This window comes from Staurois parvus, unplaced genomic scaffold (assembly GCF_062004578.1).
Source record: "Staurois parvus isolate SC_StPar_1 unplaced genomic scaffold, SC_StPar_1.0 ptg000091l, whole genome shotgun sequence".
In the NCBI taxonomy this organism is placed as follows: Eukaryota; Metazoa; Chordata; class Amphibia; order Anura; family Ranidae; genus Staurois; species Staurois parvus.
This window is the reverse complement of record NW_028317887.1, coordinates 39301-327658: the sequence shown is the minus strand read 5'-3', so window position 1 is coordinate 327658 and position 288358 is coordinate 39301. Positions and strand designations below refer to the sequence as shown.

The 288358-nt window shown below is 41.8% G+C and overlaps 4 protein-coding genes across 6 annotated transcripts; 2 read left to right on the top strand and 2 right to left on the bottom strand.

Annotated features, from left to right (window-relative positions):
• Positions 1 to 10500: 10500 nt before the first annotated feature.
• On the bottom strand, positions 10501 to 82855 carry GPAT3 (glycerol-3-phosphate acyltransferase 3). The gene is made up of 12 exons (XM_089670532.1): positions 82620 to 82855; positions 71451 to 71517; positions 49973 to 50267; positions 43298 to 43372; positions 33393 to 33482; positions 29526 to 29619; positions 25888 to 26003; positions 24184 to 24239; positions 20594 to 20679; positions 15754 to 15882; positions 12966 to 13045; positions 10501 to 11289 (listed from the first exon to the last, which is right to left on the bottom strand). The coding sequence occupies exons 1-12, from the start codon at positions 82761 to 82763 to the stop codon at positions 11178 to 11180; spliced, it is 1344 nt and encodes a 447-aa protein (XP_089526658.1). The 5' UTR covers positions 82764 to 82855; the 3' UTR covers positions 10501 to 11177.
• Positions 82856 to 98830: 15975 nt separating this feature from the next.
• On the top strand, positions 98831 to 138582 carry ABRAXAS1 (abraxas 1, BRCA1 A complex subunit). Of its 3 annotated transcripts, XM_089670529.1 has the most exons (10): positions 98831 to 99016; positions 103915 to 104005; positions 111741 to 111777; positions 113454 to 113520; positions 125901 to 126094; positions 129227 to 129346; positions 130393 to 130477; positions 133158 to 133266; positions 135563 to 135965; positions 138331 to 138582. In XM_089670529.1, exons 1-9 carry the CDS (start codon positions 98837 to 98839, stop codon positions 135961 to 135963), a joined length of 1284 nt encoding a protein of 427 aa, XP_089526655.1. In that variant the 5' UTR covers positions 98831 to 98836; the 3' UTR covers positions 135964 to 135965; positions 138331 to 138582. The 3 variants fall into 3 exon arrangements, with proteins under 3 accessions (XP_089526655.1, XP_089526656.1, XP_089526654.1); XM_089670530.1 differs by having other exon boundaries at positions 103919 to 104005; positions 135563 to 138582; XM_089670528.1 differs by having other exon boundaries at positions 135563 to 138582.
• MRPS18C (mitochondrial ribosomal protein S18C) lies at positions 136598 to 150748 on the bottom strand. The gene is made up of 6 exons (XM_089670531.1): positions 150578 to 150748; positions 146220 to 146266; positions 141666 to 141749; positions 139202 to 139259; positions 136780 to 136839; positions 136598 to 136701 (listed from the first exon to the last, which is right to left on the bottom strand). The coding sequence occupies exons 1-6, from the start codon at positions 150678 to 150680 to the stop codon at positions 136637 to 136639; spliced, it is 417 nt and encodes a 138-aa protein (XP_089526657.1). The 5' UTR covers positions 150681 to 150748; the 3' UTR covers positions 136598 to 136636.
• Positions 150749 to 150942: 194 nt separating this feature from the next.
• HELQ (helicase, POLQ like) lies at positions 150943 to 226150 on the top strand. Its single transcript, XM_089670527.1, has 20 exons — positions 150943 to 151077; positions 154053 to 154120; positions 158189 to 158688; positions 158956 to 159658; positions 163503 to 163681; positions 167376 to 167576; positions 171502 to 171574; positions 172409 to 172506; positions 175949 to 176047; positions 176989 to 177134; positions 195272 to 195511; positions 197694 to 197835; positions 201322 to 201426; positions 207714 to 207927; positions 208015 to 208172; positions 210595 to 210693; positions 213109 to 213282; positions 217823 to 217936; positions 218506 to 218640; positions 225481 to 226150. Exons 3-20 carry the CDS (start codon positions 158485 to 158487, stop codon positions 225595 to 225597), a joined length of 3201 nt encoding a protein of 1066 aa, XP_089526653.1. The 5' UTR covers positions 150943 to 151077; positions 154053 to 154120; positions 158189 to 158484; the 3' UTR covers positions 225598 to 226150.
• Positions 226151 to 288358: the final 62208 nt, after the last annotated feature.

The following is a 288358-nucleotide window of genomic DNA, read 5'->3' as shown; positions in this document are numbered from 1 at the left end:
GTCATCACGTTTGCAGTTTCCTTGGGCATCCCATACACCCCTCAACCCCATCCAAGTTCTAAACCCCTTTAATAAAATCACAAAACCAAGCTCAAGAACAGTTTACTGACTCTGAATGCAATGTGTGGAAGAAAATGCGTGTTGCCTAGCTGTGCAGAACTGCAGGGGAACCCAAAACTCAGTGACTCCTAAGAGGGTATTGCTACACAAGTTGCATTCTGCAGGGGCACATGCTCTAGAGCTTAGTAAATGAGGCGAAGCAAAGAATATCCAATCACATGCAAAGAAAATTAAAAAAAACTGCATTTTTGTTTGCACATGATTGAATGATAGAAGTCAGTAGAGCTCCCTCTCAGATACTAAACTCTGGAAAAAATGTCCTTGCAAAGTGCACAATCTATTTGCTTTTAGTAAATCTGCCTCAATATGTTAACAGAAAATAAAAGCCTTGTTTGTTATGTGAACACATGTATTCATATTATGTTTCTTTTCACAGTCTCCTCACTTTAAAATCATTGATTCATACAGACTTTCTATTCACATTCTGTGTTATTAGGAGAGATGTGCTTAGGAAAATGGTCGAAATCTCATAAAATGCTAAACAGTAATGACAATACAGTTCTAGATGTAATGGAAGAAAATCTAATAAAACAGTAGAGAGTACAAATAGAAGAGAAAATGTTCCTGTGTGCAGTAAAATGTGATACACGTCTACTTTTTGCCTAGAAACAAATAACCTCTATAAAATCTGATCATTGTATATTTTTTCTATTTTTAATTTTTTTCTGTTTACTAAAATATATATTTTATGTAGTATATCAGTGATTAGCAACAACAAAACATTTTTCAGTTAAACAGATTACACGTGTTTAAAAGGGACAGAAGTACCTTTAATGAACTAACACTTAGCTATACCCCCAGCTATCCAAACCTAAGTTGAATTAACCCCCACCCCAGCTGTTTGCCTAATTTTGCTGCAAACAATTGGTTCCTCCATGGCTTGTTTCACAAAACACACCCTAATGGCTGGAATTGAGCCCTATACAAAGAATCTCCGTTCTCAATATAGAGCACCTTTCAAGTCAATGGAGACCAGCACATACTGGCTCTGATAGCCTATTGGAAAGGCCAAATCCCAGGCAAAGCTTCAACATTTACATATTTGTGGAGCTTTCCTGCAGCCACACAAATTGTGAAGGCCAATAAAGGTACTAGTTAAAATAATTTAGGTATTTTTAATAAATACATAACTGTTTTAGGATGAATATTATTTATGTCTACAATTATACTAAATCAAGCCTGTTATAGTAGTGGTGAATATTTGCTTTATCACAAGTCTCTTCAAAATATTTGTTGTACTGATCATAAAATCCTTTTCTCTGTGTTCATTAGAGGACCCTGTTCTGCTTTAGATCATTACCTACATCCCAAGGCAGTACCACAAAAAGGCCGGTAAAAAGATAAAAATATAAGCAGACTAAACTTCCTAAAAAAACAAAAACAAAAAAACAAATCAATATAGGCCAAGCTGCCACCTGCACAACTTTGAGTCCAAAACTTGCAATGTCGTCATTAAAGTGGAAAGCTGGTAACAGCTTGGGCAGAAGAGTCTTATCCTTATGAAGGACCAAAAGTAGAGGCATGCAAGTTCATGCCACCAGTTCAGAGACACTACTAACTGAAGGAAGGACCTATTAGGAATTACAATTCATGGAAGCAGGTCAGCGACAGGATCTCCCCAATATACCTGCAGTGTGGTTTCTGCAATAACAATACAAGGTTAAGGTCCCATGGTGAAAACTGTTGCTTGACTAAAAAGCAACATGTGTAAGGCCATGTCCAAATTTGCCAACAAGCGCCAGCGATGGCAGAGGACACTGAAAAAGAAAAAAACAGCAATGCCGACACCTAACCTTCAATTGTGCTTTAGGTCAACTGCTGCTCCACCCTATGCTACAGAAAAGCCAGGAGATGGACAATGAAGGAGTGGCGGTGTACTCCTAGGCATTTGCACCACGCACATTATATCTTCCAAGTATGACAGTAAATGTTAGGATATAGACCTTGTGAGCAGATGCACACAGCTTGAAACCAACAGACCATCCTGAGTCCAGGTCCACATCACAAACAAAGCTGAATCCCTGTACCAGCTGCTCCACCAAATCTGCATACACGCTAGGCCAATAACGGGGGGGGGGGTTCTGATCACTAGCAGGGGACACCCCTTGCCCATCTTGCGCGCATTTCTGGATGTTCCTAGCACCCTACTCCTACAGGTGGTGCTGAAGCCAGTGGATATCTATAGCAGAACTGTATCCTCTAATGAACAAAAGACAAAATGCACCATTTTGTAAATTGGTCCTGCCCTTTTAATTCCTTTCAAAATTGAGTTTGTATACTTCATGATAATATTAATTATTTTCATGATACATTGAAAATGTGTAATTATCTAAACTCCTGTACAGCAGCAATGACACTAAATACTTAAATCCAATAGGCCCCTGCAGCAGTGCACATGTATGATAGGTAATATGACAGAAGAAGAAAGCAGCATGAGCAGAGGGATGAAATCATCAGCGTGCTACATCTTTACTGTTCAATCAACAATATAAGAGTGCGTTTGGATCCTGTTGTAGCATTGTGGATGCAGTAGAGGTACTAAACCTTTTTGTGCTCTCTGGTAGGAGTGGATGGATCACAACGTTGACAACAGAGTTACACTATATTGCCAAAAGACTTAGGATACCCCTCCAATTCATTGGATTCAGGTGTTGCAATCACCTCCATGGCCACAGGTGTATACAATCAAGCAACTAGGCATGCACACTGCTTCTACAAACATTTGTGAAAGAATGGGTCACTCTCAGGAGCTCAGTGAATTCAAGCGTGGTACTGTAATAGGTTGCCACCTGTGCAATAATTCCATCTATGAAATGTCCTTGCTATTAAATATTCCACGGTCAACTGTTCGTAGTATTATAAACAAAGTGGAATCAACTAGGAACAGCAGCAACTTTGCCACGAAGTGGTAGGCCACATAAAATGACAGAGCAGGGTCAGCGCACAGTGCGCAGAAGTCACCAACTGTCTGCAGAGTCAATAGCTAAAGACCTCCAAACTTTGTGTGGCCTTCAGATTAGCACAACAGTGCATAGAGAACTTCATGGAATGGGTTTTCATGGCCAAACAGCTGCATCCAAGCTGTCAGGGATCACCGCGGCGCTGGGCTCGGCGCAGGCGCAGTGCACCGCCCTGTGCAGGGACGCGGGCGCCGGGACCTGGCCGACCGCAGCAATCAAGTTCGCGCATGCGCAGTAGAGACCGCGGGCGCGAGCCTGGCACCAATGACAGCGCAGGGCGGGATATTTAAACGGCCCTGAGCTGTCATTCAGTGCCTTCTGGTCTCCTTGTATCCTGTGAACCTGTTATAGTAAGTTGCTGACCCGGATTGTGCCCTGACCTTGCTGCTTTCTCCTGTTTTGACCCTTGCTTGCCTGACCTCTCTCCTGAATGCCCCCTATTGGATCTGACCTGCTGTTGCTGACCTGGCGTGTGACCCGACTATTCTTTGCCCGCTGCTCTGTACCGCACCATCCCCATAGTTACCGACCCGGCTTGTCTGACCTTGCACTTGCTCAGCCATCCATCCATCCCTCTCAACGGGGTCTCCAGACCTCCTCATACCTGGCTCTCTCCCGTGGGAGCCCCTGGCGAATACCCCTACCACTGACGGGTGTCCTCAGTAGTCACAACCTGGTCCTGGGATACTCCAAGTCCATCCCCACCATCAGGGGCTCTGGTGAACAAGTACTCTGGGGCTTAGACTCCGTAAGCTGGGGACGACCGATCAGTGGAGTGCTAGTGGTACCGCCGGGCGGTCCCTTACAGTACCAGAAGGCCATGACTGAGCCTAGAGGAGGGCCCTCCCCGCTAGAGGAAATTTGCAGGCACCTAGCTAATTTGACGCAGGCCGTAACGGCCCTGCAGGACAGATGTATGCAGCTGGAGAATCGCTTCCAGACTTGCTCTATATCTGACCCTGCCCCACAGGCCCCGGTTTCTGCACCCCCGGCAGCTCAGGAGCCAGCCTCAGTGGCTTCCGCACCGCTCCCTATGGCGGAACCCCGAGTACCCTTACCAGAGCGTTTCCACGGGGACCGCACACGCTTCCGGTCATTCCGTGATTCCTGTCTCCTGTTCTTTGAGCTACAACCCCGTACCTTTCTGACCGAAAATGTGAAAGTAGGATTCGTCATTTCACTATTGCAGGGTGAACCCCAGGATTGGGCCCACCGCTTAAGGGGAAACAATGATCCTCATCTGGGATCGGTCAGTAGTTTTTTTGAAGCGATGGCCATCTTGTATGATGACCCACAGCGGGCAGCCTCTGCCGAAGCGACCTTATATACGCTCCGACAGGGCCGGCGGGCGGCAGAGGCATACGCCTCTGATTTCAGGCGGTGGATGGGGGACACACGCTGGAACGAGTTTGCTCTGCTGCACCAGTTCCGTATGGGGCTGTCCGATCCCTTGAAAGATGAGCTGGCCCGGGTGGAGGTTCCCGAATCTCTAGAAGACCTTATTTCCCTGACAATTAAAATTGACCGAAGACTACGGGAACGCAGGCTTGAGAGGTTCGGCCAGGGTCGCGGAAATACCTGGGGTCCATTCCAAGGCCCTAGCCAATCAACCCGACCAAGCATCCAGAATGTACCACCAGGAGATGTTCCGGAACCTATGCAGCTAGGCCTGGTGCGGCCTAAATTACCACCGGAGGAACGCCAGCGCAGACGAGCCCAGAACCTCTGCCTTTACTGTGGTGAAGCTGGTCATATGGTGCAATCATGTCCTCAGAAAATGAGTAAGTGCACCTCTTCTTCTTTGTCTATTAGCAATACCTGTCCTTCTCAATACTTAGTGGTGCCCCTCTCCTTTCAGCTTCCAGAAAGGACCGTGGAGGTGACAGCCATAGTTGATTCGGGGACATGCAGCTGTTTTCCTGGATTTTGATTTTGCTCACGAGCAGGGTATTCCCCTCCAACACAGAAAGAAGGGCTTCAACATATTTTTGGCCGATGTTTCCCAGATAAAATAGGGGGTAGTTAATCAGGAAACTCCCCCCATTGCCACTACCATTGCCAACCAACACCAGGAATTCCTCCGCCTGGATGCTATTGCGTCACCTCTTTTTCCAGTCATTTTGGGGCTCCCATGGTTACGGGCCCATAACCCCCAAATTGACTGGGAAACCGGGTCAATCTCGTTCCCTTCCCCATACTGTCGGGAACATTGTCGCACTTCGGGCCCCGCGGGGCCCCGGGTTCTCCTATGCTCCGAAGGAAACTCTGATTTGAAACAGGTTATTCCCGCAGCCTATCATGGGTTCCTGGATGTATTCAGTAAACGGGGAGCCGATACCCTGCCCCCCCACCACCCGTATGACTGTCCAATCGACCTGTTACCGGGCTCTGAGATTCCTTTTGGGCGAATTTTCCCCCTATCTGAGCTTGAATTGGGGGCCCTAAAAGAATATATTGAGGACAGCCTCCAGAGGGGATTCATCTGCCCCTCCACTTCTCCAGCAGGAGCGGGAATCTTCTTCATGGAAAAAAAAGGACAAAACCCCGAGACCATGTATTGACTACCGGGAGCTGAACAGGATCACGATCAAAAATCGTTACCCGTTGCCATTGGTACCAGAATTGTTTCAGAGCCTAAAGGCTGCGGTTATATTCACAAAACTTGATTTAAGGGGGGCCTATAATCTGGTACGCATAAGAGAGGGGGACGAGTGGAAAACGGCATTCCGTACCCGGTTTGGCCATTTTGAATACTTGGTCATGCCATTTGGGCTGTGCAATGCACCAGCCACCTTCCAACATTTCGTGAACGACATCTTCAGGGATTTTTTGGATATCTTTGTTATCGTCTATCTGGACGACATACTGATTTTTTCACCCTCCCTGGAGGATCATAGGATGCATGTGGCAAAGGTGTTGGGGCGGTTGCGGCAGCATGGGTTATATGCCAAGGCGGATAAATGTTGCTTCGAGCAATCCAGCATTACATTTCTAGGTCTGATTATCTCCACCGCGGGGGTCGCGATGGACCCCCAGAAGGTCTCTGCAATTTTCGATTGGCCTGAACCCACGGACAAAAAAAAAGCGTCCAACTGTTTATTGGGTTTGCAAACTTTTATCGAAAGTTCATCAAGAACTTCTCGGGTCTGGTCTCCCCCATTACTCAATTAACCAAACTTGGAACCCGGTTCAAATGGACACCGGAGGCTCAGAAAGCATTCGAAGCTCTGAAAAAGCTATTCACCTCGGCACCCATTCTGGGCCATCCGGACGCGGCCCTGCCCTACATCTTGGAGGTAGATGCATCGGAGAATGCGGTAGGATCCATCCTGTCCCAGCGGAAGGGCACCAAAGAATTACTCCATCCCGTAGCATTCTTCTCGAGGAAACTCACCCCAGCTGAGAATTATGATATCGGCGATCGAGAGCTGTTGGCTATCAAAGCAGCGTTAGAGGAATGGAGGTACCTGCTGGAAGGTGCCTCACACCCCATCTTGATTTTCACAGATCATAAGAATCTGGAGTATCTGAGGACCGCCAAGCGTTTACGCCCACGACAGGCGAGATGGGCCTTGTTCTTCTCCAGGTTTAACTTTCATATTACTTACAGGCCCGGATCTAAAAATACGAAGCCCGATGCGTTATCCCGTATGTATGAGGACTCCGAAGAAGAGCTGGTACCCGACACTATCCTGTCTTCGGGGAACTTCTTGGCGCTCCAGACGGACCTTTGCTCCAAGCTAATGGAAGCATCTACGGCCACGTCAACCCCAGTTGGGGAATCCCTCCAGAACAAGGGGGGACTCCTATGGAAGGAAGATTTAATCATGGTACCTGAGGAAGTCCGGACCCTGGTTTTGGGGCATTGCCATGATCACCCGCTGGCAGGACACCTTGGCCCAGTCAAGACTCTGGAGCTTCTCAGGCGCTCTTTTTGGTGGCCAAACATGGCTAAGGATTGCAAGCGCTATGTGAGATCCTGTACCATCTGCCAGAAGAACAAACCATCGAGGAGCAAAGCTTGGGGTCTGTTGCGGCCTTTGCCGATTCCCGAACGGCCTTGGCAGAGGATCGCGATGGACTTCATAGTCGAGCTCCCACCGTCGCAAGACCACACAGCAATTCTTGTGGTCGTTGATCGCTTATCCAAGATGGCTCACTTCGTACCACTAAGGAAGACTCTGTCAGCAGCCGAGACGGCGCAAATATTTATCCGGGAGATCGTTAGACTACATGGAGTACCTGAGGACATTGTCTCTGATCGAGGGGTCCAATTTACGTCTAAATTTTGGAGGGCTCTGTGCAAAGCTCTGGACATAAAGTTGTCCCTCTCCTCTGCGTTCCACCCTCAGACCAACGGTCAGACCGAGAGGACTAACCAGACCCTGGAGCAATACTTGCGTTGCTACACGTCTTTCCTGCAGGATGATTGGTTGCCACTCTTACCCTTGGCGGAGTTCGCTTATAACAACGCAAGCCATTCTGCAACGGGGCAGTCCCCATTCTTTTCTAATTATGGGTTTCACCCTGTCTTTCTCCCTGATTTGGTCTCTGAATGCCCAGTTCCGACAACGCAGGATGCATTAACCTTCTTCTCCGCTAACAAAGTACTCCAGGAAGCCATTGCTCGGGCCCAAGAGGACAATAAGAATGCGTTTAACAAGAAACAAAGAGGGGATCTGGCGTTGCGGCCTGGGCAGAAGGTGTGGTTGGCCACAACCAATTTAAAGATGCTCTGTCCCTCGAAAAAATTGGGACCTAAATTTGTGGGGCCTTTTCGGGTAAAGCGGATGGTCAACGAGGTAGCATATGAGCTTATCCTTCCTGACACATTCAAAATTCATCCGGTCTTCCACGTGTCCTTGCTGAAACCAGTGATCCCAGATGCCTTCCCAGAACGAGAATCCAGACCCCCGGAGGCCATAACTGTCGAAGGACAAGAGGAATTTGAGGTGGAAACAATCCTTAAGTGCCGAAGAAGGGGGGGCCAGACCCAATTCCTAATTAAGTGGAAGGGCTATGGTCCAGAGGACAATTCCTGGGAACCGGCTCATAATGTCCACGCACCCAGACTAGTCCGGGAGTTTCTTCGCGATCACCCGTGGTGGAGAGATCGGGTGGGCTCCGGAGGTTGCCCATAGGGGGGGAGCAATGTCGGGGATCGCCGCGGCGCTGGGCTCGGCGCAGGCGCAGTGCACCGCCCTGTGCAGGGACGCGGGCGCCGGGACCTGGCCGACCGCGGCAATCAAGTTCGCGCATGCGCAGTAGAGACCGCGGGCGCGCGCCTGGCACCAATGACATCGCAGGGCGGGATATTTAAACGGCCCTGAGCTGTCATTCAGTGCCTTCTGGTCTCCTTGTATCCTGTGAACCTGTTATAGTAAGTTGCTGACCCGGATTGTGCCCTGACCTTGCTGCTTTCTCCTGTTTTGACCCTTGCTTGCCTGACCTCTCTCCTGAATGCCCCCTATTGGATCTGACCTGCTGTTGCTGACCTGGGGTGTGACCCGACTATTCTTTGCCCGCTGCTCTGTACCGCACCATCCCCATAGTTACCGACCCGGCTTGTCTGACCTTGCACTTGCTCAGCCATCCATCCATCCCTCTAAATGGGGTCTCCAGACCTCCTCATACCTGGCTCTCTCCCTGGGAGCCCCTGGCGAATACCCCTACCACCGATGGGTGTCCTCAGTAATCACGACCTGGTCCCGGGGTACTACAAGTCAATCCCTACCGTCAGGGGCTCTGGTGAACAAGTACTCTGGGGCTTAGACTCCGTACGCTGGGGACGACCGATCAGTGGAGTGCTAGTGGTACCGCCGGGCGGTCCCTTACACAAGCCTTACATCACCAAGTGCAATGCAAAGCATCAGATGCAGTGGCGTAAAGTACGCTGCCACTGGACTCTAGAGCAGTGGAGATGTGTTCTCTGGAGTAACGAATCACGCTGCTCTGTCTGGCAATCAGATAGACATGTCTAGGTTTGGCGGTTGCCAGAAGAACTTGCCTGACTGCATTGTGCCAAGTGTAAAGTTTGGTGGAGGGGGGATTATGGTGGAGGGTTCTTTTTCAGGGGTTGGGCTTGGCCCCTTAGTTCCAGTAAAGGTAATTCTTAAGGCGTCAGCATACCAAGACATTTTGGACAATTTCATGCTTCCAACTTTGTGGGAACGGTTTGGGGATGGCCCCTTCCTGTTCCAACATGACTGCGCTCAGGGCTTTTTTCTCAGACAATAGGTGCAGGAACTCCCCCCTTCTGCATCTTTTCTGGTCTCCGCCCACCCACCTACCTCCAAGCACCACCCCTTTGTTCCATCCCCTACCCACCTTCCAGTAGTGCTCCGTCTAGAGTATACAGAGCCAAGTATTTTGTGGTGCCAAGTAATTTGTATGGAATTTGGTAATAACTGAAAAGCAGTAAAATAGATCCCCCACAGCAAGCAGCAGTATACCACCCGAGCAACAAATTCTCCCAGCAAAAATGGACTCCACAACAAAATGCCACCTTGGCAACAATAGACTCCCAGCAGTAAGAACACATCTCCCAACAGCCAGCATCAATAGACTCCAGCAGCCAGCTACAGAAGAAGCAGACCCCTCCCTCAACAGTAGATCCCTTCCAGCAACAACTGACCCCCCCAGTAACAATATATCCCCACCGGCAACACTAGACCGCCACACAAAAATAGATCCCCTCAACTGACAATAGATACCCCAGCAGCCAGCATAAATAGAAATTCCAGCACAACCCAGTACCCCTTGCCATTATAAAAACATTCAGTGCCAAAGCTGAGTTCCCCCATGTTCCTCCTGATAAAAAGCCCTGATTGTGCACCAGTGCACAAAGCAAGGTCCATAAAGACATGCATGAGCTAGTTTGGGGTGGAGGAACTTAATAAGCCTGCACAGAGTCCTGACCTCAACATGATAGAACACCTTTGGGATGAATTATAGCGGAGACTGCGAACCAGGCCTTCTCGTCCGACATCAGTGCTTGACCTCACAAATGCTTCTTCTGGAAGAATGGTCAAACATTCCCATAGACACACTCCTAAACCTTGTGGACAGCCTTCCCAGAAGAAGTGGGTGGGCCAACTCAATATTGAACCCCACAGACTAAAACTGGGATGCCATTAACATTCATGTGTGTGTAAAGGCAGGCGTCCCAATACTTTTGGCAATATAGTGTATGTATCCTTTGGTAGGTAAATGAAGTTTGCCCATATGTATTGCAGCTGTTCATTTAGCGGACTGTTGTTCAACTTTAATACAAAGTCATTGAAAATTTTAAACTCAAAATTTTCATTTTAATCCATATATTTCTGTAAAACAAACTTTTCAGGCCAAGTTAACCTTACAACAATTCAATACAATAAGTGACATCTATTTACTCAGTAAATCTAGAGAATAAGAATCGCTCTCCAGTCAAAAAAAATTTTATTTACTGTATGAAGTTTTACCATATTCTATAGCTTCAAACAACACAATAAAAACATTTATATCAGTACCTACTCCCACTGGAGCTTGCAATCTAAAGTCAATACCACATTCATATATGCATACATACATTCTCTTGGGCCAATGTGGTGTCAGTTAACCTACCAGAATGTTTTTGGGTCATTTATGCACAAACATTTCATAAGTATTAATCACGGGATCCTTCTTCCAAGCTTTTGCTGTTATCCCAATTCTGGTTTTCTCCACTGAGTAAATCACTTACATAAAATTAACATGCAGTCAGTGAAGTCTGATCAACAGGTATTTTCGGCAATGCCCAACTAAGTCTCCCTGCGTCCCAACTAGGAAAACCCTGCAGTATATAAAAAGCCCCATATCAAGAAAGTGCCAACAGGTTTTTAGTCCCGCCAAGAGGCAATCTGGAAGTCTCTCATTTTGGTAATGGAAAATTACAGAACAATTACTTTAATTCGATGGTGAGCACAGTGCCAATGCTTCCTTGTTGGATGGTCACTATTCACCTGGAGTTGCTTTTAAGATTGTGTAAAAAGATCATGGAAACGTGTAGAAAATGGGTACCAAAGAATATCAAAACAGGCCAGCATTGTCCTTGTTGTCTATGAACCTTCTTCACAATGCTCAGTTATCTTTCTGGGATACATTGTTAGGTCCTGCAATTATTTTGCTATAATTCTTCTGCTGTTCCTCTTTGAATGAATCTTTTACTTTGTCTCTTTTTAGTCCACCATCCCTACATAGAAACAAAAAACAGAATGAAGATTAAAAAGTCCATCAGGACAATCATCAAGGTAAAACGAGTTTGTACAATGTTTGGGAAATGGCAAATATTTCAAAATCATGTCCAGTCCATAAATCTGCTTGAATCTACATATATTCATGTAAACCACTTTAATTTTTAATGATGAAAGCTTAATACTTTCAAATCAATGTATACAACGCTTTCTTTGCTTTATTTTTTCTTTAAATTTTAGTTTTACATTTTCTTCCATTGTCTTTAAAGTGTATCTAAACCTAAAAACAAAAATCGAATATAATCCCACTTACCAATTCTTGATATGGTGTCAGTGTTGGATTTCATTTTTAAGGCTAAGAACATTTCAGCAAGTACAGAAGACACCTGTTGATCTTACCAAAAATGCAATGTCCTTGTCATTTGTTAAGCAAGCTTAACAGAAAGCACAAATATTGTTATCTTTCTTGTGTACAATACAAATCTCATCATTCCACCATGTAATGGAGATAAACAAAGGCAGACATATTTATAGTCCAACCTGTGTGACAATCATGGCTGTCCCCATAAATACAATGAATAAATTAATGTAGACATTAAGAAAGACTTAAAGTGTTTCTAAACCCACAACAGTAAAATCAGTCTGTATATTCCCTAAAGAAGGCTTGTTATACTCACTGTGGAACCTGTGGAACCTAAGGTGCTAATCCTCTGCATTGTGTAAAAATGATGTTTGATCCTCTATTCTCTGATCCTCCCATTCTTCCAATGTCCCCAATATATCTCCTGATAGAACAGAGGCTTAGAGGAAAACTGCACATGCTCAGTTTAGTGTGTTTAGTTTTTTTTATTGAGAGAGTGCATGTGATAAGCACAGGGCCAATCAGCACTGTCCAGACAGAGGGTCAGGGGTCCTGCAGCCTCATAGGGGAGAATGAAAACTCCTCCTACAAGCTTTACCCAGTGCTCTGCTGGACACTGATAGAAATCACAAGACTGCTCTAACTGCTGATGAGAAAAGGTATTTGGAAGTTTATATTTACTAACATAATTGCATTTCCATGTTCTGTGTACTGTGGAAAACCATACATAGCAAATGCAGGGTCCTGGGTTTAGGAACACTTTAAATGTGTGATATTTGCCAATTTACAAAGTGAAAATATAAGGAAAAAAGCCATAAAAAAATGAATACTGAAATAGGTGGGTGTAAGTGCATGTGTGTTAGGGACATTGTGGAGAATGAAGCTTTCAAACTAAAGCAGTGGTCTCCAAATTGTGGCCCAGGGACCAGAGGTGGCCCCTTTGCCCTTATCTGGACCTTGAGGCACTACTCCAAAATTCCCCTCACTTCCTGTCCAAATTATGGATGACTGCAACAAAAAATTAGGGGAACCTAATAACCAACTACCCAATAGGAATCTGTACAGTATATATTGGATCTATCTATAACTGCCCTGGACAACCAAAAATGTAGAGTGCCAGGTTATGGAACACATACACATTTCAGCACTGGGATTTTGAGACAGCATGTGCGCCACATTGGAGAAAAGGTTCTCCCTAGGAGACAATATTTGTGAAAATCTTGCATGAATGAACTTTCACAATATGACAGAAACACCGCATCAATTTGCTTTACATAAAAACATTAATATATGCGCCAGAAAAATAAATCTTACCATGGCAGCTCTATTAGTCCACCTTGTTTAGCAATTGCAGACTTAACTCTGTTGGCAAACTGAACAGCATCTTCTCCCTCCTGAAAATACAAGGAATATACTTTTCATTATATTATGCAATGATAATATTAGATCTATATATATATACACACACACACCATACTTGCTGCAAATTCAATTTTCTGGAGCACACTGAAGGACACAGGAATTCTTTCACCTTATGGTTATACGGCTGTCTACAGGTGGATTGGACAAAGGCTTTAAAAAAAAAAAAAAAAAAAAAGGGGACTACAGGCCAGCCCAGGATAACCCTTCCAGAAGGCCTTATTTTTGTATCAAGCAGTACGAAGAGCATTATCATGAACACATGTGGGGGGGAACCTGTGTCTCTCAACAGACTCCAAGAAAAAGTTTGTGGTGAGTACAAAAATCCTATTTTATTTTTCATGACTAGACCCAAAGAGAACAAATGTGAACAGAAGACCAGGTGTAAGTCTTGCAAATCTAGTAAATAGTTGTCTGATGCTGCAGAAGCCCAAGAAACACCCACAGAACTACCAATGTGTGAAAACAAGAAAGGTTGAAAACCAATACTTGAGACTAAAAGCTTGAGTGATAGTATGTCTAAACCACCAAGACACAGTATGCTGGAGAAAAAAGCCAATGTGGAATGGAAGAACAAATGTCTTAATTGAGGTAAAAGGCATAAAGGAACAAAAAACAGGGGGTGGTACATGGGAAAAGGCTCTTAATCAAGGACTCAGAGGCCAATGGTATATAAACCAAGAAAGAAAGGAGAGAAACCTGTGCCTTGAGAGTGCTAAAAGCCAAGTACTGGTCCAAATCCAGCTGTATAAAGTGAATGCCAGGGTTTTGTCCCCCCACAGTGGGGGACAAAACCCTGGGATTCACACCAAGCGAAGTATACCTTCCACATCTGATGGCAGACCTTCTGGAAAGCAGCCTTTAGCATCAAAGGATTCACAAATTCTGAGATCCCCCTGTCTCTAAAAACCTGGATTTCAACAGTCGTTCTGTTAAAGCCAGTGACCATAAAGAAGGATCGTAGCATAGTCCTTGAGACAAAAGATGCTGATGAGCTCACTGCACATCCTCCGGGAAACTTATTAGGAATAAGAAAGATGGGTGCTTTTGCAGAGAGTAGCATCCTTGATAATAGTATTAGGAGTTGATCCAAAGAGATATGGTCTCTTGAAGACCATGTGAATGAAACGCTTCTTATACGCAGCTTCCACAATCAAGCACTTTTTAAAAATCCTTTTATCTATTCCAGTAGTAGTGATCACAGGACATGTATTCAATGTATTATGCACATACCATATAAAGCAATATAATGACTTTACCACAAATGCATACATGCTTGGAACAAACATACATTTACCATAATGTCCCATACGATGTGATAGAAATCAAAGATATAGGCTTGTAAACTGTAAAACATCAACATTCTGTGCACACTAGAACACAGTTTTCAGGCTTCAGACGTCAGCAACAGGAGTAGGTGCCTGCAAGCAGCCCCACAGCTAGCAGTAGGGTGAGAGTGGGGGGGGGCACACAGTAAACTGGGACTGTCCAGCCTGTCTAAACACCCAAACATGTTGCCGCTGCAAAATAGTAAGGCAACGTAAGGCTCAGGTTACAAGGGAAAGCCTCGGGTACTCACAAAACCAGGACAATTGGTAGCAGATAAGGGCTGGGTGGCCAGAGGTAACCCAAGTCACTGTAGGTGCTCAGCATGGACAGATTGAAGATTTGGGTTTTATGTGCTTTGCAAGCAGGAGGAGCTGTGGAAAGATTCTTTCTTGACGCTGTAATGCAGGAAAGGGAGCGTAAAGCATGTGCAACATGCAACCCACAGTCTTTTTGCAGAAGAAACCAGTAGGAAAGAAGAATTTTAAAGGGGTCTAGTGACCTAAATGAACAAGGTAGCTCCTGATGCTTGGTCTGAACGGCCTACTCACTAAGGAAGTTTGAGAATCAGAGCAAGGACTGAGACATTGCCCGTAGCTGTGGACCTGAAAAACTCTCTGCACCTAACAGCTAGCAGAACATAGTCTGAAAAGCATCTGTCGCTGAACCCAGTGCCCAATGGTCAGTTCCATAATATCCCTGCACCATCCAGTCCAATCCAGTTTGGAGGTGGCACCCTAAATGGAAGACTGAGGACAGCCATGCCCAATAATGGCAATTAAACAGACAAGGCTCCAGTTATGATGTAGAGAAAAGTCTGATTAAAGAAAAAAAAAAAAAAATCGAAAAACAAAAAAGGTGTTAGCAAAAAAATTTGGAAGGTCCAACACAGCAAAGTTGTAAAAAAAGACAATGTCCTCCTAAGACACTAGCAAAAAACTGAAGCAAGCTGGTAGTAGCAGGGGCTGGCCTACATTTTTTCCAGTGTTCAAAGACTTACTGTGTCCCTCAAGGATGGGAAAGAAACACAGCCAGGGACGGACTGACCATTTGGAAACTCGGCCACTGTATGAGGGCCTGGGGTCAGTAGGGGGCCCCATGAGATGCCCCTGGAACCTTTTTCATAGGCTTTTTTGAGTTTGGGCAAGGACACAGGGGCCCCATGATCCCCTATTGCCCAGGGGCCCCATGAGTTGTCAGTCCGCCCCTGAACACAGCTTCAATATAATGAAAGGGCTGCTGTGCCCGAATCGCAGACCTGCTGAAGCGTGAACCTAGCCTTAATGTTCAGTTTTACATAGACCATCACACAAACAACAAAGTGGATTTTAAATAGAATACAGTGTGCATACATTACCTTTCTCGTCATAGGAGGCAGGTACCACACATTACACTTGATGGCCCAGCTTGTCATCATTCTCAGCAGGTAGCTTACCATGCTGTATTTACTGCTATTCCAAAACGCATCTCCAAATTGTGGGTCATACTACAACATGGAATACACAGGTCAATTTTTAAAGATCTCTCTATATTACAATCTATTAGGTTTCTCTATAGATTTGTAAAATAAGTCAAGATTATTTGTAGTACTCTTTTATATATCTATTTACCTAAGTGCTAAAAATAATCAAAATGACCAAAAGGATAAACCATTTGAAAATACAGGAATCAACATAGTAACCTGTGTGTGATAGTTCCTAATAAGCTCTAGATATGTTAGGAAATTCCATAATTGTCAATTTCAATCATACTTTATAACATATACTAACTTCAATGGATTGTCATCGACGAAGGCAAACTAGTATAGATGGTATTTTATACAAATAAAAAAAAAAGTTACAAATATTTTTGTATCTGGAAAGTTTCGTTTTTTGCTTAACCGTTTCCATACCAGGCACTTTTACCCCCTTCCTGCCCAGGCCATTTTTCAGGTTTCAGCACTCTCACACTTTGAATGACAATTGCGCGGTCATACAACATTGCACCCAAACTAAAATGTTATCATTTTCTTCACACTACTAGAGCTTTCTTTTGGTGATATTTAATCACAACTGGGGTTTTTATTTTTTGCTAAAACAAAAAAAGGCCAAAAATTTTGAAAAAAAAAACCCCACGTTTTTCTTTGTTTCTGTTATAAACGTTTGCAAATAAATAATTGTTCTTCATAAATTTAGGCCAAAATGTATTCTACTACATGTCTTTGGTGAAAATAACCCAAATTAGGATGTATTTTTTAGTTTGTAGGAAAGTTATAGAGTTCACAAACTATGGTATATATCTGAATATTGATCAATCCTGAAGTACTGACAGCCAATCTAAGTTCTTGAGGTCCAAGAATGTCAGGACAGTACAGATATCCCCCAAATTACCCCTTTTTGCAAAGTAGACAGTCCGACCTACTTCATAAGAGGCATGGCGAGTTTTTTGAAGTTGTATTTTTTTTGTCATAATTTTTCCAAAAATTAAAAAAAAAAAAATCAAAAAAATTACTTTCACTATTTTTTTTTACATACGGTCACCAGTGCAGTACAGTGTCATCATATAACTGGCATGGTGGTGATCAGGGACATTGGTGACAGTATGAAAAAAAATATATATCTTTTTTTTTTTAATTTTTTATTACATTTTTTTTCTTTTTTTTACGATTTTTTTTTCATATTTCACTATGACCAAAGTAGTACAATGTTACCATAGTAACATTGTACTACTTTGGGGAAGTGATCAGTATTTATTTATTTTTTTACACAATTTGCTTATAGCAAAGAATTACTTTGCTATAAGCAAGCATTTACCTGAATGACATCGATTCATTCAGGGTTTTTTTTTTTTGTGCTTAGCTGTGATTTGGCCACAGCTAATCACTTGACACAGCTGGGCTGTGATTAGCCCAGCTTCTGCATGTGATCGCTGAATCCATCCATTGTATACAACGGTCATGTGACCTGCTGTGATTGGTCACAGCAGGTCACATGGTATCGGCAACGGGGCAGTACTCAGATCTGTCATTGGCCGTGTCCAAGGTACGCGGCCGGTGACAGATCGCGCTGCTGCGCGGCTCTGCAGGCGTGCAAACTGCGCATGCCCAGGAGGACACCATATGGCATCCACCCGGAATGCTGAGGGATTTTGCAGGCCGCCATTCGGCCATTGGCCGGGCGGCTAATGGTGAAAGATACCCTCCACCCAAAGTGATATTTTAGTCGGATAGGTCATGGAAAGTCAGTACCAAGCTTCTAATACACCTTAGATAAGCCAACAGCAAGATCTCCTTGTATTTATTCCCTTTGCTCCTGTTCATCTGGGAATTTTGAGTATTGCCATTTATCTTCTCATTTTCTCTAACGTTCTGTTGCATTCTTTATTATATAAATGTACAAAAAGTCGTCACACATGGATAGTACAGATTCCATCAAAGTGCCCATCTGGTAAAAGGGACCAACTTTTTTATAAAGCATTTTTTAAGAACATCCTTACCATTTCATATTTCACACCTATAATAAATTTAAAATGATTTAACAGGCAAACCTTCAGCTAAATCAGATGGGTAAGTCGCCATAAGTCAACCTGTTGTTCGCCACTGCATCATCAATTCCTTAAAATTTACAATCTACTTAATTGTCCATTTCCAAAACATTTATTAAAGATAGTGTAATTTAAGGGTCAGAAATTTAACCCCAATTCCAAAAAAGATGGAACGCTGCGTGAAATCTTTAAAAAAAACAGAATGCAATGACTCTCAAATCTCATAAGCCCATGTTTTATTCACAATAGAAAATAGAAGACATATTAAATGTGTAAACTGAGAAAATGCCAACCTGTTGCCAATTAAAGCGTTTGTAAAGGCTAAAGGTTTAAAAAAAAAAGAAACACCTTCTGTGTGCAGCAGCCCCCCTCCAGGCCCTCTTATACTCACCCGAGCCCTCTCTCGATCCAACGATGTGCACAAGAACCCTCTGCTGTCCTGGGTCTCGCTTTCCTCATTGACCATTGGCTCCCAGTGCTGTCAATCACAGCCAGTGAGTCAATGATGCATACACATGATATTGTATGAGCAAGCACGCACCAGTGCCCCCATAGCAAGCAGCTTGCTGTTGGGGGCACTAGTTAAGGGGGATGAGCCAAGAGCGTCGGGGGGGGGGAGGCGGGGAAGAGAGAGGATTGGGGCTACTCTGTGCAAAACCATTGCACAGAGCAGGTATGTATGATATGTTTGTTATTTAAAAAAAAAAAGAAAAAAAGAAAAAAAAGCCCAACCTTTAATATCACTTTAACTTAAGTAGTTGCAAAATGTTCTTCCACGTCTTCCTTGGTGGTACCACATAAGTTGCCTATTTTTTGTTGCCCTGTCCTAATTGTTTTTGAGACATGTTGCTGCCATCAGTTTCAAAATGGACATATTTTTTCTTAAAATGGAACATTATTTCAGTTTAAACATTTGTTGTTTTCTCTTGTGAATAATATAGGAGTTTGAGATTTGCAGATTGTTGCATTCTGTTTTTATGTAAATTTTACACATCGACCCAACTTTTTTGGAATTGTGGTTGTAGTATGAAAATAGATTACAAGTACAAATCCCGGTCTTTCTTATATGGCTAAATAAATACAAAATTGATGTTTTGTGCCCCAATACTAAGCATAAAAAAATATACATTCAAGATAAATTTAGCAGCTACCTCATAAATAATAAATATGCAATGTCAAAATCAATAGTAAAGGAGCGTCTTTCTTAACAGCAAACATAAACATGTAAATATCATACCAGAAAATATACAAAATATCAATCATAAATAAAATAGAGTCCATAAAACATCTTTAAGTGCATGATTAGACACCCAAGATGCAAATGAAAATCTTCTTGCCACCATTGTGCTGATAAAGTGGGAATCAAAAACACCCAGTGAATAATCCCATAAGAGAGCAGCTCACCATCGCAATCAAGCCCCACTCTAGGCTGCCATTTTCATATATGAATACAGATCACAGATGGATACATCAAGATAGAAATACCATATGCATAGAAAAAGAGGCTAACAATAGTGAAGTACCACTTAGAAAAAAATATTTTTTTTTTTTCCTAAATAAAAGGTTAGACTCACATAAAATAGAAATAGTGTCAGAATGCCATAAATCCCAGAAAACATTACAGACACACATTCTGTTGCCACAAACAAGGCACACCCATAGCTCAAATTGTCCAAGCATGATGGCAACACTGAGATCCTGCCCTAGAGGTACAAGTTTCGTTTGAATGGCTTCTACAGGGGCTGAGTGGAAGTCATTGCCATCACACTTACATAGTCAGCATCTCTAAATCACCACTCACCAAAAGGAGGAAACTTGAACCATTACATCTCAGAGTGAAAATTATACAAAAGCACTTTCAGACCTTCCATTCATCTTGGGTGTTACTTGTGGTAGTAAGCGGCTCCCCAATGGGATTAGTTACTGGGTGTTTTTGATTTCCACTTTAATCAGCACACCGGTGAAAGGAACATTTTAATTTGCTTCTTGGGTGTCCAAATCATGGACTAAGATATTTTATGGACTATATTTTATTTATGATGGATGTTTGTATATTTTATTGTAGGATATTCAAACATTTATATTTGCACAAATTATATAGGATCTCCTTTGCTATAGATTTAACATAGAATTTTATTTATTTCAGGTACTTATAGTGCGCCGTCAATTTATGCAGTGCCTTACATATATATTGTACATTCACATCAGTCCCTAACCCTCAAGGGGCGTACAATCTAAGGTCACTAACTCACATTCATACATACACATACTAGGGCCAATTTAGACAGGAGCCAATTAACCTACCAGCATGTCTTTGGAGTGTGGAAGGAAACAGGAGTACCCGGAGGAAACCCACACAGACACAGAACATGCAAACCAGGCAGGTGGTGGTGTGGTTGGGATTCGAACCAACGACCCTAGTACTGCCAGGTGGAAGTGCTAACCACTTAGCCACTGTGCTGTGTTTCCTATGTGTTTGTTCACATCTATGTGCTGCAGGTAAATGTGAAAGGAAAGGGGAAATTAAATGGACCCATTCACATCTACACATGTGAATTACCATACAAGCTGCATGCATAGGAGCAGTCCAGCCCAAAAATTGTGTAAGACCCCCACATATGTATGCTCTGTATACACACTCACTGTTTGCAAGCTATGACAACAATCTGTCTTACCTTTATTGCTACTGGATATATTGTACCACCTATTTCAAAACTTCCTTTTTTAAACATCATAACTGAAGTGTTATTAATACAGGTTCCTGCACAAAAAAAGGGGAAAAAAATCTTTTCAGCTTTGTCTTTTCTAAAGGAATAAAAAATACACAAATAATTAAAATTTATCAAATAAACTAGCGGTTGTTAAAGGGTCTGTCTACTCAAAGTAATGCTTTGGCTCACTTCACCATGTCATTACATAGGTTTACCTTTAAATCATGAAACAAAATTACCACTGTAGTAGGGAAATCTTCCCAATAAGATGCTGATAGCAGAAAAAAAATAGAAAGGAGATTTTAACTATTCTATAATTCATCAAAATAAGAAGAGTTTTGGCTTTGGGTACTTTAAGTCTACTTAATCTACCCTGAGGACATAATCAATCGTGCCAGTGTCGGACTTATGGAACACACACTATTAAACCTTGTCTGCTTCTCTAGATATAAATTAATTAACGACATGACGGTTGTGAGATTTGTTTACACTTTGCTTGAAGCCCAACTTAAGGAAACCTAAAAATCCTACCTTCAGTAGAGCTGCACCCCCACTGCAAGAGTTAACTTCCATACAGGGCACTTCTACCCCCTTCCTGCCCAGGCCAATTTTCAGGTTTCAGCGCTATCACACTTTGAATTACAATTGCTCGGTCATACAACATTGTACCCAAACTAAAATGTTATTTTTTCAACACTGGGGTTTTTATTCTTTGCTAAATTAACAAAAAAAGACCAAAAATTAAAAAAAAACAAAACAAAAAAAACCAAAACACGTTTTTCTTTGTTTCTGTTACAAAAGTTCGCAAATAAATAATTGTTCTTCATGCATTTAAGCCAAGATGTATTCTACTACATTTCTTTGGTGAAAATAACTCAAATTAGTATTTATTATTTAGTTTGTAGTAAGGTTATAGAGTTAAACTATGGTATATATCTGAAAATTGATCAATCCTGAAGTACTGACAGCCAATCTAATTTCTTGAGGTCCAAGAATGTCAGAACAGTACAGATATCCCCCAAATGACCCCTTTTTGCAAAGTAGACAGTCCGACATATTTCATAACAGGCATGGCGAGTTTTTTGAACTTGTAATATTTTTGTCATAATTTTTCGGAAAATTAAGAAAGGAAAAAAAATGATTTTCACTATTTTTTTTTTTTTTTACATACTGTCATCAGTGCAGTACAGTGACATCATAACTGGCATGCAGTGATCAGGGACACTGACTGGTGACCATACGAAAAAAAAATTGATAATTTTTTTTAAATTGTTTTATTATTTTTAATTTTTATTACATTTTTTTTCTCTAAGATTTTCTTTTTATATTTCACTATGACCAAAGTAGTATAATGTTACCATAGTAACATTGTACTACTTTGGGGAAGTGATCAGCATTTTTTATTATTTATTTTATTTTTTTACACAATTTGCTTATAGCAAAGAGTTTCTTTGCTATAAGCAAGCATTTACCTGAATGAAATCAATTCAGTCAGGGTTTTTTTTTTGTGATTAGCTGCGATTTGGCCACGGCTAATCACATGACACAGCTGGGCTGTGATTGGCCCAGCTGGTGCATGTGATCGCTGTGACCATTCACAGCTAGACACAATCGTATACAATGGATGGCATGAAAGGAAGTTATCCATTGTATAAAACTGTCATGTGACCTGCTGTGATTGTCACAGCAGGTCACATGGTACTGGCAACGGGGTCGGTACACAGATCTGTCATTGGCCGTGTCCGAGGTACACAGCCGGTGATAGATCGTGCCGCAGCGCAGCCCTGTGGGCTTGCGCGCTCCGGAAAGGACACCATATGGCGTCCACCCGGAGGGACGAGCTGTTCGCCCAGCTGCCATCTGGCTATAGGCCAAGCAGCAACGGGTTAATTGCTCATTTAGTCTAGAGCAGGGCTCAAAATTTCAAGTCCTGAGCTACTAACCAGGTCTTAAGATTTACTTGCCATCAATTTCCCCACCCAACCCAATTTCAAGTCCTGAACTACTAACCAGGTCTTAAGATTTACTTGCCATCAATTGCCCCACCCATCCCCTACCCTGCCCCTAATTCCACCCCTAAACACTCCCTTGTAAATTATCTCATGAAATTACACTGCTAAATGTTATATGCAGAATAAAGTTACAAAAGACCTAGTAGTGTTTGCTGCTTCCTGGGGAACTACAGGTCCCAGCACTGTCCCCAAATGGTGAACTACAAGTCTCAGCACTGTACCCATTCTGGTGGGGAACTACAAGCCTCGTGACTGTACTCATTCTGTCCCAGTACTTCCCCCTGTCTGGCAGGGAACTACAAGTCCCAGAATTGCCCCCAACTGGTGGAAAACAACAAGTCCCAACACTGGCCTGACTATAGAAAACTGCATGTCTCAGCACTGCCCCCAGCTAGTGATAATCTAGAAATCCCAGCACTACTCCGGTACAGCACAGATCTCATCTCACCTGTCGGGCCGCAGCAGCATCCTCCGCACACTTCAGAAGAATTGGGCACTGCCTCCTGAGTGGACATCAACATTGTACAGCAGGGTGGAGCTATGCACGTATCTTCTCCGGAACCTGCAGAGCAGGGAACTAACTGGGTGGAGAGGGGATATGTCCATTACCGAGACCACACGTTCAGTTGGTCTGATGGTGATCTGCTATGGATGACTGGACAAGAGTCTGTAGCAGCCGATTTTTATCCCGTATTGTGTTAACCCCGTGTGAGTTCAAGCGCGCCCCCACCAATATAAATAAATTGCCTCCCTTTACCTTGTCCCAGCTCTGCTCCCAGCACTGGACTGACAGGAGCAATGATGCCACTGTCACTACTCCTGTCAGCAATGGCGCCCTTCTCAATGTGGAGCTGGCCGCCATTTTATTTTCACTCGCCAAATGCGAGCAGGCGAGTGGAAATTTTGAGGCCTGGTCTAGTGGACAGCAAAAGCAGTTTTACTTACCTAGTCCTCTGCTTCCCTGGCAAACAGCACTCTACCATGTTCTGGTAGTGGACCAATGCAGGGCTATGGTCACTGCATGATGTCAGAGGACCTTAGAACACCAGTGTCTAGCCAGTGCAGAGGAGGCTACAGGAAGGGAGGATCGGCTGTAACCATATTCGTGTTTTAGCAAAAAAGCAAGGGCAATAACCTAAAACCTTAATGCAACTGAGCATTACAAGACCTCTAAAAACAGAGATTTGCTAGAACTTGTGTCTACAGTACCCAGCAGTGCACTAAAATGTATACACAGTGAGCTCCCAATATGATATCTGAGAAACTGAATGGCTGTACATTACCTCTGTTACCTTCCAAGAGCACAAAGGAAAGCTCTAATATGCAAATACCAACTTTCACTAGCATGTCAGAATGAATTTCAGTGTATAGACAGCTTTAATCTCAGTATCAAATGACCTCACAACATAATACAAAATTTACCCTGGACATGGCCCTTTGGAATCATGCTCTACAATGTCCAGAAAGAAATCAGCATTGACAGATCCAGAATCTATGCAGTAGTCAAAAAAAAAAAAAAAAAAAAAAACTGATGGCACCTACCTTCGGGGAAGATGAGAATTGGTAGTTTTTCCTTATCCAAAGCATGGGCGCGCAGCCTGTGTGAAGAACAATGAAGAGCAATTAAAGTCTATGAAAACGGTTAACAGATTTCTCTTATTTTTCCCTTTTTGGTCAGAGAAAGCATTTTATTATATCTGTTCAACCAGTGCAAAAAAAGTGCTGTTGATCCAGCTAGAATTCTTATGAGCTGATAAAGTTATCTGATAGCATTGTTCACCACTATCTCCTTGGACTAAAAAATATCTCCCCCTGTTATGAAGATGACAGGGAGGTGTTATGTAACCCTAACACAGTGTTATATAGTCCTAACACTCCCTGTCCTAGGGTGACAACGCTGCTTATTACAGCAAGTTAATGGCAGGATTACCAAAAAAAAACAAGTGTGAAAAAAAGAAAAATAATTCACCCCTTCTAATGAAAACACTAAGCTGCAATACTATCAATTTTTGTTTTGGGGATTAAATACACTTTAAACATAGGAGTTGAAAATGCCAAGACTTGCATGTTAGCAAGGCAAAACTATATGAACATTTTATTCAATTTAAAAAAGGTAAACATTGCAGATATAGTATAGTTTTTCTGATTTGCAGTTCAGTCGCTGAGCAACTGACATTTTGCAGCACTGCAGTTGGAAACACAATTGCCATCTTCAGTAGCTAGTCGGATTTTTAACAATCTGATCACATCGGGTGCGACTTGCAAATCGTATGCCAAGTCGCACCCTATTGTCTGCAATTAGAGCGGTCAAATCGGTGCGGTTCCAACTTGGTCGGAGCCGCACCGATTTCTAAAGTAGTAAATGTACTACTTTTGGTGCGATTTGCATAGACATCTGTATCAGGTGTCTTACATATCGGACCTGAAATTGGCATATCACCCAACTTTGAAATCGTGCAACTTCACTGTAAGTCACACAATTTCAAAGTCAGGCTTGATGTGACCAGGGGGGTGTTAATGCAGATGCTGGTGATCACTGCCCACCAGTGATTTAAAGCTTAAATCCACCTTTAAGACCAGGTTACGTTAAACCCATATTTAGGATGAACAATGGTGCAAAAAGGACCCTCAATAAGGCCCCCCTCGACAGTATGTGGGGGTTCTTCTTTCCTGCTGTCAGAGTTGCAACTGGCAGAGACATGGGAATGAATAAACTACAAGTCTGATCTTCCACTGAGGCAGGTGGACTTTTAGTTCTCAACGGAACACAAGTGCAGTGGCAACCACACATATAGTCCATTAAAAATCTGTACCATGGTATGCACATAAAACTGGAGGAGTCATCTGCAGAATCCTTGCCTTGTACCCCACTGAACATGTTTGCAATGCTTTGCAAGATCATTTGCAAAACAATAATAAATTCACTTTTTCGGTAAACATATGTGCATTCGTTTACTTATTTTTGCATCAAGTGGAGCTGCATAAAGTACTGCGGTCAGCTAAAGATGCATCTTTTTAGCTAGCTACAAATAGCCAGCGTAAATAGACAGAGATGTGAGTGTGTAGCTGCAGCTTAGTCACAAACGTGCTGATGTTTTGGCGGTGGCCCTAAATGTGCATCAAGCACAAATAGCAAATTGACAGCTAATTGGATGTCTTTACTGGCTGTGATCAATGACATTTGGCTTAAGTACATCACAAAGTAGATAAGTAAATGACACCTGCTGGTAAAATACATATATATACCTTTTGGTCACTAGGTGGCGGTCACGCATTTCAGAACGTTCAAACCACACATGTGGACATGCTCTTGCCATAGCTCTTTGGATCACTCCCATAAGTCCTCCATGAACCTGTCCAACCTGAATAACAAGATGTAGCTTAAAAAAAAATCCTAAACAACTGAAATGGTAACAATATGCATTCATCTTGTGAGTATTGAAGATATGCAGCAAGAACATATACATACAACGAAAAATGCACCATATAAAGGACTCATTTTACAACTGGGTGCTTTAAACTGCCAAGAGTGTATAATAAAGAATTACCAATCATTTGAATACACATAAGTATTATGTACTTTGCGTAGCAAAACCCTATTACAATAAAAAAAAAACAAAACTATTAACCCCTTTCTGCCAGCAGGAGCTGGCCCTTGAAAGTACTCCACTTAAAGTGTATCTAAACCCGAAACTAAAAATGTAATATATTGCTGCTTGCTAGTCCTTGGTGTGGTGGCTGCATTCATTTTATTTTTTTTCAAGCTTCTTTTATTTAATTTTCACCTGGTAATCCTGCAAATAAACACACTTCCCCCCCATCTTACAGTGGCTATATCACTCTTATATTTTATATATGGAGGAAGCCATGGTTGTCACCCTAGGCTCTTGTCTTGATATGGACTACAAGCATGCTCATATCTTTTCATCTAAACTATATGGGGGGGGGGCACTTGGTAGTGTATAGAAAATAGCTAAGAAGAACGGTATTCTGCAGTGCAGCTCAAGACACTGCATTTCTAGATCTACAGGTATTTTCTGTATTTGCTGAAAATGTTCTTAGCTTGGCCAATAAAAGTAATACAGCCTCCACATGTAAGCTGCAAAATATTTTTGTCCTTGAGTTTATCCTTTAAAGCCGGAGGCCAGTAGGCGGGCTCCCAACCATGTGACCACTGTGATTGGCTGCCATGAAATTCCTAATACATACCTACAGTATGTACAAGAGAGATTATTTTATAACAAAAATATTATACAATAAAGAAAGGAGTAGTATTCAAAGCTTAAAGCCCAAGTTGAGCTAAAAATTAAAATATAAAAATCAGCAAAGGGGACGTAACGTGCAGTTCGTTTGATGTGTCTCTTGGGTTTACTTTTTTGTTTCAGTAGAATCTCTCTGTCATACCCTCCCACCCCTGCTGCCCTAACCCTTAAGTGGAAAGGGAGGTTAACGCAAGGCTCGGGGGGGAAGGGCTGTTACAGGCTCTCATCAAGAGAGGTCGACTATGTCTGTCCCTTCCTGCCAGATTTGCCATTCATAGAAGCAGTACTACAGCTTCTAAGAATGACAAAGGATCTATGAATAGGAGTTGGCAGATGATTGATAGCTCTGCCCCTCCATTCCCATATCACGTGTCATTCATAAAAACTGTAGTAGGGCTTCTATGAATGGCGGATCTGGCAGGAAAGATTGGGCATAGTCAAGCTCTCTTGGCAAGAGCGACAGCCCTTTAGTTGTATTACCTGTAGCACTAAAAGATTATGTGGCAAGTGGAGGTGGGAGGGGGAGGTCAGGACAGAGGAAGAATTCTCCTAAAAGAGGAGGAATAGGTCTGTCTAGGTCTCAGCAGAAATTGGCATCCTACCTATTTATTTCAGCCAAACGTGCTATAGCTCAAGCTTGGAGAACCCCTTCGGTTGTCTTCCAGGTGTTGAAGATCCGGATGAATGCTATGTTGATCAATGAACAGATGTTTAGCATTCTTCATGATTCTCATCCAAGATTCCTTAAGGTTTGGGAACCTTGGATATGTTATTCCTTGCCATCCCTTGCCTCCTACTATGGCCTCTTATAGCCGCTGCCTGTGCTAGCCCTGGATCCGTGATTCTTCTAGTTTCCCTTTCCTCCATGTTTTCTTTTTGATTCCCTTTTTTTTTTTTCATTTTCTTTTTCCTTTCTTCCAACCTTTTTTCTTTCCTCTTCTTTTTCCGGTAATATGTTGGATTACTGCTGCTATTATCTGGTTCGGCTTTTTGCCGTCCCTCCTTGCTGTCATTGGATATTTTGTTATTTGGCTAATACAAGTCAGCAGGATGTATCTGTTTATGTGTTTTTGTTCTGCTCGGCCCCTGCGTGGGCGTATCTTGAGCTTGTTGTTTTCCTAAAACAAAACTTTCTTAATAAAAATATTGAAACAGAAAAGAGGAGGAATAAGCAAAAAGGGACACATCATACCAAGTTATGTGTCTGTGCTGATTTTTAGGGGTTTTTTTTTTAGCTAAACTTGCTGCTGCTGAAAAACACCCCCATAACATGATGCTTCCACCACAATGCTTCACAGTTGGGATGGCATTGAACAGGTAATATGTGGTGCCTAGTTTACTCCAGACATGTTTAGAATGGAGACCAAAAAGTTAAATCTTAGACTATGAGGAACAAGATTCTCTGGTCTGATGAAACCTAGCACTTTTTTGCAAGCTTCAAGCTGGCTTTAATGTTTTGCACGGAGGAGAGGCTTCTGTCCAGCCACTCTGCCATAAGGTCCTGATCTGTGAAGGGCTGCATTGATAGTTGTTCATCTGGAACATTGTCCCATCTCCACACAGGATCTCTGGAGCTCAGTTAGAGTGACCGGGTTCTTGGTTACCTCTATTACGAAGGCCCTTCTCGTCAGATTGCTCATTTTGGCCGGGCGACCAGCTCTTTGTGCCAAACTTCTTTAATTGGAGAATTATAGAGCTCCCTGTGCTCTTGGGGCCCTTCAATGCAGCAGAAATACTTTTGTAGCCTTCCCCAGATCTATGCCTTGCAATAATCCTATCTCTGAGCTCTACAAGCAGTTCCTTTGACCCCCAAGGCGTTTGCCCTGATACAGTATGCATTGTCAGCTGTGAGGACTTTTATAGAGGTGTGTGCTTTTCAAATCATGTCCAATCAATTTATTTTCCACAGGTGAACTGCAATCAAGGTGTAGAAATACCTCAGCAATGATCAAGAGAAATGAGAGGCACCTGAGATAAATGTCAAGTGTTGTTGCAAAAGGATGCGAATACTTATGCCAATTTGTTATTTCAGTTTTTCCTTTTTCATACATTTGCAAATATTTCTAAAATTCTGTTTTCACTTTGTCATTATGGGGTACTGGCCATAGGGCACACCGGGCATATAATGAATAAATGTGTAATAGGATAGTGCTGTGCTATATGCCCGGTGGGCCCGGGGCCACCTAGATAGGAGGGGTGGCAGGGCAGGACATAGAGGAATAGATTAGTGCATTTCTCTCCTGCCACCAATGATCAGTGATGTCCGAGAAACACAGTTCACCACCGATAGCTATGCTGCAAGAATGGGAGGATGTCAAATGACGTTCTCCCAGAACGAGAGCGGTCCCGCCCAGCCATCATTGTACAATAGGCTGGGCAGGAACCTGCTCTTGAGGAAAAAAAAAAATGTGTGTGTGTGTATGTGTGTATATATATATATATATATATATATATATATATATACATACATACACACACACACACACACACACACACACACACACACACACACACATATATACATACATACATACATACATACACACACACACACACACATATATACACACACACACACACATATATATTCTCACAGTCTGCCTGCCCCAGGGATCTACTTACCATAGCATAGCAGCCATCATTAGCCAAGATAATTATATCGATTGGAGATGTGTGGTTGGCAACACAAATCCCTCCTTTCTTGGGCCTGTTTTCTCTGAGAAAAAGAAGTACAGCTTAGGTGTGGGCTATACAACATATACGGTATAATAATAGACCATCAGAGGAACAAAATAACTATACTACAACCATTTACTGGCACAAACCTCATGTCACAGGTACCAATAATCCATTACTTTAATAATATACATGTGTGGGCAGGTGTCTACATAAGGTTATTGTTAAATCTCTTCTGTGAACTGTTTGCTGTTGTGTAGGATTCTAACTAATATACAGAGGAGAATCGACCTCCTGCAGTCTGAGGCATGGGAATGCTATGGTGAGCACTTTATGTAATCCATTTTACCAGTAGCATTACCCTTTAGAAGGACCCAATCATGGGGTTCCCACAAAGATGGGCTGTAACTATTGTTACCGAATAGAGAGACTTTACCTAATATAAGGTATGGGCAGCATCACAAGAGGGGGATAGCACAGCCAGTTGTATCGTAATGCACTCTTGGACAGTTCCGTAATTAGAAAAGTTATGTACTACTTCAAGACATATCTTAGGGATTTATTCAGTAAACACAGTTCTTGTTAAAAAAGAGTTGCATGGTCTCAATTTCTGTAAAGGCATGGGGTGTGTTCATATTAAGTGTATTCATAATCTATTTGAAGAACTGGGGAACAGTGAATAACAGCCATGATTAACCCTCTGCGTTATGCAGCAAAGAGTCTACAACAGAGTTAACCCATGCGGTTATGGATTCAAGAGTGTATATCATGGTTAACCCTTGAGGATATGGAGAAGAGAACAGTAAGAAGAAGAAACAGCCAGCTTCAGAGTGGAAGCAGTGGTGAATGGTAACAGAAGTTTTGGCAGGGACGAATAGCTTGGGTACATCATGCACCTCACTAGGCGGTATGGTCTCTATCATAGATCATCTGTGGTACAGAACACTCTTAGAGACCAAGCCTGTGACAACAGTATGCAAAGCCTTGTGAAGAGAAGTACAGTGGATTCCCTCTTTGCCTTCAGGATAGACAAGGTTAATGGTATAGAGCAGTGTTTCTCAACCTTTTTACCTTCAAGGAACCCCTGGCAAAAAGTATGAGATCTTGGGGAACCCCTTAATACATTCAGATCTACAGCTCCCAGAACATTGGTGTGATCAGCGAGCTGTGATATAACAATTATTTTTTAAAAATAGCATTAAATAATAGGAAAAAAAAATATTAAAACTTAACTGTTTAATGCTACTTTTTCTGTGCAGATTCTCAATTCTGAGTTTAACTTGAAATAAGCAGTGTACAGGGGGCAGCAGACAAGGGCACAGGAGGTCAGGCGGACACAATACAGGTGGGACAACAGAGCAAAATATGGGGTACACCAGGGCACATTACATGGGGGCACAACAGGGCACACTATGGGGCACAATAGGGCATATTACCTGGAGGGGGGGGGCAGCAGGGCACATTATGCAGCACACAGCAGAATTTGGAGAACATCACAGGGCATGCAGTAGAACATGGGGCATGGCATAAGGCACACAGCAGAACATGGGGCACCTCATAGGGCATGCACACAACAGCAGAACATGGGGCACATCATAGGGCACACAGCAGAACATGGAGCACATCATGGGGTTCACAGCAGAACATGGGGCACACAGCAGGACATGGGGCACATCACAGGGCACACGGCAGGACATGGGGCACATCACAGGGCACACGGCAGGACATGGGGCACATCACAGGGCACACGGCAGAACATGGGGCACATCATGAGGCACACGGCAGAACATGGGGCACATCATGAGGCACACAGCAAAACATGGGGCACATCATGAGGCACACAGCAAAACATGGGGAACACAGCAGAACATGAGGCACATCAGGGCATGGGGCACACAGCATAAAATGGGGCACACAGCAGGGTACAGGCTGCACAAGAGGGAGCAGGGCTCACAGCAGGGTACACTGTTGTAAGCAGTTTCCTTCAAATGCAGAGTAGCATGGGAAACTGCTATAATAAATCCTCTATCGTAGAGTGATCCTTCCCACCGGCCCCTCCTTTTCTCCCGTCCACCCCAGGTGATGTCACATACAAGCACCTGGGGTGGACAGGAGGATAGGGGGAGCCGGTGGGAAGGATCACGCTATGACAGAGGTCTTAATACAGCCGCATTCTGCTCTAAATCTGCATGTGTTTGCTGAGACTTGATCTATCCATCAGCTGTCTGTGATTGACGGGTAGAATGACATGGAACCCCTGGGGACTTCTCGTGGAACACCGGTTGAGAAACACTAGTATAGCGTACTATGTTGTGAAGAGCTGGTGAGGCCAAGTACTACTTTCTGAAAATGACTTTGTAGTTTAGTGCTGAGACAAGTAGGAAGAGGTTTATGTCACCTGCTCTGAAGTGCAATATGGCCTCAAAGTTCCCCAGTGACTCCTAGCTAACAGAATCAAGAAACAAAATGTATTCTTTACTGTGTGATACCCCAAAAGAAATAAATTGTAAGCCCATACAGATAAATTCACATGGAGAGAGCAGACCTGATGGGAAACTAGTGTCTGCACTTTCCCATCAGGCTCCGCTCATTGTCAACCTCATTGGCTGTTAGGAGGCTGCAGACCGTGAAGCGAATAGTATCCTTAATAACCAGTGACAGGTGGGATGGGAAGAAGAGAACGGTGGCAAAAATATATTCTGCTAGACAGCGTACAGAGACAGACACACTGCTTTTCTCTGTATGTATACGTTACAGTTGGTCTTAATCACCTCTGGTTGGAGGAAAATTATTTTTTTTTTATTTAATGCAGTAGTAAAAAGTGGAGCTCATAAGAACTACCTGAGAACTACCTGAATCTGCTACACGTTTCAGTAAAAGCTACTGAAACTGGCAGCAGGGTTTTTTAATCTGAAGCAAGACATTTTAAAAGTGTCATACTGCTATAAAAGTGGTGCAAATGCTTTACTGAAGTTACCTAAAAGTGTGAGGGAGGCAGCGTATTTTTTTTTTTATTTTACTACTGTAAAGTCTTGTACTGACATGCATGTCAAATTAATTGCGATCTATGCCAGTGTTTCTCAATCTTTTTTCAGTCAAGGCACCCTTTAAAGTTATGGACAGTCCCGAGGAACCCTTTAAAATTATGGACAGTCGTGACTCAAGACTGTCCATGATTTTAAAAGGGCACTCCATTCCAAAATATGAAAAACTATTCTAATAGCTTTATATAACGCATCAACATCCACACATAGGATACCCAACATTAAAAGTGATTTATTCTTCCAAAGTAAATACACCTTTGCACACTGGTACCGATGAGTATTCCATGTGTTTCTCTTCTCCCTCAGTTCTTCTCCATCACTGAGCTAATGTGACCCCAGCACTGATGGAGAGGGGCAGGGGAGGGTCAAACTAGGGTGCTGTGCTGGCAGCTGACATCCTCCTTATCAATTGATGATGTCATTGGTTGTCAGAACGCCGGCGGCTAGAAGGCAGTAATGGTGCACAATGAAAACCTGTGGCTTTGTGTAACTAAAAGTCAGGATTCTTCCACCTGCTGGCTTATATACAAGTTTTGGGCAATTTGTAGACATTTTGCCAAAGCACCCCGGTTAAGAAAGGCTGATCTATGCACCACCAACTCCCAGGCATATCTGGCAGTAATTCAACTGTTTAAATGCATAGGCATTTACTTTCACAACATAGAACTTACTTTACTTACTTACAGACTTATTATGAGGGATTAACACTAAATTATCATTATAAAAAACCTACAAGAATAACCATTTATAGTCTGTGTTATTGGCTTACTTGTTATGATACTGAATTGCACTGGAAAGAGCTCTTGCACAAATCCGACAGCAAACCAGATGCACCTTCTCACTGAACCAGTTCTTCACTCTGTAATAAAAATGAATACATTTATAAAAATCTCACATGAAAATAAAAAAAAAAAAAAAAAAAAAACGACAACAAGCTGCAACACTTAACCCTTTTGCTGCCAGAGCCATTTTTGAATTTTTTTGCACACGTTTAAAAAATCATTTTAGGCCTGAAGATTACACAAAACCCCCAAATATAGTTACATAGTTCGTCTGGCTGAAAAAAAGACAAAAGTCCATCCAGTTCAACCATTTTAAAAAAAAAAGTTATAATCCTATACCCAAAGTTATATACAAACCTTTTCTGAAAGCAGACACTCTAGAAAAGAAAACAGTGGTAGCACCAATTTTTTGTGTCACACGATATTATTGCAAAGGTCTAGAAAACCCAAAATTTCAGTTAAAAAAAAAAATTAAAAAAAAAAAAAAAAAATCACACTAAAGTGAATTTTAGGGCAAACAACTGCAATAAATTACCAACATTTTTGGTAAAATATACAAGACTAGGTTGTGTCGAGTAAATAGATAACCAACACGCCAAACCCTAAACTTGTGTGCGCCTATGAAATTGCGTCAAACTGCAGTACCCTGTATTTTCTATAGACAGTGCTTCAAAAGCCCCTACAAGTCATCAGTTTAGCGTTATGGAGGAGATCTGGTGCTAGAATTATTGCTTTTACTCCAGCGTGCACAAGTAACGCGTATCAAAGTCAATATTTTCACATGTAGGCACCCTGACATGTGCATTCGTACGTGCGTATACGTGGGGTAGGGGGGCTTCAAATGTTTGGGGGGGCGATGTTATGTGCTTGGGTGTAACTTTATTCTTTTACATTAAAAAAAAAAATTGTTTAGTTAACTTTTTTTCATCACATAGGGGCACAAAGTTCCCTATGTGATTATTTTTTGATGGTAGGTTCTCTTTATTGAGACATGCAGAGTCTAAAATATCCTGCATGTCTCCCCTGTGATCCATTAGATGTATTGCAATGCAAACCGCATTGCAATACATCTTTCCCCCGCTATTCTAGCTGTTAAAGTGACAGCCGTCACAAAAAAGTGGGAGGGGAGTGGACGCTCATCCGCTCTTCACTCTCCCCTCCACCCGCTGGCCCGTAGCTGGGCAAGCAGAGCATGGATACATGGCTTGAGTGTGCCCATGAAAGGGGGGGGGGGTGGAGGGGGCACACACCATCTCCGGGGGCTGTGGAAGCAATCAACAGCAGCGGAGCCACCCGACTGCTTTCACCTGGCAGGCAGGAGTCTGCCTGTCAATTTATACACAATCCCGGTGGCTGCATTTTACAGCGAGTAACAAAAATCCAGCAATAAAAGCTGTATTTGTCTAAAAAGCTTCCGAAGAGGAAGTAGTCTTTTTTTTTTTTTTTTTATTACTCGATCTGTGCCCAAAACCTACATCCAGGACTCAAAAGAAATAAGGACCATGGATAGCGTAGTCAACAGAAAGAACAGAGGTCCCCGCCACCTCTATGGGGGGTCCGAAGGGGTCGTGCCTCAGACTCCATAAGTTGGTACCCCCCTGACCAAGGTGCTCCCATGGACCAAGTGCCCACGAGTCTGTGGGAAGGGTGAAGACAGCCACCTTCCAATAGGCTGCTGCAGATGAAGAGGAACCCAGGCAGAACTCATTACATCAGTGCCAAAGAATTGCCTAGAAGGATGCTGAGCTGTGTCACCACCCCAGGAGAAAAGGTCACATGGGTTTTTCAGAGTACACTCCAAGGTGAACCTCTCCTCACACCCAAACCCCCCCCACAGGTCCTGCAGCTAGGGTGCTGAAAGACGACTGCCGCAATATGGCTACACCAAAATGACTGAAGAAGTCCTGGGAAATGCCTCAAATTGGGACAGAAAGTGCATATGTATTATAAGTTATGCATATGTATTATAAGCAATAAAAACCTTATTGGGATAAAGATTTCCATAAGGTTACTGTATAGTCATAATGGAATGTCTCAGCTAGATCACTGATGAGGGTAGTAATCTGAAAATTACACACAATGTGAATATACAAGGAGCTTCATACAGTGTAGAATCACTCCATTTGTGAATTGGCACAATCTTCATAGTCATTGTGTACTTTAATTCACATTGGTAGTGGAAACCCAAATAAATGATGATTCAAAACCCCAGTGTACATGTATGCAGTCCCAGTCACAGCACACAGGGATCAAAACAAATGTCTATATTATACAGCCTAAAGAACTCGTGCAAAATAATACTAGTGTTTTAAGACATTTCAGTATCACAAAACTGTACTGAAACCACTTAAAATAGAACTATAGGCATTTTGGAAGGGAATGTTATAACCATCAGTTTTTTTTCCATTGTCTCATTGGGGAGATTTCCATTCAGTTCCTGTCCCATAGCCAAAACAGGAAGTGAAATTAAATCCTTGAAAATTACAGGAATCTCTTGGGCTCCTCAGGTCACCGAAACTAGTATTCCCATTTCAAGATTTCCCCTCTAACTTTTCTGGGAACAACCCAAAATTTGTAATTTTCTTTTATTTCACTTTTAATGAGAATGGTAAACAGAATAGAGAGGGTGAATCTTTCTAATGGAGACACAGACCGCAATAAAAACTGACAGATGTTTTAATCCTTCTCCACTCTATCCAAAACTAAAAAGGTTTTGCCTTTAGGTATATTGTAAAGTGGAGCTAATGATGCGGAGAGTGAGATCTGATAATGTCAATACTGTGCTACTCACTGTTCTTGTTGGAGGCTTCAATATGAGAAAGTAAATCCCTGCCTCAACTACAATTGCTGCCGCCACAGAGAGACTGCTGAACAAAGTATAGTAAGTTAGTAATAAAGAAAAATATCAGCTGCCAAGGCAATACTGGCGACTAGTCCATTGCCCTCTGGACACAGTTGCCAAAGTTCAAGTCCTGCGTAAAGGTCAACGCCACCGTTTACAAAAAAATAAATTATAAATAATAAATTGTAGGAAAAACCAATGCCCATTAATTATTTTTGCACAATTGAGCCTGCAAAGCTACAATCACTTGATTGAGTGTATAATACACACAGCCGCCTGCAGACACTTCCTCCAGCACCCTGCCCATACCAAAGTACAGACTTTAACACATCAACTAGACAATCACTCCCAGCTCAGAGATCAATCACTTTCAAATGGGGACAAGGATGACAACAAATGGATTCCACTGGGAATGCATAGCCGATGCAGTCCTCAGATAGGAGGATCCAGAGATTTATTAAAGACAAGTGTCGCAAAAAATGGGTACTCACTAAAGTAGAAGGCTAAAATGTGTTAAAACCACAATATGATACAAGGTGTAGGAATGTGTCCTAACATGCAACCCTGCTACACTGGCGAGCTGACGCGTTTTGGGGGCGCACCCCCTTCCTCAGAGCTAAGCTGGCCAGCATATACCATGCCTAAATACATGTACACATACCAAGCATATTAACCTAGTTTTGGGTCTTAGGTTATATGCACCAAGTGTGTGTCATTTTCAGGATGCCACACCAGTCTTCAGGGTCCATTCCTTGGTAGATCAGTGACTTTGTACATTGGGGCCACAACAGCAGCGAAACATTTCTGCCGCACCACTTCCTGTGGCCGACCATAGGTGATGGGTGACGCACTTCTGGTTTGCAGCTGGATAGGGCTTGGGTTCCAGCGGCCCTGGGACATAACGGGATCTGCTATACAGCAACTGGACACAGCAAACGTCTGTGCAGGACATTACTTTGTAAGTGACTACTGTAATATGGCAGCCAGGGAGTGCGGTGGGTTCCCATTGTGGCTTGCAGCTTCGTGGTCTGAACATGCGCTGTATGTTGTGGTGCACTCCAAGGGTGTGGGCATGGGTGTGCATGCACAGATACACATTGAAACTTGACCCAGTCTGCATCCTGGACCCGCCCATCCTGTGGGGCAATTGTGAGGCCATTATGGTTGGCCAATGTGGATGGTATGTGTATATACAGTAAATTTTGTATGGTATGTGCTGGCCAACTTAGCTCTGAGGAACAGGCTGCACTCCCGAAACACATCAGCTCGCCAGCATAGCAGGGTTGCATGTTGGAACATGCGATTCCTACACCTTGTATCACCTCATGGTTTCAACGCATTTTTATAGTCTACTCATTTGTCATGACAAACTAAGTTAGAGAGCTGGAGGAAGTGTCAATGGGCTAAGAGTACGATGATCATTCATGTTCCATTGAGTGATAGCTGCTATGGGGGGGGGGGGGGAGAAGAACCACTGCATGCTGTTATGGGGAGGGACAAGGTATAGAATGCTTAGCAGTTGCTTCAACTTGCAGTAGCAAAGTAAAGCAAGTTGGAAAAACTCCTTACATATTTCATCAGGTTTGCCTTTTAACACATCTTTATAATAGAGGCAAACTTGATTATGTAATTTTAGAACTGCTGGAAATTGTGTCATTTTTGCAGAAGGTTACACAAGCTAAATATAAGCAAGAATATGCATTCGTGTAATTAAAAGCACACACTGGGAAATGGGCTAGGCTTTACAAATGCCATTTGTTAAAATCATATCTGTGGTCAAAATTTAAAATCATTACTTCTCACTTGGACAATTATTTCATTTATTTCTACTCTTAATAATCTGAACAATGTTGAAATTTGTAACATTACTTTGTGATGACCCTCCCACCCTTACTTCCCTAAAGTGATTTTTAAAAATAACAAAATGTCATACGTACCTGCAGTAGCCTCAATCCTCCTCTTCTCGGGTCCTCTGCTTGTGCTCCTTGCCCCTCCCTAATGCCTCCAGAGCAAGCAGATTGCTATCGGGCATCCAAGCAGGCTATGCGTGTCAATTTACACATAGGGCCACAGCTGGGCCCCAACCCCCTCCCCCCCCTCCTCCTCATTGGGTCACTTTCAATGATTGACAACAGCGGGAGCCAATGGCTTCCGCTGCTGTGTCAGCCAATAAGGAGGCAGAGCCCCCGGAGAGCTGCAGCTGTTGTGTACATCGTTGCATCGAGATTGGGGCTCAGGTAAGCATTAGGCAGGGCTGGGAAGGGATGCTGCTTACAGAAGGATGCATGAAGGTAAAAATATACAGAATGCATTACTTCATACATAGAATGCATGAAGGTAAGAAAAACCTGAGCCTTTACAACCACTTGAACATTCTGTGACACATATTCACTATGCCCTGTGAATAAGCACTGCTGTGTCACACATTTAACAGAGCCTGCCTTTTGAACTACAGAGGTGATGAGAGGGAGTTTCAGGAGGCGGAGTCAGTGCAGGAATCACTGTATACAGACAGCAAGGTACCATGGGATATGTAGTCCTTAGAAATTGAAAATAAACAGCAGAGGAGAAGCTGCAAAAAATGCAGGGACTGTAGGAAGTTGTGGGAAGAAATTTCGCAATCACACATGAAAGGAGATTTTTTTTCCAAGTAAGATAATATTGGATTGTTAAATACGGCCATTGTTTGCATTACTATTACAATGCCTATGTTGTAAAATGGAAGTGTATGCTGTGATCATAGAACTCCTAGAATCTTAGAATACAATCACATTCTAGATGCAAAATTTCAAATACCTTTTGTAAAATACATGTATGTCTGCTTGTCAGCATAAACTATTTTATTTACATGATCTCCACCTACTGCTGTTTCTGTCACATACATTGATCTGAACAACTGCCTTTATCTGGTAATAAACTAGCCCTTTAATAAATTACCTTTCCAATACCTTGTTTAAGTTGACATCAGAATTGCACCTGGCTGTAGGAACATTAATCAACTTCACTGCAGAGAACTAGGGATGCCCAACTATGTGTGTTCCTAGTTTTCAGACGATGTCCAACAGAAAATGCAATCAGAATTATTTTTAAGCTTATGGATGCATGAGATGGCTGCTAAACATGATCCAAGCATCAGAAACTCTGGTCACAAAAGGGTTTAACCCACAACAGTAATATCAGTCCGTATATGCAGTAACACATGCTTGTTATACTCACTGTGGAACCTAAGGGGTTAATCCTCTGCATTGTATATCTTTGATTGCCTCTTTGGGGATCAGGAAGGAAATTCCCCTGCAGGAGCAAATTGGATCATAATTTGCTGGGTTTTTTTGCCTTCCACTGGATCAACTGTGGGTATAGGATTATAACTTTTTTTTTTTCTTTTTTAATGGTTGAACTGGATGGACTTTTGTCTTTTTTCAGCCAGACTAACTATGTAACTATGTGTAAGAAGTAGTGGTGCACCGAAACCAAAAATTCAAAATGCACTTGGCCGAAAACTGAAACACGCAGTATTTAAAAATGAATATATATTTTTTGTAAAAAAAACACATTGATTAAAAAAAAAAAAAAAAAAACACAATATATACCCCAATTTTTTTGTAAAATATGAAAGAGGATGGTACAGCAAGTAAATAGATACCAAACATGTCACACTTTAAAATTGCGCATGCTCCTGGAATGGCATGTAGGGTACTTAAATCTCCATGGGTGATGCTTTAAAAATTTCTACAGGTTAGCAGTGTAAAGTTACAGAGGTCTAGTGCAAGAATGATTACTCGTGCTCTGATGTTCGTGGCGATAACTCACGAGTGTGGTTTGAACATAATTTACATATGTGGGCATGGCCTACATATGCGTCCACCACTATGTGCGGGGGGGGGGGAGGGGGGCGAGGGTACTTTAAACTTTTTTTTTTATTTATTTAATGGTTGGGGGGGGGGGGGTTGCACTATTCCTTTGTTAAAAATAAAAGTAATTACATTTTTTTTTACATGAAATGCATGCATCTCTTGTGATAGAAATAATTAGTGACAGGTCCTCTTTATGGAGAGGTATGGGGTCATTAAGACCCCATATGTCTCTTCTGCAATGTAAAGCAATGGATCAAAAAAAATCTAATGCTTTAAAAAAAAAAAAAAAAAAAAAAAAAAAAATGGCCGGAACCGGAAGGGACATCCCTCCTGTCCTCCAAGGGCATAGAGATGAGTAGAGGCCATCTTTCCTTCACTAATCTCTATGCCCAGCACCAGGATCGTTTGATGGTTTCTCAGGTAAGGCTGAGAACTGCCAAGCGGCGGCCGGTGGCGGTCGGCGACGAGGCTTTGTTGGCACCTGTAGTGGTGCTTTTTTTAATTTCGGCCAACGGCTGCAAGGGGTTTTTCGACGCAAACGTTTCGGCCACTGAAAGTTCGGTGCATCCCTAGTAAAAAGGCCATTTGATTCTGGGTTTTTTTTCTCCCCTTTTTCAAGCTTCTACCTCTTATCTCTTGATAAGACAGACTGAACTGTAGGCATTTGCACATGCTCAGTTTGGCGTGTATTGCTAGAGAGGTTTTTTTTTTCTTGGGAGAGTGCATGTGATCAGCACAGGACCAATCAGCACTGTCCAGACAGAGGTCACATGTTCTGCATCCTTCTAGAGCAGAAAGAAAACTCCTCCTACAAGCTTTAGCTAGTGCTGGGCTGGAGACTGATAGAAGCCACAAGACTGCTCTAACTGCTGATGAGAAAAGGTATTCAGCAGTTTAGATTTACTAAAATAATTGCATTTCCATGTTGTGTGTGCTGTGGGAGAACAGATATAGTGAATGCAGGGTTTAGTAACACTTTAAATTACAAGATCTAAAAAAGGACCTGTATACAGGGCAAACCCCAGTTCATTAAAGCCCAACTGAACCTTTGGTTTAAATCAGCAAAATACATTCCAGGTGCATAAAAACAAAAAGTTCAAAAAGTAGCCACAAGCCTGAGTAAAAAAAAAAAAAAGCCTGTCTCCTGCCAGCGTACTGTAGAGAGGACTCTTGTGTTCTATGTAGAAGCAATTGTTTCTCTACAGAAGTCTGACATGTTTCTTGCGGAGTAAGACCTATAGCTGTGCAATCAACAAAACTCATGAAAGTTTGGTAATTGGAGAGCTCTAGGTCCGACTCAGCAGAGGGTCAGATTTCTACAAAAAGTCACCTGCTTCCACACAGCAAGGGTCCTTTTTAGCATGTTAGCAAGGGGATAGCAACACAATAGAAAAATCTATCTAAAGAACTACTGCCACTCGATTTACTTTTTTCCTGCAAATTATATTGAAGTGTCATGAGTCAGGTCACAAAAAAGTGAACTTTTAGGCTCCATGCACACGGGGCATTTTAATAACGCTGGTAGTGTTAGCTGTGTAAAGTCACGTTAAAAACACAGGTTTTTCAGTGTTTTTGCATTAACGTTTAGTTGCGTTTTTTGGCATTTTTTCGCATTTGCGTTATTTAGTTGTTTGTTACCAAAATAAATTTTTTTTGCTCACAAAAAATGTCCAAAAACGCTGGTTTCCCACGTTTTACCCAGTTTTTTTCAGCGAAAAACTCCTCTAGAAACCCACTCTTTCTGCGATTTTTTTCTAGCCAAAAAACGCCTCTGCCAAAAATACGCTGATTACAGCATGGACACATAGGATAACATACTAGGGAGTTTACTGGTTGTAGAAAAAACCTCCAAAAGCCAAAAACGTCCGATGAGGACAAAGTGTTACTAAATCCGCAACAGTAAAATCAGGCCGTATATGCAGTAAAGCATGCTTGTTATACTCACTGTGGAACCTAAGGGGTTAATCCTCTGCATTGTGTAAAAAGGATATTTGATCCTCTGCATTGTGTAAAAAGGATATTTGATCCTCTTTTCTCTGAACCTCCCCTTCTTCCACTGTCCCCAATTCATCTTCTGATAGCACAGAGCCCTAGGAGGCATTCTGCACATGCTGAGTTTGGTGGGTATTACTAGAGAGTTTCTTTTGTTTTGTTTTTTTGGGAGGGTGCATGTGATCGGCACAGGGCCAATTAACACTGGCCAGACAGAGGTCAGGGGTCCTACATCCTCTTACAGCAGAATGAAAACTCCTCCAACAAGCTGTGACCAGTGCTCTGCTGGACACTGATAGAAGCCACAAGACTGCTCCAACTGCTGATGAGAAAAGGTATTTAGCAGTTTATATTTACTTAAATAATTGCACTTCCATGTGCTGTGTACTGTGGGAGACCAGATACAGTGAATGCAGGGTCCTGGGTTTAGTAACACTTTAACCTTTACCAATCTCATCCTGTGTTCCAGTCAGGATTTTCTAGATCACTTCTTCAAAAGCATTACAGTACATAGGAAGACTTTCTGGAAAATACAGTTGTACAGTATATAAATCCAAAAATATTAACCTTACAAGGGAGATTTTAAAGTAGTTGTAAAGGCTCAAGTTTATTTTACCTTCATACATTCTATGCGTGAAGGTAAAAAACCTTCTGTGTGCATCAGCCCCCCCCCCCCCAATACTTACACAAGCCTCATCTGGCTCCAGCGATGTGAACAAGAGCAGTCCTTGGCTGTCTTGGCAGTGGGGCCCATTGGCTGCCGCTGTCAATCACAGCCAGTGAGCCATTGAGAAGAGAGCGGGGGAGGGCTCAGTCATGTCTGTGTGTGAATGGACACGCAGATCAGTGGCTCAGAAGCAAGCCTGCTTGGGTGTCCCCATAGCAAGCTGCTTGCTGTGGGGACAATTGGCCGGAAGGAAGGGCCAGGAGAACAGACGGGGGACCCAAGAAGCACAGTATTGGGGAGGCTCTGTACAAAACCATAACACAGGGAAGGTAATTATAACATATTTGTTATTTATTTATTTTTTTAAATCTACCTTTACAACAATCAATTTACTTTTTTAGTGATGGCCTACATAAGGCTCCCATTAAACAAAAAAAATTTTTCTTATTAACTGTTTATCCATTTCCCATTCTTGCTTACCGAAGAAGCAACAGCACATACTGTACAGCAAATTCTATCCGTTCCTATTATGTTTACCTGCCGTTTGGCAGCTGTCCAACTAGTGTAGCTCCCACGACCAGCCAGCTGATCCCAATAGTAGCTAAGGTAACCCTGAAAAACACAGAAAGGTGCAGTCTTTTCAACAACAGACCATTTATCTCAAGCAAACAAGTCAAACCACACATTTTACCTAAACAAACAAGATCAATGAGTATAACCAAAAAAAAAAAATACCATTATAAGGAAAGCTGAGCAACCAACAGATAGAATGTATTCAAATGTTTTACTGTGCACAGTCAAATATATGTCTCACTCTTCCAAAACAGGGTCAAATTTATGAAAAACATCAATTCATGCAAACTGAAATGGTTATTATTAAGGTGGACTAATAAACACATTGGCATAACACTTTGTCAACAGTCTACATAGAATGGTCAAATATAAAGAAATGAAATACTTACCAATTTGGAAGGAAATGTTACCCCAGGGTCCCTTTAGTGTTCGCCAATCTCAAAAGTCTACTGTAAACATTTAGGCTTGGTGCACACTGCTACATTTTGAAAGCCATAGGACTGACATTGTGACTTTGCATTGCAAATTGCTTGCGACTTGAGGCAACTTCAATGTGACTTTGATGGATTGTTTTTTTTTTATTTTTTAATCCTCACCTCCCCTCCCTGGTCATCCTTGCTGCCTAAAAGCTTCCTCCCAAGCACATTCCATTCACACTTGAGCGTAACTGAAACATGTTTTCCCCACTCATGGTTTTTTTGGGAAAGATTTACTAAAATAATTGCATTTCCATGTTGTGTGTGCTGTGGGAGAACAGATATAGTGAATGCAGGGTTTAGTAACACTTTAAATTACAAGATCTAAAAAAGGACCTGTATACAGGGCAAACCCCAGTTCATTAAAGCCCAACTGAACCTTTGGTTTAAATCAGCAAAATACATTCCAGGTGCATAAAAACAAAAAGTTCAAAAAGTAGCCACAAGCCTGAGTAAAAAAAAAAAAAAAGCCTGTCTCCTGCCAGCGTACTGTAGAGAGGACTCTTGCTGTCTATGTAGAAGCAATTGTTTCTCTACAGAAGTCTGACATGTTTCTTGCGGAGTAAGACCTATAGCTGTGCAATCAACAAAACTCATGAAAGTTTGGTAATTGGAGAGCTCTAGGTCTGACTCAGCAGAGGGTCAGATTTCTACAAAAAGTCACCTGCTTCCACACAGCAAGGGTCCTTCTTTTTAGCATGTTAGCAAGGGGATAGCAACACAATAGAAAAATCTATCTAAAGAACTACTGCCACTCGATTTACTTTTTTCCTGCAAATTATATTGAAGTGTCATGAGTCAGGTCACAAAAAAGTGAACTTTTAGGCTCCATGCACACGGGAATTTTTGGGAATTTTTGGGAATTTTTTAAAGCATGAACGTGCATCGCACATAGAGCAGCCCATCCACTGAATAGGCTGCTCTATATGCAATGCATGTTCACACGTAAAAAACACAGGCGGGAATGTGCATGTCTGCTATGCTCAGGTTTGAATGGAATGTGCTTAGGAGGAATTTTTTTAGGCAGCAAGGATGACCAAGGGAGGAGAGGTAAGGGTAAAAAAAAAAAATCCATCAAAGTCGCATTCTTATCTAATGCTGATGGGACTGAGATAACAGAAGTCTATGGAGCCAAGTCGCACTGGAGTCGCACAAAAGTAGTGCAGAAACTATTTTTTTGTCGCAGCGACTCAAGTTGCTGCATTGAAGACAGCACCCATTAAAAACTATAGGGGAGATTTGCTAAACTGGAGAGTGCAAAACCTCCTTCCAGGTTTTATTGTCAAAGCTTAACTAAACAAGCTGAAGATAGAAGTTGATTGGCTACCATGCACAGCTGCACCAGATTCTGAGTGATCCAGTTTAGTAAATCTCCCCATGTGTGATTTCACCTTATGACTTTCTGTGTTGCTGGGAAGTCACAAAGAAATTGTGGTAGTGTGAATCAGGGCTTAGTCATGTGATCTATTTCTAAAGGGGGGGGGGCAGTGTTAAGAGATCATTTATATATATATATATATATATAAATAAAAATAAACACATATATACATACAGTGTTACCTTTTTATCCTTCACAGTAAAACTGTTTAGGCCCCTTTCACATGAGCGGACTCCACCAGCAGATCCACCTGCTCAGAGGGGGATCTGTCTGCTGATCCCTGCTGAGCAGTCAGATGACAGGTCCATGTCGCAGCCTATGCAGAGTGGACACGGACAGAGCCCACTCTCCTGTATGGCCAGTTGGATGTAAATGGACTTCCCTGTCTGTTTACATCCGACTGTCACCCGATTTGGAATGGATCTCCATCCGTCTTTCAGCGGATCTGATTATGCCAATTCGGATGCAGGCAGGTGCAAATAGACATGTCCGTTTACATCTACCGCTCCATAGAGGGCAATGGATGGTCTGGTCAGGTCTGCCTGAAAAACAGACAGGCGGACCAGATTGGGACCTTTTATAGCCTTGCAAGCAACCCTCTTTTTATTTATCCATTCCATCAAGGCTGATAAAATGATTTATTTAGGCCCCATGCAGACTTCATGCATTCCAGGCATTCGTCTCGTCTCAGGGCGCATTAAACCCTAAGCCCAGGTTCACACTATAGTTCACATGTGAATCGCACAGGAGCAGCACTGCAGAGCATACCTGTGCAATTCATATGTGATTCTCTGTGGTGTGATTTGGGCCCAGTTGCACCACATAGCACAAAAAATGTGCAGGCACCTTTTTTGATCCTCAGTAGAATTGGATCACGTGGTCATTTTGTACCATGTGATCACCTTACTCTGCCCACAGATAAATGCCAGAGCCTGGTGCCCTGGGGGGGGGGGGGCTAAATGCCTACTGTGCATGAGTCCTTACAGTAATAGGACTATAGATTTGTGTTAAAGGAAAGCCACATACTACTGTATGCAGAGTTTACATATTCTGCTCCTTTGTTAGATTTTAGATCTGAAAAATCACTTTGGTTAACTGTTTGGTTACTTTTGAGCAACAGAACAGTAAAAATTGCATGACCTTGTGAAATATGGCCATGTGCAGAACACCTGCAGGACATGTGGATAGGCTACCAGGCTTAAATGTTACCTAAACCCAAACCAAACCTGTAATATATTGCAGTTTATCAATCTGTAGCTGTCTTGATTTTTTCAAGTCTATTTCCTTTTTGTTTTACCAGGTGATCCTACCATTAACAGGAGAATACCTTCTCTCTCCTCTAGATACAGCTGTGGACAGTGTAACTGCACAGACAGGGAGCTCAGGAAATTATAAGTGGACATGATTACTGGTAGAAATGACAGATAATTTTTTTTTTAATCTATTGAACAGATATGGAAAATGTTCATCCTAAATTATCATCTTAAATACACTGTGTGCACAATTAATATGCGAGTTTTTTTTTTTTACCAAATCCTCATTTTTATGCATATTGTACAACTCCAAGCTGTATAAACTTGAATGCTTATTGGATTTAAGCATATCAGGTGATGTGTATTTGTGTATTGGGGGGGTGTGGCTTAAGATGATCAAGACCCTATATCAAGGTGTGCATAATTATTAGGCAGCTTCTTTTCCTCAGGCTAAATGGGCCAAAAAAAGAGATTTTACTGACTCTAAAAAGAAAAAAATGGTAAGTCTTTCAGAAGGATGCAGCACTCTTGAAATTGTGAAGATATTGGGGCGTGATCACAGAACCAACAAATGTTTTGATGCAAATAGAAAAAAAATAGAAAAAAAAAAAAAAAAAAAGACGCAAATTAATTAGCAAAGATTTGAGAAGAATCCCATTGTGAAGCTACCAGGAACCCACTATCCTCCAGTGCTGTCATATTTCAGAACTGCAACCTACCTGGAGTGCCCAGAAGTACAAGATGTTCAGTGCTCAGAGACATGGCCAAGGTAAGAGGCTGAAACCCAACCACCACTGAACAAATAAGTTGAAACGTGACTGGGCCAAGAAATATCTGAAGACAGAGTTTTTCAAACATTTTATGGACTGATGAGATGATAGTGCCTCTTGACGGATCAGATGGATGGGCCCATGGCTGGATCAGTAACGTGCACAGAGCTCCACTCCGACTCCAGCAAGGTGGATTTGGAGTTATGGTATGGGCTGGTATTATTACATTTCACCACTAATATGGAGACACGGTGCTTGGTACTATAATACAACTCCTAAATGTAATAATGTTGGAATACATTAATTCATGTTTTTGTGCAACAACATCAGTATTCAGTAGAGATATATTCTTCAACCAATAGATGGCAGTGTTCATAAGTTTGCAGCTGCATCTATGGTAAACTATGTCTTTTCACTGTTTCCTTGTTGCAGTGAAGCAGAAAAACACATGTGGACTGTGTAATGTCTGTTCTGTAGGGCCATATACAGAATTTCTAACACTTGAGTTCTATGTCCTTGAATGAGTCCATCCAGATCTTTGAGGTATCTTGTTGGTACCGCTGTATTTTACAGATAGAAACCAGGTGAACCTGAAGAAAGGAAGTTCCCGAATGAAAGGTAAAATGTGGGGGGGCAGAAAATAGCACCTCCATTATATGTAATGTAGACTACTATCTCCAAACATAAAAAAAAAAATGTTATATTTATTTTTGTGTGTTTTAATCTGTAACAAAGCCTCTATCACTTCCTAAAATACAAAGGACAATTTAGCTTAAAAAAACAATAAAGAAAAAAAAAAAAAAAAGTGTGGATTAAGGGTAGAGTCACTTGTGCTAAATTACTTTCTTAGCTACTAACAACATAATTCCCATTAATTTACAAAGTCCCTGATATATCAAGAATGCCAAAAAGAGTGTCCATACCAGCAATAAGGGCATATATATATATATATATATATATATATATACATATACATATATATACACACACACACACACACACACACACATACATACATATACATACATATATACACACACACACATATATATATAGATAGTATTGTAACTGTAATGTCTGCTTTCATGTTGTAAAGTGCTGTGGAAATTGTTGGTGCTATAGCATCCTGTATAATAATAAATAATATTAATATTATACTAAAATGGTTCACTAAGCACTTTGATTGGAGTGCAGTGTTAATTTTGACATAAAATTTTGATTAAATTTTAGTTAGTCATAGTCTTTTGACTAAAATGCCATTTTACTTTTATTTGTATTTTAGTAATCTGAATTGTTTTAGTTGATTAAAATCCCCAGTACATTTTAGTTGACTAAAATCTAATGGGTTTAGTTTAATTATTTAAGCATTTCTCTAGAATTTCCAAAACTTATTAAAGTACTCCTCTGTGAAAATGTAATAACATGTTATTAATTATGGTAATAAGGTTTTAACAAACCACACACACACACACACACACACACTTAGCCATTACATAAAAGTATTTACAAATAAAACCAAATTTTGTTGCAAGAAACGTCCCTCCCTCACAATGTCGTTCACTGACGAAAATTGGAATTGATTTTCTTCATAGTTTTCGTCAATTGACAAAAATTCAAAGAGATTTTCATTTAGTTTTCATCACCAAAAACATGCCGCTGATGAAAATTCTGATGGAAATAGTTTCAGCCACAAAATTAACACTGTTGGAGTGTTAATTAATAAGGCAAACCCAGAAAATAGGAAATCAGTTTTATAAAGTCCACATTTTAAATGAGGATATGTGCCTATTTTGAAGTTGGGCTGATAAAAAAAAAAAAAAAAAAAAAAAAAAAAAAAAAGGAATGCTGCTAATCTACCGTTACAAGTAATGTGTCCCTTGGCCCTAGCACCTGCAGTAAAATGGAAATATTATTGATCACATCAGTCCACGTACACATAAAAACCACCAAAACCTATAGTTTTCTCAAGGTCAGTAGTTTGAGCAAGAGCATTATGCATGCACTATAAAACGGAGGTAGGATTTGATGGTTTTATGCAAGCATATGTTCTAAAACCATCAATAAAGTGATAAATTTTACTGCAGTGAATATTGGGCTATTTTTATAATTACTAGCTAATGAAGGATTCTTACTATGGATAGGAAGGAAGAACATTTAAAAAATACATTTAGGCAGCTTGTTACCGGACTAGTTGCCCAAGTCACAGTGCTACCTTCCACCACACAGAAAGATCACCGGAGATGAGATTCTATAATAAAATCAGAGCATTGAGGGGGTACTAAATTTCGTAGTGTGCTGAAATAACTGTACTGCTAAATTATACACATTTCTGATTTACAGTTACTGTTTGTGTTAAACACATAACTACAATGATTACATTTAAATTAGCATCTTCAAAGCCATCCAATCTTGCATTACATTTTGGTTGCTCAGTTGTTTCCCACAAGTGTACCATCAAGTAGGACAAAGAAGAGGATAGTTTCAAAATGCAAAACCAAGAATTCATGCCACCCAAAGACTCAGACTTGCAAATGAAGGAAGGTCTAGGTAATTTGTAGACTGTCAATAGGCTAATTTAAACAGAGAATATATTTCACTATGTATAGATCCTTTACTTGGTCCCAATTACATAAAGCACCAGTAATATTGACCCCATTATTCAAAATATGGTCACATAAAAAAAGACCTGGGAAGGCATGCCAGGGCTGTTTTCACCTGAAACCCATCACTTATAACAAGCTCAAAACAAAACAGACTCTTACCGCAGTGGTAAAAGGATGCAGTATCGTATAAATACTCCAAGCACCCAAACAATTGTGAGTCGGAGGCTGATATACTGAAAGTTGTAGTTTGTTCTTGTTAGAAGATTCCAAGATATCAGCTCTTCAGAGGAAAATCTCTGGGTGACTTCATCATCCGCAATAGCTTCAAACCCTTTCTTGGAGAAGTAAAAGGCATCAGATAATTCAAAATCCCCACGTTGTAAATACTGGCTTCGGCTTTGCCGCAAACCCACAATTTCTTCTTCCATGGGAGACTCATCTCTCTGTATAATGCCTTTGGAACATAAAAAGAAAAAAATGTTATATTTTATTTTTTTATCTCAAATGCATGCACTTACACTCACAACATTGTAAAGTGATTTCTGCAGACAGAGACTTGCTCTCTGCACAGGTAAAATGGAAATGTCCTGTAAAGTGCAGTTCATTTATTCAAAAAAGTCAATATGAAAAGTACTAAAGGGTATTCTTTATCCTAGAATTTGTCTGGCTTTTCTTCAGAGTGTGTTTAAACCCAATCACTAAAAACGTTAACATTCTAATTCCAATAGTTGTCTTCAATCTTTCTAAATCTGCAAATTGTAATAAAATAATACCTGGCGGTCCTGACAGGAAAATGAAAGTCCTTATGCAAGCACTCCCTGTCTCCCAAAAGGTGCTGAACTTTAGATCAGCTTCAGTCAAATGATCATGCTGGAAAACTTTCATCGATCAGCAGCTGCAGCCTTTGATCAGTGTATTCTGACAGCAGAGAGCCCTACTGTCAGAATACAATGTCCCAGCAGGGGAAGAGTACCTCCATCCCCCTTGCTTTTGTCAAAGGGGGAATTTATTCTTTTTTTTTTTTTTCAGCCGCCTGAACAAAAAACAAAACAAAACTGTCTATTCCCAGGCTTATGTTAGCTTACAACAGCCTCTATTCACAGGTATTGTTAGATGGGATAGTAATAGACAATGTGCAACCTAGAAAGCATACAAAATTGTGTTCTGGCCATCTCTTTAACCGCTTTACTGCCACTCTATAGCAGGCATACTGCTACAGGGCAGCAGGGGTGCACAAAATCACGTATATATACGCGATTCTGCATTTCCGGGTAGGGGGCACACGTGGACCACGCACACGCCCTACCTGCACCTTGGCTGTCAATCACGGCCTTGGCTGTCAATCACAATACAGATCTCTCCCCTGTCAGCTTCAGCACACTGCTTTCTATGGCTCTGCTTAGCAGAGCCATAGAAAGCAGTATGCTTACAGTGAAGCACATACATAGATAACACAGTAAAACACAGCACACAGTTAACCCTTTGATTGCCTAGATGTTAACCCCTTCCTGCCCAGTGCCATAAGTACAGTCTCAGTGCATTTTATTAGCACTGATCACTGTACTGGTGTCACTCTGGAGGTCAGTGACACAAAGTCAGTTCCCCCCAGTGTCAGAATGCCCGCTGCAGTCCCGCTATAAAGTTGCTGATCGCCGCCATTACTAGTAAAAAACAAAAAATTCCAGTACCTATACCGCCTTTTATAAATATTATAACTTTCACGTAAACCAGTTAATTTACACATATTGGGATTTTTTTTTTTAGCAAAGACATGTAGCAGAATACATTTTGGCCTAAATTTATGACAATTTTATTTTTTTAACTAGTAGCCGACCGCAGATAGCCGAATGACGGCTGCACTGCGGCCGGCCAGTTCTGGGTGGACGTCATATGACGTCCTCCCAGAACGCGCTCTCCTGCGCGCCCCAGGGGGCGCACACCCGGCGATCTCCGTGATCGCTGTGTCCTACGGTCACAGCTGATCACGTGATGTGGTAAAAGGCCAATCACAGCGGCCTTTTACCACGTGATCAGCGGTGTCCAATGACACGCTGATCAGAGGGAAATGCAAGTGCCGGTTCTCAGCTGCACTTTCCTCACGCTGTCAGATCGTGAGGAAAGTACTGCCGAGAACCGGCAGTTGTCAGAGCGGGGATCGGCACCGATCATCAGGGCACTGATGATCAGTGCCCTGATGATCGGTGCCCAGCAGTGCCGCCCGCAAGTTCCGCCCACCTGTGCCCAGCAGTGCGCCCACTAGCTCCGCCCACCTGTGCCCAGCAGTGCACCCACCTGTGCCCAGCAGTGCACCCACCTGTGGCACTCTGCAGTGCCACCTACCTGTGCCCAGAAGTGCCACCTACCTGTGCCCAGAAGTGCCACCCACCTGTACCCACCCACCTGTGCCCAGAAGTGCCACCCACCTGTACCCACCCACCTGTGCCCACCAGTGCCACCCACCAGTGCCGCCAGTCAGTGCCGCCAGTCAGTGCCGCCAGTCAGTGCCGCCAGTCAGTGCCGCCAGTCAGTGCCGCCAGTCAGTGCCCAGGGGTTGTGCCAGTCAGTGCCCAGCAGTGCCGTCTATCAGTACCCATCATCAGTGTCACCTATCAGTGCTGCATATTAGTGCCGCCTATCCGTGACACCTCATTAGTGCTGTCTATCAGTGCCGCCTATTCGTGCCACCTCATTAGTACTGCCTATCAGTGCCCTTTAGTGCCGCCTATCAGTGCCCATCAGTGCCGCCTATCAGTGCCCATCAGTGCTGCCTCATCAACGCACATCAGTGAAGGAGAAAAAATACCTGTTTGAAAAATTTTATAATAGAAACAAAGAAACTTTTTTTTTTTTTCAAATTTTTTACACTTTTTTTTATTTTTAGCGCAAAAAGTATAGCGCCCAGTGGCAATTAAATACCACCAAAAGAAGGCTCTATTTGTGAGAAAAAATTGATCAAAATTTCATATGGGTACAATGTTGCATGACCGCGCAATTGTCAAAGTGCGGCAGCGCTGAAAGCTGAAAATTGGCCTGGTAAATAAGGGGGTATAAGTGCCTGGTAGGCAAGTGGTTAATGGACATGTTTAATAGCAAAAAGTCAGAAATATTGTTTTATTCTCAAAACTGGCAGTCTTTTTTTTTTATAGCGCAAAAAATAAAAAAATAAAAAATAAAAAATCAGCACAGGCGATCAAATACCACCGAAAGAAAGCTCTATTCATAGGGAAAAAAAAGAAGACGTAAATGTCATTTGGCTGCAGTGTTGCATGACTGTGTAATTGTCAGTTAAAGAAACACAGTGCCATAACACAAAAAATGGCCAGGGCGGGAAGGGGGGGGGGGGGGCATGTCCTCTGGAGGGCAAGCGGTTAACAGTGTCCTATGTTATTAAAGCCCATGTTTAGTGTGATGTAAACCTTGTGTTGATTTTTCTCCTTTCAGTAGAAATGTTCTCTGAGGAATAAGGGGGTAGGACACAGGAAGATTTCTACTGAAAGAAGAATCAACACAAGGGACTCATCATACTAACTGTACGTTATGGCCCTTGTGCCGATTTTTCTGTTATTTTTTGCTACACTTTGGCTTTAACTGTCATTCCGGTATTGAAAGAAAATTTTTGTAATTAATATTTTAAACTTAACTGTGTTCTTTTTTCCCCATCATCATTATCTTTTATATGGTTTATTGTATTTCTCATAATACCCTAAAAGTATTTAAGATTAAATTGTGCATATGATACAAAAATAGTAATTTGCCAGCCAGTAGACAGGAGCTACTTATTCGCCATTCTTTGACTCGTTCATTTCTTAGATCTTTCTATAAAGTAGTAAAATGGAGTTAAAACTTCCCATTTTTACTAGTGGATCCTGTACAACTGTACACTGTGCAGGAGTCTCAATCCTTCCCCCTGTGTGTTATAGAGAGATTATAATTTTGCTTTCATTGCTGGAGGATTTTACCACCAAAATTTAAGTCCAAATTTTGCACTAAATCACTGATATGACCCCCAGTATGGACAGTGTTCACTCAGTGGTGCCCAGATCCTGGTAGAGACATTATTTTATCATCAGTATCCATGTCCTCACCACAAGGTACCTCAGCAGTTCCCACATTATAAAACACTCTATGTAGCTTTCTGATGCATCTGTTTCCATAGTGTTTGCTCTAGCTTTTGTCACTTTTCACACGGGTGTGCCAGCAATCCACCTACTGTTCAGATTACTGTATATTCTCTAGCAGGTCTTTTGTCTGTGCACAGTAGGTGCTCTTGCAAGTCTCTTCTCACACTTGCCTGTGCTAGTAGACCATCATGTCCACCTATTCAAACCACTCTCCTACTCATTCTCTCTCTCTCTACAACATGGTATTCTTCATTCAGCATCGCATACTCTCTGGACCCCTTCCCCTAATCTCTGATCCTTCAGTCTGCTGTGCGGTCATGAGTTTTGTATTTCACAGTCTCTGGCATTATGCACACTCCAGTCTCCACAAGGCTACCCTTTCTGTGTTATGCCATTTCTGAACACTGTCTCCATTGTCTCCTGACTGCCACAGTGGAGAAAAACTCACAAACATATCAAATACCATATGACCTTTCAGAAATATGTAGAAGTTCTGCATGTGTTAAGCAATGCCCTTTTCTACTTTCTGCTACCTTTCTAACCCCCAGCGTTTTCACTCATGCTACTTTTGCTAGAGGTGTGTCATGGTTTGTGCAAAGATCTGTGCTGCATCGCCAGACATAAAGAGGGAAGTCTACAAAATGCATTTTCTTCCCCAAAACAGAGAAACGAGGTAAGCACAGTTCATACAGGACTCCTCCTCCCAGTGAAGTATCAGATCCTTCTTTGCTTTTTCGCACTTCATCTTCGGGACCATGGGCATTTCTTCTTCTGCATCATCCCCTAGAGTAGTGTTCTCCAAACTGTGGTCCAGGGGCTGGATGTGGCCTTTTGCTTGCCTTTATGCTGCCGTTGGGGCACTATTCATCCCCAAGCACCAACAACTGGGCACTAATACTCACTATTACTTTCACTATTCCTCCGCCTAATACCAAAGATGGATCATTTACTCCCACTGATGCCAGGTAATTTTCCACTCCCACTATACACAGTCTGGCCCCCTAAAGTATTAAGGACAGTAAACTGGCCTTTTGTTTAGAAAGTTTGGAGATCCCAGCCCTAGAGGAACAAAATCTCCAGCCACTCCTCTATCCCTTCCATCCCTCAGCAGCAACCAGTTCTTGCTCTTCCTCCTCTCTCTTTAGTTCACAATCGGCTCCCCAATCCCTCAGCCACTGTCATCTGCCCCCTAAGTTATAGTCATCACCACTCCAGCTAATTCCCCAAAGGTCCAAGATTAGTTCAATGTCAGCTGTGCATATTACCATGCACTCTTGCTGGCAAATATAAAAATGTAAAAGATGTATACCAGGAATAGCTATTTTTACATAGTTACATTGGTCTTGCTAAGACAAATGGTACATGTATATGTACATATCTGTGGAATCCCCCTGGAAGATGGAAATCACTGTAGTAGGCACCACTACTCCAGTGATCACCACGTGCTTCCAGGTCCTGTGCTGAGCATCTGCCCTACTGAAAAGTGAAGACAGGAAGGCATTTGCTCAGGACAGGCATCATTCAATAACCCCAATCAGAGAACACTTTCCATTCATTGAAAAAATGCAAAGTGTTGTCTGAACGATGCCCAGAGTGAGTGACCCCCTATTTTCTAAATATTATTATTACTATTATAATACAGGATTTATATAGCTCCAACAGTTTGCGCAGTGGTTTACAAAATTATGGTAGACATTACAGTTACATTACAATTTGGTACAAGAGGAAACAGAGGGCCCTGCTTGTTAAGAGCTTACAAACTATGAGGAAGGGTTGAGTGATACAAAAAGGTAATGGCTGTGGGGGATGAGCTGATGGAGGAAATAAAAGGCAGTTTACTAGTTAGAAGCAGGATAGGCTTCTTTATAGAGAAAGGTTTTCACGGATTGTCTAAAGGTGGATAGATTAGGAGATAGCTGGACAGGTTAGGGTAAGGAGTTCCATAGGATGGGAGAAGCTCAGGAGAAGTCCTGGGAGGCGAGCATGGGAGGAGATGACACGGAAATTAGAGAGCAGAAGGTCTTGAGAGGATAGAAGAGAGCAGTTTGGTTGATATTTTGAGACCAGGATGATGATGTAGCTGGGGGCAGAGATGTGGATGGCTTTGCAAGTGGTTGTTTGTATTTTGAATTGTATTCGTTGGGAGAGTGGAAGCCAGTGGAGGGATTGGCAGAGAGGGGTAGCAGACACCTAATGGTTGGTAAGGATGAGCCTGGCAGCAGCATTCATGATTGACTGGAGGGGGGGGATAGCCTATGTAAAGGTAAGCCAATGAGGAGGGAGTTGCAGTAGTCGAGGCGAGAGATGGCCTGGGAGTGATTTAGGAGCTTGTGGTTAAAAAGGGGCATATTCTGGAGATGTTGCGGAGGTTGAGGCGGCATGATTTGAACAGGGATTGGATGTGGACCTGAAAGGATAGTTCAGAATCCAGGGTCACCCCTAGAACCCTGGCATGCGGGGATGGGTTGATAGTTGTGCTATTGATCCTGACTGAGAAATTAGGGGAAGAGGCACGTGGGAGAGGAAATATTCCGAGCTCAGTTTTGGATAGATTGAGTTTTAGGAAGTGGTGTGACATCCAGTCTGATATGGCTGTTAGTAAATCGGTGATACGTGAGGAAACTGATGGGGTGACCTGAGGAGTAGAGAGATAGATTTGTGTGTCATCAGCATAGAATTGGTATTGGAAACCATGGGAAGCCATCAGCTGACCCAAGGAAGAAGTGTAGATCAAGAACAGGTGAAGTCCAAAGGACAGGACCTTGGGGGACCCCAACGGTAAGGCAATATCCAGCTCACATAGGGTTCCCCAAAGGCATGGCACATGCATACTTACATTGGTCCAAGCTGTAAACATTGCCATATCTGGAATTCAGTTTTAATAAAGGGCTATTTTTGTTTAAAATTAAAAAAACACATGTAGCTCTTTGAAGAAGTGGGGACCCCAAAAGTTATGTACAAATATATAAGGATTGCCAATATTTATTTAAAGCGACAGTTATATATTTTTATACTTAGTGTACTTCTTACACTGATAAGAATATTGCTAACTCTTGGCACAAAGCTATACATGCTCTTCAAATACATAGATATAAGTTTTGCTGACTCAGGGGTGTTCGATTCCTATCGTCCGACGCCAGGGACATGTAGTTCTACGTGTCAGGCAGGTAGTTTTTTCCTACCTTTAGCCCTGCTGTGGGCAAACAGCAGGCTCACCTGCCGCCTGAATGCTTCCACACAGTGCCAACCCCCCCCGTGTGGCCCCGGGACCAGCTCACTGCCGTCAGCTAGAGAAGAGGGAGGGGAGCAGACACGTCCGCTCCCCTCCCCTTTTTGTCCTGGCCCAGAAGTGACGTTATGTCACTTCCGGTTTCCCGTTGAGAGATTCCCAACCATGGAAGCTGGGAAAGAACGTAATGTGGTGTGATGTGCACCGCGTTACATTTAGTGGAGCACAGGGGAGACATGCAGGGTCTTTTAGACCCTAGATGCCTCAATAAAGAGAAAGTTACACCCAAGCACATACCATCTCCCCCCAAAAAATTGAGGACCCCCACATATACGCACTTACAAACTTAAAAGCACATGCTGGGGCACCTACACATGAAAAAATGTCAATTGCAGTACACATCACATATCACCTCGCACGCATGAGAGCAATAATTCTAGCACCAGATCTCCTCCGTAACACTAAACTTATGACCTATAAGGAGCTTTAAAAGTGTAGAACAAAAAAAAATATATATATAAAAAAAAGGTACTGAAGTTCGTCGCCAATTTATTGCTTATTTTGTGCCCTAAAATTAACTTTTATTTTTCACTAAAATTTTATGGTACCATCATGCGACATAAAAATTTGGAACTACCACTATTTTTATTCTCTAGGGTCTCGGCTTTCAGAGATTATATAATGTTAGGGGGTTTTATGTAATCTTCACTTTGAATGACAATTGCGCGGTCATGCAACACTGTACCTATATGAAATTTTTATCATTTTTTTGAGACAGATAGAGCTTTCTTTTGGTGGTATTTAATCACCTCTGGGATTTTTATTTTTTCTTAAACCAAAAACCACTGAAAATTTTGAAAAAAAAAAAAATTTTAGTTTTTGTTATACAATTTTGTAAAGTGATTTTTCTCCTTCACTGATGTGCGCTAATGAGGCTGCAGTGATGGGCATTGATAGGCTGCACTGATGAGGAGGCACTGGTAGGTTGCACTGATATGCATTGACAGGCATCACTGATGGGCACTAAAAGGCAGCACTGATACATGACACTGATATATGGCACCGATAGGCGGCACTGACTGGCACTGTTAGGCGGCACTGATGCGCACTGATAGCCGGCACTGATGCGCACTGATAGGCGGCACTGACTGGCAGCACTGATAGGTGGTACTGACTGGCAGCACTGATAGGTGGCACTGATGGGTGACATTGAAAGGCAGCTCAGATGGGCACTGATATGTGGCATTGATGTGCACTGGTAAGCACTGATATGTGGCACTGATGGGCACTGGCACGTGGCACTGATGAGCACTGACAGCTGGCATTGATGGACACTGATGGACACTGACAGGTGGCACTTCTGGGGCCACACTGATCATCAGGGCACACTGATCATCAGTGCCCTGATGATCAGTGTATGTGTCCCCTCCGCGGAAAGCCGATTACCGGCTCTCCTCTCCTCTCAAGCTGTCAGCGTGAAATGCTGACAACCGGCATTTCCGTGTTTACATGTGATCAGCTGTGATTGGACACAGATGATCACATGACCGAGCCGACATCTTCGGCTCTTTCCATGATCCGCTGTGTCTGAGGGACACAGCGAACTGGCAATCGCCACGCATGCGCTGTGAGAATGGAAGGACGTCATATGACGTCCTATCAGAACGAGAGAACCACCTTGCGCCCGTCATTGTACTATATGGTGGGCGGAAGGTGGTTAAACGTGTGCAAAAACCGCAAAAACGGCTCTGGCAGTGAAAGGGATAAGAGATAAGCCAGACACTCCCCTTTCCTGAGGAGCAGCCAATCGGTGCTCCTTACTCTGCAAGGTCTCTCCCCTCCCTGCTAGTCCCCAGGTGCAGTGCTGGAGAAAGGCAGGGAGGTGAGGAGATAAACAGTGCAATGTTAAAAATATTAAATGTTTAAGTCGCCATAAAGCCCCTTTTGTTTATAAAAGTCCCAGAAATTCCTAATATCACCATCCTTCCCTGCTGACAGCTGAATGTAAAGAAAAGAATTGCCAGCTCAAAAAACAAAACAAAACCACACAATGTAGGGGTCCCCTCCTCCCCCAATCCATATCAGGCCCTTCAGGTCTGTTATGAATTTTAGGGGGAACTCCATGACAAAATTTACAACGCAAAAAAAAAAAAATGGCAGGGGGGTCCCCCCTAAAATCAATACTAGATCCTTATCTGAGCATGCAGCCTGGCAGCGCCCCCCTCCTGAACCATACCGGGACACATGGCCTTAACATGGGGGGTGCATTGGGGCAGGGCCTCTGAGACAAGGGCCTCTTCCCCACAACCCTGACCGGTGGTTGTGGGGGTGCAACTTATCGTAATCTGGAAGCCCCCTTGTTAAAGTGGGAGAAGGGAGTAGAAAAAAAAAAAAAAAAGCTCCGCACCAGAGGATGGCTTCTGCTGTCTGACAGTCCCTAAATAACTAAGGAGCGGGGCCACTGGGTGATATCACTGAGTGACCCGGCCCCCTCATGTCATCGACCAGGGCATGCTGGATCAGTGGTGTCACAAGAGTGACATCAGATGGCCTCGTCCCTTAGTTATTTAAGAACTGTCAGATGGTGGGTGCCTTCGTTAGGGACGGATCTCTTTTTTTTTTTGCTGGGTCGACAGCAGGCATTCATCGTGATTGACATCTACATCCGGGCACATTTATTTTGGGAGTTTTTTTGTTTTTGTTTAATAGAGGACTTGTCAAAAACTGTTGTTGAGCTTTTTCTCCCTTTTACCACATTTTTGGTGAATAGAGGTAGGGAGGGGGGCTGGGATTAGGACCCCTTATCAAAGGGGGCTTCCAGATTCCGATAAGTCACCACCCCCAGCCAGGGTTGCGAGGAAGAGGCCCTTGTCCTCATCAACATGGGGATAAGGTGCTTTGGGGAGTAACCCCCCCGCCCCAAAGCACCCCCTATGTTGAGGGGATGTGGACTGGTAAGGTTCAGGAGAGGGAGCGTTTGCTCATCCCATTCCCCCCCCCCCCCCCCATTTTCTGAACTACCAGACTTCATGCTCAGATGAAAAGGTCTGGTATGGATTTAGCATGGGGTTACCGTTAAAATCCATACCAGACCCAAAGGGCCTGGTATAGATTGGGGGGGCCCACACTGTTTTTTTTCTCAAATTATTTTTAGTTGACAATTCTTTTCCTTACATTCAGCTGTCAGTAGGGAACCCAGATGACAGCTGGTGACTCATCCGTTGTCAAGGATGCAGCGCCCAGCTTGCCAACCTGCTCCTCGACAACCAGCTGTTCACTGATTAAGAACGCTGGGGGCCTCTGCTTAGGAAAAAAAAAAAAGCTGGAAAAAAAACTGTTTAGGAGCATTCAGCGTTTCTTTCCACCAGCTAAACGCTCCCCAAAAAAATTTTTTTTTTCTGCTCCTAAACGCGGAAGCTTGAAAAACACTTTTATCCTAAAATAGTGTGCATGGACACATAAGATAACACTATTCAACTTTTAGGATCAGAAAAATAAGTGCTAATAACAGTTTCTAGGAGCAGAAATGGAGCATGGAGCCATAGGCCACTCTTAGAATTTACATTCTTCTGTCACAATGTTCATCCAGGAAGATTACCATTACTTATTCAGCTTTAATTGGTTCCTGCATCCTGTTCATTGAAAAGGGATGATTATTAGATGCTTATTGATTATTCAGTCGTCAGGGTAGAAGCATGACATAGCAAACTGTAAAGCTGAACCAAGGAAAAAAAGGAATGTGTTGATAACTACATTGATTTAACAATAACAACAAATTTTTTGTCATTTAAAATGGTAAAACATATGTATTACAACAATGTATTTAGGGTTTTCCCTGGAGTTCTGCTTCAAGATGGGCCAAGTGGATTGCACGTTTACATTTAGGTTGGAAAAAAGATGAGAGTAAGCCCTCTGCACACTGGACATTTTTACAGCGGCTGTTTTTGGCTTTTGATGTTTTTTTCTACAGCCAGTAAACTCCCCAGCATGTTATCCTTTGTGTCCATGCACACAGACTGTAATCATTGTTTTAGGGCAGGGACGTTTTTTGGCTGGAAAAAAATCCCCAGGACTAATGGGTTTCTAGAGGAGTTTTTTAGCTGTAAAAACGCTCTAATGATGAAAAATACAGCAAAATGCGTTAAATTGCGGCAAACAAGCGTTTTTGGACTTTTTTTGACTAAACAAAAAACTTTTTTTTTTTTGGTAAAAAAAATAAATAAAAAACAACGCAAAAAAACTGCAAAACACGAATAAAAACGCTGAAAAACTCCCGTTTTTAATGTGACTTTACACTGCTAACGTTACCAGCGTTATTAAAACGCCCAGTGTGCATGGAGCCTAAAGCATTACATGATACAGTTTAGGTTCAAGGTTTGCACTCTTAGATGAGTACTTTGAGTCATAAGACTGCAGATAAAGACTTCAGACACTTTTACAACTTGACTGATTTATTTACTTTTTCAGGTTTGTAGTTCAATAGGTAATAGGTCAGTATACCAGTCAGCAAAAAAAACAGCATTTTCAGAATGATCAGAAATGGCAGTACCTATACCCTACTGTCTGTGTGAATACTTTCAAACTTCAGCTCCAAGAGAAACAGGCAGGGAATGTACACCAAAGAACAAAAAATGTAATATCACTGCTTACCAGTCTTTAGATGTTGTAGCTGCATTAGTTTCAAGAACAAAGAGTGCAGAATATAGATGCAGATTTTACCAAAAATGTTATGTCTAAATATCTGTCAGCTGAACTAAAATTTCAGTGTTACTTTCAAGCTATCTTCTGTAACTGTCAATCCCCCTGCCCCTATGTCATGAAGAGAAATAGTAGGGCATGAATTGTAGCCTAAATCTGGAGAGCAGCCTGGGTGACAACTCTGCTTCCTTGGGTGAATATACTTATTCGCTTCACTGTACCTAAGGAGGAAGCTAAAGTGCATTATTTTGTTTTTGGGTTGAGATGTGCTTTACGGATACTGTTGATATAGTCCAGTAGTGTCCAAACTGCGGCCCTTTGCTTGCCTTTAACCGACTTTTGAGACACAATTCCCATCACCAACACCATCAATGGCACACGGTTACCCCCTCTAGCACAAATGATAGGGCGCTATTCCTCCCACTGATACCAACATTGTAACATTCTTCCTCCCAGTGATGCCAATGACAGGGCACTATTTCTCCCACTGTTACCAATGCTTGGGCACCATTTCTCCTACCGATGCCAACAATGAAGCACTATTTTTCCCACGGATACCAAAGTTGGGGCACTATCCATCCCACTGACAGCAATGATAGGGCACTTTTCCTTCCACTATTACCATTGCATGGGCATTATTCCTCCCACGGACACCAATGTGGCATTATTCCCCTTTTGCTACCCACATGCTTTAGTGCCTTTTTTACTCATACTGATCACCAGCCCTGGGGCATTTTTTCCTTCCAATGACCACTGCCCCTGGAGCATTTTCTACCCCCATTAGCCACAGTTTGCCCCCAAAGTCTGAAAGACCTTGAATGGTGTGTTTAGAACGTTTGAGGACCCCCGATGTAAACAATTGGCTTCAGCATGTGTTTTTTTGGTCAGAAAGCAAACATTTGGAGAGTATAAATCCAGTTGGGGGTCTTTTGTTTAAAAAGTTTGGGGACCCCTAACAGAATGAACAGAGCTATAATCCACGCTAAAATGGAAGCTATTGAAAAACATACACTTCACAAACTTCAAAACGTCTGCCAACCTTGGGTCAAACATTGTTTACCCGCAGACTTTGACGAATCCTTATGAATGCCTTGGTATCTCCACCCTCCAACTCCTTTACCCAGAATGCCAGTATCTCAGGTCGCAATACTCCCATGGAACATACTTACCCTCCTGCTCTTATATACCCGTTTTCTCTCTCCTCAATTCCCTGCTTTCTTTTTTCTCCCAGGACTACAGATGCTACCAATGTGGTCCAGCCTATATATACACAATATCCTGTGCCAATCTTATTGGTCCACTAATTACCAAGATTGTTGGAAATGGACTGCCTGTCATATTCATACCTTATGGTCCCCAGTTTTCTTTTATACAGACTGCTGACTGAGATTACTTACTGATTATCCAGTATTCAACAATGTAGAGCTCAAATCCTTACGGTTTGTTCCTCAGTTGTAACAATGGATGTGTACTGACTTGCCTTGTACCACCATAACTGTTGGTTCATGATGCTTATCTATTATTCTGTTCAAATGAATAAAGATTTGACAAAAAAAAAAAAGTTTGGGGACCCCTGATGTAGAAAATTAGTTCTAGCATGTGTTTTTTTAACAGAAAGCAAACATTTGGACAGTGTAAATTGGGAAGGTTGGATAGTTATGCATTTTTTTTTTTTCCAAATCAAGCAAATCTGTGCACATTACATATATAATATACAGATCTGGTGAGAGTTGATAAAACGTGGGCATATTTTTATGTATGATCCAGAAACAAAGAATCAGTCCAAGGTCTAAGAAGTACAAGAGCCAGCGATCACAAGAGAAAGCCATGTGACTGTTTTTGGGGTGACAAAGGTGTCCTTGATTTTCTGAAAAGTGACCGTATCGTGACCAGCAAGTGGTACACCGAGACATTTAAGAAACTTAAGAGGCTATTAGGAGGAAAAGACTAAACAAGAATCTGTAAACTATGCACATTCACCATGACAATATGAGACCACATACATCTATAGGTGATCAGCAAATTCAGCTGTTCAGTGGTCCCCCATCCATGGTACAACCCAGATTTTGTCCAATCCGACTTTTACTTGTTTGGTCCAATGAAGGACATTCAGTTCAATGAAGGACTATGATTTGATGACACAGACTAGGTGAATTTGGCTGTGAAAAAGTGAGTACAACAGTGCACACCTGAATTTTTTATAAGAGGATTTGAGAGTTGGGTCCATGATGGCACAAATGCATCACTTGTAATGGAGACTAGGTTGAGTAGTATTGTTATATTGAGGAAGAGTTACACTAACATGAGAATTCTGAACAACCCATGTAAGTTACAAAAAAAAATGTTATGCCAACTTTTGCATTACTTTTAGTACAGCCCTTGTATGCATATTTGTGCTGAAATTTATTTGCCTAACAAAATTGCTTGTGATACATGTGATGCAAGCATACAATCCCCTTACTATCAATTTTCAGGGAGGAAGAAGAAATTTCAATTTTTTATGCTTAGCATACAGGTATCTTCAGTTACTCCGGTCAGCATTGCTTTATAGGTGCGCTCCCTTCTGAACCAAGTGTGAGGCCCGTGCATACAGCTTAATGTAAATTGGGCTGTCATACAGGTTTAAGAGTGTGTGCAGAGAAGTTGGTGGACTGTTACAGAGAGATCTTTGGTAGTACAACCCTTTTGAAAAAACCTATTCAGTCCTAGAATGAGGGAAATCATATTAGTTTGTAATATCTTGCTTCATCATGTCTGGATTTCAGCTTTAAAGTAGTATAGCAGTGATGTCCTTCATGCATGCAATTTGAAGGACGTAGCTCAAGAATGTTATATGATGGCAGCATTGCTGAAAGTGCTATCCAGTGTATCTGGCTGTGAGCCTTCAATGTCAACAGCACTGTGATACAATTCCTTGTTACATTCTAGACTGGGCCACAGGACGACAGCCAAATTCAACAAGCCCAATAGTGAAATAGTTTTAAAGCTGAAGTCCAGGCAAGCAGCTAGATAGATAAAATACATACAAGGGAGAAGTTTTATCTACCAAAGGATTTTTTATTTCTGCACATCCAGTTCTGAGAGTTACACAGCTTTGCCACACTATATAGCCTTGTGTAGCTGCAAGTGTTTGGTTCCTAGTGCTAGTAAGGTTCTAAAAAGTTGGTGATTGGGATTGTATAGATTACATCAGTCTGATATATGTGTCAAGGGAAAAAGTGGATACCACAACCTGCTATAACTCATCATTGGTAGAGGAGGATTGCATACGACGTCCGTGGTCTAGGAATTTGAAGCTGCCACCATCAGTCTTGAAGTGGACAGTTTTCAGGTGCCATTCTACAGGCAAGCACATTAAACATCTGGGAGGGTGGACGTGCCCAAAAGTGAATCAATTTTGGATTCGCATATGCAATTTCATCTACTCCCTTACCCAGGGGGGCCTCATTAGGTCGCAGCGACAGGTACTACTGGGTCATTTGGTGGAGGGATCTCTGAGATACGCAAGGAGACTCAGCATTTATTTTTGTAGCGGTCAGAATTTCCATTGCTAGGTCATGGAAGTCCCCCACGATTCCATTTGAGTTGGTGAAGAACAAGTTGTCATAGATCATGGTGAACGAGCGCCTCTTGGCAATATTACTTGATAAACAGGCTTGACTGATAAAAACTTGAACCCTTGGATCAAATACCTGTTGGATGCTTTATAAGATGTGTATGTTACTCTGGATCAGGACCAAAATAGGGTGCACCTTTTACTACATCTCCCTTTTTTCCCCCTTTCTGCCTACCTTCCTCTTTGTTTCTTTCTTCAACAGCTATCATCACATTTATGAAGCATTATACCATACTTGATGGCTTTAAACCCATACCTGGGTGTGATTAGGTTTGGCCTGTGCAATCATAATGACTATAAGTTTGTACTCCAATCCTCACCCACTGCCTTCACGGAGCTTGGAAAGGATGGTCATGGCAATATTGTTGTGCCTAATCATTGCTACTCCTCTTTGGTACGGTAATTCTTTACGCATTCTGAGTTATGTTTTGGGTATATTATATTTACTGGAAAACTACGTTCACTCATTCTTTTTGTAATGCATCTCATTCTGGTAGGAGTTTCTGGAATATTGATAGTTTTATATGCCAATGTTGGAGCCTTGTACTTTCCTTGAAATATTTAATAAAAACTATTGGAAAAGAAAGAAACATCTAGGAGGGCACAGACAGCAGGGAAAACATAGTGCTGATAGTGAACCTTCCCAAAGCTAGCCATACATGGGTCAGTTTTTTCATTCGGCTAGTAGGCTGAACTAAAAAAAAAAAAAAAAAAAAAAAAAAAAAAAAAAAAAAAAAAAAACTTACCCGATTCCCCCATCCACACATTCAAGGTGGATAGGGGAATCCTCCCTGCTGTAACATTGTATTCTGACTGGACTGCAGGCAGACTCCCCCCACAATCAGAATACAGCCTTTTGCGTACAGTGCTGATTGAACGAAAATATACTGACAGGGCAATCAAGCAGAAGTCTATCGGTAGATCGATCGATAGGTAAACCACAGTGGCCAGCTATGGACCAAAATTCGGCTGGATCAGCAGGGATTCATGTATAGCCAGTTTTACAGTTTGTAATCACGTGATGCCCTGCCTTGCAAGATCACATCTTTTAGAAGTGCACTGAAAGCTGTATTGCCCAAAACCAAAAATGTAATGTATTGCAGTTTAGATCAGGTGGCTGCATTAGTTTTCTTTTCTTAGACCTTTCCCGCTCTGTTTTCCCCTGGTAATTTGGACAGTAACACACCTCCTCACTCTAGATGAAGGAGCACAGGGGCACCTTTGGACAGCAGCATTTTCCAGGGGGGAGGATTAGATGAACTAGTAGATTTAAATAAACTAAAAAATTGAAGTCAAACTCCAACTCACACTTTATAATCAGTTGCAGCAAACATTTTTTCCCCTTTGGGATAAAGATTTTACATAAATAAAAGCCGATTATTGTAAGCACCCCTGCCAGTGTTAAATGGCTTATCTTGTCCCTGTAACTGATACATCTGCAAGAGAGCTTGTTCTTTATATAAAAAAAAAAAAAAAAAAAAAACACAATGTCTGAATCACTAGATAAATACAGAAGAAAGAAAACCTGAAAAAGGAAAACCAATGTAGCCATCACATCTAAGAATTGCTAAGCTTCAATTTAATAAAATGTTTGCTTTTGGGTTTAATACCACTTGAGGTTTGAGGACTTTGTAACCTACCAGTAAACTCAGTCATACTTGTCGCCCATCTGACATGATTGGCTGTTCAGTAATTCTGTTTTGCTAGTAACCCTGATCTCAAGAGATGTCCACAGATATTCTAGAGTCCACTGTTCTGATACTGCAGTTTACTTATCTAATAGATAAAACTGTAAATATTGCATAATATACATTAGTACTTTACCTATGTGACCTTTGACTTTAGTCCCTTTTTTTCCCCCTTTATTCACTTGGGGAGGGAATGCATCCATATACTTTGCCATACTTTTATGTGTGGCGGTTTACTCTAATTCTGACCATAGATGGATTGAAGTTTGGCAAGGGTCGGATGCATTTTGATCCATCTATGGCCAATTCCACTGAACAGAAATCAATCTAAGGATCAATGTTCTGCTTCAGCAATCTAAGCACTGAAAGTGTGATCTCTATAATTGATCAAGTTGTTCTGAGATTGTCTAAAGGAAAAGTAGGGCCAAAGTGAACTTAGTTCTGCATTCCTGTGATCCGTTTTCACCATCACTGAGTCGGTCCAGACTCTGGAGGGATTTTGACTTTAATGTTGGGATCCACTCAGAAGCCTGAACTGGCAGCTGCTCCCTCTCCCTCCACAGCCCAGGGCTCCAGTGAGTGCTGGAGGAGCAGAGCAGAGAGCCGATGACTGACAGCCACCACTATCTGCTCACTGAACAGCCAGAATTGAGTGATCAGCAGTCTTAGATTGCTCATTTCCTGGTTTTAGAGCTGCAAGGGGACAGATGCAGCATCAGAGTGATGCTGTATCCATCTAGGCGAGTATGTTTTGGGGTTTTTTTTAACTTTTTTTTTTTAGACTTATAGTCTAGTAGCTTGACAGTGACTCAATCCAAATTACATCCTGCAGATCAAAGAAAGCTTTCATCCAAAGAAAGTTTGCAGATCATACCAGATGAACATCTGTTAGGTCAAAAAAAAAAAAAATCATAGTGTGTCTCCCTCCAGCAGAATACAATGTGATAAATGGAGACTCAAGAAGATGAAGAATGGAACTAACTACATAGAGAATCCCCTAGCCAAGGAGTGAGAAAAAGGACAAAATTATTCAACATTACAGCAAACAAACAATGCATGTGTAACATTATAATCCACTTCTGTCAAATGGGACCGTTAAAAATTGTTCTCAGTCAGCTGGCTGCAGCCAATGGAGTACCACTGTCAAAATACAATAGCATTGGGGAGGATTCTTCTGTCTACCTCAGTTGTGTGGATGGGAAAATCTGTTCGTTTTTCTTTGAAGAAGTCTTCTGGCGGATCAAAAAAAAAAAAAAAAAAAAAAAAAGGCATCCATGGACAGCCTTAGCCTAGGCTCAAACTAGCACTGCTGCATAAGCATTTATTTTTAGTATGTTTTTATAACAGCTTTATATGCATGTTTTTGTTGTGTTATCATGCATAAGGAGAAGAGTGGTTGTTAAACACAAAATCCTGCCAAAACACATGTGCAAGTGGGGTTTTTTTTAATGCTTTTTTAGCGCTTCCATTTAAGTGTATAGAGTCAAACTGCACTATGCTGCACTAAAAGATGTACATGTTCCTCTTCAAATACATTGAAACTAAGAAGCCAAGCAAAGGGATCACAGGGTTTAAACTGTTGTGGAAAGTGTGAAAGTATCACAAAGTTTTAGTTTCCATGACCAGCTTAGGAAGCTTCAGTTTGCATGGCAGTAACTTTAGAGCATGCGGCCAATCCAAACACAGTGAAATGTTATAAAAACTACTCCCTACAGGACGAAGCTTGAATGCATACAATTAATTACACTTATGCTTGATCCCATTGTTGCTTACACGGCTTAGATTACGGATTTATTTTTCTTTGAAATACAAAGGCTCTCACAGAAATCCTATCTACCCGTGTGCTAATGCTATACTAAGTTTCACAAACTGAAGCCACCACAGTAGAATTTATTTTTTTAAGGCCGTTTCTGGTCCCAGTAAAACCTGGACATTGTGGGAGAGGAGGGAGATACAAGCAAAGGTAATCCCCTGAACTCCAGGTTACATCTGTCACCATAGTCCATAACTAGGGACCAGGACTGTGGGTATAAACTGCCAGGAAAGAGAAGCAGTACAGGCAGTTCACTTTAAACCTTAGAAAATAAACCAATAACTGATTCTCCATAAATAATCCTTATACTGTATATCCACTACCTAATAGCCCTGTAATCTACTGTAATGTTCATGAAAAAGTTTCTTACTGTGTTATTCCCCCCCCCCCCCAACTACCATTTGTCTGGAACAAGCAATGCATGTTTGTTGACTTCTATCAGTGTCCAGCAGAGGACATGTTAAAGCTTTCAAGAGGCATTTTCATTCTGCTGTAGGAGGATGCAGAACCCCTGACCTCTGTCTGGACAGTGCCGATTGGCCCTGTGCTGATCATATGCACTCTCCCAAGAAAAAAAAAACTCTCTAGCAATACACACTAAACTGAGCATGTGCAGAGGGACACAATATATGTCCTATCGGGAGATAAGAGGGGGACACTAGAAGAAGGGGAGGATCAGAGTGTTTACACAATACAGAGGATTAACCCCTTAGGTTCCATAGGGAGTATATTTTTTTTGTGAGTTTAGTAACACTTTTACTTTTCAATTAGTTGTTTTGTTTAATTCCATACAAAATTGAAATTCCACATGTCTAAAGAAAAACACAATCTATAATAAAAGGAAGAGAGTGTTTATTCTACCTCTGGACAATGCTCAGAGTAGGTAAGCAGGACCCAACAAAGATGACATGATGTCTTATAGAGCCTGCTTGTAAGGTAATTTGTGACTGGCTGGCTGGTGGCACCAAATCTCCAAGCTCCCACTCTGCTCCTTCTTGGATAGGACAGGGATCCACCTGCTTGTAGTGGATAGCCTTCACCATACTGCAACCTCCTCCTTGCCAGAGACTGTCCCACAATATCCCCAGCCATTAGCCTTTATATTCACAAGAAAGAAGTGAATGTCCACCCAAAAGTTATAGTTTCTGCAATTTACTGTTCGTCATTCATAGATGGTAGTGAAAAAATCATATCACACAGACATACTATCCAGGGTCACTTGGCATACTTCGCCAATCACATATAGTGGACGTACCATAGCAGTCATTATTAGAAAGCCGCACATTGCACATCACCATTAAGCCATCTTCCCACAGTGTCTCTCTTTCATTCCAAGGGTCATAGTACTCAGAGGACTCTGACTTGCCCATTAGGCTCTATGTATGTAGCTCATGACTCCCTGCATGCCGTTCCCGAGACAGGACTGCTGCAGCTGCTCCTATAGTTTCTGTACACTTCTCTAGGGACCTTCAGGGGAATGGCACTCAAGACCAGGGGTGGACTGACCATTTGGAAACTCAGGCACTGCCCGAGGGCCCGGGGTCAGTAGGGGGCCCCATGAGATGCCCCTGGTACCTTTTTTATAGGCTTTTTTGAGTTTGGGCAAGGACACAGGGGCCACATGATCCCTATTGCCCAGGGGCCCCATGAGTTGTCAGTCCACCCCTGCTCAAGACAGAGGACACTTAGCCTGGCCTAAAAGGCCTTTTGCATCCCGCTCCCAGTCCAGTTAGACCATGTATCAAGTCCACATAGACCATGTTTAGTGAGGCAGGATGACTACTGCTGGCTCTTCTGGGTGTCGGGCTATCTTACCTTGTCCTTCTGCCTTGTCCAAGGCTCTGCATTAGCTAACTACATCTGCATGCTGGTGGCGTGTTTGACATGCCCCACTGCACAAGGCTCCTCCAATCCTGGCATAAAACATAGCCACTAACACACCACTAACATACATTACTACAGGAAGGCTCTGTCTAAAAGGAAACCTAAACATCCAATTACATCTTTCCCTATTCCCAAATTATTTTGGCTTTTAAGACTGAGAACTGAGCGATCAAAGACCACTGATCACTCAGTTGTCTGCCTTCAGTGAGCAGAAAACATAACGGTCAATCACCAGCTCTCTGCTCTGCCTCTTCAGTGCTCACTGTGCTGTACGGGGGGGGGGGGGGGGGGGCTGGAGCAAATGGCTCAGGCTCTCAGTGGCTTGCTGAGAGTTGGAGCCATTTGCCGGACCAGGCATCTGGGTGGATCTCTACCATATGGTCCTGATCTTTTCAGAGCCTGGACCAGCTCTGTCTGTGAACTGCACTCCGGTGATCTATAGTAGAAGTACAGCCAAACAAAGCTTTGGTTATACTTCTATAAAGGCCTACAAAATAGGTTTCTTTTAATGGTAATATTGAATATACTTCTGTTCCTTTATTATATATATGTAGGTTCAAATGACATGTAATGTGCATTAATTCCTACCATTGGATGGAACCATTCGAAGCTTCTTTTGTTCTCGAATCCCTCTCTGAATACGCAACGTGGCCCACTAAAAATAATAAAAATACAAATAAGGATGTTAAAAACTCTGCAAACTCATTCTATAAAAATACCATATAACCTAACACAGCATTCTGTTAAAAACTTTCCATACCTACTAAAGCTGAATAGGAAATAAAGCTAAATGTACAATCAAACATGGAAACACAAAATTAAAAGGAAATCTAAATATTAATGAAATGTAGCATAATGGTGAAATGATTCAGTAAACAGCATGATTAAGCCAACATTCTATCACCAAGATTTCTAAATATGGCAATGAAATTTTGTAGTAACCATCCCTCTGGTAAAAGTTACCATACATTTGGAGGAGGCTGCAAAAATGATGGAGGTGGCAATGCTTTGCGTCAAGGCCATGACAAATGTAATATTCATAATAATATATTATTATTATACAGTATTTATATAGCGCTAAAAGGTTTGCTCAGCACTGTACATTATAGGAGGGGGACAGTACATGAGACAATACAGTAACAATACAAAACACGAGGGGGTCAAGAGCCCTGCTCTTTCGAGCTTACAATCTAGGAAGGAGGGGATAGTGGTACAGGAGGAAGTGGCTGTGGGGGATGGAGTGGTGGGAGGAGTGGAGGAGATCGGCTGTTAGGTGAGGGCAGGGTAGGTTCCCTGAAGAGATGGGTTTTCAGGGTGCGCCTAAAGGTGAGGAGGGTAGGTGACAGTCTGATGGATTGGGGTAGGGAGTTCCAGAGGATGGGGAAAGTCCTGGAGAAGTCCTGCAGTTGGGCGTGGGAGGTGAAGACCAGGGAGCTAGAAAATAGGAGGTCTTGTGAGGAGCGAAGATTACGGGTAGGGTGGTATTTGGGTGAGGTAGTTTGGGGCAGCATTATGAATGGCTCTGTATGTCTGTGTTAATAGTTTGAATTTAATGCGTTGGGCAATGGGGAGCCAATGGAGGGAATGACAGAGGTGGGTGGCAGAAGAGGAGCGGTTGGTAAGGTGGATGAGTCTGGCCGCTGAGTTCAGTATAGACTGAAGCGGGGATAGTCTGTGATGAGGTAGGCCGGTGAGGAGGGAGTTGCAGTAGTCCAGACGCGAGATAATAAGGGAGTGAATGAATTTAGTAGAGTCTGGGGTTAGGAACGAACGTATTTTGGAGATGTTGTGGAGGTGGAGCCTGCATGAGTTTGCCAATGATTGGACATGGGGTTGAAAGGACAGGTTTGAGTCTAGAGTGACACCTAGGACTTTGGTGTGGGACTGATGGTGGCGTTGTTGGTCGTGTATTCAGGAGGTGGCAGGGTTACCACCTGACAGTGGCTGCCTAGCTGCGGTCTGAAAAGTGATCCAGAATTGATTGATTTTCAGACGTTGCCAACGTGGAAATCTAGCCAAAAAGTGCTAAAAAGTGGGCAATGGCTGTTTTCCTCAAACAATCATCAGCATAACAAATAGACTTCCATATGTGGATCTTTGACTGCCCGCTTCTTTTCCAGACCTGACCCCAACCACACCACCCTGTAGATTTCAAAAATGAAGTGTTAGATAACTGCCTACTATAACCTAGTAGGAGGTAAAAGAGTTTCAGTAGGCTTACTGAGCCCTAAAGTGTATCTACACTAAAACTTCTCATATTGAGAAGGGTTAGAACATCTGTCAAGTTTTCTTTTTTTGCTTTCTGTGTCCAGTTGGGCATTTCCCTTCGCTTTTTCACCTAGAGATACAAAAGGAAGTGACCAGAAAAAGTGTCCCACTTGAACATTTCTGCTTACTTCCTATTCCAGTTTTTTTTTTCCATGATCATCAGTACAAAATAGGTAAGGAAATCTCCCCAGTCAAAGCTGAGGAGAAGATGCAGGTGGCAGTAAGGGACTTTGGGCTTAGTTCCACCTTAAAGCTGAAGTCTAGATAACACTTTATGAGCAGTAACAGCAACAGTTTTTTTTCCCCATTCAGGAAAAAAATGTTTTACATAACTGCTGTCATTGCTAAATGGTTTGTCTGAACATACACTACGTGAATTTCTGTCCCGCAATCAAGGGTTGCAGGAAATAAATTTGATTCCACCATCAACACTGTCAGTGTTGACAGGGGAATCCTTCCTGCTGAGCCACTGTATTCTCCCAGCAGGGGGGCTGCTAGCGATAATCGCATGTAAAATCCAGCAGGCTGGTTGTACTCAAGGTGATCAATCGAACAATTTTGTACATTCAGCCTGCCCAGGCATGGCGCGAATCTGGGGCTTTTAACCACCAGTTCAAACTGCCTATTGCCAGCCTTAAAGTGACTCTAAAGCTTCTTTTTTTCTTAAAATAACAAACATGTCTATACTTACCTGCTCTGTGCAGTGGTTTTACACAGAGCAGCCCCGATCCTCTTCTTTTTGGGTCCCCACCAGCGCTCCTGCCTCCTTACTCCTAAACAGTGCCCCCAGGAAAAGCCACTCACCCTGGGGGCACTGCTGTGTGGTTGTCCCTGAGCCGCTGCTCTATGCAGCCATAAGACACAGAGCTGCAGCTTGTCCCTGCTCTCTACTCATTGGCTCACTGGCTGTGATTGATAGCAGAGGGAGACAATCAGCTCTCAGCCAATGAGAAGGAAGAGTCCCCAAACAGCAGAGGCTGTCTTGAACGTCGCTGGATCGGAGGAGGTTCAGGTAAAGATTGGGGGGGGGGGCACTGCACACAGAAGGATTTTTACATAGTCATATACAGTTGTGTTCAAAATAATAGCAGTTAGAGATGAGCGAATTTTTCAAAAATTCGATTCGGCTGATTCGGCGAATTCCAGGAAGAAATTCGATTTGATGTGAATTAATTCGCTACGAAGTTAACTTATAAAAAGGGTTTCTAGGCTTCAGAGAGCCTTTAAATTAGTGCAGAACACTGTACCTTTAATTTAAATGCCCTTGGAGATGAGGAAGGAGAAGGAGAAGGAGAAGGAGAAGGATGAGAAGAAGGAGAAGGAGAAGGATGAGAAGAAGGAGAAGGAGAAGGATGAGAAGAAGGAGAAGGAGAAGGATGAGAAGAAGGAGAAGGAGAAGGATGAGAAGAAGGAGAAGGATGAGAAGAAGGAGAAGGAGAAGGATGAGAAGAAGGAGAAGGAGAAGGATGAGAAGAAGGAGAAGGAGAAGGATGAGAAGAAGGAGAAGGAGAAGGATGAGAAGAAGGAGAAGGAGAAGGATGAGAAGAAGGAGAAGGAGAAGGATGAGAAGAAGGAGAAGGAGAAGGATGAGAAGAAGGAGAAGGAGAAGGATGAGAAGAAGGAGAAGGAGAAGGATGAGAAGAAGGAGAAGGATGAGAAGAAGGAGAAGGATGAGAAGAAGGAGAAGGATGAGAAGAAGGAGAAGGATGAGAAGAAGGAGAAGAAGGAGAAGGAGGAGAAGGATGAGAAGAAGGAGAAGGAGAAGGATGAGAAGAAGGAGAAGGAGAAGGATGAGAAGAAGGAGAAGGATGAGAAGAAGAAGGAGAAGGATGAGAAGGATGAGAAGAAGGAGAAGGATGAGAAGAAGGACAGTTCTGTGACAGTTTCTGTCTATTTCTGACAGTTGTGGGACATTCTCTCCATACAGCGGTTTCAACCGGCAAAAAGTGTATGTGCAGAGCTCCTCTAAGTGTATCTGCAGAGCTCCTCTAAGTGTATCTGCAGAATAGAGGAACTCTGCACATACACTTTTTGCCGGCTTGGAATTATTCTTATTTTCATCCTACTTCTTCTTCTTCTTCTTCTTCTTCTTCCTCATCCTCATCCTCTTCTTCTTCTGAGGATGAGGATGAGGATGAAGTAGAAGAAGAAGAAGAAGTAGGATGAAAATAAGAATTCCAAACCGGCAAAAAGTGTATGTGCAGAGTTCCTCTATTTCTGACAGTTCTCTGACAGCTTCTTCACATGTACAGCGGTTGAAACATCTGTATCCTCAATGGAAACTAATAGATACAATGTTTCAACCGCTGTACATGTGTTCCTTCTGTCAGAGAACTGTCAGAAATAGCGGAGCTCTCTGCAGGGACACTTTTGCCGGCTGATCGGGAAAAATCCGATTCGCGCACCCGAAGTAGGCAAATATTCGGATTCGACGCGAATCGAATTTTTCCTGAAATTCGTATCGAATTCCGGTTCGCCTGGTTCGATTCGCTCATCTCTAATAGCAGTGTGTTGAAAAAAAGTGAATAAAGCTCAAAATCCTTCTAATAGCTTTTATTTCCATACACACAAATGCATTGGGAACACTACAGATTCTATTCCAAATCAAAACATGAAGAAAAATATATCAAATTTGTGTTGTTCCTCTAAAAAAATGGAAGAAAAGTGAATATTAGACTGTTCAAAAAAATAGCAGTGTTTGTATTCTTCTTTACAAACTCAAACATTCACTATATAAACTGAAAAATGTTTGAAGATTTTGCTTTCCTTTGAATCACTTAATTAATATTTAGTTGTATAAGCACAGTTTCTGAGAACTGCTGTACATCTGTGTTGCATGGAGTCAACCAACTTCTGGCACCTGTGAACAGGTATTCCAGCCCAGGATGATCGGACTACATTCCACAGTTCTCTATTTCTTGGTTTTGCCTCAGAAACTGCATTTTTGATGTCACCCCACAAGTTTTCTATTGGATTAAGATCCGGGGATTGGGCTGGCCACTCCATAGCGTCAGTCTTGTTGGTCTGGAACCAAGATGTTGCCCGTTTATTGGTGCGTTTAGGGTCTGTCTTGTTGCAACACCCATTTCAAGGGCATTTCCTCCTCAGCATACGGCAGCATGACCTCTTCAAGTATTCAAACTGATCCATGATCCCTGGTATGCCATAAATAGGCCCAACACCGTAGTATGAGAAACATCCCCATATCATGATGCTGGCACAACCATGCTTCACTGTCTTCACAGTGTACTGTGGCTTGAATTCAGTGTTTGGGGGTCGTCTGACAAACTGTCTCCGGCCACTAGACCCAAAAAGAACAATCTTACTTTCATCAGTCCACAAAATGTTGCGCCATTTCTCTTTAGGCCAGTCAATGTGCTCTTTGGCAAATTGTAACCTCTTCAGCACGTCTTTTTTTCAACAGTGGGACTTTGCGGGGGCTTCTTGCAGATAGCTTGGCTTCACATAGGCGTCTTCTAATTGTAACAGTACTCACAGGTAACTTTACACCTTCTTTGATCTTCCTGGAGCTGATTGTTGGCTGAGTCCTTGCCATTTTGGCTATTCTTCTATCCATTTGAATGGTAGTTTTTCGCTTTCTTCCACGTCTTTCAGGTTTTGGTTGCCATTTTAAAGCATTTGCGATCATTTTAGCTGAGCAGCCTATCATTTTCTGCACTTCTTTATATGTTTTCTCCTCTCCAAATCAACTTTTTAATCAAGGTACGCTGTTCTTCTGAACAATGTCTGGAACGACCCATTTTCCTCAGAATTTCAGAGAGAAATGCACTGTAATCAGCACGTACAACATTTGCTGCCTTCCTTCCTTAAATAAGGGCAATAATTGACACCTGTTTTTCAAAGAATGAATGACCTCACTAATAAAACTCCACACTGCTATTATTTTGAACATGCCCCTTTCAATTAGTCTGTTTTGGCGTGTGCTTCAGAGCCGCGCTGCAATCGTGGGTCATGCTTGCAGTACCATTATTTGTTAATGGCACCTGAAGCGTGAATAGCAGCTCTGTGTTTTGCCACCCTCTCTATTTATCCAATTTACCATTATAATCAAAAGTGAACGTAAAGAAAAACCCAAATTTTGGGTTGTCCCCAGAAAAGTAAGAGTGGAAATCATCAAATGGGGACAAGTTCTGGTAACCTGGGGGTCTGCAAGGAATTCCCTTAACCGCTTCCTGACCGCCCTATAGCAAAAAAAAAAAAAAAAAAAAATGCTACAGGGTGGCACAGGTGCGCAAAATCACGTACATATACATGTGATTTTGCATTTCCAGGTAGGGAGCACACGCAAGCTGCACACGCGCCCTACCCGCGCAGCCATAGCGGTCAATCACTGGGTCCCAGCTTTTGATTACTCGCTAGCACCTGGTTATTTCCGAGGATCTCCAAAGGGGAGGAGAACTCGTTTACTAACAGTTCTCCTCCCTGTCAGCTCAGGCACACTGCCATTACAGTGAAGCACACACACAGCCTCCATAGTAAAACAGCACACAGTTAACCCTTTGATCGTCCCAGATTAACCCCTTCCTGCCCAGTGCCATTAGTACAATGTCAGTGCTTTTTTTTTTTAGCACTGATCACTGTATTGGTGTCACTGGGGATGTCAGTGACACCAAGTACGTTCCTCCTCAGTGTCAGAATGTCCGCCGCAGTCCCGCTATAAGTCGCTGAGCACTGTCATTACTAAAAAAAATTCCAGCATATACACTGCCATTTGTACACACTATAACTTTCACGTAAACCAATTAATTTATACATATTGGGATTCATTTTTAGTAAAGACATGTAGCAGAATACATTTAGGTGTAAATTTATGACTAAATTTGATTACATTTTTTTTACCGGACATGTTTAATCGTAAAAAGTCAAAAATAATTTTTTTTTCTTAAAGATTGTTAGTGTTTTTTTGTTTATAGTGCAACCCCCCCCCCCCCCCAAAAAAAAAAAACCACACAGGCCATCAAACACCACCGAAAGAAAGCTCAATTTGTGGGAAAATAGGACGTAAATTTCATTTGGGTGCAGCGTTGCATGACCACGTAATTGTCAATTAAAGTAATGCAGCACCGAAACGCATAAAAAGGGTTGGTCAGGAAAGGGGGTAAATCCTCAGGAGGGCAAGTGGTTAATTTGCCAGGATTTCCTCTTACTTTTGGCTTTGGGTCAAGAAGTGAATAGAAGACACAGGGGTTATGACCATCCCTTACCCTCCATTCACATGAAGCCCGACTTTGAAATCATGCAACTTCACTGTAAGTCACACGATTTCAAAGTCAGGGTACCCGCCGATTTCAGGTGCGATTTGCAAGGCACCAAAAGTAGTACATGTACTACTTTTGAAATCGGTGTGGCTCTGACCAAGTCAGAACCGCTCCAATATGACTGCTCCAATTGTGGACAATAGGGTGCAAATTGGCATGCAATTTGCAAGTTGCAAGGCATGCAAATCGCATGCCAAGTCGCATCCAGTGTGAACCAGGGCTTACCCTATCAAAAATGAGAAGAAAAAAAAAAAAAGTTTTGCCTATAGTTCTACAGGGCATTTTTGCAGCCACTTTTAGGGGCATCAGGCATTTTTTTTTTTTAGCACTTCCAAATGGCCCTCCATGTTATCTTATATGATCATGCACACATAGACTTTTAGAAGATTTTAGGAGCAGTATCGTTTACCAGCAGGAAAAAAGAATCCAGGGCCAGTGCGTCCAGGAGCAGCATCAAAAAGCACTTGAAGCAGCTAAATGAGACTAAACGCTAGGTGCGTCATTTCAATGGCCAGAATAAACTATCGTTCTGGCCAACGTAATGAATTAACACCCAAGCACCAGGTGTTTTGTATGCAAAAAAATGCTGATGCTAAGAGGACAGCTTCTAGGAGATTTTTTTTTTTTTTTTTTTAAAACAACCTGTGTGCATGAAGCTTTGACAACAAAACTTGGAAGCTGATTTCTATGCACAGCCGCATCAGATTCTGTACAAACCAGTTTTAGTAAATCTCCCCCAATGTGTAGATAGCGGATGACAGCTGTCAAAGACAACAGAACAAAGCAGGCACACAGTTTCTGTTTTCATGCCCCCCATTTTCAAAAAGCCAGCAAATAGCTTATCCACTAGACCCCCCTAAAGCAGAAGTACTGCTACAGGGTGGCAGGGATGCACAAAGTCACGTATATATTTGTGATTTGCATTGCCAGGTAGGGCGTGCTCGTGTGCCGCCATACCCGTGCAGCTCTTGGCTGGTGAACATGTCAATCACCGGGTCCTGGCCAGCGAAACAACACAGGTCTCTCCTGTCAGCATAGACATGCTGCTTTGTATTTCTCTGCTGTGCAGCATGTCTCCCTAGTATAACACAACACAGCACAGAATGTATCACACACACAGTTAACCCTTTGATCACCCCAGATGTTAACCTCTTCCTATCCAGTGTCATTAGTATAGTGTCAGTGCTTTTTATTAGCACTGATCACTGTATTAGTGTCACTGCCCACCCTGTTTCAAAATGCCTGCCGCAGTCCTGCTAGACGTTTCTGATCGCCGTCATAACTTTCACGTAAACCAATTCATTTACACGTATTGGGATTGTTTTTTAGCAAAGACATGTAGCAGAATGTATTTTGGCTTACATTTATGAAGAAATTAGATTTTTTTTATTGGACATGTTTAATAGCAAAAAGTCAAAAATATTGGGGTTTTTCTCAAAATTGGCAGTCGTTTATAGAGCAAAAAATAAAAAACACAGGAGGTGATCAAATACCACCAAAAGATCTATTTGTGGGGCGAAAAAAATGACAAAATTAATTTATGCACAGCGTTGCATGACCACGCAATTGTCAGTAAAAGTTACACCGCACCGTATTGCAAAAAATGACCTGATCAGGAAGTAGGGTAAATCATCTGGAGGGCAAGTGGTTCAAAAAGGTAGGGTATTCCAACAAGCCAATAATCAAGAACACAGCTCAAAATCAACCGCACATTACTTTAGATTTGGAGTTTAATTGAAAATCTGTGGTTAGATCTGCAAGAAGCATAAGTGGGAAGCATTCCAAAAGCAAAAAAAAAGGGAAAGCAGGACTGTGAGCAGGCTAGAAGAAATGTGCGGAGGCTGTGATCTTTGTCTGATGAGGGTGTTTGTAAGCAAGAACTTTTGTTTATGTCACGCGGTATGTTTTATTACTTTATTTGTTATAATAAGTAAATAAATAGTAGAAAGCAGCAGAAAGCGGTGATGTTTAGGTTTATCCCTGGTACTGAAAAAAATCTAGGCATGACATCTGATCAAGGGGGCCGAGCTTTTGTATAAAAAAAAAAAATCAAAAAAAAAATCAGTGCCCTGTCAAAACTATGTTGCAATACACAGACTAGTGAACTTAATGCAGGCAGGGTGTGGATCACAAAGTCAGCAACTACATGTGCTACCTTGTTAGCAAGGCATTTAACCCTTACTTGGGTTAAATGCCTTGGGTTAATAATGAAAAAATAAAAAAATACTTGGCAGCTGTGTTTAGAAAACAAACAAAAAAAAGAAAAACATAAAATGTAAAATCTCAAAAGTGACCAGACAATCACGTGTATGAGCCCTAAAGCTGGCCATAGGTAATTCCCCCATCCACACATTGGAGATGGATTTATTTAAATCAGGTACTTACATAGTGCCGTCAATTTGCGCAGCGCTTTACACATATATATATATATATATATATATATATATATATATATATATATATATATATATATATATATATACACATACATACACATACACACACATCAATCTGCGCAACGCTTTACACATATATATATATATATATATATATATATATATACACACACACACACACACATCAGTCCCTAACCCTCAAGGGGCGTATACTCTAAGGTAAATGAAGGAATCCTTCCTGCTGTGTTATTGCATTATGACTGTGGGATTCCTCCGCTGCCAGAATATACTGATCATCACTGTAGCCGATTGTCTGCATGCACTGATCGAACACAAATTTTCCAACATTCCCAATCAAGAGGATTTAATCACAAAGTCGACTCGCCTCAGACAGGTATGGCCATAGATGGATTGAAATGTAGCCGGTCCCGAATTTCGATCCATCTATGGGCAGCTTTAGCATCACCATACATGTTACAATCTCCCCCAAATGCTTCCTGCGCCAAGAAATAAACCACCGGTCACGTTTGGTAGGCAGTTCCGCTCTCCAAAACATGACCCATTCAATTGAAAACGTTGGCGGCACAGTGGTGGTAAGACCTCATGCACACTGGACGTATTTCCAGCTGCTGTTTTTGGCTTTTGGTGTTTTTTTCTACAGCCAGTAAACTCCCCAGCATGTTATCCTGTGTGTCCATGCACACATAGACTGTAATCAGCGTTTTTTGGCTGGAAAAAAAAACCCAGGACTAGTGGGTTTCTAGAGGAGTTATTTTTAGCTGTAAAAATGCTCTAACGCTGAAAAACGCGACAAGCCGGCATTTTTAGACATTTTTGACCCTCCCAAAAAAAAAAAAAAAAAACACAACCGCAAATGTGGGAAAACGCTGCTAAACACTAATGCAAACACACTAACAAAAGCTGAAAACCCACGTTTTTAATGTGACTTTACACAGCTAATGTTACCAGCGTTATCAAAACGCCCCATGTGCATGGAGCCTAAAGGTTAAAATGAATGGTGAGGAGGTGACATAACACCTTCTCACCAAGACTTGCTGGCAGGTGAATTGGGTCCTGTATATGTAAATTGGCCCTAGTAGATGTATGTATGAATGTGAGTTAGGGACCTTAGATTGTACACCCCTTGAGGGTTAGGGACTGATGTCAATGTACAATGTATAAATGCGGCATAAATTGGCAGCACTATATAAGTACCTGTAATAAACTGTCAATGTCTTCTGAAAAGCAATCCACTGCCGATCACTCTTAAGAGGGCTAATGTGAATGAATCATAAATGAGAGATTGTACAGTGTTTGGCCACCTTTGATCTAGCCATGCACATTGCAATCCGAGTGAACACACTTTGTTTTATCCCAACCACGGCACCCCCTGCCTGGAGTTTGCATGTTCTCCCTGTGCCCGTGTGGGCTTCCTCCGGGTACTCTGGTTTTCGCTCACACTCCAAAGACACGCTGGTAGGTTAATTGGATCCTGTCTAAATTGGCCCTATTATGTATGAATGTTAGTTAGGGACTGTAGATTGTACACCCCTTGAGGGTTAGGGACTGATGTGAATGTACAATATATGTGTAAAGCGCTGCGTAAACTGACGACGCTATATAAGTACCTGAAATAGATCAATCTCCCAACTATGAGGGCCAACCTGATTACATACAAATTGGTTGGATTGTTAAACAGAACTTCCACTAGTGGCTCTAAAAGGGATTACAGAAAAACTGCACGATTAGATTGCAAAGTGTATGGCCAGCTCTCCTCTGCACAAAGCACTGCTGATAACATGCAAAAACCTTACCTCTAGAGTTTTAACCAGGATCTTCATGTAAACCTCTGAGATGCCCAAAGAAATGCCAACCATAGATGGTAACATTATAATGAAGATGATCACAGAGAGCCATACTGTAAAGATGTTATACGCCAGGGTTTTACAGTCCTCCATGGCTCAGCCCAGCTAGGAGCCTGTTGCTGCACTAACATATGTGCTGCTCCTCCTCTGGCTCATCTGACAGAGCAGGAAACTCAGACTTCTCCAGAGAACTTTCTGACTTCCTACTCTCTCCAAAGTCACACCCCACCTCTGCTCCTCCCTGATCACAGCACAGCTCCACTGACCTCTGTCCTAGGAGCCAATGCTTTTGATCTTTGCCTTTGTCACACAAGACAAGAAGAAACAGATCAGATTCTTATCAGTGTAGCTTAGTTTTAAACTTTTTGTGCAAAGTACAAGTTTCATGATCAGTTACATGTCATGTACAAAAGAGGATGCAAGAACCCAACACCAATCTGATCAGCACTACAAAAAGTATTAATTATTATAGGGCTCATTCACACTATTATTATTATACAGGATTTATATAGCACCAACGGTTTGCTCAGCGCTTTACAATATAATGTGAGACAATACAGCAACAATACAGTTCAATCCAAGAGGGATAGGAGAGCTCTGCTCCTTGGAGCTTACAATCTAAGAGGGAGGGGCTAGTGGTACAAAAGGTAATAACTATGGGGGATGAACTGATGGGAGAAATAGGTTTAGTTATTAGCTGAATAGGCTTCCCTGTGAAGGATAGGCTTCCCTGTGAAGATAGGTTTACAGAGACTGCACTATTATTATTATTATAATACAGGATTTATATAGCACCAACGGTTTGCTCAGCGCTTTACAATATATAAGGAGACAATACAGCAACAATACAGTTCAATACAAGAGGGTTAGGAGAGCTCTGCTCCTGGGAGCTTACAATCTAAGAGGGAGGGGCTGGTGGTACAAAAGGTAATAACTGTGGGGGACGAACTGATATGAGGAATAGAAGATTTGGTTATTGCTGAAGGCAGGATAGGCTTCCCTGAAGAGACAGGTTTTCAGAGATCGCCTAAACATGGGCAGATTATACGCTATTCGGATAGATTGGGGTAGAGAGTTCCAGAGGGGAGGGTCTGGAGAAGTCCTGGAGGTGTGCATGGGAGGAGGAGACAAGAAAGCTAGAGAGTAAGAGGTCATAGGAGGAGGTTTGGGTGATATTTGGAGACAAGATTGGTGATGTAATTTGGGGCAGAGTTATAAATGGCTTTATATGTTATTGTTAATGTTTTTAATTTTATCCGTTGGGCAATGGGAAGCCAGTGGAGGGATTGGCAGAGAGGGATGGCAGATATGGAACGGTTAGTAAGGTGGATGAGTCTGGCACAGGGGCGGACTGACAACTCATGGGGCCCCCAGGCAATAGGGGATCATGGGCCCCTGTGTCCTTGCCCAAACTCAAAAAACCCTATGAAAAAGGTAAAAGGGGCATCTCATGGGGCCCCCTACTGACCCTGGGCCGTCGGGCAGTGCCCGAGTTTCCAAATGGTCAGTCCGCCCCTGGTCTGGCAGCAGCATTTATGGTAGACTGAAGAGGGGATAGCCTGTGATTTAGGGTTGCCACCTCATCCCTTTAACTGCCTCCCACCCGCCATATAAGGAAATGTTGTGCACAAGGTGGTTCTCTCATTCTGGGAGGATGTCATATGACGTCCTCCCACTCCAACCACTTGGGCGTGCAGCGCAGCGATTTATGGTGTGCTGTGTCCCTAGGACACAGCAGACCACCAATCAGCGGAAAGAGCTGATGGTGTCGGCTCTGTCATGTGATCAGCTGTGTCCAATCACAGCTGATTGCATGTAAATAAGGAAATGCAGGTTATCGGCAGTCCTCTCCTCACGAGCTGTCACGCTGACAGCTCGTGAGGAGAGGAGAGCCGGTAATCGGCATTCCTCAGAGGGGACATCTACACTGATCATCAGGGCACTGATGATCAGTGTGCCCTGATGATCAGTGTAGCCACATCAGTGCCCATCATTGCCACCTGCCAGTGCCCATCAGTGCCACATCAATGCCACATATCAGGGCCTACCAGTGCCACATCAATGCCACATATCAGTGCCCATCTGAGCTGCCTTTCAGTGCCACCTATCAGTGCCAGTCAGTGCCACCTATCAGTGCCAGTCAGTGCCTATCAGTGCCATATATGAGTGCTGCCTTTCACTGTCTATCAGTGATGCCTGTCAATGCCCAGCAGTGCCACCTACCAGTGCCTCCTCATCAGTGCCCATCACTGCCACCTATCAGTGCACATCACTGCAGCCTCATTAGCGCACATCAGTGAAGGAGAAAAATCACTTCTTTACAAAATTGTATAACAGAAACTAAGAAAAAACTTTTTTTTTCAAAATTTTCAGTTGTTTTTGGTTTGTTTAGCAAAAAATAAAAAACCCAGAGATGAATAAATACCACCAAAAGAAAGCTCTATCTGTCTCAAAAAAATGACAAAAATTTCATATGAGTACAATGTTGCATGACCGCATAATTGTCATTCAAAGTGCAACTGCGCTGGAAGCTGAAAATTGGCCTGGGCAGGAAGGGGGTATAAGTGCTCGGTAGGCAAGTGGTTAAAACCGAACACATATTAATTACACAGGTTCTGTGGCTGATTAAGGTGGTAATTAAACTTAGTGCCTTGTCTGCATTAAATTAGCTTCAGAACCTGTGTAATTAATATGTGTTTTGTTTTAAAGGGATGAGGTGGCATCCATACTGCGATTAGGTAGACCAATGAGGAGGGAGTTTCAATAGTCAAGGCTAGGCAGGGTGACTGGTGTTTTGCTGCACTGAATCAACATAAGGGCACACAGAAAACAATTGTTTTCTATGTGCGTTGGTCACACTGCGGGTGCTGATCAGTGCGGTGCATACTGTTTGCATTGTTCGGTAAGGCACCGGAGCTCACCTGAAGTCTGTTCTGTTGGTTTTTCATTTTTGACATTTCAATAAAGTTGGGGGAAAAAGTGCGATTTGCTTAAACATGAATTACACCACCCCTTCCTGGACCTTCAATTGATAGCTGCCCCGCACAGCAAAATGCAGGGTTTACTGTGTGGGCCAAGGGGAATGGGCCCTTATTAATATTTCTGTTACTCTTATCATTGTCACCAACAGTCATGCAAAGGTCATACAGTCTTCCTGCAATGAACTAGTAACTGTCAATTAAAGAAACACAGCTAAACTTTTTTTTTTCTTTTTCAATAGTAAGGGAGAGTTATAATGTCTGTTTGGGTTTTTTTTTCTGCTATCTGTGTCCCAATGGGGAAATTTTTCTTCACTTCCTGTCCCATAGTCACAACAGGAAATGAGAGGAAATCCCTCCAAAGTAATGGAATCCCAGGTTGTCACTAGGGTCACCAAACTAGTGTCCCCAGTGGAAGATTTCGTTCTATTCCTGTTCTGGTGACAAGCCAAATAATTGTCTTTCACTTGTGGTTATAATGGTAATCAAGACTAGACAGTGTGAATCTCCCTGCAGGCCATAGATGGGTCAAAAACCGGCCGTTTAAAAAAAAAAAAAATCGGTCATTCAATAGGCCACCAACAGTAAAAAAAATCGGCCGATTTTCGTCCCGTCTACGGCTGGCATTTAATTACTTCTGTCCCTGCTGAGAGCTCCACTATTATATTTGACATGAAAAAGTATTGCAGTTGCAACATTGTATCTATTTGTATCCATTTGGGATACAGATGTTTTTATTCGGATACAAATGGATACATTGTTGCAACTGCAATACTTTTTCATGTCAAATATAATAGCGGACTGGAATTCTGCTTCTTTTTTTCTCTTCTTCTTTTTTTCTTCTTTTTCTTCTTCTTTTTCTTGCAGGTCACGGCTCATGCGCAGATTTTTTATTGGTAAAAAGATTGGCCAATTTGCCCATCATTGCCACGAAAATCGGCCGATCGGCAAAATCGGACACTTTCTTTCCAACTTTACTGATAAAAAAAAATGTGCCAAAATCCAGAAAAATGGCCGACCTATGAACCCATTAACGGTGCGAAAATTGGCCGATTTTTTTTTCGGCCGACAAATTGGCTGATTTTCGACCCATCTATGGCCTGCATAACACAAGCAAGAAAAAAAATGGACAGGTGTTCTAATCTCCTTTCCTCTCTATCCAAAACAAAAATTTACAATTTAAAGCTGAACTGCAGGAAAAGTAAAAGCCTTCCCTTGCAGTGGGACTGTTCCTGCACTGCAAGGGTTAAATGCTTTTTTTATGCCTAAGGGACATGGAAAAGCATTTTTAATGAGTAGATTCTCAGCTCCTGCAGGCTCCTCCATGCTGCTAGACTGGTCCCTGCAGCCTCTTCCCTCTATGCTCTAGCAGTCTAAGGTCCTCTAAAGTCATCAACACCGATGCAGGGCCCATAGCCCTTCACTGGACATGAGGATGCTGTGGAACAGTCCACTGGCAAAAGATCGGGTAAATAAAAGTCCTTTTCATGCACTCTAGACACAAATGAACATTTAACCCCTGCAGTGCAGGTGCAGCCCCACTGCAAGGAAGAGTTCCAGGAGCATCAGACAGGTATGGAATATACACTGCTCAAAAAAATGAAAGGAAAATTTTGAAAACACATCAGATCTCAATGGGGAAAAATCTCATGCTGGATCTCTATACTGATATGGACTGGGTAATGTGTTAGGAATGTAAGGATGCCCCATCATTTGATGGAAATTAAAATTATCAGCCTACAGAGGACTGAATTTAAAGACACCCTGAAAATCAAAGTGAAAAAATTATGCAGCAGGCTAGTTCATTTTGCTGAAATTTAATTGCAACAACTCTGAATGGTACTCGGTAGTTTGTATGGCCCCCACGTGCTTGTATGCATGCCTGACAATGTCAGGGCATGCTCCTAATGAGATAACGGATGGTGTCCTGGGGTATTTCCTCCCAGATCTGGACCAGGATATCACTGAGCTCCTGGACCGTCTGAGGTGCAGCCTGGCAGTGTCGGATGGACCAAAACATGATATCCCAGAGGTGTTCTATTGGATTTAGGTCAGGCGAGTGTGGGGGGCATTCAATGGAATCAGTTCCTGCATACTCTAGCTACATGAGGCCAGGCATTGTCATGCACCAGGAGGAACCCAGGACCCACTGCACCAGTGTAGGGTCTGACAATGGGTCCAAGGATTTCATCCCGATACCTAATGGCTGTCAGGGTGCCATTGTCTAGCCTGTAGAGGTCTGTGTGCCCCTCCATGGATATGTCTCCCCAGATCATCACTGACCCACCACCAAAACAGTCATGCTGAATGATATCCATGGCTTCTCCAGACCCTTTCACATCTGTCACGTGCTTAGGGTGAACCTGTTCTCATCTGTGAAAAGCACAGGGTGCCAGTGGTGGAGCTGCCAATTGAGCTCTATGGTGCTGGGAAGTGAGCACTGGGCTCACTAGAGGATGTCGGGCCCTCAAGCCACCCTCATGAAGTCTCTTTCTGATTGTTTGGTCAGAGACATTCACACCAGTGGCCTGCTGGAGGTCATTTTGTAGGGCTCTTGCAGTGCTCATCCTGTTCCTCCTTGCACAAAGGAGCAGATACCGGTCCTGCTGATGGGTTAAGGATCTTCTACTGCCCTGTCCAACTCTTCTAGAGTAACTGCCCATGCTCTTGAGACTGTGCTGAGAGACACAGCAAACCTTCTGGCAATGGCACGTACAGGGGCGGACTGACAACTCATGGGGCCACCGGGCAATAGGGGATCATGGGGCCCCTGTGTCCTTGCCCAAACACAAAAAAAAGGTACCAGGGGCATCTCATGGGGCCCCCTACTGACCCCAGGCCCTCGGGCAGTGCCCGAGTTTCCAAATGGTCAGTCCGCCCCTGGGCACGTATTGATGTGCCATCCTGGAGGAGTTGGACTGCCTGTCCAACCTCTGTAATGTCCAGGTATCACCTCATGCTACCAGCAGTGACACTGTCCCTAGCCAAATGGTAAACTAGTGAAAAACAGTCATAAAAGATGAGTAGGGAAAAAAGTGAGTGACCACCTGTAAAATCATTCCTGTTTTGGGGGTCATCTCCTTGTTGGCCATCTAGTGCGCCTGTTGTTAATTTCATTAACACCAAAGCAGATGAAACTGATTAACAACCCCCTCTGCTACTTGACTGACAAGATCAATATCCCAGGAGTATAATTGACTTGATCCTATATGGGGCAGCACAGTGGCTAAATGGTTAGCGCTTCCATCTGGCAGCACTAGGGTCATCGCTTCAAATCCCAACCACAGCACCACCTGCCTGGAGCTTGCATGCTCTCCCTGTGCCTGCATGGGCTTCCTCTGGGTACCCCAGCCTCCTCCCACACTCCAAAGACATGCTGGTAGGCTATATGAATCCTGTCTAAATTGGCCCTAGTATGTGTATGTATGAATGTAAGCTAGGGACCTTAGATTGTAAACCCTTAAGGGTTAGGGACTGATGTGACTGTACATTATATATATATATGTAAAGCCCTGCATAAATTGACAGCACTATGTAAGTACTTAGATAAATAAATAAATACTCTGATTAAAAAGTGATTTAAAAGATTAAAGTTCCTTTATTGAGCAGTGTGTATATAGTTACTACCACTAGTCTAGGTTGGACCAGTGTGACTATTGTGGGGATCTGCTGCCCCCTACTGTCTGTATTTGCAATTAGATTTTGCTATTTGATTACCACAGAGGTAAAGTTTGAAAGGCTCAAATGTTTTTTATCTGCATGTATTCTGTGAGAGCCAAGGACTCTCCCTCCTCATTGGCTGAGACAGCAGGAGGAGACATTGGAGGGAGGAACCAGGAGCGCTGGTATTATAACAAAGTGGAAGCAACTGGAAACAACAGCAACTCGTAGGCTACATAAAATGACAGAGCAGGGTCAGCGCATGCTGAAGCGCACAGTGCCAACTGTCCACAGAGTCAATAGCTAAAGACCTCCAAACTTCGTGTGGCCTTCAGATTAGCACAACAACAGTGCATAGAGAGCTTCATGGAATGGGTTTCCATGGCTGAGCAGCTGCATCCAAGCCTTACATCACCAAGTGAAATGCCAAGCGTCGGATGCAGTAGTGTAAAGCACGCAGCCACTGGACTCTATCACAGGTTGGAGTAAATAGCAGTATGCAGATACATTAGTAAGTAAAGGATTAGGTCAGTCACTAGACAATCTGTTCACTAGGCTATAGCAGCAAAGAATGGAGTTCTATGCAGCTAAATTAGAGTAAATCCGGTAATCCACAAAATCAGTACTTGCCTGACTGCATTAGGCTAAGTGTAAAGTTTGGTGGAGGGGGGATTATGGTGTGGGGTCATTTTTCAAGGGTTGGGCTTGGCCCCTTAGTTCCAGTGAAGGGAACATCAGCATACCAAGACATTTTGGACAATTTCATGCTTCCAACTTTGTGGGAAAAGGTTGGGGATGGCCCCATCCTGTTCCAACATGACTGAGCACTAGTGCACAAAGCAAGGTCCATAAAGACATGGATGAGTGAGTTTGGGGTGGAGGAACTTGACTGTCCTGCACAGAGTCCTGACCTCAACCCCATAGAACACCTTTGGGATGAATTAGAGTGGAGACTACGAACCAGGCCTTCTCATCCAACATCAGTGCCTGACCTCACAAATGCACTTCTGGAAGAATGGTCAAACATTCCCATAGTAAGGTGGGTATCAGGACATATCGGTGGACGATGCTGTGGAAGTATGCCGACTGATGATGGATGGAGTGTAGGGAAACCAGTACTGAGCAGCACTTCTAAAGAGTGGAGATAAACTCTGTGCAGAAGAAGGTGAAACAGGAAGACGCTTCTAAGTGCAGTATTCCAGGTCAACTTTAATAAAAAGCGTTTAAAAACAGTTACAATGTGGTAGTAAAAACAGGCTCTAATGTAATCCGTCAGTAGCAGGGCTCTGTCCTCTAAGCGGTGGAGCCGCTGTGCCAGCCAGTAGCTGCAGGGGGAGCTTGAGGAGAGATGTTAAAGATGGCCACCATTGGAACGCGCGCTGGAGCGCACGCTGGAACGCACGCTGTCCATGGATCGGAAGGAAGGTACACACCTCCCAAAGACCAAGCTTTCCCAGTCTCCTATTGTTTCACACCAAACGGTCTGCTCCATATTTAAATACAGCTTGGTCTTTGGGAGGCGTGTACCTTCCTTCCTACTTACCGCCCCTTTTCCCACCTCTTTATTTAATTGGCCCTTCCTAAGTCTGGACATCGGTCTTGAAGAAGGAGCTCTGCTCATGCTCCAAAATGCGTCACCACTCCACACTCAAGTCACTTCTGGTTCACGGACAACGTGCGCTCCAGCGGTCAGAACAGAGCGTTGGCCATCTTTGACACCTCTCCTCAACTCCCCCTGCAGCTACTGGCTGGCACAGTGGCTCCATCGCTTAGAGGACAGAGCCCTGCTACTGACGGATTACATTAGAGCCTGTTTTTACTACCACATTGTAACTGTTTTTAAACGCTTTTTATTAAAGTTGACCTGGAATACTGCACTTAGAAGCGTCATCCTGTTTCACCTTCTTCTGCACAGAGTTTATCTCCACTCTTTAGAAGTGCTGCTCAGTATCGCTTTCCCTACACTCCATCCATCATCAGCCGGCATACTTCCACAGCATCATCCACCAACACGCCCTGCTACCCACCTTACCATGGGAATGTTTGACCATTCTTCCAGAAGCGCATTTGTGAGGTCAGGCACTGATGTCAGACAAGAAGGCCTGGTTCGCAGTCTCTGCTCTAATTCATCCCAAAGGTGTTCTATGGGGTTGAAGTCAGGACTCTGTGCTGGCCAGTCAAGTCCCTCCACCCCAAACTCGCTCATCCGTGTCTTTACTGACCTTGCTTTGTGCACTGGTGCTCAGTCATGTTGGAACAGGAAGAGGCAATCCCCAAACTGTTCCCATAAAGTTGAGAGCATGAAATTGTCCAAAATGTTTTGGTATGCTGATATTCCCTTCGCTGGAACTAAGGGGCCAAGCCCAACTACTGGACAGAGCCCTGCTACAGATGTATTACATTAGAGCCTGTTTTTACTACCACATTGTGTTTTTAACCGCTTTTTATTAAAGTTTGCCTGGAATACTGCACTTAGAAGCGCCTTACTCTTTCACAAACATTCCCATAGACACATTCCCAAACCTTGTAGACAGCCTTCCCAGAAGAGTTGAAGCTGTTATAGCTGCATGTGTGTGTGTGTGTGTGTGTGTGTGTGTGTGTGTGTGTGTGTGTGTGTGTGTGTGTGTGTGTGTGTGTGTGTGTGTGTGTGTGTGTGTGTGTGTGTGTGTGTGTGTGTGTGTGTGTGTGTGTGTGTGTGTGTGTGTGTGTGTGTGTGTGTGTGTGTGTGTGTGTGTGTGTGTGTGTGTGTGTGTGTGTGTGTGTGTGTGTGTGTGTGTGTGTGTGTGTGTGTGTGTGTGTGTGTGTTGGTCACTGGCAGGCCAAGGCATCTCTGAGCTAGGTGCCTGGCTGTCTGGGAGAACCTGTGCCATTTCACACCTCGGAAGAGATAAGGCTCTCAGGAGTTGAAAGAGATTCTGACCTAATGAGGCTAACTCAGCATAGGTGACAGAATCAGATAACACTCCTTAAAATCCATTTTTCACCTATGTCTCATATCTTGGAATATGAGAGACGTACAAAAAAAACAGACATACCGTTAGATTGGCTAGGAGGAGCTGAACAGTTTGATGGGTCACTCGACTTATCTCGCATACACAGGAAAGCAGAAAAATAGATCTTGTGAACCATTTAGCATACACTTTCATAATTCATATCTAATCAATCCTCAAACTTGTCTGCATAATAATCTACCCGCGGGTGGGATGTCACTTGTGCATAGGAAAAGTTATGCGCCCAAATATGAACTACACAAGATTTTGGCTCTAGTTTAGGTCGACACCCAGACCTCCACGCCTACACGAGGTATTGGTCCATGGCGTCAGAGACACCCCCTGCTGGGGACTTTAAAACAGGCTGTCAGGCCTAAGAGAAGTTAAGTTGAAGACGTCTCTCATTTTATAACATCAATACCACCTGGGCAGACACGTGCCCTCTTGCTCTGTAACTTGGATCTGCTAACCCAAGACTTTGGCAAGTACCTTAACCCTTTCACCTCTCTCTGGTATCTCTTTGCTGTGCTGTGGTTCTTTGTATATGTATATATATATCTTAGTTACATCTTGTTTCTGTAAATATTTTTATTGCACCCGTTTGACCTTTTAGTAATAAACCTTTCTTTCTGAAAGTGTTGAACTGTTTCTATAGCTCTGTATTGCAATCTATGAATCCCTGCCTTTAAAGAGAACGCTACTGTTTGTTTAACCCTCTGTATAACAGGCCTGTGTTATGACCGTTTTATACAGACGATTCTCTCAATCATTATAGTGTTTTAACTGAGATCGCCGAGTTTCCTCTTTCTCTGACAAAAAGGAGGTGGTAGCAGTGTGAAGGGTTAATTGCGTAATTAACCTAAACCAGTAACAATCGCTCAGGCTGCCGGTACATCGATCTGTGATCCATTAGCTGGAAAATCGTTGTGCAGGGTGCAGCTGGGTGTGGCATTGTTACGCCCGTCACATCGCGGTTTTAGATTGGCTACTCCTTCGGTCACGAGCTTGGGTGAGAAGGTCTGGGGTCTGATGCCGCGATCGTGACACTCTTATTACACACTGGGGTAGATTTACTTAATGATATGCGTGTACCGTCCATGAATCGTAGGCTCATAGAATTTACTATGCACCTATGTTGTGCGTGAAACAAGATGCATTGGGGTTGATTTACTAAAACTAGTGAGTGCAAAATATGGTGCAGCTCTGCCTAGAAATCACTCAGCTTCCAGGTGTAGCACTACCCCTGTAGGGATTGCTGATGAATAGGGCCCCCATATAGTCCTGCACAGCCAGACATTCAGCATTTTCCACAAAAGCTTGCATCAAAGTCAGTAAATCAGTCCTGGAGCTTTGGTTTTGTTATTTATTGAGGGGATTAGAACTTGGATAGAGTAAGGGGGGTTATAGGACACCCAAGGGAACCGATAACTGAGGACAAACTTCATGGAACTTTTCACAAGCTTCTCTTCTGTAACACAGTCTCTGTTGGACGCCAGCCAGCATCTCCTTGTTGTACCACCCTAGATGAACTCCTCTTCACCCAGCAATCCGAAAACTTTTCCTGGGCAGGGGATATGGCTCTTGTCCCCTTAAATGGATGAACAGTCACTAGTAGGGGGCTATTCTGGTTTCCCACCAGAGTGTTCCTTCCCCTGTCCTTCCAGGGGGAGCAGGTGCACTCACTCAGATCTTCTCCTGTACCACTTGTGGGTTGGCTGCTGTTGCCATGCCTATCAGCTGGGCTGCTCCTTCCCTGCCATACAGGTGGTTGTTGCTCAGGGGACCAGTGAGCTCTAAGTTTTCCTCCTCTCCAGCTCCAGGCTCTACTGGGCCTCCTGGCAGCCTCCTTCCTCACAGCCTCACATCTTCCTCTAACTCCCTGCACTTCCTTCATCACCACACTCCTCCAGCCTCACATCTTCCTCTAACTCACTGCACCTCCTCCACCACCACACTCCTGCTACTGAACAGACTCCTACACTTTTAAGGAGGCCCCAGACCCTTGCCAAGCCTTCTGTGGGGGATTGGCTGAGGTCCCTCAAGAGTGCAGCCAGCCACTCCTCAGATCTACCCACTGTCTCCAAGGCCCTCCTCCAAAAGCCTCAGAGCAAGGGAAAATTCCAGAGGGGCTGTCCTGCATAGTCTCTCAGCTCTGACCACAGTTTGACCCCTCTAGCTATTACACCTGAGCTGCTAACCAGCTTCTGCCTAACCATTAGAATCTAGCTCTCCCTAGCTGAACTAGGAGGATGCTACACACATTTTATTGCCAAAGCCTAACTGAATAGCTGAAGTTGGAAGTTGATTGGCTACTATGCACAGCTGCACACTTCAAACCAAGCCTATTGTATATAAGTGTAATTCACTAATGAGGGTGGTTTTCTATGGATTGTACACATAGCGTTTGATTGAAATAGTTTATGGGGCTCTCTAACAGCATTTCATACATTAGGGCTATTCTGAATAAATGCCACCACAACAAAATGGGCTTAATACTCTGTGTAATCACAAGACATAGATATGAAAAGGAGAATAAAAGTGACAAAAGTGACCTTTGTACACGTTGGGTGGAAGGATAGACTAGTCAGTATTTGTTATACATTGGTGCTTAGAATAGAGATTCCAGTGATAAGTATCTATACATATGCACAACTTTACATACAGCAGCATAGTGCATATGTTTGTTACATGCATTTTAACTTTAACAATTTGTTGCTTAGCAAGCTCGTCACATTGGAGTTGCTTTACTAAAACTAAAGAGTGCAAAATCTGGTGCAGTTCTGCATAGAACCCAGTCAGCTTCCAGGTTTTTTTTTTTTTTTTTTTTTTAAAGCTTAATTGAACAAGCTGAAGTTAGAAGCTGATTGGCTACAATGTACAGCTGCACCATTTTTTGCACTCTCCAGTTTTAGTAAATCAATCCCATTGCTTTAAAAAAATGGACTTAAAACTGTTTGTTGTACCTTTTAGGGGCAGAAGCACATAATTTTTAATATCTAGGGTTACACTTGGGTTGAGTAGTGACTTATTTTAACAAGCATTTTTTATGTGCTTTTGTTTTTTTAAAGCTTGGCAAATGCCCTGTGTGTGTTGCTTTTTTTTTTTTTTTTTTAAGGGAAAGTGATGCCAAATGGGAAGTGATGATGAGGAAGTTGCCATATTTGAAGCATGGTTAGGTGTTGGTGTGGTATCTGGTGTTTTTGTTTATTTTGGTGTTTTGGTGGCTCAGTAGTACCCCTGTCATCAGTTTTATGGCTTGTTAGTACCCCTGCTCAGTAGACCTCCAGCTCATCAGTTTCCCAGCTAAGTAGATCTCTCACGCAACGGTTCTCTAACACCCCAGTTTAGTCAATCCTCCGCTCTGCAGTTTCTTGGTTCAGCAGATCCTCTACTAAGCATTTTCCTGGCTCAGTAGTAACCCCCCCCCCCACACACACACACACACTCAGTAGTGCACAGTAATCAATTCCCATTCTCCCCTCAATTGCCCCCCCCACTCCTTGGCATATTGTCCGGGTAGGGGAACCCGTGCCGCCATTAGCATCCTCGGCTGTCAATCACTGTGTCCGGTGATTTCTCTCCAGCACCCGATGATCGCCGAGTATCTCCGATGGGGGAGAGACCTGTATGTAAGCAATACAGACCTTTCCCCTGTCGGCTCCTGCACACTGCTTTGTATGCATAGCATAGCAGAGCCATACAAAGCAGTGTGCTTACAGTGAAGCACACACACAGCCCGCCATTGTGAAACAGCACATAGTTAACCCTTTGATCACCCCAGATGTTAACCCCTTCATGCCCAGTGAAATTAGTACAGTGTCAGTGCTTTTTATTAGCACTGATCACTGTATTGGTGTTACTGGGGATGTCAGTGTCACCAAGTCAGTTCCCCCCAGTGTCAGAATGCCTGCCGCAGTTCCACAGTCCTGCTATAAGTCGCTGATTACCGCCATTATTAGTAAAAAAAAAATGTAATAATTACAGTATACTGTATATACCGCCATTTGTAGACACCATAACTTTCACGTAAACCAATTAATTTACACTATAAATATAAATCAGCACACATAAAATAAAAAAAAACAACCTTCAAAAATCCCTTAAAGTCATATCAATATCCTTCCCCTGAAGTACCAATAATTAATAAATTAGTAGACTTAAACCCAAAATTCACAATTACAGTGCAAAATCAAGTCCCAAAGTAATTTCCCAAAAAATTATGCAAAAATAAAATAATCTAAAATATAAATACATCAATCAAATAAAATAAAATACAATAAAGTCCCAAAACACAAAGTGTCCAAATGATAAGTCCAAACTAAGATCAGATCTTGATAGGAAGACGCTTCCTACTCCACTGAAGAAGATGCAAATCAATCACAGGTGCTCTTCAAATCCCTCAAAAAAAACCAAAATCTAGACATAGTATATTACCTTTTAAATAATATACCCCAAAGTGCCACACGTGTATCATGCACAAAGAACACTCCAGTGTCACAGTACTCATGTGGAAAGTATATTACTACATAAATGTCACTGCACACCTTATACCAAGTGCATAATTACCCTCAATCAGAAAATTTCAGCTTGTAAATAACCACATGTATACAGAGTGTCCTTAGATTGGTATCCTCTTGTTCCTTAGGACCTCATAAACGGACCAGGAATCAGTATATGAATCTCAGTAATATAAAAAATTTATTGTAGCCACTTACATATAAGATCAATAAAATCAGCAAATCAGCATCCAGCTCCTAACGATCCCCTTTCCATGTGTACAAGGTGTAGAAGGTCTCCCGATAACCAGGACATTACCCCTTATCACTCCTGTCCAACACTCACACTTTCTGCTCAGGGGGACACCTGAAGTGTACCGTTCCTCTCCAGACCTCCGACACACAGGGGCTCCAGAATCCAAAATGGCTGCCGCGGCACTTCCGGGAACGTCAATACGTCACGTGCCCTGGACGCGTTTCGTCACTTCCGGACTTTGTCAACAAGGATCCTTGTTGGACAGGAGTCTATGACCATCTATGGTATCATGTCCACAGTTTCTGAACATCTCTATTATCATATCTGCAGTCTCTGACCATCTCCTGTATCATGCCTGCAGTCTCTGACCATCTCTTGTATCATGTCCGCAGTCTCTGACCATCTCTTGTATCATGTCCGCAGTCTCTGACCATCTCTTGTATCATGTCCAGAGTCTATGACCATCTATGGTATCATGTCCACAGTTTCTGAACATCTCTATTATCATGTCTGCAGTCTCTGACCATCTCCTGTATCATGCCTGCAGTCTCTGACCATCTCTTGTATCATGTCCGCAGTCTCTGACCATCTCTTGTATCATGTCCGCAGTCTCTGACCATCTCTTGTATCATGTCCGCAGTCTCTGACCATCTCTTATATCATGTCCGGAGTCTTTGACCATCTATGGTATCATGTCCACAGTTTCTGAACATCTCTATTATCATGTCCACAGTCTCTGACCATCTCTTGTATCATGTCCGGAGTCTATGACCATCTATGGTATCATGTCCACAGTTTCTGAACATCTCTATTATCATGTCTGCAGTCTCTGACCACCTCCAGTATCATGTCCGCAATCTCTGACCATCTCTTGCATCATTCTGCGCAGTCTCTGAGGAGGAGTCAACAGTGAGTGAACCATCGGGGCAGGGGTCTTGGGAAGAGTCAGATGTGTGTGGACTGTGGAGAGAAGATTATAGGATGAAACCAGAGCCGCCAAGCTGGGGACCAGAGAGGACCATCTGACTGAGCCCCACACGGTGCACCTGAGAGGAAGTCAGTGACAACCTGATTTATTAGCTTTATGAATCCAGTCTGTAGGCTCAGTATAGATCTGATACATCAGGATAGGGATCCTTAAAAAATGTTTTTATTGAAGTGATGGTTATTTTGAATGAGATTTAACCCTTACAGTCCCATAAAGTCATTGTATTTGTGTGAGTAAAAAATTGTGGCTGTGTCAGTAAATTTTTTTATGAGTGTTGCCAATAAAATAATTGGTGCTGTCAGTAAATTTCACTTTGGGAGGTTGGCAACACTGGTTCGATGTTGTCCAGTCAATGGACTGCATGCAGTGCGAATGGGAACATAGTGAATGACCATGTTGGGACTTGTCCCACAACAGTAATTTGCGATGTTCATCTTCCTTTTTCCATTAAAAGGGGCTCATGTACCAACATCTAGCTACATGGCCATATGCTCAACATAGTGTGAAAGGGGTCTTGTCAGCCAAAAGACAATGGTTGTGAAATGAAGAGCCAATGCACGAGAATGCCATATTATTGTAGACGGCGAGTGGAAGGCAGTGGAGGGATTGGCAGTGACAGCTCTGTTCTCCTCACTACTGTATTGCCAGGTGACTGGGAATTGTCCAGCAGGCAGGCTGCACACTGCATGCCCCTCTGTACAAGCTGACACACACACACGTCTATATATATTTTAGCCACTAGAGGTCTCTAGTGTTCTGTGTAGAGTTGTACAGGACTCCCCGCCCTCTCAGCACTGTATGGGGAATATTCACCCCGGACACTTCCTGTTACACTGTGTGTGTGTACGGTGTGCTCCGTGTGACCGGTGTAGTGTACAGTGTTCGGGCACCATGGCTAGGGAGAGCACGCAGGCACTCATGTCTGGAGTTGTGTTTAGCGCCCTCGCTTTCCACCATGTGAACTCTGCCTCAGACTCGGTGAGTGAGGAAAGTACATGATTGGGGCACCGGGCTTCCTATCAGTTCAGGGACCTGTACACCGAACATGGCACTGCAGACACATAACATGGGACTATATACATGGCACTGCAGACACATAACATGGGACTATATACATGGCACTGCAGACACATAACATGGGACTATATACATGGCACTGCAGACACATAACATGGGACTATATACATGGCACTGCAGACACATAACATGGGACTATATACATGGCACTGCAGACACATAACATGGGACTATATACATGGCACTGCAGACACATAACATGGGGCTATATACACATACATGGCACTGCAGACAAGTAACATGGGACTATGTACACATACATGGGGCTATATACACATACATGGCACTGCAGACACGTACATGGCGCTGCAGATGCGTACCGCGGGGCTCTATACGTGTACATGGCGCTGCAGACGCGTACCGCGGGGCTATATACGCGTGCATGGCGCTGCAGACGCGTACCGCGGGTCTATATACGCGTACATCGCGCTGCAAACGCGTAACGCGGGGCTATATACGCGTGCGTGGCGCTGCAGATGCGTACCGCGGGGCTATATTTGCGTGTGTGGCGCTGCAGACGCGTACCGCGGGGCTTTATACGCGTGCGTGGCGCTGCAGACGCGTACCGCGGGGCTATATACGCGTGCGTGGCACTGCAGACGCGTACCGGGGGGCTATATACGCATACGTGGCGCTGCAGACGCCTACCGCGGGGCTATATACGCATACGTGGCGCTGCAGACGCATACCGCGGGGCTATATACGCGTACGTGGCGCTGCAGACGCATACCGCGGGGCTATATACGCGTACGTGGCGCTGCAGACGCGTACTGCGGGGCTATATACACCTACATGGCATACATACAAAGCTCAAGCACCGTTCCAGCTGAGCAAGGACACAGGTCATCATCATTACTAGTGCCATTCCCCGGGGATACAGGATTTCGGAGCGGCTGTAGCACCCCTTGCCTGTGCTGTAGTCCGGTATGTAAGGAGTTAAGTGACTTGGGTACCTCTTCGGCTTTAGCTCAGTGTTCAGCTCGTGTTCCCTGATTCTGATGCATGCGGAGGTGCTACAGGGGTTGCACATCTTCACAGGACGCACATCTTCATGCTACACTGGAGTATTATTTGGCTGCTCAGCATACACGTTTACTGAGCACCCAAGTGCTTCCTAGTGCGAGGATAACCTGAAGAAATAGTGTTTTGGTTTTTTTTCTCATTGGGGCCAGCTTCTCATTTACTCATTAAGAGAGCCCGACACTCCCCTTTCCTGATGAGCACCCAATCGGTGCTCATCACACTGCAAGGTCTGTCCCCTCCCTGCTAGTCCCCACTTGCGGTGCTGCAGACAGCCAGGGAGCTATTAAAATATATATATTTTATCAGGACAAGTGAAATGTCATGAGGGACAAGTAGATTGGGACCCCGATTTAGTCCCTTGGACAAGTAGTTTTTTTAAAGAAATTTCCACACCCCTGGGACCCCCAATTCTGTCTGTTCAACAGAAGTCAAAGTGTCTTGCTGGAAAACCAGTATTCGATCAGCACTTGCAGCCAATGGATGACCAGTGTATTCTGGCAGTGGAGGACTCCCCACCATTGTTGTGTTGATGTAGGGATCTGTATACCCTGCTTTAGTGGCCAAGGCATTACTTGCAGCTGCAGTATATAAGGGGCATGTACGCATGCAGCTAGAGGGCGGGGAATGCCTCGGCCACTTCTGAATGGTGGTGTGCAGCGACAGCTTCCTGGCGGGATTCGCACACACCTCAGCTCTTCCTTGTTCCCTGGACAGTCCTATAACATGGGATTATATTTCTAGGAAGGCTCAGTATCTGTGGGTGGGTGCAGTGGACATTCCAGTGCGGGCTGTGGCAGGGTGTCTAGTGGATGTGAAAGGTGGCAGAGTCACAGAGACTTTGTTTACATTTTGTGTTTACATTTGGAATTACTATGATCACAAGGCACAGAGCCACTCTTATTGGGGGAAATGGATGTCTAGTGGATGTGAAAGGTGGCAGAGTCACAGAGACTTTGTTTATGTTTTGTGTTTACATTTGGAATTACTATGATCACAAGGCACAGAGCCACTCTTATTGGCTGAGCGATTTGTGCCTTTGTCCAGTGACCCCCAGTGAAATGCTGATCACTCTCCTTTTTCCGCTGTATAGTTATACAGGATTAAAGTGTTACTCTAGCTCAAACTTTTTTGCCATTTAAGGCAAACCTTAGAAACCTGTCAGATTTGTTTTCCTGAGTTTGGCCCTTTGTGGAGATTTCCCCTCACTTCCAGCACAAATGTGACAGTACATGAGTGGAAATCTCTCCAAAGTTTGAAGGAATCCCTACTGAGACAGTTGTCTCATAAACAGTAGTCCCCATTGGAAAATTTTCCATTTATCTTGTTTTGGTGATCACTGTAAAATGTTGATTTTCCCATTACTTGGTCACCTGGAAAGAATCTCCTAAAGGGAGACACAAGAAAAAAAGTGGTTCTAACTCTTCCCTGTTTTGTCCAAAGTGAACAGTAATATTTTGGCTAGAGATAAACTTCAACGCACTTTAAGGCTACAGTCACACCTGACTTTTTGCCCAACATCATGTAGATGTGAAAAAATCGGTGGGGTGTACCAGTGATTAGCTGCGGGAGGCAGCCCCATTGAAAACAAAAAGAGGATGCCTTCCACAGCTAATTGCAGGCACTTGCATGTAATCACTGCGGTTATTACCTGCGAGTGATCGGCCCTGGATGCAGACTGTCTGAATCCATATCTAATCACTCACAGGTAATCACAGCATAACAGTAACATGTAAGTGGCAGCAATTAGCAGCGGGAGGCAGCAGCCCCCGATTGCTTTTTATGGGGCTGCCTCCCACAGTTAATTGTTGATACCCCCCACCGATTTTCTCACATCTACATGGTGTCCAGCAAAAATACATGTGTGAATGTAGCCTAAACATGTACTGGCTTGGATAAGCAGCAAAGCGTTTTCAGCATTACAGAACAAGTCCAGTTGAATGGGATGAACTATTAGCTAAGCCGTGAGCTGGATAAATGAGAACCTTCACAGACATATAATGCAGAAACTTACATTTGCAAGAAAAAGTATGTGAACCCCTTGGGATTACGTGGAGTTTTGCATGAATTGGGCATAAAATGTGCTCTGAACGTCATCCAAGTCACAACAATAGAAGAACACAGTCTGCTGAACATAATACTACACAAACATTAGATGTTGCCATGGTTTAATTGCACATAACATGTAAACATTCACAGTGCAGGGAGGAAATAGTATGTGAGGCCCTAGCTTAATGACTTCTCCCAGAGCTAATTGGAGCCAGGAGTGAGCCAACCTTGACTCCAATCAGTGTGATGATATTGGATGTGTTGCTGACAGCTGTCCTGCCCTTAAAAACACACACACCTGTTTTGGGTTTACTGGTTTCAAGAAGCACTGTCTGATGTGAACCATGCCTCGCAGAAAAGAGCTCTCAGAAGACCTACGATCAAGAATTGTTGACTTGCATGAAGCTGGAAAGGGTTACAAAAGTATCTCCAAAAGCCTTGATGTTCATGTGTCCACGGTAACACAGACTGTCTACAAATGGAGAAAGTTTAGCACTGTTGCTACTCTCCCTAGGCGTGGTCATCCTGTAAAAATGACTGCAAGAGCACAGCGCAGAATGCTGCATGAGGTAAAGAAGAATCCCAGCGTGTCAGCTAAAGACCTACAGAAATCTCTGGCACATGCTAACATTTTTGTTGACACATCTACAATAAGGAAAACATTAAACAAGAATGGAGTACATGGGAGGACACCACGGAGGAAGCCATTGCTGTCCAAAAAGAATATTGCAGTACGTTTGAAGTTTGCAAAAGAGCACCTGGATGTTCCACAGCACTACTGGCAAAATATACTGTGGACAGATGAAACCAAGATTGAGTTGTTTGGGAAGAACACACAACACTATGTGTGGAGAAAAAAAGGCACAGCACACCAACATCAAAACCTCATCCCCACTGTAAAACATGGCGGAGGGAGCATCATGGTTAGGGCCTGGACGGATTTTTGTCATTGATGGGAAAATGAATTCCAGAGTTTATCAAGACATTTTGCAGGAAAACGTACGACCATCTGTCCGCCAACTGAAGCTCCGCAGAGGATGGGTGATGCAACAGGACAATGACCCAAAGCATACAAGTAATTCAACAAAACAATGGCTGCAGCAGCACAGAATACGCCTTCTGGAGTGGCCCAGTCAGAGTCCTGACCTCAACCCGATTGAAATGCTGTGGCATGACCTTAAGAGAGCCATTCACACCAGACATCCCAAGAATATTGCTACACTGAAACAGTTTTGTGAAGAGGAGTGGTCCAAAATTACTCCAGATCGTTGTGCAGGTCTGATCTGCAACTACAGGAAATGTTTGGTTGAGGTTATTGCTGCCAAAGGAGGGTCAACCAGTTATTAAGTCCAAAGGTTCACATACTTTTTCCTCCCTGCACTGTGAATGTTTACATGTTATGTGCAATTAAACCATGGCAACATTTAATGTTTGTGTAGTATTATGTTCAGCAGACTGTGTTCTTCTATTGTTGTGACTTGGATGACGTTCAGAGCACATTTTATGCCCAATTCATGCAAAACTCCACGTAATCCCAAGGGGTTCACATACTTTTTCTTGCAACTGTACAGTTAATGTTTTCCAGTTTGCATTTGATTTTGGCAAACACCTATGCCTCATTCACACTTTTTTTTCTGCTGTAAAACACATCTTTATTGAGTTTATTTTGTAAAATGTAGTCATATGAAAATATTATAATAATTTTCTGACTTTTTTTGGTTTGCATAAAGGAAGGATTTCTTTGTGGAGATGTGAAAGGAGAAGCAAAAGATTGCATAACTGACTCCCAAATGAGTGATGTTGAAGTTGTTTATACAATCGGTAAGTTTTCTTGGAAGGCAGGGACTGTTCCTTACTTGAATATAGATTGCAGATAGGTCCACTGTAACAGTCATGTCTGTTTTGGGCTGGAACACCCACTGTCTTTGTATCTTTTTGCTTGTCCCTTCTGGTATTCCATAATTCGAAGGATAAGTTCATCTTTTAACAAAAAATAATAAAAGTAAATTTTTTTTGCAGGTTAACCAGTTCCGTGCCGCCCTATAGCAGAAATACTGCTACAGGGCGGCACTGGTGTGCAAAATCACGTGTATGTACAGTGAAGGAAATAAGTATTTGATCCCCTGCTGATTTTGAATGTTTGCCCACTCACAAAGAAATGATCAGTCTAAAAATCGAATGGTAGGTGTATTGTAACACTGAGAGACAGAATAGCAACACAAAATTCAAAAGAAATGCATGTCTAACAAATTATGCACTGATTTGCATGTTCATGAGGGAAAAAGGATTTGATTCCCTTCACAAAATATGACTTAGTACTTGGTGACAAATCCCTTGTTGGCAATCACAGAGGTCAGACTTTTCCTGTAGTTGGCCACCAGGTTTGCACACATCTCAGGGGGGATTTTGGCCCACTCCTCTTGGCAGATCCTCTCCAAGTCAGTAAGGTTTGGTGGCTGACGTTTGGCAACTCGATCTTTCAGCTCCCTCCACAGATTTTCAATCAGATTAAGGTCTGGAGACCGACTAGGCCACTCCAGGACCTTAATGTGCTTCTTCTTGAGCCACTCCTTTGTTGCCTTGGCCATGTGTTTTGGGTCATTGTCATGCTGGAACACCCATCCATGACCCATTTTCAATGCCATGGATGAGGGAAGAAGGTTCTCACCCAAGATTTCACAGTACATTGCCCCGTCCCTTGGATGCGGTGCAGTTGTCCTGTCCCCGTAGCAGAAAAACACCCCCAAAGCAGAATGATTCCACTACCATGTTTGACAGTTGGGATGGTGTTCTTGGGGTCATAGGCAGCATTCCTCCTCCTCCAAACACGGCGAGTTGAGTTGATGCTAAAGAGCTCGATTTTGCTCTCATCTGACCACAACACTTTCAATCAGTCCTCCTCTGCATCATTCAGATGTTCAGTGGCAAATTTCAGACGGGTCTGGACGTGTGCCTTCTTGAGCAGAAGGACCTTTGCGGGCACTGCAGGATTTCAATCCTTGTCGGCGCAGTGTGTTACCAACTGTTTTCTTGGTGACTGTGGTCCCAGCTGGAGATCATTGGACAAGGTCCTCACATGTAGTTCTGGGATGATTCCTCACTGTTCTCATGATCATTGACACTCCATGAGGTGAGATCTTGAATGGTGCACCAGACCTAGGGAGACTGACAGTTGTTTTGCGTTTATTCCATTTGCGAATGATTGCACCAACTGTTGTCACCTTCTCACCAAGCTGCTTGGCGATAGTTTGGTAGCCCAGCCTTGTGTAGGACTACAGTCTTGTCCCTGACATCCTTGGACAGCTCTTTGGTCTTTGTTATGGTGGAGAGTTTGGAATCTGATTGTTTGATTGCTCCTGTGCACAGGTGTCTTTTATACAGGTAACAAAATGAGATTAGCAGCACTCCCTTTAAGAGACTGTTTCTAATCTCAGCTTGTTACCTGCATGAAAGACACCTGGTAGCCAGAAATCCTGCTGAATGACAGGGGATCAAATACTTATTTCCCTCATGAACATGCAAATCAGTGCATCATTTGTTAGACAAGCATTTCTTTTGAATTTTTGTTGCTATTCTGTTTCTCAGTGTTACAATACACCTACCATTAAATTTTTAGACTGGTCATTTCTTTGTGAGTGGGCAAACATTCAAAATCAGCAGGGGATCAAATACTTATTTCCTTCACTGTATACGTGATTTTGCAGTTCTGGGTAAGAGGCGCGCACCCTACCCATGCCGCCATTCGCGCCTCGGCTGTAAGTCACCGGATCCCGGCCAGTGATTACTCGCCAGCACCCAGTGATCGCCAAGTATCTCCGACGGGGGAGAGACCTGTATTTAAACAATACAGATCTCTCCCCTGTCAGCTCCTGCATGCTGCTTTGTATGGCTCTGCATAGCCATACAAAGCTGTGTGCTTACAGTGAAGCACACACACAGCCTCCATAGTAAAACAGCACACAGTTAACCCTTTGATCATCCCAGATATTAACCCCTTTCTGCCCAGTGCCATTAGTACAGTGTCAGTGCTTTTTATTAGCACTGATCACTGTATTGGTGTCAGTGACACCAAGTCAGTTCCCCCCAGTGTCAGAATGCCCGCTGCAGCCCCACTATAAGTCGCTGATCGCCGCCATTGCTAGACAAAAAATTTGTAAACGCTATAAATTTCATGTCAACCAATTAATTTACACATATAGGGATTTTTTTTTTTTAGCAAAGACATATAGCAGGATACATTTTGGCCTAAATTTGACAAAATTTGATTTTTAGAATTCTTTTTACTGGACATGTTTAATAGCAAAAAGTCAAAAATTCTGTTTTTCTTTCTCAAAATTGTTGGTCTTTTTTTGTTTATAGCGCAAAAAATAAAAACCGCACGGGCAATCAAATACTATCAAAAGAAGGCTCTATTTATGGGCTAAAAGGACTCAAATTTCATTTAGGTGCAGCGTTGCGTGACTGTGCAATTGTCAGTTATAGTAGCGCAGCGTAAATCCTCTGGAGGGCAAGTGTTTAAAAAACATGCATTTACTATTTTTTTGTTTTTGGAGCCTGGAAAGCTTTGCACCAGCAATCAGCAGATCACTGGTGCAATGCAGGACTCCTGCAGATCTGTCAGTATATCTGTGTGCTTGTACCTCGTACGTAGGGAAAAGCAGATGCACACTGACAGGAAGAATCAATTAACTACCACAGCGCTCGACAGCACCGTGGTAGTTCATTGACAACTACAAGCCGACATCCGCGGCTGTAAGAACTTCTTGTTTTCCCATTCGCAGAATACTGTAAATGAGTTACGCGGCTGGCGTTTTAAAAATTGTGACAGCTAGCAGGGGGGAGAAGATCCCCCACTAGCTGTCACACCAGGGGGGAGCGGGACCGGTCTTTTCGTAACATGTTACACCTTGAATGTGAGTGTAACATGTTACGAAAGGTGAACATATCCTTTTAATCAGATTCTGGCAACAAAGATCTCGGCCTGTCTTTAGGCCAAGCTATGATGTTACATCTTTCTGCAAAGTTTTCCCTGGATAATAATGAACCCACACAGCTATATCGTTCTTACTGTTTAACCACTTGCCGGCCCATATATATATATATATATATATATATATATATATATATATATATATATATACGGGATCAATACAGGTGGCAGTTCATAAACGTCCTTCCCGCTTCCCTGCTTGTGTGTGTTCCCTGGGAGTGCGCAGCACCGCAATCCGATCGTTGTACGGGACCTCTGTGTGAGGTCCCCGATCATGTGATCACTGATTGGCCAAACAGTGATCACATGAATAGGTGTAAGCAAGATGTCACTTTTGACATCATTGCTTACTACGTGTGAAATCTATTCACAACAGCCTTGTACTATGTGACAAGATGTGACCAATCACAGCACACACAGTATTTCTCAATGGTTGCAAGAATGCAGCCAGAGAGGAGAAATGATTGCTTTTACAGCCTTTATGCTTTTATCTTCATCACCCCCCACAAGTAGTACAGTGTCACTATGGTGACACTGCACTACTAGGGTGACGGTATGTAAAAAAACATAAATAATAATATAAAAAAAATGCAAAAAAAAAAATTGAAAAATTATAATTTTGGGTTATAAACTAATTAATTTTTTTTTTTTTTTACTAAAAAGATAACTGAATAAATTTTGGCCAATATTTATGAAGAAAGATTATTTATTTGCAAAATTTTATAAGAAAAACATTTTATTCAAAATGTTTGGACTTTTTCATTTATATAGCAAAAAAAGTAAAAATCCCAGTGGTGAATAAATACCACCAAAATAAAGTTTTACCTGTCTCAAAAAAATGCTAAAACAAAATCATATGTGTTGCATGACCGCACAATTGTCATGCAAAGTGTGATAGCACTGATAGCTGAAAATTGGCCTGGACAGGAAGGGGGTAAAAGTGTCCGGACTTGAAGTGGTTAAACAGGGTTTGTGCTGTTGTAAGCCCCCAGGCTGTTGCTATAATGTGTGAGTATAATACAGTTTATTATATGTAGAGGTGGTAAAATCCTATAATGACAAGGGATATTATTTGTCTAAGGGCACCATCCCATAAACGAGTACACAAGGTGATCAGTCTACAACATAAATAAGAGTACGTTAACCTGTGTCTCCAGACGAATAAAGTCCAAACTTGCTTACAATTTGGATATGATGCTCATTTAATCATAACTACTTTACTGTACAATTAATCATGAGAAGTGTGCCCTTCCGTAGTCAATTTGTTTTGTGGCAATGCCGCCTCTTTAGGACTATGGCAGATTTCTAGTATAATTAGTCTTAAAGTAGAACTTTTTTTTTTCTTTTTGGATAGAGCAAGGGAAGGGTATATCGCCTGTCAGTTTTTTCTTTTTTTTTCGCCATCTGTGTCCGATTGGGGAGGTTTCAGGAGAAAAGAGAAAGTGAGAGAAAAATTAAAGGAATCACATGGAGTGAAGAGAATCCCAAATTTTGGGTTGTCCCCAGAACAGTAAATAAAAAAAAGAAAAAAAAAAGGGAAATCTTTTAATGGGGACACTGGTTCTAGTGACCTGGGGGAGGTCACTAGAACCAGTGTCCCCATTAAAAGATTTCCCTTTTTTTTTTACTGTTCTGGGGACAACCCAAAATTTGGGATTCTCTTCACTTTCTATTATAGTGGTAAACAGGACACATAGAGAGGGTATATCTCCCTAATTGGGGCACAAACAAAAAAAACTGACAGGGGTTCTAATCCCTCTCCACTTTATCCAAAACTTAAAAAAAAGTTTTGCCTATAGTTGTACTTTAAGATGTGTCCTAATATTGTAGATAAATCCATCTGTAGAGCAAACAATAAGAGCTTCATAGTACAAAGTAATAATGACAAAAAGAAAACTACATTAATCAAAAAAGTATGCATACAGCAATGTTTCATATCTACATATGTTTATAGAATACTCCAACATAAGTATCATATGACCAATAAATGTATGCCATCTCTGATTGTGCATGTCTAACCTTGTAATCGCTACTGCAACTCCAGAGGGGTCTCACCCATCAGGTGTAAAGGAAAAGACAAAATAAAACTGCACTCCCTTTGAAGAGAAAGGAAGTGCTTGCCCAAAAATCAACAGGAAAAAGCTCCCACTCCAAAGCACCCAGGGGGAGGGGGGGGGGGGGCGGGGGTATGCTGTCCCTTCGGTCGACATTCCCTTCAGTCGACAGGGAGCATTAACATATTAATTTATTTTTAACTCGTGTAGTTCACTATAAAGTGTAATATCTATATTAGCTTCACCAATGAAACGGTATTAAAATGTGAAGAAAATTCCTTCTTTATTCCTTGCTTTCTAGCTTCTCTTCTACCCTGATAGATCATGCTATCTCAGCAATTAGATAAGATAGAAAAACCAGGTAAAGTGATACATGCACTTTGTTACCCAGGATACAGGAGGGAAAAAGGAAGCTTGCGATGGATGGATCCAAATTCGGCCAGTTCAGCAGGGACTGGACAAGTTTCGACCTGTGTGTGTCTCTCCTTGTTTGACAGAGGTCAGTTGGTAGATCAACTTCTGTCAAATGGGAATTTTGGAAAACTTTCATTTGATCAGCGGCTGCATCACTGATCAATGTATTCTGACAGCTGAGGAGTCCCTGCTGTCAGAATACAAGAACATAGGGAACATTCCTCCATCCACCTCGCTTGTGTGGATGGGGGAATCTGTGGAATTTTTTGGGTTTTTTTGATCAGCTTGCTATGGGCAACTTAATTTCAATGTCTTAGAGCATTTTTAAATGTACCCACATAAAACCTGCTTTAGACATTATGTACAGAAAAACTGACTTATTTGATTACAATTCACTTGGGGAGGGAAGGCTTTAGAGAAAAATGTTCATACTCTTGTTGCTTCTGATGTATGTACAAAAAATGGAAACGCGTGATTTGCAGGTGTGAAAGCAACAACATGTTTCGCATTGAAAGCGGAAGTGATGTAACATTCTTTTGTTTCCTGTGTTATGAGACACCTAGCTAACAGGTGGGAAGCCTCACTTTCTTCATTCACTGTGTGCGCTGCTAGTAATACAGAGTCATGTCAAAGCTTACTGAGCTTCAAAAAAAATTGATGTTTCCTGCTTAGTTGGTACCTCTGTGACTGAAGTTGTCAATGTATTTGCCATGTCAGAAGGTACAGTAAAGGTTATAACGGCATATACAGTTTCCGGGCAAACGTCGTCTGATAAGCATAAGTGCAGTCGATGTGGTCAGCTGACCGAAAGAGACAAGAGGACATTGTGCAGGATTGGGACCCGGAATAAGAAAACAGCTGCTGCAAAAGTGACTGCAGAGCTCAATCTAAGTCCTGTAAAAAACAAATATTTGCAACTCAGCTGCATATAGTCACTACTATAAAGGGTTAATTCTGTGAAAAACTAAAAGTAATTGTGTATATATAACTTACAGTATATCACTTATATAATAATATACACAGAAGTAGGCTATATAGGGTACAGAGACGGACATGAAGTTACATGAAGGATGAAGAGGGATATAAGTCTTTTATATTATAGTACTAAAGGCTGAGACTTTTTTTTTCCATGGATATAATCATTTTGAAATATAATGCACAATTATGGTAAACGTTTAAATGTAATTGTAATACCTTATATTACTTCCAGTCTATCAGCCTCCAGCTTCTCTGGGTTCAGACATTGATCTTCCCTGCACAAAGCCCTTACATCACTTTCTTCTCCTACCCAGGACTACATGCCCCATGATGCATTGCTTCTCACACATTCACAAGTTCTCAGACACCTACTGACATGTTTGAACGGTGTACTGAGCTGTTGCTGTGCTGCACTGTGCATACTGACATGTATGGACAGGATACTGAGCTCTGTGAGCTGCACTGTGTATACTGACATGTATGGACGGTGTACTGAGCTGTAGGTGTGCTGCACTGTGTGTACTAACATGTATGAATGGTGTACAGAACTGTAGGTGTGCTTCACTGTGTATACTGACATGTATGGACTGTGTACTGAGCTGTAGGTGTGCTGCACTGTGTATACTAACATGTATGAATGGTGTACAGAACTGTAGGTGTGCTGCACTGTGTATACTGACATGTATGGACTGTGTACTGAGCTGTAGTTGTGCTGCACTGTGTATACTAACATGTATGAATGGTGTACAGAACTGTAGGTGTGCTGCACTGTGTATACTGACATGTAAACAAATGATGAATTCTGTATGGAGGCCAACTAATCGGCTGACTAACTTATCAATAATAAAAATAGTTGATAACTATTTTTATATTTTGATTATGTCGATTAGTTTCAGCCATATACCTGAAGCTTGAATACACACGTAAAACGCTCATATATGCTTGCAAAAATGCTCAATTAAAAACGCATGAAGTCATTCTGCTCCGATGCGAATGCAGTCTCAGCCTTATGAGCACTATAAAATAACATACTTGATGCACTATACTATTACTGTACTATTAAGGTTAGCAGCGATTTATCAACCCACTGATGAGACCACTTTCTATTTTTATCTTACAGATATTCAAAGGCACATTCCTTGTTATCGGCTTTTCAGGTCAGTAATTAGGGTTTCCCTCTCATCTAGTGATTCTGTAATGGCTTGGTTCTTAATCATTAGCCCATGGAGCACTGGTAGTCTCCAGTACAGCTGATGTCCTTTCATGATCAGCTACAAAGTGATTAAACATATTAAAAGCTTTAGGAGGCTGTGTGCAGGAGTTCATTTGTTACTAATCTTCAGAAACAATTGAGTACTGTCTATGATACTTTATTTGCACTAACCTACACTTTTTCAGGATCAGAGGGGGTATGTCCCCTTCTTCTTTGTACAAGCAGTTGTGCAAATAAAAAAAGTATCGGCACAGATTCTGTCGCAAGTGTACTAATATGGTTACAATCACCTCAAGCTGAAAATATTCAAAACTATTCATGCAGTTGATGATTAGTTTTTAATTTGAAATTAAACAGGATGCAATATTCATATGTATGATGACTCAGTATTTTACTGTAATTGACCTCAGTAAAATTGCATGTGCGGTCAAGTTCCATATTACACACAGGACAGTCAAAGTATTTGTGGAAACATCTATTGTGTTTGTTGACACTTGTACGTTTAAGCATACACATCCTGATCTCTTCTGATAAACTGGTTTTGTCAAGCATTTACGCATAAATTCCCCCTCTTCAGGGCTTAGTGTTATGCAACTGAAATCTGGATAGGTGGTTACTCCTGAGTGATAATTCTTTATGAACTTTGGTTAGACCAGGGGTCTGCAACCTTTAAGACATAAAGAGCCACTTGGACCCGTTTCCGAGAGGGAAAAAAAGACTGGGAGCCGCAAAACCATTGCAACATTTAAAACAAATCCGACACTGCATATATTGCAAAAAACGCTCTGGTCATGAAGGGGGTTTAAGGGCCCAGTAAGCAAAGGGTTAATCAGGGCCACAGTGTATCGTCATAATCACAATCATAGCCTTAGGTCAGTGGTGGGCAACCTTTTTTTTCGACTGAGCCAAATCTCGCCAAAACCACGATTGAAATTTATTTTGAGAGAAACATTTTTAAAACTGAAAATACATCCCCCATATAGTAATTCATCCCCCATATAGTAATTCATCCCCCATAGTAATTCATCCCCCCTATAGTAATTCATCCCCCCTATAGTAATTCATCCCCCATATAGTAATTCATCCCCCGTAGTAATTCATCCCCCCTATAGTAATTCATCCCCCCTATAGTAATTCATCCCCCATAGTAATTCATTCCCCATATTGTGTGAATTCACTTACCTTTGCTCCGCGCGTTCCTCTCGCTGGGTTCCCGCGCCGTTCTGGTCTTCAGGGCGGACTGTGAGAGGAGAGGAGTTCGTCACGCTGCCCCGCCTACATCCGGGCTGCCCCGCCTACATCCTGACAGCCAGTGTTTGCCAGCGGGCGCCCGGCACACAGAAGATCTGCATTAAAAGAGCCGCGGCTTGCCGACCCTATTGCCTGTCACCTGGTGGGCAGTGTGCTCCGGAGCCGCAGGAAAGGTGAAAAAGAGCCGCATGCGGCTCCGGAGCCGCGGGTTGCCGACACCCGGGTTAGACGCTCGCTTAGTGATCTGTTTGCCCGCCTTTGCTCTTGAATGTTACAAATGTTTGATAAACAGGTTGCCAATATATATTTTTCCTAAAAATCACTTGCACCTCAAACCTTTATCTATATCTAATGATGTATAACTCTTAGTTTTTACAGTGGCCTTGGTGAGGTGGACAAAACTGCATTGCAAAATCTACTGTCTTGCCAAGAAAAGGTAAGTGAATACAAAATGTATGTGGGTTGACACGTTTTGTTGTCAAGACTTGTAACTGTACATTCCCAGGATGACTTAATTATTATCAGAGCTTACTAGTATGTGCCTTGGTTATCATAACTTCTGAAAATGAAATGTCTCGATATGTCAACAACTTGTCAGATTCAAATGTACATGCTTCACAACATTTTTTTATTACAATTTTAATCTGGTATGAGGCATGACATGCTGTTCTTGGTTAAGGCTCTTACACTCAACTATATGCTACATTCATCCCATCTACCCAGGAAGATGTATTCAGGTTTAGTGATTGCAGCTAAGGCATGCATTCTGGCCTTCTGGAAGCAGGGGATCCCCTCCCCCCTTATCTCTTATGCTATGTTTCTCCAAGATTACTAAAATCACCATATGGAAACCCTCACAGCTGCTCTTAAATGCAGAAAAGAACAGAGGTAGGTGCACTTGGTTCTACTGGACCATGTTCATGTGCTCTCAGGAATTTGAATCCCTGCTTGCTAGTTACAAGCAAAACATGTAAACGTGTTCTCCTTTTGGTGCTACTGCAGTGATGGTTCAGGTGCGGGCTCATAGGGATTCCTCCCTGGTACCCCCTTCCCATCCCCCCTATAGTTCGGTCCATATATATTTGGATACAGGCACAATTTTAGTTTCTTTCAGGTATTTACCAAAACATATTCAAGCTATAGTTATATAATGGATATGGGCTGAAAGTGCACACTCTCAGGTTTAATTTGAGGGTATGTACATCCAAATTGGAAGGAAGGGTTTAGGAATTACAGCTCTTAAGAGTAGCCACCCCCCCCCCTTTTTTTCAAGGGACCAAAAGTAATTGGACAATTGAATCAAAAGCTGTTTCATGGCCAGGCGTGGGCTTCTCTATTATTTTTTCATCAATTAAGCAAAAAAAAGGTCTGGAGTTGATTCTAAGTGTGGTATTTGCATTTGGAATCTCTTGCTGTGAACCTACATCATGCGTTCAGAAGAGCTGTCCATGCAAGTGAAACAGGCCATTGTAAGGCTTCAAAAATTAAACATCCATCAGAGTGATAGCAGCAACATTAGGAGTGGCCAAATCAACAGTTTGGTAAATTCTGAGGAAAGAAGAATGCTCTGGTGAGCTCCGCAATATAAAAAGGCATGGACATCCACAGAAGACAACCGTAGTGGATGATCGCAGGATCCTCTCTATGGTAAAGAAAAACCCATTCACAACATCCAGACAAGTGAAGGACACTCTCCAGGAGGTGAGCGTATCATTGTCAAAATCTACAATCAAGAGACTTCACGAGAGCAAATACAGAGGGTTCACCACAAGGTGCAAACCATTCATAAGTATTAAAGATAGTTATTAAGAGGTTGTCAAATGAATTATCATGTCACCCAAAATTTGGTCTCCATTCAGTAGCCAAAAGAGGCATTCAAAAAAAGAGGATTTGTGAAAAGAAATTCACAGAAAAAGCGGCTACATTATGAACAGAACGTGACACTCAGAAAAATTTCCAAAAATTATGCTTTATTACACATATATAAATATGACATATGGGCATTCGCCCTGGTTTACCATCACCTCAGTATGAGACAATACACATAGACAGACCTAAAACCATATAAAATGACACCAAGACCGGTCTTTATGCATGTGCAACAGAGAAAATGACTGCAAGAGTCTAATGTCCCTGTAGCACAGACACATAGGTGAACACTTCCCAAAAGAGGTGTATCCAAAAATTATACCATAGGCATACCATAATATTGAATATTATAAATAAATAGAACAATACCATTATGGTGAATCCCAGTCAGGGAATCCAAAATTGTACTATGGATATAAATATCACATGTATGCAAAGCAGCAAGCACAATATGCGTCAAAAAGAGAACACCAAGCCTAAGCCTGTATGGAAGGAGACTTAAATGTCAAATATATGATGCAATACATTCCTGTGCCAGCACACGTGGTTGGGGCCCATTCATCTGTAATATAAACAGCTGTATCCTAGAGCTCTTGAATGAAAATATGCCCCATTTATTCCCAGGGTGGAAGAAAAGATGCAAAAAGCAACACTCTGCTTGAAATGGTATCTTCACCACTATATGTGGACTACACACCACCTTTCGTAGGGAAAACAGGACATATCCCACAAGATCTTCTGCCTGTTGAAATATATGTGGTATATCCTGTATCCTACACAACGCACCATGATGTCCCCATCCTGTAGTGAGATAAATGATATGTGGGAAGTCACTGACAGAGTTTCCACTCAGTAAGATATATAGGTGTCATAAAGATTACAGAGGACCATATATCTAATGTCCTGTAACAATCCACTCACCACCTGTGCTGTGGGTATTAGGAATGAAAGAGATGTCCTTCATGGGTACTGCCATACACGGCCACAAAGGCCTAGGAACCACCGCTGACATCCGCCGATATACCGCGGGTTCCAGCCCCTTCTTGGCGCTTTTGCTGCTCACACTTGCCTCATGGCATGTGAAAATGGCTTCCTCCTTGTGGGTCAGCGTGCGTTCCACCTGATGCGCATGACCGGAAGTGACGTATCTGACGTATGACGTCAACGCGTTTCGCCGATGGGCGTATCTCACTCAGCTTCGTCAGGACCAATGAAACAACTGCATTTCAATTTCCTATTTATAGTGGGTAAAGACCCACCCATTTATGCAAAAAAGCTAACCTGCAATTGTTCCTAATGGAAGAAAAAAAGGGGGCTAAATACTTAGCACAGCTGCTGGTCTTTGTTGAATATAATTAAAAAGACAGACGGCTGGAGTCCACAGAGAGGGGAGAGGCTTGACAATTTTGACATTGCATATATTGATCAAAAGATCATGAATTAAACATACCAGTCAATTAAGGCCTTTATCACATTTTAACCAGAAGATGGCGATATAAATCAGAGAATCAACAATTCTATTCATTGAATCAAGTTTTTTAAGAGACAATGTAAATTACCAAAAGACACCACAAGATGGCAATATAACCTGAGAGTTCTCATAAGGGTCATTTCAACAAAAATACCTCAATTCTCAGGCAACCATCCTATGGTGTGGTTATTGTTCAAAAAGAGGAGGTACTAAGGGACAATTAGCCAGACAATCACTCCTTTTACATTTTTTAGAGCTATATAGAAGCTCATACCATAAGATCATCCATATTTTTGTTAATGTTCCCAATATATATAGGTTTATTTTGGGGTTATTTAATCTAAAGTCCAACCCTTTATAAAGACAAAAAAATGCCGTAAATTGCCCACCGCATGGCAATAAGCAGGTACTTAGTCCTATAAACCTATTTTTCCAAAAACACTTGGAGGTCACATTCCACATTTAACCCCTTAGGGTACAGTGTATCAAGTTTATATATCCAGTGTTTCTCCTTTTTAAGCAGTTCTCTGTCAAAATCACCTCTCCTTTGTGGGAAGTGCAGTGCATAGAAACCTTTTACTTTTGTACCGTCCAGTTTACCTCCATGATATTTGGCATAATGTTGGGCAAGATTACTGTCAGGGTCATTTGATCTAATATCTCTAAGATGTTCACCTATTCGTACTTTGAGTTGTCTTTTAGTCTTACCCACATACATCTTTTTACAGGGACAGGTTAAGATATATAATACTCTCACTGTGGAGCAGTTTATGAGACTCTGAATCTTATAATGAGTGTTATTTCCTGAGTCATAAAAGGAATCCGTACGATCCACATATTTGCAGATTTGACATTTTTCCGCATTTAAACATCCCCTTGGTACGTGATTTTAACCATGTTGTTTGTTTTAATGGTTGATAATCTGAATGAATAAGGAGGTCACCAAGATTTGGTGCTCTTCTTGCTACCATCTGGGGGCGCTCACCTACAATCTTACTCAACCTAGGACATTGAGTTAGAATCTTCCAATGTTTTTCTAATATCAATTTTACATCTTGCCATTGGGCTCCAAATTGGGTTATCATTCTAACAGGTTGATCACTCGGTTTAGCCTTTACATCCTTTTTAGGAGATAATAAGTCCTTACGGTCAGTTTGATATGCCCGTCTCCGAGCATTTCTAATTTGGGAGTGGGAATATCCCCTTTCTCTAAATCTTCTATAGAGTTCCTGAGCCTCCATTCTAAAGTCATTGATGTTTGAGCAATTTCTCCGACATCTCAAAAACTGTCCCACTGGAATCCCTGAAATCAGTGAACGTGGATGATAGCTTCTTGCCTCTAGTAGGGTGTTGGCAGCAGTAGGTTTTCTATATGTCTTTGTAAGGAGTCTTCCATTCTCAAGTCTAATCTCCAGATCCAGAAAAGAAATACATCTTTCATCAAATATATACGTAAGTCCAATGTTGAAGGAGTTCTGATTTAACTCTCCCAAAAATAATTTTAATTCCTCAGATGTTCCTCGCCACACAAGGAACACATCATCTATATATCTTAACCAGATCTGGACATTAGCAAGAAATCTTGATGATCTGAAGACAACCTGCTCCTCCCAAAACCCCAAGTGGAGACATGCGTAGGCAGGAGCCCACGGTGCTCCCATACTGGTACCTCTAGTTTGTTGATAAAAGGTATTGTTAAATTGAAAAAAGTTATGTTTTAATGCAAACTCCAATAGCTCACTAATAAATTCGTTCTGTCCTCCCAAACTAGGATATGTTTTATCAAGAAAATAGGAGACTGATCTCACACCACATTCATGTGGGATAGAGGTGTAAAGTGATTCCACATCTATTCCCACTAGAATGGAGTTATCATTAATGATCATGTTTTCAATCTTAGCCAACACATCTTTAGTGTCCCTTACATAGGAGGGGAGATTAGGAACCATATCTTTAAGGAACAAATCTATATATTTCCCTGTTTTATCTAGGGGACCATTAATGGCTGAAACAATAGGTCTACCTGGAGGATTTTCTTGATTTTTATGTATTTTAGGGATAATGTAAAAAGCAGGGTGATTAAATTCTTCAGTTCTCAAATAGTCATATTCTTTTTTAGTTAACAAACCCACTTCTTTTCCTAGTATTAAGATGGAATTTCGTTTTTTTACCACCATATGGAAAGGATTCACAGTCACTTTCCTATATGTGGATAAATCACTCAATAAGCGCTTCACCTCCCTAACATAGTTTTGTTCATTCAAAATCACTACATTACCCCCTTTGTCGCTTCTCTTAATAACAATATCTTTGGTCTCTTTTAGTTCTTTAAGAGTTTTTCTTTCTTTTTTGGTAAGATTATCACCAATTGGCATTTTCCACTCAAGATTTCTAAGGTCATCAGCAACAAAATCTAGAAATGTCGAGATCCTCATATTGGAGCGAATTTTCGGCATTTTTGTCGATCTAATATTCAGATCAACCTTCCTATTTATATTATTGGAATTATCCAGGTCTATTACACTCTCATCACCATCCTCATTTTCCTCTATGAGAGATATCAACATATCTAGCATCTTGCGGTCCTCAATGGACGGGTCAGAGGCCATGTCCTCCAAAATAGTGGGATTACCATGTATCATTCTCAAGAAAACTTTTCTTAGAAATAAGTTAACATCTTTAAATACCTCGAACTCGTCCATGGGGGTCACTGGTGAGAAGGACATACCTTTGTTCAACAAAGAAATATGTTCCCTTCTGAGTGGAAAATTAGCCAAATTGATTACCTTATTGTCATGGATATTCTCTTCTACTACCTCCTTTGGCTTCTTGTTCTGCCCTTGTCCTCCTGATGTTTGTTTTTTAAGGATTCCTCTACTTTCTTTTTGGATCCTCTTCCCATCTGTGATTGATGGATATGAGGAGGCTCTCCATTTTTGTTGGTCTAAAAAAGAGACAGATTTTCCAAGATTTTCAGAGTCACTTTCACTGGACATGGTTTCTCCCATTGATCTAGAATGTGAGCGAAATACTCTCCGTTTAGATCGACTTCTACTTCTTTTTGTAGTGAGATCAAATATCTCACCTGTTTCCCAATCTTTTAGATCACGTCTAAATTTAGTTTGTTTAGTAGTTCTAAGATTTTTTTGTACTTTTTCAACTTCCTTTTTCAATTGTTCATTATATTTTTCAAAGTTCTCCTGATTTTTGAAGGGATCTAAACCTAATGCACTTTTACTAATTGCCTGATCCAATTCTTCAAGTTGTAATTTTTCCTCCTCGACAATGAGTTTCATACCATTAATCCCATGTTCTATACACAGCACTTTCCATTTCTCCAAAAACCTTTCATTATGTAAATGTTCAGCTGGAACTACCTTGCTTCTCAAACCACGTGGGATAATACTCTGTCTAATATAAGCTTCCAAGAAGCATACATCCCATTTCCGATTAAGACGTTTAATAACAAGCTTTTTATGTTCCCTGAACTTAATTTTAATATCCTCATCTTCATTGGATAGATTTGGGCCTTCTGCTACAAAGGCTCGATGCATTTCCAACTCTACCTCCTCTCCCGGTATAAATGCCATGAATACAAGCCTCTCCACTCAATGCGCTCCAAACGTCTAAAAAATTTTGCAAACCATTCATAAGCCTGAAGAATAGAAAAGCCAGCTTAGACTTTGCCAAAAAAAATCTAAAAAAGCCAGACCAGTTCTGGAAAAGCATTCTTTGGATGAATGAAACTAAGATTAATCTGTACCAGAATGACGGGATGAAAAAAGTATGGAGTAAGCTTGGAACAGCTCATGATCCAAAGCACACAACATCATCTGTAAAACATGGCGAAGGTAGTGTGCTGGCATGGGCATGCATGGCTTCCAGTGGCACTGGTTCATTGGTATTTATTGATGATGTGACAGAAGCAGCCGGATGAATTCTGCAGTGTTTAGAGAGATACTGTCAGCCCAGATTCAGCCAAATTCTGCAAAGTTGATTGTACGGCGCTTCACAGTACAGATGGACAATGATCCAAAGCACACTGCAAAAGCAACCCAGGAACTTTTGAAGGAAAAGAAGTGCAATATTTTGCAATGGCCGGGTCAATCACCTGATCTCCTGACCACCGAAACTGCCTTACTCAAACTCTCCAACGACCTGCTAACCGCCAAAGCTAATGGCCACTATTCAGTGCTCCTACTCCTTGACCTCTCTGTGGCCTTCGACACAGTCGACCACCCCCTCCTCCTCAAAAAACTACACTCCCTCGGCCTCAGAGATTCTGCTCTCTCCTGGCTCTCATCCTACCTGTCACAACGCTCTTTCAGCGTTACCTATAATGCTACCACCTCCCTCTCACTCCCCCTCTCTGTTGGGGTCCCTCAAGGCTCTGTCCTCGGGCCCCTTCTCTTCTCCATCTACACCTCCTCCCTTGGCCAACTCATACACTCTCACGGCTTCAACTACCACCTCTATGCCGACGACACACAAATCTATCTCTCAACCCCCCACCTCACCCCCTCGGTCCCGCCCGAATCACACACCTGCTGAGCGAAATATCAGACTGGATGTCGCTCCACTTCCTTAAACTGAACCGAGTTTCTTGTCTTCCCTCCAGCCCGGACACCACCCCCCATTGACTTCTCTATCACATCGAATAACGCTACCATCAAACCCGCCCCGCAGGCCAGAGTACTTGGTGTCATTCTGGACTCCAACCTATCCTTCCAGCCCCAAGTCCAATCTTTAACAAACTCGTGCAGACTCCACCTCTGCAACATCGCCAAAATCCGCACATTCCTAACCCCAGAAACCACTAAACAGCTCATCCACTCTCTCATCATATCACGACTCGACTACTGCAACTCCCTCCTCACTGGCCTGCCTCGCCGCTGGCTATCCCCGCTTCAGTCGATCCTGAATACGGCTGCCAGACTCATTCACCTTTCCAACCGCTCTGTCTCCGCCACCCCCCTCTGCCAATCCCTCCACTGGCTTCCGATTGCGCAACGGATCAAATTCAAAATCCTAACGCTGACGTACAAAGCTGTCCACCATACTGCCCCGAACTACATCACTGACCTAATATCCAAGTACCGCCCAGCACGCACACTCCGCTCCTCACAAGACCTCCTTCTCTCTAGTTCTCTGGTCTCCTCCTCCCATGCCCGCCTCCAGGACTTCTCCAGGGTGTCACCCATCCTCTGGAACTCCCTGCCCCAACCCATCAGATTATCACCTACTCTCCTCACCTTTAGGCACACCCTGAAAACCCATCTCTTCAGGGAAGCCTACCCCACCCCCTGCTCACTTGCCGACCTCCTCCACTCTTCCTACCACTCCATCCCCCACAGCTATCTCCTCCTGTACCACTATCCCCTCCCTCCTAGATTGTAAGCTCCAAAGAGCAGGGCCCTCAATCCTCTCATGTTTTGCATTGTATTGGTATTGTTCTGTCACATGTTCTGTCCCCCTCTGTAATGTACAGCGCCGAGTGAACTATTGGCGCTTTATAAATACTGTATAATAATAATAATAATCTCAACGCAACTGAGCATGCATTTCACTTGCTGAAGGCAAAAATAAAGGCAGAAAAACCCACAAATAAAGAACAACTGAAGACAGCTGCAGTCAGAATCTGGCAAAGCATCAGAAAGGAGGAAACCCAGTCTTTGGTAATTCCCATGGGTTCCAGACTTCAGGCAGGCATTGCCAGTAAAGGATTCTCAACAGAATATTAAAAATGAACATTTTATTTATGATTATTTTCATTTGTCCATTTACATTTGAGCCCCTGAAAATGGAGGGGTTGTGTATAAAAATGGTTGCAGTTCCTAAAATTTGTACTTGATATTTATGTTCAACCCCTTGAATTAAAGCTGAAAGTTTGCACTACAAATTCATTTGAATTGTTTTGTTTTAATTTATTCTGGTGGTATACAGAGCCAAAAGTATGAAAAGTGTGCCTGTGTCCAAATATATATGTACCTAACTCTGTGTGTGTGCACGCACGTGCAATTGTGACTCAAGTCATATTGTAATTGAATGATATTAAAAATGACATTTTCTTTTCAATCTGCAGCACTGTAGTTTTTTGTAAAATGCAATATAGCTGCCTGGAGGCATTCTGCACACTGTACGGAACACCCCATGAAAATGTAATTTCCTGCTTGTGTGATTGGCTTACTAATTTACCAGAAGTCTGCACTAAGATACAAATCGGATTTTCAGCATCCCCAGCAACAACTACCAACTACTGTCATTTTTGGTGAGATACTCCCAAAGGGAAATCACATCTAAAGTGATGCAGACCCTGCCAATTTTCTCATTCGAACCCTGCAGGTGCAGCAGCTGATTGATAATTATAAAACCACCCCCATACAGATTTAGTCTGTTCATGGACACCTACAAACATACAGCTATTTCTTCAGAATAACAAAATGTAGGAATTTGCAACAAAGTTTGTTAAAATCTTTGCAATGTTCATAGATCACCCAGAGGGGCAAGTTGTTGAGGACAAAAAAAAAAGTGGAGTTACTCTTTAAGGTGGCAGGGTTGTCGATTTTTGTATGTTTGTATTGTGGGTTTTTTTTTTTTTCAAACCATGTAACCTTTTAATGGTCACCACACAATTGTCGGCACTCTGCGCCATGCCTTTTTGTATATTATTGCTGCTCCCATACTCATTGCCATATAATGCTAAAAATTATTTAATAAAGAAGCTAAAAAAAGACACTTTAGTATACTGAGGCTCTGTATCCCTAATACGAAAGCTGACCTTACCTTACATAGGTAGACATGATTTAGTTGACAGAGGCAAAGCCTGCCATTAGTTCACCTACCTCCAATGACGGTTCATTCAGATAAATAACTATTAGCTTTCTATAATTCTTTACAAGCAATCAGTGGTGAATCATTAATTAAACCAGTAATTCACCAAATTTCTCATTGAAACACAGGAAAAATACATATCACTGTTTAAAGTGTGTTCAAAATCTTCCATTAGGTTCCAAGAAGCATTTAATGGTATCTGTCCTTGAAATCCCACTTGGTGATTGTGGATGGGCATACAGTGTAGTTTTACATATTAGGAAGGTAACCATTTACCACTGGCTCCCATTTACCAGGTATGATATTTTTTATAGACAACTCTAGGCGGGATATGTATGACAAAAAGGAAGAAGCTTGAGCATTTGATGGTCAAAACAAAACCTAAGAACGAAGTCTTAGCAGGACTCAGAGATGGTAGTTTTACTCTAAATATTGATTACAGGCATGTAGTTATGGAAATACTGAACATCAACTCTTAATACTCCTCTTGTGCACCATGGAAGTCATCATGGGATTGTATTTTAATCTGTAGTCAAATAATTCTAAAGAATGGAATTATTTTTACTATGTTTTACAAAAGCAGAGTGCTAACCTTTTTATGGAGTAGTGATCACTGGATTGTCTTCTTTATTAAAGATGAATTTTAGGTATAGATATTTTATACATACAGTGAGGAACAGAAGTATTTGAACACCCTGCGATTTTGCAATTTCTCCCACTTAGAAATCATGGAGGGGTCTGAAATTCACATTGTAGGTGCATTCCCACTCTGAGAGACAGAATTTAAAAAGAAAATTCAGGAAATCGCATTGTATGATTTTTAAACAATTTATTTGTCTTGTACTGCTGAACATAAGTATTTGAACACCTAAGAAACAGCAAGAATTCTGGCTCTTAAAGACCTGTTACTGTGCCTTTAAAAAGTCCACCTCTACTCCACTCATTAATCTAACTTAGTAGCACCTGTCTGAGCTCTTTAAAGACACCTGTCCACCCCACAGTCAGTCAGACGCCAACTACTACCATGGGCAAGACTAAAGAGCTGTCAAAAGACACCAGAGACAAAATTGTGGAACTCCACAAGGCTCGAAAAGGGCTACGGGGCAATTGCCAAGCAGCTTGGTGAAAATAGATCAACTGTTGGAGCAATTTTTAGAAAATGGAAGAGGCTGAAGACGACTATCAGTCTCCCTCGGACTGGGGCTCCATGCAAGATCGCACCTCGTGGGGTATCACTGATGATAAGAAAGGTGAGAAATCAGCCCAGAACTACAAGGGAGGAGCTGGTCAATGACATGAAGAGAGCTGGGACCACAGTTTCAAAGGTCACTGTCGGTAGGACACTACGCTGTCATGGTTTCAAATCATGCATTGCACGGAAGGTTCCCCTGCTCAAGTCATCACATGTCCAGGCCCGTGTGAAGTTTGCCAATGACCATCTGGATGATCCAGAGGAGGCATGGGAGAAAGTCATGTGGTCAGAAGAGACCAAAGTAGAACTTTTTGGTCTAAACTTCACTCGTCGTGTTTGGAGGAAAATGAAGGATGAGTTGCATCCCAAGAACACCATTCCTACTGTAAAGCATGGGGGTGGTAACATCATGCTTTAGGGGTGCTTTTCTGTGAAGGGGACAGGATGATTGCACTGTATTAAGGAGAGGGTGAATGGGGCCATTTATTGTAAGATTTTGAGCAATAACCACCTTCCCTCAGTCAGCATTGAAGATGGGTCGTGGCTGGGTCTTCCAACATGACAACGACCCGAAGCACACAGCCAGGATAACCAAGGAGTGGCTCCGTAAGAAGCATATCAAGGTTCTGGAGTGGCCTAGCCAGTCTCCAGACCTAAATCCAATAGAACATCTTTGGAGGGAGCTGAAACTCCGTGTTGCTCAGCGACAGCCCCGAAACCTGACAGATCTAGAGGAGATCTGTGTGGAGGAGTGGGCCAAAATCCCCGTTGCAGTGTGTGCAAACCTGGTCAAGAACTACAGGAAACGTTTGACCTCTGTAATTGCAAACAAAGGCTTCTGTACCAAATATTAACACTGATTTTCTCAGGTGTTCAAATACTTATGTTCAGCAGTGCAAGACACATAAATTCTTTAAAAATCATACAATGTGATTTCCTGAATTTTTTTTTAAAACTCTGTCTCTCAGAGTGGGAATGCACCTACAATGTGAATTTCAGACCACTCTGTGATTTCTAAGTGGGAGAACTTGCAAAATTGCAGGGTGTTCAAATACTTCTGTTCCTCACTGTAGTTACATTGATCCAGCTTGGACCAATGTAACTATGTATATAACATGCCTAGATGATGCCCCTGGAAATCACTGAAGCAGACGCCACTACTCCAGTCAGAGAATTCTTTGCATTCATTTAGAAGGGGCAAAGCATTCTCTGAATGGCGCTTGTGTCAAATGGCTGACCTTCAGTGTTCAGAATGCAGCAGGGCAGCTGCAGAGGTTCCTGGAGTAGCAGTGTCTACTTCAGTGATTTGCAGTTTCCAGAGGCATCAGCCAAGATGGACCAATGTAACTATATATAAAATATCAATACATGGAATTTATCTTTATGTTTTGTGAATTATTATGCCAACTTGTAATTCTTATATTCCTGTGCTTTTTGTTTTTTTTTAACACAGGATGTAATTGGATGGTACAAGTTTCGGGATAACACAAGTCAGACAATGACTCTAAGGGAGAGACTTCTACATGAGAACTTGCAGATCAGCCTTTCAAATCCAGGTCTTGTATTTTTGTTAGTCACCTCACAGTGTACAACAGAGAGAGAATCGACTCATCGCATGGAGTATGCTTTACATAAACCACAAGACAGGCAAGTTCTGTTTATTAATTTCTTGTGCTAACAATAAGAATTGTGTGGGTGACAATAATGTTTGATAATGAATATTTTTTCCAATCTGAATCTTTAAGTCTGTAATTCTGTATACCAAAAAAATTGAAACTACAATATACAGCAACAGTATTGTTTTCCCCCCAAAATAGCTTTTTTTCTAAAGCATTCTTTGAGTTCCAATCAGTTGACTTTGTTTAGGAACATCTTGTCAGTATGTCGTTATCATTCTGTCAGTGAGAAGGAAAGCATTCCCAACTCCTGTCCAGTTGTCACCAACTGGGACTGTTGTAACTTTCTGGCAGCTCCCAAGTTGTTAAAGTGATATTAAATGTTCATGTTTTTTTTTTTTTTTCCAAATAACAAACATGTTATACTTACAGTGCCTTGAAAAAGTATTCATACCCCTTGAAATGTTCCACATTTTGTCATGTTGAAACCGAAAACGTAAATGTATTTTATTGTGATTTTATATGATAGACCAACACAAATTGGCACATAATTGTGAAGTGGAAGGAAAATGATAAATGGTTTTCAACATTTTTCACAAATATCTGAAAAGTGTGGTGTGCATTTGTATTCAGTCCCCTTTACTTTGATACCCCTAACTAAAATTTAGTGGAACCAATTGCCTTCAGAAGTCACCTAATTAGTAAATAGAGTCCACCTGTGTGTAATTTAATCTCAGTATAAATAGAGCTGTTCTGTGAAGCCCTCAGAGGTTTGTTAGTGAACAAACATCATCATGAAGGCCAAGGAACACACCAGACAGGTCAGGGATAAAGTTGTAGAGAAGTTAAAAGCAGGGTTAGGTTATAAAAAAAAAATATCCCAAGCTTTGAACATCTCACGGAGCACTGTTCAGTCCATCATCTGAAAATGGAAAGAGTATGCCACAACTGCAAACCTACCAAGACATGGCCGTCCACCTAAATTGACAAGCCGGGCAAGGAGAGCATTAATCAGAAAAGCAGCCAAGAGGCCCATGGTAACTCTGGAGGAGCTGCAGAGATCCACAGCTCAGCTGGGAGAATCTGTCCACAGGACAACTTAGTCGGGCACTCCACAATCTGGCCTTTATGGAAGAGTGGCAAGAAGAAAGCCATTGTAGAAAGCCATAAGAAGTCCCAATTGCAGTTTGCAAGAAGCCATGTGGGGGACACAGCAAACATGTGGAAGAAGGTGCTCTGGTCAGATGAGACCAAAATTTAACTTTTTGGCCTAAAAGCAAAACACTATGTGTGGCAGAAAACTAACACTGCACATCACCCTGAACACACGGTCCCCACCGGAAAATATGGGGGTGGCAGCATCATGATGTTGGGATGCATTTCTTCAGCAGGGACAGGGAAGCTGATCAGAGTTGATGGGAAGATGGATGGAGCTAAATACAGAGCAATATAAGAAGAAAATCTGTTAGTCTGCAAAAGACTTGAGATTGGGGCGGAGGTTCACCTTCCAGCAGGACAACGACCCTAAATACAGCCAGAGCTACAATGGAAGGGTTTAGATCAAAGCATACTCTTGTGTTTGAATGGCCCAGTCAAAGTCCAGACCTAAATCCAATTGAGAATCTGGCAAGATTTGAAAATTGCTGTTCACAGACGCTCTCCATCCAATCTGACAGAGCTTGAGCTATTTTGCAAAGAAGATTGGGCAAAAATTTCCCTCTCTAGCTGTGCAAAGCTGGTAGTGACATACCCAAAAAGACTTGCAGCTGTAATTGCAGTGAAAGGTGGTTCTACAAAGTATTGACTCAGGGGGGCTGAATACAAATGCACGCCACAACTTTCAGATATTTATTTGTAAAAAATTGTGAAAACCATTTATCATTTTCCTTCCACTTCACAATTATGTGCCACTTTTTGTTGGTCTATCACTAAAATCCCAATAAAATACATTTACGTTTTTGGCTGTAACATGACAAAATGTGGAAAATTTCACCCTAGGTTCACATCTGTGCGGGTGGTGCCACTGCGGATCCGCATGAAAATCCGTGCACCCGCACAGAGAAATGCTGACCCGCGGGCGGGTGCCATTAGTTCTAATGGCACACCGCTCATACTGGAAAACGCAAACGTACTGGGAACCGAGGTTCCCGTGCAGGCTGCGTTTTCCAAAGAAGTGCAGGAACTTTTTCCCTGCGTGTCATGGGCACGAGAATCCATTCAAATAAATGGGCTCTTGTGCCCGTGCAAAATAGGTGTGAACCGGGGGTCAAGGGGTATGAATACTTTTTCAAGGCACTGTACCTGCTCTGTGCAATGGTTTTGCGCAGAGCATTCCTGAGCCACCTCCTAATCAGGTCCCCCATTGGTGCTCCAGTCCCCTCCCTCCTGCCTAGTGCCTCCATAGCAAGCAGCATGCTATGGGGACACCTGAGCAGGGTCACTCCCAAGCTGCTGCTCTGTCTACTGAGCCTTTACAACCACTTTAAGGAGCGGCTTCTTGCTGCCTCTCATTACTTTACGTGTGCACTTATAGACTACCTATACTAGATGCCTATCTGTCATGCTGGTCAAATGGCTTTATTACTCTGTCACTGATGGAGAATAGGCATGGATATAATAACAGCCAGAACTCCTAATATGCATACTTGTTACAGGTTGCTGAAGCAATTTGATCAGCATGACAGCCAGGTAAACAGTATTTTTAGAATGGGAGGTCAGTAACAGTGGCGTCTATACACACAGGTTTTCACTAATAAAAAAAAAAAACCTACATGAAGCTAGTTAAAAAACAATAAGGAAAAATTGCACTTCTCATGTCAACTATTGATTCTGATCTTCTGATTCAATTATGAAAACCGCTTGAATATTCTCTTGTGTTGCTGCAATTCTTGATTCTCCACTTGTTTGCTGTGTATATTATAAAAGAATCTCAAATCCATATTCCCATTCCATGTCAGAGGGATCCAGTGGTCATCCATGCAGTATTCCAGCATCCATCAGTGTATCTTAGACATAGCAAGTGACAAATCGCATTCTTCATTGATTGTACTTAAGTTCCCATGCACCACTTTTCTTCTTTTCACTCACCTCTTTGAAAGTTCATGTTTCGGTAACATTAGATGTTTGACATACACAAAATAATGTACTTTATTTTTCGTTTCAGTGATTGTCAGAAAATTCCTCTAATTATTGCCAACCTTGGAATGTCAGAGCAACAAGCATACAAAACCTTATCTGGATCATGTGTGTCTCTTGGATTCAACCAAGCTGTTAAAAAGCATAGGTGGGCATTAGGTTGTTTACAGGTAACAAACAAATCCCTGCATTTTTGCTTCTGAATTTTAGATAAAGGACATTAAAGCAGAGCTCCAGTCTCCTATTTAAAAATCGAAAGTCCGCAGCTACAAAAACTGTAGCTGGCTGCTGACTTTTACTAAACAGCCACTCACTTGTCCTGCGTTCCAGCGCTGTGCTCAGGCTAGCCATTTTCACCCTGTGTCTCTTTCTCCAGCATCTTTATTATGGGCACCCAGCTGTGACTACACACTGTGAATAGTCTGACAGGGACCTGTAATGTGACTGCGGGGGGGGGGGGGGGGGGGGAGGAGAACTTCCACTTCTGATCTGATCGCCTAGGCTGTGTGAGTATCTATTAAAATTGGGATAAAGGTTTAATATGCAGTAAATAAATAAAAACTGACCCCCCTATCCGTGGCAAATGGTTTTTCTCAGCAGCCCTCTTACTGCTACATCTGCAGAACAGCTTGTTCTTTTGAAAAAGTTTAAGTTTGAAAATGTACATTTTTAAAGAATCACACACATCTACTTCCTTGATTTCCATGGCCCATATTTACTATGCCCTTTGAATAGGCAATGCTGTGTCACATTTTGCAGGACTTGGCTTCTGAACTACAGAGGTGCTGGGAGGAAGAGTTTGAGGGAACAGTCAATACAGGAATCTCTGCTTGCAGGCAGCATGTTATCATGGGATATGTAGGCGATCTTTGAAAACTCACTTATTCAGGGAAGCCTACTCCACCTCCACCTAAGAACTGTACCTGAATCACCTCTATCAGATCATCACCTCCCCCTTCCTTTAGATTGTAAGCTCCATATTCCTTCTGTACTGAAATCTATTGTAATTGTACTGTCTCCCTTATATTGTAAAGCGCTGAGCAAACTGGCAATATATAAATCCTTTATAATAATAATAATGTAGTCTGCAGAATAGAGTATTGCTTCGACCTAATTAACATTTCTAAATGTTCCCTATAACATAGAAAAACCTAACTTTATAATTGTAGGCAATCTTATTTTTTATCTTTAAAGCTTGGACTTTTTTCACAAAGATGGAACTGTAAAGGAAGTTAGTAAAATTACAGCTATGTGTACAAGTCTACAGGAGGAACTAAAGGTAAGCTGTGCCATAGAAGCAAGTCTGATTCCTCTTGTTGTTTTCATTAATGTGTAAAGGTGGCTATAGATAGAAAAATATGGAATATTTGCAGAGCATATGATCACAGAATGACCAACCCTCAGAATACTGGGAAGATTTTTTTTCATTTTTGACCAAGCATGTGCAAAATTTATTGCTATATAAATTATGCACATGCTAGGTCAATATGGAATAAATGCCTTTCTGCACCTGGCCACTAAAGAGGGGGTTTACTCCTAACCTACTGAAACTTCATGAAGCCAATTGAAACCTTATATAACACAGCGCTTAGTGTTAACTCCTCCATAAATTCTCAAACAATTGACACAACAAAAGAAAAATTACATCTTTAACCACTTGCCCGCCGCCCCATAGCAGATGTACTGCTACAGGGTGGCTTCACTGGACAAATTCATGTAGATATACGTGATTGTGTATTTCTGGGTAGGAGGAATGTGTGCCGGCCTACCTGCGCTGCTATTGGCTTCTGAGGATGTCAATCACCGGGTCCCAGCCGGTGATTGTCATCCGAACGTCGGCAAAGATGAGAGGAGAGAGATCTGTGTGTAAACAACACAGATTTCTCTCCTGTCAGCATGGACGTGCTGCTTTCTATCTCTGCACAGCAGAGAGCTAGAAAGATGCAAGTCTCCTTGGTAAAACACAACACAAAAACACTCCCTAACACAATTAACCCTTTGATTGCCCCAGATGTTAACGCCTTCTTGTCCAGTGTTTTATATTAGCACTGATCACTGTATTCGTGTCACAGGAGATGTCAGTGGCAGTTAGTTCCCACCCATTCTCAGAATGCCTGCCGCACTCTGGCTATAAGTCGCTGATCGCCGCCATTACTAGTATAAAAAAAATTTAAATTCCATTATATATACCACCATTTGTAGACGCTATAACTTTCACGTAAACCAATTAATATACACTTACTGTGATTTTTGTTTTTTTTTCTGCAAAGACATGTAGCAGAATACATTTTAGCCTAGATTTATGATGAAATCTTATTTATTTTTATTGGATATGTTTTTTATAGCAAAAAGTTTTATTTATTTTTATATATATATATTTATATATATATATAAATAATATTTTTATTGTTTTTGACATTTTGGTGACATTTAACTGTTGTGTATGTCATGCACATGGACAAAGTTAGGGATAATTACTGATATCTAGTGTTCAGATAGAGTCCCCCTCTAGTAGAAGAGAGGTAGGCTAAAACATGTCAGATTTTTTTTGCAACTGTCACCCCTTTTGCATTGTATCTCATTTTGTTTTCTGGTAGGTGGGAGAAACTCTCCAACTGTATTGAATACAGCTCAATAAAAAAAAAAAAAAGATACATATACCCGACTGGACAGAGTAGTGTGGTAATGGCCTGTCAGTAGTTTTCTTGTTTTTTTGCGTCTTAACTTGCCTTCTTGCGGATAGACATGGTAGGAAGGAGTAGGAATCCAGAGGATTTACTCCCCTTCTTGACCAGGCCATTTTTTGTGTTATGGCGCTGCTTTACTTTAACAATTATGCGGTCATGCAACACTGCACCCAAATGAAATTTACGTCTTTTTTTTTTTTCCCCACGAATTCAGCTTTCTTTGGGTGGTATTTGATCACCTTTGCAGTTTTTATTTTTTGTGCTATTTAAAAAGAAAAGATCGACAATTTTGAAAAAAAAAAAAATATATATTTTTGACTTTTTGCTATTAAACATGTCCAGTAAAAAAAAAATCAAAATTTCCTCAAATTTAGGCCAAAATGTATTCCGCTACGTCTTTGCTAAAAAACCCCAATATGTGTAAATTAATTGGTTTACATGAAGGTTTACAAATGGCGGTATATACACTGGGGTTTTTTTTTTTTTTTACTAGTAATGGTGGCGACCAGTGACTTATTGCAGGGAGAACTGTATTGTTTACTAACAGTTCTCCTCAGTTGGAGATCTTCGGCAATCGCCAGGCGTCTGCAATTAATCACGATTGGTGGCGCAGGTAGGGTGCACGCCCCCTACCCAGAAATGAAAAATCGTGTGTGTATATATATCTGTAGCATGATTTCTGCTATGGGGCGGAGCTGAAGTAGTTAAGAGATCTTTCTACAGTTAGGGGATATGCTGTTATAGGCAGCTGTCACCAGAGCATGTGTACCCTTTAGAAGATTTGTTTCTGTGTATGATTTTTATTAAACCTGTATGTGTATATTTTGGCAGCCATATAAGTTCATTACATAATGTTCCCATTCATCACTGTGGGTGGCTGATAGAAAATAATGCAGTCTGTACCTGGTTTATACCTATTATCAAAACCGGACAGGATTATAAAGTTTAGTGTGCGCTCCCTCTAGTGGTTGATCTACAAATGTCTCTCATAGCACATATAAAATGTGAAATAAAACATTCTAACTATAAATCTATCTGCACTGAAATTACACCGAGATTTTATTTAAAATACATTAGTATAGCAGCCTAATTAAAATTCCACTTTGGTAAATTTGATATGGTTATCACTGTAAATAGGTACAGTCCAAGTAACTTTTTTTTCTTTTATAATTTTAAAATTGTTTCATTTCTTACTGATGATTGCTACATTCTCCTATTCATATGCACCAACAGCCTGTGTTAGTGAAAAGTAACAGCTTGCTATGTCTGTAGGAAACTTGCTCTCGTGTTGTAGAAAGTGAATATTCTGTGGAGCAACTGCTACAACAAGTTCACCAACTAAAACAGCAAATTGCAGAAAAGAAAAAGCTTCTTAACAAAGGTAATTTTAGATTTTCTAATACTGCTCATAACAACTAACTTTCAACAGGCTTTCAGGATCCCACATTTAGCACTCCCAGAATGGAGCTACTATGTCTGCTTTAAAGCTCAACTCTGTCACCACAATTTTTATACTTAACGGTTTCATTTTTTTTTATTACTGGAATCTGTACCTCCACTGTGACTACGCAAATGCCCCATTTACTTTCTTTGTAAAGTACTCTTCTGCAGTACTTTACAATTATTTACAAGTAGTGACAAAAAAAGCACAGCTTTTAATAATAAAGGGCTGGGCTATAAAAATATTAGGCCTTCTGAAAGTATAAGGCTCCATGCACACTGATTTAAAAAAAAAAAAAAAAAACGCTGCTCTTAGAGGAATTTAGCATTTTGTCTGTAGAAACCAACTAATATTATCCTGTGTGTCCAAGCACATTAGGTAGTCTAAATGCTTTTTTTTTTTAAGCTTACTGTTTAGAGGCAGAAAAAAAAAACTTCTGTTTTGCGTCTTTGAGAGCGTTTTTCTGGTGCTAGTACAAAAAAAAATACAAAATAAGCATTTTTTTTTTTTTTTGCCAAAAGCACTGGCATTTTTCTAAGCCAGTGTGCATGGAGCCTCAAAGGTACCTGGAGCTGGGCTTTAAGGACTTCAAGAAATCTGCTTGGCACTTGCTAAATGTGTTCTAACTCAAACTGAGACATAATGGTTTTCCACTGAAGACACTTTTAACCTCCTTAGTGGTTTTCCCGAGTGTAGCTCGGGGTAAAATTTCAATACCAAGAGCGGTAACCCCGAGCTACACTCGGGCTTACCATGCGGCGTTGCTCAGGGGGTCCCTGCAGCACTTACCTTGTCCTTCGCTCCCGCGATGTGTCCCCTGCAGCGTCCCCGGCCATCTCCTCTGGCCGATGCCGGCAACCGGCTTTTGTGTTCCGGTCCCTGTGACGTCGGGACGTACGGGCACCGGAACCGACGGGAAATTTTTAAAACATGTCATTTTTGCTGTCATTGCTGTTTCAATGCATTTCACATACATTTTGTCCCGAATGCTTTGTCCTGTGCCCTGCCTGCATTTTGAATGTTCTTTCTGCCTGGAAACTGAGAAACGTCCATGGCGTCCAAAAAGCGTCCCTTTACATCAATGTCCGGAATGTTTACTAGACTCTTGTTCGTACAGATTTCAGTGAGTTATTCCTAAAAATTACAGCCTACAATAAAAAACGACATATTTCCATGCAGAATAATGGTACCGCTTTCATCACAAAAAATCGGAAAGAATCATACCGCTGAGGAGGTTAAAAGTAGTAGTTAGGTAGTAAGAAAATCCTTTATGCAGTAGTTTGAATTTGAACCCGTGAAGTCCTATTGATTCAACTGTACCCTAATTTCAAAGTTCAAGAAATAGATTTTATGGTAACTTAAAAAAATATTATCGTTCACATGAGGGACACGAGAATTCAGATACAGTCAGGACCAAAAGCAGTCCAACTGAGGTGTGGGCAACCCAGCGAAATACACTAATGGACCTCATTAGCAGGGCTGGAAACTGCCTGAATCTGAAAGAAATAAGGTTGCTGCACAGGTACTGACTTAGAATAAACTCACCAGGTAAAAATAGGGGGGAAAAGCACAAAAAAAAAGAGAACTAACGCAGCTACCATATCTAAGGATTAGTAAGCTGTAACAGATTAAATTTTTGGTTTTGAGTTAATACGGCTTCCAGTGCTGTACATGTCCAACATTTTCTGTATCTTTTAAAGCTGGGAGGGAAGGGACGTCAAACTGTGGCAGAACTACAAGTCCCATCATTCCTCTGCAAGGCATGCTTGTAGCTGTCAGTCTTGCAGTGCTTTATGGGACATGTAGATCCACAATAGCCAAAGGGCCACAGTTTGCCCACCCGTTTTAAAGTGTTATCTTATTCAAAGCTTTCAGTAGACGTAGATGCTAGACAGTTAAGCAACTTGCTGGTTTCATATATTGCCTGGAAACTACTGGTGAGATCTTTGTGCATGAATCTACACCCGTCGTAGCCATTATGGGAGGGGGATTCTGCTCTGTCTTCTAGATATTTTTCCGGTATATTGTAATAAGTGAAAAATGAAGAGCTGAAACATGTGCACGTGCCATGTGTGTAGAACAGCTGCAAATTCACTACAATAAGATGATCTCACTGCTGTAGTAGCCAGGATATGTAATAAGAACCAAGGTCTGCCTAAAACTATACCATTTAGGTTAATTTATTTAAAGGCACCCAAACCAAGTTTTGAATAATATATAAATTTTTATTTTTCAGATGAGGAAAATCCTGCAGCCCCAGAAGAAAATATTTTCCTGTGTCAGGCTTTGCGCCATTTTTTCCCTCACTCTGCTCTTCTGCAGTCGTGTTGCCTCACTTTAAATGGTAAACTAATACCATACAACTGTAATACTTACCATAAAACCGCAGAGATGGATAAACTTACCTTAATGATCGAAGAATGTGACCTGCCAGAAGTATGCGTCAGGAAAGCTGGCAAGCGAAAGAGACTACCACAGAAAAAGAGAGCTGGTTTTCCATTTACAAGGACAAGAGCTTCTGCACGAGAAGCCAACCACTATGATGACAGAATATTGTTAAATAGTGGTACAGAAACAGAAGATGACTCACAACATTTAACAATGGACTCTTTAGCTTCACAATCGCCAACATTTTAATGGTTGGTTTCAACATCTTTTTCCCTATTGTATATAGAGAACCTGTTAGATTGGGTTTAGGGGAGATGCCTTTGATTTATTTTCCAATATGCACTCTGCAGGCCTGTCGTGCCTTTTATTATTTACCACTAGTGCATCGTTGACACAAAAGTATATCAGATGTCCTGTCAGTTGATGTACACATGCTTGTTTTAGGTCAGAGTCACCAAGTGCAAAAAACATCACTGCACCATTTCTAACAATGTTCAGCACAACTGAGCATTTAGATCAGTTTGCTATAGCTCAAATTTTTTTAATTCTTAAACTATACATTGGTAGTCATGCAGAATGAATGGCAATGTAACAGATGAATTTAGCATGTTTGACCAACATGCAAAGATATCCAGCCCTAGAATAAGCACTTTGAAAAACAAAAGATGGGCAAAGTACAGTGTATGATGTATTAGAATAGTTGTATATAATTTTTTTAGTTCACTTATATATTGGAAAGTAAGTGAGATTTATTTTTGGTTAAATAAAATAAGGTAGGTAGCTCTTTGGACAATATTATTTACTTCACCATAACTTTTTATGCCACTGCCTCAAAAAAAAAAAAAGTTACTAAGTACAGCAACGCAGAATAAACAGTCAGAAGCCAATTGAAAAACATATTTTATTAACAAACTTAGGAGATTCAAATATTGCAAATCTTAGGGTCTTTGAGAAATGCTGGGTCCTTATATGTGACAGGCATAAAACCTGGAAGAGAACAAATAAACATATTTACATTGGTTTTTATGCTGTTGATGAGTTTAAAAAAAAAAAAAAAAAACTTACCCATAACATGTGCTTTTTTAATTGCCTTTGAAACAGCTTTTTGTTTTCTACTACACAACCCTGCAAGGAAAATAAAAATGTATAAAATCTCAGCAGTAAAGACATTTAGAGAGCAGATGGTGGTATGAGTCAACCCCTGTGAAATACCTCAGTACCATGACCTGTATATTGCAGCCCCTTCATAAAATGTTGGCCCTCTATGTTGAGCCTGAATTAGTTCTCTGTGCTTTAAAGGATAAGTTCACCTTTCGTTACGATCAGACCGGCCCCCTGCTTTGACAGCTAGGGGAGGATCTTACCTTTTGCTGTGGAGGGCAGCGGTAGTTCATTCTTCCTGTAAGAATATCTGCTTGCTCATACATCCTGCACAGGCAAGCAGATATACTGACAGATCTACAGGAGATCTTCATGGCACCAGTGATCCTCTGATCGCTGGTGTAATGCTTTACAGGCTCCTGCAGATAAAAATAGTAAAAGCACAATATTTTTTTTTTTTTTTTAACGGTTTTGCAAATAAAAAGTGCATTAATTTTTTTAACGCCTTCATGCCAACTGTACGCAAACAGGCAACCTCATTGGACTGGGATTTTTTTCTGTGGGGCCACCAATTTGCATACCTGTCTTTGTTCTGAGAGTGCAGCATGCTCCCAGCACGGAGACCAGGGTCTCACTGAAAGCCCTGGGTTCCGTTCTAACGATCGGGACCATAAATTCCTGATTCCGGGTCACCTGATCACTGTGATAGCTTCTGATTGTCTATCCCAGTGATCAGTCCCTGTGAAGCCCACCCCTGTGGTTTTTCCTCTGAGAATGGAGGAGAGAGAGATGCATTGTCTCTCTCTCTGTCCTTTCAGAGAGGAAAAAAAAAGTTTGTGTAAAAAAAAAAACTGGGTCAAGGGCAAGGTCAGTATATTTTGTTTATTTTTTTTAATACTGCAACTGACAAGATATTGTGCACCACTGTTTCTGGGCTATACTGCGACAAACAACAACTAACATACACATATGTGGTATTGCTGCAATCATCAGGAGCAGGATAAAACAATGTGGGTTGTTTTTTGGTGGTAGGTTATGGTAATGGAAAGAATTATACAGCTAAATTTAAAAAATATTTTTTTTTTAATTACTATTTTGGGCCAGTTTTCCTTTGATTAAAAAAAAAACAGGTGATATCCATTACCATTTACCATCAAATGAAAGCCCAATTTGTCCTGAAAAAAGTAAGGTATAATCCACTTGGATGCACAAAGTAGTTGTGATGATATGTACGGTTTTGCTAACACATGTCAACATTGCAAAATTGTGCTTAGGCGTTACGATTTGTTTTACCTTTAGGTGTAGTCACACCAGCCTATTTTAAAAACATTTCTAAGTGTCACAGAAAGTTTGACATGTAAAAATGATGCTGGTTTTTCCAGTAAATTGTACCTCTTAAATGGAAACTTTTGATACTCAGGTGGGCAGTTTTACCTAAAATATATTTTCAATCTTGTCCAGCCTGTGTTAGGCTTCCCACACTCTATCACTGCAGCTTTCTGTGTCCCCTCCCAGGTCAAGCTTCATTACTGGATTACAAGTCAGCGGAAGTTCATCTCCACACAGAACCCTCAGAACATGTTAGGTTGACTGAGCTATTTAATACAATACAGCCTGATTGTGTAACTACATAACCTCTCAATGTCTGATTTCTGCTGTGTAGAGGCGTATGGGAAGATTCTAGAAAGGGTTCAGGTAATTATATCAACATTACTTAAAACTACATCTAATGGTTACAAACACTGCAATAAAAAGCTTTCTGCTATATTTTTCTGTAAATCCATTTTAATGCACTGTTACCCAAAGTGTTGAAGTAATGCTACTAATGGTGTTCAGCGTGATTACGGATTTTATTGTGATACTGCCCAAAAAAGAATATTTTAATTCTGATGACTGCTGCCAGTTGAAGACACAAGATCTTCATGTTAATCTGCAGCGCAGAATGTCATTTTGGGAATGACAATATCTGGAATAGATGCTAAATCACAGTGAAACTTGTCATCTCCTAGTATGCATGCTGGTAAACTCTTTGCAGTGACAGCAAATGCAGCTAAATAATTGTGGTAAAGGTGCAGCATTTTCTTTAACCAAAAAGCACCATATAGATTTCTGAAACACAAAAGCATCCAGGATCAGGCACCCATTTATAAAATGTATTCCACACTAAATTACTACAATACATTAAAGCAGCCTAAAAATATCAACAGTTGAATTCCTTTTCTATACAGTTGATGCTAATACTGTAAACTTACAAATCTAAGCACACAAAAAATTAAATTATCTTTAATCATTTTATAAATTAGCTTTATACTCAAAGCCTGCTGGCTTTCTTCTGAGGACCAGGATTTTTACTGAAGAGCATGAATTGTTACAATAAAATAATTACCTGTTATATGCCTTCCATAAATACGACCCGTGTGTGGTGATACAAATTGGGATAGCAGCTATTGAAGATTAAAAAAAAGTATTGTAAATTAAAGTCAATGCTAAAATATTAGAATCAGACAATGTTCTAGTGATTCTGTAATGAACAGCATCCATATGCAAAATGCTAAGAGCAAATAACCTCAACTGTATCAATATAATCCAAAAGGACCACATGCTGTAATTTGTTGGACAGTTGAAGGTTTGTCTGTGAAGACATCATTGGTGTGTGACTTTTCCTTTGGATTATACTGAGCTACTGTATGTGTAAATAAGTAACAGACTCCAAGCCAGCACCTGATGTCCAAAGATATGAGGAAACTACGGGATCAGTGTACTTTTCTTTGACTCTACAACCTTAACTGTGTGATTTTTGCAAACAATCATTTTCATCCAAGGAGAGCTAGAATGACCACAGCAAACAAAGCTCTGTAAATCAATCTGAAGGGCTTAAAAGCAAAACCCCTATGCAGTAAGACATCACAACTAAAATGGGACCTTTTTAAAATGGATTTCATTAAAGTGGTTGCAAACCTCAGTCATTAAATATGAAATCTAGTGTGTATTTGTCTCAAGAGCAGTGTCATTTCTCTCTACTGCTTTCTTCCTCTGCTATCCACATGAATCACTTCTGTCAAATGTTCCTGACACCAAGAAAAAAAAAAAAAAAAAAAAGGTGAGAGGGGAGGGACCGCCAGCAGATTGATAACCTCATCTCTGTTTCTGTGAGCTGTGTGAAGGAAGGTAAGGGTGGGGGGTGTCCCTGGGCTCAGCAATACATAATTTCAGCTCTCCGCCCCCTGCTTTCTGAACTCTGACAAGTTTTATAAATTCAGCACTTTGAACAGATGTAGAGAAGACTGCAGATAGAGGGGTACAACCAGTGGCGTCCCAAGGCAGGTGCGGTCCACCAACAGGTAAGTTGTAAAGCAAGTCGTTTGCTTTCTTTACAACTTACCTTTTCTTGGAGCGGGTCTGCTATCACCCCGTATAGGATGCAGGGGCGTATGTACCGCGAGGCAAACAAGGCGTTTGCCTAGGGTGGAAATTTTTAGAGGGGGAGGAACCGCCCCCCAGAAGAAGGCTTATCTTGACTGACCTTTTACCTGTCTACCAAATGAATCATCACTTTTGGGTGGAATAAACCTTTAGAGCTAGTGCACACCACAGAAATGCAGTCCGGATGCTCGTTTTTGGTGTATTCTGGTTTCCCTCTCTTTTTCTTCAACTTAACCTCCCTAGCGGTCTGATTATGTCGGTATTTCTGTGCTCAAAGCAGTACATTGTTTTCAATGGAAATATGTCGTTATTTTATTGTAGGCCTGTAATTTTTAGGAATAACTCACAGAAATCTGTCTGAACAAGAGTCTACTAAACATCCCGGGTATGATAAAATTCGAAACACAAAATCATAAATTATAATATAATAAATAATCATAAAAAATAATAAAATTCAATAATGTAATCAAACCAAAATCACTGAAATTTGAAATAGAGCGCCAAGTTCGCACATCACTGATCTTAGTCGCAAAATTGTTTTCAGTGTCTGATGACGAATTTCCCCACGAATCATTATCACTCAATTCTGCAAGTGGTTCTGATTTACAATCGCTGTTCTCTAGCTGGTCTAAAACCACTCTTGAGCTAAAGGGACGCTTTTTGGACGCCATGGACGTTTCTCAGTTTCCAGGCAGAAAGAACAGTAAAAATGCAGGCAGGGCACAGGACAAGGCAGTAGGGACAAAATGTATGTGAAATGGTTTGATACAGTAATGTTTTACTATGTGATTTTAGTGTATTGAGTGAATGTCACATTTTTGAAATTCCCGCCGGTTCCGCCCCCGTACGTACCGACACTCGCAGGGAACGGAACCCGGAAGACAGATGCCAGCATCGGCCGGAGGAGATGGCCGGGGACGCTGCAAGGGGGACATCGCGGGAGCGCAGGACAAGGTAAGTGCTCGAGGGATCGCTGGAGAAGCGCTGCAGGGTAATCCCGAGAGTAGCTCGGGGTTACAGCTTCTGGTACTGAAAGTTAACCCGGAGCTACACTCGGGAATACCGCCAGGGGGGTTAAATAAGGACATGCGTTCCAGTATGTTTTTGATGCATTTTATTGTTCTCCAGTACGGTTCAGTGCAGAAAAAAATCCAGCATGTTCTTCTTTCTTTTCTGGAACGGAAACACACTGGAACTGACCACACTAATGTGAACTATGCCATTGGAAACCATGTAACTTACTATCTGCGTTTTTTTGATGCATGAAAAAAAAGCACTGAACTGCATGTGGTGTGAACTGGCCCTTAAACTATCTTGTGGGAGCATCAAATAAGTTGAAATCAAAGTAAGCTCCAAGACCAATGATCCTTATGTACCCCTTAAACATTGTAATGTACAAAATATCCTGAAAAAAAGAAGAAACATACCTGTACGTTCTTATAGTCTACTGGCACATCACACAAGATGCATTTTTGGGGGGGTTCTTGGAAAGGATTTTCCATTGCCTCTGGCTACAGACAAAACAAAAAAGACATTTATTTCTGGCTGCTATTTAATCACCATTATTGCTTTTCTACATGAATATGTTTCTGCCATACCACATTCAGTACAATAAAATGCAAGATAAGCACCTGAGACTTAAAGGTTCACAGAAGTCAGGCTAAGAAATACTTGTCAACCTATACATTCCCTTCGACAGTTTGAAGTGTCTGTGCTGCATGTCTTCAATCACTGGCTAGCAGAAATGGAAGTTTGACACCAGGAGAAAGGGGCTACTGTTAACCCCAGTTATATAGAACAGTAAAAGATGCTACAATAATAAGTGTACCAATATTAAAAGCACTAATCCCTTAACCACTTCAAGTCCAGACACTTTTACCCCCTTCCTGTCCAGGCCAATTTTCAGCTTTCAGTTCTATCACACTTTGACAATTGCGCAGTCATGCAACACTGTACCCCTATGAATTTTATAGCATTTTTTTGAGACAGATAAAACTTTATTTTTGTGGTATTTATTCACCACTGGGATTTTTTTTTTTTTTTGCTATATCAATGAAAAAGCCCAAAAATTTTGAAAATGTTTTTCTTATACAATTTTGCAAATAAATCTTTATTCATAAAAATTGGCCAAAATTTATTCAGCTATCTTTTTAGAAAAAAAAAAAACCCAAATTAGTTTATAACCAAAAACTATACTTTTTCTAAATTTTTATTTAGATTTGTAATTTTATTATTTGTTTTTTGTTTTTTTACATAATCGCTACCCTAGCAGTAGTGTCACCATAGTGACACTGTACTACTTCTGGGGGGTGAAAAAGCAATCAGGCTGTAAAAGCAATAATTTTTCCTTCTCTCTGGCTGCATTCTTGCAGCCATTGAGAAATACTGTGTGAACTGTGATTGGTCACAGCTTGTCACATAGTACAAGGCTGTTGTGAATAACCTTGTACCATGTGATCTCTGTGATCATTCACAGATTTCACACTAGTAAGCAATGATGGCAGAAGTGACATCTTGTGTACTACTCTTGTGATCACTGATTAGCCAATCAGTGATCACATGATCGGGACCTCACACAGAGGTCCTGTACAAAGATCGGTGTTAAGCTGTGTCCGGAGGACACAGTGGGCACCAGTTCGTGGTGCTGCGTGCTCTCAGGGAGCACACACAAGCAGGAAGGACATTTGTAAACAGCCACCCACCCCTGCACTGCTCCCGTCCGGCCGTTTATATACATGGGACGGGCGGGAAGTGGTTAAACCTACCAATTAGTGCATTGTAAAAACATCATTGTGAAAATGTGAACACAATATATATAAATAAAAAGACTACTACTCTGTCTGATAGGGCCAGCATGCGTTCCAGGAACGGATTCCAGAACACCGGAAGTGACACTCAATAGGGACCAGAAGTGATAACAACGGCCAGGTCTCAATGCATTTTGCGGAACTGCATCATCAGGAAACTCCCCATTGAGTGTTACTTCCAGTGTTCTGGAGTCTGTTCGTGGGCTGTCTTGTCTTGCATACTTTTTAATAAAACTTAGTACACTACGGGAGGCATTCTTTCTCTTTGTATGTGTGTATTGTTATAAAAGCTGTGGGTCTGAGAAGGAGATACTGGTAAGATTGGCCGCCTTTATAACACAGCCTGGTTTACATGATATGCCTGAATTGGAACTAGATCTGGAGATCCTGGTGATGTCTGTTCATTACTTGCTCTGATCATATGATAAGCGTGGATTGTGATTGGATCTGGTAAGCCTTTCATTTTACCGCACCTTGGTGGTGAAGAATGATTGTTTATCGCATTGGGTACAGGTGTTAGGTACATGGTTGGAATGCCGATATTTTGAAAGGACAATCAAGTTTTATATAGACATTTTGAAATGTTTTGAGTTGTAGTGTTTATAGATTTGTGTTCATACATTTTGTATTAAAAAAAATTTTCACATGATTTTGTAGGTGTGGATGGCACCACCTGGTGTACTCATTACAATAATAAGTGTACTTTGGTTATGTCTTCTCAGCCAATAGGGTGTGGATCACTCTTCAGGCATAACTGCTGACTGGCTCTGCCTGAAATTCAGACCCCGTGTCCTTCTGACAGAGGTTACATAACCATTGCTTGAATATTGGCTGTATGACAAATTGCTGACTATAGCTAGATTAATGCAGACAAAGCACCAGGTAGGTTTTTTATAACTTTCACGTATCAAGCTTACTGACGTTTAACATCTACAACTGCCATCCTATCCTTATGAAAATACTGATTGCCTTCACACTGCTTTCCTGAGTTGTCACTCCATCACCTGTGCCTCATGTGGAGACTAAGTGGCTGCTTTGGGCTCACTGCATGTTCTGCTGTTGTCACCATCTGGAAGCCAGCTCTAAAGAATAACATGCAGCCACTGGTGATGCACATAGTAAGTGGCAGCAAACAGGCAGCAGGAGAGTGATAGCACTGAAATGCAAAGAATAAAAAAAGGAGGTGGAGAAGGTATTTTCCTAAAGAAAAAACTGATACACAGTGTTTAATAATACACACCGACCGATGCAGCTCATAAAAAAAGACTAACACCATGGGAGTTATTGTGTGAATATTTACTTAAATTATTCAGTGAAAGGCAAACTCCTGCTAACGTATTTCATCTGCATACGATTGGAAGACTGAAATGACTGTTCACACAATTTATTGTATGAAGATTCTCAACATTCTAATATTTATAAAGGTCTGCCTAAGCTCTTTCCTATGTTCAGGAGCTTTGACCACCAAAGAATTATCCGGGACACAGTAGCAATGTAAGGACCAGCACACAACCACAGCAAGCAGCAGGGGAACAGGTATCTGACACTTCCCAAAGTGGCACTTGAAGACAGCAAGGATTCAAGATAGAGCCTGCTTTTAAGAAATATTATACACATTTGTTTTTATTTTTTTTTGCAGGCAGGTTTTATTGCAATATTTTTTGTAGTAATATCACTTTAAAACGTATCTGAGCACCACAAATAGAAAATGCTATTTAATTCATTTTTAATATTTAAAGTGATTCTAAAAGATTGTTTTTTTAAATAACAAACGTCATACTCCATGTCAATTCTCCTCTTCTACACCCCCCCCCCCACCCCCACAGCAAGCGATTTCCATTTACACCCATAGTGTGGCTCAGCCCTGCCTCCCACTCTCTCCTCACAGGCTGGGATTGGCAGCAGCAGAAACAAATGGCTCCCGCTGCTGCTTCCATATCCTGTGAGAACAGAGAGAGAGCAGGGAAGATCTGCACTCAAGCACAGCACTGGAACAAGATTGCACTCAGGAAAGTATGGGGGTGGGGAAGGGGCTGCACACAGAAGGTTTTCTAACTTAAAGTGTTACTAAAGGCAGAATTTTTTTATTAAAATAAAAAAACATGTTATACTTACCTTCTCTGTGCATAGAGCCGCCCAATCCTCCTCTTCTCAGGTCCCCCCACCAGCAATCCTGGCTCCTCCTCTACTTTGTGTGTCCTCATAGCAAGCCGCGTTGGGGACAAATGTTACATGCTCACTCCCGATCTGTGTGTCTATGGAGCTGCACTCCATAGACACACACAGCGGGACTTAGCCCAGCCCCCCACTTCCTCTTCACTGCATTCGACTGACAGCAGCAAGAGCCAATGGCTCCTGCTGCTGTTCAAGTCTCTGTGTGAAGAGGAAGCGATGGAAGAAGAGATGCAGCCGTGCATAGCGCTGATCTCTTCCCCTCTCTCTTCTCCTTCACGCAGGGAAGGGAAAGCACAGGGAAACTAAACACTTTTTTATAACTTAATGCAAGCAATGCATTAAGGTAAAAATGTTTTTAGGTTTAGTATCACTTTAATGCATCTGAGAAATCTTCTACCTTTTGAACCATATTAAAGCCAAACTCACCCCATCCATCCATGTCTCCAATAACAATACCTAGTGTTTCTAGCCATGGCCATCTTGAGTAAAGAATAAGGAAGATAAATTCTTCCACGGCTGCCATTATACCCCTCATCTTCTATTAAAGACTCACAAACCTTTTGGACTATATATGGTCACTGTTCTATTTCAGTGCCCTTTTTATTGCTTTTATATATTGGCTAAAAACTAAACATTTCCTGTTTCCATCTTGAGTAAGGGCAGATGATTAATGTAGAATTTACTTCCTGGAATCCATCTGCCCTTAGCTCAGGCATGCAGACAGGAGGGTGTGCTTAACTGGGAAAGCCCCTCCTCCAGGTGAAGGGAAAAAAATGCCCATAACATTTCCTGTGATGTATTACATAATTTTTGTCTAGGCCAGAAACCAGGAAGCAACTGAAGAAATGTAAAAAATAAAAACTTATACCTTCCTATCAATTTACCAATGCTAGAAGCATAAGGATTAAAATAGTTCATTTTGACAGAGAGTTTATTTCCATGTTAAAGAACAAACACCACTGCCTTACCATATTTATGATGGACTATCTTTATACTTACCCTGTCATTATTTTTATTTTGCAAACTCTGGCTGTTGTCTGGAGTTACTATAAAGACAAATTAAACAGTTATAAAATTCCATTCCAAGGCTTGTTTCTAGTTATATGAGCAAGGAAATTATTTAACACCTCAGTGCTAATGTTGTCCACACTGTATTAGTGCACAGATCTATCCTCTTGATGTACATGAACACTCCTGTACTACTGAAATGATGAAATAAATAAAAGGCAATGCACATAACATGCAAAAAAAAAAATGTGTAAATTAACATTTACCACATCAGAAGAAACCTATTTAAAGAGGTAAAATCAAGGAGCACTTCATAATCTCCCCTCCATGGAATCAAACTTGCTTTCCTCTAATGAAGCCCATGTAACGATATGTGTCTGGTGGGGTTTGGACGCACATTGGTACACACCTGATACTGAGACACTCTGTTGGGCCTCCCCACACTCCAAAGACATGCTGGTGGGTTGGCTGGCTCCTGTCTAAATTAGCCCTAGTAAGTGCATGAATGCGAGTTAGGAACCTTAGAATGTAGGCTACTTGAGGGCAGGGACTGATGTGAATATGCATTATGAGTAAAGTGCTGTGTACATTGTTGGTGTTATATAAATACCTTAATAGCCAATTCACACCAGTAACTGCAAGTTACTGCACATTTTTTCCTTGTACCTCTATATGTGTTTGATACGCATTTTTCATGCAGTTGACATGTGTTTACATGCAATTGACACATGCTTTTCTGTCTATAGTCATACAGACAAAATCAGTCATAAACTTGTATAGAGACAATAAAATCATGTGGACTCTAGAGCACACTGGTATTATTCCAGTATAAATGTAAAGATGGAAGTCAATGAAAGCATACCAGCTGGGAATTGCACATGGATCATACCGACAAGCCATCCATCTAAGATCATTCCGTATCGGCCTCTGTGTGTTGTAAATTACCTAGAGCAGGGGTGTCAAACTGGCGAACCTCCAGTTGTTGTGAAACTACAAGTACCATCAGGCCTCTGCCTTTGGGAGTCATGCTTGTAACTATCAATCTTGCAATGCCTCATGGGACTTGAAGTTTGGGAACAGCTGGAGGGTCACCAGTTTGACTCCTGTGAACTAGAGAGATTCAAGGGAATGGACGTGTCATGTGGGGTCCCGGAGCCCAGAGATGACGTCACCAGCGGCGCCGTGGATTACAGGAGATGGCACCGCTCGGCTAGAATCCCAGCAGCTCAGTGGCTATGACAAAGAATGGGGGAGGACTCATGAACACACATTCACCAATGGGATAACACATTTTAAAGCATCCTGCTTCTTTGTCAAATCCCTGGAAGCAGGATGCTTTGAAACACGTTATCCTATTGGCCATCTCCTGTCATCCACGGCGGCGCTGGTGAAGTCGTCTCTGGACTCCGGGATGTGATAGTGTGAAAGACAAACTGACAGTAACTTGACACCTGGGGGGGGGGGAAACTACATGCCACAGAAATAAATTCAGTGATAATACTATACACTGTTGCTGTACTCAGTGGTGTGTAAATTGTTGAAAAAAACTACTTGTCCAGGGACTAAATCGGTGTCCCAATCTGCTTGTCCCTCAAGGCAATCTACCTTTCCTGATAGAAAATTATTTTTTTTAACCAAAACAGTATATAAATCTGCTTCAAGTAATGTCTGTGGCTTTTAAAAACAAAATGGGCTTTATGACAACTTAAACATTTAATATTTGTAACATTGCGCTGTTTATCTCCTCCTCCCCTCCCTGCCTGTCTCCAGCAATGGAACCGAAGACTAGCAGGGAGGGGAGAGACCTTGCAGTGTAATGAGCACCGATTGGATGCTCATCAGGAAAGGGGAGTGTCCAGGTTTATCCTTTATCCCTTTTGCTGCCAGAGCCATTTTTGCGTTTTTTTTTCACAAGTTTAAAAAAATAATTGAAGGCCTGTAGATTACACAAAACTCCAAAACATTGTATATTTTTTGAAAGCAGACACCCTAGAGAATAAAATAGTGGTAGTTCCAATTTTTTATGTCACACAATAGTATCACAAAGGTCGAGGAAACGAAAAAATTTCAGTTAAAAATACACGTAACGTTAATTTTAGGGCACAAAAAGCAATAAATTATCCAATTTTTTTGTAAAATATAAAACATGAGGTTGCAGCAAGTAAATAGATATCCAACATGTCAAACCCTAAATTTGCATTCGCTCGTGAAATGGCGACAAACTTCAGTACCCTATATTTTCAATAGGTGACGCTTTTAAAGCCCCTTATAGGTTATCAGTTTAGCATTACAGAGGGGGTCTGCTGCTAGAATTATTGCTCTCATTCTGGCGAGCGCGGCGATATGTAACGTGTATCACAATCGTCGTTTTCTTGCGTAGGCGCCCAAATGTGTGCTTTTACGTTTGTACGTGCATACATATGTGGGGGGGGGGGTAATATGCTTGGGTGTAACTTCAATTTTTAAAAAATAAAAAAAAATTATTTTTACTTAACTTTTTTTTTTTATTCACATATATAGAATGCGTGAAGGTAAAAGAAACCTCGAGCCTTTAGAACCACTGTGAGCCCAACTATGTGTAATGTGTGCTGATTTTACTACTAGATTTCTAGGTTTCCAGTGATGAAAAACACAGAGATCCTTCCCTGTGCACAGAGCTCGGTGTTGATTGTCAACACAGAGCTCTGGGCTGTGAATGCACAATCACAGGTCCCAGACGTGATTCATTGGCTGGGACTTGCTGACAGGCTCCTGCTGTGTATAATCATAGTGGGTGCTGGTCAGGCGGAAGCGTTTGTGCATGCCCGGAGGTAGGCAGCGATGTAGGGGTACATCACTTTGCCTACAGCGGCCGCCCGTCCGCAGTGTATTGCGGGTGGTTGTTAAAGCGGAGTTGCAGCAGTTTTTGTGTTTATTAAAATCAGCAGCTACAAAAACTGTAACTGCTGACTTTAAATAATCACACAATTACCTGTCCAGAGTCCAGCGATGTTCTCACCCTTCTCTCCAGCTCTCCTCCAAGGTGCTGACATTTCAACTGTGGGCACCAGGCTGTGACAGCTTGCGGCTTCACGGCCGGGTGCCCACTGCGCATGCGCCTCCTAATTGGTCCGACAGTCTTCTGGGACCTGCGAAAATTCCCAGGAGACCGCGGGAGGGAGGAGGGGGCTGAATTTTCGGCTCACTTCGCTGCGGCGAACTGAGGCGGAAGTGGGAGTGGGTACCTGTCAAAAACAGGTATCTACTTTCCCTTACCCCCCCCCCAAATGGTGCCAAATATGGCAGTGGAGGGGGGGCATACAAGCAGAGGTTTCACTTTTGAGTGGAACTCCACTTTAAAGCAGAGTTCCACTCAACCTATCAAAAAAGTCAGCAGCTATAAAAACTGTAGCTGCTGACTTTTAAAAAACAGCCACTTACCTGTCCCTTGGTCCTGCGGTGAGTCCCCCGCAGCTCGTTTCACTGGTCGTCCTGTATTCCAGGAGACCAGCATCTTCAGTGTGGCACCCAGCTGTGATAGCTTGCGGCTTCACAGCTGGGTATCCACAGCGCATGCACGAGCAGCTCTGCTCTTCATGAATGGTGCTGTAGTCTTCTGGGACCTGTCACGTGTACCAAAAGACTACAGGAAGGGAGGGAGGACACCTTCCGCTTCCAATCACCTAGGCCAGGGGTAGGCAACCTGAGAGCCGCAGGAGTACAAGTTCCATCATGCCTCTGCAAGTCATAGCTGTAACTGTCAGTTTTGAAATCTTTGCAATGCCTTCTGGGAAATGTAGTTCCACAACAGCTAGAGAGCCGCAAGTTGCCTACCCCTGGCCTAGGCAATCGGACCAGAAGTGAGAGCGGCTACCTGTCAAATTCAGGTACCCGCTCCCCAAAGGTGCCAATCCTTAATGGGGAGCAGTCCTTAAAGCGGAACTTCCCCTTTTGGGTGGAGCTCCGCTTTAAGTGGTCAAGGTGGAAGTGAAGTACACAAACAGTCACTTTCCCTCCAGCATGCAGTTGGTCAGCACCAATACTTTCTCCCCGGATTCTTATGGGCGCTGGGTTTTCAAGCACCTTTATTGGCTAGCAGGGGAATGAAGCAACTCCCACAATGCGCAGCAGAGTACATTCCTCATCACTGAGGTGTGCCATCGATGTTCACCAAGCTGCACAGCTCAGTGTATATTCTACAGAAGACACATAGTGTCTGTGCTATAATAAAGAGCTGTGTGCTCACAATGCACCATAATGGAGAGGTGTGGAGGCGAACCTGCAGACACAGCTTAGTCTGCCCTGTGTGTACACTCTAGTAATACAAATGTCCACAGATCCCAGTGTGATTGTGTATGGAGGAGGCTCACCTGGGCTGGCTGTCCCTGTACTGTACAGAGTGACAAGTCGGCACCATGATGGTGACCCCGCTCTGCTCCTCGCAGCACCCGACAACAACCTGAACACCAGCATCCTCCTGCACAGCCTGTCCTGTGACCTGCAGAAGGGGGGGGGTGGAAACCCAGCGCACTGTTTCCGGTCAGTGCACCGCTCCGACTCACAACACCGCTCCGTGCACTATAGTTCCGCCACAGACAGACTGACAGAATTTGTCAAGACCGTCTTACAGAAAAAAAAAACAGAAATACATTAACTTCATAGAGAATAAAGTGCATTCTCTCATTAAAACGGATATAGTTTGTGGTTTTTTTTTTTATTGCCCACATGAAAAATGGCTGCCTAGTAAATGAGGTCATTATCGTGCGACTCCTGGACTCCAACTATCCAGATTCAAATCTGCTCAGCCAATGTCGGGGGGTGAAGTACGGGTTTGGAAGCAGGGTTGAAGCCCGGCAGCAAGTTTATAGAGGTGAGAGAAAGGTGCTGGGATACATGTGAGCGGGAGATTAACCCCTTCTGAACCCTGCAGTGATGGCTATGGCTATGGAGCAGGCAGTAAACAGAGGAGCCTACTTGTAGCTGTAGTGTCTGCTCACAGGACACTTGTACTGCAGGGCTTTTGTTAAAACGGACTTCCAGTTACACTGAAATAAAAATAAAAGTCAGCAGCTATAAAAACTGGTTGCTGACTTTTAAGAAAACAGCCATTTACCTGTCCCTCAATCCAGTGGTGTCCGCCACACAGCCAGTTTCGCCAGCCATCCGATGTTCCCGGCGCCGCCATCTTTAGTGTGGGCACCCGACTGTGACAGCTTGCAGCTTCACAGCCAAGTGCCCACCGCACATGCACGAGTAGCGCTGGACATCCTGATTGGTCCAGCAGTCTTCTGGGACCTGTCACGTGTTCCAGAAGGCTTTGATGGCAACTTCTGCTTTTGATCTCCTAGGCGATCCCAGCGGAAGTCAGAGCAGGTACCTGTAAATTTTGGGTACCCCCCCACTCCCCAAGGTGCCAATCCCTAATGGGGAGCGGGGGACCAGTCTTTAAAGCAAAACTTCCCTTTTTGGGTGGAGCTCTGCTTTAAGGTGCCACTAAAGACGTTTTTACTTTGGGATAGAGTGGGGAGGGATTAGAAAACCTGTCAGTTTATATTGCTGTCTGTGCCCTCATTAGTAAGATTCACCCTCTCTATTTGTCCTGTTTATCATTATCATTGAAAGTAAAAGAAAATCCCAAATGTTGGGCTGTCACCAGAACAGAAATAGAGGGGAAATCTATCATTGGGGACACTAGTTCCAGTGACACCCTGAGGTTCTCCTCTCACTTGGAGGGATTTCCTCTCACTTCCTGGTTTGGCAGGGGGACAGGAAGTGAAGGGGACTCTCCCCAATGAAACACAGATGGCACAAAAAGTTGACAGGGGTTCTAAACTTGCCTTTAGTGATATTTTGAAGTGGTTGTAAAGGCTGAAGGTTTTTTATCTTAAAGGAAAACTGCGGGGTAGGCAAAAAAAATTGCCCATTAGTACACCCCCCTACGCAAAATACCTTACCATTGAAGAGAAAAGTCTAAATGAATTTTCAGGAAGTCATCTCTGTAATTAAAAAAAATAACAGCATCTGCTCTGCCAAGGAGGAGGTGTAACAGCAGGAATTACATCCTGTCCTCCCGTTTCTCTCTACAGTAAAAGGAAACTACAATTCCCATCAAACTCTGGGAATTGCATTGAATGTGGGTGGGTACACTAGGCCTGTACATGTTGAATGTGTACTCCCCCGCTTCAACATAAATCATGACCCCTCATTCTCCAGCCACACTGCTCAGCACCACACAGCAGGACAGTTGGGTGACAGTCTTATGAATGTAAAGCATGCATGTGCAAAATGTTTAGTTCGTTCTATGTAGTCTACTTTAACCACCTTCCGCCCGCCCTATAGTACAATGATGGGCACAAGGTGGTTCTCTCGTTCTGATAGGACATCAAATGACGTCCTACCATTCTCACTGCGCATGCGCGGCACAGAGTGTGCGCAGCGCGGCGATCGCCGGTCCGCTGTGTCCCTCGCACACAGCGGATCACGGAAAGAGCCGAAGATTTCGGGTCGGTCATGTGATCAACTGTGTCCAATCACAGCTGATCACATGTAAACACGGAAATGCCGGTTATCGGCATTTCTCTCCTCTCGAGCTGACAGCTCGAGAGGAGAGGAGAGCCAGTAATCAGCTTTTCGCGGAGGGGACATGTACACTGATGATCAGTGTGCCCTGATGATCAGTGTGGCCCCAGAAGTGCCACCTGTCAGTGCTCATCAGTGTCAATGCCCATCAGTGCCACGTGCCAGTGCCCATCAGTGCCACATCAATGCCACATATCCGTGCATACCAGTGCACATCAATGCCACATATCAGTGCCCATCTGAGCTGCCTTTCAGTGTAACCCATCAGTGAAACATTCCTCGATCAGCGGTTGTAGCTGCTGATCTATGTATTCTGTCAGTGGAGTCTCTCGGCTGTCAGAATACAAAATCCCAGTCCTCCATCCACCTCACCTTTACACCTTAGGCTCTATCTAAAGCTGTCCCAGTCCTCCATCCACCTCACCTTTACACCTTGGGCTCATTCACACTATTTAAAGCTGGCCATACACTGGTAGATTTGTGAAAAAAACAAAAGTCCGTTTGAACATTCATACAAAATTTCTCTTCAGTACTTTTGATGCCTTGATGAATGTTGTTTTGAAAGAAATGTAAAATTGAATTTGTTTTTGGAATGAATGGACTTTCCTGAATGGAAATCACATTCATTGTTGGAAATTTGTTTTTTCAAGGCATAATTATTCCCTTCCCTTTTTCATCCCCTTTAGTCTTAGCTTTCTATAGTAGATGATTCTATTTCAGCCCTTGGCCCCTGGAGGAACACCTTGTCCCTTCCCCACCAGCTCTTTCTTCCTAACATCCCTCCCTCCCCTTCTCTTCCTCTTGACCCCCATTCCCTGTTTTCCCTATCCCAAAGATTGGGAAGTTCATAATCCCCCATTTAGAACCCAGACAACTAACTGTTTCATTTCATTCCTGTGTATACCACGATCGTTATGCTGCATTTGTACACTGATGCAACGCTCCTTTGTGGACAACTCTGTTATTCTAGCTTACCTAGGAAATTAGTAAATAAAAATGGATTGAATCAGAAAGGATATATGGAGCCAAACATCCTTGTTTGTGTAGAATTTTACTGCGCTGATTTTCAGACTGAGCAATCCCATTGATTTCAGTTGGTTCCGCTAGATGGTTGTTCACTGTTAAGCAGGGCCAGCAAGAAATTGGAGCAGGATGCTTATGTCAATATAAATTTTGCGTGATCCTTAAGAGCCAAAAGAACAAACGCATCTTTGATTTTTTTTTTATTGCTAGTGACACTCATTTCCTCTCCCTCTCTCCATTCAGGTGGACTTGGTTATGCTGGGCGATGGCAGTGATTGGTGTGTCATCAGAGGTCTAGGAGAACATTATAGGTAAGTTAATACAGGTGATGGGTGCAGGGGAGCTTTCAGCTACCTAAATATTTTATCCTCTTTTGCGCCATGGTTCATTCATTCTCCCAGAAGAAATTGAGTGGTCAAGTGCTGTCTAAATGTTGCATGCAACGTTCAGGTCAGTGCTCACCAACACACTCCACAGCAAACGTGTGTACTGTTCTCAGCAGATCCTTTCAACCCTGGCCATTTAGAGGTGATTGGCAGGTGTTGAAATCTTCTGTATAATATTTCCTATAAAAGTTGAATGTTATTTATTTTATTAAAACAGTTTGGTTTGCAAAAATACCACATTATGGCCACTAGATGGAGCTGAGAATAATATGAAATAAATATTTTTTTTTCTAGCTCCATCCAGTGGTAATAATGTAGTATTTCCATGAACCACTTTATTTTTCATGAACTAATAACTTTTAGGTGTCCTTTTATCATACAGTGGTAAATGACCGCTGCTCAGTTCTCCGGCATTCTCAGAGGAGACAGTTCTCCTCTGAATGCCTTTTTATGAAGCGGTGTAGGTCTCTTCTCCTAATGAGTAGAGAAGCGATCTACAAACGCTTTGAACACTAGAAAACGGCTGCTGTTACTGTAATCTCGCGAGATTACAGTAAGAGATCAGTCAAACACCGTTTACTAAGCAGCTTTAAATTATCGCTGCGTCGTTTGCGGTTCTCCCAATTCTCCACCTCTGGGCTGGAGGGAGAACACAGATTGCCAGTGAATGGATGACATCGCTCCTTCATATACTGACCATCTGTGTGCTGAGATAATCAGTGGAGAACATTCTCCGCTGATCATCTCTGTTTCCTAAACCACTAATGATCTGAGGTCAGCAACGATCCTTAGGATTGCCACTGATCTCTGTTTCATAAAAGGACACCTTAGCCTGTATAAGAGAACATTCAATTCAAAATCTGCACATAACAAGTGTACAAGCAGTTTTGCTTGATGAATTGCTATGCAAATTGTTTTGTATAAATACACCTACAGTGTTTGGTAGATACTGTAGAGCAGGGGTATCCAACTTTCGGCCCACGGGTCGCATGTGGCCCAAGATTGCTACGAATGTGGCCAAACACAAAATCGTAAACTTAACAATGTTGATTTTTTTTTTTTTGTATTTATTTACACTTAGCAAACACGTGGCTGAAGAAAACTTTGACATTATCGCTCTAGTTTTATCTTCTGAAAGAAAAATATCCAATTTTTCACAATCACGCTGTATTCATGTCATCAGTTTGCGGCAGCATTTATATTTGTGAGAAACCATTTTTAAGGATGAAGCACATGAAGGGCAAAATTAGAACCAAAACATCTGATGAACACCTTGAGAATTGCTATTACATCCATCGAACCAGATATTGATGAGTTAGTTTACAGTATCAAATATCATTCTAGATTTATGTTGCCCTCTTATTTTTATATCAAAGTATTTGTCCCCTTCATGTTTTTTTTTATTTTGTCACACTTAAATGATTCAGATGATCAAAAAATTTTAATATTACACAACTATAATCTGAGTGAATACAAAATGCAGTTTTTATCCACCTCCCACCTGCCACATAGTACAATGACGGGCGCAAGGTGGTTTTCTCGTTCTGGGAGGACGTCATATGATGTCCTACCATTCTAACCGCGCAAGCACGGCTCCAGGAGTGCGCAGCGGATCACCGATCAATGGAAAGAGCCAAAGATGTCGGCTCGGTCATGTGATCAGCTGTGTCTAATCACAACTGATCACATGTAAATAGGGAAATGCCGGTTATCGGCATTTCTCTCCTCACGTGCTGTCACGCTAACAGCTCGAGAGGAGAGCAGAGCCGGTAATCGGCATCCCTCAGAGGGGACATGTGCACTGATCATCAGGGCACTGATGATCAGTGTGCCCCGATGATCTGTGTAGCCCCAGCAGTGCTACCTGTCAGTGCCCATCAGTGCTCATCCATGCCACCTGCCAGTGCCCATCAGTGCCACATCAATGCCACATATCAGTGCCCATCTGAGCTGCCTTTCAGTGTCACCCATCAGAGCCAGTCAGTGCCACCTATCAATGCCAGTCAGTGTTACCTATCAGTGCTGCCAATCACTGCCAGTCAGTGCCGCCTATCAGTGTCAGTCAGTGCAGCCTATCAGTGCCCATCACTGCAGCCTCTTTAGCGCACATCAGTGAAGGAGAAAAATCACTTATTTACAAAATTTTATAACAAAAACGAAGAAAAAACGTTTTGTTTTTTTTTCAAAATTTTCAGTGGTTTTTGGTTTGTTTAAGAAAAAATAAAAAACCCAGAGGTGATTAAATACCACCAAAATAAAGCTCTATCTTTCACAAAAAAAATTATACAAATTTCATATGGGTACAGTGTTGCATGACCGCGCAATTGCCATTCAAAGTGTGACAGTGCTGAAAGCTGGAAATTGGCCTGGGCAGGAAGGGGTTATAAGTGCCCTGTAGGCAAGTGGTTAAATGATGATTTCATTTATTAAGGGAAAAAAAGCTGTCCAAACCTGCTTATCCCTATGTGAAAAGGTAATTGCCCCTAAACCTAATAATTGGTTGTGCCATCCTTGGCGGCAACAACTGCAATTAAAAGTTTGCAATAACTGGCAATGAGTCTTTCACATTGCTGTGGAGAAATTTTGGCTCCCTCTTCTTTGCAAAAGTGTTTTAATTCAGCCACATTGGAGGGTTTTCAAGCATGAATTACCTGTTTAAGGTCATGCCACAGCATCTCAATCAGCTTTAAGTCCGGACTTTGACCAGGCCACTTGAAAACCTTAAATTTGTTTGTTTTTTTGAGCCGTTCAGACGTGGACTTGCTGGTGTGTTTTGGATCATTGTCCTGCTGCATAACCCAAGTGCGCTTGAGGTCAGGAACTGATGTCCAGATATTCTCCTTCAGGATTTTATGGTAGAGTGTAGAAATAGTGGTTCCATCAATTATTGCGAGTCATCCAGGTCCTGAAGCTGCAAAGTAGCCCCAGACTATTACTACTACCACCATGTTTGACTGTTAGTATGATGTTCTTTTTATGAAATTCTGTGGCTTTGTAACCCTTTCCAGATCGATACATGTCAATTACTTTGTTGCTCATCTGCTTTTAAATTTCTTTAGTTCGCATCATAATGTGTTGCTTTTTGAGATTTTTAGCATGCTTCACTTTGTCAGAGAGCTTCTATTTAAGTGATTTCTTGATTCAACAGGTCTGGTAGTAATCAGGCTTGGGTGGGGCAAGTAAAATTTAACTTGGCTTTCCAAAAATGTAGTTAATAACATTCATGTTTTAGTAAAGGGGAGATTTACTTTTTACATAGGGCCAGGCAGGTTTGGACAGCTTTTTTTCCCCTTAATTAATGAAATCATCATTTAAAAACGACATTTTGTATTTACTCAGGTTATCTTTGTGTAATATTAAAATTTGTTTGATCTAAGTGTGACAAATATTGCTGAGACCTGACCACTTGAGTTCCCAAGTCTGCATGCTTGTGTGCCCATGTTAAGAATAGACTACCAGTCTCCAGAGTCATGAGACCTTTGTGTTTTGTCTTTTTAATTTCTCTGTCATGAAGGCTATTATTAGTTCAATGTGCTTTGCTAAAGAGTGAAATAATAAACATAGATATGAAAAGAATAGACTAAGCCCCGGTTCACACTCGATCCAACTTTGAAATCGTGCAACTTCACAGATGGCGATGTGACTTGGGGTGCTCCTTGATAGATATCTGTGTGACCTCATGCAAAGATGTCTATGCAGGTTTTGCCCCAAATCGACAAACATAGTGCAGGAACTAAGTCAGAGTCGCACCTATTAGAACAGTTCCATTGCCGGTCATTGAATGCGATTTGTCAAATCGCATGTCAGTTCGCATCAGTGTGAACCAGGGCTTACAGAATTTGTACTCTACTGGATAAAACATCTATTCATACTTGAACACATTCTCAATGTGTACTTTATTTAGTATTGCCATTATTCCACTTAGGTTGTGACCATCTGCTATTTGTTTGATATTTTTATTGACAATTAAAAATGTTTCTATTTTCTTTTCAGGGTGTGATCCTAGTGCTTTTAGAAATGGATACAAGTTAAATAAAGTGGAAGAACAGTGATACATTATATTACTTGATCTCCATGAATTCTAATACTTGGAAATTAATGTGTTCTGGCATCTTAAAACACTGTGTTGCTTATACATGAATTGATGTACTCAAAGCACACTGATGGAGATATTACTTCTGGATTACTATCACCTTAATGTATAGTGGTGTTTTTTTTGGGTATTTTTTTTTTCAAAATGAATTTGCAATCAGAAAGTATTTATTTAGTATGGAAATCATCCTTTTAGGATGACGGAAAGTGATGGACTAAGGGTTCAGAGGCGTGTACCAGTCCGGAAAAGGAGTTTATCCTCAGGAAATAGTCTCCTTACTCCAGCTAACAAGAGGCCCAGCAGTAGCAGAGAAGATGTGGAAATAGCATCTCTTTGTCATACTGTGGGCTATAGACACAAAGACCACAAAGAAGAAAGTAACATGTATTCAAGCAGTCAGGTGCGTGACCTCTAATAGTAATGGCATGTGTGTAATGCTGTGATATTTTTACAGTTGTGTATTCTATTTGTTTGATTTCAGGATATTACTTTTTTATGGCACGAAGCTCAAGATATTGTTTCATGCAGTAACTTTTTTTCAATTACACTTGTTTAGTTTGTGCAGTTTTATAAGTTTGTTTTTAACCTTTTTCTATATAATGCTGGATTAAAGCTAATGGTTATGAGAAAAATTGATTATCCTTAAATCTCTACTATTTCTTTGTAGGATTGCGGCAGTGATGATGACATGTTTGGGGAATATGACAGCTTTGCTGAAGATCCATCTTTGCTGGCACAGGTGGAAGATTTGGAGGAAAAATGTAAGCAGGAGACTGCAAGTACTTTCCCCTGCACTTCTGCAGACATCAAACTGGACACAATTAGTCATACTTCAACACCAAATGCAAGTTTTAAACTGCCAGGTGATCAACCACTACCACAGCAAATAAAGCAAAGGACGTTGCCTCTAAAACTGAAAGATGAATCAGAAGAACTTACAGAGGATTTTTCAGATGATCTTCCTTGCTCACAGCTTCTTCATTGTGAAAATGTAAATCAAAATGTAGATCCAGAAATGTCCGCAATGAAGCAATCCATATATGATAATGACTTGTCTACTGATGCTTTAGATCACCTTAACAAAGGTGATGATGCAGACACCAAAAAAACATCCATCTTACCCCAAAAGGATCAAAAAAGAAAGAGTTTAAGGGACAGTCTTAAAAATACATTAACTGGGAACGCTAAAGTCCAAACTCCACAAGTTTTGAGGACTAAGCAAATAAAGGAAACTATTCTTTTAGAAGAACTTGATGTTGCCAAAAAGACTGTAGAAATTTCTTCCAACATAGATTTGGGACCTTTCTATGGCTTGCCCAGCAAAGTTGCCGACCTTATTGAGGAGCTCAGAGGAATTAAAAGACTTTATGGTAAATTCAGTTTTCTTTTGGCTGTTTAATTCTGAAAATTGTGACCTCTACCTTGAGTTTATGAATTATTACACTATAAACTGGGTCACCGAAATAATGCTTGATTTCTAGAGAAAAGTGAATCAATGGAGATTCACTTTGGAGATTGACAGGTATACAGACAATGGGTATTCAAATATTTGCATATTTTTAAGGAGCAGCAAATTAGCTTTAACACAAGCGCTCACTGATTTCCTTAGAAGCAGGCACTGTGGAGCAATTCTTTCCCGACGTAATCTGGATGTAGACAGATTGATAGCAGCTCACTCATCAGTGATTGGCAGCCTTACAACTTTCTAATGTAAACATGAATACCAAAGCTTTATCATTAAGTGATTCTATATATATATATATATATATATATATATATATATATATATATATATATATATATATATAAATTTTTTTTTTGTTTTTTTAATAAAAAACAAACATGTCTATATTTACCTGCTCTGTGTAATCGTTTTGCACAGAGCAGCCAGGATCCTCCTTATCTAGGGTCCCCTACAGGTTCTCCTGACTCCTCCCTCCTGTCGGGTGCCCCCACAGCAAGCAGCTTGCTATGGGGGCACCCGCTGCTCTGTGTGTCCATTCACACACGGAGCCGTGGCTCGGCCCCACCCTCTCTCTTTTCATTGGCTCTCATGCTGTGATTGACAGCAGCGGGAGCCAATAGCTATTTGCTTCTGTCTCAGCCAATGAGAAGAGGGAGTCCCGGGATAGCCGAGACTCCAGTGCACATCGCTGGATCGAGGGGGTTTAGATGTGTATTAGGGGGGCTGGGGGGGATACTGCACACAGAACCACTATGAATTTTATTTGTTCAAGCGATTTTGTCACCAATTTAAAAAAACTGAACCAAGTACTACTCTGCAAAGTAAGAAATACCTGTCCCTCTGTCCATGCCACTCTTCATGGGCTAAAGAGATAAGTTGGTTCATAGGGCTTCTGTATTCAGCACTTCCTGGAGTGCTAAATGTTGGCATCCCTCTCTCTGTGGTTTCCAGCCGATAGAATCACAGTGCACAGAAGAGGACCAGGCATCCAACACACGTGGAAGTTTGGTTTATGCTAAAAAGGTTTTAGCAAGTTTTTCGTCTTCAACCTTGTAGAGTTTAGTGGCGCAAGCAGCAGGACAGGTAATTATTAACATTGCAGGGAAGTATCTGTGTCATGTTATCAAAATTAACCCCTTCGCACCAGCGCCTCCCGGCCCTTAAAGGGTTTCAGAAGCCGGGAGGCGGGGTTTAGGGTCATGTGACCGCTGTGACATGCCGTTACGGCATCACATGCTCGGGAAAGGTCCTGATCGAAAGCGGAGATCGGGACCTTTCCATGAGTACTGGACATGTGTGCTGGGAGTGCGCAGGGTGCGTGCTCTTAGCACATGTTTTTTTTTTAATAGAACGCAAATGTGCGGCCGCTCGGTGTATAGGCCCAGATGCCGGGAGGCCGCACAATTGCGTTCGGCCGGCGTGAAGAGGGTAAAAAGGATCACTTTAAGACCAGTTTTCACACAACAGTAAAGAATGTAACAGTATACAGCAGAATGTAAAAAGCTGTATTAGGGTAATATAAAGCAGCATTCCCCTTATGAGGAATTCAAGGAAGTGATGAAACGCATCAAGGGACGTTGCCTGAAAGACCGGAAGTAGTGGAGCGCCCATCTTTAGTGTGGTAAACACAGTCTGGCATTCCTGGAAGCTGCTTGAGGTTGGAGTCAGGGGATTTTAATGTGAATTTGATATGGTTTATATGTAAACAGATTTTATTAAAGCGTGGATCTTTATACCTTCATACATATTGCACTATATGGCTTTGTTCTTTCCCTCTATGGTTACTATGGAGCATAAGAAGGTGGAAGTAATGAAGTGAGCATTCTAAGGGATCTGAAGGCATCCATGTGGATCTAGTTGATGTATATCCCTCTCTGGATTCCTATATTCATATAAGGCTTGCATATTTTTGCATTAGGATAAGGGTATGTGATTCAGCCACTTAGAAGTGTACACTGAATGTTCACGGAGAAGTGTATATATAAATATTACACAGAGTTTCACTATCACAAGTGTGTTCACGATTTGTGTGTTTTGGTGCACAAAAACAATGAGGAATTATGTGGGTAGTTATTTAGGTATTTCAAATTTTTTGAGGATAATGCACTATTGTGTTTTCTTTGTTTTGAAGTGCACGGCAATTATTGGAGTCATACGGAGATTTTTTACAGAAATTGGAGAAGGATTTATGAACTTTTTTGGGATGTTTTCTCACATTTTTAATGGACATTAAAAAGGTTTATTATATAAACTACAGCCTCTCCTACCAAGAAAATTATCTTTTTAAGGTGATTATCTGGTAGGGCTTCTGATTCCTGATAATTACTGAAAACAGTTCTGATCCTTTGCTCTTCATCACGTATGCCCCTGCTGAACACAATTTTGCATGGCAGCAGTATTACAGGGAAACTATAATAGTTTTTTGTCTCTAGCTCTGTCATTTATTTTACAAGTCATGCGCCAACTGATTTGACACTTTGGATTGAGTTTTCCAGTAAGGCATGAGTCACTTGTGTATGTACATTTTAGTTTGAACTATTAAGCTGTGTAATCAATAGGCTTTTTACCAGTAATTAGTAAACAACTGAAAAAGAGTCACAAGCAGTAGAAAGGAAGATCCTAAGGGTTGGGGGATTAGTAAAAACCCAGGTGTCAAACTTTTTTTGACATTTTTACCATAAAAAGAGTATCCAAAATAGTTGAAAGGCATTCATAGGCCTTTACATCACATAGAGTTGAAACATTTAATGTGTCAACTGTTTTTTTTTTTTATACATTTAGTCAGAAAGGTTCACCATCACAATAAATAGCCGATACAGAGACAGAAGCAAGTCAAAAGCTGACACAACAAGACAAAATACTGTATAATTAACATACAGGCTTATATTCTGCATATTAAGCATTTTTGTATGCAGATCTTACATGGAAAAAGTAGAATAAGCAACATCAAATCTCTGGTGACACTCTTCGAGCTTTAAAAAAAAAAAATTATAACAGTATACCCCCATCTCAATTAGGAGGGATAAAAGAGAATAGAACAGAAGTGGTAAGGGAGGAGGGAAAAAACTGGGAGAGAGCTCCACCCTGAGAAAGGAAGGAAGAATGAAAAAAAAAAAGTGTGGGGGGGTCAACTTTTTTTAAGGATCATAGTCCAACATGGACTGTGATCCATTGAAACGTTGAAACAATAAATGTTTCGACTCTACCCAATGTGAAGACCTGTTAGTGCTTTTCAGCTATCTTAGATACATGATAGTTTATTTGTCAAGGTGCACCCAGGCACTTTTCTTGTATATAGAGTGCAGTGGCTACATTTTGGATTAAAATGGAATATTTGTATATACTTAGTTGTCAGTAGGGTGAAAGGCTCTGATGCTGAACTACAGTATAGTGTAGAATATGTGTCACTATGTCAACAGATTGCATTCAACCATATTTTCTCTCATACCAAGTCTGCTAAACTGTTTTTAACTTACGATTTTGAATTTAAAAAGCTGGCAATGATTAATCATTTAAAAGTCCATAACCATACAAAATGAAAAGAAAGGCTCTCAAATGGCAGCAGCCATTTGTTTACAACAAGAATATTTCCTGAGACAAATGTTTAAAACCAAAGAGAATCCCTGGAGAATCAGACAAAGCTAGCTCCTTTTGATGTATATCTGTGAATTGTATACTAAATATTTCTAAAGAATAGCTAGTGTGTTATATTTTGATTTAAAGTATTCTATTTTTGTTTTCTTTTTCAGACTGGCAGCATACGTGTCTGACTCTGGATTCCCTAAAGCAGAGGAAGAACCTAATTTATTCATTACCAACAAGTGGAGGCAAAACACTTGTTGCAGAGATTGTAATGCTACAGGAGCTTCTGTGTAGAAAAAAAGATGTTCTAATGATCTTACCATATGTGTCCATTGTTCAGGAAAAGGTGAGCTGTCTCAGTAGCCTTAGGTCTATGTAACACTTAGTGTTGCACCGAAATAGACCGATAGGGGCGTTTTTGGCTGAAACGTTTTGGTCATCGAAATTTCGGTGCACCCCCAGTAACACTAGCAGTCCTGTCACTGGTGACAACTCCCCTGGTGGCAAGATTGCTAAGACAGCAGCAAGAACACTCTACTGTTCCTACAATGTCACTTCCTCACTGACCAAACAATCAACGTATCCATAAATTGCTGCTTCCTCAATGGCAATTTAAAATTCTGAGATTCTGCAGCATTTTGACCAGTGAGAGAGAGATGCCATAGGAACAGATAAGTATCCTCTGGTAATTTGCCCCCCGCATCAGGATCACTAGTGCAAATTGGCCCTAAGACCATTGCTTCATATTAGTAGTTAAAGCAGCACCGGGTAGCAATGACTTTGCCTTTCAAAGTTAAATGACTGAGGCAGGCACCCTTATCAGACTTCTGTTGTCTATGGGAATGTTTGACCATTCTTGCAGAAGTGCATTTGTGAGGACAGGCACTGATGTTGAACAAGAAGGCCTGGCTTTCAGTCATATTTGATATTATATATCATATTTGACATATTTGATCATATATTAGGACCCAATTATACTATGTGCAGTTACCTGTGTCTTTCCTCATGTATAAATTCAGGTAAGTTCCATGACACACAGAAGACAATAGTTTTTATATGTGTCATGTTCACAGCAGAATATTGTGTTTCTCAGAATACCAAAGATTTGAGATATTGTGCAGCATGTTTACATAATATCACACCTCACCAGATGGTCCTACATCAAGTCCGTATATCAAGTGCAACACTTTTTGCACTTCACATAAAGTTCACAAAATAAAAGGGAGCTGTGTGATGTGATAAAACACACATCACACTGCCCCCTTGCCACATGTCACTGAAGCCCAAAGCAGACTGCTGCCCATACTCTAAATCACTCCAGATTAGCGTGTGTTCAAGTGTGAATGGGCCCTTAGTGGGAATTTGATTATAAAGAAAAAATCCTTGTTATCCAGGAGTTTAATGTTTTATAAATTGTAATATTTTTCTTATTTTGTTTATATTCTTAAATGTATAAAGTACCGATCAGCCATAATTTTATGACTACTGACAGGTTAAGTGAATACCATTGATTATCACTTTACAATGGCATCTGAAAGTGGGTGGGATATATTGGGCAGTAAGTTGTCCCTGAAAGCAGAAAAAATGGACATCACACATGTTCTGTCTGGGGCTGTATAGCTGCTAACCAGTCAGGGTGCTCATGTTGACCCGTGTGACACTGCCAATAGCGCCTACAATGGACATGTGAATATCCGAACTGGACCACGAAGAAATGGAAGAAGGTGGCCTTGTCTGATGAATTGCGTTTTCTTTTACATCATGTGGATGGCCAGGTTTCTTACCTGCAAACAAGATGGCACCAGAATGCACTATGGAAAGAAGGCAAGCCAGTAGAGGCATTTTGATGCTTTGGGCAATGTTCTGCTGGGAAACCTTGGGTCCTGCCATTCATGTGGATGTTACTTTGACACATACCACCTACCTTGTTGCTAACAAAGTACCCCCCTTCATGGGAATGTTATTCCCAGATGGCAGTGGCCTCTTTCAGCAGGGTAATGCACTCTGCCACACTGCAAAAATGCTTCAGGAATGGTTTGAGGAACACAATAACAAGTTTAGGGTGTTGGCATGGCCTCCAAATTCTTCAGATCTCAATCCAATTAAACATGTGTGGGATGTGCTGAAAAAACAAGTCCAATCCATAGAAGCCCTACCTCGCAACTTACGGGACTTAAAGGACTTGGTACTTAGTACAAGAAACCCCAGCTTAACTTCAGAGGTCTAGCAGAGTCCATGCCTTGATGGGTCACGGCTTTTTTGGTGGCAAAAAGGGGATTTACTCAATATTAGGTGGGTGGTCATGAAGTTATGGCTGATTGTTGTTTATATTCAGTATACAGTATGTATATATTTTTTACTTTATAATTAATGTTTTTAAATAATACCATACTGCAGTTTTATTATACTGCAATTGAGTCACCTGCTTTGATAGTGTTAAAATGGAGCAGAAGAAACCTGTTATGAGAAATGCATGTGGGTTCGCCTTGTTGGCATTTCCTTCTGAAAAATGCTATTTGCCTGACTCGGTTTCTGATACCGTGGCTTCAGTATTTTCTGGATTGCTGACCAGTAACCAAAAGATTAGACTTTTCTTCTCTCTTACCTTTGCAGGCTGGTTCTGAATCATGATGCAGATTGCTGAAGCTAGAAACAGGCAACTGGCATTTTCAGGAGACCAGAAAGGGCATTCCCCATATTTCCCTAATGACAGGCATACTTTAAGCAGGTCATAGACTGGTCGAATTCAGCCGATAAACGAAAAATCGGTCGTTGCCGCCATGGATGCTGCCACCAATGCTCACGAAAGAATGGGACAAGAAACCAGTTTGACAGACGGGAGCACACCATACAATGTGACAGCAATACAAATACATTATGTTTTTATTTGGATACAAATGGATACATTTGTTGCAACCACAAGACTTTTTCATATAAAATATAATAGCAGACTGGACTTCCAGTTTGTAGGAAGGATTCAGGTGTCTCCCATTCTTATGATCGATTCACTTTAGCAGAATAAAATTTCCTCTTCTAGATGTGACAGTCTGCAATATCAGAGAGATTGGGGTAAACAAATTAGCCTGACAACGCTCTAAAACTACATCTTTAGAATAAAGAACGGAATCGCCGTTCAGTGACACCTGTACGTTCCATAGTGCAGTACATAGCAGTCACAGGGCAGGCAAAGGCCAGGACTGGGAATGGTGCACTGAATTAAGTGCTTGTGAGGCAGCCTCCTCCTCCTCAGAACATTTTAAAGAACCTTTTTAGAACCTCATTACCTTTTCTAGGAATACAATTTAATTTTGTACTTTCAGAAACAAAATATATATATACATATACGTGTGTGTGTGCATTTACAGTAAAAAGAATGCTGGCAACCTTGCAGATCACGGCTCATGCACAGATTTTTTTAACGGTAAAACGATCGGCCGATTTGCCCAGCATTGCCAGGAAAATTGGGTGATCGCCCAAATCGGCCGCAAATTTTCCAACATGACCGATTAAATAAACTGTGCAAAAAAAACGAAAAGCGGCCGACCAATTAACAGTGCGAAAATTGGCCATTTTTTTTTTTTTCGGCCAAAAAAGCAGCCGATTTTCGACCCGTCTATGGCCGGCATTAAAGTGTCACTTGGTATTCCTTTCTAAGAGTACCTGTGCACTGGTATTGAGTGAGTTTAGGTCTAAGTTTAAAAAGTTGAATTAGGTTTGGCCAAGTTGCAGATATTTATGAATGTATGCTAATCAACCTGATGTAGGCCAGATCTTGATCCTTGCAGATTAGTTGGTTCATTTCCAATTGCCCGTTAGTGAAAGTATTTACAGTGGAAAATGGCAAGCACATAGAATGTGGCCCTGATACCTCTTTAGTTTGCTGGGATCATACAAAATGTACTTCTGCAAATTTATTTATATATTTTTTTTTCTATACCAAAAGCTTAGATTTTATTTGACCTAGTGGAAACCAAGGTGTTCCAAAATACTTGTTAGCAATTTTACTTAATTTGTTTTATTTTCCTTACTTTTTTTTCCAGGTGCGAGGCCTATCTAGCTTTGGGGTGGAACTGGAATTTTTGATAGAGGAGTATGCTGGCAGCAAAGGAAGATTTCCTCCAATCAAAAGAAGAGCAAAAAAATCTCTGTACATTGCAACTATAGAAAAAGGTCACAGCCTTGTGAATTCACTGATTGAGACGGGACGAATCAGCGATTTAGGTTTAGTTGTTGTTGATGAGGTAATAAATGAATTGCCTAAGTATGTCCTCATTCAGAATGTGTTTGTAGATGTGTATTTTTAGCTCTGTAAATCTTGGATAGGGTGCTTAACTTTCATGTTTTTTTTTTGTTTATTATTTATTGTATATTTTATATAATTATAAAATCACATGGACATTGTATTAGTCAGTGCACCGGTTTCCAGCTTTTAAGAATATTCTCATTATATATCGACTATTTCATTATGTTATATATCAACTACTAAATAATATATCAACTGTTACTAAATTTGTCTTTCAGTAAACGTTGCGCTTGGTAACAGGAAGAAAAAGATGTTTGTGCCTACTTTAAAGCTCTTTTGAACCTTTAATGTATTACTTTAATGCAGTGATGTTGCATATACAGTAATAAATATGGGTCTTCTTGGTGTAGGGGGTTTTGTGTATGAAAGCTAAGGTATGCATCCTGACTTCATTACAGTAATATGTAGGGTGAAATTGGGCTTTAACCGCTTGCTGCCCGCCATATAAGGTAATGACAGGCGGGCGGTGGTTCTCTCGTTCTGGGAGGACATCATATGACGTACTCCCACTCTAACCTCGTGTGTGCGCCCCCGGGGGCGCGCAGCGCAGTAATTGCTGGTGCGCTGTGTCCCTGGGGCACAGCTGATCACCTATCAGCGGAAAGAGCTGATGACTTCGGCTCTGTCATGTGATGAGCTGTGTCCAATCACAGCTGATCACATATAAATAAGGAAATGCCAGTTATCAGCATTTCTCTCCTCACGAGCTGTCAGCCTGAAAGAGTGGTCATTAGAGCCAGTAATTGTCATTCCTCAAAGAGGACATCTACACTGATGATCAGTGCCCTGATGATCAGTGTAGCCCCATCAGTGCCACCTGTCAGTGCCACACCAGTGCCACATATCAGTGCCTACCAGTGCACATTAATGTCGCATATCAGTGCCCATCTGAGCTTTCTTTCATTGCCACCTATCAGTGCCAGTCAGAGCACATTAATGTCGCATATCAGTGCCCATCTTAGCTTTCTTTCATTGCCACCTATCAGTGCCACTCAGATCACATTAATGTGACATATCAGTTCCCATCTGAGCTGCCAATCAGTGCCACCTATCAGTGTCAGTCAGTGCCACGTATCAATGCTTTCTATCACTGCCATATATGAGTACTGCCTTGCAGTGCCCATCAGTGATGTCTGTCAATGCCCACTAGTGATGCCAGTCAATGCCCATCAGTGCAGCCTATCAGTGCCCATCACTGCAGCCTCATTAGCACACATCAGTGAAGGAGAAAAATGACTTATTTACAAAATTGTATAACATAAAATAAGAAAAAAACTTTTTTTTCAAAATTTTCAGTTGTTTTTGGTTTGTTTAGCAAAAAATAATCCAGTGGTGATTAAATACCACCGAAAGAAAGCTCTATCTGTCTCAAAAAAATTATAAAAATTTCATATGGGTACAGTGTTGCATGAACGCACAATTATCATTTAAAGTGCGACAGCGCTGAAAGCTGAAAATTGGCCTGGGCAGGAAGGGGGTGAAAGTGCCCTGTACGCAAGTGGTTAAAGTAGGTGCATTGAGCACTGTTCTAATCAACATTGCTCTTCTTTCTGAGCAGCATTGTTGACTAGGCAGTGTTCAAAGCAGCATTTTGGAAAGCTGGGCTGCTTCTTGACTGTGAGACTCTCCTATGTGCTGCAGGTAAAACAAGATTGAAAAAGTGGCATATATTACTGAATATGCTGACTGGCTGTATTACAGTAATAAATTAAGAGGGTGCAATTGGGCTTTAAGTGTTCTAAACTACCAGTGCCTCGCTATAGAAGAATGAAAATCCTATGCAAATACTGACTGTTGTTGTTATTTTCATATTTGCACAGGGCTTAGTATGCCTCCCCCTTCCTTATAACAGTTATTGGGTCTGGTAACAGATCACTCAGGTTATGAGTACTGAATTCTAGCAGTAATGGGAGAATATCAGGTAACCAAAGTACCTGGATCTTCTCAGAGTTGACATGGTGCAACAAGGCATTAGAGAAGTAAGGTAACGATGCATGCAGATTCCATAGCGGACCTATCAAATGAAGCTGGCTAACTGGATGAAAGAGCTCATTGAACAGTTGCTCTTTCACTATCCAATCATAGCCTTTACAAAGCTTTTTGCTTTGAATGCAACAGAGTAAAGTAAATGTTCAGAGAATGTTGTATAGTGTCTGACAGGGGTATCTAGATTAGAAAACTAGCTGAAAACAAAATAACAAATTTCTGGCAGGTAAGACAGTTTGCACATATTTATTCAAGGGTGTATATAGTTATTTACTTACATTTACAATTTTAAGTAAATGCGTGCTTTACCACTACAGGTTAAAGCAACCAGTTTATTTAAAGGGTGTGTTACCCCAACATTTCATATTATTGCTATGTGCCTTTAGAACCATGTAGTTGTGTTAAAAAGTATTGTGTTCTCCTTGTATTGCTTCCTTTGTGTGAAATACCTGGTGATCCTGCCAGTCCCTCTGCTTTCCTATTTCAAACTGTCCAGGCTAGACATGAGAGCACATTCATCCCAGCGTGGTCAGTTTTCTGGCTCCAATGGCCAAGACTTGTGTTGACATACCCCCCTGCACAGTTCTTCACTGGGAAGATCAGTATATTGCTCTTTATCTGCCTCCTGCTGACAGACCTGCCTAAGCCCCTTATGCAGCTGGGAACAAAGATAATATATACACATGTTTTGCCTTGCATTTCTGTTTATCTGCACGTCCTTTGGTTGAAGTGGTTATACCAGGGCCATGGCTGCAACCATAACCCCAATATCTTTTGTATGTTGTTCATCCCTTGTGATAGCAATAAAAGTGATTTAAAAAAAAAAAGTAAAAGAAAATAATAAATAAAAAAAACATAATTTAATGCAACCCCCACCCCCCACACTCACATGCAAATCGAAGCGCATACATAAACATTGTTTGCACCAAACGTGAAATATAGCTGTGAATGTTATAGCGAGAGCAATGATTCTAGTACCAGACCTCCTGTTTAACACTGAATTGGTAACCTGTAGGCTTTACAAGCATTGACTGTGAAGATTTTTAAAGTGTTACTAAAGTCAAACTTTTTTAAATGTAAAAACATGTTATACTCCCCTGATCTCTGCAGTGGTATTACACAGAGCGGCCAGATCCTCCTCTTCTCTGGTCCCCTGGTGGCGATCTTGGCTCTTCTTCTTCGTGTGTCCCCATAGTAAGACGCTTGCTATAGAGGCACACAGTGTCTGCGTGCTCCTGAGCTGCGTGTCTATGGAACCACACTAACACTTAGACCTCTGCACTGCCCCCCACTTTCTTCTCACTGCATTTGATTGACAGCAGCAGGAGCCAATGGCTCCAAATATTTAGTATTATATTGTGTTTGTGTGCACTAAAATTCATTAACGCGTATTTAAAAAAAAAAACATTTGTGTTTGAAAAACTGCTGTGCAAATACCTTGTGACATTAAAAATTGCAACACCCACAATTTTATTCTTTAGAGCCTCTGCTTTAAAAAAATATATACTGTATGGGGTTAGAAGTAATTTTCTAGCAAAAAAATGCAGATTTTTATATGTATAACAGAAATATCAGAATTTGCCTGGGGGTCAAAGTAGTTAACCGGAATATGTTGTTTTACAAGGTGAGGGTTCATCTTGAACCATACTCGTTGCACTCTTGTCTATTGGTACACTGGTAATAAGCCCTGCCTGGGCTGCCTAATTCCAACATGATTGATGAAAGCAACCAAATATGTCTATTGTTCATGACGCCTTACTAATTTGTAAATGCAAATACTTCAGTCTTATTGGTCCGATTATTTTACCTGACTACGTTGCTGCTGTTTCAGATGTTCATTATCCTTTACTGATCTTATCTTTCCATTTATCCAATAGTTGCATATGTTGAGTGAGGGGAGCAGAGGTGCAATTTTAGAAATGACTCTGGCTAAAATTCTCTACACCAGTGGTAAGTTACCGGTATGTTCATAATCCTTTTTATATGTTGCAGTTATTTACATAAACATGCCCTGGTTTTATACTGAACGCGGCTTTGAAATCTCACTACTTCAGCTGATGTAGTGTGATTTCAAAGCCACCAGGCAGTTTTGATTTCATGTGCGGCTTGCCGACACCTGTGCGACTTCATGCACAGATGAAAATTCAAGTCGCACAGTCGTGAGATCACCAAAAATAGTGCAGGAACTTTTTTTAAAACTTGTGCAAGTCGGAGTCAAATCGATTTGAACAGTTCCATATGTACAAATAGGGTGTGACTTGCCATGCGATTTTGAGCTGTCAAATAACATTGGTGTGGACAATGACTTAAAGTGTTACTAAACCCACAACAGTAAAATCAGTCTGTATATGCAGTTAAGTGAGAACACCCATGCAATGGTATTCAGGTGCAGGTAAAAAAAGAAAACGGTCCTGCACCTTTTTTGGTGCGGATGCAATGTGATTTGAGCCATACAAAATGTATGGCTCAAATTGCACCGCACAGAGATTGCATGTAATTTGCACAGGAATGTGGTGCAATTCCTGTGCGAATTACATGCGGTGTCCTGTACCGCATTAATGTTCAACCAGTCTTGTGTCTATGTGGGATAGTATTTTTCATAACCAAGACTTTGAATAGCATAGCATTTTGATAACAGTTATGAGAGTTATGTAATGTGTTTATAAATTGCAAATGAGCTTCTACAAGGAAGCACAACAAGATCACATTATTGTCAATAAAACTACAAAATTGCAATTTGATTATCTTTAATCGTTAATATTTATCCCTATGCTTTATGTACAGAAAACACCCAAATTATTGGAATGAGTGCAACCTTAAACAATGTCGGTGAACTGCAACAGTTCCTGAAGGCAGAATATTACACAGACACCTTCAGACCTGTAAGTTCCTACACTCTCTTGATTGAGTCCTCATGCACACTTGATGATTTTACAGGTGCTGTTTTTGGCTTTTTATATTTTTTTCTACAGCTAGTAAACCCCCCAGCATGTTATCCTTTGTGTCCATGCACACATAGACTGTAATCAACATTTTTTGGCTGGAAAAAAACCCAGGACAAGTGGGTTTCTAGAGGAGTTTTGTAGCTGGAAAAACGTTCTAACACTGAAAAACACAGTAAAACGCCACAAAACCAGCATTTTTGGATGTTTTTTTGACCAAAAAAATTCTTTTTTTGGCTAAAAAAAATGCTAAAAAACAAAACGTGGAAAAACTTTGCTAATCGCAGCTAAACGCTGATGCAAAAACACTGAAAAACGCACGTTTTTAACGTGACTTTACACAGCTAACATTACTAGATTATTAAAACATCCAGTTTTCATGAGGGTTAAAGAGTACCTCCTACCAACAGAGCCTGGAAAGGGTAGACCTAATGTGTCAATTACACTAGGCATATGCCAAGTCAACGGATTGGTTGCTTTAAAATGTTCTCTTACCAGCAACTTCTGGGGACTATGAGTTACATCTAAATGCTGCAGGTGTCAGAGTCTTTTCTGTACAAATTTATTTTATGTAAAGGGGAGTGCCAAGATTCTGAAGTCTTTCAGACTGAAATATTCATGCAGTAGATGGCGATGTAATCTACACAATGAATTTCTTTTTCTCCATCTATCTCCCCTTGCTGCAGTTATCCAAAAAAAAAAATAGAATTCACATTCTACAGAAATGTAGAATTCACACCATGCTGTCCAAAAATTTCAGAGGATGGAAAAGTATTCAGACACAATCTGAAAAACAGGTGCATGGCAGATTGTTGCTAAGAGAAGAGGAAGGGGAAGAAGGAGCTGTACTGGCACCATTTATCCCAGAGGGAAACATTAAAGAGATTGTAAACCCTCGCCTTGTAAAACAACTTTTTCGGTTTAATATAGAAATAAAAGGCAAAACATGTATGTATAGATATAAAAAAAAAAATCACTCATCTTCCCAGTGAAAGGCTGTGCAGGGGACATGTTAGCAGAAGTCTAATCATTGGAGAAGAGCAGACTGAGTTCCCAGCACAGCTAGAAAAACTGACCAAGGTGTGCTCTCATGCCTAGTTTGGACAGATTTTAATAGGGGGAATGGCAGGATCACCAGGGATTTCACACAAAGGAATAAATATAAAGAGAACTGGATACTTTTTCATACAAGTATATGGTATAGCAGGCACACATCAGGAATGTTAAATATTGGATTTCCATATTCTTTAAGGATCCAGATGGGTTGTTCCTCTAAGCCAATGTTTCCTAAACTATGAGCTAAGACCCAAATCTGGTCACACATGTGCTTGTTTGAAGTCGCCACTGGACTGTGTAGTGAACATGGCTTAGTTTGTCTTAGCACAACATTAGTGGTGAGTAATCTATGTTTTATCCCCCCAGAGGATTTACCCCCCTTCTTGACCAGGCCATATTTTGTGATACGGCTCTGCGTTACGTTAACTGACAATTGCGCAGTCATGCAATGCTGCACCCAATTGAAATTTATGTCCCTTTTTTCCCCACAAATAGAGTTTTCTTTTGGTGGTATTTGATCACCTCTGCATTTTTTATTTTTTGCGCTATAAAAAAAAAAGACCGGCAATTTTGAGAAAAAAACATTTTTTGCTCTTAAACATGTCCAGTAAAAAAAAAATTAAAAAATCAAATTTCGTCATAACTGTAGGCCAAAATGTATTCTGCTACATGCCTTTGCTAAAAAAATCCCAATACGTGTAAATTAATTGGTTTATGTAACTGTTTAGCGTCTACAAATGGCGATTATAGATAATTTTTTTTTTTAAATACTAGTAATGGCAGCGATCAGTGACTGATAGCGGGACTGCGGCATGCATTCTGACACTGTGTGGAACTGACTGTCACTGACATCCCCGGTGACACCAATACAGTGATCAGTGCTAATAAAAAGCACTGGCACTGTATTAATGACACTGGGCAGGAAGGGGTTAACATCTGGGGCAATCAAAGGGTTAACTGTGGGCTGTGTGCTGTTTTACTGTGTGCTGTGTGTATGCTTTGCACTGTAAGCACACAGCTTTGGATGGCTCTGATTTTGCGCACCCCTGCTGCCCTGTAGCAATATCTTTGCTGTAAGGCAATGGAAAAGCGGTTATATTGAATACTAATGCAATCTGAGATGTAACCTATAAACAGGGTAGTTAATTTATAACAGAGTATGTTTATTTCTGTGGGATGAAAATGTAAGATTCCCACTCATGACAAAATCTAACCCCCCAACCTCCCTTTTTCTCTCTCAAAGCCTGTGAAACAAACTAATGTGATTGACGATACAGACACATGTGGGGGACTAAAGCGCAAACAAGGTGGGGACAGTCTTTTACACAGACAAGGTTGTGAAGTGACGAGACCCTAGCACTAGTTGAAAACCTCAGAAATATAATATGTTGAAGAGTTTCTCTCAGGTTTTGCTGATATTTTGGTAATAACAAAGAACACCCAAAAACACTTTTTTTTTAATATTCAAAGCAAACTCATCCATCTATGTCTTTATGTTTTATTTTGCTGAGAAATCACTTTGAAACACCCCCGAGCATTTCTGGCCATGGCCATCTTAAGTAAGGGCAGATAATTTATGTAGCATTGACTTCCTGGAATCCATCTGCCCTTAGCTCGGTCATGGAGACAGGAGGGTGTGCTTAGCTGAGAAAACCCCTCCTCCCCTCCTAAAGGCACATGAGACGTATAATGTCATTTGCCTAGGCCTGGAATCTAGGAAGTAACTGAAGAAATGTATAATTGTAAAAAAATAAATAAATAAAACAAGTAAATATTGTATACATTCCTATCTATTTACTAATGCTATCAGAGAAAGTGAGAGAATGAAGTTCCACTTCACTCACTGTCAGTTGCAGGATGTTTGGACATGAGATTGTTTCTTGGAAACTCTCTGCTCTGCTATCAGTGTAATAAATGTTTCTAAAGGTTGTGTGATCAAACCAGGCTTGTATTTCTTGGTAAAAACGGATATTGCGAAAATACTTGAGAGAGATTACACAAAACTGGATTTTTAGACTATTACTTCGTATTGTACATTACAATGAAAAATCCAAATTATTTACTAAATACTATTATCAGACTGGGACTGCTCAGCCTGCAGCTATCATCCTTCCAACCAAGAACACAGTATGCAAATCTCTCATTTTTAGAATAATTAAATAATGTTACTTGTAGTAAGAAAAACTAAACAAGTAATTTAGGAGATTTGGGGGGGGGAGCTTTGGGCACTAGAAAGAAATGTACCTTTATTTTAAAAATAATTTACACTTTCAAAAGATGTGTTAGATAATGTACACACATTTCCTGTTTCTCTGTTATGTACCAGGTGGAACTGAAGGAATATGTTAAACTGAAAGATTGTATATATGAGGTTGACAGCAAGGCTGAAAATAACTTGACTTTATCACGTCCTCTTAACTACAAGGTAAAGTATAAAAGTAAGGCCGAATTTTACATGCTACTGATTTCCTCTGATTTGTAAGGGAGTTGATGGTGCGGGTGTTTGTGCTAGTTTGTTTTTGACTGTTGTATGTGTTTGGCTGCTTTTGTATGTTCTGACTGCTTACCTGTTATGTTATTATGTTGTCTCGTGATTATCCTTTGTCATATGTATTGGGTTTCTTGCCAACTATAGTTTGATGTTTGGTTTTTGTTTTGGATCCCCTTTTCTGTATTATGTACCCTTATTCTTTGAGTTTTTAGATTGAGCTCCTGTTATTATTTGTCTCTTCCTTGTTCTGTTTTTCTTGTTTTTGTTTCATAAATGCAAAATAAACACATTTTAAAAAAAAAAGTATAAAAGTAAATTGAAGTTGGTGGGAGTGGGCCAAGTTACAGCACAGAGCTTGCATAGTACAGAACACAAAGGACACAACCAACAAATAACAATGCAATGGGGTTGATTTACTAAAGGCAAATAGTCTGTGTACTGCAGGTACACTTGCAAGTTCAGTTGCTCTAGATCTGAGGCTAACATGCAAGGAAAATTTAAAAAAAATGCATTTTTGAGTGCACATGATTGTATGATAGAACTCAGCAGAGGTTTGCCTCAGATCTAGCGCAGCTGCACTTGCAGTACACAGACTATTTGCCTTTAGTAAATCAACCCCAATGCATACACAGCACAAACACTGCATAGAAAGCGCACAGCAAACACTGCATACACAGCTCACTGTAGTCATTGCTTAGATAGTCAACACATCACAAATCCTATAACATATAGGGACACTGCATAGGCAGACAGCACATTAAGTATACAAGGTTAAATTTGAAAATCATTCTAAGATTTTTGTTTTTAATTAAGACATTTAATATTTTGAATAATCACAGGTGCAAAAAAATGTTTGTGTTTTATTAAAATTTTAGTATTCAAGTAATATGCTGAGACTAGATCCCGATCACATTATTGCCCTGGTGACCGAAGTCATTCCTAATAATTCCTGTTTGGTCTTCTGCCCTACCAAAAAGAACTGTGAAAATGTTGCAGAGATGGTCTGTAAATACCTCAACAAGTAAGGCACTATTTTTCTTTATATGAAAGCAGATCGTTTTCCACACTATTCAGCTTAATGCATCAGCATCACCCTCCTGGCACTGAGAAGAAGACAAATCCAGGATATTCACAGCAGAACCTGGCACATAGATTTTCCTTAAAGTATACCTAAAGGCAAAACCTTTTTTGGTTATTTTTTCATATAATCTATATATGAAGATATATATATATATATATATATATATATATATATACACACACACAGTCAGGTCCATAAATATTGGGACATCGACACAATTCTAAAATTTTTGGCTCTATACACCACCACAGTGGATTTGAAATGAAACGAATAAGATGTGCTTTAACTGCAGACTGTCAGCTTTAATTTGAGGGTATTTACATCCAAATCAGGTGAACGGTGTAGGAATTACAACAGTTTGCATATGTGCCTCCAACTTGTTAAGGGACCAAAAGTAATGGGACAATTGGCTTCTCAGCTGTTCCATGGCCAGGTGTGTGTTATTCCTTCATTATCCCAATTACAATGAGCAGATAAAAGGTCCAGAGTTCATTTCAAGTGTGCTATTTGCATTTGGAATCTGTTGCTGTCAACTCTCAAGATGAGATCCAAAGAGCTGTCACTATCAGTGAAGCAAGCCACCATTAGGCTGAAAAAACAAAACAAACCCATCAGAGAGATAGCAAAAACATTAGGCGTGGCCAAAACAACTGTTTGGAACATTCTTAAAAAGAAGGAAAGCACCAGTGAGCTCAGCAACACCAAAAGACCCGGAAGACCACGGAAAATAACTGTGGGGGATGACCGAAGAATTCTTTCCCTGGTGAAGAAAACACCCTTCACAACAGTTGGCCAGATCAAGAACACTCTCCAGGAGGTAGGTGTATGTGTGTCAAAGTCAACAATCAAGAGAAGACTTCACCAGAGTGAATACAGAGGGTTCACCACAAGATGTAAACCATTAGTGAGCCTCAAAAACAGGAAGGCCAGATTAGAGTTTGCCAAACGACATCTAAAAAAGCCTTCACAGTTCTGGAACAACATCCTATGGACAGATGAGACCAAGATCAACTTGTACCAGAGTGATGGGAAGAGAAGAGAATGGAGAAGGAAAGGAACTGCTCATGATCCTAAGCATACCACCTCATCAGTGAAGCATGGTGGTGGTAGTGTCATGGCGTGGGCATGTATGGCTGCCAATGGAACTGGTTCTCTCGTATTTATTGATGATGTGACTGCTGACAAAAGCAGCAGGATGAATTCTGAAGTGTTTCGGGCAATATTATCTGCTCATATTCAGCCAAATGCTTCAGAACTCATTGGACGCCGCTTCACTGTGCAGATGGACAATGACCCAAAGCATACTGCAAAAGCAACCAAAGAGTTTTTTAAGGGAAAGAAGTGGAATGTTATGCAATGGCCAAGTAATCACCTGACCTGAATCCGATTGAACATGCATTTCACTTGCTGAAGACAAAACTGAAGGGCAAATGCCACAAGAACAAGCAGGAACTGAAGACAGTTGCAGTAGAGACCTGGCAGAGCATCACCAGGGATGAAACCCAGCGTTTGGTGATGTCTATGCGTTCCAGACTTCAGGCTGTAATTGACTGCAAAGGATTTGCAGCCAAGTATTAAAAAGTGAAAGTTTGATTTATGATTATTATTCTGTCCCATTACTTTTGGTCCCTTAACAAGTGGGAGGCACATATGCAAACTGTTGTAATTCCTACACCGTTCACCGCACATCTTGTTCGTTTCATTTCAAATCCATTGTGGTAGTGTATAGAGCAAAAAATGTTAGAATTGTGTCGATGTCCCAATATTTATGGACCTGACTGTATATACATATACACATACACACATATAAACATATACACACACACACCCCTGTTAAAATGTCAGGTTTCTGTGATGTATAAAAATGAGACAAAGATAAATAATTTCACAACTTTTCCACCTTTAATGTGACCTATAAACTGTACAACTCAGTTGAACAACAAACTGAAATCTTTTAGGTGCAGGGAAGTAAAAATAAAAAACTAAAATATGGTTGCATAAGTGTGCACACCCTTAAACTAATACTTTGTTGAAGCACCTTTTGATTTTATTCCAGCACTCAGTCTTTTTGGGTATGAGTCTATCAGCATGGCACATCTTGACTTGGCAATATTTGCCCACTCTTCCTTGCAAAAACACACCAAGTCTGTCTTCTGTGCACAGCCCTCTTCAGATCACCCCACAGATTTTTGATGGGATTCAGGTCTGGGCTCTGGCTGGGACATTCCAAAACTTTAATCTTCTTCTGGTGAAGCCATTCTTTTGTTGATTTGGATTTATGCTTTGGGTCGTTGTCATGCTGAAAGATGAAGTTCTTCTTCATGTTCAGCTTTCTAGCAGAAGCCTGAAGGTTTTGTGCCAATATTGACTGGTATTTGGAACTGTTCATAATTCCCTCTATCTTGACAAAGGCCCAGTTCCAGCTGAAGAAAAACAGCCCCAAAGCATGATGCTGCCACCACCATGCTTCACTGTGGGCATGCTGTTTTTTTTGGTGATGTGCAGTGTTGTTTTTGTGCCAAACATATCTTTTGGAATTATGGCCAAAAAGTTCAACCTTGGTTACATCAGACTATAACACATTTTCCCACATGCTTTTGATAGACTGCAGATGTGTTTTGGCAAAATTTAGCCAGGCTTGGATGTTTTTCTTGCTAAGAAAAGGCTTCCGTCTTACCCCATAGCCCAGACATATGAAGAATACAGGAGATTCTGAACACAGCTATATCCCCAGTTATAAGAGGGTGTGTACACTTATGCAACCACATTATTTTATTTTTTTATGTTTACTCCCCCCCCCCCCCCAAAAAGATTTCAGTTTGCTTTTCAATTGAGTTTTACAGTTTATAGGTTATAATATACAGCATATAAAATTTTTTCTTGCCCATTTTGGCCCATTGGATCAATACAGTGAGTGAGAGGATATCTCTCTAAAATGAAGAACATTCACTCTTAGATAGCTGTCACCAGAACAGACGTATTCTTGTACGATTACCCCTCAGGTCCTGTATCAGTGACAACTGTAAAATTTGGATAACTAAAAAAGGACATCTTCTGTGTCAGCATCTGATGTGAATATTTCAGATTTAAAGTTTTTGCAGACAGAATAAAAAGTTAACTTTTTAAATATTATCATTTTTCAGTAATTTTGCTTGTAAAACCACCAGTATAAATGTGTTGATTACCGTAATATATAGTTATCTTTTGCATCTGCACCGACACATGCTGCAATAACTCTAAATGTGTATTTTATAGTACTTAAAGCCCTATGCTGTATTTGAGAGATGTAAAGAAAAATAAAATCAGAGGGTTTATTTATTCAAAGAAAGCAGAGATTTGCTTTATTTTTCTAAATTGCTTTAAAAAAAATGGCAACCGTTTTCTTGCAGACATCATCTCCACTCTTTTATGTATATGGTGATAGAGTTCTATTCATGCTTCTAAAATTGCAAAGGCAAAAAAGTAATAGAAAACCTATTAGAATGGCTCATTTAGAAGGGACAGCTTAGTGCACTTTACGCAAGCACATGTTTTGAAACGTGATTGCAGTGTTTCACGTGCAGTAATTTTGGATTTGCCTTTCACCTTTTTATAAGCCTAAAGCTGAACTTTAGGCAAACAAGTTATTACACACTTGATCTGTATTACCTGCCAAAGAACTGTTTCTTTCATTTGGTCCCGAGAATTACACAATGCTAACACACAGCACAGCCCTGTCTGGCATGGTGGGTGTTCTGATTTTTCTTGCAGTTAAGAAACACTTACAGATCTTGTCCCTCCCCTAACCTGGCCTGGACATTGAAATGAAAAAACAGCAGACTGATCAGCTCATCTCTCTGCTCTTTCCAACTATCATCAAATTTCTTGTTTAGACATAAATACTTAAGCATATTTGCTTGGCTTCTTAAAGTGCTTGTTCTTCTCCCAATCTCAGCTCCGTACATGGGATTTCCTTTTAATACCTGTTTTGATTTGGTATTCAGGTACATATGTTTCTGCTGCTGTTAGGAGATTGGACACTGACAAACAAGAGCTATAAGGACTGCTCAGTATAACCCCTCCTACTCCCAGCATAGCTCAGTTTTTTTATTAGTATCCTTAGGAGAATGGGTGTCTTTTCTCTGCTCTGAGAGAAGCAAATCATTTCCTAACCTTTTGCTTTTTATCAAGATTTTCTTTCTACTAGCTAGATTCTTTAGTTGCTGTAGAACCATTGAGGCTCAGTTTTTTAGCTTCTGGATCAGCTACCAAGACCCCAACAGAAAGAAGACACTGGTTCTCTAGGTACTTAGCTCTGTGTAAGGTGCTGACCTAGCCACATGGTGTAGTGTATCAAGTTAAGTGCAGGGTGTTCTACTGGTCTAGACCACCCATTCGTGGAAGCCCTTTTAGGGGGCATACCCACCAGGAGAATGAAGACTGTGGGATAGGGCATGTCCCTTAGACCCTGCCTTTCTATGGTGGGGATTGCAGGAAATCAACGCTGTGGTAAGTTAGGGCTGCAGTCCTTCTTGGAGCCTGGAGGTGCTGGGCTAATTCCGTAATGGGCTACACTCAGATTCGTTGGCTGACTATTTCGGTTGCAGGGGGAGTAGGTGGCTCCACTGCTATTTGGAAATTTTTCACAATTTTACCTTTTGTATTGGGTGTAGGCACACTTCCTTGGAGGCCTCTTCTGTGTCTGCTCAGCTGTCTTCAGGTTGGTTCATTCTGTGCATGCACGCACAATTTTGGACTACACACACATACAAGACCACTCTTTCCAGCCTTGCTGCCTCCATTAGCTTGTTAGTTACTGTTTGCATTATCGCTTCCTGTGTTGGTCAGTACTGCTTGTGAAACTTTCTCACCTGCAAGTTTAACAGGGTGAATCCTAGTCTCAGGGAGGGTGGCATGGTGGTCCCTGGCAGCTTATGATCAGTTTTCAGTTTATGAGGGCCATGTGGAGTTTTCCCACAGAGGCCATTGTGATCATGTCTATCTGCCAGACCTTAGCTGTCTGTTCCAAGGACATGTCCTGCAATCCTGGTTCTACCTTGATAAACCCTTCTGTCCTCTAACAACTGGTGCTCTTGCCTGTGGCCCTACTGTCTGATGTTGATGGACTAGCGGCTCCTATTTGTCAATTATACACAATCCTTTAGGTGCCCAGGCTGAGGACACTTTTGCTAAATGTTGGTCTGCAGAGCTTGAATGCAATACATGCCTCTTGTATATGCCACTGATGAAGCAATGCCTTTTTGGCAAACTCCTGGGCAGTTTTATCAAGGAGGTCACTGGGCAATGAAAAATACCATTTGCTCCAGAAAAAATGGGGGGGGGGGGGGAATTTTCCTTTTGGAAAACCTGCTCCTTTTGACCCTAAAATAGTTCCTTTCATTTCTCCAAGACCTGGGCAAAGCCTGGAACACTGTTCCACCACAAGTCCTGTACCCACCCTATCATCTACCTACCTGCTCATTGTCATGGAAGGAGAACTCATGGAAGCAGTTGCAGAGCAATATCTCTGCACTTGTTAACTGCTCCTGCAAATTACATATCCGAATGGCTACTGTTTCTTTTAGAAAAGAGGCAGGCTGTGTATCCTTTCTAAATCAGCTCTGTATTCTAAAATCTTCCTTTTGATATTCACAGTAAAGTCAATTTAGAGGATTTACAGCATATTAACAAATGAGCATTTTAAAAACCTGGAACATTAGCTATACACTCTCCATCTGCTGACTGTAAGCAGTAAATATGAACTGGAAATATTAAATAAGCAACATATAAAAATGGTAACAATTTGTACATTAGTATTTTCCAGTTGTGGGCTGATTTAATTTGTTAAGGTTTAACAACTCTTCAATGATACTGTCAGGGCCTGGACTTGAACCTGGGACTTCTACTGTGTCAGGCAGTAACTCTACTCACTGAGCTACCTGGGATGCTGGACAACACTTTGCCTCATCTATTGGATAATCCTGCCTTGTGCCTTGTTTGCTCTTGAACCTTGAACTCCTTGCTCCTCCCATGTACTTCCTATATAAGCCATGTCCTTGGACTTCCTCCTTGCCAGATTATTGTGCCTTTCCAGCCAATATCCTGCTACTGTTCCTGCTGCTGTCTACACCTCCGCTACTGACCTTTGGCTTGTTCCTGACCACGATTGATCTGCTACCATTTGTGACCGACCCTTGGCTTGTGACCGACTCTGCTTTCGTCTGATCCCTAACCTGTTGATCCGCTATTGGTTCCCAGTTTGCTCATTCCCTGGTGGGGTGATCCTGAGATCTGCGACCTGGTATTAACACGCAGCCCAATCCATCTCCACCATTAGGAGCTCTGGTGAATACCGGTTAATACTTAGACCCCGCACCTCAGGTGAGCCTGCGTCATTCCCAGGGGGATCCGCTGGTGTACCTATCCTGCTGGTTCCAGGTAAGCCTTTTACTGCTATAGCAACTGGTCTCTGAACCTGACCTTACACCGTGACAGAATAATCTGGCCCACACATGGAGGCCGCTATAGCAAATGCCATGGCTCCTGTCAGGCAGCAAATTTCAGAGCTACAAGAGTTTGGTGTTACCTACCAAAAGAAATTTGCTGAACTGCAAAGTGTAGTAGAGGGGCAACAGGAAGAGATCCATGCTCTGCAGACACGATTGCTGGACATGTGCTCCCGCGATGTTGGTAATACACGCATGCCTCTGCCACTCAAGTTCAATGGAGACCGCCGCCACTACAGGGGTTTCCTTAACCAATGCCGCATTTATTTCCAGATGCAACCTGCTGCATTTAATACTGAGAGGCAGAAGGTATTGTTTGTTATAAACCTCCTGACTGAGGAAGCCCTAGCTTGGGCCTCTCCCTATATAGAGCAAAACAATGCAATGTTAAACAGTTTTGCAACTTTTGTGACTGCAATGAACCAGGTCTTTGATGATCTCAACCGCTGCGCTACCGCTGAAGCCAAGCTGCATAGTTTGAGGCAGGGTAGACGCCCTGTTGCGGAGTATACAACTGAATTTCGACGCTAGATCTCAGACACCACCTGGAACCCAGCAGTGCAAAAGAGTCAGTTCCGGCAGGGGCTCTCTGAACAGGTGAAGGATGAGCTCGCCAGAGGAGAGACTCCTAACGATCTTGAGGAGTTCATCCAATTATGCATTCGGATTGACCAGAGACTGACAGAAAGAAGAAAGGAGAGATTGGGAAGTAATGGTGGCATGCGTTTTTCTGCTAATCAGTTCAGTCAGAAGGATTTAAACATTTCTTCAGATTATAACACACCTGAACCTATGCAAGTAGATACTGTTAAAAGATCAATTTCTACTCAAGAGAAGGAGAGAAGACGTTTGGAGAATTTATGTTTATACTGTGGGGACTCTGGGCATTACGCAGTCAATTGTCCTAATAAAGCCAAAAGAACAATTGCTGCGACTGATGTTATCCTGCCTGAACGCATAAATTCAATTACCCAGTCTATCTCCCCATTGATCGATGAAGAAAATAAAGCCTAGTCCTAAGACATCCAGAGGACGTCCTGGGAGGAGGGGAGTACTGTCAGGGCCTGGACTTGAACCTGGGACTTCTACTGTGTCAGGCAGTAACTCTACTCACTGAGCTACCTGGGATGCTGGACAACACTTTGCCTCATCTATTGGATAATCCTGCCTTGTGCCTTGTTTGCTCTTGAACCTTGAACTCCTTGCTCCTCCCATGAACTTCCTATATAAGCCATGTCCTTGGACTTCCTCCTTGCCAGATTATTGTGCCTTTCCAGCCAATATCCTGCTACTGTTCTTGCTGCTGTCTACACCTCCGCTACTGACCTTTGGCTTGTTCCTGACCACGATTGATCTGCTACCATTTGTGACCGACCCTTGGCTTGTGACCGACTCTGCTTTCGTCTGATCCCTAACCTGTTGATCCGCTATTGGTTCCCAGTTTGCTCATTCCCTGGTGGGGTGATCCTGAGATCTGCGACCTGGTATTAACACGCAGCCCAATCCATCTCCACCATTAGGAGCTCTGGTGAATACCGGTTAATACTTAGACCCCGCACCTCAGGTGAGCCTGCGTCATTCCCAGGGGGATCTGCTGGTGTACCTATCCTGCTGGTTCCAGTTAAGCCTTTTACTGCTATAGCAACTGGTCTCTGAACCTGACCTTACACCGTGACAGATACTCATGACAACTACAGGTAGGGGGAGGCCTTGCCAGGTTGTACGGGGCCCCATGATTTATAAAGACAGCCCTGTTTGACACAGTTTCTCTCTAAAAGGGACATAACTATTGTCCCGGAAAAGGAGAGGTTTCAAGGTTTCTGTTCAAGCCTCTTTACTAGATGTAAAGGTTCTCAACGCCATGTTGATTCCACTCAGTTTGTCATTGCTTCCTTCCATCCTGGAGACTTTCTGGCCTAGGTGGACCGTAAGGTTGCCTACTTGCACATCCTTATCCTCCAGGCACATCAACACTTCCTGCATTTTGCTGTAGGCACTCATTAATAATTTGTTGCCTTTCCCCATGGCTTGTCTACTACACCTCAAGCCTTCACCAAGGTCTGAGCCCCTGTTCTTGCTCTGCTTTACTATAAGAGCATTCCCATATTAGGATATCTTAGTCACCTTCTTCTTCTGAACGATCAGTCGACTCAGGTTCTTTCAATCAAGGTTCAATAACCTGTGCAGACCCTCCAGAGGTTCAGATGGATCCTAAACCTACAATAGTCAGTGCTGGAACCATCTCATAGTTTAAAATATCTAGGCCTGATCCTAGTTACTGACTTGTCCTAGGTCTTCCTCTCATGGACAAACTCCAGACTCTCCGCATTCATATTTGTTCTACACATTCCAGGAATCAGCCAACCCTCTGCTTTGCCTGAGGGTTTTGGAGCTGATGGCGGCCTCTTTTGAGGCAGCTCCATGTACCCAGTTTCACTCCTGACCACTGTAACTTGGCTTTCTGACTGTTGGAAAGACAGTTTCACTTTCTGGATTGTCCTATGTGCCCGTCCAAATTATCAGGCTTGCTCTTGTACGGTGGGTCTCAAGTTCAGTGCTGTAATCAGGGTATTCCTGTTTCCCAGTGGTTTGGAAGGTTATGGCGACATATTCCAGCATGTTGGACTAGAGAAAAGTCTCCGATACCCTTTCGGTACAAGGGACCAGGTAATTGGATGAAACTTCTCTCCTGATCAGTATTCTGTATCTCAGGTTGCCTTGGTTATCCCTGCAACAGTGGACTTCTCGTCTACAAGGACACCCAACCAGGACAATGGCATGGCAGTGGTTTACATAAACCACGAGGGAGGAACTAGAGTCTCACAGCCAAAAGAGAAGCAAATCCGATTCTGGCTTGGACAGAACTTCACATTTCAGCCCTTCCAGTTTATCTGTTATGCACATCGCAGGTGTGAAAAATTGGCAGGTGGACATCTTCAGTTATCAAAGTCTGGACTTGATTGTCTCTTCACTTGGAGGTGCTTCAAGACATTTTTCGCAGGCGAGGGAAGCCCAGTGTGGACCTCCTGTCTTCTAGGTTCAACAACAAACTGAGCTGGTTTGCTTCTACCATAGCCTTTGCAGCTGTGACTTTGTGAGCCATTCAACCTCAACTATACCTTTCCTCTCCTACTCCACATGATTGAGATGGAGGGCATTCTTGTAATTTTCATTTCACCAAACTGCCCCAGGAGGACTTGATTCTTGACCTTTTCAAACTCCTGGCATACTCTGTGGGTTGTCCTGGATCGTCCAGGTCTTCTGTCCCAAGAGCCGGTTTACCACCCTGCTTCTTGGTTGTTGGCTTTCAGCCTGGCTGTTGAAGCCCAGGTTCTGAGGGACAAGGGCCTAGCTAATTTGATCATCTCTATACTCTTGCAGGCTAGGAAATCAACTACTTACAAAGTGTACCATTTTACTTTGAAGGTGTATTTCTTTTGGTGAGAAGCATGAAAGTTCAATCCCAGTAATTTCTCCATGGGATGAATCCTGTCTGTTCTACAGTGTGGTCCTGGATCGACATTATCTTTGAGTACTCTCTGGGGTCACATCTCAGCCTTAGCAGTTAATTTTCAGACTACTTACTTCTCAATCCTTGGTGAAGGCCATTGTACAGGGTGTTACTCACATTGTCTCTCTTGTATGTTCCCCTGTATTCCATAGGATCTTAGCCTGGTTCTGTTGGTTCTCCAGAAACAACCGGTAAATATCCTTTTCTTCTGCTTCACTGGGGCCTAATTTTTTTTGGAAGTAATTTCTTCCTTTGAACTTGACCAGTACATTGTTCTACTATCTCTCTTCTCCTCTTTCTTCTCTCCTCTTTTTTCTCTCCACTCTCTTCTCTCCACTCTCTTCTCTCCATTGCATGAATGCGGTACATACTATTTGTCCTTCGTGAACATCCCTGTACATGAGAGCTTTCTTCTCAACTATTGCCAGGTGGATTTGACAGCTCATCTTTTGACCTCAAAAGCAAGGTTCCCACTTTCCTTGTTAAGCTACATCACACTAGATCAGTTAGTGCTTCTTGGGCTTTTCAGCATCTGAGCATACTTGGGTTACAGATTGCAAGAGTGTCATCCAGAAAAAGTGACAGTAGACAGCACAGCATGGAACAGCGCTGAGTTGTCAGAGCAGGGAGCAGTGCCTGTTTGTAATGAGCATATATAGCTTCTCCCATGTATTGAAATAATGACAAGTTATACAAAGAAACAAAGTTTCTACAGCATTAAAGGAGAACTCCAGGCAAAATGTTTATGTCCCATGCAGTGGGCCTGTGCCCGCACTGCATAGGTTAACTGCTCGTTTTCTCCAGGGCTGCAAAGAAAAGCTATACTTACCCAATCCTTCAATCCTCCAGAAAACAGCGCTCTTCCATGTCTAGCGGTGGACTGTTCCTGCCGTCCCCATGTCTAGAGCAGGCGGTATATGACATCCGGAACAGTCCATTCACAAGACCGCTAGCATGCAAGGGGGCAGAAACAGCAGGGACCGGTCTTGCGCTCCAAGAATTAGCGGATTAGGTAACTATATCTCCGCTCTCCTCCCCACTAGACAAAAATGAGCAGTTAAAGTGAAACTTAACTCTCCCAATCAACATTGACTATTTTAAATCTGCATTAGTAAATGTATAGAGAAGTATATCATATTTACTTGTTTTACATTTTTTTAATATTTCTTCAGTTTCTTCCTGGTTTCCATGCCTAGGCAAATGATGTCATGCATCCCAGCAGTCTTCAGGAATGGAGGGAGGGTTCTCAGCTCAGCCAATGCCTGAGCTAAGGACAGATGGATTCCAGGAAGTAAATGCTACATGAACATCTGCCCTTACTCAAGATGGCCACTGCCAGAAATGCCAGGGGATGTTTTTCAATATTATTTCTCAGTAAAATAAAGCATGGAGACATGAATAGATGGGGAGTTTGCTTTGAATATTAACAAAGAAGTAAATAGAATTTTTGGTTTGTGGTGCTCAGATGCAGTGCAGTTCCACTTTAACCCATGCAGTATGGGCATAGCCCCACTACATGGGAAAATTAAAAAAAAAGTTCTTTAATGTATATTGGCAAGATTATTTACATCGAGTGAATCTCTGTTGCATTTTCCTTTTTAACTTTAATTTATAATTCTGTGTAGTAATATACAGCATTTCTTTATCGTACATCACGCGACACAGAGCAGACTATTCATGACTATGTGGGTTATAGGTCACCTATAGGTAAATGGACACTGACCTACCAATCTGAGAGGAGGTCCTCCCCCGTATAACCCCTCCTATACAGGAAGTACTTCAGTTTCTTTGCCAATGTCTGTAAGGTGGATGGTCATCGAAAATGTTGCTGTGCTCTTTGAGCATACCTGAAAGTCAAGAACTGTTCCATTAGAAAATCAGGCACTTTAATTGATCCACTCGGAAAGCTGTGAGTGAAAATGGAGGTACCTGGGCCTCGCTGGATAATCCTTGAGGTTTTGCCTGTAATGCAGCCGTACGGCGCTGGACCCTGTGCAGATGGAACCCTGTAAATAGAGAAAGTGAGCGCTAAGTTATAAAAGCAGCTATTGCACGAAGGTAAAAACCAAACTCCTTCAGATAAAATATGTAAAAAAGTGCAGCACTAAAAGATATATTAAAAGGACAGGTATGCAGCTAAGCAAATATACATATATGCATCAAGAAATATTAACTCTTGAACTGATATACAAGTTCATAAAATCTTCAAAGGGAAACGCACTGTAGTTATACCTGCGTTTATGTCATAAAATATAAAAAATATATAAACACAGTTTATCAAAATGATCTCCTAATGACGCTGTTATTCCCAATAAGCTTGATATGCTCAGGTGGTTGTGCAAGACATAGATAAAGTGCGCACTCACCAGATGTGCTTAAATTAGCGCGTTGTATCATATATAGATGATGGAGCACACCCCTTTTGAAAACGAACGTTTGTGTGAAACGCGTCAAGGAAGGAGCCCAGCACGCCCAGACGTTACACTGCCAGATCACAGAGGTCCGGCGGTCATTTCATGGTACCAGCTGGTCAGTGTTATATTGAGAAATTTTACTGCATTGCTTATTTTATCTCGCACAAACCACAGTGTATGTTTTACCTTTGACCTTTTACTATATACTACTATTAAAACATTCTTATTTTGAAATACTACACTATGGGAATCCCCCCTTATTTTGCTCTGCACCGAGCACTTTAACTTCCCAGCTATCCCCTGATGACCATCCCAATGCCTGAAAGAGGGTGACCCACGCATTCCCTAAAAAGGAACCCAGGCTGACCATCATTTCCTGTAACCAAAAGGAGAGCCGACTACCCCCAGGCTGTATCCAGACCTACCTTGAGAAGGGATATCTGACAGATCACCTATATATGATACAACGCGCTAACGTGCTATACGTGTCCAAGGCAGTGGCCCCTCAGCATTGGACTGAGTCCTTGAAGGTCTATATGACAATGCCCACCATGATGGGTGAAGGTTGGTGCCTGATGGAAGTCAGGGACCTGTGGCAGGACTGGTAAGATATCTCCTTTTTCTTCTCTCTGTAAAGAACCAAACAAAACTCTAAATTGGAGGGAAAAGGAGAGGTGTTGTGAATTTGAGTTTCCACCAGGGGGAGTGCTCGCAATTGTTTCCGAGATGTGCTTGCTCTTCTGTTTTCGGTCACTAGAGGGAGTACAGCCAGCTCATGCACAGTAGCGGCCAGAAACGGTAGTCGTAAATATTTGTTTATCTGGAGGCTAGGACACACATGGGCTGCTGCTGGGGAACCTCCTGTGGCTGGGACACAGAGCAGGGTATTCTGTAGGAGCACGTGAGTACTCCCCTGAGGGGAAGCATGAACCAGTATGTTAGCAGCCGCCCTAGGTGGCTCATAAGGCAGCATTTGCATTGAGTGTCTTTACTTCAGTACACTACTTGCATAGCTGTATCTTGAGGTCTGTGATTAATATTGGAGGTGCACAGGTTTGCGCTATCTAAAGTGATGTCTTCCAGATATCGGAGTGGTGGAGGTGCAACAGGAAAGGGCACTAATGTACCACCACCAGATCCTGAAGAACCTAGCCGAAGGTCCGCTCTGATATCCTCTCCTGACAGGCCAGAAACAACTGGGCAGTCTGAGCCACTGCGTCTGTCTGGCATTGTGGCTGCTACTGGGGCTTCTGCCTCATCAAATGTAACCAAGGATGATCTTGCTTCAGCCTTAGCGGGTTTAGAAGATAATATTGCTGGGATGTTTGCATCAGTTTCTCAGGGGACTAAGAAGCAGAATAGATCCCCATCACCAATCCTGGAGCAGGAATGGGTGGAGCCTGAAAAGGAGGAAGAACTGGAGGAAGGTCAGGCAGTAGAATCTCTGTCTGACGAGTCACAGCCTGAGGAGAAGCAGGCGGTCTCTGCCTCCCAGTCTCAGAGATTTTTCAGGACCTCACTGATATGGTACAGTCTGGATTTAGGCTACCTCTGATAGAAACCTATGAGGTTACTTAATCTTCCTGGGCTCTTTGAAGCCTTCACAGAGTACTCAGGCTTTTCGGTGCATCCTCTTCTGGAGCAAATTATGTACGTTGACTGTGATCACCCAGACAGCGTTTTTTTCCATCAAAGAGGTTTTCTTTCTTGTACCCCATGGAACAAAAGCTTAAGAAATGGGGGTTGCCTGTACTGGATGCAGCTGTTTCATTCATGAAATCTTTAAGAAGCTGGAGTCTCTCCTTAAGGCCTCCTTCTCCCTGGCAGGTTCTGCTGCACAGCCAGCATTTGCCAGAGTCTTTCTGACCTTGTCAAGTAGCGGATTGGAAGACCATCAGTGCAGGGGAATGCTCAGCCAAGGATTTGGAGGATGTTCTGCATGTTTTGTGTTTTGCAGTTGATGTTCTTAAGGACTCAATTCAGCAATTTTCTCGCTTGGCCCTATTATCAGTGCACATGCGCGGGTTTTGTGGCTGAATAAATGGTTGTCAGAACTGCCGTGCAAAAAATTGTTGGCAGGTTTTCCTTTTCATGGAGAATGGCTGTTTGGGGAAAATTTGGACAAATATATCCAAAAGATTTCAGGGGGTAAGAGTGCTCTTCTACCCTCTAAGAATAAATCCAAACGCCCTTCTTTTAAGGTGTCAGAGGCTTTGATTGCTGGGCCCTCATCTACCAGGCAGTCATTTCGCTACACACAGGTCCCAGCCTCCAGAGGTAGATCTCAGAATCAAAACCCAAGGAGGCCCTGGGTGCAAAAGTTGTTTCAGACAGATCCAAGGTCCGCATCTTTATGAAGGGGCGCCCCCAATTTTTCAAGTGGAGGGAAGGCTTTTGAATTTTGTGGCCTCATGAAGGGCTCTTATCCAAGACAAATGGGTAATTTACATGATTTCTCTGGGGTACAGGCTACAGTTTTGAGTATTTCCCTTTCCCTGGTTTCTAAGATCAAATGTACCAATAAATCCAGAGAAAAGAGCTTTATTTCAGGCACTTGATTGCCTATTGTCTCAGGGAGTAATCATCGAGGTTCAAGCGGACAAAAGATTTCAGGGGTTTTATTCAAACTTGTTTACAGTCCCAAAACCAAATGGGGATGTAAGGCCCATTTTGGATCTCAAGGGGCTAAATCAGTTCATAAATGTCCAATCCTTTCAAATGGAATCGGTTCGGTCAGTAGTGGCCTTCCTACAGGAGGGAGATTTTTTGGCATCCATAGACATCAAGGATGCCTACCTGCATGTACCAATATTCATTCCTCACCAAAGATTTTGCGATTTGCATTAGGTGCTCAGCATTTCCAGTTCATAGCACTACCGTTTAAGTTTTCACAATAATTCTTGCTTCGGAGTTGGGATTACTCAGAACTCAGGAAATATCGGTTACAGGTTATCTAGATGATCTCTTGCTCAGAAATCGGTCGGTGCCCAATCTGAAGCAGGATGTGGTCCTTATGATGCAGATTCTGAAACAACTGGGCTGGGTGCTCAGCGTCAAGAATTCGGCCCTGGAACCATTGCAGAGCCTGGAGTATTTGAGGTTGTCCTAGACACGGTTCAGGCAAAGGTATTTCTACCTCCAGGGAAACATTGCATCCCGAGGGACGAGGTTTGCAGTTTGAAGGTCAAGAGGTATCCTTCAATTCGCCTCTGTATGAGGTTGCTGAGGAAGATGCTGTCCTCATTTGAGACTATTCCCCATGTTCAATTCCACTCCAGACCACTGCAAAGGTACATTCTGTCTGTTTGGAACAAAATTCCAGCCCTGGATTATTGCATATCCCTGTCTCCAGAGGTGCAGCAGAGCCTGAATTGGTTGTGGATAGCTCACAATTTGGAGAAGGGAAGATCCTCTTTGGCCAGTGGTGTGGAAGTTGGTAACCACCAATGCCTGCCTTTCAGGTTGAGGGGCTGTTCTGGAGGAGGCCACAGGTCAAGGGTTCCTCCCATCAATGTCCTGAAACTTTGAACAGTGAGGCTGGCTCTGAGGCATTAGACATCCAGGCTTCAGAGTTGACCTGTAAGGATTCAGTCCAACAATGCCACAGCAGTCACATACACCAGCCACCAGGGAGGTACCAAGAGTCGAGGTGCTTAGGAGGTGAACTACATTCTGAACTGGGCAGAGAGATATGTTCCAAGTCTGTCAGCAGTGTTCATTTCAGGTGTGGAAAATTGGCAGGGGGATTATCTCAGTAGTCAGCAGTTGATTCCAGGGGAATCGGCTTTGCATCTTGATGTTTTCAAGGAAATCTGCCAGCAACGGGTTGGCCTGGATGTAGATCTGTTGACATCCAGGTTCAACAACAAGGTTGGTCTTTTTGTGTCCAGGGTAAGGTACCCTTGTGCGTCAGGGGTAGACGCCTTCCTTGGAACCAGTTCTCACTGATTTATGCCCTTCCTCCGATCCAGTTCCTGCCATGTCTCTTACTCAGGATTCGGGAGGAGTCTATTCTTGTGATACTGATTGCTCCAGCCTGGTCCAGGAAGGCCTGGTACACAGACATAGTGAAGATGTCAGTAGACAGGCAGTGGACACTACCGTATTGGCCAGACCTGTTGTCTCAAGGTCCTATATTGCACCCAGCTTTATGGTAGCTAAATTTGACTGCGTGGCTATTGAAACCCAGATCCTGAAAGATAGGGGAGTGTCAGATTCTGTCATCCCCATCATGGGTGCTAGAGAGGAAGTTTCAAAAAACATTTATTACAGAACCTGGAAGGCTTACATTGCCTGGTGTGAGGTTCACAAATGGCACCCACGTGTGATTGGCAGGATTCTGTCATTTCTTCCAACAGGGTTGCAAAAGAATTTGACTGTTGGTACCATTACAGGCCAGGTTTCAGCATTTAGCAATTTTGTTCCCAGAGACCCATTGCGTCTCACTCTTTGGTCCGCACTTTTTTACAAGGAGTGATGCATATGGCTCCTCCATTCAGGTTGCCCTTGTGTCCTTGGGACCTGAACTTGGTTTTGGCGGTTTTGCAAAAGCCACCATTTGAGCCTATTGGAGAGATTTCCCTGGTCCTATTGACTCATAAGGTGTTGTTTGTAGTGGCAATCACTTCTGCGAGAAGGGTGTCGGAGCTGGCAGCTCTATCTTGCAGAGAACCATTTCTGGTTTTGCATTATGATAAGGTGGTGTTGCAACCTAATTTTTGCTTTTTACCAAAGGTGGTTTCTAGCTTTCATCTCAATCAGAACATAGTTCTGCCTTCATTCTTTCCTAGACCTCAGTCAGCAATAGAAAGATCTCTGCATACCTTGGATGTTGCACGTGCTGTAAGGGTCTTCTTGAAGGCAACAGCACAGGTCAGGAGGTCAGATTCTCTATTTGTGTTGCCAGAGGGACCTAGGAAGGGGCAGGCAGCCTCCAAGGTGATTATTTCTCATGGATCTGCTAATTGATCATTCAAGCCTGTGGTTTGAAAGGTAAAATCCCACCCTTTGGGTGAAGGCACACTCTTCCAGGAGTGTGGGGGCATTTTGGGCAATCCGCCATCAGGCGTCAGTGGCTCAGGTTTGCAAGGCCGCTACATGGTCTTCGGTTCACACATTCACAAGGTTCTACCAGGTGGGTGTCAGAGCCGCAGAGGATTCTGCTTTTGGCCACAGTGTTTTACGGGCGGCTGGTTAGGTCCTGAGGGATTAAGGACGGTGGCTATCATGGTGTCAACCTCCCCTCAAATTTCTAATTGCTTTGAGACCTCCCACATAGTTATGAATAGCTTACTCTGTGTCCCGTGATGTTCAATAAAGAAAACTGGATTTTTTCTATATACTTACCTGTAAAATCCATTTCCTGGAGTACATCGTGGGACACAGAGGTCCCGCCCCTCTTTCTGGAATTTTCATTGCTTGCTAAAAAAACTGAAGTACTTCCTGTAGAATATATAGGGGAGGACTGCCTCTCTGATTGGTCGGCCAGTGTCCATTCACCTATGGGTGGCCTATAACCCACATAGTCATGAATAGCCTGCTCCATGTCCCGTGATGTACGATAAAGAAATGGATTTTACAGGTAAGTATGTAGAACAAAATCCAATTTTTAACCAGCACATCATAAAACGATGCTAAAAATGACACATTCACTTTTGTATGCCTAAGAGCATACTTAGATTACAGAGAAGCCGAAAAGAAGATCCTGCTTGAAAACCTAAAGAACACAGGCAATGGAACAATGTGCTCGGTGCTGAAGAGAACAGTTCCCTTTGGCATCGCTTACCATCACAGTGGACTGACTAGTGATGAGAGGAAGTTGGTGGAAGAAGCCTATTCGGCTGGAGTCCTCTGTCTACTTACATGCACTTCCACTCTGGCAGCAGGAGTCAATCTGCCAGCTCGAAGGTCAGTTTGTTAAACATTGGGGTTGATTTAATAAAGGCAAATAGTCTGTGCACTGCAAGCACACTTGCAAGTGCACTTTAAGTGTACTTCAAGTGCAGTTGTTCTAGATCTGAGGGGAACATGCAAGGAAAAGAAGTAATGCAGTGCAAAGACTATTTGCCTTTAGTAAATCAACACCAATGTATTAATTCACGGGCATGTCTCAATAATGAGCAGCCCACTGGTGCTGTCTATTTGGTCCTCTTCTTTAACTTGAACACAGTTTGACTATGCATGCAAGATTTTGGTATTTATTTCTGTTAATGTAACCTGAGTGTAAGAATGGTTCATATAATCTGTTGTATCTCTTTACATTTCGAGGACAGTGAGCAATCAATTTCTGGTTAATAATAACATAGACACATTTTTCTTTTTATAAAATTATTTAAAGGATAAGTATAGCCAAATCTATTTTGGCTATACTTCTCTTGTGGATCAAAGAAGTGCAGTTCATTCTGCACTCCTGCGACCCATTTTCAGCTGACAACGAGCTTTTTAAAGCCCACTGTCAGCTGATGTTTCTCAACTGTTCCAGGCTCAGGAAAGACCCCTGACTTTACAGTCAGAATCCACCCAGATGCATGGACTGGCAGCTGGCTCAGCTTCTCAACGAGCAGCTCAGAACCTGAGCCAGCCCCTCCACAGCCTGGTGCTCCAATGGGCGCTGGAGGGGCAAAGCAGAGAGCCTCTCAGAGCAGAGGGTGAGAACTGATTGATCGGCCATGTTTGATCGCTCAGTTCTCAGGGAGAGCCAGCAGGGGACAGCTGCAGCTGTGATCGGTGCTACAGCCATCTAGATGAGTATGATTTTTTTTTCTGCTGCTCTCCTCTTTTAAGTGTCTAAGAAAAAAATTATAAGGTGGCAGTGGAATAATGAAAAGGCCCAAACAAGCTGTACATCATTGGCATTTGAGGCCCTCTTTGAAAATACCGGTTGCCTGTGTGTAAAGCATATGTGCCTTCTTCCTACAGCAACCAAACAGCATTCAGCTTTCACTATTATGTCTCTTTTGGATGCTGTGGGTTACTCGCATAGCCATTGCCATTTGCATTGCTTTATTACTAAGCCGTTATTAGTTGGATCTCATTCTAAGAGCCATTATAATGTTGATTTCCTGTGTCCTCTTTGCTTACTTTCTGTAAATAGTAGGAAAGTGACAATTGTGCTGCTGAGATCCTGAACCTATTATAACTATAAGAATACTGGCATGTTATGCCAGTAATCGCTCAAGTAAACTGCGAGAATGATGGATAGTGTTTCCTTAATTTTATTTAATTTAAGTTTTAGTGTGTGTGTATATAAGTGAGTGTATGTGTGTGTATATATATATGTATATGTATATATATATATATACTTTTATTACTATGCAAATGTTTTAGGCAGGTGTGAATAAATTCTGTGAATTAAGAATGTTTTTAGAAATAGAAGTGTTCATAGTTCATTTAGTGTTCATTTTGTTTATTGATAAAGACTGACCAAATCTCCAACTCTGCAAAAATGCAGCACCAAACCTGCAAGGAAACGCCAACATGCTTAACTGTTGCCGCAGACACTCTTTATTGTACTGCTGTCCAGCTCTTCGGCTAACAAACTGCCTCCTGCTGCTGCCAAATATTTAAAATTTTGACTCGAGCACCTGCTGTAATTTTTCTGTACCCCAGTTCCTATGTTTTCATGCATAGTTGAGTCTCAGCCTTATTTCCACATCGGAGGTATGACTTTTTGGCCACAATTCTTTTATAAAGACCACATGATTCCACTGGTTTCTGCCAGTTTTGTGCTGATAACATTGCTGAACATTTTTTGATGTCGAAGGGGAGGAAGCATGATGTGTCTTTTATCTACTGCATTAAGTTTCCTTTTCTGAAACCCAAGTCTGCTTTGCAATCTTTGCCTGGGAGAGACCTTGCTGATGCAGTATAACTACCTTGTGTCTTGTTGTCGTACTCAGTCTTGCCATGGTGTATGACCTGCGACATAAAACTGTATTCTTACTATACATCATTTCTTTACACCTGCCTAAAATGTTTGCATAGATAGTACTGTATGTGTGTATATGTATGTGTGTACATATATATATATATATATATATAGTTCATATTCCTGGTAATAATATCCTAGGTTTGATTTTCCCTTCCGCAGGGTTATTTTACGGGCACCATATGTTGCCAAAGATTTCCTGAAGAGGGCACAATATAAACAGATGATTGGCAGGGCTGGTCGAGCTGGAATTGACAGTGCCGGGGAAAGCATCCTTATTATACAGGACAAGGATAAACAAATGGTAATCCTAATGATTTTAACACACTAGTCAGCAGAGTAAAGCTTATCTTTTATACCACCCTCCTCAAAGCTTCAGTTTCTTATCTAGGAATAGCTGTAGAGTTCTTTCCTGTTCTGCTACCCAGATTATCATTGTCATCAAGTCAGAAAGTGATGTAAAACCCATACAGACAGTAAAAAACTATCAGTTTGTAAGCTTTCCTTACTCTCTCCAAAAAGGTTTAGGCTATACATACTGTATGTTTGTTTTTTTGTTTTATTTTTTTTCTAGAGTGAAGGTTTATTAGGATATTACACATTTGTGAGCATACACAGAATTAAGATCATATACAAAATGCAACAGAGAAGGTACAACATGACATTGGAATAACTCCGTAGTACATCATATTTTTTGACCTGTTCTTGTGCTGGTAAAATACTTAGAAAATAAATATTAGAGACATGATCAACTCAACAGTACCCGTATAGTTGTATTCCTTCAGGCTTTACATATTCTTTGAGTTGTTGATTCAGCGATACAAATATTCATATATCATAAGTTATCAAACAAGATTGAAGTTGAAGTAAAGTCCTCTTTTAGAACTTGTACCTACTTGTAGGCACAGTGAACATTCCCTAAACGTGCACGGTTTAGGAGACATTCACATAACATACTGCCGGTGACGTCACCAGTGCATGCTCTTTGAAGGGACAGAATATCATGCTGAACCCTCAGTGCTCCATGCTGTAGCCAAGGGTTCCTGTGCGCATATGCGGGAGTGACATCATCGCGACCCCAGCCATTCATACAGCCAAAAGCCGTGAAACTGGAAGGAAGACCAGGTGAAGTTGGCAGCGCCAGGGAGCCGTGACTCCACTGTGTCCCATTGGGGAGATTTCTTTTCACTTGCTGTCCCATAGCCAAAACAGGAAGTGAGTATGCCCCAAAACTGAGGGAATCCCAAAACTGAGGAAATCACCAGGAGTAAAGTTCCCAAAGTAAGATTTCCCCTCTATTCCTGTTCTAGGGACAACCCATAATTTAGAATTTTATTTCTCTTTCACTGATAACAGTAAACAGGACAACTAGAGGGAGTGAATATCCCTAACAGGCACATAGAGCAATAACAACCTAAAAGGTGTTCTAATCCCTCTCCACTCTATCCAAAGCTGAAAAAACAGTTTTGCCTTTAGTTATAGTTTGATAATTACAAATTCTATAATACTGAATTTATATTGTAGAATTTATAATTTGCATACATGTATGGGAAAGAGTTAAAAGAGTGGACCAAAAATATAATATGACAAATATGAACCATGAACAAATTATGCTCTCAAAACAATATGCTAAAAAACCAATAACGAACCTCTATTTAGTTGGTACTTGGTACCAGTCCAAATAGCTAAATACACTCCAAGCCCTCCCCCTACATTCTTCAGACATTAAAATATAAGAAGTGCGGCGCTAATAAATATGTGTCTCAAGTGAACCAAAACACAAATATGATAGGCAAAAATTAATATATCAGATAAATAATAATGTCCAAGTAAAACGCAGGATCTTGCATGAAGTAAAAAGAACCAGGATCCAACAGTAAAATTGCGCACTCACCGGACGCACTATAAAAAAGCGCATATGTAGTATGACCACTGGAAATCCATCATGCAGGGACAGTAGATAGCCATCCAGGAGCAGGTGATCCCAGTATAATGGACAACTTCCAGATCCAGAAATCCCCTTAAGACTGGGTGAATGATAAGTAAGGGACTCCTTCCGGTGGTGAAGATGAGAAATGGAATTTCCTGAAATATGTTAGCTCCAGATAGGAGCCAAAAAACACCTCATAGTGTAGTATGTAAAAAGCAAAAACGTTTATTCCAAAAATGTAAGAACTTAAATACAGGGCAGAAACACTGTGAAAGTGAACAATGAATGGGAGTGTAACTGACCCAAAAGTAAGATGGCCGCCGGGCTTCCTCGTGGTTCCAGGCGGCTGAATGTCACGCTCTGCTGGCTCCTCCTAAGGCCTTTCGTGCTCCAGCACATCATCAGAGGGGAGGCCTCCAGTGGTCATACTACATATGCGCTCTTTTATAGCGCGTCCGGTGAGTGCGCAATTTTACTGTTGGATCCTGGTTCTTTTTACTTCATGCAAGATCCTGCGTTTTACTTGGACATTATTATTTATCTGATATATTAATTTTTGCCTATCATATTTGTGTTTTGGTTCACTTGAGACACATATTTATTAGCGCCGCACTTCTTATATTTTTGTGTATTTTGAGGGTTTTGCTGTGATTACCTTGAGTGCATTGGCTGCTGCTGAGAGAGCGCTCACTTTTTTATTTATTCTTCAAACATTGTACTGACCCTCACACTTTTCCTGCATACTTGGTTGACTTGCCTATCAGAATGTAATATGGCTTAAGATGCGAAGAAAAGGAAGGAAAAAACTTGACACTCGTGCTCCGAAATGATCAAAGGCACTCGTAGTATAGGCCAATGCTCATAAGGTCCCTTGGCATCCAAAACAGGAAATTTAGACGCTGTAGCCCTCCTCAGACCAGGGAGATCAAACACTAAAGAGAAACAGAAAACAGAAAGGGCGCACACGTCTATTATCTTTTGACACTTCATTAAAAGATGTGAATGACAAAGGTTATACTCACAAACCAAAGTGAGCTAAAAGCATGTATGGACCACTCTCCACCTCCAAATAGAGACCAACAGCAAAACCAGCTGACACATTTCATGGACCTATTCCCCTTCTTCAGAGCAAGGCCTTGGTTGGCTGCCATGCACAGCTTATTCTAGCTTCTCCAGTTTGATCCATTTCCCTCATCTTTAAATTGTAAGGCAATGAAGTACTGTAAGGCTCCGTTCTCAAGGGCAATTAGAAGTGTGCCCTATGCAGGGCTCTCTTTTACTAGCATGGGGATGCACAGGTGTTGCATGTATCCCTGTGCCTGTAGTCACATAGATGTCTACTGGGACACACGGCAGTACGGGCACAGCTGCTGTTTCCCAATGTTACATCCGTGTCCGTGCATGTCCCCAAACTTGCCCTGGGACCCACACAGATGTCACATGGGGACACAGCAGCTGTATCTGTGCAGCCACATGTCCCAATACACAACTATGGTACTGCTGGCATGGGGATGCACGCAACACCTGTGCCCTGCACAGGGCACGCAACTTATCACCCCGCTTTACAGTTAAACGCTAATACATGTCTGAAAAAAAATATTTGGGAGTTCTAGAACCGAATGGGGTAAATGGCCTTCCTTTTCAAGTGTAAAAATGAGACATTTCCCTTGTGTAACTATCTATATTGATAGCTACTGTTTTAAAGTCCAGGTAAATGTTGTTTGTGCTAGTCATTAACTTAAACAGTGTAATGTTTGCTTTTAATACAATATCTGAATTCTATTTGGTTTTTACTTTATAATTTCTATTTTTTTCTCTGCTTTGCTTGTTTTGCTCCTGCTTTCTACATATATCTTTTAGGTTCAGGAATTGGTTAGCAAGCCACTAGAGAGCTGTTATAGTAACCTTATGCATGATGAAGGGAAAGGATTTCAGAGCTTACTGCTTTCACTAATTGGACTAAAGGTAATAATGCTTTTTCTTTTTTTTTTTGTTACAGAGATATAGCTTGTATTTCCATAGTAAAGGCCAATAACTGACCATTATTTTAGCTGTCAGACAGAAAGTGTAAGAAAGTCTGACGTTTTTTCATTTGCTCTGGAACAAGAGGTGGTGGGAAATGCCCTAAAGGGGGGACATCTGTTCTGGAGAAAGCTGTAAAAGCAGGGATTCCTCCCCACTTCTGGGAGACTTCCAGTCATTTTTTTGTGGTGCTTTTGGGCCAGGAAGTGAGGGAAAATCCTTCCAAGAAAAACACAGATGGCAACAAAAGCCTAACATGGGCTCTAACCATTTCCCACTCTCTTGGTGATAAAATCACTTTAATGCATTTGATTTTCAAATTAGATTTACATTCACAAATACACATTTTTTTGTTTTCAGCAATTCATAATGTACAGTTGTGCTCAAAAGTTTGAATACTTTAGCAGAAATCGTGTAATGTTGTCATTGATGTCAAAAATATGACTGATCATGCCAAAAACTGTCTTTTATTTAAGGATAGCGATCATATGAAGCCATTTATTATCACATAGTGGTTTGGCTCCTTTTTAAATCATAATGATAACAGAAATCACCTAAATGGCCATGATCAAAAGTTTACATACCCTGGAATGTTTGGCTTTGGTAGAGGTACAAAAGGTTACACACCCAGGTTAAAATGGCAGTTAAGGGTTATTTTGTAACAACCCTGGCTTTTTAAATTGCAGTTAGTGTCTGTTTATAAATAGTCAATGAGTTTGTTAGCTCTTACATGGATGCACTGAGCAGGCTAGATACTGAACCATGAGGAGCAGAAAAGAACTGTCAAAAGACCTGTGTAACAAGGTAATGGAACTTTATAAAGATGGAAAAGGATATAAAAAGATATCCAAAGCCTTAAATATGCCAGTCAGTACTGTTCAATCACTTATTAAGAAGTGGGAAATTTGGGGATCTCTTGATACTATGCTAAGGTCAGGTATACCAAGAAAGAAAGCCACAACTGCCAGAAGAATTGTTCAGGATACAAAGAAAAACCAACAGGTAACCTCAGGAGAAATACAGGCATCTCTGGAAAAAGTGTGGTTGTTTCAAGGAGCACAATACGATGATACTTTGATGAACAAAATGAGGCCGCATGGTTGAGTTGCTTACTATGCTAATGCCACAGGAAAGCCCAGTTACAATATACCTGACAACTCCTTGACACACCTCACAGCTTCTGGCACAATGTAATCTGCAGTGACAATACCAAAATTTAGCTTTTATGGCCACAACAATAAAAGCTATGTTTGGAGAGGGTCAACAAGGTCTATAGCAACAGGAATACCATCCCCACTGTAAAGCATGGTGGTGGCTCACTGATGTATTGTTTGTTTGGTTTTTTTTGGGGGGGGAGCTGTAAAGCCATGGGGAATGTTGTGAAAATTGATGGCAAGATGATGGCAGCATGTTATTAGAAAATACTGGCAGACCATTTGCATTCCTCTAGACGAAAGCTGTGCATGGGATGCTCATGGATTTTCCAGCACGACAGTGACCCTAAGCACAGGCCCCTCCGGTGGTTACAGTACAAAAAGGTGAATATTCTGGAGTGGCCATCACAGTCTCCTGACCTTAATATCATCAAGTCACTCTGGGGAAATCTCAGACGTGCGGTTCATGCAAGATGACCAAAGACTTTGCATGACCTGGAGGCATTTTGCCAAGACAAATAGGCAGCTATACCACCTGGAAGAATTCAGGGCATCATAGACAACTATTACAAAAGACTGCATGCTGTCATTGATGCTAAAGGGGGCAAGAATTAAGAACTAAAGGTATGCAGACTTTTGAACAGGGGTCATTTCATTTGTTTACTTGTTGCCATGTTTTGTTTTATGATTGTGCCATTCTGTTATGACCTACAGTTGAATGTGACTCCCATAAAAAAATAAAAGAAATGTGTTTTGCCTGCTCACTCATGTTTTCCTTAAAAATTATATGTACTGTATTAGAGATGAGCGAATCGAACTTGGCGAAGTGGAATTCGTTTTGAATATTAGGAAAAATTCGATTCGCATCGAATCCGAATTTTAGCAAACTTCGGATGCACGAATCGAATTTTCCCCGATCAGCCGGCAAAAGTGTCACTGCAGAGAGCTCCGCTATTTCTGACAGTTCTCTGACAGTTCATTTACAGCGGTTGAAACATTGTATCTATTTGTTTCCATTTAGGATACAGATGTTTTTATTCGGAAATAAATAGATACAATGTTTCAACCGCTGTAAATGAACTGTCAGAACTGTCAGAGAACTGTCAGAAATAGCGGAGCTCTCTGCAGATACACTTTTTGCTGTACTGGAATTCTTCTTCTTTTCATTCTTCTTCTTCTTTTCATTCTTCTTCTTCTTCTTTTCATTCTTCTTTTCATTCTTCTTCTTCTTCTTTTCATTCTTCTTCTTCTTCTTTTCATTCTTCTTCTTCTTTTCATTCTTCTTTTCATTCTTCTTCTTCTTTTCATTCTTCTTCTTCTTCTTTTCATTCTTCTTCTTCTTTTCATTCTTCTTCTTTTCATTCTTCTTCTTCTTCTTTTCATTCATCTTTTCATTCTTCTTCTTCTTTTCATTCTTCTTCTTCTTCTTCTTTTCATCTTTTCATTCTTCTTCCTCTTCTTCTTTTCATTCTCCTTCTTCTTCTTTTCATTCTCCTTCTTCTTTTCATTCTTCTTTTCATTCTTCTTCTTCTTTTCATTCTTCTTTTCATTCTTCTTCTTCTTCTTTTCATTCTTCTTCTTTTCATTCTTCTTTTCATTCTTCTTCTTTTCATTCTTCTTCTTCTTCTTTTCATTCTTCTTCTTTTCATTCTTCTTTTCATTCTTCTTCTTCTTCTTTTCATTCTTCTTCTTTTCATTCTTCTTTTCATTCTTCTTCTTCTTTTCATTCTTCTTTTCATTCTTCTTCTTCTTCTTTGCATTCTTCTTTTCATTCTTCTTCTTCTTCTTTTCATTCTTCTTCTTCTTCTTTTCATTCTTCTCATTCTTCTTTTAATTCTTCTTTTCATTCTTCTTCTCATTCTTCTTCTTCTTCTTTTCATTCTTCTTCTTCTTCTTTTCATTCTTCTTCTTCCTTTCATTCTTCTTCTTCTTCTTCTTTTCATTCTTCTTTTCATTCTTCTTCTTCTTTTCATTCTTCTTCTTCTTCTTCTTCTTCTTTTCATTCTTCTTTTCATTCTTCTTCTTTTCATTCTTCTTCTTCTTCTTCTTCTTTTCATTCTTCTTTTCATTCTTCTTCTTTTCATTCTTCTTCTTCTTTTCATTCTGCTTTTCATTCTTCTTCTTCTTTTCATTCTTCTTCTTCTTCTTCTTTTCATTCTTCTTCTTCTTTTCATTCTTCTTCTCCTTCTTTTCATTCTTCTTCTTTTCATTCTTCTTTTCATTCTTCTTCTTCTTCTTCTTTTCATTCTTCTTCTTCTTCTTCTTTTTATTCTTCTTCTTCTTCTTCTTTTCATTCTTCTTTTCATTCTTCTCATTCTTCTTTTCATTCTTCTTCTTCTTCTTTTCATTCTTCTTCTTCTTTTCATTCTTCTTCTTCTTTTCATTCTTCTTCTTCTTTTCATTCTTCTTTTCATTCTTCTCATTCTTCTTTTCATTCTTCTCATTCTTCTTCTTCTTTTCATTCTTCTTCTTCTTTTCATTCTTCTTCTTCTTTTCATTCTTCTTTTCATTCTTCTTCTTCTTCTTTTCATTCTTCTTCTTCTTCTTTTCATTCTGCTTTTCATTCTTCTTCTTCTTTTCATTCTTCTTTTTATTCTTCTTCTTCTTCTTTTCATTCTTCTTCTTCTTTTCATTCTTCTTCTTCCTTTCATTCTTCTTCTTCTTCTTTTCATTCTTCTTTTCATTCTTCTTCTTCTTCTTCTTTTCATTCTTCTTTTCATTCTTCTTCTTCTTCTTTTCTTTCTTCTTTTCATTCTTCTTCTTCTTTTCATTCTGCTTTTCATTCTTCTTCTTTTTCTTTTCATTCTTCTTCTTCTTCTTTTCATTCTTCTTCTTCTTTTCTTTCTTCTTCTCCTTCTTTTCATTCTTCTTCTTTTCATTCTTCTTTTCATTCTTCTTCTTCTTCTTCTTTTCATTCTTCTTCTTCTTCTTTTTATTCTTCTTCTTCTTTTCATTCTTCTTTTCATTCTTCTCATTCTTCTTTTCATTCTTCTTCTTCTTCTTTTCATTCTTCTTCTTCTTTTCATTCTTCTTCTTCTTTTCATTCTTCTTTTCATTCTTCTTCTTCTTCTTTTCATTCTTCTTCTTCTTCTTCTTCTTTTCATTCTTCTTCTTCTTTTCATTCTTCTTCTTTTCATTCTTCTTCTTCTTATTTTCATTCTTCTTTTCATTCTTCTTCTTCTTCTTTTCATTCTTCTTCTTCTTCTTCTTTTCATTCTGCTTTTCATTCTTCTTCTTCTTTTCATTCTTCTTTTCATTCTTCTTCTTCTTTTCATTCTTCTTTTCATTCTTCTTCTCATTCTTCTTTTCATTCTTCTTCTTCTTCTTTTCATTCTTCTTCTTTTCATTCTTCTTCTTTTCATTCTTCTTCTTCTTTTCATTCTTCTTCTTCTTCTTTTCATTCTTCTTCTTCTTTTCATTCTTCTTCTTCTTTTCATTCTTCTTTTCATTCTTCTTCTTTTCACTCTTCTTCTTCTTCTTTTCATTCTTCTTTTCATTCTTCTTCTTCTTCTTCTTCCTCTTCTTCTTCTTCTTCGTCGTGCCCCGTGACTGCCCAAATGAGTGAAGTGTGCGGTGATTCTAAGATCGACGGCACTCATCTGCATGTCATACTGACTGACAGTATTATTTCTCTTCCCCAGCAGACTCCAAGGGCATTTAAATTAAAGGTACAGTGTTCTGCACTAATATAAAGGCTCTCTGAAGCCTAGAAACCCTTTAAATAAGTTAAATTCGCGGCGAATAAATTTGCATCGAATCGAATTTCTCCCGCAAATTCGGCGAATCAGCCGAATCGAATTTTTGAATAATTCGCTCATCTCTATACTGTATATTACCAGTTCTCCAAGGGTATGCAAACTTTTGAGCACAACTATTGTGATAACTTAATTCATTTATATACTGTATATACTTGTGAATGTGTTTCAGTTATCTCTATTTCCATATGAGTGAAAATTGTTTTTTTCCTCTTACAATATAGAAATAATTTGTCATATTTTGCAACATAATCCCCTACATTTACAAAGATAGCTCTTTGTCTGGTTTCATATACTATTAATTCCAAAGTCCAGAAATAAATCTATTCCAAATATGCAGTAAAAGTAAATGTCACAAATACAATTCATTTTGGGGGTCAACAATATACCCCTTTCATCTGGATTTATGATGAATGATAATATATACTGAATTGAGATGGATAAACACAAAGCACACAGTCTATCAGCTACTGGTTTGAATGGACGCTGAAACCAGCTGCTGACAAACTGTGTTTTAACACACACACACGCTTTCACAATTTTTTATCCATACTCAGTGCGATATATTAAAATATACTGTTGGAATCAATGGTGTGGCACTTCAGTCTCAGATTATGTCAGTCACAAACCAGACTGTAGTCTAGATAGCCTTTCCAAATACCATTAGAACTCCTATAATAAGTAAATTCTAGGGTCCCAGCACATGTATTAGGGGCAGCACAATGACTAAATAGTTAGCACTTCCGCCTGCCAGTACTAGAGTCGCTGGTTCGAATCCCAACCATGGCACCACCTGCCTGGAGTTTGCATGTTCTCCCTGTGTCTGCGTGGGTTTCCTCCGGGTACTCCAGTTTCCTCCCACACGCCAAAGACATGCTGGTAGGTTAATTGGTTCCTGTCTAAATTGGCCCTAGTATGTGTATGTATGTGAGTTAGGGACCCCTTGAGGGTTAGGGACTGATGTGAATGTTGCGTAAATTGATGGCGCTATGTAAGTATCTGAAATAAATAAATAAATGTATTACATTTCCCAAAACGATTGTCATGCCCCTCTACCATCACTGGCAACCTCAATAATTCTGCTTCAGGTTCTCCTCACAACCAGTGATGTGACTAAATGCTTAGGCTTGAGTTCTGGGTTCTCCAGGCCGTGGAGGAGAAAGAGCCTAATTTGATGATAGATCTGTTTAAGATCGGTGGAAGTTTCATTAGACAGTGATGTTTTGCTGTGAAATGTACACACTGTACCAGAAGTATTTTATTTTCTCAATATGAACACAATTGTAGATTTCAGAATTAATTTTATTTTTGGTTCTTTTAGATTGCAAGAACAGCTGATGAGATCTACAGCTTTGCATGTTATACTTTTTTCAGTGTACAACAAAAACATTTTTGTAAAGATAAATCACTGTGGGACATAACAAAGGAATCATTAGAAACACTATCAAGCAAAAGCCTTATATGCAGCAAAAGCTGCCTCGACTCAAGTCAGCTTGTGTTTGAGGTTTCAAGACTAGGCCAAGCAACATTTAAAGGTAACCCAACATGTTGCTTTATATGGGCAATTCTTTATTATCCATAACAGAAGTTTATTTGTCTTTAATATTTATATTGTCTTGTAGGTTCCATCGATTTATCTTACAGTGATGTGCTGTACAGTGATCTTATAAAAGGATTAGAAGGCCTAGTACTAAAGAGCCACCTTCATCTTCTGTACTTGGTGACACCGTACGACATGGTAGCCCAGTGCAACCCAGACTGGATGATTTACTTTAGACAGGTGAAATATGATACACACATTTTTAAGTTTATATTTTGTAAATATGTGCTGTCGATCCGAGAACCTGAACTGATTCCAGACCACAAGGCAAGACACTAAATGCTGCAAAAAGAAAAAACGTGTTTTGTAAAAATACTCAAACTATGGACTCTCTCTGAGGTGGAGAGGCGAGGAGGAGACATCACAATTTCCACCTCCTCTAATCAGAGAGCACATTACATTCATGTACAAAATTCTAAGTGTTCTCTAAATGGTAACTGTGAAGAGCAGTGTCTACTACAGGGATTTCCAGCTTCCACAGAAAGGGGCTAAGTATGGATCATGCAAGCATAGATTGGACTAAACTGGACTAATGTAGATATGTAAAAACATGCATACCAGGAATTCAGCATAAAAAGTTAACTCCATTGCCTGGCTGCAATATACCATTCCTGTCAAAACTATGCATGGTATATACAAAGCCAACCAGAACGGGTGTATGATGGCTGACTATATTGCTACTTCAACTCATGGGGACCATAAAATGGGTAAAATTTGTGCCCATTTTCAGTGTTCTCAATGTGCAGTGAAGTACATCGGTTGTAGAATAAGCATTAGGAAGTGCAGCCATAGCAAGAGGTAAATAGCAGAGAGTAGATGTTTGAGTACATGGGATCAAACTCCGAAGCATGTCAAACCCAACCTGCCTTCAGATACTTTCAGAGATTGATGGTTTGTGTTGTTATTCTGTTTCTATCTGACCTGCTTCTAATTTGATTTCACATTGACTTGTAATATATGCAGAAATCCAACACAGCTCAATAATAAATTCTGCTTTTAGCAAAACGTATGTCAAAGAAAATGCAGCAAGTAAACAATGGTCCACCAAATTGAAATTCAAGCTGTCCGAAAACCTGAAATCTTTCCAAAGTCCCAAATCTATCCAAAATGCTTCACAAATAGAGGTTGGGAGCAATAGAAAAAAACAACACTTTACACAAGTCCTAAAGACGGCTGGTTGGGGCACCCAGTTCAGGCAGAAAATTGCAATTCAAAGAAGGACAGTTTTATCAGGGAACTCTAACCTCATAGGATAAGCAGTTAGAAGTGACATGCTACAACATTAATACAGAAGTATCCTATATGTCCCCAAAAGGTTCAGCATCCTAGTTTGATAATACGCAGCTCATGGCAACAGCATTTAGAGCCATGACCATCGAATTCAGTAGTAAAATGGCATTTTTAGGAAGAAGAAAATGTTAGATTTTAGCAGACAATGCAGCTGTCTGTAACATTTTTTTTTAGTATGAAGTGCAAGCTTTGAAGGTGCTTGTGATTCAGAGAATATGCAATATGTTTGTCACCATGTTCACAGAAAGATCATCCATATTTATTCATAATAAAGTAGCCAAACCCTTTGGCCTCATTCAGACAGGCGGTAACACCTGTAGTTCGTGAATGAGCTCCTTGTTTAAACGGCTGAAGCCAATAGGTGGTGCATCCAAGCAGCTCATTCATTTCTGTAGGAACACAGCTGCTTGCCTCCTTTTGACGGCCATGTAGGTGCGCATAAGTGCTGCCTGCATTCGGAGCCACTCAAACACAGTTGCCAGATTGGAATGAGTGGCTCTGTCTGCTCAGCTGCTGCGTCCCCATACAGTAGACGTGAATGGGCTGCTTGCAGGCAGCACCTGGTGGCTGAAGCTGCTTAAACAAGGCACTCATTCATAGACTATATGCGTCAGCGTCTCTCTGAATGAGGCCTTACAGTGTGTTACATGCAGTTTACCACCAATCAAATGAAAGGTGGTATCGTTTCTTTATCAACTATCATTCTTATTAAAGATTTGCCTGTCTATGGGCATCTTTACGCATCCCAGGCATCTAAAGTCTTTGTGTACTTACATTGTAATAAGGTTTGCATAGGTTTCTGAGTTTTGAGAATATATTTTTGATTTAAAAAATTTGATTCTGTTGTTTTTGTGTCAACATTTTTTTATTAATCTACTTTCTAAACATTATTCCTGCTTTAATACTAAACTCTATAGCAAGGACAACTCTCTGTTCTCTAATAGTCTAAAGTCCCTGAGGGTTCCCTCACCTGTGCCCTCATGTTCTCCCCGGGTGCCAGTCTTCAGGCACCTTCATTAGCTGCTGCACGTTGATGTAAGTCCTGCACATGTGCAGAGTCATTAATCCCCACACACATGGGGACTGTGCTGGTGATATAAGCTGAGCTGCTTATGCACAGCTCAGTGCATATGCCTCAGAAAACTGCGAGGAGGCAGGTTGCTGTATTTTATTGCAGAAGAGATATTGCATGTCTCTTCTGCGATAAATAGCCTGCCTACTCGCAAGTTTTTGTAAAAAGCCTTCAGTTCTGCTTTATGCGTAGTCTATCTCATCATAATATTATGTGTAAAATAATATTTTTTTTTTTCAGTTTAATCTGCTTGATCCAGTGGATCAGAAAGTGGCTGGAAATGTAGGGGTGCCAGAAAGTTTTCTTGCACGCAAGGTTTCAGGCCAAAGTGTAAAAAAGGTACTTTTTTTTTTAATAGCATCATGTAGTTGTGTACTATGCATTATTATCCTTTCTTGACTCAAATGCTGTACTTATACTAGGTTGCCTACATAGTTTGCCTTACCTGATGTAATCTATTGCACATCATTACAATACAGAAAGCTAAGGTGCAAACACCATCAGTGGGCTAGCACAAGAAGCAAGGAAGAAGCCTATCACACATGCTGTTAATTTTGGTTGCATGGGTGGGAGGGCAGAATCAGCACAGGGGCAGCATGAAAAGGCTAAATAATAAGGAAAAAATGTACATGTGGATTTAGGCCTAAATAGCACCAGCAGAATTCTTTTACAATCTTTATACCCTTATATATGGGTGTAGGGAAGCATTTCTTTTCTTGGCATAAAACTGACTAAGACAACTGCTAGTATTTATAAGGAAACCTACCTACCCTTTTTACAAAAGATGCAACACTTTAAGGCTTCTTGTCATGCTTTCCTATAATTAAAGCCTAACTGCAGTCAAAATAAAATAACAAAAACCCGCACAAGGCACATTACTTACAGTCAGTATGATGTGTCCCTTGTGTTAATGTCTCCTCTGTAGCTGAAATCCCTCCCCCCTCCCTTTTCTCCGAGGGAGCAGGGACAGGCACTCATTAAGAGTGCTCAACTATGCCTGCCCAGACCAGGCATCAATGGAAGAGTATGTTAGCTAACTGGGGAGACATCAGCACAAGGGACACATCCTACTTTCCCTTGTGCGGAATTTGGTGTTGACTGTAGTTCGAGTTTAATCCTCTTTTTCTTATTCTTGATTTTATGCAGTATTGAAGCAGTTAACTGGAGTAATGCGTAGATCAGCCTTTCTCAACCAGGGTGCCTTCAGGCTTCTTCAGGGGTGCCTTGGTAAATTGCCCAAAAATTGTATACAAGCCAGCAGGTGGATCAATCCTGCCTTTTAGTACACAAAGTCATAAGATTGTATTGTGCACTTTTATAAGCTTCTAGCTGCCAGCATCCTAACAACCAATTATATCATCAGTTGATAAGAAGGATGTTGGGTGCATGCACATCAACCTTGTTTGCCCCTTCCCTGCCCCTCTCCATCAGCACTGGGATCACATTAGCAGAGAAAAGTAGAAAAAATGAGAGAGACACACTGGAATACTAGTCAGTACCAGTGTGCAAAGGTGTATTTGCTTTGGAAGAATAAATCACCTCTAACATTAGGTGTTCTAGATGTGTGAAGAATAGGTTTTTACATTTTAGATTGGGGTGTCTTGAGATTTGGGCAGAATTTTAAAGGGTGCTTTGACTGAAAAAACGTTGAGAAACACTGGCGTAGATTACTTGAAGTAATAAATAATGTCAGGAATTTCATTATATTCAACTGCAGACTGCTTTCAGTTTATGATAAACTGTATGATAACTGTGCTAAAGTGTTATTATGAGGAGCGTTCAAGTCAAACCGGGACTTCTAATCTTACAGGTATAAAAAGGGATGCTAGTGTGATGGTACTACATGCAGTAATAAGGGGCAAATGTGTCCTATTACTGATAGGCGATGTACATGTTTCTGGCAAGTCCAGAGACTGATAATCAAGATGGCAGACAACAGTGTTAGTGTGTACATAGAACAGCGTGTGGTGATGAAGTTTCTTGTGAACGAAGGCAGAAAACCCGCAGATATCTACAGAAGACTTCAAGCACAGTACGGTGATGAGATGCTCAGCCACAGAAGACATTTGAATGGTGTAAATGTTTCAAAGATGGCTGTACATCATGGGTTCCCAGCCCACAGCAGTCATTCCTATGAACATTCAGCATGTGAAATGCCTGATCCTGGATAATCGACGCATAACCTGTCATGAAATTGCACAAGAGACAAACCTTTCTGTGGGAATGGTGCACACAATGATAACGAAATGAAGCAGGCAGTCGTAGGATGGTTCGGGTGTACTGACAAATCCTTCTATGCCGAAGCTGTCCAGGCATTAGTTAAATGCTGGGATAAGTGTATAAATGTAGCAGGGGAGTATATAAAAAAATAAATGTAGTTTCCTCTCCTTGAAATTTGTTCTTTTATTATATAAACTCAAAAGTCCGGGTTTGACTTGCACGCCCCTCTCATATTGGCTGGATTTCTGATGGTTTGTTGGTGCGATGCTTTGCTTCAGATAAATATGATACATACCACAGTATGTATTGCTCTTTTTGAAAACGCATAAATGCTACTGAAAAGAAAATATCTGTTTGTAAGATGATTTTTTTGTTCATAGTATTTGAAAAGTGTTGCTCTTCACATCATATGTTTTCAGTAGGTGCTTACTGTCTTTAAAAGACCTGCTCTGTATTGAATGTTTTGTTTATACATTTCAATATAATTGCAGAAAGCCATAAGACATCCTGTATTGTACTGTCTTCTGATTGTAGAGTGTAGACGACAGAGTGGTGAATCGTCTTTATTTGTCATTCATACTGCATGCCTTGATGAAAGATTTGGACATTTGGTGTGTGTCAGGAAAATATAACATCCCTCGGGGATTTATTCAGAATTTGCTGAATTCATCTGCCTCTTTCTCCTCTTGTGTTCTACATTTCTGTGAGGTAAGTTGATAAACTGTCTTTGTAAATGATAAAACAAATGGTTTAGCATTGTAATGATTGCATTGAATTAAAAATTAAGTAGAAGCCCACTTTAACTTCTTAAAGCAGAACTACAGGCAAAACTTTTTTTCATTTTTGAATAGCACAAGGGAGGACAATAACCTCGTCGGATTTTTTTTCATCATCTGTGTCCCATTGCATAGATTTCCTTCACTTCCTGTCCCAAAGCCAAGCAGGAAGTGAGAGGAAATCCCTACAAAGTAAGGGAATTCCTTAGGGACCCCCAGGTCACCAGAGCATATGTCCCCATTGAAAGATTTCCCCTTTAATATAATACTTTTCTGGGGACAACCCAAAACTTTGGATTTTCTAACGGGGGCACAGACAGTAATAAAAACTGACTGTGTTCTAATCCCTCTCCACTCCACTGTCCAAAATTAAAGAAAAGGTTTTTCCTTTAGCTATACTTTTACATTCTCCATTCTTCACAGCAGTGGTTCAGCAGGGTGTTATAAACATTTCATGGGGCTAGCCCACCTTCTGTGATAGACTGGAAATCTCAAGTTAATATCGTTATCTCCAGGGAAAAACTTTTATTTCAACATAGAAATTGTATTAGAAAATGTTAGATTGTGTGGGGCCCATGGCTGGCTACTCTTGGTTTGGCTCTGCTCCATATGATTGCAAATCGATTGTTTTCCCTATAATTATGTAATTATTGTATACTGTATTTCTAAAATGTGATGACTGGATTTTCTTTGTTCGGTGGGGGTATGGGTGCAAGCTGGAGACATTGGGAAGAAGATGTACTATCTGGTCAATTTGCAATGGTTTATTGCTTCATTTGTTGTAAGTCATATATCCACATTGTGTGGATTTTTTCACTGTATGATCACTGTATTTTGTATGTCTGTGTGTCTGTTGTTGTAAAGAAAAATATTTGTGTTTTTACACAAACTAAAAAAGATCTGATTAAAAAAAAAAAAAAAATATTTCATAGGGGTTTTGTTGACTGCTTACTCTGTAGCATTACCATGACTAGTATCACCATGAAACCACCACCTGCCTGAACACAAACACCAATTTCTGACCCCACCATTTTCATGTTATAGCAAAAATCAAGACTTGTCAAAACGGGTAATATTTTTTCAACCTTAAAGTGAATTTTTTCATTCCCCCAGCAAACATTGTGGTACCTTCATAATCCGCTCCATTAATAGTTTCAAATACAGTCCTTCTTTTCCCCAAAATGTTTAGGCTAAGCAGATTAAAAGGCACTTTTAAACTAAAAACCAAACAGACCGCGCATCAATAAATCATGTATATATATTTACAGCATAAATGCCATTATTAGAAAAGTCACAAATTAGTGAAACAAGTGCATGTGTTTGATTTAATTGCAGTGTCTTGATTCATCAATCATCTCAAAGAGCTCCACTGTGCTCAACAAAGTGCCCCACATGGACTGGAACTCACCCTTAGCCAATGACCATAATCTCCAATGGGCCAGTTGTCTCCAGATCTGGAAAAAAATTATCTGCAATTTCCAATATGATCTAAACTCAGTATAGATCAATCAGCACTTTTTTGCAGATAATTTTTCTCCAGATCTAGAGACAATTGGCTCATTGAGGATTGTCCCTAAAGCGTTACAGACCACTCTAGAGATAGATGGTCATTGGCTAAGGGTAAGTTCCAGTCCATGTGGAGCACTTTGTTGGGCACAGTGGAGCACTTTGAGATGATTAATGGATCAAGACACTGCAATTAAGTCAAGCACATGCACTTGTTTCACTAATTTGGGACTTTTCTAATAATGGCATTTATGCTGAATATATATGCACATGCTTTATTGATGTGTGGTCTGTTTGGTTTTTATTTTATATGTATCGTGGCACACAACACAATTATAGGACTGCTGCAAGAGTTTTTTATTTTGTTTTTGCATCCCTATTATTGCACGTCCATTAGCGCATGAGCACCTTTGTTAATAGAAGGCACTTTTACTTTCTCAAAAGTCCAGATTTCTGTGTCTTGGAAGACTCACACTAATGGAGATTTTGTTCACTGTTTAGCTGAATAGTTCATATTTATCAGCCAGTCTCTAAACAGGCTGCTTTAAAAGATAACTGTACTTTTTAGTACAGTTATTCTTAAAATTCAGTTCAGTTTACAAGTCCTCCGCTTACCTGTCCAAAAGCCACAGAGATCTATGCTGTGGGGCTACTGCATACCACACAGGCTTTCCACTGAAAGTCTCCATGCTGGTGTCTGCAAGCACAGTAGAATTCCTGTTCATTCCTATATAAAGTCAATTGATCACTGTGTCCAAAAACTAACTATGCCCTTCTTATAAGAATTAATGGGGATTCTACTGCACATGTGGCCCTAACGTGAAGATCTCAGTGAATTGTAGACAGGTAAGTGGAGGACCTACTGGGGATGGGAGACCTACATTTTAAGTATATCTGCACCAAATGACCTTTAAGCGTAGCAGCAGAAAAGTGTTGTACCATGTTAGCCTTCAACAAAGTAAAAGGTTGGTGAAACCATTTATTCACTGTCTAGATTGTAGTGCAAGCTTTCCAGACATGTAGGCCTGTTAAAGCAATATGAAGTAGTATTAAGGAGCATGCATTTTTTTCACATAATTACATTTTTATGTAATAAAAATGCTTGTTTCTTACTATCAGTTCTTATTTTCTGAAGAAGAGCCAGTGCGCCTTGAAAGCTTGCACTACATTTAGTTAGTCAATAAATGGTATCACCCTAAATACCCAGTGCCCAACCTGTGGCTCTGGGACCGCATGTAGTCCCTTGGCTCTTTTTGTGTGAACCTCTAGGGCCTTGCAGACACTAACATTTGTTTCCCTATTGCCCTGTTATAGCAGTAATTTCTAGTAGTCGTATGTAATATGTCTCCTTATGAAGCATGTCCTCAGACTCCAACAACTCCTATAGCATGTTCACAGTCTCTGACAGACTCTTGCAGTATGTCAGCAGTCTCTGACCATCTCTTGTGTCATGTCTGCAGTTCGTGACCATCTCTCATATCAATTCTGCAATCTCTGACCATCTCATATACCATGTCTGCAGTCTCTGACCATCTTTTTTTATCATGTCTGCAGTTTGTGACCATCTCCTATACCATGTCAACTGTTTTTGACCATCTCCTATATTATGTTCACAGTCTCTGACTATCTCTGGTATCATGCTTATAGTCTTTGACTATATCCTTTTGTGTGTCTGCTGTCTCTGACACTGAATATTCACTGAATTTTCTGGGCAGTTCTTTGATGATGTTAAGGGCCACTCTTGAGGCCCACATTATCAAGAAATTTGGCAACCACTGCCCTAAATCCAAACTTTTACCAATGTCCTTTAAGCAACACAGATCTGGTGATTCCACTGTATTATGTCCTTCTGCTCATAACTGACAGGAGGGGTACCAGTCATGGGTTGCTGCTGATGTTGCCCATCTTTACTATTCTGAGATGGTCTTTTGCACACCACTGTTGTAAAGAATGGTTATTTGAGCAGTTTGCTTTCTGTCAGCATAAAGAAATCTAGCAATTCTGTGTAGACCTCAGAGCCTTCTTCGGTACCAACAATTATTTCATAGCCAGGGACAATTAGGCCTTGTTCGCATGGGTGTACTTAAGAATACACCTGTGTGAGGGCCATGTTTGCCTGCACAGGGGTACACATGTGTTCCATGCACCCCAGCACAGGCAGTCCCATTCATGTTCATTGGGATGCAGCAATGGCATGGACACAGCCACTGCTCCCAATTTGGGTCCCCAAATGCACAAAGTGTGCGTTCTGGGACCCACACTCACCCAGCTGTTAATATGGGAGCAATGGCTGTGTCCGTTCAGCCACTACTTCCCAAATGCATGAATTGGAGAGTCTGCACAGTATTGTTTTATTTGTTATAATACTTATCAAAATATTGATTTCTAGTGTTCAGTCATTTTTTTTTCTGAGACAGAGGATGGTGTCCTGTTTTTTGTCTTTGTTAAAAAAAGGAGATCAAAGAGAAGTGTTTTCACTGACAACGATCACTATTTCAATGGTCTTGTTTTTATTGAAAGTAAAAATATGTTCCTAGTTTTTTTTAAGCTGAAATGAAACTTTTTTGAAAAAGACTGCAAGCAGGTAGCTCTTTATTGCAGAAGACAAGCTATCTCTCCTCTGCAGTACCGCACACTTACCTGCCCGCTCACAGTCTTCTATTGAATGCACACTGAGCTGCGCATGCCTGACTGTGTCGGAATGACTGACTCCTGTGTGCATGAATGGGTTGGTGTCCTTCCTTGCTGGCCTGAAAACTGGTAAGCAGATATAGCCTAGAAGAACATATGACAGCAGGTGGAAGGTGAGTATTTTTAAGAGTTTAGTTCCACATTAACGCAGTGCCTCAAACTGATTTGTCCCTGTTTTTATACAAGATATATCATATGCCTTTGGAAATATGTTGTGCGTGTTCATTTTATTTTAAACTTATTGAAGAGTGGTTTCTGTTTTGTGCTCAATAAAGGAGTTGGATGAATTCTGGGCATATAAAGCCCTTCTTCAGGATTGCACCAAAAAATTGAGTTACTGTGTAAAAGCAGAACTAATACCCCTAATGGAAGTGGCTGGTGTTTTGGAGGTAAGCAAAATGAACATTTGTATTCAGCTGTCATTAAAAAAAAATCACAAGCCTTCTGTTTTTTTTACAGTAACAGGTAGTCCAGAGATCCCTGAGACACCTCTGGTTCAGTGGTGCTTTAATCCAACTTAATGATAACAGTGGCCAAACAGTAATAATATCCTACATAATGTCCTGGGGAATTCAATTATAAAAATCTTGAGTTTATCAAGTCAAGCTATACTAAAACGCCTTCTGCCCCCTGAACCTTTTAAGGGTAAGGTCATGCATCATACCAGGGGACCAGCAGCAATGTGCAAGAGGGGTGGGCCACAGGTCAACGTGCAGAGCTTGTACATTCATGCATCTATTTCATTTATGCTCACATTTTGCAAAGTATGCCGTGAAGACAAGTGTACTTTGAACTGTGTATACTATATCATATTGGTTTGTTGTATAATAATGTCTACTTTTGAAGTATTAGGAATATGTATTTTTTATTAAGGTGGTAGAAAACTGAAAAATGGTTTCTCCAGCATGTAATGTTAAGTTTTACAAAGTAATAATGTGCCATGTTTTTTGTTCAATAGGCCCGGGCCAAACAACTTTACAATGCAGGTTATACCACTCTTGCACATTTGGCTAATGCTGATCCACAACTGATGGTTAAAAGCATTGAACATTTGTCAAAACGCCAGGCAAACCAGATTATTAGCTCAGCAAAGGTGAGAAGTGTCATGTGTCCTTATGCATGAATGCGATACATATTTAGATGTTAAGAATATATCTTATCGTAGATAAGAGTATTCATAAGTCAGAATTTATTTTGAGTTTTGCATTGAATACATGAATAATGTGGATGCATAAGACACAAGGAGCAGTGATTTGGATCAATTAAAATTCTTATGTTCAGTTATCTGACTTCAGTACATGAAAATGAAGAATGCTTTGGGTAAATGCATTTTGCGTTTCAGCTATTTTGCATGTAAAGATTTAATGAATAAGGCTGAATCTCATAGCCTATTTATATTAGACAGTATACTGCTGATAGACAGTCTGTGATCTCATACATGGCGATGGAGGATTTTAACAGGTTATATGTCTGGCTGGGTCTGAATCACAGAATTGAAACATACATTTATTTATTTATTTCAGGTACTTATATAGCGACGTCAATTTATGCAACGCTTTACATATATGTTGTACATTCACATCAGTCCCTAACCCTCAAGGGGCGTACAATTTAAGGTCCCTAACTCACATTCATATATACACATACTAGGACCAATTTAGACAGGATCTAATTAACCTACCAGCATGTCTTTTGAGTGTGGGAGGAAACCGGAGTACCCGAAGGAAACCCACGCAAGCACAGGGAGAACATGCAAACTCCAGGCAGGAGGTGCCGTGGTTGGGATTTGAACCAATGACCCCAGTACTGCCAGGCGGAAGTGCTAACCATTTAGCCACTGTGCTGCCCTCATGGTGTAAGGTCCCTTTCACACAGGGCAGACTCGTCAGTGGATCTGCTTGTCAGTGGGGGGTCTGCACACTGATTGCCGCTGAGCAAGCGGACGACAGGTCCGTGTCCACTCCGCTTATGCAGAGTGGACACTGACATAGCCCGCTGTCCTCTATGGGCTGTCAGATCGGTTTCCATTTGGCTGTCATCCGATCCACCAGAAAGATGAGGAATGGATCTCTGTCCATCTGTTTTTAGCAGACAGGATTGGATGCAGAATGGTGTCCATTTACACCTGCCACTCAATATAGAGCAATGGAGCATGCGACCAGGTCCACTTGAAAAACGAGGCGGACCCGATCAGTTCGCTCCTGTGAAAGGGGCCTAAATGGGTGTCAGAATTCCTCATCTCAATAGCAGCCTACATGTTTTTTCATGACAGGTGTACTTTAACCCTTTCACTGCCAGTCCTTACGCTCCACTTTTATACTTAGGTGGCTTGACCATTTTTGCAACTTTTCCATTGCTTTTTTATTTTTTTCCCTTACAGCTTACAGTTTATGAAAGAAACCCCCCCCCCCCCCAAACCATACATTTTATGAAACCAAAGGACCAGTAGAATAAAAAGAAGGTGCTACTGATTTTTTTTTAGGCCTCATGATATTTGTGCAAATGTTTATCAAAACAAAATCTTTGCTAAAAATACACGCAAATCCATATTCACAGACGCAAACACAGCAAAACTTAAAACATTTCTGCTAAATTCATATTAAATATAAAAGTTAAAACTGAGTTAGTACATAACAAATATTTGTAAATTAAAAAATTGTGCCTTTTTTATGAAATGTAGACACCTGTAAATAAACACAATTTACTCTAAAAATCTGAGGTTATCATTTTTCCCTTACAGTTTTCATTGTTTGTAAAAGACCCCCCAAACCACACATTCTCTGAAAGCACATGACCTATAGAATAACAAAAAAAAAAAAGATGCCACTGATTTTTTAGGCCCTGCAATAGTTATGCAAATGTTTATTTAATCGCTATTCATACACTAGAAATCATTATTAGTGCTCTTAAACAAAGAGAAACGTGGGGAGAATAGTCACTATACTGGGGGGGGCACCTTTGGGGGAATAGCTCTGATTAGCAGATTGTCATTTGCTGCTCAGAGCTAATGTTTTGTTCAGCAGATAGGTTCTGCTATAGGATCATGGTCACTGACCAAGAGCAAATAGCAGAATGGGGAAATGTCAGATCTATATGGGGTTACGGTCCTATCCAGCTGGAAGCAGTGCTGTAGATTCATACGCTGTACAGTCCTGGCTACAAAATGGTTAAAGCTGATTTCCAGGTAAACAGCTAATACACTGTTGTAATACATCTAAGGGAGCTATTTTACCTGCCAGTGAATTATTTCTGTCCATTGTCCAAGACCTGAGAGTTACAAAGTACTACTATACAGGCGAGACAGGTTACTGACCTTTATTCTTGCTCTACTGCAGTTCACCTATACATTGGTCTTCTGATGCTTTTTCACTGTTCATTCAGCTCATCCCTCTGCTTACTCTGCTCTCTCCTCCTGTCAACATTTCATTATCATTATTGAGCATGCAGCATACCTGATTGAATCCCTGCCCTGCCCCTCCTGTAAAGAGCATTAGAGGAGTCTGTAAACAAACCAGACTAATAAACTAATTGTGTTTAAAAAAATGTGTTTATATATTTCTTAAAGTTACCCTTTCACAAAGAGTAATTCATCAACACTGTTTTTAACCCTAGATTGACACTACAAAAAGTATTGGTTTCCCAGTGGACTTTGGTGGGAGGGGGGTGGGTGCGCAAGAGCTTGTGCGTGCAGCAGTGTTCGGCAGCATGAGCACTTTGGAAGGTGAATAATATAAACAGCATTATTTTAACAACAAATAAATACAGCCAACACATTAATAAATCACAAACAATAAATAGGGTAGCAAGATTAACTGGTATTTTTAAATAAAGCAACCTGGAATTCAAGTATACATAACACTGTTCAGAGATCTAAGGTGAGCCTAAAAGTGCCAAAGGTAACACTGCTATTGCTGTGTGTGTGCATCATTTATATATATATACAGTTGCAAGAAAAAGTATGTGAACCCCTTGGGATTATGTGGAGTTTTGCATGAATTGGGCATAAAATGTGCTCTGAACGTCATCTAAGTCACAACAATAGAAGAACACAGTCTGCTGAACATAATACTACACAAACATTAGATGTTGCCATGGTTTAATTGCACATAACATGTAAACATTCACAGTGCAGGGAGGAAAAAGTATGTGAACCTTTGGACTTAATAACTGGTTGACCCTCCTTTGGCAGCAATAACCTCAACCAAAATTTTCCTGTAGTTGCAGATCAGACCTGCAGAACGATCTGGAGTAATTTTGGACCACTCCTCTTCACAAAACTGTTTCAGTGTAGCAATATTCTTGGGATGTCTGGTGTGAATCGCTCTCTTAAGGTCATGCCACAGCATTTCAATCGGGTTGAGGTCAGGACTCTGACTGGGCCACTCCAGAAGGCGTATTCTGTGCTGTTGCAGCCATTGTTTTGTTGAATTACTTGTATGCTTTGGGTCATTGTCCTGTTGCATCACCCATCCTCTGCGGAGCTTCAGTTGGCAGACAGATGGTCGTACGTTTTCCTGCAAAATGTCTTAATAAACTCTGGAATTCATTTTCCCATCAATGACAACAATCCGTCCAGGCCCTGAGGCAGCAAAGCAGCCCCAAACCATGATGCTCCCTCCGCCATGTTTCACAGTGGGGATGAGGTTTTGATGTTGGTGTGCTGTGCCTTTTTTTCTCCACACATAGTGTTGTGTGTTCTTCCCAAACAACTCAATCTTGGTTTCATCTGTCCACAGTATATTTTGCCAGTAGTGCTGTGGAACATCCAGGTGCTCTTTTGCAAACTTCAAACGTGCTGCAATATTCTTATTGGACAGCAATGGCTTCCTCCGTGGTGTCCTCCCATGTACTCCATTCTTGTTTAATGTTTTCCTTATTGTAGATGTGTCAACAAAAATGTTAGCATGTGCCAGAGATTTCTGTAAGTCTTTAGCTGACATTCTGGGATTCTTCTTTACCTCATGCAGCATTCTGCGCTGTGCTCTTGCAGTCATTTTTATAGGACGACCACGTCGAGGAAGAGTAGCAACAGTGCTAAACTTTCTCCATTTGTAGACAGTCTGTCTTACCGTGGACACATGAACATCAAGGCTTTTGGAGATACTTTTGTAACCCTTTCCAGCTTCATGCAAGTCAACAATTCTTGATTGTAGGTCTTCTGAGATCTCTTTTCTGCAAGGCATGGTTCACATCAGACAGTGCTTCTTGAAACCAGTAAACCTAAAACAGGTGTGTGTTTTTTAAGGGCAGGACAGCTGTCAGCACCACATCCAATATCATCACACTGATTGGAGTCAAGGTTGGCTCACTCCTGGCTCCAATTAGCTCTGGGAGAAGTCATTAAGCTAGGGCCTCACATACTTTTTCCTCCCTGCACTGTGAATGTTTACATGTTATGTGCAATTAAACCATGGCAACATCTAATGTTTGTGTAGTATTATGTTCAGCAGACTGTGTTCTTCTATTGTTGTGACTTAGATGACATTCAGAGCACATTTTATGCCCAATTCATGCAAAACTCCACGTAATCCCAAGGGGTTCACATACTTTTTCTTGCAACTGTATATATATATATATATATATATATATATATATATATATATATATACAGTTGTGTTCAAAATAAGAGCAGTGTGTTGAAAAAAGTGAATAAAGCTCAAAATCCTTCTAATAGCTTTTATTTCCATACACACAAATGCATTGGGAACACTACACATTCTATTCCAAATCAAAACATGAAGAAAAATATATCAAATTGGTGTTGTTCCTCTAAAAAAAATTTAAGAAAAGTGAATATTAGACTGTTCAAAAAAATAGCAGTGTTTGTATTCTTCTTTACAAACTCAAACATTCACTATATAAACTGAAAAATGTTTGAAGATTTTGCTTTCCTTTGAATCACTTAATGAATATTTAGTTGTATAAGCACTGTTTCTGAGAACTGCTGTACATCTGTGTTGCATGGAGTCAACCAACTTCTGGCACCTGTGAACAGGTATTCCAGCCCAGGATGATCGGACTACATTCCACAGTTCTTCTCTATTTCTTGGTTTTGCCTTAGAAACTGTATTTTTGATGTCACCCCACAAGTTTTCTATTGGATTAAGATCCGGGGATTGGGCTGGCCACTTCATAACGTCAATCTTGTTGGTCTGGAACCAAGATATTCCACGTTTACTGGTGTGTTTAGGGTCTTTGTCTTGTTGGAACACCCATTTCAAGGGCATTTCCTCTTCAGCATAAGGCAGCATGACCTCTTCAAGTATTCTGATGTATTCAAACTGATCCATGATCCATGGTATGCCATAAATAGGCCCAACACCGTAGTATGAGAAACATCCCCATATCATGATGCTTGCGCAACCATGCTTCACTGTCTTCACAGTGTACTGTGGCTTGAATTCAGTGTTTGGGGGTCGTCTGACAAACTGTCTCCGGCCACTAGACCCAAAAAGAACAATCTTACTTTCATCAGTCCACAAAATGTTGTGCCATTTCTCTTTAGGCCAGTCAATGTGCTCTTTGGCAAATTGTAACCTCTTCAGACCTCTTCTCTTTTTTTCAACAGTGGGACTTTGCGGGGGCTTCTTGCAGATAGCTTGGCTTCACATAGGCGTCTTCTAATTGTAACAGTACTCACAGGTAACTTTAGACCTTCTTTGATCTTCCTGGAGCTGATTGTTGGCTGAGTCCTTACCATTTTGGCTATTCTTCTATCCATTCGAATGGTAGTTTTTTGCTTTCTTGCACGTCTTTCAGGTTTTGGTTGCCATTTTAAAGCATTTGCGATCATTTTAGCTGAGCAGCCTATCATTTGCTGCACTTCTTTATATGTTTTCCCCTCTCCAATCAACTGTTTAATCAAGATACGCTGTTCTTCTGAACAGTGTCTGGAACGACCCATTTTCCTCAGAATTTCAGAGAGAAATGCACTGTAACCAGCAAGTACAACATTTGCTGCCTTCCTTCCTTAAATAAGGGCAATAATTGCCACCTGTTTTTCAAAGAATGACTGACCTCACTAACAGAACTCCACACTGCTATTATTTTGAACATGCCCCTTTCAATTAGTGATTCAATTACACAGAATCAGCAGCATGCATGTCATTACTGTTGGGTCTGTTGTATTTCTATTACTCTGCTACACCTGCTAGTAAATTATTTGCCATGTAGAAATATCATTTCTACCAAAAACAGTGATTGATCAGGTTAGTGATGTCTGACTGCTATTATTTTGAACACAACTGTGTATATATATATATATATATATATATATATATATATATATAGTGACTGTATAGTATCTGTTAAAGTGGACGTTTGAGCTAAACCTATATAATGCTCCCACTCCTCTTCTAACTCTTATAATAACTAACCTTTAAAAGGAAAATGCATATTCTTACATATTCTCAGGACGCTCTGGAGCTGGTCACTTGATCTCCTCAGTGGTTGGCTTCAGGGGAGAGCAGAGACAATTGCTGCAATACCTGGGTGGTGACGCCGCCTATAGACTTACTATGGGGTATCCATTTCCCGCTGTCCATTCTTTAGTAGCCGATCACGTGACTAGACCCAATTGCCCAGAGAATAGGTAAGTATACACATCTTTCTTCTACAGCACGAGTGTCAAACTGGTGGCCCTCCAGCTGTTGCCAAACTACAAGTCCCATGAGGCATTGCGAGAGTGACAGTTACAAGCATGACTTTCAAAGGTAGAGGCATGATGGTACTTGTAATTTCACAACAGCTGGAGGGCCGCCAGTTTGATGCCCCTGCTCTACAGGATGGTTAGAATAGGAGTTGGCATAGGGGTGGAAGCAGATTTAATATTAGTTAGATTTAGCATGGACCTCCACTTTAAGTATTATTCCAGGCAGTTAATTCTTGGTGCTAATTTAATGTGTAATAATCCTGCCTTTGCTTCCTTCTTAAGATGTTATTGAATGAGAAAGCTGAAGCTCTCCAAGAGGAAGTGGAAGAACTTCTTCGTCTACCTGCAGACCTCCCGTCGCTTATTACAGAAAATGAAAATGTTCAGACAATTGAATAAATGTATTGCTGGACATATTTTTATATTATATTAATTTATTGACTAAATGAATTCAGACAGTAATAAACTAAATGTACTTTATTTTTTTAAGAAATTGTTCAGTTTTTCAATCCGTTTCACTAACTATTGAGCTACGAATTTCCTTATAATGTGCTTATAATTGTGTATACGGGGAAAGTAATTTAAAAGAGCTCTCAATAGATGGAGCAGTTACTAATCAACAATGAAAACTGACCTTCCATGATTTCTGTACATCTGACATCACGTACAGTATACGCTACAATTCCTATATGTTTACATTTTAACTTTTATTGGACATTGCCTCTGATTATGAACCATGTCCAGTATGTCTGCTGAGGTCTGTGTTATATATGCCATTCTATACTACTTCTTTACAGCACACATTTCTTACCTGTGAGTACCTGTGATTTTATTGTCACTATTGTGCCTCTAGTGTCACTGATTTGATTTTTGCTGTGAAATTTATATGTACCTTCCTTCCAAACAGACATTGGCAATATATATCATTTTTAATAAAACCACTCAAACCAAATGCAGATCTGGGATTTCAGCTGTCCTAAAAAATGCCTTATCTAGCACTGGAATGTCCACAATGCAGCACATACTCTTTGGAAAAAGACTTCTACATAAAATATATCCTAAAATGATGCATTTGTAGATTATGCACATTCATCATTGGGTGGAAGGTCAGGTTCTGACTCCCAATAATTGCCTGCTTCTCAGAAGTGGACAATGTTCATCAGCGTCTTGACCAGGCAGAGTTGCCTCTGGATCAGGATAAGTTGCCCATGTTATTGGACGCAGTATTCTCTGATATGTAATACTCTTCTCCATTGAAGGTTTGGGTCCATAAACCATCCTCCTGTGGGATTTTCCTCTGCATCTAGAAGACTTATTTTTAGGAAGGTGAGTCTATGGGGTTCACATCCTGTACCTCTTTGGTCAGTTGAGTGCATATGTAGCCACAGCCATTCTTTTGCAGCCTACTGCTTCTTGGTACATACTTGTGTTGAAGGGGTTACTTGTGTTGCTGCCTCTTTAGGCAGTCTCCTTAAATTTAGCAATTTTACTTTGTCCTTTTTGTTCTCCAGAAACCACTTTTCCAACCTATCAATGAGATTCTCTTGCTTCCATTAATTAAAAAGTGGTCTTCAGCTTTGCCATCTCTTCATTCAGAAGGCTTCTGGAGCTGGGAGCCTTGTCTTCCATTTTCTTCATAAGGATACTGTAGTTTTGAGACATCCTTTTTGCCTAAGGTCATGTTCTTCCACCTTAGTGATGACATTGTTCTTACTTTCCTTTGTTCTGTGCTCCTTCATCCAAAGCAAATTTGTTTCATGTAGTGTGAGCTGTCACAGGGGCGGACTGACCATTTGGAAACTCGAGCACTGCCCAAGGGCCCAGGGTCAGTAGGGGGCCCCATGAGATGCCACTGGTACCTTTTTCATAGGCTTTTTTGAGTTTGGGCAAGGACACAGGGACCCCATGATCCCCTATTGCTCGGGGGCCCCAAGAGTTGTCAGTCCGCCCCTGTGTCAGAGTTTACCTTACTGCTACAGCTTCCTTTAGGAAAACCAATTCTTTGTTTACCATTCAAAAGGGGCTCAAGTTTTAGTGAAGCCAACTCCACATAGATTCACTAAATTTTAAAGTTTATGACATTTAAACATTACTCAGTAGTGTCACGATCGCAGCATCAGACCCCAGACCTTCTCACCAAACTCGTGACCGAAGGGCTAGCCAATCTAAAACCGCGATGTGACGTGCGTAACAATGCCACACCCAGCTGCACCCTGCACAACGATTTTCCAGCTAATGGGTACCGATCGATGTGCCAACAGCCTGAATCAATTGTTACTGGGTCAGATTAATTACGCAATTAACCCCTTCACACTGCCACCACCTCCTTTTTGTTCAGAGAAAGAGGAAACTCGCAATATCACTATAACACTACAATAATTGAAATAATCGTCCGCGTAACCGGTCATTGACACAGGATGGTTATACAGAGTTAAACCAACAGTAGCGTCTCTTTAAAGGCAGGGATTCGTAAATTGCAATTAAGAGCTATAAAAAACAGTTGAACACTTTCAGAAAGAAAGATTTATTACTAAAAGGGTCAAACAGGTGCAATAAAAATATTTACAGAGAAGATGTAACAAAGATATATATATATATATATATATATATATATATATATATATATATATACACAGTGGGGATCGAAAATTTGTATTAATGTGCATAAAGAAGCCAAGGAAAGATGGAAAAATCTCCAAAAGGCATTACATTACAGATTAGACATTCTTATAATATGTCAACAACAGTTAGATTTTATTTCCATCATTTACACTTTCAAAAGAACAGAAAGCAAAAAAATGGCGTCTGCAAAAAAATGGGCACCTGCAGAATTTATAGCATGCACTGCCCCCTTTGCCAAGCTGAGACCTGCCAGTGTCATGGATTGTTCTCAATCATCGTCTGGGAAGACCAGGTGATGTCAATCTCAAAGGTTTTAAATGCCCAGACTCATCTGACCTTGCCCCAACAATCAGCACCATGGGTTCTTCTAAGCAGTTGTCTAGAAAACAGAAACTGAAAATAGTTGACGCTCACAAAGCTGGAGAAGGCTATAAGAAGATAGCAAAGCGTTTTCAGATGTCAATATCCTCTGTTCAGAATGTAATTAAGAAGTGGCAGTCATCAGGAACAGTGGAAGTTAAAGCAAGATCTGGAAGACCAAGAAAAATATCAAAACTGAACAGCTCGCAGGATTGTGAGAAAAACAATTCAAAACCCATGTTTGACTACACGATCCCTCCAGAAAGATCTGGGAGACACTGGAGTTGTGGTACACTATTCCACTATAAAGAGATACTTGTACAAATATGGTCTTCATGGAAGAGTCATCAGAAGAAAACCTCTTCTACGTCCTCACCACAAAAATCATCGTTTGAACTTTGCAAATGAACATATAGACAAGCCTGATGCATTTTGGAAACAAGTTCTGTGGACCGATGAGGTTAAAATTGAACTTTTTGGCCGGAATGAGCAAAGGTACGTTTGGAGAAGAAGGGGCACAGAATTTAATGAAAAGAACCTCTGTCCAACTGTTAAGCATGGGGTTGGATCAATCATGCTTTGGGGTTGTGTTGCAGCCAGTGGCACAGGGAACATCTCACGAGTAGAAGGAAAAATGGATTCAATAAAATTTCAGCAAATTTTGGATGGTAACTTGATGCCATCTGTGAAAAAGCTGAAGTTAAAGAGAGGATGGCTTCTACAAATGGATAATGATCCTAAATAGAGATGAGCAAATCGAACCAGGTGAACCGGAATTCGATACGAATTTCAGGAAAAATTTGATTCGCGGCGAATCCGAATATTTGCCTACTTCGGGTGCGCGAATCGAATTTTTCCCGATCAGCCGGCAAAAGTGTCCCTGCAGAGAGCTCCGCTATTTCTGACATTTCTCTGACAGTTCCTTCACATGTACAGCGGTTGAAACATTGTATCTATTAGTTTCCATTTAGGATACAGATGTTTCAACCGCTGTACATGTGAAGAAGCTGTCAGAGAACTGTCAGAAATAGAGGAACTCTGCACATACACTTTTTGCCGGTTTGGAATTCTTATTTTCATCCTACTTCTTCTTCTTCTTCATCCTCAGAAGAAGAAGAGGATGAGGATGAAGAAGAAGTAGGATGAAAATAAGAATAATTCCAAGCCGGCAAAAAGTGTATGTGCAGAGTTCCTCTATTTCTGACAGTTCTCTGACAGCTTCTTCACATGTACAGCGGTTGAAACATCTGTATCCTAAATGGAAACTAATAGATACAAATTGTATCTATTAGTTTCCATTTAGGATACAGATGTTTCAACCGCTGTACATGTGAAGAAGCTGTCAGAGAACTGTCAGAAATAGAGGAACTCTGCACATACACTTTTTGCCGGCTTGGAATTATTCTTATTTTCATCCTACTTCTTCTTCTTCTTCATCCTCATCCTCTTCTTCTTCTGAGGATGAGGATGAAGAAGAAGAAGTAGGATGAAAATAAGAATAATTCCAAGCCGGCAAAAAGTGTATCTGCAGAGCTCCTCTAAGTGTATCTGCAGAATAGAGGAGCTCTGCAGATACACTTTTTGCCGGCTTGGAATTAATCTTATTTTCATCCTACTTCTTCTTCTTCCTCTTCATCCTCTTCTTCTGAGGATGAGGATGAAGAAGAAGTAGGATGAAAATAAGAATAATTCCAAGCCGGCAAAAAGTGTATCTGCAGAGCTCCTCTAAGTGTATCTTCAGAATAGAGGAGCTCTGCAGATACACTTTTTGCCGGCTTGGAATTAATCTTATTTTCATCCTACTTCTTCATCCTCATCCTCATAAGATGAGGATGAGGATGAAGAAGAAGTAGGATGAAAATAAGAATAATTCCAAGCCGGCAAAAAGTGTATCTGCAGAGCTCCTCTATTCTGAAGATACACTTAGAGGAGCTCTGCAGATACACTTTTTGCCGGCTTGGAATTATTCTTATTTTCATCCTACTTCTTCTTCATCCTCATCCTCTTCTTCTTCTTATGAGGATGAAGAAGAAGAAGTAGGATGAAAATAAGATTAATTCCAAGCCGGCAAAAAGTGTATCTGCAGAGCTCCTCTAAGTGTATTTGCGGAATGTCATTTATGGAAAAAAATAGATACAATGTTTCAACCGCTGTATGGAATGAATGTCCCAGAACTGTCAGAAATAGACTATTTCTGACAGTTCTGGGACATTCCCTCCATACAGCGGTTGAAACCGCTGTATGGAGTGAATGTCCCAGAACTGTCAGAAATAGTCTATTTCTGACAGTTCTGGGACACTCACTCCATACAGCGGTTGAAACATTGTATCTATTTGTTTCCATAAATGGATCCATTTATGGAAACAAATAGATACAATGTTTCAACCGCTGTATGGAGTGAGTGTCCCAGAACTGTCAGAAATAGACTATTTCTGACAGTTCTGGGACATTCACTCCATACAGCGGTTGAAACATTGTATCTATTTTTTTCCATAAATGACATTCTGCAGATACACTTAGAGGAGCTCTGCAGATACACTTTTTGCCGGCTTGGAATTATTCTTATTTTCATCCTACTTCTTCTTCTTCTTCTTCTTCTTCATCCTCATCCTCTTCTTCTTCTTATGAGGATGAAGAAGAAGAAGTAGGATGAAAATAAGAATAATTCCAAGCTGGCAAAAAGTGTATCTGCAGAGCTCCTCTAAGTGTATTTGCAGAATGTCATTTATGGAAAAAAATAGATACAATGTTTCAACCGCTGTATGGAGTGAATGTCCCAGAACTGTCAGAAATAGCCTATTTCTGACAGTTCTGGGACATTCACTCCATACAGCGGTTTCAACCGCTGTATGGAGTGAATGTCACAGAACTGTCAGAAATAGACTATTTCTGACAGTTCTGGGACATTCACTCCATACAGTGGTTGAAACATTGTATCTATTTGTTTCCATAAATGGATCCATTTATGGAAACAAATAGATACAATGTTTCAACCGCTGTATGGAGTGAGTGTCCCAGAACTGTCAAAAATAGCGGAGCTCTGCAGATACACTTAGAGGAGCTCTGCAGATACACTTTTTGCCGGCTTGGAATTATTCTTATTTTCATCCTACTTCTTCTTCTTCTTCATCATCCTCATCCTCTTCTTCTTCTTCTGAGGATGAAGAAGAAGAAGAAGAAGTAGGATGAAAATAAGAATAATTCCAAGCTGGCAAAAAGTGTATCTGCAGAGCTCCTCTAAGTGTATCTGCAGAATAGAGGAGCTCTGCAGATACACTTTTTGCCGGCTTGGAATTATTCCTATTTTCATCCTTCTTCTTCTTCTTCTTCTTCCTCTTCATCCTCATCCTCTTCTTCTTCTTCTGAGGATGAAGAAGAAGAAGAAGTAGGATGAAAATAAGAATAATTCCAAGCCGGCAAAAAGTGTATCTGCAGAGCTCCTCTATTCTGCAGATACACTTAGAGGAGCTCTGCAGATACACTTTTTGCCGGCTTGGAATTATTCTTATTTTCATCCTACTTCTTCTTCTTCATCCTCAGAAGAAGAAGACGAGGATGAGGATGAAGAAGAAGAAGAAGTAGGATGAAAATAAGAATAATTCCAAGCCGGCAAAAAGTGTATCTGCAGAGCTCCTCTAAGTGTATCTGCAGAGCTCCGCAATAGGCTATTTCTGACAGTTCTGGGACACTCACTCCATACAGCGGTTGAAACATTGTATCTATTTGTTTCCATAAATGGATCCATTTATGGAAACAAATAGATACAATGTTTCAACCGCTGTATGGAGTGAATGTCCCAGAACTGTCAGAAATAGGCTATTTCTGACAGTTCTGGGACACTCACTCCATACAGCGGTTGAAACCGCTGTATGGAGTGAATGTCACAGAACTGTCAGAAATAGACAGAAACTGTCACAGAACTGTCCTTCTCATCCTTCTCCTTCTTCTCATCCTTCTTCTCATCCTTCTTCTCATCCTTCTTCTCATCCTTCTCCTTCTTCTCATCCTTCTCCTTCTTCTCATCCTTCTCCTTCTTCTCATCCTTCTCCTTCTTCTCATCCTTCTCCTTCTTCTCATCCTTCTTCTCATCCTTCTTCTTCTCATCCTTCTTCTCATCCTTCTTCTCATCCTTCTCCTTCTTCTCATCCTTCTCCTTCTCCTTCTTCTCATCCTTCTCCTTCTTCTCATCCTTCTCCTTCTTCTCATCCTTCTTCTCATCCTTCTCCTTCTTCTCATCCTTCTCCTTCTTCTCATCCTTCTCCTTCTTCTCATCCTTCTCCTTCTTCTCATCCTTCTCCTTCTTCTCATCCTTCTCCTTCTTCTCATCCTTCTCCTTCTTCTCATCCTTCTCCTTCTTCTCATCCTTCTCCTTCTTCTCATCCTTCTTCTTCTTCTCATCCTTCTCCTTCTCCTTTTTCTCATCCTTCTCCTTCTTCTCATCCTTCTTCTCATCCTTCTCCTTCTTCTCATCCTTCTTCTCATCCTTCTCCTTCTTCTCATCCTTCTCCTTCTTCTCATCCTTCTTCTCATCCTTCTCCTTCTTCTCATCCTTCTTCTCATCCTTCTCCTTCTTCTCATCCTTCTTCTCATCCTTCTTCTCATCCTTCTTCTCATCCTTCTTCTCATCCTTCTCCTTCTCCTTCTTCTCATCCTTCTCCTTCTCCTTCTTCTCATCCTTCTCCTTCTCCTTCTCCTTCCTCATCTCCAAGGGCATTTAAATTAAAGGTACAGTGTTCTGCACTAATTTAAAGGCTCTCTGAAGCCTAGAAACCCTTTTTATAAGTTAACTTCGTAGCGAATTAATTCGCATCGAATCGAATTTCTTCCTGAAATTCGCCGAATCAGCCGAATCGAATTTTTGAAAAATTCGCTCATCTCTAATCCTAAACACACCTCGAAATCCACGGGGGATTACATCAAGAGGCGTAAACTGAAGGTTTTGCCATGGCCTTCACAATCTCCTGACCTCAACATTATTGAAAATCTATGGATAGATCTTAAAAGAGCAGTGCGTGACTGACAGCCCAGAAATCTCAAAGAACTGGAAGACTTTTGTAAGGAAGAATGGGCAAAGATACCTCAAACAAGAATTGAAAGACTCTTGGCTGGCTACAAAAAGCGTTTGCAAGCTGTGATACTTGCCAAAGGGGGCAGTACAAGATAATAACTCTGCAGGGTGCCCAAACTTTTGCAGACGCCATTTTTTTGTTTTCTGTTCCTTTGAAAGTGTAAATGATGGAAATAAAATCTAACTTTTGTTGACATATTATAAGAATGTCTAATCTGTAATTTGATGCCTTTTGGAGATTTTTCCATCTTTCCTTGGCTTCTTTATGCACATTAATACAAATTTTTAGCTGGGGTGCCCAAACTTTCGATCCCCACTGTATATATACATAGAAAAACAGCACAGCAAAGAGATAACAGGGAAAAGTTAAAGGGTTAAGTTACTTGCCATTAAGCCTTGAATGGAAGCAGATCACGTTTCAGAGGAAAGGTCTCCCCAGGTGGTATATTGATGTTAAGAATGGGGGACGTCTTTAACTTTACTTCCTTACGCTTGGCAACCTGTTTTAAAGTTTCCCAGCAGGGGGTGGTTCTGAAGTGAAAGACCAATCCCCGGTTTAGGGAGGGATCGTCAGGCGGAACCCTAAAATGGAACCAACATCTTTCATAATTCATATTCTGGTCTATAACTTTCCATCTGCACAAGCGACAGTCCACCCGCAGGTATATTATCATGCAGACAAGTCTGAGCATTATTTAGATATGAATTATGAAAATATATGTTGCACGGTTCACGAGTTCTATGTTTCGGCTCCCCTGGTGGTCCGAGATAATTCGAATGACCCGTCAAACTGTTCGTCTGCTTCTAGCCAATCTGACGGAATATCTGGTTTTTAAGTAAGTCTCTCATATTCCAAGATATGAGACATAGTGGAAAAATGGAGTTTAACAGAGTTTATCTGATCCTGTCACCTCCACTGAGTTAGGCTCATCAGGTCAGCATTTCTTTCAACTTCTGGGAAGGCTCGTTATCTGTTTTACGAGGTGTGAAACTACACAGGCATGTTGGTCTGTGAGGCTCCAATTCTCTTGGGAACTGGCCTTATCCTGGCCTAGGTGAGAGAGGCTACACTTTCGCAGACCGTTTGGCACTGAACTAGGGATGCCTTGCCCTGCCAGTAACCCATACACAGTACACACACACTGGCCACAGGTTTCCTCTCAGTGAGAGGGATGGGTGGAAAGATGAGGGGAGGTAATGGAGATGCCTAACAAAATGGTTGAACCGCATCCAGCTCTGATGCGCACGTTTGCAACAAGTAGTTCTCGCATGGACCTCTATACGGGACTCTGTGACTATGAGTCTCAGAAGAAAATGCAGGTAGGCAGGGGAAACCACTGAGCACAGCGGACTGACCAGCAGATCAGCAAACCTTGAAGTGTTGGTTTCTGAGCATATTGGGATGATTGTTTCTGCATTAGAGCTGTGAAATGGGCCAGCTTCCATTGCACACAGAGAAATTCACAGTTCGTAATGAAACAGAGTAAGCAATTTCAGTACATGAAAGGAGCCTATACAGCTGTCCTAGGCTGAATTTAAGGGGATATATCTTGTGAAGTGTTATCATCTGTAAGCCTAGTTGAGGCTTTCAATCTTCGGAAAGTTTGTTTGCCATGAGCTAGTCCCCTGAAAACCAATAGATTTTCTCTGTTGATACATGTGCAGTTCAGAGCAGAAAAATGGCAACTAGGCATGAGCCATCATCCAGAACTGTTGATACTCAGAGAAGCTTCTTTTTTAATCTTAGGTCAATGTAACCTTAATGACAAGTAACACAAAGGAACTATTAAGAAAAATAACAGTAATAATACAGTACGATTCTAGCATTTTGTACCCACACCCCAACACCACTACTTCTTCAAATACTATTATACATTCGTTTTTTCCTGCAGTCTTCAGAGTTGGCCTGATGACATCACAGATCCTTCTTCAGGGTGGCAGCAGGCAGTTCTTCTTTCTGGACTCCACATCCCTCACATAATGCCGTGTGAGTGCCCCATTGTTCAGGAGTCCGGTATGCCCAGAATTGCATGCCTGTGGGCTGGAGGATGCAGGGTGTCATTTGATCCAGAAAAGGATCAGCAATGGATTGAAGAGGTGGTGAGCTTTGCAACCAGAGCTGCTGTTTAAAAGATTTATGCAGCTGGGTCCCTGATTTTTAAAAGCCTTAGGAATGTACAATATATACAGTATGTAATTTTTATTTATTTCAGGTACTTATTTACACAGTGCTTTACACATATATATTGTACATTCACATCAGTCCCTAACCCTCAAGGGGCGTACAATCTAAGGTCCCTAACTTGCATTCATAAATACACATACTAGGGCCAATTTGGACATGATCCAATTAACCTACCTGCATGTCTTTGGAGTGTGGGAAGAAACTGGAGTACCTGGAGGAAACCCACGCAGGCACAGGCAGAACATGCAAACTCCAGGCAGGTGGTGCCATGGTTGGGTTTCGAACCAACAACCCTAGTACTGCCAGGCAGAAGTACTAACCATTTAGCCACTGTGCTGCCCTAAAAATGCACTGCACAAATGGTCATTGCTATATGCACTAACTGACTACTTTATTAGATACACCTTGCTAGTGCCAAGAAAATATCCCCCACACCATTACACCACAAGCCTGAACGGTTGTTACAAGGCAGGATGGATCCATGCTTTCATGTTGTTTATGCCAAATTCTGACCATAACATCTGAATGTTGCAGCAACCAGTCTACCCATTCTCCTCTGACATCAACAAGGCATTTTTGTCCACACAACTGCTGCTCACTGGATATTTTCTCTTTTTCAGATCATTCTCTGTAAATCCTAGAGATGGTTGTGCGTGAAATTCCCAGTGGATCAGCAGTTTTTTAAATACTCAGAACAGCCTGTCTGGCACCAACAACCATGCCACGTTCAAAGTCACTTAAATCCCCTTTCTTCTCCATTCTGATGTTCGGTTTGAACTTCAGCAAGTCGTCTTCACCATGTCTACATGCCTTAATGCATCGAGTTGCTGCCATGTGATTGGATGATTAGCAATTTGTGCTGCCAAGCAAATGGAGCAGGTGTACCTAATAAAGTTGCTCGTGAGTGTAAGTACCTGTAATAAATAAATGGTGGAGTAGGACTAACCAGACCAGTGTTGCGTAATCACGATTACTACTAATCAGCAGGTCTTACTTTTTAGGGTACATAAATGTGAAGTTTGTTTTACTTAATACATGTGCCTCTACTATGGGGGCTCTCAAAATTTGTAGAGTTAGGAAATTACAGAATAACAGAATATCGGAGTGCCATGACAAGGCTCTAGCTTACGTATGTATTTTCAAATGTGTGTTAACTAAACCCCTGTTTTTAATGCATACTGTTGAGCTGGGAATTTTTCTCTTTTGTTATTTGACATGCGTCGCCCTTCCATGTGCTCCTTGCTGTGAAGGCCAGTTATAGACCGGGTCAGCGGCCATTTTTTGTACTGTTGAATTGCTGGTGAGGGGGTGCACTGCACACCTTAGCTGCCATTGTGCTACATGCTGGGTGTCCAGTGCACTCCTGTATTTTTAAGGAGAGGTGGGCTCCCTCAGGTCCACCTGCCCTTGGTCTATCCATTAAATACATGTGCCTCTACTATGGGTACTTTCAAAAATTGTAGAGTTAGGACTACAGAATATCAGGGTGCCATGACAAGGCTCTGTAGCTTGCACATGTATTTGCAAATGTGTGCTAACTAAACCCCTGTTTTTAACGCATACTGTTAGGTTAATTTGGTTTGTTTGCAGGCTGCTTGGCAAGTTGATCTGGGAATTTTTCTCTTTTGTTGTTTGACATGCATCCATGTGCTCCTTGCTGTAAAGGCCAGTTATAGACTGGGGCAGCGGCCATTTTTTGTACAGTTTGTTTTACTTACCAAAGACATACTGTATAGCCAGGCCTCATATCAGCCAAGGTAAACAAACGGCACCGATACTGCTGTCTGTATAAATTTCACATGTTATAAAGTTAGGTAAATCTATACGAAATTAATAAATAATAATTGCTACCATTTAGATGCTCTGTTTCAACCTCAAAGCACATGTACTATCTCAAGAATAACATGTCTCTAAGAGGCCAAAGGTTGTGAGCAATATGGTGGAATGTCAGCAGATTTTGTTACATTTTACAACCCCCTCCCCTCTTACTTTTTATCTACCCCCTTTCTAATGAGCTACAGCTGATGAACATAAGCAGACTAAACAGTACAATGGAGTTCAGGAAAATTCCCAAAGTTTAAATGATTGATTACAGACTGCTAGGGGAATTTCCCAATATTTATTTTCCCAACAATTAGCATGGTATACAGTGGTGAGCTAAATGGTAAGATTACACAAAACATATTTTTGGCCAAATTTTTGTTTAGAGTACATAGACCTATCCAGTCTTAAATAATATAGCATCAACATCTGTCAGTATCACTTCTAAAATGCTAAGGATTTGTTTAATTAAACTTGATGGGAAACACACTAAAACTTGAATGATTTCATCACTGCACTTTTCAGAAAAAGAGAAAAAACTTTCTAACTCTATCACCCTCTTCTGCTCATTTTCTTCTCTGTTTCATCCACCCTTACCGTTCTCAGTATATGTACTATTTCTGCCAATTTCATCCTTTTATCATCCCCATTTAGATTGTTTAGATGAACACCATATACTGAATATCTTATAGCATTTAGGATCAATTCACAAAGCTAACACCAGGATATTCATCCTTATTTTAAAAAAGTGACAATTATTTTCAGCTGAATGAGATATGAAAATACAATCACAATGCTAAAATAAAGATCCTTATCCTTCTATAACACCCTCCTGCAGCCACTGATTAATGGAACATTTTCCAACAGGTCTCTTCAACAAAAGTCAATTAAACAATCAACTTCTGTCAATTTGGGAAGCCCACACACTGATCGAAATTCGGCTGATCCCTGCTGGATCAGCTAAATTTCGATCGGTGTATGGCCAGCTTTAGGGTCCTTTCACGTAGAGTGGACCCATTTAGTGGATCTGCTTGCTCAGCAAGGGATCTCTCCGCTGAGAAAGCGGATGACAGCTCTGTGTCCGCTCCACTGCTGCAGAACAGCCACAAAGGTGCTCGCTCTACTCAATGGGCTGTCGGATGAAAGCAAATATCCTGTCCATTTTCATCCGACCCGATCCGACGAGAGGAAAGGGAACGCGGAAAGGGAGGTTCCGTTCGGGTCCGCCTGAAAAACGGGCAGATGGACCCGATCGGAACAACATGTGAAAGAGCCCTAACAGAGCTCAGAACATAATTAAACCCAGCAAGGGTGCTAATCCTTCCTCACGCTCAAAAACTAACAAAAAAATGTTTTGGCTGACATACACTTCAACAGCATGCAAAGTTCTCATGCACACTGGACGTTTTTACAACGGCTGTTTTTGGCTTTTGATGTTTTTTTTTCTACAGCCAGTAAACCCCCCAGCATGTTATCCTATGTGTTCATGCACACATAGACTGTAATCAACATTTTTTGGCTGGAAAAATCCCCAGAACTAGTGGGTTTCTAGAGGAGTTTTTTAGCTGTAAAAAAACTCTAATATTGAAAAACGCAAACCGGCATTTTCAGGATATTTTTTTACCAACGCAGCTAACCGCTAATGCAAGAATGCTAAAAAAAAAAAAGCTGAAAAACTCACGTTGACTCACGTGACTTTATACAGCTAAAGTTACCAGCGTTATCAAAACACCCAATGTGCATGGAGCCAAACAGTGTTGCCCACCTCCTGCAGCCTTTTTTACTGACAAAGCATGGAAAATGTGGAGCACATTTTTTTACTGACAAACTGATATTTAAACAGTATAAACACAATATGGAAACACTGACTACCCATAAGAAGTAATTTGCCTGGTGTACGCATAAAAAGCCAACACAGCATGACAAATGATCACCCCTGATATTTACAGACAGTTGTAAAAATTACTGGTTTTTACAAAGTGAAAGGGCTCGTTCACACTTGACTGTTTTACCAAAGCTTGCCAAATGCCCCTATAGCGTTTGGCAAGCGTTGGTCCGCCGTTTGCCATTTTTTAACACTCGGCAAGCGCTCCGCAAATGCATGCGCGGTTTAGCGGCGCTTGCTAGGCGTTTGCCGAGCGTTAAAAACACTCCGCAAATGCCTATAATGAAGTTTAAATGGTGTTACCGCTCCGCAAACGCCCCGCAAATGCCCGGCCGGCACCATAGACTAGAATAGGAAGCTTCAACACCTCCTGACTCGACCAGATGCGTCCGTTTTGCCGCGACGCTAACGCTTCCGTTCTAACAGCACCATGTGCTGCAATGTGCAGAATTGTCAGAGGCGTTTGGGAAGCGTTAAAAACGCTTCCCAAATGCCTCTCTGCCACCTGCACACAACGCTAGTGTGAACATAGCTTAAGTTTACTGATAGTTGGCAACCTTGCATGCAAATCTTTAAAAATTTCAGGAACCTTTATACATCCAGCACATGCAAATGACTGTTTACCAATCTTGAGCATTATCCGTTGTATGGCCACCTTTTTATTCAGCCTAGCAAAGGGAGGATGCATGCATATATTTTAGCAATTTGTATAAAAGTACTCCATTTAGTAAGAGTAAGGACATGCACAAATAAGCAACTAAATTCATCATTTAATTTTATTTTTTCTTGTGTATGGAAAGAATATATACTGCAAAACTCAGGATAATTAGTCTATATCTTTTTGTCTGTTTGTGGTGATTGATTCTCATCTTTTGCCTTTCTGTGATCAGAGAATCAATCATCTTTTGTGACCCTGGCCTGTACACACACATGTTTTGACTAACCACCCCCCAATTTCATGTGATCCTTATCAGTTCCTTATTGGGGAGGAGAAGAATTGCTCATTTGAGCATCTCCCTATAAATTTAGACCAGCTTATGGGGAAGGTCACAGATGGGGGGTACATTCACAGATGGGGCATTGTCCTGCATGAGTGCAGAGCAGCAGTTGAACATGCCGAAGTGCAAAACAGCAGTTGAACATGCTGAAGTGCAAAACAACAGTTGAACATGCCAGAGTGCAAAACAGCAGTTGAACACAGCAGTTGAAATAAAGCAGGATAACTCAAGCAGCAGGAAGATACTGCACATAACTCTACTGCACGCTGGATGGACTGCAAGCTAACACCCTGGGAAACCTCTCCTACAAGTCTGATTCCCACTCCATCTACCTTTTAATATGCCCCCTCCAGTCCTCCTTTTCATATTACTATCCTGCGCTCCCAAAATCTAATTTCTTTACCCCTCTGCTCCACCCCAAAGCTTATACATATCACCCTCTCTTCTACCATCTCCCTACTACTGCTCTCATCACCTCCTGCTGATATTTTACTCACCTGCTGACAAAAACACCAGGACAGGAAGGTATGTGCACTCATGTACATCCCACTCCCATCTTACTTTTATCATTCTCCTTCTTCTCCTAACCTCTGGGGATATCTCCCCAAACCCTGGTCCTCCACTATCTTACCCCCACACCAGGCACCCTCCTTCCTCCAGGAATATCTGCAATCCACTCAATTTAATCTCAATCCCCATGCTCCTAAAAACCACCCTCCCTTTTTCATGTGCACTCTGGAATACCCACTCTGTCTGTAATAAGCTCATCTCTGTCCATGACCTTTTTGTCACCCGCTCCCTTAACCTACTAGCAATTACAGAAACCTGGCTTCAAGCAGCAGATTCTGCTTCTCCCACAGCACTTTCCTATGGAGGCCTTCTCTCCCTACTGAGCACCTTTCAAGTCCTCCCTAACCCTCCCTCTCTATCCTTCTCTTCTTTTGAGACTCATTGCATCCGGCTCCCATTTCTCTGAGGATTGCAGTGATCCTCCAGCCTCCTGGACCGGTGTCTCGCTTTCTTGATGATTTCTCTACCTGGCTACCCTACTTTCTATCCTTTGAAATACCCACTATCATTCTTGGAGATTTTAACATCCTCATTAATGTGAACAACCCGGCTACATCCCAACTCTTCAACCTAACCTCCTCTTTTGCCTTAGCACAATGTATACAGTCCTCCAGTCACTCTGATGGGAATACATTAGACCTTGTTTTCTCCCATCATTGCACTCCCTCCAACTTCATAAACACCCCCCTTTCCTCTCTCTGATCACAATATCATCACCTTCACAGTGTCCTCATCTTCAAACACTTATCCTTCCAAGCAGCAAACAATTACCTGCACAAACCTTCATAACTTAAACCCTTCTCTTTTCCACTCTGCAACTGACCTCCTCTGACAGAGTCTCTCCCCTGTCCTGCCCTGCCCTGACATGGCCACTTCTGTCTACAACAGTTCGCTTTCATCCACATTAGATTCGCTTGCTCCTTTACACGAAGTATCAGGCCCCGACCATTACAACCATGGCAGATTGACGACACCAGAAATCTTAAATGATTAGTCGTGCACTGGAGCGATTGTGGTGTAAAACCAAATCCCAGCAAGCATTCACCCGCTATAAATCTGCTTTCTTAACATACAATTCATCCCTCCATGCTGCCAAACAAGCCTACTTTGTCACCCTTATTAATACCTTGTCATCCAGTCCTCGTCGTCTCTTCTGTACTTTTAACTCTCTACTTTCTCTACCTTCACCTCCACCCATTAACGCACTCACTGCTTACGAGATTGCAAATCATTTCAAAACCAAGATTGATACAATTCGTAGGGACATCTCCACTACACAAACATCTATCCCACTTAGCATACCTTATACTAAACTTACCTCAACACTTTCCTCTTTTGACCTTGCTACTACTGAAGAAGTCACTGAAGTTTTTTCAGAAGCCCATCTCACCACGTGTCCCCTGGATCATGTCCCCTCTCAACTACTATGGTCACCCTCTTCTTCTGTCCTATGCTTCCTTACATCTTCAATCTCTTCCTCTATAATGGTGCCTTCCCCACTGCTCTAAACAATGCACAGATCACTCCCATACTTAAAAAGCCCTCGCTGGACCCCACCAACCTGAACAACTTAAGACCCTTCTCCCTGCTCCCGTTTACCTCTAAATTCTTAGAACGCTTAGTCTACAATCGCCTGCGCTCCTACCTCACTGACAACAACCTTCTTGACCCTTTACAGTCTGCTCTTCGCTCACTACACTCCACTGAAACTGCCCTACTAAAACTCACTAATGATTTACTAACTGCCAAAACCAATGGTCACTACTCCATACTCTTACTACTTGACCTCTCTACGGCTTTTGATACTGTTGACCATCCCCTCCTCCTCAAAAAACTCCACTCTCTTGGCCTCCGAGACTCTGCTCTCTCCTGGTTCTCCTCCTACCTATCGCAACGTTCCTTCAGCGTTATCTATAACTCGGTCTCCTCCTCTCCACTTCCTCTTTCTGTAGGAGTTCCTCAAGGTTCTGTCCTTGGACCCCTTCTCTTCTCCATCTACACCTCCTCCCTTGGTCACTGGATAAACTCCCATGGCTTTAGGTACCATCTCTATGCTGATGACACACAAATCTATCTTTCTACTCCTCACTTCACTCCTTCAGTCTGCTCTCGCATTCCTAACCTACCAGGAGACTTATCAGCATGGATGTCACTCCACTTCTCCAAATTAATCTTTCCAAAACAGAGCTCATACTATTTCCTCCAGCCCGTGTCCCCTCCCCTGAATTCTCCATCAATATCAATAATACAACCATCAGTCCCTCCCCTCATGCCAGGGTACTAGGTGTAATCCTAGACTCCCGTCTGTTCTTTCAGCCCTAAATCCAATCACTGTCCAAATCATGTAGACTTCACCTTCGCAACATCTCCAAGATACGCCCGTTCTTAACCTCTGAAACTACTAAGCAACTTATTCACTTCCTTGTTATCTCTCGCCTTGACTATTGTAACTCCTACCTCATGGGCCTACCTAATCACAGGCTATCCCCTCTTCAGTCTATCATGAATGCTGTTTCCAGACTCATCCACCTTACTAACCATTCCATATCTGCCATCCCCCTCTGCCAAACCCTCCACTTGCTTCCCAATGAATAAAATTCAAAACATTACCAATAACATATAAAGCCATTTATAACTCTGCCCCAAATTACATCACCAATCTTGTCTCCAAATATCGCTCAAACTTTCCTCTCCACTCCTCCCATGACCTCCTTCTCTATAGCTCCCTTGCCTCCTCCTCCCATGCTCAACTCCAGGACTTCTCCAGAGCCTTCCCCATCTTCTGGAACTCTACCCCAATCTATCCAACTATCGCCTACTCTGCCCACTTTTAGACGATCTCAAAACCTATCTCTTCGGGGAAGCCTATCCTTCCTTCAGCTAATAACGGAATCTTCTATTCCTCCTACCAGTCCATCCCCCACAGTTATTACCTTTTGTACCACCAGCTCCTCTCTCTTAGATTGTAAGCTTCAAGGAGCAGAGCCCTCCTATCCCTCTTGTATTGAACTGTATTGTTGCTGTATTGTCTCCCTTTATATTGTAAAGCGCTGAGCAAACTGTTGGAGCTATATAAATCCTGTATAATAATATTAATAATACTGTCAGTTATAAGGTATAAACCACAAGTATTTGAATACTGCTAAAAGGTTTAATCATAAGAATATGACATAGCACCACTGTCTTCTTTTATGATTTCTTATAGGATAAGTTCACCTTTCGTAACATGTTACCCTCATATTCAGACTGTAACATGTTACAAATGGACAGCCCCCCACTCCTCCCCTCTCCCGTTTGTGATAGCTAGCAGGCAGGGGCGGACTGACCATTTGGAAACTTGGGCACTGCCCGAGGGCTCGGGGTCAGTAGGGGGCCCCATGAGATGCCCCTGGTACCTTTTTCATAGGCTTTTTTGAGTTTGGGCAAGGACACAGGGGCCCCATGATCCCCTATTGCCCGGGGGCCCCAAGAGTTGTCAGTCCACCCCTGCTAGCAGGAGATCTTCTCTTCCCCGCTCGCTGTCACAATTTTTTGTAAAAATGCAGTTGTGTGGGGCTCCGCCAACCCAGCCTCATCAATCATTCAATGTATTCTGTGAATAAGAACACTACAAGTTCTGACAGCCTCTGTGACTGTCAGTTTGTAGTTCTCAATGAACTAATATGGTGCTATGGAGCACTGTTGTAGTTCATTGAGTCTTCCTGTCACTAGGTATGTGCTTGCCCCTACGGGATGTACAGGAACACAGATACAATGATAGGTCTGAAGGAGACCTGCAGATCGCTAGTGCAAAGCTTTAGAGGCTCCAGAAACAAAAAAATAATAAATACACATTTTGTTACCTGCAAAAAAATGTGCATTTATTATTTTTTTTTGTAAAAAGGCGAACTTATCCTTTAACCACCTCCTGCCCGCCATATAGTACAATGACAGGCGCAAGGTGATTCTTTTGTTCTGATAGGACGTCATATGACGTCCTTCCATTCTCACCGCGCATGCGCGGCTCAGGGAGCGCGCAGCGCGGCGATCGCCGGTTTGCTGTGTCCCTCGACACAGCGGATCACGGAAGAGCCGAAGATGTCGGCTCGGTCATGTGATCAGCTGTGTCCAATCACAGCTGATCACATGTAAACAGGGAAATGCCGGTTATTGCTGACAGCTCGAGAGGAGAGGAGTAGCCAGTAATCATCTTTCCGTGCAGGGGACATCTACACTGATTATCAGGGCACTGATGATCAGTGTGCCCTGATGATCAGTGTGGCCCCAGAAGTGCCACCTGTCAGTGTCCATCAGTGCCAGCAGTCAGTGCTCATCAGTGCCACGTGCCAGTGCCCATCAGTGCCACATCAATCCCACATATCAGTGCATACCAGTGCACATCAATGCCACATATCAGTGCCCATCTGAGCTGCCTTTCAATGTCACCCATCAGCGCCAGTCAGTGCCACCTAACAATGCCAATCAGTACCACCTATCAGTGCTGCCAATCATTGCCACCTATCAGTGCGCATCAGTGCCACCTATCAGTGCGCATCAGTGCCACCTATCAGTGCCGCCTATCAGTGCCAGTCAGTGCTGCCTAACAGTGCCAGTCAGTGCCGCCTAACAGTGCCAGTCAGTGCTGCCTATCAGTGCCATATATCAGTGTCATGTATCATTGCTGCCTTTCAGTGCCCATCAGTGATGCCTGTCAATGTCCATCAGTGCCACCTACTAGTGCCTCCTCATCAGTGCCACCTATCAGTGTCCATCAGTGTAGCCTATCAGTGCCCATCACTGCAGCCTCATTAGCACACATCAGTGAAGGAGAAAAATCACTTATTTACAAAATTGTATGACAAAAACTAAGAAAAACCGCTTATTTTTTTCAAAATTTTCAGTGGCTTTTGGTTTGTTTAAGAAAAAATAAAAATCCCAGAGGTGATTAAATACCACCAAAAGAAAGCTCTATCTGTCTCAAAAAAATGATAAAAACGTCATATGGGTACAGTGTTGCATGACCGCGCAATTGTCATTCAAAGTGTGACAGCGCTGAAAGCTGGAAATTGTCCTGGGCAGGAAGGAGGTATAAGTGCCCTGTAGGCAAGTGGTTAAAGTAGGTGTTGTTTGTGTGTCTTCACTTTCATCAGAATTTAAGAAATAAGGTGTGCCTATTTCCCTTCACACATGGGTGTGACATTCCTTAGGGCCCATGTGGCTGTCTGTGCATGCAAAACTGCTGGTTTATAGAACAGATACAACCTAAATATATAGAGCAATTTATACAACTTCATACAGCTGTTTCAGAATAATTAACCTTGTCAGTGCAAGAAATGGAAAACACCCATGATGTTTGAAGTAATGGTTTGTAATTGTAAAACAGCAAACTATGTCTTTTTTAAAGATAATCATATTGGGATAATGTGATCAAACTGAACAAAAAAACCCTCCCATCATAATAAGCCACTCATGCATCTTATTGTACATTCTTGGAAATGGTACACAACCTGTCTGGTTATGCCACCCTAAAAATAAAATTGTAATTTACTGTTTTGTATAACATACCAATATTCAATGACTTGAAGTTTAAAATGTCAGAGTCAAGTTTATTATAGGAATTTAGATATCAGCAACATAAAAGCATAATTGGAAAGAGGATGTAATCTGCAGAAGCTGTGCCCAAAAAAAGCAAGCAAGGGGCAATGGACTAGTCACCAGTATTGTCTTTAGGCTACCTGCAGCAGGGCTTTTTCCCATTACTGACTTACCATGTCTTGTTCTGAATTGTGTCTCTTTGTACAGTGGTAGAGCATCAGGGCTTTGCTTCCTATCAGAGATATCCCCCAGTATTTGGTGATCTGATAACTGGTGTGACAATTTTCAAGAAGCAGGAGAAGTAGAAGCACAGATCCAAAGAATAAATGAAGCAGAAGTAAGGAGACCCTTACTTTGCAGGTCCTCAAGTATGGATTCCTGTCTAGCAAGGATCTCTTGAATATCTGGAGCCATTACTTTACCGCCCTCCCTCTGAAAAGCAACCAATTGTGGATGTAAAGACTGTTGCCCATTTGAAAAAGCCCTTTAAGTAACAATCCCTTGGTAAGGTTGCTTGGCCGCCATGCCCTTGCAGTCTGGGAAGTATTTCTCCCTATTCCCTGTATTGGACCTGCTCAGAGCAAGGATGAGGTCAGCAACATCCGAATGTTAGCATTTCCCTCTGGGGGTGCCTATGGACTTCTTCCACTTGTTGAGATAAATCTAACTGTATTTCCCTCTAGAGGAATACTGTGACATTCTAAAACCCACTGCTAGGGCACAGGTCCCATGTCTCGCCAGATCATTGTTTGCAATGTTATGGACTGTTAGTAACTAGTTTAGGCATGGTGCCACCATTATCCTATTTGAATGACTGACTGACAAATATGTTGTTAAGGAGCCTGGTGTGGACTTATGGGCTTGTGCCCAGGGGAATAAGAAGAACCACAGCTGGAAGGTTGATTTGTGGGGCCTGTGTTGAAGTTAGGCCAGGTTGGGCTACCCTTAGGGTGTACACAGAGGAACACTGTCAAGTGATTTATGCACAGTAACCTTAGGAACCCAGGTGGCCCCATGCTAAGCAACTGTGGAATGCCCAACATGTCCCCAAGCCAACTGAGAAAGTAGAGCACAGCACACATATAGTGGATATAAAAAGTCTACACATCCCTGTTAAAATGTCCAGTTTCTGTGATGTAAAAAAATGAGACAAAGATAAATAATTTCAGAACTTTTTCCACCTTTAATGTGACCTATAAACTATACATCTCAATTGAAAAACAAACTGCAATCTTTTTTTGGAGGGGGGGAGTAAACATAAAAAACTAATATAATGTGGTTGCATAACTGTGCACACCTTCTTATAACTGGGGATGTAGCTGTGTTCAGAAATAAGCAATCGCAATCAAAATCATGTTAAATAGGAGTCAGTACACACCTGCCATCATTTAAAGTGCTTCTAATTAAGCCCAAATACATGTCAGCTGTTCTAGTAGGTCTTTCCTGACATTTTCTTAGTCGCATCCTACAGCAAAAGCCATGGTACGTAGAGAGCTTCCAAAGCATCAGAGGGGTCTCACTGTTAAAAGATATCAGTCAGGAGAAGGGTACAAAAGAATTTCCAAGGCATTAGATATACCATGGAACACAGTGAAGACATTCATCATCAAGTTGAGAAAATATGGCGCAACAGTGACATTACCAAGAACTGGACGTCCCTCCAAAAGTAATGGAAAGACGAGAAGAAAACTGGTCTGGGAGGCTGCCAATTGGCCTAAAGCAACATTAAAGAGCTGCAGGAATATCTGGCAAGTACTGGCTGTGTGGTACATGTGACAACAATCTCCCATACTCTTCATAAGTCTGGACTATGAGGTAGACAAACATCCAACCCTAAATTTTGCAAAAACACATCTGAAGTCTCCCAAAAGCATGTGGGAAAATGTGTTCTGGTCTGATGAAACCAAGGTTGAACTTTTGGCCATAATTCCAAAAGATATGTTTGGTGCAAAAACAACACTGCACATCTCCAACAGAACAGCATACCCACAGTGAAGCATGGTGGTGGCAGCATCATGCTTTGTGGCTGTTTTTCTTCAGCTGGAACTTGAGCCTTAGTCAAGATAGAGGGAATTATGAACAGTTCCAAATACCAGTCAATATTGGCACAAAACCTTCAGGCTTCTGCTAGAAAGTTGAACATGAAGAGGAACTTCATCTTTCAGCATGACAATGACCAAAAGCATACATCCAAATCAACAAAGGAATGGCTTCGCCAGAAGAAGATTAAAGTTTTGGAATGGCCCAGCCAGATCCCAGACCTGAATCTGATCGAAAATCTGTGGGGTGATCTGAAGAGGGCTGTGCACAGGAGATGTCTCGCAATCTGACAGATTTGGAGTGTTTTTGCAAGGAAGAGTGGGCAAGTGCCAAGTCAAGATGTGCCATGCTGATAGACTCTTACCCAAAAAGACTGGGTGCTGGAATAAAATCAAAAGATGCTTCAACAAAGTATTAGTTTAAGGGTGTGAACACTTATGCAAACATATTTAATTTTTTTATTTTTACTTCCCTCCCCCTAAAAGATTTCAGTTTGTTGTTCAACTGAGTTGTACAGTTTATAGGTTACATTAAAAGTGGAAAAAGTTCTGAAATGATTTATCTTTGTCTCTTTTTCTTATATCACAGAAAGCTGACATTTTAACAGGGGTGTGTAGATTTTTTATATCCACTGTAGTCCGATTACATTGCAAAGCTTTGAGGTTGTAGGTACAGGAAGTTCACTATCTGAAGGAATTCAAGACAGAATATATCGGCTTCTGTCGCTGCATGTCAGAGCTATAGCACAGTGCCAAGGGGAGTGCTCTGTGCTACACGTATGACAGGCAGTGGGCACATATGTGGGAGTGGGAAAAAACGCTGGCAGCTTTCATAAATGACATATGAAAGAAAAAAAATGAGTGGCTCCATATAGCAGTTAGGGAAACTGACACTTCTTTGAATACAGGGAAAACCTAAAATTGAGTAAACACAAAACAAGGATCTGAATTAATACAAGGCCTTTGTGTACACTTACTGATAATTTATGTGCTTGACCTGTTAACGGTGGGTTACAAAATACTTGCTGGGTTTTTCCCTGGGTTAGTCATAGGTCTTGGCATGGAGATGAAAAAAATGACACACATTTATCTTTGTGTAAACTGACTTTAGAACAATAAGTAGGATCAGCACTTTTCTGTCTATAATTCATGCATAGAAATAAACTCTGGGAAAAATTCCTTAGATGTCTTATATTTACAGGATACTGTAGAAAATTACCGGTAAATGCAGTTTTTTTGGTTCAAAAATTTTAACCAGAACAATGAATAAACTGATTAATAAACAATAGTACTGCAATTTGTTGTATGGTATGCGTTAACATTAGTTTTTTTTTAACATAAATTATACTGTACAATGCTTGACATCTATACAGAGGTGTAACTAGAACCTTTATGGCTCGGGTGTAAGAAACCATAAAGGGTCCCCCTAACCCCCATCTGGGAGGGACCCCCCCCCCCACAAGAACCCAGTCATGAGTGTGACCTTGGAGACCCTGTGTAAGGGACCACCTGGCAGCACCTCTAGCAGCCCACTGATCAGGTTTCCCCAGAGAGTGGAGTCTAAGTCCCGGATCACTTGTTCACCAGAGCCCCTGATGGTGGGGATGGACTTGGAGTATACCGAGACCAGGTCGCGACTACCAGGTACACCCACCAGTGGTAGAGGAGTCCGCCAAAGGCTCCCGCAGGGTGAGAGCCTGATGTGAGAAGGCCGGGAGATCCCAGTGGGATGGACGGATGGATGGATGAGCAAGTGCACAGTCAGACAAGCCGAGTCGGTAGCCGGGGGGTCGGTGCGGTACAAAACAGCAGGCAGAGAATGGTCGGGTCACACGCCAGGTCAGTAACAGGAGGTCAGATCTATAGAGGGGCATTCAGGAGCGAGGTCAGGCAAGCCAGGGGTCAGGACAGAAGAAATCAGCAAAGTCAGGCAATCCGGGTCAATAATACTCACTAACAGATTCAGGAACACAGGTAACAGGGAAAGACCATTCGGTAACTAGTGTCAGGCTCCACCCAACGGGATCTCTAGTGGTCCACGGCACGGGGTTTCCCAGGGCGCGGAGTCTAAGTCCCAGTCTGCCTTTTCACCAGGGCCCCTGATGGTGGGGATGGACTTGGTGCAAGACTGAAACCAGGTCGCGTTCCTGGGCACCCCCGGCGGCGGCAGAGGGGTCCCGCTGGGGGTATGTGCCCGGGTTGAGCCTGCTGTGAAGGGGATGACAGATCCTGATCTGAGCGGGATGGATGGGATGACAGATCCCGATCCGAGCGGGATGGATGGGATGACAGATCCCGATCCGAGCGGGATGGATGGGCAACTGTCAGGAGTGGACGAGGTCAGACTAGCCGGGTCGGAATTGTGCGGGCAGCGTGGTACAGGGGGAGTAAGCGGAGAATAGTCGGGGTCACAAGCCAGGTTCAACAGGTAGCGGGCAACGAGGTACCGAGGGTCAGGCAGAAGGATGGTCAGGGATGAGCCGGGGTCAGAGCAGGAGAAGGTAAGCATAAGTCAGAACAGGCAGAGTTTGGCAACTAGGAAGCGTACTTACAGGACTGGAACAAGACCTTGCGGCAACTTGGAGATGCACAGGCAGCTTTAAATAGGGCGCCCTGCTCTCCCATTGGTGCGGCCGCGATCGCTACTGCGCATGCGCGGCCGCGATCGCTACTGCGCATGCGCGGCCGCCGCGATCGCCGAGGATTCTGCGCTCGCCGGCTGGGACGGATCGGCGGTCTGCGCATGCGCGCGCCGCCGAGGAATCGGGATCCCTGACATTGCCCCCCCCCTACGGGCAACCTCCGGATGCCCAACCGACCCCTACTCAACGGCTGGTTCCGAAAAAATTCCCGCACAAGCCTTGGGGCGTGCACATTTTGGGCCGGCTCCCATGAATTCTCCTCCGCCCCATATCCTTTCCATTTAACCAGAAACTGAGTTTGGCCTCCCCTCTTCCTGCAATCTAAGATAGCTTCAACTTCAAATTCCTCCTCCCCATCCACGTCTACTGCCTCCGGTGGCTTAGACCTTCGATCCGGGAAGGGGTCTGGAGTTGCCGGTTTCAACAGGGACACATGGAAGACCGGATGAACCTTCATAGAGTCGGGCAGTGCCAGCTCGTATGCCACCTCGTTGACCTTACGTTTGACCCGGAAAGGCCCCAAGAACTTGGGAGCCAATTTCTTTGAAGGGCAGGACATTTTTAAATTTGCGGTGGACAACCAAACCTGGTCCTCTGGCCGCAAACTCAATTCCCCTCTTCTCTTCCTATCAAACGCCCTCTTGTTGTCATCCTGGGCCTTTGCCATTGCTTCCTGCAATACCTTGCAATTGGTTGACAGAAAGGTCAACATATCCTGCGTGGCTGGGACTGCGACCTCTGGGATTAGATCTGGCAGGAATACAGGGTGGAACCCATAGTTTGCGAAAAACGGGGACTGTCTAGTAGCAGAGTGACTCGCATTATTATATGCAAATTCCGCAAGCGGCAGGAGAGTAACCCAGTCATCTTGGAGGAAGGTGGAATAGCACCTGAGGTACTGCTCTAGGGTCTGGTTTGTACGCTCCGTCTGGCCATTGGTCTGTGGGTGATAAGCAGAAGAGAACGATAACTTAATCCCCAGGGTTTCACATAGAGCTTTCCAGAACCTGGACGTAAACTGAACCCCTCTGTCAGATACAATGTCCCTGGGAATTCCGTGGAGTCTTACTACTTCCTTAATAAACACACGTGCTGTTTCAAGGGCCGTAGGTGTGTCCTTTAAAGGTACAAAATGGGCCATCTTGGACAGGCGGTCCACAATCACGAAGATTGCTGTGTGGTCCTGAGAGGGTGGAAGTTCCACGATAAAATCAATGGAAATCATGGTCCATGGCCTGTCGGGTATGGGTAATGGGCGCAAGAGACCCCAAGCTTTGTTCCTGGTGGGTTTGTTTCTCTGACAAACGGGACAAGTCTTTATGTAGGTTTCGCACTCTCTGGCCATATTAGGCCACCAGAAAGTACGCTGCAGCAGTTCCAAGGTCTTACGTACCCCAAAGTGCCCGGCCAGCGGGTGATCGTGGCAGTATCCTAATACCAAGGTACGGGCCTCCTCAGGGACCACAATCAGATCCTCCTTCCAGAAAAGTCCTTCCCTATTTAATAAGGGGACACCGGTGGGCCTTGCATCCCTACGGACGCGGTCTGCAGTTGCGAATGGAGCTCCGATTGGAGGGCTAGGAAATTCCCTGGGGTCAGGATAGTGTCTGGCCTGGGATTCTCCTCGGGATCCCCAAACATGCGGGAGAGTGCGTCTGGTTTTGTGTTCTTAGACCCTGGCCGATAGGTTATGTGGAAAAAGAACCGTGAAAAGAACAGCGCCCACCTGGCTTGACGTGGCCTCAAACGTTTAGCTGTCCTCAGATATTCTAAGTTTTTATGATCCGTAAAAATCAATATTGGGTGTACCGCTCCCTCTAACAAGTATCTCCATTCCTCTAGTGCCACCTTGATTGCCAAGAGCTCCCGATCCCCGATATCATAATTCCTTTCCGCAGGAGTTAGTTTCCTGGAGAAGAAAGCCACCGGGTGCATGAGCTCTTTGATGCCCTTCCTCTTGGAGATGCGTCCACCTCCAAGACATATGGCAAGGACGAATCAGGGTGGCTTAAAATAGGAGCTGCCGTAAACAACTCCTTTAAGGCTTCGAAAGCCCTTTGTGCCTCAGGTGTCCATTGGAAGCGAACCCCCTGCCTGGTCAGCTGGGTGATCGGGGACACTAGGCCTGAAAAGTTCTTAATGAACTTTCTGTAAAAGTTAGCAAAGCCGATGAAACGTTGGACCGCTTTCTTGTCGGTGGGCGCTGGCCAATCTAAAATGGCCGAAACCTTTTGGGGATCCATGGCTATTCCCGTGGGAGAGATGGTTAGACCCAGAAACGAAATACTACTTTGTTCAAAGCAGCATTTGTCTGCCTTGGCATATAAGCTGTGTTGGCGGAGCCGTTCCAACACGCGCCTCACGTGACCTCTATGGTCCTCCAAGGTTGGGGAAAAAACAAGGATATCGTCTAGGTATACGATGATGAAGATATCTAGGTAGTCCCTGAACACATCGTTTATGAAATGCTGGAAGGTGGCAGGGGCGTTGCATAGGCCGAAGGGCATAACCAAATATTCATAGTGCCCGAATCTGGTACGGAATGCTGTCTTCCACTCGTCCCCCTCTCTGATACGGACTAAATTATAGGCACCTCTCAAGTCTAGTTTAGTGAAGACAGATGCAGACTTCAGCCTCTGAAAAAGTTCGGGGACCAGTGGTAGCGGGTAACGGTTTTTTACTGTGACCTTATTCAAGTCCCGGTAATCTACGCAGGGCCGGAGGGACTTGTCCTTTTTCTCCACAAAGAAAATGCCCGCCCCGGCTGGCGACGTGGAGGGTCTAATAAACCCCTTATGGAGGTTTTCATCTATATATTCCTTTAGCACCCCTAACTCCCGTTCGGACAAGGGGAATATCCGCCCAAATGGGATTTCCGACCCTGGGAGGAGATCAATTGGGCAGTCATAAGCTCGGTGCGGGGGGAGAGAGTCCGCCCCCCGCTTGCTAAACACATCCAGAAAATTATGGTAGACTGAAGGAATGACTCGCGCCAGCTCCGCATCTGTCTCTAGACACAACACGGTCGGCGGTATCGGGGAGATCTTAGGGAGGCAGTGCTGCTGGCAGTATGTGGAGAGGAACTGGATAGAACCTGCTTTCCAGTCCACCTGGGGATTATGGGCACGTAACCACGGGAGCCCCAAAATAATGGGAAATAATGGGGATGCTATGGCGTCCAACCGAAGGAGTTCCTCGTGATGGGTCGATACGGTAGTACGGATAGGTGGGGTCTCGTGGTCCACCACCCCTGACTTAATGCGTGACCCATCGGCTAGAAAAATATTCAATCCCACCTCCTTGGTTTGTAGAGGAATTTGTTGCTGAACTGCAAAGTCTAAATCTATGAAGCAACTACACGCCCCAGAATCCACAATAGCCGTGGTCACTACTGTTCTCCCTGGTAGCTGAAGTGACACAGGTACCGCTAGGTAACTAGTGTTGCCCACACTGTTAGAAGATACCGTAGAGAAAATAGCGGAGCACTTACCCCTCTTGGCTGGACAGGTACATACCATATGGCCTGCTCCCCCACAGTAGAGGCAGAGATGGTAGGCAAGACGCCTCTGGCGTTCCTCGGGTGTTAGTGTCGGCCGGATTCTTCCCGATGGACCGGTTTCGGGTGTATCCATAGCATCCTGATTCTGGCTTGCCGGCTGGAACAGGGTTGAAGCCTGAGGAGGTGTTCCCGTTGGGCCTCGTCCTTGGTTGCCCCTTTCCTGCCTGCGCTCCCGCAACCGGCGGTCAATTTGTATAGTCAAAGCTATTAAGGCCTCCAAAGTGCTAGGTATGTCTATTCGGGCCAATTCGTCCTTCAGGGATTCAGCTAACCCTACGCGGAACTGGTGGTGCAGAGCCGCCTCGTTCCATTGGCAGTCACTACGCCAACGCCTGAAGTCGGCGGCATATTCCTCCACTGTCCGGTGACCCTGCCTGAGCGTATATAGGGCCCTCTCGGCCGTTGCGGTGCGCAGGGGGTCGTCATACAAGAGGGCCATAGCCTCAAAAAATACCGTTACCGACTTTAACAGGGGGTCTCGATTCTCTCGGAGCCGGTGGGCCCAGTCCTGGGGTCCTCCCTGTAGTAGGGAAATAATGAACCCTACCCTCACCGATTCAGAGGAAAAGGTCCGGGGCTGGAGGTCAAAGTATAACTGACAGGAGTTACAAAAGGCCCTGAATCTCCCTTGGTCTCCAGAAAAACGTTCCGGTGTGGGGACACGGGGTTCTGGTGCGGGTTCCCCAGGCCCCCTGGTAGAGGTAGCTAAAGTCTGCATGCGACTCTCCAATTCCGTATAACCCTCCTGTAGGCCCCTAATTCCCAGTGTAAGGGTCTCCATCCGTTGGCAGATGTCGTCCAGAGGGGAAGTTCCCCTTCCAGGCTCAGTCATGGCCGCAAGGTACTGTCAGGCTCCACCCAACGGGATCTCTAGTGGTCCACGGCACGGGGTTTCCCAGGGCGCGGAGTCTAAGTCCCAGTCTGCCTTTTCACCAGGGCCCCTGATGGTGGGGATGGACTTGGTGCAAGACTGAAACCAGGTCGCGTTCCTGGGCACCCCCGGCGGCGGCAGAGGGGTCCCGCTGGGGGTATGTGCCCGGGTTGAGCCTGCTGTGAAGGGGATGACAGATCCTGATCTGAGCGGGATGGATGGGATGACAGATCCCGATCCGAGCGGGATGGATGGGATGACAGATCCCGATCCGAGCGGGATGGATGGGCAACTGTCAGGAGTGGACGAGGTCAGACTAGCCGGGTCGGAATTGTGCGGGCAGCGTGGTACAGGGGGAGTAAGCGGAGAATAGTCGGGGTCACAAGCCAGGTTCAACAGGTAGCGGGCAACGAGGTACCGAGGGTCAGGCAGAAGGATGGTCAGGGACGAGCCGGGGTCAGAGCAGGAGAAGGTAAGCATAAGTCAGAACAGGCAGAGTTTGGCAACTAGGAAGCGTACTTACAGGACTGGAACAAGACCTTGCGGCAACTTGGAGATGCACAGGCAGCTTTAAATAGGGCGCCCTGCTCTCCCATTGGTGCGGCCGCGATCGCTACTGCGCATGCGCGGCCGCCGCGATCGCCGAGGATTCTGCGCTCGCCGGCTGGGACGGATCGGCGGTCTGCGCATGTGCGCGCCGCCGAGGACCCGGGATCCCTGACAATTTTTTTATACAGTCAGGTCCATAAATATTGGGACATGGACACAATTCTAACATTTTTGGCTCTATACACCACCACAATGGATTTGAAATGAAACGAACAAGATGTGCTTTAACTGCAGACTGTCAGCTTTAATTTGAGGGTATTTACATCCAAATCAGATGAACGGTGTAGGAATTACAACAGTTTGCATATGTGCCTCCCACTTGTTAAGGGACCAAAAGTAATGGGACAATTGGCTTCTCAGCTGTTCCATGGCCAGGTGTGTGTTATTCCCTCCCAATTACAATGAGCAGATAAAAGGTCCATAGTTCATTTCAAGTGTTCTATTTGCATTTGGAATCTGTTGCTGTCAACTCTCAAGATGAGATCCAAAGAGCTGTCACTATCAGTGAAGCAAGCCATCATTAGGCTGAAAAAACAAAACAAACCCATCAGAGAGATAGCAAAAACATTAGGCGTGGCCAAAACAACTGTTTGGAACATTCTTAAAAAGAAGGAACGCACCGGTGAGCTCAGCAACACCAAAAGTCCCAGAAGACCACGGAAAACAACTATGGTGGATGACCGAAGAATTCTTTCCCTGGTGAAGAAAATACCCTTCACAACAGTTGGCCAGATCAAGAACACTCTCCAGGAGGTAGGTGTATGTGTGTCAAAGTCAACAATCAAGAGAAGACTTCACCAGAGTGAATACAGAGGGTTCACCACAAGATGTAAACCATTGGTGAGCCTCAAAAACAGGAAGGTCAGATTAGAGTTTGCCAAACGACATCTAAAACAGCCTTCACAGTTCTGGAACAACATCCTATGGACAGATGAGACCAAGATCAACTTGTACCAGAGTGATGGGAAGAGAAGAGTATGGAGAAGGAAAGGAACTGCTCATGATCCTAAGCATACCACCTCATCAGTGAAGCATGGTGGTGGTAGTGTCATGGCGTGGGCATGTATGGCTGCCAATGGAACTGGTTCTCTTGTATTTATTGATGATGTGACTGCTGACAAAAGCAGCAGGATGAATTCTGAAGTGTTTCGGGCAATATTATCTGCTCATATTCAGCCAAATGCTTCAGAACAAATTGGACGCAGCTTCACAGTGCAGATGGACAATGACCCAAAGCGTACTGCAAAAGCAACCAAAGAGTTTTTTAAGGGAAAGAAGTGGAATGTTATGCAATGGCCAAGTCAATCACCTGACCTGAATCCGATTGAGCATGCATTTCACTTGCTGAAGACAAAACTGAAGTGAAAATGCCCCAAGAACAAGCAGGAACTGAAGACAGTTGCAGTAGAGGCCTGGCAGAGCATCACCAGGGATGAAACCCAGCGTCTGGTGATGTCTATGCGTTCCAGACTTCAGGCTGTAATTGACTGCAAAGGATTTGCAACCAAGTATTAAAAAGTGAAAGTTTGATTTATGATTATTATTCTGTCCCATTACTTTTGGTCCCTTAACAAGTGGGAGGCACATATGCCAACTGTTGTAATTCCTACACCGTTCACCTGATTTGGATGTAAATACCCTCAAATTAAAGCTGACAGTCTGCAGTTAAAGCACATCTTGTTCGTTTCATTTCAAATCTATTGTGGTGGTGTATAGAGCCAAAAATGTTATAATTGTGTCGATGTCCCAATATTTATGGATATTTATGGACTGTATATCTATATAGTCCTCCCGGGCTCAGAATGTCAATCTCTACAGCCGCCAACATCAGATACCACAATGGAAAATTATTAAATAAAATAATTTGGTGCTGCGCTAATAATAATATATCCCTTAATCCAAAAAAAACATAAACAACAGGAAACTTCACAAAAAAACATATAAACTTCAAAATATATAGAATAAAATGCACATGAAAAAATCCAAAGTCATGAATTACAGTGAAAAGCCCCCAAAATAATAAATCTAGGGTGTAACCTAGGTACACCATAAATAGGTGGCTTATAGGTGACAATCCCTAATATCCATAGTTAGTGCCAACATGAATAGTGATAATACACAAATAGGATCCCACCACTACAGTGCTAAATTTGCACTCAAATATAACTGTGATGTGAAAATATACTGTACCTACAGGTATATTGTGTGCCAAACCAGTATTGGCTATAGACCTAACAGAAAAAAACACATAGTGTAAACAGTGGAAAAAAGAAACTTTTGAAAAATGGTTAATGGTGAAAACCACAAAGCTAATCTGACGCAACACAGTTGCTGAAAATAGAATCATCCAAAATTCAACAGGTATAAAGACTGATTATGATAAAAGTAAACCATATAACAGTGACCCCTAATTGGGGATAAAGTGGAAACTTAGTGGCTATGTGACACTATTTTTCCACTGTGTGCACTATAAGTGTTTTTTTTCTGTGACTTTATTCATTAAGACAAGGAAAAGACCAGTAAATGACACACTTCCCTGCTCTCCATCCTGATAGATCCCCAGCAGCAGCCAGCGGGAGAAGGGATGGGGGCACATGGCAGCGCTGCGGGGGATGAAAAAAGCCCAGGGTAGCAGGAATTGGATAGGAGGAGGAGGGGCGGTGGGGCTGCACGTAAAGGAGCCAATCCCCTCCATTTTCCTCTTGCAGCAGATAAAAGGCTGCAGGAGGAAAATGGACAGGATTGGTTCCTCTATATGCCACCCCTCCTATCCAGGTGTACAGGGGGCTGCATGGGCCCCCTGGAGCATAGGGCCTGGTCTCATTTGTGACCCCTGTATGTATGCCCCTGCATCCATAGCTGGTAGATAATACATATACAGAGGTCACTGATGTCCTAATGCACACTTTAAATGCAAGAGCGCAGACTGCACACATAGGGACTGAAGGGTGGGTGGAAAAATCAGTAAGAAATGTCTCCCAGTACACAGAGCTCACTCTCTAGAATCCATAACAGTGAGAAGTGCAACACACGCAACTCACTGCCCAACAGGGGCGGACTGACCATTCGGGCACTGCCCGAGGGCCCGGGGTCTGTAGGGGGCCCTATGAGATGCCCTTGGTACCTTTCATAGGCTTTTTTGGGTGTGGTTTGAGTGTGTGCTAGGACACAGGGGCCCCATGATCCCCTATTGCCCGGGGATCCCATGAGTTGTCAGTCCGCCCCTGCTGCCCAATATCTATGCCATCAGTAAGATCTTCATCCCAGCACGTACCTCAATCTCCAATATCCATGCCAATAGTGATGTCTACTCCCTCATACACATACCTCATTCTCCAATATCCAGATCACCAGTGAGATTTATACCTCAGCACACATGGCTCACTCCCCAATATCCATACCAACAATGAGATCTGTACTCCAGCATACACCTCATATCCCAGTATCAAAGCCACTAGTGCTATCTTTCCCCATACACACAGCTTATTTTCCAGCATTCCTGCTGCTGGTAAAATCTGCACTCCAGCACACACAGTTCACTCCCCAGTGTCCATACCACCAGTGGGATCTACAGAGCCACACACTCACTCCTCAATATCTATACCACTAGTATAATCTGCATATACTCATCACTCCCTATTTACCATGTCACCAGTGTGATCTGCTCTGCAGCACCCACTCCTTACCAACCACTACCCACATCACCAATGAGATCTGGCTGCATCAACCTCCCCTTACTCCCTAGTATCCATGTCACCTGTAAAATCTTTACACCAGCATGCCTCTTATAAACAGTGGATTATACCTCTATTATTTGCAGTTCTATTATTTGCAGTTCCTTATGCTTCTGTATGTTACACAGTGCCTAATGGTCCTCTGTAATAATAATAATAATAATAATAATAATAGAATAGAATAATAATAAACATTATTTTATATAGCACCTTTAAAGGTAGCTTCTCAAAGCTCTTTACAAAGAGACACAAGAAATACACAGGATAAAATAAAGAAAAAAAGAAGCTTGTGTAAAGAAAAAAAAGTTTCGATTTGAATGTGTTTTTCAATTACTCTATGTTCTTTGGAAGTGAACTCCAAAGAACTCTCTTATGTTCTTTGGAAGTGAATTCCAGAAACACACATTGCCTAATACCTCTCTCTTTCATGCAGTGCCCCACTTGAATCTTACACATCCTTAAAGTGATATTAAACCCAAAATCAAACATCTATTATACTGCGTTGTACCAATCCTTAGATCCTTAGATGTCATGGCTGCATTAGTTTTCTTTTTTAGTATTTATTTCTTCTTTTTCTATGTAGTGATCCTACCAGCAAGTCTGTTGTTTTTCAATAGCACAAGCTCTCCAGCAAAATGTATCAGTTTACATGGATGAGACAAACCATTTTAACAATGTCAGGGGTGCTTAAATTATGAGCTTTTATTTATGTAAAACCTTTATCCCCAAAGGGAAAAAAGTTTGACGTAATTGTATATATAATACAGGAGGTGTGTTACTGGCCAGATCACCAGGTGAAAAGAAAGGGAAAATTCCTAGAAAATAAAACTAATGCAGCCACCACACCTAATGATTGGTAAGCTGCAATAAATCACTTAGATATCACTTATTTTATTTATCCCAAAAGGGAAAAAAGTTTGATGTAACTGCTCATAAAGTGTGGACTGGAGTTTGGCTTCAATTTGTTAGTGTATTTAAATGTGCTAATCCATCTAATACTCCCCTCCCCCCAGACTGGCAATGTTGCTATCTGCTGTGCCCCCTGTGCTCATTAATCCACCATGGTGTCCCTATAATACAGGAGGTGTGTTACTGGCCAGATCACCAGGTAAAAACTCACTAGAAAAGAAAACTAATGCAGCCACCACATCTAATGATTGGTAAGCTGCAATACATCACTTATTTTATTTATTATTGTAAAACCTTTATCCCAAAAGGAAAAAAGTTTGATGTAACTACTCATAAAGTGTGGACTGGAGTTTGGCTTCAATTTGTTAGTGTATTTAAATCTGCTAATCCATCTAATACTCCCCTCCCCCCAGACTGGCAATGTTGCTATCTGCTGTGCCCCCTGTGCTCATTAATCCACCATGGTGTCCCTATAATACCGGAGGTGTGTTACTGGCCAGATCACCAGGTAAATACTCACTAGAAAGTAAAACTAATGCAGCCACCACATCTAATGATTGGTAAGCTGCAATACATCACTTATTTTATTTATTTTTGTAAAACCTTTATCCCAAAAGGAAAAAAGTTTGATGTAACTACTCATAAAGTGTGGACTGGAGTTTGGCTTCAATTTGTTAGTGTATTTAAATCTGCTAGTCCATCTAACACTCCCCCCCCCCAAAATAAAACAAATGCAGCCACCGCATCTAATGATTGGTAAGCTGCAATACATCACTTATATTAATATATTTTTGGTATTGGGTTTAATACCATTTAAATTTCTGCAGATCTCTATCTCAATATAGTAAATTGTATCATTAGATTGTAACATGTGTGGTCTGTACTTTTGAATTTCACTGCAGCTGCTAAATTCTGTCTTTGAAAATCGAAATCTAATTTAACACCACAATATGGAATAACCCATTAAAGAAAAGGCTACATATTTACTAGCGATAATGAAATCAGAATTTCTTCATGATTAAACTTTTTAGGGACAAACAAGTAAAAATGCTAACTGAAAAATGAGTTCATATAAAGCAAAGAACTCAGTAAGGTACAATACTTCAAGTAGGCCCAGTCTTGGTTACAGAGGAATTCATAAGCCGGTAATAAAAAATCTCAAGTGTTCACAGAAGCTAATACAGCCCTTTTTTTTTACAATAGAATTTTAAACTACCTTGCACAAACAGTTCATGAGAAGTATCTCTTCTCCTTTTCCAGCAATGTCTCTGGGCACCATCCAATAAACTGTCTGACTCAGTAGTCCTAAGTATTCTTGAAATGAATCCAATTACTGATTTGATTAGAGATAAGTGAATTTCTGAAAAGCATTCAGCCAAACGTAAAAAACTCATTAACCTCCACTTTTTTAAATTTTCTGAATTGAAATTTAATCAAATTAAATAAAAATTCATACCAGAATATTATAGAGTAGAAAATGGTGCAAAATTGTGCAGAGTAGCTTGGGAACCTACTGTCAAGCTTGCCTGATGAGGTGCTGGGGTCAAAAACAGCCTGAGCCACCCCCTTCAAAATTTTTTTTATAGGAATACGAAGTATGAAGCTAGGAAGGTGGGACCTGATGACACTGGCAGTCAAGCTAAATTTTACCCAATTTGACTGTTGTGCAACTTGGCTACAACCAGCCTGTCTATTGGTTAATGCAGTTATTGTCAGAGTCTATAGCCGCTAGTGATAATCACTGTGTTCTCCCGGCAGGGACAGCTCTACCCCCTGCCCACCTGCCAGGACAACACAATAGCTTCATGGGAGGAATTCCCCCATCAACACAGACAGTGAAACGAGCAATTTTCTTTCCTGTAACCCATAATTGCAGCAAAGAAAATTGCATCATCTATGTCCAGCTTTAGTGGAAGGTCCTCTTTAACATCTTGCTTGGCAAGACTGCACACCCAGAATATCAATGTTTGGGTTGCAGCCCAATCAGGACAGTTCATGTATGGTATTTCTGTATGTAATCCAGTGTTAACACCAGGGCTGTTTTTCATCGGGAGCGTGGGGGAACACAGTTCCGGCACCTCCAGCACTGAATGTATGTAATGGCAAGCTGTGCTGGAGGGTCTAATGATGATAATTACTGGGGAATCCATTGTTGCTGGGGAGTTTTATGTTGCTGGTTGTGGGGTCAATTGTTGCTGGGAGGGATCTACTGTTGAGGGAATGATCTATTGTTGCTGGCTGCTAGAATTTTTATTGATGCTGGCTGCTGGAAGATCTATGGTTGCTGGGGTGGTATTTTGTTGCAGTGGTCTATTGTTGCTGGGGGATCTCTATTGTTGGGAGGGCCTATTGTTTCTTGGAGGTTTATTGTTGCTGGGTGGATTAATTGTTACTGGGCTGGCCTATTGCTGCTGTGGGGGAGATCTATTGTTGCTTGGAGGATCTATTGTTGCTAGCTACAAGGAATCTATTTTACTGCTTTTTTGTTATTATGAACAAATTCCATACAAATCACTTTGCACCAAAAATGATACCTGGTTCTGAATTCTATAAAAGGGTTGGTACTGGTGGGTGGGTAAGGTGTGGGACCAAGGTACAGTGCTCAGAGGTAGGTAGGAGGGGGAGTCAAGGAGTGACTCAGAAGAAGGGGGGGAGTACCTATTCTCTGAGAAAAAAAGTCCTGGTTAACACTACTAAATTTACCTTACAATGGTGATTTACAAACACTGGCTTATTGTACACCATTATCATTACTTCTAAAGTGCCTGGCCACTAGCTGTACTGGACTTCTATCTTTTTCCCAATCCATATACAAATGAGAACCTTACATGTCTTTTCATAATTTTCTTGGGAGACCCCCAGTTGTGGGATTTCCCCTGGGGTTTCTGCCTCTATAAACCAAGCCATAACATATGTGTCACTTTCTTGTAGCTTGACGTTTTATTTGTCTGTATCAAGAAGAATCTATTGGGGGAGGAATGTATTATTTGGCTTTGTAATGGGTGTGGCAGATGGTTGAAACTGGAAATTCCACTAGGGATATATTGCCAGTCCCTGAGAAATAGAATACATGATCATATGTTTAGCCTGATAGAAACCACTTTAAATTAAAATATGTTTTATGTATACTCATTTATTAACAGTTTATGAAATAACATGTGGTACAACATTAAGTAAAAAAATTGTAGAGATACAATCACGTACAGAAACATAAAAAAGAAACAAAAACAAAAAAAAAACAAAATTGAATGCACCATGTTGTGGTTCACTGAGAAGGTTAGAGAATAAGTCATATGTCATGGAGGGAAGATCATAATAAAATTCAAAGCTACTGGGGAAAAGCCCCAAAAGACTATTGACCATATAATAAATTTGGATATGTTTTAGATGGAGTTGATCTTGACAGAAAATTTACACAATCATTAAAATTAAAGGGATGAGTTCAGATCATTTCTTATGTTCAACAACCTTCTAGAGTCTATGGCCACCTTTGCAAGGTCCTTTTCTACAACCTGTTATCTATCACATATCAGAAAAATATAAAGTTGGCAAACTCTAGATTAGACACATGTGCTCTGCTGTGCACTGTGTAGGCATTGTCAACTAAATATCCTCTAAATCTCTCAGAAGGAAAGTTAAGGAGCAACACAGTACATAAATAGGACGTGCTGAACACTGGCATAGTTTCTGGAATCCTTGGGAGTGCTTAAAGACATGACAAATGGGGGAATGGGGGAAAAAGCCACAGGTGTGAGGTATGGTTACCCAGAAATGCCTGAACAGCCTTCCAATACTTTCCTGTCATGGTTGAATGCAGGGGCGGACTGACAACTCATGGGGCCCCTGGGCAATAGGGGATCATGGGGCCCCTGTGTCCTTGCCCAAACTCAAAAAAGCTTATGAAAAAGGTACCAGGGGCATCTCATGAGGCCCCCTACTGACCCCGGGCCCTCGGGCAGTGCCCGAGTTTCCAAAAGGTCAGTCCGCCCCTGGTTGAATGCATGCAGTCAAGCAGGTTAGGAAAGGGGGGAACAAGTGAGTGCCCCCCCTCCTGAACCATACCAGGCCACATGCCCTCAACATGGGGGGGTGCTTTGGGGCAGAGGGGGGGCTCCCCCCAAAGCACCTTGTCTGCATATTGATGGTGACAAGGGCCTCTTCCCCACAACCATGGCCAGTGATTGTGGGGGTCTGAGGTCATGGGGCTTATTGGATTCTGGAAGCCCCCTTTAACAAGGGGGCCCCCAGATCCCGGCCCTCCCATGTGAATGATAAGTATGGGGTACATGGTACCGCTACCCATTCACAAAAAAAAAGGTTTAGTATAAAAAAAATGACAGTAGACAGTCTTTGACAAGTCCTTTATTAAAACAAAAATTTAAAAAATGTTCCCCAAAGTAGATCCAACATCAATCGCGATGCCCGCCACCACTGCCGGAAAAAAAAATGCTCCACTCTCGACGCTGGATCCCGGCCGTATGACAACTGCACTGTGATGACAGTTCTTAAATACAAATAAATGATGTCACAAGGGAACGAAGTCACCCCACCCCGTGTGACATCATCATTGTGATTGGCCATGTGATTGGCCAAAGCATTGCACCTGACATGAATGGGCTGCCATGTCCGCACAAACTAGACCTGCACGGCCTGCACTAGTATGAACCAGGCCTAAGCAAGCCTGTCAGAAAGCTGTACTGGGCCGATCATCTGTGGCTGGGGCATTGTTTGTCTCTGCACATATGCAAGCGGGGGCAGCACCTCCCCCCAGAAGAAGGGATGGAAGAAGGGACACGCGCACCATGGAAACCAGGTGGGATCCAAGAGAGTCTGTGGGCTGCTTGATGGTGTATGTAGAGCCTGACCCTCATTCCCAGGTATATCTGGAACTGTGAAGATGGGTGTCTTTCTCTCTATTGCCGAGTATGGGGGGGGGGTAGTGGAAGGTTCTCCCAGGTGGGGGGCAGGGGTGTTGTTGGTCAATGTCAGGCTCTCTCTGCGGGAGGGGGAAGAGAGGGTGTTGGTTGTGTCCATGGGGGGAAGACGATTTTTGTGTTGCCTAGGGCAGCACAAAACCTAAATACACCACTATATGCAAGGGGTGCGTATTGGCCCAACACAGTGATAGCTTCCAGGCGGGCTTGCTTTGGTGGGTTAGAACTAGGATCTGGACATGCCTGAACTCATCCCTATTAGGCATCAAGAACCTAAGGAGATATACAGTACTGCAGGGTATACAAAAGTATTTTACACATTCCATGTACCATCGTTGGGCCAATTGTTACTATGATATGGAGAGTCTATAGTCCTACATGAGTTGTGACTCCAGCAACTTGTAGTTTACACAGGACTTGACTTTGTTCCCAGTGGCTGAACAGACCGCTGGAACTGGGAAAGAGAATGTGTTGCTTAGCCCTGTATGAGTAATCAACAGATTCATGTTAAGAAGATATTTAGTGCATTGTGCAAGTGTACAGCTAAGTTTCCCTTACTAGCTGTAATCTGCACGTGGAACAAAACCTCTTTTGTTCTCACATTTTTTTTCCTTCATTGAAGACTTTCCAACAGAGAGAACAATGTATTGCAATGTATTTATTATTATTTTAATACTTAGGTGGATTGGAAGGTTTAAGCAATATCTATTACATTAACCACAAATGTAAACACACTTCCTCATTATTCATTCTCATTTTCTTGTAAATTTGTAACAATCTTTTTGACTGAAAATAATTGTCTTGGGAAAAGAGACGGCTGTCAGGCATTAAAATTCTGCAGGTAAAGCTAATTTCTGGGCAAAATCCTCCCATCCCTAGTACCCTCCCCCCCCCCCAGGGGTGTATTACAACAAGGCAAACAAGACATTTGCCTAGGGTGGCATTTTTCAGACCCCTTGGAAGAAGAGACACACGCGGCATGGGGACCTGGTGGGTTCCGAGAGATGCTGCGGGTTTCATGGCGGTATATGCATAGCCCGACTCTCCTTCACGGGGATGTACGAAGCTGTGAAGGTGAGTGTCTTTCTCTCTCTCGCCATGGGGGATGGTGGCTGGTGTATGGGGGCAGTGGTAGTGGAAAGCTCGGGTGGAGGGCAGGGGTGCTCTTGGTCAATGTCAGGCTCTTTTTGCGGGGGGCGGGGGGGCAGGACGCCAATTTTTGTGTTGTCTAGGGCAGCACAAAACCTAAATACACCACTGACCCCCACTTCCACCCCTTCTCATTCCACAAATGTTTTTAAAGCCCACAAAAGCAGATTTCTAATTAATTGAGCCACCATCACAAGATCCACATCAGTAATTCTTCTGGGGGTGGACATTGGTGATCTAGCTCTGCAGTCCATGCCCACCGCTGACCAGTCCACTTTGCTGGTACTGTCCCTGAGGGGACAACGCTGCTTGGCAAGCTACATGTAGTGCCAATATCACCTAGGAGGTGATGAGGGCACTCAAAGTTGGTCCTTCCCACTCTGCAGTCGTAAAGATAGACTTGGGTCCCGGTACTTCACATGACCATGGATTTAGGAGCCTAAAAGGGGCTTTCAGCTTAGTTTTTCTATTTCTTTGTAGCAGTGATTAGTTAGAGGAAGGAATTATGGTTTTTGCCTTTTTTATTTTCAAGGGAATGTATTTTTTGCTCATGCAAGGCAAAGCAAAAGCTTTACTTAAACAGTAACCCCATTTTTGTTCAGAAAAAAACATTCCCCTCTAGGTGATCTATGTACATTGCAAGGATTTTAACAAACTTTGATGCAGATTCCTACCTTTTGTTATTCTTAAAGGATAAGTTCACCTTTGGGAACATGTTACATGTTCCATCCGGTTTTAGGTGGAACATGTAACATGTTCCCATAGATGCAGCTGCTGCCCCTCCTTCCTCTGATAGATAGTACGGGGAGAAGTTTCCCTGTACTAGCTGTCAGATTTGAAAACCAGTGCGGCTATGCAGGGCTCCGCCCACACGGTCGCATTATTCATTCACGGACTTCCGTGATTGAATGAACTGCAAGTCCCAACAACCTTAGCGGCTGTGAGGTTGTAATTTTCAATGAACTACCACGCACTGTGGAGCGCCTTTGTAGTTCATTGAAGCTTTCTGTCAGTATATCTGCTTGCTCGTACATCTCATACGGCAAGCAGATATTCTGACAGGTCTGCAGGAGACCTGCATGGCATCAGTGATCTACTGATCGCTGGTGCAATGCTTTCCAGGCTCCTGTAGACAAAAATGATAAATACATTTTTTTACCTGCACAAAAATGTGCATTTATTATTTTTGTCTAAGGGCTAGTTCACACTAGATGCAGTTCAGTGCACTTTTTTTCTGCATCAAAAATGCATGCGCAGTGTTTACCATGTATTCCAATGTGAACTGTAAGGAAAAACATATCCAGAGTGCTTCTGGAGTGCATTTTTGTAGTGTGAACTGGCCCTACAAGGTGAACTTATCCTTTAAGAAATAGCTGTTTGTTTGTGTCCATGTGGAAAGTGAATCTGTATGGGATTAAATTCATGATTACCATTCAGCTACTGCACCTGCAGGGCTCTAATAAGGAAAAATTGCGGCGTCTGCGACATTTTTGTTGCAAGTGATGCTAAAAATCTGGCTTGAATCTTAGTGCAGACATCTGGGAAAATTAGTACGCCAATCACCCAAGCAGGAAATCACATTTCTGGGGGGCATTCTGTACACTATTTTTGTATAGAACGCTCCCAGGTAGCCATATTGCATTGCATTTTACAGAAAATTACAGTGCTGCAGATTGAAAGGGAAAAAGTAATTTTTAATAACATTTAATTACCATATTACTGGTATAGCAATTGCATACACTATAATATTATTATTTTTTATTTGCTATATTTTTTTCCCTCAAATGTGGAGCTACACTTTGACTGACTGCTAGCTGCATATACCTTCTTTTCTTTCACCTGACATGCGTTTTGATTTTTTCTGTCTGTAGCACTACCCCCTTAAGGGTTGCTTAGTAGTTTTTGGGTTCCCTGTCAATGTGGACCTCTCGGTGAAAGCCCAACCTCTGCTGACATGCTGACAAACTGAAGTTATATTGGAATTGGAGGTAACTGAGTCAAGAATAACAAAATAACACTGATATAGACAGGAAATGTGATCACTCTTGGCAATTGTGAGCAAAAGTAATTACATTCACAGTGAAGCAACAGTGACTATTAGCAGGCCTGCTTTCAGAAATAATCCACTTCCTCCAGTCTAAGAAGACTGTTGAATCCCCAGTGTGCAGGAATGAATATCAATAACAGATATGCTCATTGTGGGTCCTCAGAGCTAGATAACAAGTATTAGATGTGAAATAAAGAGAATTCTAAGTTATAATTGGCATTGTCCCTTTTAAGACCTCTGTAATGTCTTCTGCGTCCTTGTTGGGGCCCAATTGATATGAACTTGATGGAAGGGGTGGATGGTAGATCCTTAGGGTGGTCACATCAAAGATAGTGAGGGAAAAGGAGAAGATTTAACACTTCTCTGATTGATGGTAAAGAATTAATGCAAGGTTCCCTTTAAGAGCTTTAACCATGAATTGAGCTTGATGTAGTAAATAGCAATGGTTGGCATAAATGTCTATGGACAAACACAGAGGATGAACAGTAGTAAGAATCCTGCCCTGCAGAAAGGGAAAAGGACTGGTTGATTCAGTTGGCACTGCTGTATCTTGATCTGTAACTGTATATCCTGCAGTCAGCGAACTGTACGGCAGATGTATCTGCAGATCACTGTGATTTGGTGGATTGCCATGATCCATCTTTCCCAATGGATAGGGATAGTCTACGGGCTCTCTGGTTCAGACTTGGCATTCTGCTCTGTCTTCTGCTGTCAGAGTGGCCTACTTGGCAGCATGACATGCTGGGCGGTCAACAAGTTCTTTCCACTCTCTCTCTCTTTCTCCAATCCTGGCTTGGTGGACAAGTTCATCATTTCAGCTGTCAGCACACCTCCTTCTCCTTCAATCTCCCTCTGCACTCTCTTGGCCAATCTCCCGGGCTTTGATATCTATATGCCCCTGCCCACATGCTACCTCCCCTAGGAAATGTAGTCCTAGGCACTATGCTTATTAGCCAAGTCCTGCTGTTCAGAAATACAACATCCAGAGGGCTGTTCTGTCAATGTGAGTAACCCTGAATAGCAGGCCACTGCCATCTAATGTCCACTTCAACTGTATTGCAAGTAATAACATTTCAATGGGTTATATATCTTTTCTACTATTAATAAAATGTATATTTTACAAATAAATACAGAAAACAATGTGAACCTAAAATATTAGGGACACAGGGCATTATAGGTTTACTAAAGATTGAAAAAGATAGCCACTAAGATGCTTTGTGCTCTCACACTATCTTTCTTCTATCATTCCATGTTTGAAACAGCTAAGTGTATATTCTTGGCACAGCTTGGTACCAGCAAGAACTCCAATCCTGGCTAATCAAGATGTCTAAAGACCTGGCACTTGGAAGAATCTGAGGATATGATGTTGGGGTGGTGGGGGAACAAATGGGAGTCAATTATTTGTGGACTTTAGTTCCACTTTAAGGTAGCTTGGTGGTAAGCTTTTACCACATTCCCTATTTTGCCACCTTTTTTAGACAATAGGTTTACTTGTATTATCATTTTGTCAGATGAAAATAAATGTTTGAAATGTTTGCCATGATTTTCGCCTTTTCCTGTCCAACCATTGCTGGTTTGTTTTTATATGAACATCTTGAAGTAGCAGGTTGGGAAATGTTTCCAATTAAGGTTTTTTTTTCCTTCAGAAAAGTACATTCATTCCAAGATCAAAAGATAAAAGCAAACACATTTTTGAAGGACTTTCAAATGCAATTTGTACAGCCATTGAATGTAATGATAAGAATTTGCCTACGAATGTTTAATAATGAATATTTTTATAAAGTGGTTGTAAAGGCTCAAGGTATTTTACATTCATGCATTCTATGCACGAAGGTAAAAAACGTTCTGCATGTAGCAGCTCCCTCAGCCCCCCTAACACTTACATGAGCCCCATTTCAATCCAGCGATGCACACGAGAGCCTCGGATCTCTGGGGACTCTCACTCCTGATTGGCTGAGGCAGCACGGGAGCCATTGGCTCCTGCTGCTGTCAATCACAGCCAGTGAGCCAATCAGGAGAGAGAGGGGTGGGGCTGTGGCTCTGTGTGTGAATGGACACACAGAGCTGCTGCTCAGGAGCACGCCTGCTTGCTGTTGGGGCACCTGACAGGAGGGAGGGGCCAGGGGCGCCGATGTGGGACCCAAGAAGAGGAGGAACCAGGCTGCTCTGTGCAAAACCACTCCACAGAGCAGGTAAGTACAGACATTCTAAAAAAAACATGACTTTCACTATCACTTTTAAATCTACCAGTGTAGAACAGTGGCCAGCTTTTATCAACCTTAGCACTCCCATCAATGTGTTGGTTTCCCAGTTTACCATTTTTTGCTTGTGTTTATTGACTATTTTATCATTATCATGTAACACACAATTTAGAGTCTAGTTTTATTATCTGTAAGTAGTAAGCAGTTCTGAGTGCCATGGTCTGGGAGTGTTCTGCAGTAAAATCTAGCCTGACTATTAGGTGTTCAGGCAAAGAGCATGCACTCCTAGGTCTTGCACCTTGATGAGAATCTTCTATCACTCTTTGGCAACTTGTACTTTATCTGTCATGGTCTGCTCCATTCCTCTGTCATAGTCTGCTCAGTTCATCTTGTTACTTTTCTTTTCATGTGGGATTTTTCTGTCTAGTCTCGGTATTTTTTAGATCACAGGCAGCATGAAGGGGACAATTTATGGCAACAAGCTGGATCACTGATGCTCTTGCACTTTTTAGATGTTCACTTTTTTTTTTTTTACTGTTTATTATTGCTTTCACCACTCTATCTCAGATCACAGTTTGTTACACTCCACGCTGCCACAGACAACCCACAACCAGCCAGCACTTATCTCTGTAGTCAGCAATGTACTCTTAAAGTGAAACTTATTTCCAAGAGATCAACAAAGGTGATCAGCTATTCACTCTGACCTCAGAGTCTTGATTGGGGTATAAGCTTTATTCCTCATGCATGTTGTGATGGAGGGTAAGCGGGACAGAACACACAAGGTAGATGGCAAACACTTAAAGCTTTATTAAGAGAGACAACGGTCACTCAATGGGGAGTAGTGCAGAGAGAGAGTAATTCAGCTCCGGTGGGCAAAGTTAAAGTCTCTACAGCAGTTTGCAATCCAACAGGGAGGTAAGAGGCAGTTCATAAGCAGGTCAGATAACACAGGAGAACTTTGTAGTCCAGCCCCAGTGGGTAAAGTTAAAGTCTCTACAGCACTTTGTAATCCAACAGGGAGGTAAGAGGCAGTTCATAAACAAGTCAGATAACACAAGAGAAGCATACGCTCACACAGAGCTGATGTGATAGTCCCAGATAGAGCTGGCAGCGTCTCAGGCAGAGCTGGTGTGGTAAGCTCAGACAGGCTGATGTGGCTTCTGGGGTCCCCCTTCCTCCAATGGGGCTAGGCAGAGTCTGGCCACTAGAATCCCGCCGCAGCTGGGATCCCTCAGTGGCTGCACAGCAGAATGGCTGATCAGGAGAGACCAGCACTGACCTCTTAAACCCCCAGAGCAGGACGAGAGGTGGAGGGGAGTCATTAGCAGGGTGACAATGGAAGGAAGGCCTTAATTGAGTTTGTGGATATTTGGACGACAATGGAGGGGATGGACAGGAAAGGAAATACAGTAATTGATTTTGTAGCTGGAAACAGGAGGACAGTAGGGAGGATGCATTAATTGAATTTGGGGACCCGGTGGAGGGGGGGTCATTAGCAGGGTGACAATGGAGGGAAGGCCTTAATTGAGTTTGTGGACATTTGGACGACAATGGAGGGGATGGACAGGAAAGGAAATACAGTAATTGAATTTGTAGCTGTAAACAGGAGGACAGTGGGGAGGATATATTAATTGAATGGAGAGAATGCCTTATTTGAGTTTGTGGACATTTGGACGACAATGGAGGGGATGGACAGGAAAGGAAATACAGTAATTGATTTTGTAGCTGGAAACAGGAGGACAGTAGGGAGGATGCATTAATTGAATTTGGGGACCCGGTGGAGGGGGGGTCATTAGCAGGGTGACAATGGAGGGAAGGCCTTAATTGAGTTTGTGGACATTTGGACGACAATGGAGGGGATGGACAGGAAAGGAAATACAGTAATTGAATTTGTAGCTGTAAACAGGAGGACAGTGGGGAGGATATATTAATTGAATGGAGAGAATGCCTTATTTGAGTTTGTGGACATTTGGACGACAATGGAGGGGATGGACAGGAAAGGAAATACAGTAATTGAATTTGTAGCTGTAAACAGGAGGACAGTAGGGAGGAAACATTAATTGAATTTGGAGACCCTTCTGGCCGGAGGAGGGTGGAGGAGGCGCATTAATTACAGCTAGTAGCATTTGGCACACAGGAATAGAATACCAATTGGAGGATGCACTTCCTCTGGGCTCAAGGGATTAATTAGGGAATTAATAATTGGGGACATTAGGCAGGAATTAATAATTGGCCGGGCCCCTATACACATGTATATTAACAAAGACTTCTGGCAGACAGCAGTCCTCATAGGACTAGCCAAAGCTCCTAAACTCAACTCCATAAAAACCATGTCCATGTACACATAGGCTTTTAGCAGAGTTTAGGAGCTGCCACGTAGGTGAGGTTAAACCTCCATCTCCTGAACGTGGAGGAATCACGTTCAGGATAGAAACATTTTGACTGCCGACCGCGGGAAAACGCAGGTTTGCATTTTCCTGCGGCCAATGGTCAGGTTAGGCTTGTGTACATGGAGCCTTAGATTGTAAGCTCCAAGGAGCAGGGCCCTCCTAACCCTCTTGTATTGAACTGTATTATTGCTGTATTGTCTCCCTTTATATGGTAAAGCACTGAGCAAACGTTTGGCGCTATATAAATCCTGTATAATAATAATATTATTATTATTATTATTAATAATAATAACAATAATAAATAATCATAATAAAATGATCACATGCACAAGCATGGCATAGGGGAGCAGGGGAGAGTTGATCACCTTTGTTGATCTCTTGGAAATATGTTTGACTTTGAAAGAGTGCTTTGCTGACTACACAGAAAAGTGCTGGCTAGTTGTGGGTTGTCTGTGGCAGTGTGGAGTGGGACAAGCTGTGTTCTAAGATAGAGTGGTGATTCTGAAGGATTGGAGCAGAGTGTGTGTGTATTGATTGGTTAAAAACAACAATCAGCATCTTCAGTGTCTAAGAAGGGACAAAAAGCGTTGTATGACTGAGCAGTGCTGTGAGGTCATATACATACTGTGAGCACACATCTGCCGGTGGTGTGATTACTGTGTGTCACAGGATCAAGCACAGAAGGTGGCACAAATATTAAGTTAAGATCAAATAAATTCTTCATGCGTAATTATTAATTCATTTAATTAAGTTAATATTATTTATTTTTGGTCAAGATAAGTTTACGTAGCGCTTTACAACATAAGGTCATATAGTACAATAACAATACAAATGAATGCAGGACCTAGAGGGCCCTGCTCGTTAGAGCTTACAATTTTCTAAACATAGAAAATTAACATGGCATATGTTGTAATTGTGCAGGACTGACCGTCAGCGTACTTAGGGAGTTCAAGGGTCTCTACTGGAATTTTCCAGGAAATGAAATGTAACATAATCACCTTACTTCAAAACTGATATCCTGGAAAACCCCTGGTCACAAGCAGCATTTTCCCAAGTACTGTATATTTATTTGCATGTCCTGAAGGGCTTTGATTACTTTCATTCACTGAGTAGAATAATGCAATATTTATGGCACAAACCATGTAATGTAAGTGCCAGTATCCGCCTACTTTAATCTTTTTTGTTTTCTTTGCTTTTAATATAAATCCTTCCAACAGTACTTGAATGTCTGCGGTTAGGAGCTTACTATTTACTTATCTAAACATAATCATGTCATGTATTTTCCCTAATTTTTTAGGAGGTGAAATAGACACAGCAATGATTACTTTGCAAAAAGCTGTTTGACCGACACAGCTACCTACCTGTATATTCCCTTAATCCACAGTTATTGTTAGGCCTCATGCACACAGGATGTTAACAAAAACTCTCCTTGATGCTATCCTGGCAGCAGCGGTTTTCAGAAAAAACGCCTGACGTTTGTAAATTTATCTAACACTTTTACAAGCATTTAGGCGCGTTTATAAGCGTTTTCGGCATTTATTCATTTCATTTGCCAGAATGATTTTTTTTGAATTGAATTTATTCTGGCCATTGAAATTAATTAACGCTCAAGCGCTAAATGCACCTAGAATTTAGACGCGTTTAGCTTTGTCAATCGTTTTTGTTTTGGCCAAAACGCTACTGCTCCTGGATGCACTGGCCCTGGGTTTTTTTTTCCTGCTGGTGAAGGCTACTGCTACTAAAAGCTTCTAAACGTCTATGTGTGCATGGACACATTGCATCACATGGAGGGCCATTTTGAAGAAGTAAAAAAAAAAATACGCCTGACGTCCCTAAATGTGGCTGCAAAATCGCTCTGTGTGCATGAGGCCTGAATGGTGCTGTTTTTGTACTATACCTATCAGACTAATCATTCAGCACTTGGGCGTTTATTCATTTAATTGGCCAGAATGATCATTTATTCTGGCCATTGAAATTAATTAATGTACTATACCTATCATACTAATCATTCAGGTCTTGGGCGTTTATTCATTTAATTGGCCAGAATGATCATTTATTCTGGCCATTGAAATTAATTAATGTACTATACCTATCAGATTAATCATTCACTGTTAACAAACACATATTAAAAACCACCTTCAAATCCAGGTATGTATTTATTTAAAAACAAAATGCGTTTATAAATGCAACTTGCATAAATACTTTTTTATCTGTATTTATATCACTGTCCAGTAATGTCCTAAACAGCAGGACTTAAACTGGAAGAATAAGCCAGTGAAAACTTTATTGTTTTGCAAAGTGTTGTCAATCCAATACTGTAAACATACCTTCAGGAGAGGAGAGCATGAGAAGGCCTCATCAGTGTTGCTCGTGTATATTATAAGGGTCACGTGATATGTTTTTTTTGGGGTTGTACTCGATATGTGCAAAGGAGATCACACAAATACTTGTAGCGGTACCCCTTAGGAGTCGCTGAGTTATTTCCCCCCTGTCATTCTGGACTCCTTTCTGAAAGCCCAACCCTACCACCAGAAAGTAGACTCACACACAAAGTAATTAGAATATGGACAGCGCCACTAGAAATCAATCAACCAACCAATGTGAAAATGTATATACAAATTAGAAAGAGCAGCTCACCCAACCCTTAACAAGGTGTACAGTTGCAAGAAAAAGTATGTGAACCCCTTGGGATTACGTGGAGTTTTGCATGAATTGGGCATAAAATGTGCTCTGAACGTCATCTAAGTCACAACAATAGAAGAACACAGTCTGCTGAACATAATACTACACAAACATTAGATGTTGCCATGGTTTAATTGCACATAACATGTAAACATTCACAGTGCAGGGAGGAAAAAGTATGTGAGGCCCTAGCTTAATGACTTCTCCCAGAGCTAATTGGAGCCAGGAGTGAGCCAACCTTGACTCCAATCAGTGTGATGATATTGGATGTGTTGCTGACAGCTGTCCTGCCCTTAAAAAACACACACCTGTTTTGGGTTTACTGGTTTCAAGAAGCACTGTCTGATGTGAACCATGCCTCGCAGAAAAGAGCTCTCGGAAGACCTCCCATCAAGAATTGTTGACTTGCATGAAGCTGGAAAGGGTTACAAAAGTATCTCCAAAAGCCTTGATGTTCATGTGTCCACGGTAAGACAGACTGTCTACAAATGGAGAAAGTTTAGCACTGTTGCTACTCTCCCTAGGCGTGGTCGTCCTGTAAAAATGACTGCAAGAGCACAGCGCAGAATGCTGCATGAGGTAAAGAAGAATCCCAGAGTGTCAGCTAAAGACCTACAGAAATCTCTGGCACATGCTAACATTTTTGTTGACACATCTACAATAAGGAAAACATTAAACAAGAATGGAGTACATGGGAGGACACCACGGAGGAAGCCATTGCTGTCCAAAAAGAAGATTGCAGCACGTTTGAAGTTTGCAAAAGAGCACCTGGATGTTCCACAGCACTACTGGCAAAATATACTGTGGACAGATGAAACCAAGATTGGGTTGTTTGGGAAGAACACACAACACTATGTGTGGAGAAAAAAAAGGCACAGCACACCAACATCAAAACCTCATCCCCACTGTGAAACATGGCGGAGGGAGCATCATGGTTTGGGGCTGCTTTGCTGCCTCAGGGCCTGGACGGATTGTTGTCATTGATGGGAAAATGAATTCCAGAGTTTATCAAGACATTTTGCAGGAAAACGTACGACCATCTGTCCGCCAACTGAAGCTCCGCAGAGGATGGGTGATGCAACAGGACAATGACCCAAAGCATACAAGTAATTCAAAACAATGGCTGCAACAGCACAGAATACGCCTTCTGGAGTGGCCCAGTCAGAGTCCTGACCTCAACCTGATTGAAATGCTGTGGCATGACCTTAAGAGTGCGATTCACACCAGACATCCCAAGAATATTGCTACACTGAAACAGTTTTGTGAAGAGGAGTGGTCCAAAATGACTCCAGATCGTTGTGCAGGTCTGATCTGCAACTACAGGAAACGTTTGGTTGAGGTTATTGCTGCCAAAGGAGGGTCAACCAGTTATTAAATCCAAAGGTTCACATACTTTTTCCTCCCTGCACTGTGAATGTTTACATGTTATGTGCAATTAAACCATGGCAACATCTAATGTTTGTGTAGTATTATGTTCAGCAGACTGTGTTCTTCTATTGTTGTGACTTAGATGACGTTCAGAGCACATTTTATGCCCAATTCATGCAAAACTCCACGTAATCCCAAGGGGTTCACATACTTTTTCTTGCAACTGTAGATCAAAGAAAGGCAGTGCTCCTTCTTAATATACTTTCACAGTGCTAATACAACTCTAAATAAATCCTTAAACCAAAAATATATTAAAATCAATATCATCAAAATAAATAATAAAGTATATTATCCCCAGAAACAAGTGTCCTTGTATGACTTATTCAATAAACCCAAATTGTGGGAAAAATATATATATAAAATGTCCAACACCAAAAATATGTAAAAGTGCAAATTTAATGTGAAAAATACACAAATCACCATGCGCAAATCCACCACCAGATAGATTGAATAAACTCACCTGAGCAATATGCTGGTCAGATTATAAACCAGCAGAAGGGCTTCTGTTCTGGGAGCAATGATCTGCAGATGAACAACCAGCGTATATGGGATAATTCAAAGTAGCACACACTTCTTCTCAGTCTCGGAATGAACTCAGGAAGCAAGAGAGGAAAGACTCATAGCATAACAATGTAGCAAAAAGTTTATTCATAAAAACATGACATTCCACTCACATTTACTGGTGTCCGAGCCGACACCAGCATAAACAGCAAACACAGCGAAATACAAACAGTCTGCTACGGCATACACAGACTCCGATAGCTTGCTGAATGTAGTGACATCACCTCCAGAAGCCCTGTCCTACGCGTTTCGTCACCTGATGTCCTCACGGATGTAAACTGATATGAAAGTAAACTGATATGAGTTTTATGTTAAACCTCAATGCAAGCTTGGTTAAACAGTACAAAATGGTATTGGTACATGGAATGGCAATTATCACTCTTAACTCTAAGCAAAGAGACAGCTCTACAGCAGAATCTCAATCAATGTTAGCAGGCCTGCTTTTCAAAAGTTAACCCAATACATTCAACTTGAGGTGCCGTCAAGTGATCAATGGAAACTAGCAACAGGAGAAATAGCTCACTTTGGGCCCTCAGAATCTGATGGCAAGGCTCAAAAGAGCCTTTTGATCGGGGTAGTCAATGTCCCTTTAAATGCAGTGAGGATTCTGCTGCGTGCTCGCTGGGGCCCAGTTGGTGCACAAGTAGGACATGATGTAAATGACAGTTCCTTACAGGATTAACACAAAGGTGTCAAGGTCCTACCTTTCCTCATGGCTTGTGCTGCTCCATGTGCTGGCATCCATCTTAGGTGTCTGCAAAGCATTGCGGGATGCTTTATGCTTTCAGCCCCCTGCGGCTCCTCCCCCAGGAGGTGGCGGCTTATCACATATAAGTCTGCTGTTTGTAGATGTCCATTGCATTTGTGTCCTGTCTTTTGCACAGCAGCAAGCTCCTGTTTAGTTTCTCATTGCTCTCCTGGATACCGACTCGGCTTTGGCAAGACTCCTTCCTGGCTTCTGACCCCAGCTCTGGTGACCATCCTTCCTGGCTTCTGACCCCGACTCTGGCGACCATCCTTCCTGGCTTCTGACCCCGGCTCTGGCGATCATCCTTTCTGGCTTCTGACCCGGGCTCTGGCGACCATCCTTCTTGGCTACTGTTCTACCAAGTCATCCACTGTTGCTTTTGGACTTGCTTAGACTCTATCTTGTTTTTGTATAATAAACCTACTTTTAATTGCACCTACTTGTGTGTCTGGCTCCTCGCTCCCTGAAAAAAGGGAGGAAGAAGAAAGGACAAGGACTTTCCCTTTAAATGGCATTTGACTTGGGTGTTGTCTTTTTTAATGTACCAAGAAAATGGCGGCTTTAGGAAAATAAAGTGTCAAACTGTCAATAAGACTTTTTAGCAAACGGTAACTCTACTCTGGGCTGTAGTAACCATGGTAGAAGTTTCTTTAGAAGGGTCGGCCAATGGTTAAGGGAGCACTGATCTGGCCTGCAGAAAGTGTGTACTGTGGTCAGCTCTGATGATTAGACTGTGCTGAAATATGTTCAACAGTAGCTGCTATGGGAACTAGGCCGCAACATGAGTTAACTGAATGCAATGTCCGCAACTGTGTGCAGGCAAAGTAGCAGGTATGAGGAGAATGTCAGTGTTCTCTAGCTTAACTGGGGTACGGGACTCTCTCACCCAATTGGTGGCTTTCAGCAAGTCCTGACTGTCTCTCTCTGTCATGCGGATGGGGGCCCCCACAGGTTCTCCAGCCTCATGAGCAGCATTCCATCCGGTCACTGTGCTCCGGGTCACCTGCTTGCAGACTGTTTTACTGAACAGGGTGGCAAGGTTAGCACTCAGTGGCTCCTCTTTGCTTCTCCTCCCTCTAACTCTACAGCCTAGTCCAGTTTTCCGCCAGTCAGCAAAATTCTATCTCTATGCTTCTACTCTCCAGCTCTCTGCCCTCCCACTTCCTGTTCCTGTACCCAAGCTTCCACATTTATATGCCTCCGCACATACAACAGCTCTTCTGGGAAAAATGTAGCCCCCCAATTAGCAGTCTTCTAACAAAAGTCCTGAAGTCCAGTCTATAAGATCCATAAAGCCTTTACAAGTTGCAGGACACTGCCATCTTGTGTCTCTTTCAACATACTGCAATTGACATTGCAGCAGGGTGTTACATACTTATAAGTATAACATTTCATTAAAGTGGAGCTCAACCCAAACGGGGAATCTCCGCCACATTTGGACCTTTTGGGAGTGGGAGCGGGTACCTGGCTTTGACAGGTACCTGCTCCCACTTCCGGGTCAGTTCACTGCGGCTAACTGAGCCGGAAGTTCATCCCCCCTCCTTCTCCACGCAATCATCTGGGACACCTCGCAGGTCCCAGAAGACTACGGGACCAGGCACAAGGCTTCACTTCCATTTTCCCTTACTTGCATCGCAGGCTGCAGAAAAAACCTAGCCCGGGTGACAACAGCGACAGGACCCCTGGACAGGTAAGTGTGCTTATATTAAAAGTCAGCAGCTACAGTAGCTGCTGACTTTTAATTTTTGGGGGGAGCCTGGAACTCCTCTTTAAGTAATGACAGACAGAGATAACAATTAATAGAAAACATAACAAAAATTGTTAACTAAAGATGCTGTTTCTGCCGCGGGTCCCTTCATGACCAGATTCAGATGCATGGCTAATGGAAGCTGTGATGTGAGATTGTTACTCCAAGCTTTTCCTATAGTTTATATAGGACCTGAATGTAAGGAAATGGTCAATCCACCCCCAATGGAGCTAAATTTTTTAAGGAAAATGGCACATTCCTGAAAGGGGATTATTGAACTGGCTTAATCCACACATGGTTTTCTGCATTTGTTTGTTGGAACTTGCATAGGAGCCATGTTTGGAGCTGGAAATTCTAAATTTTAAATGTAAGTGGCTATTAAAATTTTCCCTATACTTTGAATATGAGTCCTGAGACCCTTCTTGTCTTTCTGAGGACCTTGGAAAAATTTATTTGAAGAGAGAATGGAAGATCTCTGATCTATAATGCTGATAAGCTGATTATATACATACAGAGGGTAATAGTATTTAATACTATTAGTGCTGGTTTTTGGTGTTTGCACAGTGTTGCAGTGATCACAGAGTGCTCACAGTTTAACTTGTAGTACATATGTGCACTATATAAAATAATTAATTTATTTCTTAAAAGGTTTTGGCACATTTTACGAGGTTGTGTTTTTGCACGGAGTGATTATTCTTTTATATAAAGGTAATGCACTAGAGTATTTATTTTTATATTTTTTTGAGGTTCTTACGGGATGGAATAGGATTCAATCCTTCCTATTGGATGAAAAAGTTTGGAAATCTGGGACTTTTTTGAACACTGGACTTTTCTTTGAACTTTTCTTTTTCTTTTTTTGGACAAATTTTATTGGGACTTTTGTGATTACATATGACACTTTAGGGTTTAATTGTATTATTAGTTTATCACAAAAAGGTTATATTATATGATTATTGCACTTTCTAGGGAGAAAGCATGACTTTTTGAGGGGTTTGTAGTAGAGGAGATTATATATTTATTTGTCCATATAGTCAGCTTACAACGACATTCCTATAACATGAAGTCAGCTAAAGTAACCAGAGTTCATCCTTGTATGGCCCCTTAACCAATGAACCAATAATTATTAGATATTTGGGACATCACTAGATAACTTTAATAAAGGAAATATGTCATATACAATTTCCCCATCATCATGTATTGTTAGCTATGCTGTGCAGCAGGACTGCTTCAATAGCAAATGTAGCTGAACATAATCACAAATGTTTGCCAAGTAAAACAGAGTGTATGTATTTATCAGATTAGCTAGAGTTTTGCTTTAAGGCAGCCACTACAGTAAGGACAAATATTAGGAGACTAAGGCATAGACAAGGCCAATTTTCATGTTTTTTTTTTCATTTTTCACACCATTCAACATTTTTTGCTTTTTTGTTTTTGAACAATTGAGAACAAATGAACAAAATTAACCAATTTGTTATTTCCTATTGTTTACCGTTTGAACAGTAGGAGGTGAGTTTTAGATCACCATCTACAATTAATCATATACTGGCACTTGATTGTGTTCAGTCAAAACATCTATCTCAAATAACTTTTATCTCAGATAAAAAAAACGTATTGTACATATTAGTCAAATTGTTGACCTATACAAAAAATGTCAGTGTATGGCCACCTTAAAGTCTATATATGAATTATAGATTATATGGAGACCTGATACCTCATAGCATGTTATACACAGCGTCCACAATGTTTTATTTTTTACAAATTATTTTTTTTACTTTTTTTGCTTATTTTCCCTGAATTTTGTGATGCAATCAAAGCCCAACTCCAGCCAAAAATTAATCTTTTTCCTTTCTTTCCTTTTTTACCCATATTTAACCTATCGTTCCCAAAGTAAAACTTTCTTTACCTTGTGAAGTCAGTTATACTCACCTATCCAGGCCCCTCGCTGATGCCAATTCCTCCTGTGGGGACCACTATTCCAGTATAGTTTAACCCTCACTGACCAGTCCCCTTTACTCCCATTGGTCCAATGTCATCCCCCTTCAGGATCCTAAGAGAACCCCTCAGCTAGCCTTCCAATGGGAATTGTCCTCATCATGCAGGCTTCAGATAAGTGAAAACATGGTTTAGAGAGTTATTCCTTTTTTTGTGTCAGTGCAACGATCAGATAGAGGGAGGGCTTGGAGGAGGGGGTACATTCATTCTGGAACTGGGCTTTGGGCTGGAATGAGGGCATTTTTATTTTATCTGTATGTTTTTACATCTACTCTATTTTTTGTATAGCTAAAGTCCACTTAATATGCAATTCAGTCAAATTAACAAACTGCACATTTTCATTTTTATTTGTTCTCAATCTGCATTGAATCATTTGCAAATTGTTGGCTCTCCTTATTCCAACATTACTTTTTGTAACTGCGGTTTCGTTTGAGGTTTGAGGACAGACAAAAATCTTTGTTCTAAAGTCTGCCAACTCAAAGGACTTCCACAGGTCTGTCATATTGATTCTTATCAGATCAAGCCTTCTGTTTTGATTAATGGAAATCCTACTGCATGAATTGCTTCTTGCTAAGTATACAGAGAATCTACAATGTTAGACATACTAACATCAGCTTCCGCTTATGCTGGCCAGTACATGCATGCTGCCTTTGAAAGGTAAGCCCTGCAGTCATTTCTCATACCAACCTTGCGTAATTCGCAGTAGTTAGCACAGTACAAGTTTCCCCACCCTCTAGTTATTCATGAGTCATGTACTTTTTTTAGTGGATGTAAGCTTTTCACAGCCAATATTATGTAAATATGAATGAGTTATAGGCCTGATACAGGCACAAAAAATGCAAACACGTGTTTGAAAGCATTAGCATAAAAAAAAATATTTATCTGGTGTCACGATCGTGGCGTCAGACCCCAGACCTTCTCACCAAACTCGTGTCCAAAGGACTGGCCGATCCAGACCGCGATGTGACGTGCGTAACAATGCCACACCCAACTGCATCCTACACAGCGATTTTCCAGCTAATGGATTTCAATCTGTGCTTGCAGCCTGGATGCGCTTGTTACTCGGTCAGGTTAATTACGCAACTGACCCTTACACACTGCCACCACCCCTTTTTGTACCGAAAAAGAGGAAACTTTCTTTATCAAATATACACTATAATGGTTGAAAAGTCGTCTGTCCAATACGGTCACTGCAGGCCAATTGGGCAGAGGATTAAACAAACACAGTAGCTTCTCCTTAGAGGCAGGAATTCGTAAATTGCAATTAAGCACTTTAGAAACAGTCTAACACTTTCAGAAAGAAAGATTTATACTAAAAGAGTCAAACAGGTGCAATAAAATATTTACAGAAAAAGATGTAACTAAGATATATATATATATATATATATATATATATATTATATATATATATATATAGAACCATAAAGAACCATAGCACAGCAAAGAGATAACAGGGACAAGTTAAAGGGTTAAATTACTTGCCATTTAAGTCTTTGATGTAAGCAGATCCAAGTTGCAGAGCCAAAGGGTCTCCCCAGGTGGTATTGATGTTCCAAAATGGGAGATGTCTTCAACTTCCCATTAGGCCTGCTAGCCTGTGTTTTTAAAGTCCCCCAGTAGGGGGGTGGCTCTGAGTAACCGACCAATACTCTGTTTAGGGAGGGATCATTGGGCGGAACTTTGAATTAGAACCAACATCTTTCATAATCCATATTTTGGCCTATAACTTTCCAGCTTCAGGAGCGACAATCTCTCCGCAGGTATTTTATAATGCAAATAAGTCTAAGGATCATGTAGATATGAATTATGAGATTGTAGGCCGCACGGTTCACAAGATCTATGTTTCTGCTTCCCTGAGCGTGGGAAACGAATGGAGAGACCTATCAGAACGTCCGTCTGCGCGTTGGCCATCTGACGAGGTGCCCGGTTTTTATGCAAGTCTTCCATATTTCAAGATATGAAACATAGGGGAAAAACTGACTTGAGGAATGTTCATTTAATTCTGTCACCTACGCTGCTAGGTTTTATGAGGTTACAATCCCTTTCAATTCCTGGGAAAAGCTGCCTTATCTTGGTTACGAGGTGAGAAATTGCACATGTTCTCTGGCAGAGCAGCACCACGTGGCTCCCTGCTGGGATCTGGCCTGTGACACTTTTAACACACACACATCTGTCACTGTGCCTCTCATAAAGGGAGGGGGAAGGAGAATAAAGAATAAATTAATACTTTTAATAAAAGGTGGAATCTGCGTCCATCTCTGATGTGCAAGTTTGCTACATCTGGGTTTATTGAACAGCTGTAAAAGTCTGACTCCAAACATCACTTTTAAGTTTGTTTTAGTTTTAGACATAATTTTTTTATTGTTGTTTGCAGATTTTCAGTCCCTGTGTTACAAGAAATTATGGGTATGGGGGGTCACAGGGATAGAAAATTATAAACTGTAATGAAATCTTCAAAGAGGTTCTAAGCTCTCCACACTTTTAGTTTTATTGCTGCCTGTGCGTCCATTAAGAAGACTTCCTCTCACTTCCTGTTCTATTTGACACCTTTTAAATAGACAGCTAAAATGAATCATGCACAGTAAGGCCTTGTGCATATGAAGTCTAGGGACTACAAAGTCCTCTAATCAAATTTTACATTGTAGGATGCCGCAAAGTCTTTAATTTGAGCTTCATCCCCAGGTTCCTGCTTTCCAAATTGATTGCAGGGAAATCCGAGGATACCTAAACCTCTCTCAGCATATTTGGCGTGAATTTCTACAAGCTGAGTGTAGTTTACAGGTGCCTGGTTAGCCACAGGTGCCGATGCTAATACAAGTGAATAACCGTATGCGGCCATACTCTTGTAAACACTGATTGCTTCTGCATCAGCATTTACCAACGCATGCATGTATTTTATAATTCCCTGAACATGTGGGAAATACACCACACATGCATGTTTGGGTGAACAATGATTCAAAAACATTTAAAATGCACCTGAGTACAGCCGTGTACAATCATTCACCTGCAGTTCCCTGGGCACGGAAAACATCAGGGTTTTTATACTGGAGGCCTTTACAGCATTTAGACATCTGCATGAGGCCTAAAAATTACATTTTATAAAGAAGATATATACAGTGGCATAAACCAACATATTTCAGGGCTTCAGAGGGCCCCAGATCATCAGAACTTAGTCGATATTTTACAAAACATGTTCTGGGGAATGGAACTGTACACAGTATTGCAAAAGATTGGAAAAGCCCACTGAGCTCTTACTCTAGGGTTAAATACTAGGTATCCTGGAAAATGACCAATGAAAATTTAACCAGCATACTTAAAGACAAGCAATGAATTTTTGAACAGATATGAAACCCCATGGATTAAATTAATTTCAGAAACTCGATACTTGCCCTGTTTTGTCTCTTAGTTACTACTCTACTTTTTCTCTTTACTTCAGGCTATGAGCAACCTTCACTCCCACCTAAACTCACCTCTTGTGACAATCGTGCTTCCGTTAAGAGGATCGGATTTTATATGGATGTCTTGACAATACATTACAATTATCCTTTTTGACACTACTGTGTTGTAACTGATGATTGCCACAATTTTTTCTTCATTTGATCTGTGAAAATGTTGAATAAAAACTATTGAAAAGAACTGTATAAAATATGTATACGGAATAAAGTTTATCCTGGACTTTGCACTTCTTATTAAGGCTCTTTCCTTCTTGAACATTTGAGACATGAGCCACCTTATGATCTGTGTCCTAGAGAACTGCTTAAAGAGAATTCCCCTATATCAGAAAAAAATCACTTAAATTCCCATTAAGTGGTCAAGCACCCTATGCTTTCTACAAATTTAATCAGATAGAAAATGAGGAGACGTTTCCTCAAAATAGGAATCTGACTGTAAGAAAATCTGCCAAAGAATCTAACTCTTCCCCATTCTAAAAACTAAGAAAAAATTGCCTCCATTGGCTTTAATTACAAATCACCAAAACTAGCATTTACTGATATCCATTATATATTTTTGGAGGCTCCTTAATCGAACCATGGTTCATAGATTTAGATCCAGTTAAATCTATGGTAAATTCTAGAGAAATATTACACAAGATCAGGGGTGGTTTTAGAACGACTAAAGTTCAGTCCATCCCAAACTATTATTTTATTTCTAATTAGATGGTGGCTGGTTGGATCACTCACTTATGCTTCTCACTCATTTCAAAGCTGAGACCTCTTCATGTCTACCCACCTGTCATTGTCTTTAAATTTGTCACATTAGAGCTGTGTTGGTGTACAATCCCTGTCATATATCTCATTCGTTTAATTTAAACTAGCAAAATTAGGAACAGGAAGAATCATTAGATTTAATAAAATTAGTGACATACATAACACAGATTGCTCCCCTTTCTGGATCTTTTTGAATCAGTATGTTTTTGCAACCTTGTCATGTGAAGCATATGTGCACTTTATGAGGAGAGTTATCCTTACCAACAATTGATCTATACAAGTGGGTAATCACTGCCTGGTGTCAAGATTAACTGTCAGATGTGACTCTTGCACATTGCACAGGAAAAGAGAGTGCAGACAGAATCCACACTAGATGCTATAGACTGAGGCAAGTACACACTATTGAATGTTATGCTTTTTTCATTTTAATTTCAAAGTTTTAAACCATTTTAAAAGTTTGGATGGGCATATTTAAATTCTTTATGCTGGTACTGATCAGAACATGGTGTTAGTAAACTTGCCATGGTCAGTCCCTGAAAGGGTGACTGTTACTTGGGACCTATTGAGTGTGGTATGATTCATTGTGGGTTTTTTTATTTTTAGAATTGTCGATGTCAAATAAAGAAATGAATGTGCGCCATTGACCATTAGCTCCTTTTTAATTATTGCTTTTGCATTACCAATACATATAAAAAAAATCCCACATTCTGGTTGAGCCCATAATTAGTCATATTTCTAGTGTAGTTTCTCCATATTTTGGTGTCTAGGGACTGCCAGTTTACTTAATAATAGTTAAACATTTATGTATCTTGAGGCTTCTTTTTGGAGGTTTTACATAACACAGATTAACATTGTAAAGTCCCTAGTGAGGAAAATGTGGCTATTTAATATAGATCTCAAATGTTTCAACTAGGGGACTTCCAGAAGTGTTCTTTTAACATGTAAGTATTAGTGAACCTATTAAAAACATAACAGAACCGTGGAAACTAATTTGGTGGCTCCTTTATGTTATGTAATGAAGAAAGTACAACACTCCTACAGCAGTACCTTGTGTGAATGGTGCTTCACAGCTGAGTTTCCATCGTAGTAGATTTAGAAATATGTCATGTTCAGGAGCGGACTGACAACTCATGGGGCCCCCGGGCAATTGGGGATCATGGGGCCCCTGTGTCCTTGCCCAAACTCAAAAAAGCCTATGAAAAAGGTACCAGGGGCCCCCTACTGACCCCGGGCCCGAGTTTCCAAATGGTCATGCCGCCCCTGGTCATGTTATATACATCAGAGGTATTGTTTGTCATCCCCACACTCACCCTGTCCACAGTTGGGCACATTTTTGTGATATATATATGTACTGTACTAAGATATATAAGGTTGAAGATAACATTCAAGAGCTTTTCATGGGACAACTCTTCCTCTTCCCTTCTAGGCTCGATGATTATCACACCAGGTCCCAGAATGTGCAGCACAAGTGCAGATTACTGAACTCTGTAATGTACAGAACAACCAGCAAAAAGACAGTACAATAAAGGTAAATTCCCTTCTGCTTTGATGCTACACTGCATGTGTTGACAGTGGGATTATACGCTTTGGTAGACAACCCTTGAACCAACTATGCAGGCATGTGCTG

Excerpts from the sequence above, each read along its gene's own strand:
- GPAT3 (XM_089670532.1), bottom strand. The coding sequence starts at position 82,763 with ATGGAGGACTGTAAAACCCTGGCGTATAACATCTTTACAGTATGGCTC. Across the intron at positions 50,268-71,450 it reads TCGAATGGTTCCATCCAATG|GCATTATACAGAGAGATGAG; the intron begins GTAGGAATTAAT and ends TATGTTCCAAAG. Across the intron at positions 24,240-25,887 it reads CGCCACCTAGTGACCAAAAG|GCTGCGCGCCCATGCTTTGG; the intron begins GTATATATATGT and ends TTCTTCACACAG.
- ABRAXAS1 (XM_089670529.1), top strand. The coding sequence starts at position 98,837 with ATGGGGAATATTCACCCCGGACACTTCCTGTTACACTGTGTGTGTGTA. Across the intron at positions 113,521-125,900 it reads TACTGTCTTGCCAAGAAAAG|GATGTAATTGGATGGTACAA; the intron begins GTAAGTGAATAC and ends TTTTTAACACAG. Across the intron at positions 129,347-130,392 it reads CAAGCTGTTAAAAAGCATAG|CTTGGACTTTTTTCACAAAG; the intron begins GTGGGCATTAGG and ends TTATCTTTAAAG.
- MRPS18C (XM_089670531.1), bottom strand. The coding sequence starts at position 150,680 with ATGCTGGTGTTCAGGTTGTTGTCGGGTGCTGCGAGGAGCAGAGCGGGG. Across the intron at positions 141,750-146,219 it reads AAAATAAAAATAATGACAGG|CCAGAGGCAATGGAAAATCC; the intron begins GTAAGTATAAAG and ends TTTTGTCTGTAG. Across the intron at positions 139,260-141,665 it reads TAGACTATAAGAACGTACAG|CTGCTATCCCAATTTGTATC; the intron begins GTATGTTTCTTC and ends AATCTTCAATAG.
- HELQ (XM_089670527.1), top strand. The coding sequence starts at position 158,485 with ATGACGGAAAGTGATGGACTAAGGGTTCAGAGGCGTGTACCAGTCCGG. Across the intron at positions 197,836-201,321 it reads AGGACAAGGATAAACAAATG|GTTCAGGAATTGGTTAGCAA; the intron begins GTAATCCTAATG and ends TATATCTTTTAG. Across the intron at positions 213,283-217,822 it reads GTGTTCTACATTTCTGTGAG|GAGTTGGATGAATTCTGGGC; the intron begins GTAAGTTGATAA and ends TGCTCAATAAAG.